At 35.0% G+C, this 277,060-nt stretch overlaps 36 protein-coding genes, 1 long non-coding RNA gene, 7 other non-coding genes and 1 pseudogene across 58 annotated transcripts; 20 read left to right on the forward strand and 25 right to left on the reverse strand.

Annotated features, from left to right (window-relative positions):
* The first annotated feature begins 985 nt into the window (after positions 1–985).
* Positions 986–3,097, forward strand: LOC149399367 (nicotinamidase 1-like). The gene is made up of 5 exons (XM_089612448.1): positions 986–1,237; positions 1,323–1,506; positions 2,197–2,330; positions 2,421–2,606; positions 2,799–3,097. Exons 1-5 carry the CDS (start codon positions 1,091–1,093, stop codon positions 2,886–2,888), a joined length of 741 nt encoding a protein of 246 aa, XP_089468574.1. The 5' UTR covers positions 986–1,090; the 3' UTR covers positions 2,889–3,097.
* Positions 3,098–4,571: 1,474 nt separating this feature from the next.
* LOC149399368 (protein NETWORKED 2D-like) lies at positions 4,572–8,397 on the reverse strand. Its single transcript, XM_089612265.1, has 2 exons — positions 7,849–8,397; positions 4,572–7,487 (listed from the first exon to the last, which is right to left on the reverse strand). The coding sequence occupies exons 1-2, from the start codon at positions 7,940–7,942 to the stop codon at positions 4,762–4,764; spliced, it is 2,820 nt and encodes a 939-aa protein (XP_089468391.1). The 5' UTR covers positions 7,943–8,397; the 3' UTR covers positions 4,572–4,761.
* A 902-nt stretch (positions 8,398–9,299) lies between these two features.
* Positions 9,300–11,580, reverse strand: LOC149399369 (uncharacterized). 4 transcript variants are annotated; one of them, XM_089613818.1, is made up of 3 exons: positions 11,386–11,580; positions 10,518–10,921; positions 9,300–9,690 (listed from the first exon to the last, which is right to left on the reverse strand). In XM_089613818.1, exons 2-3 carry the CDS (start codon positions 10,903–10,905, stop codon positions 9,629–9,631), a joined length of 450 nt encoding a protein of 149 aa, XP_089469944.1. In that variant the 5' UTR covers positions 10,906–10,921; positions 11,386–11,580; the 3' UTR covers positions 9,300–9,628. The 4 variants fall into 4 exon arrangements, with proteins under 4 accessions (XP_089469944.1, XP_089469946.1, XP_089469945.1 ...); XM_089613820.1 differs by having other exon boundaries at positions 9,300–9,728; XM_089613819.1 differs by lacking the exon at positions 11,386–11,580 and adding an exon at positions 11,099–11,353.
* A 3,705-nt stretch (positions 11,581–15,285) lies between these two features.
* On the reverse strand, positions 15,286–16,222 carry LOC149399370 (uncharacterized). Of its 2 annotated transcripts, none has more exons than XR_016296627.1 (4): positions 15,934–16,222; positions 15,790–15,846; positions 15,458–15,704; positions 15,286–15,306 (listed from the first exon to the last, which is right to left on the reverse strand). It is a non-coding gene; the product is annotated as an uncharacterized LOC149399370 (long non-coding RNA). The 2 variants fall into 2 exon arrangements; XR_016296628.1 differs by lacking the exon at positions 15,286–15,306 and adding an exon at positions 15,354–15,377.
* A 2,481-nt stretch (positions 16,223–18,703) lies between these two features.
* LOC149399371 (kinesin-like protein KIN-14B) lies at positions 18,704–28,734 on the reverse strand. The gene is made up of 23 exons (XM_089611444.1): positions 28,362–28,734; positions 27,655–27,778; positions 27,420–27,506; positions 26,942–27,112; positions 26,732–26,838; positions 26,388–26,519; positions 26,067–26,245; positions 25,596–25,757; positions 25,166–25,257; positions 24,854–25,005; positions 24,389–24,562; positions 24,137–24,283; positions 23,718–23,894; positions 23,529–23,600; positions 23,160–23,215; positions 22,852–23,062; positions 22,128–22,319; positions 21,825–22,016; positions 20,889–21,239; positions 20,674–20,772; positions 20,002–20,142; positions 19,764–19,922; positions 18,704–19,343 (listed from the first exon to the last, which is right to left on the reverse strand). Exons 1-23 carry the CDS (start codon positions 28,563–28,565, stop codon positions 18,888–18,890), a joined length of 3,837 nt encoding a protein of 1,278 aa, XP_089467570.1. The 5' UTR covers positions 28,566–28,734; the 3' UTR covers positions 18,704–18,887.
* A 6,015-nt stretch (positions 28,735–34,749) lies between these two features.
* On the forward strand, positions 34,750–39,611 carry LOC149399372 (MADS-box protein SVP-like). Its single transcript, XM_089611369.1, has 8 exons — positions 34,750–35,352; positions 37,791–37,869; positions 37,946–38,010; positions 38,122–38,221; positions 38,305–38,346; positions 38,520–38,561; positions 39,016–39,128; positions 39,245–39,611. Exons 1-8 carry the CDS (start codon positions 35,171–35,173, stop codon positions 39,261–39,263), a joined length of 642 nt encoding a protein of 213 aa, XP_089467495.1. The 5' UTR covers positions 34,750–35,170; the 3' UTR covers positions 39,264–39,611.
* A 9,990-nt stretch (positions 39,612–49,601) lies between these two features.
* LOC149399373 (guanosine nucleotide diphosphate dissociation inhibitor At5g09550-like) lies at positions 49,602–52,856 on the forward strand. Its single transcript, XM_089611983.1, has 13 exons — positions 49,602–49,688; positions 49,774–49,836; positions 50,194–50,277; positions 50,365–50,472; positions 50,560–50,732; positions 50,835–50,946; positions 51,065–51,145; positions 51,237–51,299; positions 51,401–51,502; positions 51,835–51,959; positions 52,069–52,279; positions 52,368–52,442; positions 52,579–52,856. Exons 1-13 carry the CDS (start codon positions 49,602–49,604, stop codon positions 52,639–52,641), a joined length of 1,347 nt encoding a protein of 448 aa, XP_089468109.1. The 3' UTR covers positions 52,642–52,856.
* A 1,546-nt stretch (positions 52,857–54,402) lies between these two features.
* On the reverse strand, positions 54,403–57,014 carry PAS2 (Protein-tyrosine phosphatase-like, PTPLA). The gene is made up of 9 exons (XM_089613805.1): positions 56,827–57,014; positions 56,611–56,722; positions 56,463–56,481; positions 56,205–56,293; positions 56,066–56,119; positions 55,312–55,382; positions 55,133–55,214; positions 54,751–54,847; positions 54,403–54,648 (listed from the first exon to the last, which is right to left on the reverse strand). Exons 1-9 carry the CDS (start codon positions 56,895–56,897, stop codon positions 54,578–54,580), a joined length of 666 nt encoding a protein of 221 aa, XP_089469931.1. The 5' UTR covers positions 56,898–57,014; the 3' UTR covers positions 54,403–54,577.
* A 7,583-nt stretch (positions 57,015–64,597) lies between these two features.
* On the forward strand, positions 64,598–69,413 carry LOC149399375 (O-fucosyltransferase family protein). Its single transcript, XM_089611565.1, has 10 exons — positions 64,598–64,903; positions 65,851–65,913; positions 66,007–66,088; positions 66,178–66,248; positions 66,344–66,432; positions 66,541–66,744; positions 67,198–67,474; positions 67,976–68,203; positions 68,582–68,779; positions 68,864–69,413. The coding sequence occupies exons 1-10, from the start codon at positions 64,811–64,813 to the stop codon at positions 69,080–69,082; spliced, it is 1,524 nt and encodes a 507-aa protein (XP_089467691.1). The 5' UTR covers positions 64,598–64,810; the 3' UTR covers positions 69,083–69,413.
* Positions 69,414–69,735: 322 nt separating this feature from the next.
* MSL2 (MSCS-like 2) lies at positions 69,736–75,580 on the reverse strand. Of its 2 annotated transcripts, none has more exons than XM_089611564.1 (14): positions 75,427–75,580; positions 74,832–75,011; positions 74,664–74,726; positions 74,416–74,579; positions 73,439–73,562; positions 73,238–73,335; positions 72,937–73,050; positions 72,786–72,846; positions 72,307–72,456; positions 72,095–72,205; positions 71,743–71,910; positions 71,528–71,641; positions 71,296–71,352; positions 69,736–70,602 (listed from the first exon to the last, which is right to left on the reverse strand). In XM_089611564.1, exons 2-14 carry the CDS (start codon positions 74,907–74,909, stop codon positions 69,937–69,939), a joined length of 1,968 nt encoding a protein of 655 aa, XP_089467690.1. In that variant the 5' UTR covers positions 74,910–75,011; positions 75,427–75,580; the 3' UTR covers positions 69,736–69,936. The 2 variants fall into 2 exon arrangements, with proteins under 2 accessions (XP_089467690.1, XP_089467689.1); XM_089611563.1 differs by having other exon boundaries at positions 73,238–73,338.
* A 1,474-nt stretch (positions 75,581–77,054) lies between these two features.
* LOC149399377 (uncharacterized) lies at positions 77,055–78,254 on the forward strand. Its single transcript, XM_089611566.1, has 4 exons — positions 77,055–77,225; positions 77,319–77,490; positions 77,778–77,894; positions 77,988–78,254. The coding sequence occupies exons 1-4, from the start codon at positions 77,113–77,115 to the stop codon at positions 78,090–78,092; spliced, it is 507 nt and encodes a 168-aa protein (XP_089467692.1). The 5' UTR covers positions 77,055–77,112; the 3' UTR covers positions 78,093–78,254.
* Positions 78,255–78,277: 23 nt separating this feature from the next.
* Positions 78,278–82,357, reverse strand: LOC149399378 (uncharacterized). Its single transcript, XM_089611562.1, has 2 exons — positions 82,207–82,357; positions 78,278–81,688 (listed from the first exon to the last, which is right to left on the reverse strand). Exon 2 carries the CDS (start codon positions 81,654–81,656, stop codon positions 78,510–78,512), a length of 3,147 nt encoding a protein of 1,048 aa, XP_089467688.1. The 5' UTR covers positions 81,657–81,688; positions 82,207–82,357; the 3' UTR covers positions 78,278–78,509.
* A 6,263-nt stretch (positions 82,358–88,620) lies between these two features.
* Positions 88,621–90,027, reverse strand: LOC149399379 (ribosomal protein S5 domain protein). 2 transcript variants are annotated; one of them, XM_089611866.1, is made up of 6 exons: positions 89,824–90,027; positions 89,694–89,735; positions 89,484–89,599; positions 89,137–89,242; positions 88,978–89,031; positions 88,621–88,860 (listed from the first exon to the last, which is right to left on the reverse strand). In XM_089611866.1, exons 1-6 carry the CDS (start codon positions 90,025–90,027, stop codon positions 88,708–88,710), a joined length of 675 nt encoding a protein of 224 aa, XP_089467992.1. In that variant the 3' UTR covers positions 88,621–88,707. The 2 variants fall into 2 exon arrangements, with proteins under 2 accessions (XP_089467992.1, XP_089467991.1); XM_089611865.1 differs by having other exon boundaries at positions 88,621–88,866.
* A 315-nt stretch (positions 90,028–90,342) lies between these two features.
* On the reverse strand, positions 90,343–95,383 carry UBP17 (ubiquitin-specific protease 17). The gene is made up of 13 exons (XM_089611864.1): positions 94,932–95,383; positions 94,086–94,201; positions 93,889–93,987; positions 93,306–93,757; positions 93,122–93,210; positions 92,768–92,853; positions 91,973–92,135; positions 91,780–91,894; positions 91,521–91,678; positions 91,353–91,437; positions 91,060–91,275; positions 90,908–90,969; positions 90,343–90,790 (listed from the first exon to the last, which is right to left on the reverse strand). The coding sequence occupies exons 1-13, from the start codon at positions 95,213–95,215 to the stop codon at positions 90,343–90,345; spliced, it is 2,373 nt and encodes a 790-aa protein (XP_089467990.1). The 5' UTR covers positions 95,216–95,383.
* A 1,376-nt stretch (positions 95,384–96,759) lies between these two features.
* TRNAS-GCU (transfer RNA serine (anticodon GCU)) lies at positions 96,760–96,841 on the forward strand. The gene has a single exon. It is a non-coding gene; the product is annotated as a tRNA-Ser (tRNA).
* A 284-nt stretch (positions 96,842–97,125) lies between these two features.
* Positions 97,126–104,077, reverse strand: LOC149399382 (uncharacterized). 2 transcript variants are annotated; one of them, XM_089612583.1, is made up of 22 exons: positions 103,909–104,077; positions 103,636–103,703; positions 102,964–103,532; positions 102,796–102,876; positions 102,537–102,674; positions 102,314–102,432; positions 101,922–102,236; positions 101,755–101,842; positions 101,572–101,677; positions 101,352–101,465; positions 100,937–101,100; positions 100,726–100,843; positions 100,074–100,298; positions 99,785–99,966; positions 99,469–99,636; positions 99,265–99,370; positions 99,043–99,192; positions 98,779–98,943; positions 98,483–98,686; positions 98,205–98,393; positions 98,059–98,130; positions 97,126–97,542 (listed from the first exon to the last, which is right to left on the reverse strand). In XM_089612583.1, the coding sequence occupies exons 2-22, from the start codon at positions 103,684–103,686 to the stop codon at positions 97,414–97,416; spliced, it is 3,453 nt and encodes a 1,150-aa protein (XP_089468709.1). In that variant the 5' UTR covers positions 103,687–103,703; positions 103,909–104,077; the 3' UTR covers positions 97,126–97,413. The 2 variants fall into 2 exon arrangements, with proteins under 2 accessions (XP_089468709.1, XP_089468710.1); XM_089612584.1 differs by lacking the exon at positions 103,909–104,077 and adding an exon at positions 103,800–103,866.
* A 4,568-nt stretch (positions 104,078–108,645) lies between these two features.
* Positions 108,646–112,058, reverse strand: LOC149399383 (uncharacterized). The gene is made up of 5 exons (XM_089611020.1): positions 111,882–112,058; positions 111,343–111,635; positions 109,188–109,292; positions 109,009–109,080; positions 108,646–108,911 (listed from the first exon to the last, which is right to left on the reverse strand). Exons 1-5 carry the CDS (start codon positions 112,048–112,050, stop codon positions 108,852–108,854), a joined length of 699 nt encoding a protein of 232 aa, XP_089467146.1. The 5' UTR covers positions 112,051–112,058; the 3' UTR covers positions 108,646–108,851.
* On the reverse strand, positions 109,464–109,544 carry LOC149399384 (small nucleolar RNA snoR128). Its single transcript, XR_016296840.1, has one exon. It is a non-coding gene; the product is annotated as a small nucleolar RNA snoR128 (small nucleolar RNA).
* LOC149399385 (small nucleolar RNA snoR128) lies at positions 109,675–109,755 on the reverse strand. Its single transcript, XR_016296839.1, has one exon. It is a non-coding gene; the product is annotated as a small nucleolar RNA snoR128 (small nucleolar RNA).
* On the reverse strand, positions 109,904–109,984 carry LOC149399386 (small nucleolar RNA snoR128). Its single transcript, XR_016296842.1, has one exon. It is a non-coding gene; the product is annotated as a small nucleolar RNA snoR128 (small nucleolar RNA).
* On the reverse strand, positions 110,146–110,226 carry LOC149399387 (small nucleolar RNA snoR128). The gene has a single exon (XR_016296838.1). It is a non-coding gene; the product is annotated as a small nucleolar RNA snoR128 (small nucleolar RNA).
* LOC149399388 (small nucleolar RNA snoR128) lies at positions 110,378–110,464 on the reverse strand. Its single transcript, XR_016296841.1, has one exon. It is a non-coding gene; the product is annotated as a small nucleolar RNA snoR128 (small nucleolar RNA).
* On the reverse strand, positions 110,624–110,710 carry LOC149399389 (small nucleolar RNA snoR128). The gene has a single exon (XR_016296844.1). It is a non-coding gene; the product is annotated as a small nucleolar RNA snoR128 (small nucleolar RNA).
* An 8,737-nt stretch (positions 112,059–120,795) lies between the features above and the next one.
* LOC149399390 (uncharacterized) lies at positions 120,796–123,000 on the forward strand. The gene is made up of 2 exons (XM_089611318.1): positions 120,796–120,960; positions 121,349–123,000. Exon 2 carries the CDS (start codon positions 121,433–121,435, stop codon positions 122,744–122,746), a length of 1,314 nt encoding a protein of 437 aa, XP_089467444.1. The 5' UTR covers positions 120,796–120,960; positions 121,349–121,432; the 3' UTR covers positions 122,747–123,000.
* Positions 123,001–123,209: 209 nt separating this feature from the next.
* On the forward strand, positions 123,210–127,330 carry LOC149399391 (histone H3.3-like; annotated as a pseudogene). The gene is made up of 3 exons (XR_016296437.1): positions 123,210–123,281; positions 126,715–126,881; positions 126,964–127,330. The product of XR_016296437.1 is annotated as a histone H3.3-like (transcript).
* Positions 127,331–129,948: 2,618 nt separating this feature from the next.
* On the forward strand, positions 129,949–132,564 carry GRF8 (general regulatory factor 8). 2 transcript variants are annotated; one of them, XM_089611320.1, is made up of 4 exons: positions 129,949–130,589; positions 130,679–130,801; positions 132,107–132,223; positions 132,309–132,564. In XM_089611320.1, the coding sequence occupies exons 1-4, from the start codon at positions 130,095–130,097 to the stop codon at positions 132,327–132,329; spliced, it is 756 nt and encodes a 251-aa protein (XP_089467446.1). In that variant the 5' UTR covers positions 129,949–130,094; the 3' UTR covers positions 132,330–132,564. The 2 variants fall into 2 exon arrangements, with proteins under 2 accessions (XP_089467446.1, XP_089467445.1); XM_089611319.1 differs by having other exon boundaries at positions 129,957–130,589; positions 132,315–132,564.
* Positions 132,565–141,414: 8,850 nt separating this feature from the next.
* LOC149399393 (cyclin-D4-2-like) lies at positions 141,415–143,860 on the forward strand. Its single transcript, XM_089613715.1, has 6 exons — positions 141,415–141,953; positions 142,117–142,203; positions 142,314–142,412; positions 142,513–142,720; positions 142,830–142,951; positions 143,285–143,860. The coding sequence occupies exons 1-6, from the start codon at positions 141,657–141,659 to the stop codon at positions 143,594–143,596; spliced, it is 1,125 nt and encodes a 374-aa protein (XP_089469841.1). The 5' UTR covers positions 141,415–141,656; the 3' UTR covers positions 143,597–143,860.
* Positions 143,861–147,200: 3,340 nt separating this feature from the next.
* PFK5 (phosphofructokinase 5) lies at positions 147,201–151,237 on the reverse strand. The gene is made up of 13 exons (XM_089612645.1): positions 150,767–151,237; positions 150,533–150,623; positions 150,348–150,421; positions 150,150–150,261; positions 149,670–149,765; positions 149,477–149,578; positions 149,300–149,374; positions 148,700–148,840; positions 148,477–148,593; positions 148,286–148,390; positions 148,054–148,134; positions 147,813–147,941; positions 147,201–147,706 (listed from the first exon to the last, which is right to left on the reverse strand). Exons 1-13 carry the CDS (start codon positions 151,054–151,056, stop codon positions 147,539–147,541), a joined length of 1,581 nt encoding a protein of 526 aa, XP_089468771.1. The 5' UTR covers positions 151,057–151,237; the 3' UTR covers positions 147,201–147,538.
* A 1,207-nt stretch (positions 151,238–152,444) lies between these two features.
* On the forward strand, positions 152,445–153,337 carry LOC149399395 (uncharacterized). The gene is made up of 3 exons (XM_089613269.1): positions 152,445–152,507; positions 152,650–152,693; positions 152,774–153,337. The coding sequence occupies exons 1-3, from the start codon at positions 152,468–152,470 to the stop codon at positions 153,161–153,163; spliced, it is 474 nt and encodes a 157-aa protein (XP_089469395.1). The 5' UTR covers positions 152,445–152,467; the 3' UTR covers positions 153,164–153,337.
* Positions 153,338–155,218: 1,881 nt separating this feature from the next.
* On the reverse strand, positions 155,219–155,920 carry LOC149399396 (LOB domain-containing protein 23-like). The gene is made up of 2 exons (XM_089613382.1): positions 155,765–155,920; positions 155,219–155,578 (listed from the first exon to the last, which is right to left on the reverse strand). Exons 1-2 carry the CDS (start codon positions 155,918–155,920, stop codon positions 155,219–155,221), a joined length of 516 nt encoding a protein of 171 aa, XP_089469508.1.
* Positions 155,921–162,653: 6,733 nt separating this feature from the next.
* LOC149399397 (zinc-finger homeodomain protein 2-like) lies at positions 162,654–164,285 on the reverse strand. The gene is made up of 2 exons (XM_089612296.1): positions 163,797–164,285; positions 162,654–163,709 (listed from the first exon to the last, which is right to left on the reverse strand). Exons 1-2 carry the CDS (start codon positions 164,106–164,108, stop codon positions 163,395–163,397), a joined length of 627 nt encoding a protein of 208 aa, XP_089468422.1. The 5' UTR covers positions 164,109–164,285; the 3' UTR covers positions 162,654–163,394.
* Positions 164,286–181,457: 17,172 nt separating this feature from the next.
* Positions 181,458–184,509, reverse strand: GEM (GRAM domain family protein). The gene is made up of 4 exons (XM_089613140.1): positions 184,073–184,509; positions 183,884–183,985; positions 182,855–183,126; positions 181,458–181,965 (listed from the first exon to the last, which is right to left on the reverse strand). Exons 1-4 carry the CDS (start codon positions 184,326–184,328, stop codon positions 181,777–181,779), a joined length of 819 nt encoding a protein of 272 aa, XP_089469266.1. The 5' UTR covers positions 184,329–184,509; the 3' UTR covers positions 181,458–181,776.
* A 1,062-nt stretch (positions 184,510–185,571) lies between these two features.
* LOC149399399 (bet1-like protein At1g29060) lies at positions 185,572–187,251 on the forward strand. The gene is made up of 4 exons (XM_089611189.1): positions 185,572–185,672; positions 185,782–185,905; positions 186,656–186,712; positions 186,784–187,251. The coding sequence occupies exons 1-4, from the start codon at positions 185,650–185,652 to the stop codon at positions 186,940–186,942; spliced, it is 363 nt and encodes a 120-aa protein (XP_089467315.1). The 5' UTR covers positions 185,572–185,649; the 3' UTR covers positions 186,943–187,251.
* A 5,055-nt stretch (positions 187,252–192,306) lies between these two features.
* On the forward strand, positions 192,307–193,121 carry LOC149399400 (uncharacterized). The gene has a single exon (XM_089613800.1). The coding sequence runs from the start codon at positions 192,436–192,438 to the stop codon at positions 192,904–192,906; it is 471 nt and encodes a 156-aa protein (XP_089469926.1). The 5' UTR covers positions 192,307–192,435; the 3' UTR covers positions 192,907–193,121.
* Positions 193,122–197,519: 4,398 nt separating this feature from the next.
* LOC149399401 (ENTH/ANTH/VHS superfamily protein) lies at positions 197,520–199,390 on the reverse strand. Its single transcript, XM_089612637.1, has 2 exons — positions 198,358–199,390; positions 197,520–198,011 (listed from the first exon to the last, which is right to left on the reverse strand). Exons 1-2 carry the CDS (start codon positions 199,324–199,326, stop codon positions 198,003–198,005), a joined length of 978 nt encoding a protein of 325 aa, XP_089468763.1. The 5' UTR covers positions 199,327–199,390; the 3' UTR covers positions 197,520–198,002.
* Positions 199,391–209,514: 10,124 nt separating this feature from the next.
* Positions 209,515–210,560, forward strand: LOC149399402 (protein MIZU-KUSSEI 1-like). Its single transcript, XM_089613163.1, has one exon. It carries the CDS (start codon positions 209,572–209,574, stop codon positions 210,337–210,339), a length of 768 nt encoding a protein of 255 aa, XP_089469289.1. The 5' UTR covers positions 209,515–209,571; the 3' UTR covers positions 210,340–210,560.
* A 3,236-nt stretch (positions 210,561–213,796) lies between these two features.
* Positions 213,797–218,126, forward strand: LOC149399403 (uncharacterized). The gene is made up of 8 exons (XM_089612316.1): positions 213,797–214,013; positions 214,097–214,213; positions 214,290–214,516; positions 214,621–214,832; positions 215,504–215,606; positions 215,698–216,068; positions 216,399–216,711; positions 216,795–218,126. The coding sequence occupies exons 1-8, from the start codon at positions 213,860–213,862 to the stop codon at positions 218,124–218,126; spliced, it is 2,829 nt and encodes a 942-aa protein (XP_089468442.1). The 5' UTR covers positions 213,797–213,859.
* Positions 217,788–222,162, reverse strand: LOC149399404 (putative glucan 1,3-beta-glucosidase A). 5 transcript variants are annotated; one of them, XM_089612321.1, is made up of 12 exons: positions 222,004–222,160; positions 221,788–221,887; positions 221,612–221,689; positions 221,386–221,501; positions 221,156–221,275; positions 220,587–220,769; positions 219,961–220,119; positions 219,705–219,874; positions 219,425–219,577; positions 218,953–219,305; positions 218,446–218,625; positions 217,788–218,364 (listed from the first exon to the last, which is right to left on the reverse strand). In XM_089612321.1, exons 3-12 carry the CDS (start codon positions 221,685–221,687, stop codon positions 218,285–218,287), a joined length of 1,590 nt encoding a protein of 529 aa, XP_089468447.1. In that variant the 5' UTR covers positions 221,688–221,689; positions 221,788–221,887; positions 222,004–222,160; the 3' UTR covers positions 217,788–218,284. The 5 variants fall into 5 exon arrangements, with proteins under 5 accessions (XP_089468447.1, XP_089468445.1, XP_089468446.1 ...); XM_089612319.1 differs by having other exon boundaries at positions 221,788–222,162; XM_089612320.1 differs by having other exon boundaries at positions 221,612–221,709; positions 221,788–222,162.
* A 4,269-nt stretch (positions 222,163–226,431) lies between these two features.
* On the forward strand, positions 226,432–228,716 carry LOC149399405 (transcription factor bHLH94-like). The gene is made up of 3 exons (XM_089611884.1): positions 226,432–226,837; positions 228,051–228,401; positions 228,518–228,716. The coding sequence occupies exons 1-3, from the start codon at positions 226,475–226,477 to the stop codon at positions 228,608–228,610; spliced, it is 807 nt and encodes a 268-aa protein (XP_089468010.1). The 5' UTR covers positions 226,432–226,474; the 3' UTR covers positions 228,611–228,716.
* A 1,391-nt stretch (positions 228,717–230,107) lies between these two features.
* On the forward strand, positions 230,108–236,474 carry CHR1 (chromatin remodeling 1). Its single transcript, XM_089611882.1, has 16 exons — positions 230,108–230,257; positions 230,600–230,670; positions 230,802–231,125; positions 231,225–231,311; positions 231,422–231,768; positions 231,850–232,039; positions 232,153–232,328; positions 232,473–232,542; positions 232,627–232,816; positions 232,908–233,012; positions 233,098–233,192; positions 233,283–233,402; positions 234,926–235,045; positions 235,125–235,223; positions 235,317–235,418; positions 235,779–236,474. The coding sequence occupies exons 2-16, from the start codon at positions 230,608–230,610 to the stop codon at positions 236,004–236,006; spliced, it is 2,316 nt and encodes a 771-aa protein (XP_089468008.1). The 5' UTR covers positions 230,108–230,257; positions 230,600–230,607; the 3' UTR covers positions 236,007–236,474.
* Positions 236,475–237,491: 1,017 nt separating this feature from the next.
* LOC149399407 (uncharacterized) lies at positions 237,492–238,641 on the reverse strand. The gene has a single exon (XM_089613894.1). It carries the CDS (start codon positions 238,552–238,554, stop codon positions 237,676–237,678), a length of 879 nt encoding a protein of 292 aa, XP_089470020.1. The 5' UTR covers positions 238,555–238,641; the 3' UTR covers positions 237,492–237,675.
* Positions 238,642–242,707: 4,066 nt separating this feature from the next.
* LOC149399408 (uncharacterized) lies at positions 242,708–244,586 on the forward strand. 2 transcript variants are annotated; one of them, XM_089613166.1, is made up of 6 exons: positions 242,708–243,029; positions 243,118–243,189; positions 243,326–243,408; positions 243,509–243,711; positions 244,210–244,302; positions 244,351–244,586. In XM_089613166.1, exons 1-6 carry the CDS (start codon positions 242,839–242,841, stop codon positions 244,408–244,410), a joined length of 702 nt encoding a protein of 233 aa, XP_089469292.1. In that variant the 5' UTR covers positions 242,708–242,838; the 3' UTR covers positions 244,411–244,586. The 2 variants fall into 2 exon arrangements, with proteins under 2 accessions (XP_089469292.1, XP_089469291.1); XM_089613165.1 differs by having other exon boundaries at positions 244,210–244,586.
* Positions 244,587–247,622: 3,036 nt separating this feature from the next.
* On the forward strand, positions 247,623–248,646 carry LOC149399409 (uncharacterized). Its single transcript, XM_089613386.1, has 2 exons — positions 247,623–247,956; positions 248,582–248,646. The coding sequence occupies exons 1-2, from the start codon at positions 247,623–247,625 to the stop codon at positions 248,644–248,646; spliced, it is 399 nt and encodes a 132-aa protein (XP_089469512.1).
* Positions 248,647–249,519: 873 nt separating this feature from the next.
* LOC149399410 (ATP-dependent RNA helicase DEAH11, chloroplastic-like) lies at positions 249,520–255,107 on the reverse strand. Its single transcript, XM_089611413.1, has 3 exons — positions 254,211–255,107; positions 251,008–254,134; positions 249,520–250,927 (listed from the first exon to the last, which is right to left on the reverse strand). The coding sequence occupies exons 1-3, from the start codon at positions 255,012–255,014 to the stop codon at positions 249,708–249,710; spliced, it is 5,151 nt and encodes a 1,716-aa protein (XP_089467539.1). The 5' UTR covers positions 255,015–255,107; the 3' UTR covers positions 249,520–249,707.
* Positions 255,108–261,849: 6,742 nt separating this feature from the next.
* Positions 261,850–263,616, forward strand: HB16 (homeobox protein 16). The gene is made up of 3 exons (XM_089612437.1): positions 261,850–262,435; positions 262,519–262,844; positions 262,937–263,616. Exons 1-3 carry the CDS (start codon positions 262,357–262,359, stop codon positions 263,318–263,320), a joined length of 789 nt encoding a protein of 262 aa, XP_089468563.1. The 5' UTR covers positions 261,850–262,356; the 3' UTR covers positions 263,321–263,616.
* Positions 263,617–277,060: the final 13,444 nt, after the last annotated feature.

Raw genomic sequence — 277,060 nt, forward strand, 5'->3', positions numbered from 1 at the left:
CTATTTCAATTAATTCGCCAAATGACTCATTATTAAAATAGTTAAATGCCTACACTCAATTAAAATTATTATTAATTACTCAAATACTAAAAATATAGTCTAAATCAAGCTAAAATTTCACGTAATATAATGTATGTATATTATTTTATTAAAATTATTTTTTTATTGTACTAAAATTTTTGGGCGCTCTAGCTTATTAGCATTTTTAAAACTTAGAATTGTGAAATAGCCAACGTTTTAGTAATATTTAGTAATTAGCTAATCTTTCATGCAATAAGACATAATTATCCTTATTTTTTCCTCTAATTATTTACCAAAAATAAATTAAATGAAAATAATATATTTATACCTAAATACTCTCTCTCTCTCTCTCTCTCTCTCTCTCTCTCTCTCTCTCTCTCTCTCTCTCTTTGTTACATTTTTAGTCATAACAGAGGTTAAAAAAAGCATCTCGCAGTTAATAGTCGGTAATAACTGTTAATAGGTTTTTACCAAAAACTTATTAACAGTTATTACTGACTATTAGTTAAAGCAGAAGCTTATTAACAGTTATTAACGATTATTAACTGCGGTTTTTATGTTTTTGACATTTGTTCATAACTAAAAAAAATGTGACGAGAGAGAGAGAGAGAGTGAACATGTAAAATAGAGAGAGAGATAGAGAGATAACTGAGATCCTAATAATTAGAGATTTTGAATAATAAATCAAATTCTATTAATTTCGAAAATAAATTATATTGACTAATTAATAAGGGTAAAAAATGGTATAAACAAGATGCCACATAAGAAAAATGGCTATAAATAAAAAAAAAATTGAAGCGTATGACATAATGAAATTCTTAAGTTTGAATTGGCTCAATCAGTTACAAAACGTAGGTCTAACTTTTAAGGAAGAAAGCAAAATCTCCTTTTATCATTTATTCAGAATTAGGTGGCGAGAAAACAATTTTGCAAAATTATAGGGGTCTTTTCTATTTTTGAGACGTAAAAAAGAATCCACAGAAGAAGAAAAAAAAACAGAACTAAAAAGCCGTCGAATCAAGTTTCCTTAAATCTTCTCCTTTCTCTTTCTCCACCAAAAAAAAAAGCCATGGTTTCGAAAACGATCGAATTGATCAGAGACGAGCTTCCAGTGAATGAAGAGCCTTTCACTCTCTCCGGCGACGATCTCAGCTCCACCGGCCTCGTCCTCGTCGACCTCGTCAATGGTTTCTGCACCGTCGGAGCCGGAAACTTGGTTCGGAGATCACTATTAGCTTATTTTCATTTTCATTATCTTTATTGTTTGGCTGATTAGGTCTGTCTCCGTGATTTTCGATTAGGCACCGAGAGAGTTCGACAAGCAGATATCGGAGATGGTTGAGGAATCCGTGAGACTTGCGAGAGAGTTCTGCGACAGAAAATGGCCGGTCTTTGCTTTAATGGATTCTCATGATCCTGATATCCCCGAGCATCCTTATCCTGTTCACTGTATTGCTGGTACTGATGAAGCTAACCTTGTTCCAGGTATATATTAACATATATTTCTATGTAAATATACATAATGTCTTGTCATTGAATTGAACCTAATGAGTAGTTTTTGTTTTGGCTGAACATGAAATGCTTTGGAAGTTCAGAGGTGTTGCTTTTTTTTTTGGGTAATTTAGCAAAATAGCCAACTTAAACGTTGAGAATTGCTAAATAGCCAAGGTTTGGTAAATAGTAGCTAAATAGCCATTTTTATATATTTACAAACGTAAATATCAAGTAAATAGCCACTGCCATATTAAGCCACGTCATCATATATGACTATTTACTTAATATTTACCAAACCTTGGCTATTTAGCAATATCAAAGGTTTAAGTTGGCTATTTTTCTAATTTTTTGTTTTTTTTTTTTGCAATTATTTTTTATATTACTAGAATGTGTTTATAGGTACTAAAGGGGTTATCAGCTTGTTAACTATGAATTTTTTGTATTAGGCTTATCAGAGCAAATTTCCTGTATTCTTTCTCTACTCTTGCTGGTTTCGATGATATTGAATTACGCGAATGAATTCATTTTTTTAAGGCGCGTTATGACTTGTGATTGTTCAAATGAGTTTGTTATATTAGGAACAAAAGAGATATTACTTGGGCATAATTTTGATTAGAATGGTGATTTTATTTTCAAAATACATTTTTTTTTTTTCTATTTACAAATGTGTTGTTCTTCTAGCCCTGCAGTGGCTACAAAATGAACCAAACGCTACGCTGCGATGCAAAGACTGCATCGACGGAGTTCTTGGGTCAATTGAGAAGGACGGCTCTAACGTGTTCATTGATTGGGTTAAGAATAACCAGATCAAATCGGTAAAAAGCCTAGAAATATTATTCCTTTTATCTGCTATTTGAAGATTGTGTTATTGTATTTATACTGGTCTTTTTGATGGATTTTTGAAGCTTGTTGTCGTTGGGATATGCACAGATATCTGTGTCCTTGATTTTGTGTCCTCCGTTTTATCCCTGAGGAATCGGCAGTTACTCGCTCCTCTCAAGGACGTGATTGTCTATTCCCGTGCCTGCGCTACTTACAGCGTCCCGTTGCACGTCGCCAGAGCCGCCAAAGATGTCATTTCTCATCCTCAGGTGATTCTCAAATCGATGTCGAGCTCTGAAAGAAAACACAACCATTTTTTATTGTTTTTTTACGTGACATGAGAACTGGCTTCCGGATAAATATACCTCGTCGAATGGTCTTCGTAGTCAAATGATACACTAAAAATTCAAGCATATTTCATTATTGTTACTTAGAAATGTACTGGCTGGTTTCCATGGTAGGATCTGATGCATCACATTGGACTTTACATGGCACAAGGAAGAGGAGCGAAGGTGGTTTCCGAAATCTCGTTCGATGAGAAACAAAAGTGAAGAACTAAAGTAGTGTATGGAATTCTTGTACTTTTTTTCTTGCTTTTTTTTTTTTTTTTGGTATCTGAACTCTGAACTAGAAAGCCTTTTAAAGTGGAATAAAGAGAAGATGCGGAGAGCTCAAAGCTGACATGTCGTTTGTTAAGTGCATTTCCTAGTGCTGAAGGCATGACACTCAAAAAGTCGTTTGACCTTTTATTTTACAAGACAACCAGGTGTATGATGATATATATAGGTTATTCTAATTATACTTGGGAGACTTTTTAGTGTTAGTTGTATATCTATTATATATATACATATAATAGAGAAAAATATAACATGAAAATATTTTTGTGTTATCGAGTGAATAGATCATACGTTTTTTGTGTTTTTTATTTTTATTTTTTAAGTTAAAGATATAGGTTCTCTCATAACTCATAAGGTGTTGTTGTCTAAAGTCTGAACTAGAATGTGGTGTAAATTTAAAAAACAACATACCCTTTGTTAAAAGAAAAATTAGTCGATCTAAGTCACATCAAACGTTGCAATTGTAATCTAGCCAACGTTTCGTTTAACTTTCGAATCTAGTCAAATTTGATGACGTGTCATATTTATGTAAGATGGTATTTACTATATTAGCATTGGTTTGATTTAAAAAATACTAGCCCATGTTTTGAAACTTGGTTTTGTAGCCGAATTTGTTATATTCGGTTTATATTCGAATTTTAAAAAAAATTCTATACTTGGCAAAGTTGGTTATTGAGCGTTTTTTTTCTTTAATGAACATTATAGCCGTGTAAGTAAATACAGTGTAAATGTTCGTAAATTTTTGTTAAACTCCGTTGCTTTGTTAATTTCTGTTAATTATGGTAAATTTACATATGTGCGAGCCGATTTCTTTCATTTCCTTTAATGCGCATTTAATACGGTATTTTTGTTTTCCAAATATATTTTCTAATTTTGAACGAGATTTTATCATAATTACGTGTATTCATTATCTTGTTTGACTTATTCAATCAAATAAATATTTCATTTCCCTTTTAATTATATCACCGAATCTCATATTATGAATTCAAAAAGCTGAAATTATAGCCGTGTAAGCAAATACAGTGTAAATGTTTGTAAATTTTTGTTAATCTCCGCTGATTTGTTAATTTCTGTTAATTATGGTAAATTTTTTGTGCATTTATTGCATTAAATTTTCTCTTTTAATTACATCACCGAATCTCCTATTAAATTAGCTAAATATCCAATTAAATTGCGAAAAAATCTGAAATTAATTGGCTGTATACAATTCAAACCGGTCAAACGTGGGCTAGTGTTTTGATCAAGTAAGTATAAGAAAAAGGGTAAATTAGGTATTTTATATCCGTAAATTTCAATAAATAGCTAGATTGCAAAATTTACCAAACGTTGGCTAGATTCCAAAAACCATGTTTCAAAATGGCTACGTTGCTAGTTTACCCATGTTAAAATTTAGATTTGAGGACAAAGATTCTCTCTTCTCCTTTTGCGGGATAAAGAAAAACATCAAGACATTGAAAATACCGATTTTCCTATTACAATACAATCGCGTGTATGATTTAAGTTTTATGCTTACCTGTTTTTTTTTTCTTTTCCATTTGACATGATATAAAAGACATAGAAGCCAGCAATTTATGAAGTTGCTTAGTGCACAAGAATATTTGTACGGAATTATCGCCAAGATTTCACTATGTAATTCAACTTCTTTATATTGAAATCTTAGAATGCTAAACTCTCAATTACATCAATAAACAAATAAATAGAAGCTTAGAAGTGTTCTTAAGTTTAATTAAACTTCATAAACCCAAAAAGGAAAAAGTATTTCAACAATAGTTACAAACTTTTTTAAAGTCTTCCACAAACAAGCAACTCAGAAAGGAGGTCCCGTTTTCAATCCATGGTGGTACTTCCTAATCATCGCCGGAGTAACACAAGCGAAGATAGAAGGTTTCTGTTTCTTGGACCTCACGCCAAATATAAACGACCTCAACGGGATTCTGGACCGACTCGAGGTGGGCCTCAGCTGCGGAGAAGCTGGAGAAGAATGGGTTGGGCCTCCTTCTTCCTCATTCGGCCCAACCTTCTTTTTACTGGCCGCCGAGGCACCGGAGAGCTCGAACTCGTCGTCGAGCCTCACCAGAGTCGCGTCAACGTCGATCTGCATCGCCGTGACGTGGTCGAGCCCCGCCTGAAGCTCGTCGGCGACTTTGTTGTTCTCTTGCTTCATGTTCAAAACCTCGCCTTGGAATTTCGCGGCTTGGTGGCTCGTGAATCCGAAGAAGCCGTCGTTGTCGTTCTCGGCGCTGGCTTTCAGCGCCACCGTGATCTCTTCCTGGATATCGCACAGCGACGAGAATCGGCATTGAAGCTCTTCCTTCAACGTCGCGCTGTTCTCGAGCCAGAGATTGAGCTCGGTTTGGATCTCCCTGAGGTGTTTGTACAATGGCCGAGCGTCGGATTTGAACGCGTTTCCTTTGCTGTTCTCGCCTAGGTCGTCGCGTTTCTCCTTGAGCCTCTGGATCTCCGATTTCAGGTCTTCTACTCCGGTGTCGAAGGTCTGGATCTGGTGGAAGGAAGTGCTGAATCGGAGCCAGAAGTCTAGGTTTTGCTCGAGAAGCTCGTCGATGTCCGCTCGGAATCTCTCCTCCGTCGCGGACATTGCCGGTTCCCGGAGGTTTTTTATGTCTACGTCACCGTCTTCTGCTTCTTCTCCTTCCTCTGGTTCTGTCAGAGCCGTTTGGAATCCGGCGAACGATCCGGCGTTGCTTTCGTTGGCGGTGAGGGAATCTTCGAGAACACCGAGTTTTAATTTCAGCGATCGGATTTCTTCATCTTTCTTCTCGTTCACGTTCTTCAGCTCTTTCAAAGCCATGGACGTCTCGAACACCCCGTCTCTGTTCTTCTTCTCCGCTTCGCCGAGCCGCTTCTTCACTTCCTTGTAGCTGCGGAGAGTCGACGTATACTCCGTCAATAGAGTCTTCTCTTTTCCGTCCATTCCGTCTTCGAACATCTTCTGCCAATCAGGTTCTTCTTCCGTCTCTCTCGTAGCCTTTTCTTTCGGCCCCGAATCAATCACCTCCAATTCCACTGCGTCTCTCATTGCCTCTTCTTTCCGCCCCGGATCGATCACGTCCAAATCGACGGCCTGATCGGCTTCGTCGAAATCCACAAAAGGATTCTTTGTCGTCGGAAAATCCACGAAAGGATTGGCAACGTCCTCTAGCTGAGGCTTGAATTCGAACGCGGCGATCGCTGTTTCCAACGGAGCCGGTGATGCGATCTCGACCTCGGTTTTGATCTTCTCCTCGTCGGACCTTACGCCGTGAAGCTTATCCGAGAGGTGACCTAGGTTACAATTGGCCTCAGTGAAATGCATCTGGAGATTGTCGTTCTGGTCCTTGAAGCTCTTGTCCAGAACCAGAATTCCGTCCATCTTCTCCTCCATTTCCCTGAGCTTATCGGTGAGCTCGTTCTTGCCGTCGATGAGCACCGCTTTGTCTCCCTCGAGGCTCCGTACCTGCGCCTGAAGCTCGTCCGTCTCGCTCTTCAGCCTCTCCACCAGAGCCGCCTGAGACGAAACCGCCGTCTCCAAGCTCATCACCTTGTTCACCAGCTCGTCGATCTTCTCCACCATCTGAGTCACAGTGAACGCCGATCCCGACCCCGATCTCGTCACAAACTGGTCCTTGATCTTCTCACACACAGACTCGACCTCCGACCGAATCCCCGGCGACGCTTCCTCTCCCGGCTTTTCGGCCCTGCTCTGTTCTCCGGATTCCGGTTTGCTCCGAAACTCGGTCTTCAGGCTCTCGAGCCGCTCTCGGACCTCCCTGATCCTCCGAGACTCGAGCATGGCTTCCTCGGTGGAGCTCTCTTGCTTGTGCTGGAGCTTCGCGAGCTTGTCCTGGCACGAACGGAGAGCCGCTTCGGCCATGAGGCTCCGAGCCTCGCCGTCGTCGATCAGAATCCCCTCGCCGAACTCGTCCTGGAGAATCGAAACCCGGTCCTGCTTCTCCTTGATCGAGTTCTCGATCTCCCAGTACTTGGCGACCCCGTTCTCGTACGAGCTCTTCACGAACTCCTTCTCGGTCTGCAGAGTCAGGATGTTCTTCTGGAGCCGGTCTATCTCCTCCATAGCCTCGGGTTTGCTCAGCCCGGATTTCACCGCGGCCTTTGTGCTCGCCGTTCGTTTCATCGTCTTTCTCCGTGCCAGGATTTTCCCGGGCATGGTCTCGATCCCCGGCGGCTTCAAATCCTTCATCGGACCCTTCGGAGCCGCCGGAACGTTCATCTTCGACGCTCCTGATTCCCCCGGGACATACTTCTTCTTATTCCTCTTCGAGGCGTCCTCTTCTTCCTCGTCCATGGCGAACTGGACTTGCTCGGGGAAGACAGAGGCGATCGTGTTGTTGGCGTTTTGGAGCTCCGTCGAGATTTTATCGTACCGCTCCGCAAGTGCGCGGTAAGCTCTGTAGGACTCTTCCACAAAGCTTATCAACTCTGGCCTCTTTTTGTAGTACATCTCGGCTCTCTTCGCAAACGAATCACCGTCTTCTTCGATGAGTTTGAGTGTGATCTGGACCTTTTCTTCCATATCTGCCAATAAATTAAATAAATCAATAAATTTTTACCTCAAAGGGTCAAACTCATCGACGATCTTGTTCGTGAAATTACAACCAAGAAATATGGAACTTTAGAACAGGGAAGGATGAAATTTAGAGATCCGTTGTTCAATGCAGAAAATAAATCATAACCCATTTATATTATTACATATTTGTATTACACGTAACAAATGTAAATCATGCACATGTACGTAAATACACACCAGAAAATTCTGGCTTTTTGTGGCTTCTGATAAAACGGAAAGCCCATCACAAACAACACCAACGGAACATGAAATCTTGCTACCAATTTATATATGTGTGTGTATACATATATATGGTATAAACGAATATACCTTGTAGGTTTTGCTCGAGCCATTTGGATTGCTTTGTCCTGATGTGACTAGCCCACCACCATGAATATGCATTGCTAGCTGCTCTCTGCAACATATTTTTTTTTTCTCTTCTTTTGCTTGAAAAATCTCTTTTCTTCTGCTTCCTCTTTTCTTTTCTTTTTTCGTTTTTTGCTACACAAAAATCATGGAAACAGCGAAAGTCCTATTTTTTTGCCTCCTTTGATCGCTTCGTGTTTATGTTGTAAGAGGAAAAGGCATTGGAACCATCTAAGATGAGTTGTGTTGAGATTATTTTGGTGAATTTAAGATAAGAATAAATAAAATCAATTTGTATGAATTTTTATTGACAAATAAAAGTAATTAGAGAAAGGAAGAAAGAACGTGCATAATGAAGGAATGTGTGACACCAACTTTTCTAATAATGAGATCATGGATGGGAGCAAAGTCCGCCTAAATTTTTTGTCAAAGGGTTCATAAAGCTAAAGGCTACATCAAAGTTTATTGGCCCGGCAAAAATAAATTTAAAAAAGATTTACTTACTTTATTTTTTCATGTAAAGCTGTCAAACTGGCCAATAAAAATCAACAAAGACGAGATATCTTCCACTTATCATTTTCCACGTGGATTTCAAGTTTTCTCTTTCTTTTAATCATTATTATAAATTTATAATTATGCTCTTTGTATTATGAATTTTAGTGCAAAATTTGTACAAGCAACGTGTTACCGACTTGTAAAGTATTTTGCTTTGCTTTATTTTCATAAGTTCTTTCTTCAGAAGTCAGAACAATGGAACAATTATGACAAGGTAGACAAACCGGAGAGGCACTTTAGTCAGAACTTCAATTATAAAACAATATAGCCATTTAAATTTGAAACTGCTAGATTTACAAAATAATTGTTTTCCCTAATATATCTAAGATTATTATATTGTCATTTTTTTTTTGTTGATCACTTGATAAAAATATTATTAAAACTTGAAATTTGAACAATTTCATAAATTCTACTAAATTTTCTATTTTATAAATCTATTGATTTTACATGACTAATTTTAACTTGAAGTCCTGAACACCCATATAAAAATGATTATAAATAGTAATTTACAGTGCGATGTAGAAAATTATAAATCATTGTCCATAATGTCGAGTGGTGCTTACTTAGAATAGAACCGATATAGGTCATATAGTTACAAAATAAACGTTGAGCACCAGAAATGTTGATCAAAAGGAAGATAGTATTTGGAAATGACTATAGTGAAATGTTAAATATCAGTATTCACATAGATTCCATCAGAGAGACGATGATGGAAAAACCACTCTCTTTTTCTTTTCTTGTTTCTTTTCGACCATACCACACAAACCAAGAAATACTATCGCATAGAAAACTGATTTCACAAACATGGTGGTTTTCAACCACATCAATTAAACATAAGAAATAGAATGCTTATCATGATATGCAATCAAGGATTAATATTAGCTTTAAATTAGCATAAGCATTAAGTTATTTATTTACAAATAAAGAATCCATCAAATTTGCACATCACATCTAAAGAGCATATCAATATCATCATAAAAATCAGCAAGGACCAAGTAAAGTCTTAAGACAATAGGAACCACCTCAGCTCAAGTAAGAAAACCAACTGAACTGAGAAAAATTCAAGTTCGATATCACATAACAATCAATCGTCTGTAGCGAATTGCTCTCGAAGAATCTTATTTATGATTGCACTACTGGGAAAGACAGAACACATGCCTTGGAAAGGTGTCTTTGCAAATCAAAGAGATCAGCTCTTTATAGGCCCCAGAGATCCCAAGGGAAGCACTCGTTCCATGTAGCTCTTGCCATCTGTGAGATCACGAAAAATCTCTTATTTCAATTTGAAGCTGAGAAAATTCGAAGAAAAAAAAAACAAGAAGAAAAAGAAGACAAAAGTGACCAAATAGAAATAAAAGGAAGCAGACTAATTTCCAAAAGGAGACACAACATTGACCGATGTATTAAGAACCTTTGATAATTCATACGATATGTTCGAGAGACTTGACTCTGCTAAAAGCAATTTCTTCCACTAATCTAGTTTAATTTTTCTGTTTCGCCCAATATAATGCTATCTATTTACTAACTGAAGCCTTACTAATCTTATCCTATAGTTACCCCTTAACGAACAACTAACTAGTAGAATTACCTCACCCATAGAGATAATCAGAAAGTCATCTATTGACCGATAGTCTTAGGATTAGACACCCTAATCCGACCAGTTAAACGATTGATAATATGAAGAACATGGTGAAAGGCTCAACGTATTTCGTTTACCAAAACAAGCGCATCAAATAGTAATCAAGAGAAAAAAAATCACATTTCTGTAAAAACCACAGTCACAGACAAGATTCCAAACTTAAACATGAGACTTCGGAGGAAAGCCAAATACCATGTAAAAAAACAAAACAAAACACAATCTAAAACAACGCATTAAAAAGAAAACTTGTCAGAAGTGTGGGCTTAACTTCTCTGTAAGTACGTATCAACATGTACGGGAGATAATGAGTCCGACTCTGATATCATGTCCAAATGCGAATTTAACTCTCTCACCAAAAAGCTAGTTCAAAAGTAGCAAATTATGAATGAGTACATTGCCTAAATACCCAACTAATATCTATCAAGAGAAATGTTCATACCAGAAGAGAATTCCGTTGGGAAATTTCCGGTGATGGCTCTGAAGACAGCGCTGGTGGATCCACCGGAGAGCTCCTTGGAGCCGGGGCTGTAGCACGGGACCAGAACCGCAAATCCACCGTCCGATTCCCCTCGGAACCCGGGCCCGTGAGGCTCAATCCACCCGATCGATATCTCGGAAGATTCCGAGTCGGAATCGGAGACCACCACGAATTCGAACTCCTTCTCTTCCCTGCTGCTCTTCAACCAATTGCCCATCTTCTTCTTCTTATTCTTCTTGTTGTGATCTCTCAGGCCATAACCAAGCTCCAAGGAAGGCTCTTTCTCTTTGCCTTTGCCTTTTCCCGGGGCCCACAAGCGCCACGAGAAGCGAGGGAACGAGACCGCCATGGAAGCCCGTCCTTGCCTGTTGACAATTTGTTAACAAACACTGAGTTGAGTACTCATACCAGATTTACAATATACTGCTGTTTAATTATTTTTAAATTTTTTCCCTTTTCTTTACTGTTTTCCCTAACGTAAACAAAAACAAAAATATAAGGAAAATTTAGATTGAAGGAGCCTGAGAAATAAAGAAACTAACTTTGTGATGAAAAAACTTTTATAGACAAAGTGTCTATAGCTTGTTTTTGGATACTTTTTTGTTCATTCATTCGGGTTCTTTAGTCTCTGACTACTCTCAAAAACCGACTTGTTTTAAGAAGTAAATAAATAAACGCTTATCCAAACCATCAAGCCAGTTCAAGAACCCCCCTATATAGAGAAGAAAAAAATAAAATCAAGCTTTAATCTTGGTCTCTCGTCATCATCGAATCAAAAGCAAACAATACGAAGAAATCTCTTCACGATGACTGCGAAATGAAGTATTACAGAGGAAAAAGACGGAAGAGGGTGTATCAAAAGCTATCGCCGGAGAAGGGATTTTCCAAGGAAATCATGGGACCCAAAACGGTTTGGAAACCCTAAATCAATCAATTCTCTTTCACGAACGCGCTTCTTCTTCTTCTTTCGACTTTCCTTGACTCTTTATTTGTCTATGCTATGTCAAAGAAAAAACGATGTTTTCAAATTTATACGATCGAGCTTGATCTTTAGCGAACGGTTCAGATTTATCAAACCTTTATGTCTTACTGTGAGCGTATAAGCACTCGATTTGTACCCTCCAAATTTTTTATTTTTCAGTTACTACCGTCCAAATTTGCTGACGTGGCCGCTTTCAATCCAATCATTGCGTGTGTCTGAAGTTCAACCTTATTGACACGTACGCTTTACTTTACGCGCACTCCACTTTTTTTAATTTGGTACGTGTCTGTTTAAAAAGGATAAATTACATAAATGCTCCCTGAACTTTTGACCATTTAACAACGTGGTCCCTACTTTTATTTTTCTTACAGCGTCGCCCTTGAACTTTGATAATCTTACAAACATAGTCATTCCGTCAAATTTTGGGAGTATATTCCGTCTATTTTAATTTGTGTAATAACTTGAATATTTAAAATTACCTATATATCCTTTATTTAATTATTTTATATTTAAAATTAATAAATTAAAATTAATAAATTTCATTTTTCATTTTGTTTGTTGTCTTTTTTTAATACTTTTTTTTATACATTTCCATTATACTTTTTTTTTCACGATAATAGAAAATTAATAATAAATAATAATTCATTTTTACAATTCATTTTTATTAAAAATTCAAATTTTACATAATTATTTTATTTTTATTTATTTTTTTATATAATAAATAATAATTTTTAATAATATTACATCATTATAAAATCAATATTTTTTGTTATTTTACAATTTTGTCCCTGTTTAAATAGTCACATGCCAATCACATGGGAAAAAATGGATGTATTGTTGAGAAAAATAGACGGAAAGACTAAGTTTGTAAGATTGTCAAAGTTCAAGGGCGACGCTGTAAGAAAAATAAAAGTAGGGACCACGTTGTTAAATGGTCAAAAGTTCAGGGGGCATTTATGTAATTTATCCTAAAAAAATAAAATAAAAATGGACCAAATGTATCCTCCAATTTTTAAGCGAACTTAAAAAAAAAAAAAAAAAAAAAAAAAAAAAAAAAAAAAAAAAAAAATTAAGTGGAACTACTAAATACTGTTTATACTTTTTTTTAGAACTGATTTATACTTTTTATTTTTTTGTTGAGAAAATACTGAGTATACTTTATATGTGCTGGAACACTATATTCCAATTTTTTATTTGTTTTTTTATAAATTAAAAAAAATTAGGAAACCCTCAATCTATTCTACTAATCACATAGCTGGGTTCACATAAGCCCAAACAAACCAGGCCTTTGTTTTTTAGCCCGCAGTCCAAAGAGAATAGAATAGGGGTCAACGCATTTCATAAGCCTTATTTTGTTCGAATAAGCCTTAACTAACGATCAAATAGATTATTTTCGTTCATTTGATATTCCGTTCTTGTTTTCGTAATACTTTTACGAGATTAATCATTGGATTGATTTAGGGTTTAGGATAGTGGAATCATGAAGAGTCTATAAGAGAAAGAGAGATACTCTTTTTTCTCTAGTATATTTGTGGTTAATGATGGATCGTGTTTGGCAGGTGCAAATGCGATGGATGATTTGATAATTTCTACTGTTGGTGGTACGTTTTTACAGCTCAATCTGAATGCTATACTTATATAAAGTCTCTGATTTTTTTTTTAATGTTTTCAAGAATTAACTGTACTACTCATTTTGTTCCTTCTATGTGTGTTTCGAATCTGAACGTGTTGCAATGCTTATGGAGTTATGCGAGAATGTTTTATAAGTCGTTCACAGATTTCTTGGATGAATTCTCTAACTGGTTTTCAAGGATTGAATGTTTGATTCCAGACATATTGATTTCAGATGTATTATGCTTATGTTTCAAATGTCTGTATTATCCGAGCGTAAGGGAACCATAAGAAAATTCAAAGAGAATATTTATTTTATTGAATCGTGATCTTGGTGAATTAAGAGAATATATACAAGACTCATAATTGTTTTCCTTCAAAAATTTCTTTGGGGATACCCTTTTTGTTTCAAAGTGATGACACAATATTTAATTTATTCTTTAACTTTAGTGATCATTGACATATAATATTGAGCAAAGCACATATTTATATGTGTATGTTATGTGTAGAATCACTATTAGCATGATTTTTAAATTTAAATTTGCGTGTATTGCAGCGCATAAGCAAATGTGGGTGAATATATACTTATTTGTATAATCATTTGATCTAATTATATACTTATTTTTGTTTACATGAAATAATTGAATAAAAAAAATAAAAAATAAACTTATTTGTTCTCTATTCTAAGAAGTATTTGTGTTTCAGAATTCAGAAAGGAAGTACCAAATCATAGGGACAATATACAATTGGCCTAAAACACAAGTATAAATAAGAATATAAAAAATTAAAAAATTAAAAAAGGGGCAAAAAAATATAAAGAATATTTTAAACCTGGGTGTTGCTCTCTCTCTCTCTCTCTCTCTCTCTCTCTCTCTCTCTCTCTCTCTCTCTCATGTTTATCTTGTCTAGCTGTGTATGTCTCATTAGTTATCTCCCAGTTGATAAATGGAGAATCCGTTATAAAAATTATATAGTTGATAATATATATATATATAATATATATATATATATATATATATATATATAATCAACACTTAGAGCATATTATTTTGTTCTGTCTCCCTTGTCCACAAGAAAGGCACAATGCAACTATTTGCTGCTTGAAGACTGGGTCTTACTGTTCCACGACCTTTCGGGAAGGTAAATAATGACTTCAGACGACTCAATTAATAGATATAAAAAATATTATTGACATTTTAATAAAAACTCGAACACGACCATGTAGAAAATATATTTAAAAATTACGATCATGATTCATAATCACTACTAGCCTGGCTTAGCTCACGATGTTAAGCAACAAACGAATTCAAATATTATTTCATCGAGTATAACTTGATTGATAAAATAAAAAACATTCACAAAATTATAAATTAAAATCGTTGTCCACGTTAAAAATATAAAATCCCGAAATCTGATTGTTCATAATTTTGGATGAAACCCAAAACAAGTAATCCAAATTGAATTCTTGACAAATACATAAAAAGAGAAAGGAAAGTATATAAACGGCACATATTGGATCGACGTACAGCTAATTTATGTAAAATTGGCCTAAAACGCAAGTATATAAATTAAATTATCAAACCCTAAAGTAAAGCAAGAGAGTCGCCGCGGAAAAGGGAAAAGAGAAAGTCGTTTTTTCGTGTTAAGGTCTTCGCTGCGACAAAGGATCTCTGGATTTGCTGGTACGTGTTCTTGCACTCGTCACCGTCGTCATCTATAAATGAATCGATCCGATTACTTTTGTTAATTAGATAGTCCATCATTGTTTACGTATATATATATATACATTTTACAAGAAACGATACTTTTACCAGGTTAATAAGGTTCTAGATATGAAGAGGCAAGCGGAACAGAGAAAGTTTTTTCAAAATATAGAGCGAAAACGACCCAAGCTGATTGATGCCAAGGGTTTCCACAATATACCTAAATGGTCCATAATACATGTCCTCGATATGAACGCCGCCCATTTGCTGCCACATCCTCATAGACATGTTCGACGCACGAGCGATGAACTGGCAGCTCCAATAAACTGAAGGAAAAGAAAGAAAGAAAAAACTCAAAAACAATTCGGTCAATTATGATACCATATAACGATACCGAGCTCTTTTTTTTTTTCTTTTCAAATACCATATAACGCCGCCGGGCCACTCCCGAAACCTACAAAAATCAATACAAATAAATGCAATGAATTAGAAGTTCCAGGTGTACCAGGTTCTTTGTCCAACTTCCTTCTCACATACCCACAAAAAAAAAATTATTCAAATACGGAGTATTTAAAAAAATTATTATTGGTTATGTCATTCCTCACCATAAAGAGAAGAGCAAACACGCTTCTCAGAAGCCAAAATTCTCCGGCCCACTCCCAAAATTCTTCGAGAGGTTGAGCAGAGCCGCGGCGGAGCTCTCCGTCGAGAGTCTCAGGAGCGGCGCCACCGCGCCGGACTCGATCAGACAGGCCCGGTTGAATCCGCTCGATCACCTGAGAGAAGTATAGTGAAGCTATGAAGACTGAGTAGAACTCCGGCGACGCACTCAAGTGGAATCCTCGTCACAATCTTAACAGCCAAAAACAAAGTTCAGCCGAGATTTGAGAAAAATAAAATAAAAATCGAAAAAAAAAATTGAAACCCATGAACCAACCCAAATCCGAGGATGAGCGAGGAAGTGGTGAAACTTGCGAGATTCAGACGCCACAATCTTGACATACAAAAATAAATTTCAGTCGATATAAGCAAAAAAAAACAAAATCAGAAAAATTAAGACCCAAATTCGAGGGAGACCAACCTGCAGAGCGTAGGTAGCGACGGAGGGATCGGCGACGGTCTTTGAAGGTAGGGATGCGACGGAGGGATCTGTCGGACCGTCCACGACTTCCTCACACTCCACGCCTACAACCACATCGTCCAACACCACCCCAACTCCTCCAAGCTCTGATCACTCTCTTCTCTTTCTACTTTAATACTTCATCCACTGCTTCTCTTGCTGCTTCATTTCATTTCCACAATAATAAGTTTCTCGTTTGTTTTTCTACAGTTTTGCTTATTCCTTATTCCTTGCATATCACACTCTATATATATATATATATATATATATATATATATATATATATATATATATATATTATTATCCCTAAGAGGAGTATCATTACCAAAACAGGAACTAAAGTAACAACGATCAACATGTAAAGAAACAACCTTAATACTGTGAATGACAAATAATTCTTGCAAAAAAAAATATATATATTTGATACTTTACAAAGACTAGTATCAAAGACGAAAATATTGAGTTAAACAAATTAGGATAGCAAAACAATATTTAATTCTTTTTTTATTATTAAGAATGAATACCAATACTCATTATGTTAACACGTACAAAACTATTTTCACTCTTTCTACATGAGGCATAGAATTCAGAATCGAGTTAAAGAGTGCAAGAATAAAAGCACACTCACAACATCGAAGTACCACTCTTGTTAACCGAAGGAGGGTAAGACAATCGCCGATGGCTTGAACACTTCACATATATGATTGTGGAGGGTATATATCACAATCAAGCTCAATCAATCATCAAAACTCAATCAATTCCAGAAATCATCCAAGAAATTCAAAAATCCCAAAACAAACTAAGAACCCTAATCTCGGATTCAAATTTGGGGGAAACAAATCCTCACCTTTATGGCTGTGAATCAACCCTCTGGTGCTCTCAGCCTCGTTTTCCGGCGTCTCCTCTCGGTCCGGCGTCCTAGGCGGCTCACGGCGTCCTCGTCTTCTCGGCTTAGACGCGCGCGCTCGAGATGGTTTCGGGTCTCGGTGGCTTGCTGTTGGTCTAGCTTCCTCCTCCTCCGTGAGCTCACCCCCGTCGCTCACTCCCTCGCTCTCTTCCTCTCTCTCCTTCTCTCGGCTCTCTCTCTCCTTCTCTCGGTCTCTCTCTTTCCCTTTCTCTCTTCTTTCTTTTCTTTATTTCTTTTCTTTTCGCAAGATTTAGAAGTGAAATTTTAGAAGTGAAATAAGAGAGGGAACAAAATCCCGCTAATTTTTTAGACGAAATGTTTTGGACTTTTGGGTGCGACTTTGTCGCACCCAAAGGTATAATGAACTTTTGGGTGCGACTTTTCGCACCCAAATGTAAAAAAAATTAGCGAAATTTTTTGGTTACTTCAGTGACTTTTTGGTGCGCAAAGTCGCACCCGAAAATAATTTTGGTGCGACTTTTAGGTGCGAAAAATCGCACCCAAAAGTTATCCGCACCGAAAAACTGTATTTGTAGTAGTGTTACATAAGGGTATTTTCAATATTTTTAACCGTTTATTTATGTAAATAACTAGATTACAAAATTTACCAAATATTGACTATATCATAAAAATCATATTTGAAATTGACTACGTTGCTAAATTATCCAAAAACATAACAGTTTTTTTTTTTTTTTCAGAACATGTACTTGGTAAATATATATATCACAAGAACATCGTTAACACCACCACGTGCAATTGCACCCCTCGTTATTCCTCAAAAAAAAAATATTCTCAGTAGTTTTCATAAAAATAAAAAATAAAAAAAATTATACATATATATATATAGATATATATTTAGCACAAGAAGATCATTATCAACACCACCACACAATGCAATGCCAAAATACGTGTATATTGCAATGTACAGAAGAATAATAGTTGGTTTTCAGATGAGAAATTTCATTTTCTGGGCTTAATAAACCATTAAATATCAAGATTAGACCCTAATGTTTAAAAATATCTAAATATGAACTTTTGACCCAAAATCGGACACAAATACCCTTGATTCAAAAAACCCATGTGTTTTCTCTCATTTTCAAATGATTTTCATCACAAATCTTTTTCATTTTCGAATTGGTTGCGCTAGGATTAGAATTTTCGGTGGTCGAGCTCACCGCTGAGCTCGTGGGGTTCGGGGCAACGGCCCGATTTTTTTTTTTTTTTTAGGAATTTGGGTATGTGTTCAGTTTCGATTTTGAGGGTTTCACCTTGAATTTCATCGTACAGCATCGTACGACATCGTACAGCATCGTACGATGTCGTACGATGAGATACGACATCGTACAGCATTGTATGTGTTCAGATTCGATTTTGAGGGTTTCACATTGAATCTCATCGTATCGCATCGTACAGCATCGTACGACATCGTACAGCATCGTACGACATCGTACATTATAATGTGTATGAATTTTATCGATTTTGAGGATTTCACATTGTATCTCATCGTACGATGTCGTACGATGCTGTACGATGTCGTACGATGAGATTCAATGTGAGATTCATTGTATCTCATCGTACGACATCGTACAGCATCGTACGACATCGTACAGCATCGTACGACCACCGAAAATTCTAATCCTAGCGACCAATTCGAAAATGAAAAAGATTTGTGATGAAAATCATTTGAAAATGAGAGAAAACACATGGGTTTTTTGAATCAAGGGTATTTGTGTCCGATTTTGAGCCAAAAGTCCATATTCATATATTTTTAAACATTAGGGTCTAATCTTGATATTTAATGGCTTATTAAGCCCAATTAATGAAATTTCTCTTTCAGATACACTACACAAATGGCATTGACACAACAAACACCACATACCATAAATTACAACACCAAATCGTTTTCCTCTTTTTTTTTTCTTTTTGGGAAGAACAAAAACCCAATGAAGAACCAAAAAAAACCAACTTGTCTGGACGATAACATCATATCATTCACAGCAAGTTTTTTTCAAGCTTTGGTGTCTTTGAGCACGCCAACTTTATCGAGTTCTCCGACCAGATCCCTCAGAGCCGGAACTTTCATGGCCAAAGTTCTGTAGAGCCTCGAGTATCGGGCGCGGGTCCCGTCCGCGGTCCTTGCCATGGCGAGCAAGCTCAGAGCTTCGGGGAGCTGAGAGAAGACCTGTTTGATCTCCTCCAAGCTCATGTTCTCCAGAACGGAGGGTTTCGGGACCGCTCTCACGATCTCGCCGCCTTTGGGCTCCTGGACCCGAGCGTCGGCTTTTATCACGAGCTCCGAGTTCGAGTTCGCTCCGCATTTTATGATGAACGGGCTCGTCGAGCCCGTGTTGAACTGTAGGACATTCCACTGGGCCACGCCCATCTCGGTGCCGGACCCTAAATCCATCGATGATCTTCGACTTCGTGGAGGTTCTAGGGCTGGGTCATCTTCTTCGGGAATCGACTGTGAATAACAAATGAGGGTGTGAATTAGTAATTCTGTTTGATACATCACATTGTTCTAACGAGTAGCTAGTTAGTAGTTGTATTAGTCCTTAATAGGATAGTATTATGAGAGGAAGGCATCAAAGAACTAGATCAGATTGTATTAGGAGAGCCGCAAGTCTCTCGAATCACCCGAGCTCCCGATACATCCAAATTCACAATCCTGATTACCAAACTCTATACATGTTCATGGGAGAATTGAATGGATTGATTAGTTCAGTTATTTTAGGAGTAGAGTAGTCTAGAGGGTGAGATAGGCCTAACTTTTAAATATAATTATCAATATACTATATCTATTCGTATCCTTTATTATATTGGGTCCTATCAGATTCATGCGCAAATATCTCAAGAAATATATATCCTTGTATATAAAACGTACTTGAATTATACGCTGAGCATCAGCGATATTCCTTTGAGCGCACGGATGATCGATGACAAGAAGGGATGGCATCCGCTCGGAGAGTTCTTCGAGAGCCTCGAGTATCGCCTTCTTCTTGCTTCTCCTCAATGTGCTCACGGCAGATTGTCGTAGAATATCCTGTTATAAAAAAAATCACTTTTAAACAGTGCAAGTCGGAACCAATTATATGATGCCAGAATAACGAAATATCAATAACCTTGACTTGCTTCAGAATGCCGTCTAACGATATAAGAGATGCTAATCTCGCATCTTCTTCCGCGGTTGAAGGATTCTGAATCGGCGCACCCCCGTCTTCTAATGTTAATAATGTCGCATCATTTCTCATTTGTTGCAAAATCTGATGGAAACAAAACATGTCATGAACAAGAAAATAGCGTCGGTACAGAAATGATTTCCCAGTGCAAAGTCTGAGATAAAAAATAAATAAATAAATAAATAATTCAAGGGGGCAAAAAAATCTACGGTCGTGACAAGCCATGTAGCTCAAAAGTATGAAAGACTCATAGCCATTGACGTCATCAAATGATTAATTTATATCGCCCAAATGCCAAAGGGTCATTGAATGCACGATTTTCTTACTTTAACAGACACTAATATTAATTCAAATAAAATAAAAAAAATTACAACTGATACCACTAAACAACACCACAGTCTAGAACTAGGCCAATCTCGAGTTTAGTTCCCAGGTTCCTCGTCTGACCCCACAACATTTGGGGTACTGGAACACACTAGCATTTGCTAGGTGGGAACCTAAGGACATCTTGGAGATTTCATCACACTTTTCGGGCAGCTCATGTGTTGCCACATCTCTCTCTTCTACAGTTCGTAATTAAACTCAGTTGTTCAATGAAAGAAGAAAACCCGGTACCTTTCTTCTTTTGTGATCAACAGATTCAAGGGCTGAACGCAGCTTAGCCACTTGCCCTCCATCGTCAGCCTCTTCTGTTGCCAATGTGCCAGCAATATCCTGGGAGTTCAAAGACAAAATTAATTTATAAACTTGTATGGATTAAAAGGAAGCAATTGCGACGACCTGATTCTGCCTATCGACTTCTCTTTTCTTTCTTTCCAGAATAGACATACCTTCAAGTGCTGTAGCTGAGAGCTAAAAACTCGTTTGGCATACTCGGATAGAAGTTGGCCTAAGGCATCTGTACTGGGAGGCATGGCAGCACCAAGTCCGGCCATCCAACCATCCATAATTGTGGTTGAAAGAAGCTCCAACTGACTGGTTGACCCGCCGGAAGCATCGTCTCCGGTGACAGAAAGAAAGTCGTAATTTTCCCCAAGCCATGTTCTAATTTGGCGCTGAAGCTCGCCTGCTGGAGTGTGAACAAAAAGGGCAGCAAGGGCTTTGTTTCCAATTGCATAATTTTTGGCTTCTTCGTGTATTTCTCTTAGCTTTCCTCCGGTCACTTGTTGCTTAGCAAAATCCTGTAAAGCCAAATATGCTTAATTTGATCCCTTTTTTATTTTTGGAAAGGGAAAACTGTTGAGGTTAATAGCAACAAATAAAAGTCAGGGCAAGAAAAAACTTGTAGAGTTAACAAATACATCCCCTGAGTTTATTTATTTGACAGAAATATATACCCTGAATTATTTTTCTTTAAAAATTTTCAACAATTAAATCATCTCATAAATTAAGTGGTGGATGTCAAATCCATTTTTTCACAAACATTGTAGTTTAGTTATGGGGCTTTTTATTTTTCTTTTTATGTGTCTTCCATGTTCAAAAATATGAAAAAAAATTGGTCCCATGGATATCTTTCAATCAGATGGATCAACTGATGGTTATTCTTTTAAATTTCAAAGAAAAACGAGAAACGGATTTTATCCGCATGTATTGGATACATATGTTATTTTCCTATAAAAGAGTTTGAATAGCAGTGAGTATAGGACTACGAAAACAATAAATAACATATTTTCTGTGCCCCCCCCCCCCCCCCCCCCCCCCCCACCCAAAAAAAAAAAGACACATATGTCGAAGCAAATAGCACGTTAGATATCAAGCAGCCAAACCTGGTCCAGTCCTCGAATTTTTGATACTACTGAGGAGAACTTCGACTTCCTTTCTGCTCTCAGGTTCACTTTGAAACCCTGAATCACCTCCTCCCCGTACTGAACAGCTGCTCTTCCTGGGCTATTACCACGGCTGGAATTACTACCACGTCCCGCATATGTCTTTTCCAGGAAACGATCAACGGGTGATACCTACAATATGAAGACAGCCCACCGAGTCAATAAAGAAGGTGAAACACTATCTTATCCTAACAAAAAAAGCAAGTACAGATACAAGGGATCATAACGATTCTCATTCTGTACCTTGATGGATTGCAGCTCTGGTGATCTGGCGAGTAGAGATCTAATATACAAAATTCTAACACGGGAGACAAGCATGGTATCCATAACCCTCTTTGGCTCCATTTTACGAATGAAAGAGAACACAGAATCTCTTATTTCAGCAAGTATTTCGTGCTCTCTAGAAGCTCCTGCCTTGATCACTGCAGCTAGAACCTGCAACAATTTGTTGGACGGTCAGAGTTTGCACTATTTGTGTGTGTGTGTGTGTGTGTGTGTGTGTGTGTGTGTGTGTGTGTGTGTGAAGTTAAGGTGACTAAGCATATACAGGCTTATCGCCCAAAAATTATGTCTTAAACTTCCAGTTTATACTCGGGACCATAAGCATATAGCAGATCATATACCACCCGGCAGAATGGAGGTATTGTTCTATTCTTGACATTGAGATGATTATGACCCAATAATGTCATTGACTATGTTTATATAAACATATTTATAGGTAAGCACAAGACCATATCTTGACAGTATTTCCTAGTGTGAGCCCGTCTGACAGATTCACGAAAATTGTTAACAATCCACCACATCAACAAATTTTTCCACATTTATAGAATCATAATAGATATGAAGAACGAAGTTCAAGATTACAGCTCTAATGTGGATGAATAACAATGACAACATCAATTAAACCATATTAAGTCAAGACAAGATAATATTTAAGAATGGTAATGATCAACGTTGATTAACGTACCAGCATCAACAACTTGTTTGCTCCATCTGATATAGCAGCGAGGCTATCATATTGTTCCGGATCGAATTCATTTAAGGCCGCAGTAAGGTATTCACCAGCTGGCGTAGTTTTCTTGTCAGGGTCGACTTTAATTAGAGCACCTGAAGCACCAGTTCTCTGTGTAGTCGATGGAGAAGTAGCACCATCCAATGAACGGCCATTAACATCGTTCCTGCTTAAAGCCAAGAGTGATGAAATTCAACGGTCAACTAAAGTATATAATCGAGAACGATTAACCCAACAATTTCTTTAATAACTAAAACTTATACCTACTAGGATCTCGAGGCTCCACATTTACTAGTTCTTTGGACAAGGGACTCGATTGCTGCACAAAAAGATAGGAAATCAGTATGTATCAACAGCAAAATACATACTGAGAGATCAATTCCTTAATTTAAAAGCTTACGAAAAATCAACATGAAGTGTTACAGGAAATATTCGTACGGATTATAATCATACTTTTAGTACCGAAAACCATTTACAAATCTTTCCTCTAAATTTGTGGTGGCACAATATTACTGATTTTCTAAGAGTTGCTAAGACATAAAAATAAATTACTCCTAACCTAGGTAACAAAAACTGAAGAATTAAATCAACTATGGATCATAATATATTGTTCGGTAAAGGAAAGTTACTACCTTTGGTGGTTCGACCATAGATGCTTTCTCTGTCAATCTATCAAACAATTTCTCATTTTCTTCATGCAATCTCTGTGGAAAAATCAACATACTAGTTAAATTATATTACCGACTAAATATTTCACAAGTCTAACATGTCAAGTACAACATACACAAACTATAAAATGAATAATAGGGTGAATACCAGACCTCAATTAGTGCATCACGTTTTTTGAGTTCCTCTTCCAACTTCTTAGACACCGCTGAAGAATCCATGCCGTCCCCAGTCTCCCTTGAAATTGATTGGACTTCACTCCCTGATTCTGATTTCACATCACTAGAGCTAAGAGCTTCAGACAGCGTGACGTCTAGCGTTTTAAGTTTTTCCTGCGCCATAATAGTTCATAAAAAATTAGTAAAATATAAAAAAATAATAAAAAAAACACACACATTTTAAGAGGGTAAAGCAGATATGATGGCAAAAAAGAACGTGAAAAATTTCATATGGGCAGTTACAGGAAAAGACCAATCACTTAGTAAGAGTATAATTGTAAAGAGTGCAAGTTAGAAACGCTGCAGCAACCATACCATAAAGATATATGAGGAAAAAATATAGACACTGCACCAACCTGCAAGGTCTGAATGGTTGAATCTTGTTGTTGTATTTGAATTTTCTGTTCCTGCTCCACCTTTAACAGTTGAGCAACTTGATTTCGGAGCTGAGCATTCTGTTCTTTTTCTATCTTATATTTGTCTGCAAGTACATTACTTTCTGACTGCATCATATAATAATGATCTTAGACTGGAATGCATAATTAAATAGGCAAATATAATATATATACATAGAAAATAATTCAAACCAAATCGTCAATTTTAGGAACCTTTAAATCTGACTGCAATGAATTTGAAACTTTCCATGCTTTCTGAACTTCATTATAAAGCAAGACACATTGATCATTGGCATCCTTGAGTTCACGTTTTAGACCCAGAACCTCCTGTTTCAAGTCTTGGATTTCTTTTTCCTTATCGTACAATTCCTTCCGTGCATCATTTGCCTGTGAAAAAATCCGTAAGCTGAATAAAAGCTGATCATTTCTGATTTATTTCATTTCAGTACATAAAGCCAATATTCATTACTTTCGAGTTTCGACTACAGTTTTGTTTATGATTCGAAGAGAAACAACAAATATAAAGTCAGCTCCAAGATTCAAATTTCAATGCACAACAGTTCTCTCTTTACCTTATCATTTCAATCAATTTTCTTCCTAATGACCCGCTACAATTGTACTAGCTACTCTCTCATGGTATCAGCTAAGAAAAAACTAAACAGAGAACATAAAACTTACAACGTCTCTCCACTTTTTTATAGTGTCGCGGTTTCCAAGGCTTAAAACGGCATTCCGAGCCCTTGAACCAAAATTGAGTGATGAAATGGTCTCCTTCAAGTTTGAAGCATTTGGGCAGACGTTAAGAATCATCAATGTTTTTGAAGTCCCGCCTGTAGAAGAAGAGAAGTAGAACGGCAATAACCTTAAAGATGGTTACCAGTTAACTCACCAGAAGAGTATTAAAATAAATGAAATACTCCATTGAGTTTCCAAAAGAATAAAAAAAAATCCTCTTAGTCGCAAAAACTCTTGATATTATAAGTGGAATACCTATCGAGTCAGCAAGAACTTTTGTTAGCACTGAATTTTCGTAAGGAACAACCTCCTTTTTTGATGTCAATGAAGCCAAAACATCTCCCAACCTAAATGAACAAAATTAAAATGGCAGATTCAGTCCAATATGACATGGGCACATTGCATTCACGTGAAATTCAATCGGTGATGCCGTTTTTTTTTTGCACATAAATCGTAAAATAATATATAAGTTTGATGATGATAGAATGAGAAGAAAAATAAAAACCTTCAGTGATAATCTCATAACCAAATTAGGAACTCAGTCTCAAAAATTTAATTATGCTCATTTTTTAAACTACTAAGTCAACATATATTACCGTTTGTTAGAAAGAGTTTAATACAGTTTGTAGTCATACATGTGTGTCTGCAAATGTTCTTAAAAAAAAATTATACATATAAAACGTACGCTGAAAGTGATTTCATGACATGAAGCAAGTCCGTCACTCGCTCGCCGGTTTCATCCTCTTCAATTGATCCTTCGCTTCCAGCTAAGTCAACAAGAGAAAGCTTGCTATGCGAGTTATCCCCGGTGATCAAATTGTTGTAATGTATGTGCACTGTGAGAATCCTGAAAACATTTTCACGATGATAAGTTTTCGATAAATCACTCTGCTTACATTAACTTGTAGATTATGTGGACAAAATACAGCCGAGTTCCATAAAGCTACCTTATTTATACATGGAGAGTAAGATGGAATAATCTATCACAAGTTCACTTGTAGATTCTTTTTCATTGTTTGCTTGTAGTAGTTTAATTTTCCATTCAAATCTATGTTTAACCTCGTACTAAACATACTTGCAAGCTCATTGCAATAAAATGAATACAAATCATAAATCATCTAAGATATTTGAAAGAACAGAAAACATATAACCATACAAATGGGAGACGTTGAACTTTGTTGCATTATTTTCCCGGCTCTGAAATGCAGCTTTTAGGACTCGAGAGAAGTCCATTGGATTATCAACATTTTCCTGCACAAGTTCTACATATGGTTCTGTTGATCCCAGTCGAACCTTTGATGAGGCATTCCCCAAGTCTGAGAGCAAATCCCTAGTCTATTAGAACATGAAAGTTATTACTTCATGTTTATGCTAAAATAATGTGCAAGCACTAGTAAAATTAAATGAAAATAGGAATTATGACATTTATATCTAGGATATAGGAAAAGAGGGTCAAAGAATGCGGTCAAATTTATACCTGTTCATTGTAGAGTTCAGCAGCACTAACAGAAAAGCTATATCTACATGTTGAAGTCAAATCAGAGTTGGCTAAATCGAATAACTCCTCGAAACACCGGGCATATAGTCCACGATCATGACTTGGTCCTTCCTGATAAAGCGCGATTACCAAATATTATAAGTGCACATGCATAGAAGACGGTAGATATGTTTCAAGCAAAACGAATACAAAAATAAAAAATAAAAAAACTCAACTTTTATTGACCTTTCCAGTATCTCACCGGGTTTACTAAACTTGATAAGATTGTTGTTGCTCAAAACAAGTAAAGTGAGTATGTGTCTATGAGAGGAAGAGGCACCAACCATAGTGTGTGTCTTTCCTGAATGGGTTTGTCCATACGCAAATATTGAAACATTATATCCATCCAAAGCCGACTGAACTAGCGGTTGAACATCAGTGAAAAGCTCAGCTGCGCAAGAAGATAAATATGTAAACATAGTTGTACAAGGCAAAGAATGAAATCAATACTCAATATAATTATTGATAACCCCATATACACATGTCCGGCTCACCTTGCCCAACATGAGGACCATATACTCTGTCAAATTCAAAATCTTTTTTTGGGTTTGCGATAGCATCGTCACCAGTTATAACACGTACAGTAAACTCATCAGGATACTCTACAATAGCGGGGCCTTCATCCTCAAATAACGGTCGTGTGCGACAAACTATCTTTACGTTCCCTGAAACAATAAGCTAGCTAAAATGAATATCAAAGTAGTTGCCTAGAGCCAACATGAAAGTGAATTTAAAATTTTACATATTTTAAATCGTAGTGAGAAGTGAGACATAATGGCGATGCCATTGAAGGTAGTTATGGAAATTTTTTAACATTTTACATTTTTCAAGCCTATTTGGCAGGTAAACAAAGAGTGCAATGACATCACACTAAGATTATATGTTTGTTTTCTACAATTGAGTTCTAGTGCTCGTGAGAATGCATCCAAAGACGAAACAAAATAAAAAAATGAAGCCCTAGAAGTTGTGTACCTTTTGTGGTCAACAAGTCATTGAACAACTTTCTCTTTTCATTGATCAGTGGAGTGATTCTAGCCTCAGTTTCGTGAGCAAATTGATCTGGAAAACGAAAAGAAGAAGAAAAAAAAAGTCACACATAGGGCATGAAGTGTTTCAGTAAAGAACTAACACGACCCTACATTTTTCCACAACATAAATAAGTGTTTACTAAAGATTATGCGACAAACTACGAAACTGAATCCCTCACCTAGTTTTCTGGATTTATCAGCAAGAACGCCAAGATAGCGTGTGACACGATCGAGTTTTGCATTGGAGTACTCCTGCAATTGACTTGCTTCTTGCCTTAATTCCAAGTAATCGTCTTTCGCAAGCTGCCCAACAATCATACAAAAACAGTTGTAAGAACGAATTGCAAAAGCAAGAAACCGCATCATCTTCTCCAATTATTTACTTCGTCACCAATTCCACTTATATCTGCAAACTCCCAATTATTACTTCACTTCGCTCACTTACCATTACCAAGTATCATAAAATGATGATACAGACCTCCAAGATATGTATCATGGTCTATGTTAAAAACTAGAGCAATTAAAGACCTGACTCTTAGTTTTATAAGCCTTAATAGAAGGTATAGGGATATCTAACAAACAATAACTCACGCTAATCATGAACAATCATAACCCACGACAATGTTCCTATTACATTTCGCAGATCGCACACCAAATCATCACTCTCAAGCTATTACTGGGAAATTTAAATTCCACATTTGGAATGTAGAACTTCAAATTCCTAACCAGTCGACCGACACATCACTGTTACATCCACAATCAAACCCCACTCAATCTCCGATCAGCTCAAACAATCCACATTTCAAACAAAATAAAAATAGCAAGCCAAACGAGCACCAAACTTTTTAATAAAATCACACAAGCTAAAGAACTCCAGCGACGTTACCTTAACCTTGTCCTTGAGCTTCTGGAGCTTGGAATCCATGACCTGCTTCGAAACTGAAGAAAATGGCGAAGTCGCGGCGGCGATGGAATACCGTCTGACCAACGGCGGAGCTTCAACATCCACCGACCCCGACGACGTAGACGACTTCCTCGGCGCGAATCCGGCGACCTCCCAGTTCCATCGGTTGGTCTTTTGTTCCGCCATTATCGACGAAACCCTAGCTTCGCTTCGCTTATCCCCAAATTCAAACTCTGTCTCTGGAGCGAGTCTCTTACAAGTGTTGGTCTGGTCTGGTCTGGTTTAGTCTGTCGGAGATGACTGGTTTGTGGTTATATTTACTTATTATTTATTATGTGAGAGAAAAAAAATAAACTGTTCAAAAAACGACGTCGTTTTAGGTCACAGAAGAATTCTGTGCTTACTATTGCTTCACGTTTCGCTCTCAAAGTCTCTCTACTCAAAGCTTCTTTATTTTTTTTATCAAAAAAAATAAAACTTCTTTATTCTTCCTCTACTCAAATCTTGAAAGGCTTTTATTCAAAAAGGATAAGGCATGGCACGTGATCCCTCACGTGGGGTGTTGATGACCTGGCATGGCCAATGATGATGCACTTGTGGCTTGTGCTATATAATACAAAAATGGTCATGAGAAGCTGGGCGGGTAATTCAATTTGAATATTGAATATCTTTTTTTTTATATGGTTACATTACTTTTGAATTTAGACAACTTTATTACTTTTATTGTTTTTTTGCATTAGTGTCGAAGAGGCTTGGTCATAGGGAATGATTGCATTTTAGTTTGTTGTTTTTGCTTCAATTTGAATCCAAATGACAAAATTATATCTTATTTGAATTTTGATTTTTTTTTTTCAAGAGAATGATTCGAAGTCCTTTTAAGGTGGAACCATGCGAAATCAAACACGAAATAAATCTTCCAAAGAAAATTACTCATCCAATCAAAAATTGTTGGATCCAATCCAAAGAAGCTTAATTAGTTAGATTTGTAATCATTTTTTTTCCATAAAGACTATTTCCTTTAGTCAACCAAGTCTAATTAGGTTGAAAAGTTTAAGCAAGTATATGTGTTGAGTAAAGCTATTCGGCACGATTAACGACTCAAAACGATCAACTCACGTGTTGACACGTGGCAACGAACTGCCACGTGTCAACACGTGAGTGGATCGTTTTGAGTCGTTAATCGTGCCAAAAATCAATTCTGATATGTGTTACATTGTGATTTTGTTACATGCGTTGACTTCTATTTGAATTATAGCAATACAATGTTATTTATACATATATCTAGATTAAGAGGTATTGGGTTCAAACAACCCCCTCATAATTTATTTTAAATCATGTAATGTTAACCAATACTATGTGTCCTTATACTACTAATATATTATGTAATCTCGGTCAATAGTGTTACTTCTAAAAAAAAAATTGTTATTATGTGCGTAGTGTCCACTACGCAAACCCGAACAAGAGAATGGTGTCATGTTTTTGTTTATTGAATAAGAATGGTGTCATGTTTTTTAGTATATTGAATAAGCGATTTATTTACATTGAAATATATTTTATATTTCCGTTAGAAAATATATTGAACTCAATTCATGTTAAATTTTCGAGATTCTCAAGCTATAAAACTCGGTTTGAATAATATGATTTTCATCTAATCGGAGAAACAAACGAGGCTTAATTTTTATTCTCACAAACTTGATTTTCGCAACATATGTACTTGAAGCAAAATAGTCAAAGTTACATTGTCAAATATTTGTTGACACCAAGATTAAAATAGGATTATTAGTGACTCAAATACCTAAACTTATATTTGATACATTAAATACCACTTTTTTTTTCGACGGCAAAAATACCTAACATTATATTTAGGATCATCGTTACTATCAATATGTTAAAACGACACGTGGCGAGTCGCTGGCAACTTTGAGGCTTTTTTTTCTAAAATAATTAATTTTTCCCACATGTTATTTCTCTCTTTGATTTCAACATTTGTGTATTGAAATTTGAAATTGTATTCTATCAGATTACTTAGTTTATGTTCATCAATGAAAAAAAAATACAAAAGTCAAGACACAGATTATCTTCTTTTTCCAAATATTTTATTTCTACATCTCTGTTACAAATAATAATCTGGTGAGACTTCTCATTTTCATCATCTTGTTATTTAAAAAATGAAATAGACAAGTTCGGCGAGTACAAACGAACGAAGCTCAAGATCTTAGGGTGGTCTCTTCGATCCACGGCGATCTCCTCGAGGCGGCGCTCTCTCATCTTGTGCGGCCATCCCGTCCCTCCGTCACAGGAGGGAGATTCACGGCTTCGTGATCAGAACCGGCCTCGGCTCAAACGCGTTCTCGCGAGCTCCCTCGTCGACATGTAAGGCTTCGTTTTGGAACTCCGACTTCGGTAGAAGAAGAGAAGGAGGAGGGTGTCATGAGGTTAATGAAGAAAGCATGTAGGAAAAAACTTGTCTTGCCACATGTTAATTTAACGGATAAAGAGTGACGGTCTAAAAATATAACTTTAGGTATTTTTTTTGCGCCTAAAAAAATGGTATTTAAGTATATCGAACTGAAAAGTTCGGGTATTTATGTGGGTAGTATAGCAAAATAGTCAATATGAAACTATTAAATTTGTTTTTAGCTTACGTTTCGCAACTTTTAGGGAAATTGCCAACATGTTTATGTGGCAATAATTAATGTCTGATTTGCCCTTATTTATTAACAAATTCGTCATTTTCTCTCTCTTATTTTTTCCTACATTTTTTTTACATAAAAACTTAAAAAAACCATATCTATCTCATATGAACTCGAAAATTGAGTGATTCCAAATCCTACGGATTCGTGACGCTGAAATCTTCAAAAATAGGTCCATTGTGTTTGATGAAAAATTATGTTTAATACCATAGATGTAGAAAAATCACGTTACTATCTTAAGTATGGAAAATAACTGAAATTTTTTGAAATTATCAAAAAACAGATGGAAACGTAAATATGATGCATTAAACATAATTTTTCATCAAACAATAATGGGTCTATTTTTGAAGATCTCGACGCCGCAAATTTGTAGGATCTGAAACACTTAATTTCGAGTTCGTATGAGAAAAATACGAATTTTTGAAGTTTCGATGTAAAAAAAATTATTTGGAAAAAATAGGAGAGAGAAAGTAACGAATTTGTTAATAAATAAGGGCAAATAAGACCTTAATTATTGCCACATAAGCCATTTAGCTATATCCCTAAAAACTGTCAAACGTAGGCTAGATCCAAAATCACATGTTTAAAATGGCATAATTAGTTACAAATCTCTATTTATGTCACCAATAACTCATTACAATATTTGACAATTATTATAAACAATTTATCATTTTCAAAAATATTAATCATAAGATTAATTTTATTTTGAAACATAAGTACTGCACGTTTTGTCTTTTTTTTAATCTTAAGCAAATTTATGTTACTTTGCAAATCATTAACTTTAAATCGGTTATTTAACCAAATCACTTTTATTTATATTCCATGAATACCTCTTTTATTTTTATTCTTAATTTTTTTTATTTAAATAAAACTGTAAACTACTATTAAAAAAATTAAATGAAGCTGTAAAAGATACGATTCAAAAAATGGGTGTAACAAAATTATAAACATCAGGATAAAACTATCAGTTATTTTCACAATGAAATGAGGCATGATAAGAATAAAAATGAACAACGAGGTAGTCTAAGCAAACGCTTTAAAATGTGGCGACTGGAGTGATTTCCACGCCAAATATAGTCCACTTTTTATAAGCCCACGAGTAACTCCTTTATTATCTTGAATGTATAAAACTAACAAATATTTGACATTTTGAATTGAAATTCATGATAAATAGATCATTTATCATCCACTTAAAAAAATACCATGGGAATTATAAGTGTATCACATAGACTCATTATTCCGCATCCTACATTCCTTATTTAACAAAAAAAAAAAAAAAGTATAATTATTTGGACCAAAATAGTGAAGATCAAATTAACCGATGAAGCTATAAGCTATATGGTCAATTCGTCACGGTAGTAAACAAACAAAAAATATAAAAGTACAATTGGACACTTTTCTCTCTATGTCCTTAAGGATGTTTTAGTCCAAAGGGTCACATTTTATAACTTTTTACCAATTTGACAATAAATATAGTTTCATGATTTTTAAGTCATGTTCTTCAAATGTCTATATATATTGTGGCTGTGTATATATTAAATACCAATGCCATTAATTTTTCAAATATGCTTGTGTCCAATATGCTCGAGTTTAAATAATTTTATTGCAATCTAAACTTAAATGTTATCGTAATCAAATATATATCATATGTGAATATATGAATGAAAAAAATATAATACATACTAATTGCAATGTTCGGGTATGTTCAAAACTAACCTTGAGTGTTAGCAAATAAATGGACAGCTGAAATTTTTTATAAAAAACTATATATAATTTTGCAATAACATAAAGAAAAATAAAAAATCTTCTATTTGAATATCAAAATCATTTAGAAGAGCATCTAGCTATCTACTCTTTTGTGATCAAAATTTGACATCCTATAAACCGACACTATATCCCATATATAAATTTCTCTGTGATAAATACAATAATCGTAATTTTTTTTTTTTAAATTCGCACTTGCTAAAAAAAAAATTACACTCCACTATTTATATTTTAATTTAATTTTTCAAATAGCGAAAGGCTCGCTTATTTTTATCCATTTGATGTACTAGTTTTGGATTAAGAAATTTGCACCAAAATCACTTCTTATGAACAAAATTGCATCTATGTCACCACAAAAAAACGTATTGCAAGTAAGTCATTCTTATTTATTATTAAACCAAAATACCATTAAATTAGAACCAGAGTTAAATATTTACAAAACAAAAGTATACTAGACGAAGAAAGTAGAACCACAGTTAAATATTTACAAAACAAAAGTAGACTAGAAGAAGAAAGTAGAACCACAATTAAATATTTACAAAACAAAAGTAGATTTGAAGAAGAAATCGATAATCTGAAGCGCCTCGACTCTGTTGGTCAACTTATCGGCACCGTTCTCCGCCGCGGCCGCCTTGAAAGATGCCGCCGCCTTGCCTCCTCGCTTCGCCGCCATGAAACACACACCAACTTCTTCAATATGTATTACTTGTTCGACGCGTATTACCTATTCGACGAAATGCCAAAGCCAAAAACACGACTTCAATTCATACCTCTTTGGAGACGATACAGAGTCTTCCGTCAGCCATTCCGTTTTCGACGAAGGTTTTCGTTGCGTAGAAATTTTATTTATTTGTTGATCATCTCATTGTCAAACCTTGAAAACTCATTCATTGATATTTTTTTGTCCCAAGCTTAGGGATTGTTTTCTAATGGAGTGTTGTTGTGTGAGGGTTCCGACGATCGGAAAGAAGAGAGATCGGTTCGAATACGCCGGCGATTTCCCGAACGGCTCAGCTCCGGTCGTTTTTAGCCCCCGTTCCGGCCACTAAATCCATCGTCCTCTCGTCGCCATCGCTTTTGCCCCCCTCCGACCTCGACCCCGCTGGAATCCCCGTCAAAAACTGCCTCTGCTGCCTCTGCTTCCCTGGCGCCGACTTCGACTCCTTTGTCCTCTTCTTCCCCGTCGGAACGAACTCCCACCACCTCGGCTTCCTCGCCATCCCCACCGCCGGGCAGCGTCCGATCCCTCGCCTGCTCCGGCGAGCACCACCACCGGATCCGGAGAATCTCCGCGATCCCGAACTCCGGCGAAGGTGGCGATGGTGAGTTCATCGGGTTCATCATGGTCGAAACCATGTACTCCGTGGACTGGTTCTCCATCGAGCCCAGTCTGAATCTTCGCCGGCGAAGACGAACACCGGGAGAGATCGGAGCACGGCGGCTTCGTGGCCGCGGGAAGGTTGGTTCTGTGATTCCGGCGAGAGCTCCCGCGAGGGTTACGGTGGCGGTGACTTTGTCGGAGCGGCGATCGGCGCGGTGGTCGGAGCTTGAGCTAGAGATTAGGGTTTGAGAGAGAATTTGATGAGAGATTAGTGTTTGGATTTGAATATAAATTCTTATTGGATACAAAATAGAAAAGTAATTAAGACATTGTATATGTGACAAATATGCAAAAAAAAAAATATGAATACAATTTAGACTCATCTGTGATACAAATGAAATAATGGTATGCTATTGTGATTTTAACAATAAATTCCACTTTTGGATTGGACCCTCTTTTTTTTTTTTTTTTTGCACGTACCAAGAGAGTCTCTTTTTCTCTTTCAGGGGTTGTCTTTATCAGAGCAATATTAATCCTCCACTCATAAATAACTTTCCTCATTTTCCCTTTATTTCCCTTTTTGATACACAATTTTCTCCATCATAATAGTCTTCTTGTCTTTCCCGTTTCTTCTTCTTCTTCTTCTTTTTTTGTGTATCAGATTTAGGGGTTTTCTTTTTCCTCATCTCATCTCACTCCTTAAACAACACGAGATTCTCTTGGTCCAAATTTGGCAAAATATTACCATTTCTCACACCAAAGTACCAAACTAGGCTCTCTCTCCTTATCTTTAAAACCTCTCACACACGCACTTTCTTCTCTCACTCTCACAAAAACCACACCCATTTTTAGCAACTTTTTAATACTCTGACCCCCTTTAATATTCTTCCCATCCCACTACTCCCCAATATATTATTGTTTATTCTTCTTCTTCTTCATATAATACATACACGCGGTACTTTGTTTGTCTGTTTGTTTGTTTCGATTTTTTGATAGATCTGAAAATAAGAAACATGGCTAGAGAGAAGATTCAGATAAAGAAGATCGACAACGCGACGGCGAGGCAAGTGACGTTCTCGAAGAGACGGAGAGGCTTATTCAAGAAAGCGGAGGAGCTTTCCGTGCTCTGCGACGCCGATGTCGGTCTCATCATCTTCTCCTCCACCGGAAAACTCTTCGAATACGCCAACACAAGGTCTCTCACTCTCTCTCTCTCTCTCCTCATATACGATATTCCATTCAATTTGAGCAATCTTCTGCAATCAACAATCTGCACGAACAAGAGAGATAGAGAAGGAGATTGTTAGGTTAAGACTTAAGAATTTGAGGTTATGAACATTCTAGATCTTGGGCGTGGACCGTGTGACTGATGATGATTATCTCTGAAATTGTGAATAGAGAGAAAAGCAGCTATTCCCCTAAAAAAAAAAAAATAAAGCAGCTATTTTAATTTTGAATATCTATTTTTGGGTTCAATTAGGAAATTATTGGACTTAAAATGGAAACAGTTTTTGTTTTCGCAATGTGAAATATTTATTGGGTATAAATGTGTACTTTTGTTTTGTCTTTTAGCTCTTAGACGCCTGTCCATCGCTCATTAATACATCAGTACATCACAAGCTTGTAGTAGTTTTATTTTTATGTATAATAGTTCTCGTACTAGCCTAATATAAAAGACACTATTTATGTTGTCAAGTAAGTGTTTCTTAATCACAGGAATATAATTATAAATGTTATTTAAACTAATATTTAAAGTGTCTTTAATAATTAAATTAATTTGTAAGCAAATTCTTCCATGCTAGTCAAAATAATCAAAATATTTTTTTTTATATATTTCTATATGCAATGCATTATAGCTACGTAATTGAAAGAACAAAATTAATTATAAATCTCATACACACGCATTTAGAAGAAACAAACAAAATTAGGGAAAAATTAGACAAATGCACAAAAAAAATTATTAAACACGTATCATTAGAATTAATTAATAATTAAATTACGGTTTCATTAAAAAATTTATTAGTAGTTTATAGTTCCAAACAATTATTTAAAATAAAAAAACAAATAAGATATTTATAAAATTTTATAAAAATAATGAGTTAATTATGAAATTAATATATATAAAAGTGATATTTATAGAATATTTTCAAAAAGGTGGGAGTGGCCTTAGCCCGTCCGCCCTTAATTATTATATTTTGGGGAATAAAGGGAAAGAATAATAATGCACTTACCAATATTCTCATATTATATATTTTTCACATGCTATAACCGTTTTTTTTATATATAATTATTTGTTACCATCTCATCCAGCTGATAAATATGGATCTCAATTAATTTAGGTTATTTAGCCCTGAATTTTTGGTAATCCCCTTCAAAAACGGATAATTTCGAGTATTTTAATTAAAAAATAATTAAAATAAAATAAGGACAATTAGATCAATAGTTTAGTAGTTCACTTTTTTTTAAATAGTCAAAATTTTATTTTATTAAGAAAATAGCTCAAAGATCGAAATAAATTGAATCAACTATTTTTTGTTAATTCAATTTGGACTATTTTCTTACTAAAATGAAATTTTGATTAAAATATAAAAAAAAAAAAATTAGGGTATTGATCCGTTATAACAAACACTCTTTTCATTTAACCGGTTTCCGGTAACCAAGTAGCTAAACTTCAATTATTTCAACCCTTATTTCAATGCTCTCCTTTACTTTTACCTATTGATTACTTTAGAAATTATATAAATTGTGTGGTCCAAGTTCCAACTCAAGGAAAGTTGCCCAAGCGCCCAAAGCGTTGAGAGAGAGAGAGATGTATGTATATATTATTATTGGCATTAGCATATCATGGTGTCGTTGTAACGCAGTACAAGTCTTATCACAAAATGAGAGGGAATCTAAAGACTTTTGTAACCAAATCTTGATAAATCTGATCTCTGAATATGAGATAGAAATGCGGTGTGAAAATGGCAAGGCTAGTATGTCATGACATGACGACATGACTCATGACGTGTAAAGAAGATATGCGTTCGTCTAGCTGGCTAGGGTTTTCAGACTTTAATAGAGGCCGCTTTAGGTCTCTGGTTCTAGAAAAAAATAAAACAAAAAAAAATAATAAAAATAATAATGCATTACATTTTCAAGAACCCTTGTTTAGGAGATAAATAAATAAATAAATCTAAAACGATGATTTACGAGAAACGCCATGTGAAGCGCATGTGAAAAAAAAGCTCTTAACATTCCGGGATTTGAGTTTTATTTTATTTCAACCCAAAATCAAGAACGAAATAGTAAACTTGCTGTACGTAATCATCTTTTGATTCGCCAGCGAAATGATTTGGTTCAATTAATTAGGGTTTTTTTGTTAAATCTGAAACATTGTTTTTAGTTTTTATTTTGTTTAAATAGTTATTTAGTATTCAGATTTTTTTTACTTGTAATGCTATTCAAGTTTGACCAACTGTTTTTTTAATCAATACATGATAAAAAAAAAGTTAGTCAAACTTAAATATGTAATAATATTTTGGAATGCTATTTTGTAATATCCATATCTCCTGTATCAACACATTTAGTTTTCGGATATCTATAATATATTGTGCTAATATGTATTGTTTTACTTATTTATTAAATTAAAAGCATGAAGGAAATACTAGAGAGGCATAACTTACACTCCAAGAACCTTGAGAAACTCGAACAACCATGTCTTAAGCTACAGGTAAACTAATTCATAAATTAAATTTTTACTCGGAAATATAATTTAATATTTTTAACTAATAATCTCATCTATGCAGTTAGTAGAGAACAGCAATCGCTCTAGGCTATGCAAGGAAATAGCTGACAAAAGTCACCAGCTTAGGTATTTTCATTGTAAAACGAGTTATATATGAATGTATGTTTTGTATATATTTTTTTTGACGGAGTATATACATATAATTATCAACTAATTATCGGCTAAAAAATTGAATAGGCAGATGAGAGGAGAAGAGCTTCAAGGGCTGAGCTTGGAGGAACTTCAAGGCTTAGAGAAATCTTTAGAAGCCGGACTTACCCGCGTCATGAATAGGAAGGTTAAGAATACAATTAATTAACAAATTTATTACATATAAAATAATTTATTCAAAGTTGTGATGATCAGCGTTATTGATTACAGGGCCAGAAGATCATGAAAGAAATTGACGAACTCCAGGAAAAGGTCAGACTCAGACTCAAACAATCTCACCTATTTTTCTATCTTAACATTCATGTAGATTTTGTTATTTAATATGATTTTAATATGATATATATATAAAAAAAAATTTAATATTATATATATATATATATATATATATATAATATTGGATTGATTAAGCGAAATGCTGTATGCAGGGAAGGCAATTGGTTGAAGAAAATGAACGACTTAAACAGCGAGTAAGTCTATATATAAGATAATATTCTGGTAAAATATATTCATATATTAATTCTTCCCATGGTTTTTATTGAAATGCATAGTTCATAAATCATACGTACCCTAAAGTTTAAAGTCGATCAACACTCCTCCTACCAGTTTTTAGTTTATCGTTTAACTATGTACGACTTAGTTAGTTGATATATATTTATTTTTTAACCGAACATTTTGTTACAATTTAAAACAAGTTTTTTTTTTTTTTGGTGAATTATCGATTAATAATAAGTCAACTAAAATGTCGACGAGACGTATGTATCTAACATTTAATAAATTACAGTGTCAGTTTTACAGTAAACAAAAAGTTAAGGGGAGAACTATATGGGATGGTCATTTACTCGAGTATGAATAAATGCTGTGTATTTATAATTAATTAGAAGATAATTAACAGTAGTGAATAATAATTATTAATTAATAAAGGTTTGCGGATCATCTGGAGGGGAAGTAAGAAGAAGCGAGCAGTCATCGGAGTCGGTGACAGACGGAGCTCCTCTAGACTGCGACACTAATTCCGACACCTCTCTCAAGTTGGGGTCAGATTTTTTAATATTTATTTATTACACCAATTCTATTTTTGTTGCTTACCGTACCATGATCAAGCCAAATCAACAAACAATTCAAAAAAAATTCTTTTCAATTATTATTGCAGGCTTGCATATGGCGGGTGATTGAGCGGTAATTTAACGGTGGTGACGAGTTTTAGAAAATGTGGTAGTACTCGTGTTGTGTTGTGCTGTGTTTCTTGTGTAGTAATGTTTGACAAACTTAATTTAATTAATCTGTATCCAACACATTTAGGATATATGAGTTTTGTTGATCAGCTCTACGTCGAGGCTGTTATATACACAAAGCCATCATCGACGGAACTTCAAAAATTATTGGAGTTTTGAGTTTTGGTTCTCATGTGAACCAAGTATCCCTTAAAATTAAGAAATGTGAAAAGTGTGAGCACAAAATTCAGTGCAACACGGTACATATAATTTGGATTAATATATCTTTCTTTTAACTTTGTTTTATTTTATTTATTTTATCTTTTTTAACCTTGATTTTTTTATTTTATTTTAGTTATTATTACCGGCGACATATTTATTTTTAAGTTAGTCCAATTTTGATCGTTCTTTACTTTAATGTTTGTTTTAATTATTGATTTTAAATAATTAAAAGATCTAAATAAACTATGTTTCTTTCAGTATTAAAGGAGAAAACCCTGTGTTTTAGTGAAATGTCGAGTTTAACCATCGGTTTTCAAAAATGTCGAGTTCATACCATCTGTTTAACTAAAATGACGAAATTATATCATCTGTTTAATTAAAATGACGAAATTATACACTGAAATGAATAACAGCGTCACAAATCTCCCTTTCATTGATATTAACTCTTATATAAGAAAAACCAAATCAAATCTAAATCAGTGCTCTAACTTCCAAATTCTCAATTTTGAAATAAAAATAGCCTTAAATTGAAATTAAATAATAAAACTCATACTTCCTAAGAAATGACTTCATTCCGTGTTCGAATTGTAACACTAAATCTTGTATTCTCTGTTCGAATATGCGATTTTGATGACTATCAACTATCGATGTTTACTCATTTGCCTCTTTCTGTGTTTTTTACGATTAAGAGACTGTTGTTTATTTTTTAGTTTTTAAATAAATTACATATATGGCGCGAATGAATAAAGATAATGAGTGTTTATATATAAATATTATAGTTAACGTCAATGAAAAGTCAATAAAAAGAATATTCATGACACTGTTGTCTATTTTAGGGTATAATTTCTTCATTTTAGTTAAACATATAGTATAATTTCGTCATTTTAGTTAAACAAATGGTATGAACTCGACATTTTTGAAAACAGAGGGTTAAACTCGACATTTCACTAAAACACAGGGTATAAATGTGTTATTTTCCCTTATTAAAGTTGTGTAATATCAATATGTGAGCTTCACCATTGGAGGAAGAATAGAGCATTAGTTATTTTGTCCTCTAATTTTTTTTTGTTTTGTTTTGTTTTAATAAAGAGATTATGCTTCAACTCAAATTGAAAAGAAATGTAATAATTAGAGTTAGAGATTTTACTTTAGCAACACTTTTATGAAAGTATAGTAAATATATTTTTTAGGTTCTGTAGGTACTAAAGTTCATTTAAATAAATATTCTTATGTTAAAAGAACTAAAATACTACAAAATCTGTGGTGGCTTGCTCAGAAAATGAGTATTAAACTCCAAAATGTCAAACAAAAATAATTAAAAAAAAAATAAAGCCCGAGGAGAAAGTGAGAAAAGGAGGAGTTGTCGCACGTGCAGAATATTATTTGTAGGTTATGTAGGTATTATCACTCATCTTATTCTTATATAACCTTCCATTCCCATTAATTTCGCACTAATTAATGTAGTCAACATTAATATATATGAGTTTTTTATAAATAAATAAATATAAGTTTAATATATATATAAGTTTTCTCCATATATATTCTTCTCTCTTCTAGAGATAGATAGAAATACAATACCTAAATCAAAACTCAAAAGCAATGGATGAACAATACAACGCCGTAGTACTCGGCACTAGCCTTAGAGTATCCCAATGGAGACACTAAATTTGGTGTAATTTTTACACTAAATATATTTTTTGCTCTAAGTATTACATTATATCTTACACTAAAAATAATATTATAATAATATGCTTTGTGATTAGGTTTGGTAGTGGACTATGAATCTACTATTAACTTAGGTGGTAAACAAACAAATCACAACACAAGTCTTTTGTGAATACCCCAAAAGAATAAGTTTACAAAAAATTGGCTACGTAAGCCACCTAAACTATAGGAATTGTAAATTAACCAACCTTTGTTAAATACTTTGTAAATAGCCAACTTGCATACGTGGCAGCCTATTAACTACCTTTTTTTACATGTTTGGCTGGATTAAATAAGTATTTTATTAATCTGTTAATAAGTTAACTTGGCTATTTATAAAAAATTAACGAAAGGTGGGCTATATCTCAATTCACTATAACCGTGTGGCTATATAACTTAATAACCCGTAAGTTTAAGATTTTTTCGAACTTTGGTCATACCTTGAAACGACGCAACATATCAAACTCATTATCGACATCGAAAGTAATTAGCAATGCGCCGCATACGGCAAAACGTCTCCTACTCTCCTCCTCTTCTCTGGTTCGATTCCCGCTAACAAGGTGAATGTTAGGCCGTCTTTTCCTTATGGTAAAAACGACGCCTCAATTGCAAAAACGACGTTACAATATAAAAGGACAATTTAGTCAAATGCTAAAAATACGCATGACTAAAACCAAGCGCCAAGCGCCAAGCGCAAGCGACAAGCGCCAAGCGCAAGCGCCAAGCGCCAAGCGCAAAGCACCAAGAGCAAGCGCCAAGCGCCAAGAGCAAGCGCCAAGCGCCAAGCGCCAAGCGACAAGCACCAAGCGCAAGCGACAAGCGCCAAGCGCAAGCGACAAGCACCAAGCGCCAAGCGACAAGCGCCAAGCGCAAGCGCCAAGCGCAAGCGCCAAGCGCAAGCGCCAAGCGCCAAGCGACAAGCGCCAAGCGACAATCGCCAAGCGACAAGCACCAAGCGCAAGCGACAAGCACCAAGCGCCAAGCGCCAAGCACCAAGAGCAAGCGCCAAGCGCCAAGAGCAAGTGCCAAGCGCCAAGAGCAAGCACCAAGCGCAAGCGACAAGCGCCAAGCGCAAGCGCCAAGCGCCAAGCGCCAAGCACCGTTTTTTTCCTATAAATAGTTCATTCATTCTCAACTCAAAACTCAATTCACTCTCAAGTCATTCTCTCGACTCTCAAGTCATTCTCTCGACTCAAAATATTCTCTCAACCCCAGAATTCTCTAAGCCAAATACTCTCCCAACTTCAAAATTATCCCGGATCATAAACAAAGACCGAGAGCCACCTCTCGACGGGAGAAAGAAAAACAAAAATCCAAGAATCCACTCACATAACAAACACACTCGCCCTGAACTACGTCATGACCTGATCCCGCAAAGCGGGTACGTAGGCAGCTCACGAAGAGCACGGTCACACCCCTCACACACCCCCCATTCACCCTACTCGTTCCTCAAAAAACACAAATCCTCTTGAGAGTCGAGGAAACGTGACCCTGACAACAAAATATCGAGACACGTCGCAAGCTCGCACCCCGACGCGTGTCCCGTAAATGTTATCCAAGAAATCGCATTAACATTTTGGCGCTAGAAGGAGGGGATCTCGAGAACAGCCACGAGCTCTCCACCGGCAAACTCACTTCCTCCACGAAAGACCACAAAACTCACGTACAACAAATGGCTAGCCACCTAGCTATCTTCGAGGGCGGCGCCCCTCCGGCGGGAAGCATCGCATTCAACACTCGGGCCCGAGCTCGCCAAGCCCAAGAGAACGACGCCCCCCGAGAGGAATCTCCCCCCGCACTCGTTCAAGGCGACCGAGACGCAAGAATGGAGCGAATCGAGACGAGTATCTTTCGTCTAGCCGGCGTTGTCGCGGGACTCGGAGGCTAAGACACCCTCATCAACGACGTCTTCGACGAGCGAGACATACCAGAGTATATCCCGTTGGGACCGGAATTGAAGACTCGGAGCAAATCCCCGACGACAACCCCGAAGGCGAAGCACCCGAACCCCTTCAAGGAGAAAGCGATGACGTCCCCGATCCGAGCATTCAGGACATCGGCCACAACCACCTCGAAGGAGCACGAGGAGTTCATGACCATCACCGACGCCGTCAGGCTAGCCGAGCGATGGTCGAGCCAAGGCCACGAAACCACCCGCCCGCCTCACAAAGCTCTCGCTCCTTCGTCGGGGCTAGGACGGATCGGTCACGTCCGTCCACCTTCGATTGCCGAGGCCACGAAGAGGACATGGCGGCTAGCGGCAATACTCGAAGGTTCGCGCCACTAAGACGCATCCATAACCCGAGACCCGGGACCCGCCGTGACCAAGACCAAAGGCAACAGCTAAACGCTCGATGAGAGATTCCACAGAATCCCCACCCCCCGGCGAACCCCCGAGCGGCAACGGGACCGATCCCGACCGATCCAACTCCACCACACATTGCGCCTCTCGACCAGGCGTCTAACGAGAGAAGACGCACGACAAGACTTGCCCTCACGAAAACCCACTCCCCCAAGACTTTCGCGCAGACTCTATTGCGTACACCAACGCGTCCTGGCGGTCGGCTTTCGCCCACCTCGTAGGCAGTGAAGAAGTGGCAGACGACGGCGACTTACACCAATTCGACTCGCCCCGCCGCGTCGACGTGCACATGCGAGAGGGCAGGGACGAAGACCGTAGGCACCGTCTAAACCGACAATGAGAGATAACACGACCCTAATCTCCCCGGAGAGGGGCGTAATCCACGAACTACGTGGGAACACCTCCCCTGAGAACCCGCTCCCCGTCAGACATGCCAACAAGCCAGAAAGTTGGGGACACAGGACGGGTGGTCGCAACGACCCCGACCCAAAGAGTAGAGCCCGGGATTAAGACAAGTCGGGCTCGCCCCTAAGGGGACCTCCCATCCTGGCGCCCAGAGCCGACCTCTAACCTCGTCAGCCTCGCAGGTCAAGGTCGACCTCCAGTCAGCCAGTCCGGCTCGACTCCCAGTCAGCCTCGACTTCCAGTCAGGCTCGACCTCCAGTCAGCCTAGCCTCGACTTTCAGTCAGCCTCGACTTCCAGTCAGGCTCGACCTCCAGTCAGCCTAGCCTCGACTTTCAGTCAGCCTCGACTTCCAGTCAGGCTCGACCTCCAGTCAGCCTCAACTTCCAGTCAGCCTCGACCTCCAGACAGGTTCGACCTCTAGTCAGCCAGTCAGGCTCGACTCCCAGTCAGCCTCGACTTCCAGTCAGGCTCGACCTCCAGTCAGCCTCGACTTCCAGTCAGGCTCGACCTTCAGTCAGCCTCGACCTCTAGTCAGCCAGTCAGGCTCGACTCCCAGTCAGCCTCGACTTACAGTCAGGCTCGACCTCCAGTCAACCTCGACTTCCAGTCAGCCTCGACTTCCAGTCAGGCTCGACCTTCAGTCAGCCTCGACCTCTAGTCAGCCAGTCAGGCTCGACTCCCAGTCAGCCTCGACTTCCAGTCAGGCTCGACCTCCAGTCAGCCTCGACTTCCAGTCAGCCTCGACTTCCAGTCAGGCTCGACCTTCAGTCAGCCTCGACCTCTAGTCAGCCAGTCAGGCTCGACTCCCAGTCAGCCTCGACTTCCAGTCAGCCTCGACTTCCAGTCAGCCTCGACTTCCAGTCAGCCTAGACTTCTAGTCAGGCTCGACCTCCAGTCAGCCAGTCCGACTCGACTCCCAGTCAGCCTCGACTTCCAGTCAGGCTCAACCTCCAATCAGCCTAGCCTCGATTTTCAGTCAGCCTCGACTTCCAGTCAGGCTCGACCTCCAGTCAGCCTCAACTTCCAGTCAGCCTCGACCTCCAGTCAGGTTCGACCTCCAGTCAGCCAGTCAGGCTCGACTCCCAGTCAGCCTCGACTTCCAGTCAGGCTCGACCTCCAGTCAGCCTCGACTTCCAGTCAGCCTCGACTTCCAGTCAGGCTCGACCTTCAGTCAGGCTCGACCTCTAGTCAGCCAGTCAGGCTCGACTCCCAGTCAGCCTCGACTTCCAGTCAGCCTCGACCTCCAGTCAGCCTCGACTTCCAGTCAGCCTCGACCTCCAGTCAGCCTCGACTTCCAGTCAGCCTCGACTTCCAGTCAGGCTCGACCTCCAGTCAGCCAGTCAGGCTCGACTCCCAGTCAGCCTCGACTTCCAGTCAGGCTCGACCTCCAGTCAGCCTCGACTTCCAGTCAGCCTCGACTTCCAGTCAGGCTCGACCTTCAGTCAGCCTCGACCTCTAGTCAGCCAGTCAGGCTCGACTCCCAGTCAGCCTCGACTTCCAGTCAGGCTCGACCTCCAGTCAGCCTCGACTTCCAGTCAGGCTCGACCTTCAGTCAGGCTCGACCTCTAGTCAGCCAGTCAGGCTCGACTCCAGTCAGCCAGTCAGGCTCGACTCCCAGTCAGCCTCGACTTCCAGTCAGGCTCGACTTCCAGTCAGGCTCGACTCCCAGTCAGCCTCGACTTCCAGTCAGCCTCGACTTCCAGTCAGCCTAGACTTCTAGTCAGGCTCGACCTTCAGTCAGGCTCGACCTCTAGTCAGCCAGTCAGGCTCGACTCCAGTCAGCCAGTCAGGCTCGACTCCCAGTCAGCCTCGACTTCCAGTCAGGCTCGACTTCCAGTCAGGCTCGACTCCCAGTCAGCCTCGACTTCCAGTCAGCCTCGACTTCCAGTCAGCCTAGACTTCTAGTCAGGCTCGACCTCCAGTCAGCCAGTCAGGCTCGACTCCCAGTCAGCCTCGACTTCCAGTCAGGCTCGACCTCCAGTCAGCCTCGACTTCCAGTCAGCCTCGACTTCCAGTCAGCCTCGACTTCCAGTCAGGCTCGACCTTCAGTCAGCCTCGACCTCTAGTCAGTCAGTCAGGCTCGACTCCCAGTCAGCCTCGACTTCCAGTCAGGCTCGACCTCCAGTCAGCCTCGACTTCCAGTCAGCCTCGACTTCCAGTCAGCCTAGACTTCTAGTCAGGCTCGACCTCCAGTCAGCCAGTCAGGCTCGACTTCCCGTCAGCCTCGACTCCCAGTCAGCCTCGACTTCCAGTCAGGCTCGACCTCCAGTCAGCCTCGACTTCCAGTCAGCCTCGACTTCCAGTCAGCCTCGACCTCCAGTCAGGCTCGACCTTCAGTCAGCCTCGACCTCCAGTCAGCCAGTCAGGCTCGACTCCCAGTCAGCCTCGACTTCCAGTCAGGCTCGACCTCCAGTCAGCCTCGACTTCCAGTCAGCATCGACCTCCAGTCAGGCTCGACCTTCAGTCAGCCTCGACCTCCAATCAACCTCGACCTCCAGTCAAGCTCGACCTTCAGTCAGCCTCGACCTCCAGCCAAGGTCGACCTCCAAGCCAGGCTCGACCTCCAGGCGAGCTCGACCCCCGCGGTTTAGGGTCGTTCGATCCCCGTGATCGAGTCGCTTAAGGCCTCCGTGGCTCCGAAAATCCCAACCCCCGTGGATTAGGGTCGCCTGATTCCCGGGATCAAGTCGCTAATAGCCCCTATGGCTCCGAAATCAACGACGGGCTCAAAGTTCAGACGACCACCCACCAAGGCCATTGCCAAAAAGACAAGGAAAAACTACATCCAGACAATTAAATTTCCCGCACGACAAGTCGCACACGAAACTGGGGGGTTAATGTTAGGCCGTCTTTTCCTTATGGTAAAAACGACGCCTCAATTGCAAAAACGACGTTACAATATAAAAGGACAATTTAGTCAAATGCTAAAAATACGCATGACTAAAACCAAGCGCCAAGCGCCAAGCGCAAGCGACAAGCGCCAAGCGCAAGCGCCAAGCGCCAAGCGCAAAGCACCAAGAGCAAGCGCCAAGCGCCAAGAGCAAGCGCCAAGCGCCAAGCGACAAGCACCAAGCGCAAGCGACAAGCGCCAAGCGCAAGCGACAAGCACCAAGCGCCAAGCGACAAGCGCCAAGCGCAAGCGCCAAGCGCAAGCGCCAAGCGCCAGCGCCAAGCGCCAAGCGACAAGCGCCAAGCGACAAGCGCCAAGCGACAAGCACCAAGCGCAAGCGACAAGCACCAAGCGCCAAGCGCCAAGCACCAAGAGCAAGCGCCAAGCGCCAAGAGCAAGCGCCAAGCGCCAAGAGCAAGCACCAAGCGCAAGCGACAAGCGCCAAGCGCAAGCGCCAAGCGCCAAGCGCCAAGCACCGTTTTTTTCCTATAAATAGTTCATTCATTCTCAACTCAAAACTCAATTCACTCTCAAGTCATTCTCTCGACTCTCAAGTCATTCTCTCGACTCAAAATATTCTCTCAACCCCAGAATTCTCTAAGCCAAATACTCTCCCAACTTCAAAATTATCCCGGATCATAAACAAAGACCGAGAGCCACCTCTCGACGGGAGAAAGAAAAACAAAAATCCAAGAATCCACTCACATAGCAAACACACTCGCCCTGAACTACGTCATGACCTGATCCCGCAAAGCGGGTACGTAGGCAGCTCACGAAGAGCACGGTCACACCCCCACACACCCCCCATTCACCCTACTCGTTCCTCAAAAAACACAAATCCTCTTGAGAGTCGAGGAAACGTGACCCTGACAACAAAATATCGAGACACGTCGCAAGCTCGCACCCCGACGCGTGTCCCGTAAATGTTATCCGAGAAATCGCATTAACAGTGAATAACTTTTTTTATAAGATAAAAGCGTGTCTCAAGGAAACCCACGATCGTAAATCCTTCTTTTTTTAGGTGCATCAGAATTTTGAACCAAGATAAACCTAATCCATTGCATCCAATTATCACATTTTCGTACTGGTCTATATCCGTGTCATACGTTATAATGAAATAGTGACTTCTTGGAAAATAAAAGAGTATAAAAATTATCTAGCTAATAAATGGTATCAGTTCAACTACAGAGTCCCCCACACAATGTCATTTCTAGGCAAATCCATGGTTACTTTATTTATTTAGTACATAAATTTTACCCTTAAACTTTACGATTATGACTTACGACGTAGAGTTATATACATTTGAAATTATTCACTTAAATTGTATCTTACCTTATTCCCTATTTTTTACGTTATTTTATTTTAATATTACTAATTTTATAATAATATTATTTAGTGCCATATTTATATTTTTATTACAACAGTTTTATCAACTTTTGTAATGTATATTTAAATCATTTAGTTTAAATCTATTAATTTATACTATTGATGTATATCAAATTAATCTAATGAATAAGGAAAAAATGAAAACTTTTTCGTTAAGAGAACTACAAGATTATATTATATAAAAACGAAGAGTGTAGAACTATATATATAGACTAATGCGACTATTTATGTCTACATTATAATCAACTATAATTATTGTTTAAAGTCATCTTCAACCCACCCTATAATAAAGTTGAATGTAAAATATAATTGGATTGTTGCGATGTCTTCTTCATGCCTTGCAGGTCTAAAAACTAGAATAGTAGGGAAAGAGCTATTAATAGGATGTTCAGTGAAACTCTAAATACAAAAATGCAGACACTGCACCTATTATTTAAATGTCACATAATACCCTCAACACCTAGTATTTACTTGAGTTTACAAATTATTTTGTATTCATAAGTAAATAAATAATATAATATGTTATAAAAGAAGTTAATTATTTATTGGCCAAAGCAACCCCAAGGAGTGTAATGGTAAGGGCAAGCTTTTGGACCATAATTCTCCCTCGACGCAACAATTGGTGTCAGTGGAGTAGTCTCAATTAGTGCTTCATAGATTGTTGCAATAATATGATTGTTTATGTAGGGCTTTGTGGATTTTAATCGAGTTAACTCGAAGACGGTTAAAAAAAAAATTATCTGTGTGCCAAAATAAATATGATATATAGGAAAAGTTGTTATATTGTTGAATTAATAGATGAATGAGGAACAAGGTTTTTGATGTTTTAAGTAGAGCTTTGGGCTTGAGATATGCCTAGTTTTTTTTTTTTTTTTTTTTTTTTTTTTTTTTTTTTTAATAAAGAGTATGCTTTAAATTAAAATGAAAAATTAATATAGTGAATATAATTTTCAAGTTATTTAGGTACTAAAGTTCATTAAAAATATATATTCTGTGGTGGCTTGCTCAGAAAATGAGTATAATAAGCGCCAAAATATCAAACAAAAAAAAAATAAAAAAACAAACAAATAAAGGTTTAAAGAGAGATTGAGAAATAGTGGATAGGAGGAGTTGTCGTACTTGCAGACACGTAACGGTCTTAACCGAAGCGCAAGGCACGCCAATAACAGATATAATCAGTCATCTTATATAACTTTCCCTTCGCACTAATTTCGCAGTAATCAATGTAATCAACACTAACATATATAAGGTCTCTCCATATATTCTTCTCTTTTCTCGAGATAGATAGAAAATAAGAAAATAGAACAGAAGAACCCAAATCAAAAGATGGATGAGCAATACGACGTCGTAGTACTCGGCACTGGCCTCAAGGAATGTATCCTCAGCGGCCTTCTCTCCGTCGACGGTCTCAAAGTGAATTTTCCATTCCATTTTTTTTATTCCAATAATAATTAATAATTAATCATTCTCTTAATCAATTGCACTTGTTAACTAATAGGTGCTTCATATGGATAGAAATGACTACTACGGAGGAGAATCCACTTCACTTAACCTCAATCAGGTATCTCTCTCTCCCTCTCTCTCTCTCTCTATATATATATACAAGTAGGCTCGTAGTTATAACGGTACCTTTGATTATCATAGTATCACAGCTAGAACTAGAATATAAATCATGCCGGTGTAGAATTAGTCTGTTAGTCTATTAAATCAATCCGTACTAGAACCGATATGTTCTTAGAAAGAATTATAATTATATGCTTAGCAAGAATCAAGAGTCTTTTATAAACAACGATGCTGATGAACAACATATAATATTATCTGTGCTCGGATATGACATATAATATATATATATATATATATATGTATGTATACAGTATATTATATACATAATTCACACACATACCGTTTTATATATCAGCTTTGGAAGAGATTTAGAGACGGTGAGAAGCCTCCGGAGACTTTAGGGTCAAGCAAAGACTACAACGTCGACATGATTCCGAAGGTACATCATCAATGAATAAAGGGAAACTTAGGTACAAATTAATTATAATTCTTTTTTTTTTATTTTAATTTATTGTATTGTAATTAGTTCATGATGGCCAACGGGGCTCTCATCCGCGTCCTGATTCACACTGACGTCACAAAGTATCTGAATTTCAAGGCAGTCGATGGTAGCTTCGTGTTCAACAAAGGGAAGGTCCGTGATCGATTTTTTGACATATCATTATTTTTAGTTTACAAATTTAACTCAATTTTTTTTTTCAACTTATAATTTATTTTTCAGATCCATAAAGTTCCGGCGAATGATGTGGAGGCGCTGAAGTCTCCTCTTATGGGTTTGTTTGAGAAGCGCCGTGCTCGCAAGTTCTTCATTTACGTGCAGGACTACGAAGAGAACGACCCAAAATCTCAAGAAGGCTTGGATCTCAATAAAGTCACCGCGCGACAACTTATTTCGTATTTCCCTTTCTTTTCTTGCTTTCTTTCTTTTTCATTATTACGAGTCCATGAAATGAGAGTAATAAATAATTGCTAATAAATATAATTATGAAATTATAGGAAATACGGACTAGACGACAACACTGTCGATTTCATAGGACACGCTCTGGCGCTCTACCGTGATGATGCCTACTTAGACGAGCCCGCTTTGGATTTTGTCAAGAGGGTTAAGGTAAAAATTTTCTTTCGTTTTTTTCTTTCCGTTATGTATATATTTATGTATTTTCCTTTATTTTTTAATTTTTCTTGTGTAACAAATTGCGCGCTTTATTTCGGTGGGAAAAAAACAGTTATATGCAGAGTCTTTAGCGCGATTTCAAGGAGGGTCACCTTATATCTATCCCCATTATGGGCTAGGAGAGCTTCCTCAGGCATGTCTTGTAATAAAAACTTTAAAAAGAAAAATTCATCTTTTTATATTTATGTTTTTTCATAAAGCTTTCTTGTTGAACAAGTTATCAGGGGTTTGCTCGGCTTAGTGCTGTCTACGGTGGCACTTACATGCTTAACAAGCCAGAATGCAAGGTTTCTTTTTCTTTTGTTTTTGTTTGTACCTTTAAAGAGAATCGCAAAATAAATCCCCTGATTCTGAACTTGAATTTTCGGGGTTGGATAAAAAAAATCAGGTAGAGTTTGATGAGAACGGAAAGGCGTTTGGAGTGACATCAGAAGGGGAAACCGCTCGTTGCAAAAAAGTCGTCTGTGATCCTTCCTATCTCCCCGAAAAGGTAACCAATAAAAGGACTCAATTCAAATTAGCTCCGAAAATCTTAGAAAAATCCCCGTTGATTTATAAGTTTTGTTGTAGAAGATCTCTGAAATTTCAGTAAAAAAATAAAATTCTTCCGAAAAATCTTGAAAACTATTGATTAAAAAAAACTCAATGATTCAGGTGAAATTTTCAAACTGGCTTTGTAGAAATTTTGTCCGCATTTCCATTCACCCCCGGAAATACCAAAAAATGGAACCATCAAATCTTGGTTCCGAAACACAAACTTTGACGTGCAAGCAATGTATCATTTACTTTAAAAATATAACTTTTTTTTGGTGTTTGAATTAGGTTAAGAAAATCGGAAAAGTTGCACGTGCGATATGTATAATGAGCCACCCGATCCCCAACACCCACGACTCTCACTCGGCTCAAGTCATCCTGCCTCAAAAGCAACTCGGTCGCAAATCAGATATGTTAGTGTCACTTTTTTTCTATTTCTTTCTGGCTTCTAAAAAATGCTCATATAGAATTTTCATGTCAAATTTCTAATGCCACTACAATATGTGAAATTTCTATCTTTAGGTACTTGTTTTGTTGTTCCTATTCTCACAACATTGCCCCGAAAGGGAAGCACATCGCGTTCGTGTTGACTGAGGCTGAGACCGATGACCCTCAGACCGAATTGAAGCCTGGGATCGATCTCCTCGGACCCGTCGATGAGATCTTCTTCGATACTTACGACAGATTCGAACCGACTAACCTCGACGATGATGACAATTGTTTCATATCCACTGTAATCAATAATTAATTAATAAGTTAACACACTAATTAAAACAGTATTAGGTTATACCTTTTATATTGTTTTTTTTTGTTGTTGGCAGAGTTATGATGGAACCACACACTTCGAGACCACAGTGAAGGATGTCATTGCCTTGTACAGCAAGATAACTGGGAAGGTAACTAATTGATGGGGGTTTTTTTTTTTTTTTTTTTTTTTTTTTCTTCTATTCTATCAAAGGATTATCATATAAATATTTCATGGTTTTATATCAATGAAATGTGGATTATTGAAAATTTTAATCGAAATTTCAGGATCTCGACTTGTCTGTGGATCTGAGCGCTGCAAGCGCGGCCGCTGCAGATTCTGAAGAATGAGATGTTTTGGCTTTAACAATGCTCAATTTTGAACCACCCCTTTTTTAGAAATATATATGAAGAATAAGATTCTTGAGTTTTGTGAGTACTTTTTTTCTTCTTCAATTTTTGGTTGATTTATTCATTTATGTGGTCCAGCCAAGTTAGTTTCTTTTACTAGTTCGTTGTTTTGATACCTTGGATATATTTGGCTACTTTAGGCCACAAGTGGTCATACAGATACTAGTGTTATAATCAAACTAATGATTCTGAGGTATCATTTGAGTTTTGCCAATATTACTCCTTGGTCAGAGTACTTGTCTTTTGCTCAAAAGATAACATTCAAATCAGTCGGTTTCTTTTGGATTTGGTCAAGTGAGATAGGCTTTGGCACTATTTGGAGGAGCATGGAAACTAAATGCAAGTAAAAAAAAAAAAAAAGACATTTGACTAGTGTTTAGATTCTTTTATACTTTTAGTTTTAGGTTAGAGTAACTGATGTCATCTATATGGTGTGGTGACTGGTGAGATATAAAAGCAATCAACTTCTTTGTTTGGTAATTCTTATAGTAAAATATTCGCCTAGTCCACCCTAGCAGTCAAGGGGACCAATTTGAAAAAAAAAATAAGAGGGGCAAATTTAGAAAAATCATATAATGTTGGACTGAAATTATAAAAATTGACAAAATTAAGGGTAAAAAATAAATTTGCAAAAGTTTAAGGGTATTTCATGTTGCTCCGCAATTGCTTACAATATACCACGAGTATTTCACTTCGATATTAGCCCCTAAGAATTTTATTTCCAAATTAGCCCCTTCAAACTAAATGCTTCTAGCTCTGTCCCTGATTCCCAAACACTATCCTAGGAAAACATCTGTAAAATGCTTAGCCTAGAAGCAGTGGTCAAGCGTCGACTTGTCCACTAAACTAGAGCTCATTTTATTTTCCGAATTTGACTGAATCAATAAACTAAAGCTGATTTCTAAAATCCGGCAAAGAAAACGAAATCTTCTCAGCATTATGAAAGTTACTCGATCTTCGGAGATACACGACCACCTTCATAAATCATAATCATTACCAATTAATGGCTCCTAATGTATAGTTAGGAAATAGGTTTTGCAAACTTAGGCTAAAGAGAACCAGCTATTGCCCTCAAATGCCTTGGCTGCTTTTCTCTCACTATTTTCTCCAGTATTTTCCTTAGCTTTTTGAGTGAGGTTTGTGTCCTAAATTAAGTAGGACATGTAAACAACTTTTTTTTTGCAGAATATTCGGTAGAGTCAAAAGCTATTGCCTATTCAATCTTTGTCACAAATGTTTGACAATGATCCAATAAACATGATCCTAGAGCTCAGCCTTTATTTTCTCATCAGCAGTGGACCACACTGTAAGAATTTAAAACAATCCCTAGATTATTTTTTCTTTTTTTCGTGCAACTCTTTCTTATTTCCATCTTTTAATAACTTCTTACTGGTTCATACAAAAGTTGAAAATCAAAAGGCGCTGAAAACAGAAAAAAACTTGATTTCAAAAGATGACCAGAAATATTCAGTTTTCGTTTGTGTATTGTATAATATGTATGGGCTTCATTAATGGCGAGGAGTCAGAATTTCAAAAATAGGTAGTTGAGAGACTTGAGACTCGAGAGTACTCTAATTCTAATATAAAAAAAAAAAAAAAAAAATTCATATGGTCAGACTGTAGCTCCACCATTTTGTGGTTGCTGCAACAAACATGTGCAATAAATTGCAAAGCTAAATCTGTAGTTTTCTTGGGTACGTATACCAAATAAATAACTAATTAGAAATTAAATGCTTGAGTTCCATTCCATCTTAGGGATAGTATGTTCTGGCCAACCACTGAGACAACAAACATTTATCACACCGAAAAAACAATAATTAAGAAAAAAGAAATAAATATAAATAAACACCTTAAATTTTGATGCGTTTTTATTAAATTATTCTCTCTTGGCCTTTGAGAGAGCCTTTTTTCTCTGCCCAAGCATATAACTGTACATGTGAGGACTGCCTGCAATAAATAGATACATGCATACCAAGGCAATTGAATCATAAAAATTAAGACAATTAAACATAACTAATTAGATAAAAGTTAGTTCAGTTTTATTGATACCTGGGACATAGAATCCCAAAACAAGAATCGCGGCATAGAAATAATCGAACGAGAAGTTCCATTTGTTGGGCATCCTCAAACAGTACATCTCCGATTTCTGCAACAAAAATAAGAGACATGAATTTGACAAGAACCTTTGATATTTTTTTTTTTTGTAAAACAAAAGGAATTACAAGATAGACAAGAATTCAAGAGCCCAGAACTCTCCTAAAAAAGCCTAAGCCTCCCTCCAATCTACTTTTTCACCCAAATGATTATCTCTAACTTCTATTTATAGTCTACCGTATACTTAATTACTCTAAAATCACCCCCTATCTTAACTATCAATTTATTAACAAAACGTAGTAAAAACCTTTTAATATAAAATTAACAAGTTCATTACTTTGATATAAGGGAGGGCGAGATAGATTAGGCCGACTTCGCTGGTGATGCCCGATGGATACAGCAACATAAACGTGCTATACCTGCAATTATTATCATAAACTTGTTCACGAAAAACAACCACTTCATTTCATCCAAAAACTTCAAGAGCCAAAATGCACGGATTATAAACTGTCAAACCTAAGCCACAACAGCCATGAAGGTGTGAACCCAAGTGCCTCTTTCACACCAAAGAACGAATATCGTATAATCTGCAAGTTGTTGCAACGATATGCGAAATATAAGTAACTAGATATAAATTTTTGCAACCATAAGTTTTTTAATATAAGAGAATAATAGGTAAATAAGGGGTTAGTTTAGCCTGTAAATAAGAGGGAATAGTAGAGAAGAGGAGCATGAAAATTGTATGAGAGATTAGTGGTAGAGATTCATCACTGCAGTTCCGTTCTTTTACATTCCGTTCATAAAAATATATTACTGCGAATCACTGACCTCCCTTGTCTATTCGGTGGTAACTTAAAAACTTGAAATAGTACAGCAAGTTTAATTCTAAATGTACCACAAAGTTGATAGCTGAATGCGAATCAAAATTTTACAAGTAAAATAATGCTTAAAGGTTGACATACTTCTTTTCTTTTTCTCAGTCAGCCAATAAAAAAAATATAGATCATTCTAAGAGCTTAGATGATTTAAAATGATCATCATAGATTGATTCATAGTCCTTGTTATGACCAACTAAACCCTAAAGAAAACTGTCTGAATTTGACTTAAAACAACATTTTCAGGCAATCACTTATAAACAACGAAGAGGATCGCATTCTGTCATAGAGTAACGCAATATATAAAGATCAATGATAAACACAGCTATTTGGATGTAGACTAAAATGGAATCGAAAGCGACACTGAGTGCACGTTGAGAAAAAAAAAAACTTGCCTCTGTAATGGACCAACTAATGACCAATGAGCTCACGAGCACATGATTCCGAATCTGCAAATGAATGAACGAATGAATCTCAAGCTTAGATCTTTTACATGGTACATAGAAAAAGATAAATAAAAATATGATTTCTAACCTCAGGAAAACTCCACAAGATTCCCCAAGTCACATACAATCTCGAACCGATCTGCGGAAGTGTTGCCGTGATCGGAGACCTCACAAGACCTTTTTTATCAATTGATCATTTTTATAAATATTATAACAAAGTTAAAATAAAGTGAATCGATAAAGTAGCAACAATAATCAATCACTCAACCAATATCACCGACCAAAAAAGAGAGGAAAAAAACAATGTAAAAGAAAAAAAAAAAAAAAGGGAATCAGCACAACTGACCCACAAGCCCGTGAAGAATCTGCAACAAACACAATGCAACAAAATCGAATCAAGACCGAACATTTCAATATCTACAAACAAGTATAACGAATCTAAGATTCGTTTGAAAGATCAAATCTCGATGAAACAGAGAGATTCCGTAACGAACCTCCAAAATGGCGGCGGATTGGGCGAGTTGCAGAGGTCGTTCGACGGCGTCGTATACGCGTTCGTGTCCGTGCTCTCTCAGCGTCTTCACGCTCAGATACAACACTTGTAACCTTCGATTTAACAAAAGAAAAAGAAAAATCGCCATTGACGAACACTGAAAATTCAAGGGTTTCGAAGGTATCAGAGAACATCACGAAGAGAGAGTTCGTCTTACCATCCCGCGAAGACGGTCCAGTTGTAGAGAGTGAGATACACTCGCCTGAGGAGCGACGATATACCCGCCATTGAGGAACCAGAGCAGATCAGAGCTTCTCTCCTTCGAAATCGAAATGGGAATTGGAATGAATGTGGTTGTGTTCTGTGTCGTGTGTTGTTAATTTGTTTAATGACAAGTTTTGGCAAAAATGAAATAAATATAAAAGACTTAGGTGAGAAGCTCAACTTCCACAACTACTATCCGTTTATTTCACTTATAGTGCTTGTACTTGTATTTAATTTTGTGTTTGTTTTTAAGTTTTTAGGTGTTGAAATTAATTCCTTCCCGGCCTACAAAAAAAAAAAAAAAAAAAAATTAATTCCTTCCCATTTTTTTTTTTGGGTGTATTTAAAATCCTCGTGCTGATTTTTTGTTAAATCCTTTAAAATACCAGGATGGGCACGAGTATATCATAGTCAATATTTAAATGCTAATGGTTTGTCGCGTATAGAAAATTTATAGGAAAATATCAACAATATCCATGTATTTAATCGAAATACAAATCAAAAATATCAGATTTCAAAAATAAAAACCTCTCCTTAAACAAAAATCTTTAAATTTTTATATAGAAATATTTTGATTTAATTTTTTATATATAAAAAATATAATAATAAAGAGTTATTTCATTAAAGACATTATGGGAAGTTTAATTTTTTTTTTTTTAAATAAACGAAAAAGGTGATATTTGAGATATTATATATTTTTAAGAGAGGTATGTGTCATTTATATTAAATTTAAGAGAGAAATATATGATATTTCTAAAATCTGAGGGATGAATCTCGAATTTCAATTAAACTCATGAGATAATGTTGATATTTTCTCAAAATTTATTGTATATCATATTAAAAATTATAGAGAATTAAAAAAACAGAGATAAATCAATTTTGCCAACGGAAATATTAGGGGCTAATGGAAATGCTATAAAATTATAACTTAATAATGGCAAAAGGATGTCAAAATATCGTCGAAAAATGACAATTCATTGAATCTTCAGCGAAAACGACAATGAAACAAACTTATCCACCTTTGTCTTCCGGTATTTACAAAATATTATTGATCGATGTACCTTGTTATGTTGATTGTTACCTTTCTAAAAAAAAATTATGATCATGCCAATGTTTTCAAAACTTATGTTACTTATATTGGAGAATTTGTCACGAGTGTAATTTACATACTAATAAAGTTTTGACTTGATTACGTTTAAGCTACAGCCTACAGTTACAAACTAGTGAATTGTGTTTCATCCATGACCCATATCTTAGGTTACATTACATTTACATACGTACTCCAACTTATCACTTGAGTTACAATAATATGTGCATGATCTTGCATTTCAGTTATAGATCACAATTAATTATAACAACGTAACTAGAGTAAACTAAGCATGATATATTTTATTTAAAGTAAGATTTATACATTAACATTCTGAATACATTTATATTTCTTTGAGTTTAGTAGTTTTGTAAATAGTAGTTGTTAGCAATATATTATAGTGATATTGACGTAAATAAAAGACAAATTGCATGCATGGAAAAGTACACGTAAAATAAATTATAAGAAACCCGGTTACACCTTTTGAACTAAGAACCGGAAAACAAAAAATAGATCGGAAAAGTCGAGGCCCGTTGGACAGTTTCCTTGAAGCTTTTTATCGCTCTCCCACAGGTGCTGGAATTCGTGAGCGAAAGCCTCCCAGGATACAACGACTTCAGAGGCAAGTTGAGCACCAACCACTTGACTCTCTCGGCGAACTAGAACCTGCGAGAAAACTATCACCAAGACAAAGAATATTTTCTGGGAACGAGAGAGAATCGGGAACAGTGGGGAATATATGGAATTTTCGAGTAGAGCTTAATGAGAGCTTAGGACCTCTTATATAGGCCAAGGCAAGCGAATTTGAACCAGCCAGAAAAACGCCCAACCTTAAAGGAGTTTAATGCTCCTAATGAGGCCATTAACGCACAGTTACAAGCCAACGTTAATCCTCCAACGTTCGCTCCTAATGAGGCCATTAACGCACGACGTTAATCCTCCAACAGCCTTCATGGCGCATTGATACACGGCTTCATGTTTAATTCCCAACCATAACGCGCATCATGAGGAATTAAATCATTAGGAAGTGAAATTTGTAGTAAAAAGAAAGCCCGAGACAATTCCCGAAACCCGAAACCCGAAACCGAGCCCGGCTCGGCGGCGGCGCGCGTGTGTGTGCGCGCGCGAGGGGTTAAGAGATAACCCACCCACACTCTCCTCTCTTGCACTTGCTTGAACACTAAAGAGAGAGGATAGTATATAAACAATACCACAACACACATCTCCAACCAATGTGGGACTCTTGGTTTCACTTCCACAACACAACAACAATTATGTTTCTTTAGCCTACTTTGAGCATCAATTTCTCATTCATCTTAGGTACGATTTTGGCAAACAAATATTCGATTTTATAGCCCTCGTTACGAGGAATCCGTATCACTTGGAATTATTCAATTCCGATGAGTGGAACCCACTCAACTTGTTGCCACAAATCAGTCATCCACATGATAATAAATAAAATTTATTAACCACATTCCAACAGTAGTTACTTATAATTGGCCATCAAACATTAAACATGTTTTTTATAAATTTTTTTGGGATATAAGTTCAATTCTCAATTTATGCTAAAGTTAATAATTACAGTTTTTACAAATTAAATAAATGTCTATCCTCCTTCATTTCTATTAAAAATGGACGACTCGTGATCTAAATTAATATTTTAATAAATTTGGTACCAATGTAAATATTTCGACGAAAGCGATTACTTTTAGTTTTACACCGTCGAAGATCTCCTGCCATACCTTAAAGAATATTGGTTGGTTTATTTATAAACAAAAATGTGGTTTGTGTCTTTCTTTGTTGGTTTATTCCTTTTAACAAAAGCTATGTGTAATTGTTTATGGACTTGACTCAGATCCTAGTTATTGCATGTGTTAAACAGGTTTCTTTTCCTAACCCTTTTTGTTGGTTGAAATGGAAACGGGTTGTTGGTTTATATGTTCGTGAAGTTCTTTTTTTTTTTTACCATTTTGGTTTGTTGAAATTGAATTGTTTATTTGCACATGTGCAACAATGATTAATATGTTTGTTTGCTACGAGGGATTCAACAGTTTATTGGCAAATAAATCGAGCTATTATTTGGAAATAAACATTATATATTAACATGTTAGTTATTAAGAATGTAAACTCTTCTATTCAAAAGGTCAGCGTGATTGAATTGTTTAAACTGTTTATTTAAAATTAAGTCATTTATATTGGGTTATATTTTATAAATTTTGTTATGGAATCATTTTCTTTATAGCGTGGACCTTGATCCGAAGAGAATCCAACACTCGGGCCTTCTAAAAGAAGTAATGTGTTTTTAATCTTAACAAGATACTACATTTGTGAACACAAATATTTTTACATATATATAAAAAAATTATAATGTTAAATTTTTCATGGGTTTTAATAAATTATTGACCCATAATTTTTTTTAGGAGATTTGTACTTACAAGATGACTTTTTGTTAAGGCGTGTCTTCGCTGTGGTTCACAATCTCATTCCAGCGCAATAATAGGCAAAGCTAAATTATAGCTCAAGTAATCCATTTCAAACCCAACATTTTTTTAATATCGACAAGTAAGCAAGGAAAAGGGAAAACATTGGTTGTCACTTTCCCCTCAAACTAGGGTAATTTTATTTTTATCACCTTTCCTATTAAATAATTCAAAATAGCCATTTCAAACTACTAGCTAAATCAATTTAGTCTCTTATTAAATTATCAACTAAAAACAATATCAATTTATAGGTTGTGGTTATATGGTATAGTCATGTTTATAATATTGTGATTTAAAAGTTTCATGATTCGTCGATTACAAATATTTAAATAATAAAACAAGTTTGCTTATCTAAACAATTTCCATATCAATTCTTTAAACAAAAGACCTCATATTTCCATATCATTTATTCAAACATTTTTTTTTCCATTTTCCATTGAAAAAATTAATATTACCTCCCCATAAAATCTGGAAATTTCATCTACCCCCAAAAATAGGCTGTCCATGCTCTCATATCGTTTATATCTCTTTTCGTATCTATTTCACTTGCAACAGCTCCATAATACTTCAAAATTCATGTTTTTTCGTGCTTTTGTATGATTTTCAGCTGAGTATTACATTTTTAAAAAAGACAGTGAATATTGTTGCATCGTATGTCGTATTTTCTCTTCATATTTCATTGTGTTTATGGAAGAAATTAAAAAGTTAATTCTCTATGTATTCATCCTTCTTGTCATAAAACATCGTCTTTTGATTTTTTTTTTTTTCCCCAGAAAACTGAAGGTCTTGATCATATATTGGATGTTTGTCAGTATTTTTAACCAAATACAATATGATAAGTAAATTCAATGTTTTCTTTCATAATAGTCCACACTCATGAGAAATCATATGCAAAAAGAAATATTTTTAATTTTTTTATTTATTATTATTTTTAAGTATTTAAAGTTTAAACTAAACTCCCATACTCTTCTAGTTTGAAAATAGATTTTAAATGTGATTATAAGATTATTGACATTAAAAAAGACAAAATGAGAGAGATGAATAAAACTTGGAGTACAAATGGAGGTAAGAGTGAGATGTTATATGTTATATTTTTTTAAAGTAATATGTTAGTTTAAGTTAATGGTGTTTTTGTCCAACCAAAATTAAATTTAGATATTGTAAAAATATAAGGTTTGTCTTTTGATTTTGATGTGTTACCAAGTCTACTTCATAACATTTCTCCAGAAAATGAGAAAATCATAAAAAGTCTCTCCATAAAATTTAGATGTATTATCTGTAAATAAAAACTACCTTTTAAAAAAATAAATGATGGTGTCAATCAAAGAAGTAGGTAAAAGTATATAATGCAACTATCTAATTATACGATTTAGTTATGGAGAACGTACTTTTATTATGCCCATTAGTTACTATTACTTTTATGAAAGGTTCAAAGTGTCACATGCTCTAGAAAGATCAGTGGTTCGATTTCAGAGACCAAAAAAAAAAAAAATCCCATTTCCTTTTAAAAGTTCATATTAGCCCCTATTGTTAATTTGATCGGCCGGTTAAATATTTAGTGCACCCTAATATATATCTTATGATAGATAAAAAAAAAAAAGAAAAAGAAAGAATTCCGTGACGCGAAGTACATGTTTAAACTTTAAAGTTTCTGATTCCAATTACAAATGAGAAGTATAATACACATGTCTATCCTTTACAAGATAATTTAAAAGATATCTTTGTCACGACTCACAATTTGGCAATATATTAATTAAATTAAACACACTTGGATATTAGCTCTATAAATTAGAGCAAACAAAACCAACTTAAATTAATTGTAATAAATATGGTGCTCTCTTAAATGTAAGTTATAGGTGATGCCCTAAATGGCATAGTTTGATACTCAACGTTCAATTCTCAAACCAAAAAGCAAATAACTTTGCCGTTTGTGCAATACAAGTAGATTCTTTTGATAATCATCCTTTCACTTTAATTAGTGAGATAATTAATCACGAATATGATCTTTTTGTCCGTCACCGTTGGAGGAAAAGTTTAATCCTTTCGTGTCTCGTTTTTTCCACGCTAACTTTATTAAATGACTAAAGATGAATTCTTTCTTTTCCTAAATATCAACAACGGCTTAAATTCTCTTAGCTAGTTTCCATTTTAAATGCATTATTGGCAAACTTCAGATCATGACCTAATTATATTCACTAGGCTACAAAAATTATACATCACATCATTGTGCACTTCACATAAAAATGTAATTATGGATGTGAGATATTCCTAGAACACATTACACCGACAAGGAAATGAAATATTGCTTGATTATACCAAACCCTAATTCCAACTATTTGATTCAATGAACAAAGAGAAAAACAATATATGTGGTCACAAACAAAACCCAAGCTGTACGTCTCTCTTGTGTACACTCATAATAATCTTAATTAATCACTAATTGTTCCCTTTATCACATGATTTAGGGGTAGTGGTACAATTAAATTCATAGTTTTATTTTGGAAGGGAATACAATAGAGAGAAATCTTAATGCATATATATCCAGCTCAGGAAAGTTGGACTGAATTTAAGTTCAACAGCAGACAAATAGTGGAGCCCTTTGATAATATCTAAAGTTCTCAACCACCAATCTTTGATCTCTCATTCTCAAAAGACTAAACTAAATCCCATGTATTTCGCAAATGTCAAACTACATAGAGATTTTTTTTTTGGGTGGGATCAGAAGATGTATCATAGTAGTACGGACGTAGTTATTATTAAGATTTTTGTCAGAAGTGAATACCATTTTATATGTAATAGTTTGATTTTATCTATGATTTCATATAAATATCAGTCAAATGTGTTTATTCTCTCCGTTTTCTCTAGTTTGTCACATGTACAAATTCAATATCTAATTTTAATAAAACTGAAGAAGTTAATTTTTTTTTAAAATAAAAAACTGTTCTCCTCTCCTCTCCTCTCCAAGGCTCAAATCAACAAGAAACAGAAAGATTTATGTCAAAATTGCATTTTTCCAAGAGACGAACTTACCCCTATGTAATTTTTCTGTCTCTCTATTTTTGTATTTTATTTTCATTAATTGTATTTTATTTTTGTCGGAAATCAGAACAAAACAGAACTAAAATTCGGTCATATCCTAGTTGAAAAAAGTATAGTAATTTTGTTCGGATATTGTTTACGTAACTAACTGGAACAGAGTGCGTTGTTTCGATTTGGCCGAAATTTTGATACAATTCGGAGTAGAACATTTAAGATCGTTTGGAACCAAAATATTTAGTTAGGCAGGAACTAAAATTGCCGAAATTCCTTTTGTCCAAATCTACCCTGTCCATCAAAAAATTATGAAAAACACAATTTTGATCCATAATTTCTGTTTTCTCTACGAATATATATATATTTTTTTTAAAAACCAATTTATAATCGTCTCCGACTAAAATTGCAATACACCATAAATAAAAAAGGAAAATACAATCCGGCCAAGAACTAAATAAAATATAAAAAGAAAAAAAAAGAAGAGAAATAGAGAAGAGAAGGTACTATAGTGTCGGTGTGTATCCGAATGGCAATAGTGGATCCAATAAAGCTTAAGGCAAGAGAGAACTCAACAACACACACCGATAGAAAATATATAAATATAATATAAAAAAAACCTCTCAACGGTCCAATCTCCCAAACCTATGCTATTCTTATCATTATCATCACGAGTGAAAAAGTTTTTCACAAACTCACTTGACTCTTGCGTTTGGTGTCGCTGTTGAGAGAGTTGAAGCGTGAGAGAGACACAACAAAACTCACAAAAGTACAAAATAAAAATAAAAACTAAAGGATAAATATTTATTTATTAAAAAAATAAAGAATAAATACACTGTTTTATTTATTTACTACATTACATTATATAAGATTTACAGCTTACAAGAGAGCACGAATCACGAGCTTATAAGATCTTTTAGAATTAATGTAAATCCTTTATTTTGATTAACATTATGTGTGTGTATTAGACTCTCCTGAAAAGGACACGATATTCCATAATAATAATAAGAAAGTAACCAGGTGTCAATTTCTTAGGCTTTGGCCTTTACTCTCTTTTTTTTTTTAATTTCTTTTATTTATTTTCTTTTGCTTCTCTTTCATTCATTCACCACTATTAATAATGGTTGTCTCTCTTCATTGCTAGCTGGTTTCTTTATTTCTTTCTTCCTTTCTTTCTTTCTTTCCCATTCTTTTTTCTGTCTTCTTTCTTCATTCTTTCCCATTCCATTTTTCGTCTTATTCTTTCCGGGTCTTCAAGATTTTGCTCTCTCTCCAAGCAAAACCAATTTCTCAGTTTGTTCGGATCTTTTGATTCTGAGCTGTGCTGAGCTGAGCGAAGCATGAGATTTCAGTATCAGAATCACCAGAAAGCTCTTCTTGGGCTTTTGGTGCTTCTGCTCTTCTCTTCGCTGAGTCGTGCTTCAACTTCCTCGGTATGTCTCTTTTTTTTGTGTGCAAATTTGAAGTGGTACTTTTGTTTATTCAATAGTTATGTGTTTCTTCTGAAGAATATTTAATAAGGAAGTGCGATTTCTGCGAATGTAAACTACAGTTGGTTTCATGTGATGAACTGAAAATAAAATCAATTCAGCTTCTTTATGTCCATTATGCCCGAAGTCTGTATTTAATTTATTACCTTTTTCCGAAACGGGTATTCGTATTTTTCTTTCTATATTTATTATCAGTCATGTAACTCCTATTTTTATATGGAATGGTTTTGGGGGTTTCAGTTTTTTGGTTCTGAAATGCGGTTTCTGGTTTTAGTTGTTTTGGATTTAGTTTAGGAATGTGAGATTTGGTTCTGATTGGACTGGTATTTGTCTCGATTAGGAATTAATCTAACTTTTTTTTATTCCTAATTAAAATACTAAAAACCATGCCGACAGTTTTTAAATGGTATTTTTTCAGTTCATTTAGGGATATCACAGTGTTGATATTCAAGAGGTCATGTAGAGATTGGCCTATTTTGAGGCTCGTTGATATATAGAATTGCTTATATATAATTGAGATAATTGGTCAGAAGAAGCTCTAGTTCACCATTAAACTAATAATAAATAATTATATTTCTTCAATGAGCAAAAGCTGTGAAGCTATTTACCTCTTAGGTTTAAGCTAGAGAGACCAAGACAATGAAATCTAACGATTATATTATTACGCGGAATAATAGCTAGAGGTTTCACGCCAAAGACGTGAAGAACTAAGTGATTGCTCGTCTTAAAATGACAAAAAAAAAAAAAAACTTGCGAGTTGGACTACAACGTTCCGAGCGTTATTCGATATTTTCTTGGTAGCTTCACAGACTTGAGTACCGTGTGATGATTTTGAATTTAATTCAGACTTGTGGAATTTAATATAATTTAATTAATGGATTTTTTTTCAGGATTCGAATATTGTGAAGCCGAGGCATTTGAGGCTATTGAAGAGCGCTTTGCAATCCGAAACTGTATGACTCTTTAGTCAAACCGGTGTCAAAGTTGTGAAGAAGACTTTTTATATTGACTAATTTGTTTCTTGTTATATTTTCGTGTCTTTGCAGTCAAAAGAACAGCAATTGGATCTGTGGACACCGTTGGACAATCAAGGATGGAAGCCGTGTGTTGAATCTCCGATCGGCACGAGTGAGTCGAGATTTATGCACCAAAATAAATAAATAAAAATATGAAATAAAGTGCAAGACTAATTGTGGTAAATTTACGTGATTTGGCAGCGTTACCGGAGAAGTCCACGGGATATATTCAGGTTTTTCTCGATGGAGGGTTGAACCAGCAGAGAATGGGGGTCGGTATTCCAGTATTTTCTTTTTTACTTACTTTCGTACTATCATATATCTCAAAACAGTAGTAAAATCATATCGTTTCGGTTTCTGTTATCAGATATGCGACGCGGTCGCCGTTGCCAAGATTCTAAATGCGACTCTGGTGATTCCGTATCTGGAAATGAATTCTGTATGGCGAGACTCGAGGTACGTATTCATTTTCTTATAATTTATTTATGTTCTTGATCAGGTTTCTAGTGTAAGCCGAATCATTAGTGTTTATTTATTTATTTATTTATTATTATTTGGGTACAGCTCATTCATGGACATATTCGACGTGGACCACTTTATGAATGTGTTGAAAGACGACATTTCGATAGTGAGAGAGCTTCCGGAGGACTATGCTTGGAGTACAAGGGAGTACTACGCGGCAGCGATACGGGCAACCAGAATCAAGGCCGCCCCGGTTCACGCCACGGCCAACTGGTACCACGAGAACGTCTTGCCCGTCTTAGAAAGGTCAGTACTTATTATATCCAAGGTTTAAAATTCCAGATGTGAATTTCGACATAAACTATGTGACACCCATTGAAAAAAAAAAAGTTACGGCATTTCCAAGAATTTTAGCAGGATTTCGGCGGAAATTCTGTCGTATACCGAATAGCTACCAGGTTTTCCGATTTCCAGCAGCGTTTCAGCGATTTTTGACGTCGAAATGAAGTTATCTACATTTGGTCACAAAAAAAAAAAAATCGTTCGATCTGAAAAGTTCGCTATTAAAACTTGAAGAAATTTTTTTTTACCGGAGTTTTGTTTACTGGTGGCATTTCAGAGATTTTTCCCGATTTTTAAAGCCTTTGGTTATACATACCCATAAATTGCGGTTCACCTTTTTGCTTCAAGCGAATGTTCTACTTTGAGGCTCATGTAGTCTTGTGTTTTTTTTTTTTTTTTTTTTTGGTGGGGGCTTAGTTACGGGATTGCGGCAATATCTCCGTTCTCGCACCGGTTGACTTTCGACAATTTGCCGATGGACATCCAGCGGCTGAGGTGCAAAGTGAACTTTCACGCTCTGGCGTTCGTTCCGCACGTTCGAGCTTTGGGAGACGCGATTGTGAGCCGTCTGAGATATCCTTCTTACGCGACGAGGAGCGATCTCAGCGCCTCTTACCCTCTTCAAGAGACCACCGATCCCGTCGACCGACGCCGCGCCGGCAAGTTCGTTGTTTTGCACTTGCGCTTCGATAAGGTATATCATCACATTTTTTTTTTAATTTCAGTTTCATTATAAAAAATGCATCAAAGTCGAATAATCTTACTTTGTATTATTTTGCTTGGAAAATTAGTTTATGGATCAAATTATAACCTGCGTAATAGTTCAAGGACTGTTTGTGCTAAAATATAAAAGTTAAACCTTTCTTTTTCATACTCTTAAAGGGTGTTTGGTAACTACTTGAAGAAGAAAGTGGGTTTTAATTGCCACCTACTAAAATAGCCTTAATTCACATCATTATATAGTAACTGTCATAAAACTGATTTTACCAAACACTACATTGTGCTTTCACTATCAGCAACTAATTAAAAATAATTGTTTACCCAATACAAACATGCTCTTGAATGCACCATTTTTTTTTTTAAAGCATAAAAAGATAATTGAAAACAATAAATGAGGTGTCATAATATAAGAATTCAATTGGATCCAAACCCATAATTTCCATGGTTGACTTTGACTTTTGTTGAATGGGCACAGGACATGGCGGCCCACTCGGCGTGCGACTTTGGGGGCGGAAAAGCAGAGAAGCTCGCTCTGGCAAAGTACCGACAAGCGATATGGCAAGGACGGGTTCTGAACTCGCAATTCACGGACGAGGAGCTGAGGAGCCAAGGCCGTTGCCCTCTCACACCCGAAGAGATCGCTCTCATCCTCGCTGCCCTCGGCTTTGATAACACAACCCGACTCTATCTCGCCTCTCACAAGGTCAATTTCGCCATTTCACAATCTCAACCAAAAAAAAAAATATTACTATTTTTTTCAAAACTCGGGTTTCGTTGTCTGATTTTCACGCCGCTAATCCAAACTATATAAATATTAAAAATATTGTCCAAAATAAGTTGAGAGTAATTATTATAGTAAAAAATTAAATTAACCTTAGCCAAATTTTAGTAATTCTTATGATGTTTATGCTTGCAATTGATAACTATATTAAATAAATTAAATTAACTAAAAATAAGCTATCACCTTAAAATCATTTAAAATAGTTGGACCAGAAATTTGAGGTTCAACTGGGCTATATGCCTAGTTTTTTTGTTTTTTATATACTGATTTATTTGAGGCTCGGTTTTGTTCTACTTGTAGGTATACGGAGGAGAAGCGCGGATTTCGACACTGCGAGAACTATTTCCGTTGATGGAGAACAAGAAGAGCCTGGCGTCGTCGGAGGAGCGTTCTCAGATAAAAGGAAAGGCTTCGCTATTGGCGGCGGTCGATTATTATGTCAGCATGCACAGCGATATCTTCATCTCCGCCTCTCCCGGGAACATGCACAACGCCATGGTCGGTCGCCTTTCTTGATTCCCAAGCAACAACGGCTATTCATTATTTGATTCTGATCTTTCCTTTTCTTTCTTCCCAACACAGGTGGGTCATCGGACGTTCAACAACCTGAAGACCATAAGGCCTAACATGGCTTTGATGGGTCAACTGTTCTTGAACAAAAGCATGGACTGGTCTGAGTTTCAACAGGCTGTGATTGAGGGTCACGAGAACAGACAAGGCCAGATCAGATTAAGGAAGCCTAAGCAGTCCATTTACACTTACCCTGCTCCTGATTGCATGTGTTTAGAAGAGGATGCTTGAATAAATATATTATTACATATGAGATTAAATTATTTTTCTTTGTTGGTTGGTACTGTCTGATAAATAAGGAACAAATACCATTCCCATTCCCATTCCTCTCTCTTATTCTTTTGTTAGAGCTGTTATAGACAGAGACAGATTGTTCTTCTAGAGATACGTATATGGTTTTTTTTTTTTTTTTGCTGTTATTATTACTAGGAAAAGCTCTGTTTGTTTTTATTTGTCATGTAATTGTTTGTTATACGTTACTTGAACAGGAAAGACTTGTGATGATCAATCATAATGTATAAGATAAAACACTGCACATTCACGGATGTGTTTTTGGTCCCTATTTTTCCCTTCTCGCTCTTCTTGTTTATGTTCCTTCGGGAAGATATTTTGTACTTTTATGTTATTTATTGTCGTTGCCATTCAGTGATGGACACGTATCGTTTTTGTGGTTGAAACTTGAAATCAATATCTCGCGAGGCTAATTTTGTCCGCACATACAAAGTATTCTATACACATTAATGAAATAGCTTCTACAGTAATATTCCCATTATTTCTATTTACTACTTTATTATTAGTACCTACCCACGCATGTTGATGATGACTCGATCTTAATATTTGTTTTAAATTTCTCTATGAATGTACGATCTTCCACATTGAATCAATTTTGACTGCAGCGTTTATTTTGTTGTATTTTTATAAGATCCTGTTCTTGTCTATTTCATCACAAAATGTTAGAAGAAAAAAAAAAACAAAAAATCCAACAACCCAGAAAAGGTAAATCTGGTCTGTGCTCGTATGTACGTATGTGTGTACGAAGAGTTAGCTTGGCGGCGCAAAATATTGCCTGAATAAACTCGGTCGAGTCAAGGATCAACGGACGTTGAACTCGAACCTGAACCAGAACTCGAACTCGGAGAGGACGGTATTTGAGAGTCTTTCTTGTCCTTATCGGCATTCGGAGCCGAAGATCCTTGCCCGTTAATCCGACCCGCCACCATTTCCGTTACGTCCCCGTGAGACAACGAGGGTGCCGCCACGTCATCGTCCTCGATCGGAAGCGTCCTCTTAGACCCTTCCAAGGCGACCCCGAGAACGATATTCTCTTCTATCACTGGCTTCGACACCGAAGGCATCGAATTGGTCGAGCCCTTGTTGTGGCTCTTGGGTTGCTTTCCGGTCGGAGTCTTCTGAGCCGGAGCGTTGGCGGTGGTTTCGGGCTCGGGATCGGCCGCGGCTTTCTCGGGTGTTTTGGGGCTCTCTTTGCTGTTGGTCCTTCCGTCTTTCTCTCTCTCTCCATTTGGGCGAGCGGTGTTGCGGTTCTTTGTCTTATCCTCGCCGTTGATCTTGTAAGCCGGCTCGATCAGCAACAATGGCCGATTTGCGACTCCGTTGTTGTTATAAACCGATTCGGCAAATGGGATGTTATCCAAGTCGGCGTCGCTGTATATTTTCTGAACGGTTCGGATTGGCGTGGCGAGTCTCGCCCGATGATGGCTTATGACTCTCAGAAGATCCAAAAGTATAGCTTCCTGCTCAAGTAATGCAATATGATATTTTAGTGTAAAATTATAACGATTAATATTGTTCTCCCTGGACCAACTTGAGCAGAATATTTCTCGAAGCTGTTAATTTTGTAGCATCGTAGTCTTTTTCTGAAACGTATTTTTATTTTATAAAATCTATAACACTTCACGCATATTTGCCAACTTAAATAACTTGCTAGTTCTGTTGGAAAAATTATGATATAAACATATAAACCCTGAATAAAAGTTAAACAAGTTTAGAATTGTTAGAGTAAGGTTGCATTTCTATGAATTTTTAAGAAATAATGAACAAGTTATTTAAGTTTGTATATATATATTTATATATTTTTTGAGGCAAATATATTTATATATGTTCAGACGTTAGAATTCGTTAAAAAGAGTTGAATATTTTTACCAAAAAGACTATAATAGTTTGATGACCATTTTGCTCATAAAATTAATAAAAGGACCAAAATGTCATAACTGTAATAGTTCAGGGGCTATTTGTTCTAAAGCAACAATACAATTCTTTATCTTTCATAATCTATAGCTGGCTCAGACTTATAGGTTCCCATCCAATGTCTATTTAAGACAATCTTTGCTTGATATATAAAAACTGTTCAGATTCAAGACCTATGAATCTATATCTATCAGCCACTTCAAAGTAAAGGAAGCGTTTTCGAAGCGAAAAGATCTTACCCTCACGCATAGATACTCTTCGAAATGTGAAGTCTTTACAAAGCAGGAGATTAGGATCTGCAACACATGATAAGTGCTACATATGAGTGTGTGTCTATTAAAAATCAGATTTTTTTTTTAATAAAACACAATTCATCAGCAAAAATAGTAATAATAATAATAATTAAAAAAAAAGGTTCTTTCAAAGTATGGAAGGAATTTGGTAATCAGTTGGCCAGAATCCGACACTCACCATAAGAGCCTGATTTTCCGGATTGATATTCTCGAGAAATACCCTTCTATGCAATCTTTGCTGCTCAACTTGAGGGTTCTTTGCCAAGACTTTACGCATATCAGCAACGATATGCTGAGAAATAGAACGACAATCACCACAAAGGCGTACTTTAGAGATTAATTTAAAAAAAGAACTGTAACAGCCGAAATGGAATATACTCGATCAAGCCTCACATTTATCTTGATGACGTCCAAGTGACTGATGGCAAGGTGTGTCTTGATACGCCAGTGAGTTTTTTGAGTGAGATTACGAACAACGTTCACTGTGAACTTGTGGTTCGGAATATGAACAGCTTCGCGATCTTCACCTCTTATGATCGTCGGTGACCACCATCCAACATGCTGTGACAGAATATGCAGAGATATATATATATATATATATATATGTATATGTATATATATATATGTATATGTATATATATATATATATGTATATGTATATATATTAAAATAAATAAATAAAGAAAAAAGAAAGCTAAATTGTAAAGTTGGAAACACGAGTTCAAAATCTTGAAGATGCACAAACCTCAACAGTTCCAGAAACTTCATAGCCCTCAATCTTTGTTTGAATCCATTCATTCACAACAAAAGGCCGAGTTGCGTGAATCATTGCGCTCGAAAGGAAATTCGTAAATATCTAATGGCAATGAGTGAGAAAAAGAATTACTGTATAAACGTGGGAATTATGAACCGGAAGAAAAAAAAGATGAAGAAAGAGCGGGGAGAGTTATGAAGCACCTCACGACCAGCTAGAGTCAATAAGACTGTGCCGAGACCACCCGCGGTAACCCACTTTTGGGTCGAGAAACCCAATAACTCCATGAATAGAGACAAAGCAGCGATCCAAACCGCAGAGTATATGGCTTTGCCTGCAAATTGAAACCCCATCTGCCATAAATGAAAGAGCTTGTAAGTCAAGCCTTGGTATGCAGATAAAAAGGGAAGAGATTTTTATAGTTAAATAGATAAAAAAAAAAAACGAAATTGATAATAAAAAAAATACTAATTACCCTTATGAATCTAACATAATCAAATGGCATTCAGAGCCATAAAAACTGATATCTTATGCAAGGATCAAGGAAACATGTAATTATTAAATGAGAATGGTGATAAAACATCAAGTTATGCCTCGGAGAAGGAACGATTCGCCTTATATATAATTTGATTTTTTGTAAATATCTGTATATATACATATATATTTTGGGTATCAAACATACATTTCTTGTGTCAGTGGGGTCATGGGTCTCCATGAAATACTTCTGTGTTTGTTGAATAACACTGCATAATCATGGCAACATTAGGTACTCAATAACACTGCCTAGAAATACGTAGCCTTGAAGCGGACTAAACAAAAACAGGGTTGGTTACCTTGATAGACAATAGGCAAAGGCCAGGACGGTCGATAATGACCTCACAAAAGTCAGAAGCCTCGTTTTAACAATGCGACTAGCTTCTGTGGGAAGGAAAACCGGATCCAATGTCCTGAAAAAAGAACGGTCCTTTTGATAAGCAATCCAAGGCTGTCAAATATACATCACGCCTTTTGTTTTATATCTTCCTTTAGTATTTTTCTGTATAGGCTAATCACTTATATTCTGTATTTGGATTATAAAGTATATATAAAAAAAAAATAAAAAAATAAAGAAGAGTTAAATGATTTTTTTGGTACCTGCAAATGAGCATAGCTCCAGTCCAGAGAAGCATAGGTTGAAGATATGAAGTCAAAATGTAATGTGTGTCACTCTTTTTCCAACTATTATCATTTTTCTGCTGCAATACAGACATGACAAATGGTCAATAAACACCTGAGCTATAATAACAATAAAAAAAGGAGACTTGATATATACATAAGAAGAGGCGAGACATATACATGAAGGATAACATTTCTGATAAGGCGAATAAGCGGCAAAAAACCCCAAGCAGCGAATACAGTGAAACCCGCCGCTACAGCCAACTTGGGCACAAGGGGATAACCTTGTAAGATATTAACGCACCTGTGATAAAGAAATTAATGTTACTTTCTTTATTCAACAATTGACTTTAGCAACTTTGGCATGGCTTAATATAAGAAAATTTATAACAAAATCGAAGATTAGCTCATCATTTTGAGTTAGAACTCAGAGTGTAAGGCTTAGTTTGGACCCGGGAAATGTAGGGGATAGTGAAAATATGAAGGAAAATTCTCGTGATTGGCCTAGTGCGCTGTAGTTTGTACTTTCCTTCTTCACAGTATAAGCTTTCTTTCTTTTTTAATTTATTTTTAGTTTCTTCTAAAAAAAAAATGAAGGAAAAGGAAACGATACAATAAGAAGGAAAACCAAAATTATATGTTGTGTTTGGAAGTCATGAAAAATAAGAGGAAAAGTGAGAAAATAGAGCGGTTGTAAGTTGTACATTGTCCCTCATATTTTTCCCCCCAATTTTCCTTTCCCTTCTACATTCCCTACATCCAAACAACACAAGAAAAATAGGAGGGATTCCATTTTCTTTTCCATCCTATTTTCCGGGTTCCAAATAGAGCCTAAGCCTACAGTTGAACATGGAACGAATAGGAGCTCACGAACACAGAGTTTGATCCTCAGCGTCACAAATTCCAAACAGACTAGCACACATTCACCCGGATAACATAAAATAATGCGAATGCGATCATCGGTCAAGAATTCCACTACCTACTGATCATCTAGTCTGGAGAAGCGTTACGTCACTACATGTGACTTGGGAGGTCAAAAGTAATAGTCACGAGTCAGTCCTTTATTCAAATTTTAGAAAGACTATGAACGAAAGTAAATAAGGTTGAAAGGTCTCGAAATGAAGTAAAAAAAAATCATCATGGATAAAGAAAATTACCTCTTCAACGCCCCGACAGTGGTCTTCAACACGGGCAGTTCCGATTGCGTGCCTGGAGTTAGAAATGAACGGCACTTAAAGGCATTGTGTCTGTGCGGTAAAGTATGTAATGGCCTGTGTACGATGCTCGGTACGCGCACATTCCAAGAATGTTGTCGCTGAAACTGAAGGGAATGAAAATAAATCACAATCAAATTCAGAGCAGGGAACGAGGATCGAAAAAACAGATAACGCTCCGAGAATCAAACCGAAACACGGGATAAAAGGGTCGCATCCAAAGCATCAAACTTGGATCTTCTTCCTATCCCACTCTGCGAAGAAACAAAGAAAGACAGAAACAATTGAATTACTGTGATGGGGAAAAACAAAAGAACAGAGGGCATTGAATAATTGAATATGGCGAATTATTTTTGTACCTTGAATGTTTTTGTGTATCCCTGGTTTTTGTGAAGTCCAAGTCCATGAGACAATTGCAATGAACCAGTAAGAACCATTACTGGATCGCAAATGACACACCCGAAATCACCACCACCAGCATAAGTTCCTTGATACCCCGCTCATACACCGAAGCTCTTCTAAAAATTCCCAATTCAAAACTAGTATCAACACAAAAATATTTAAGATTAGAAACTTCAAGGTTATACACACACACACACGCGCACACACATATTTGAACCTTGGTACGTAACATACCCAGAATTTGAAAAAGATATATCAAACTTGTTAGATTAAATATCAGTACAAGCTTGTATTCTCAACTGCCTTCAGTAACATCATCACCACAACAAGTACAAATAAAATTCTACTCGAAATTCTCCTTTTATATACGAAGTTCAAAGACAAATAACAATTGATGAAACGAATAAGTAAAAGAAGGAAACGCCTCATCTTTCGTATCCATAATAATTAACGCATTCTGAGACCTGCGAAAGACTATCACCGATCGATGTGCATAATAAAAAAAAAAAAAACTGTCGATTCCGAAATTAGAGATGGAAGAGTGCACAGTACCTTGTGCCCGTGAATTACGAGACGCAATCCCGATCTATACGAAGCTTCGATTATGGAATTACGAACACCGAAATACGCTTCTTCTTTTTTTCTTCTTTTCTTTTTGGTGAGATTAGGAATCAGAAGAAGAGAAAAAGATTTCATAATATATTATTCACTATTTCTAATGCGTGTGAACCACAGATTCGCGTTATACATTAATTGCCACGCGGCAGTTCGTCGTAAATCAATCATATCAATATGTCGTTTTCTACACTGTACTGATTTTATTGTTTTATTTTTTTAAAAAATAAAAAAAGCTCTACTAATTTAATTAAGTGAAAATGAAAATTATTCAGAATCTAAGTAAAAGAAATATAATTAGAAAAAATAATTTCATACTAAATTATTATTATTATTATAACGTTGATCTTACCATTGTTTTTGTGATTAGTTAAAAAAACCATCACATACCATTTTCACGCCTTTTTTTTTCCAACTCAAAATCTTAAACACGGCATAAATAGCATCGATCCGACTCGATATTTTTTCCAACCTCGATCGCGGTCTGGGCCCGAGTACAACTCAAGTTTTTTTTTTTTTTTTTTTTTTAATATGCCTGAGAAGAGTAAGAGTATGATCATACTTGAATTTAAATCGACCTAAGAAACCAAAACTAAAATCTTAACATGAATATTTTTTATAAAAAAAATTAAATTTCGATGTTAGCAATTAAATTTTAACTACCAAAATAATTTATTAATAATAAATTTTAATTTAAGTGTAGAAAATGTATTTTTATTTATAAAAAATAATTTTAATGTATGAGTATATGTTTAACTTTTACTTAGCGATAACATTCAAAGAAATTTTGGGATAATCCTAAGATACGATGATTTAAATGATTTTAAAGGTATTTGTCTCGAAAATATGAAAACTCATTATTTTATATTGTTTACACGTAACCAGTGACGGATCTAGAAAAACTTATTAGGGGGGGCAAATTTGAAAAAAAAATCAGTGGGGGGGCCAATTTGAAAAAAAAATCTCAAGTGTAGCTAATTTGTAAATTTTTAGGGCAATTTTTTAAAAAAATGGGCTAAAAATATATTAAAAAAAATGCTATGAAATGACTCTCATTTTAGTTGATCTAAAAAAAAATTAGCTGGTGTGATTTTTTTTTTTTTGAGAATTTTTTGCAATTAGTCAATTTTTAGTTTCGTTTAAGATTCTAATTAAAATTTTATTTTATAAAAAAAATAATCCATCAGGTCGAGGTAAATTAATTAATTGGTTAAATTAATTTAATTAATTTCAATTTTGTGGATTATTTTCCGAAATAATTAAATTAATTATTTAATTTACTTCAATCTGATTGATTATCTTTTTAATAAAACGAAATTTTGACTATTTTTTTTAAACAAAGATGAATTATTGGACGGTCTGGTTAACTTTTTTTTGTTTTTTTTTTTGTTTTTTCAAGTGAGAAATGCATTTTTGGTTGTTTTCGTATCAACGACATGTCGCGTCCTCTGTCGAAGAGCGTACTACAGCGCAGCAGCGAATACGAAGAAGACACATGGACTCAAGGTCAATCAACGAAACAGCTCCGTCGATTGGATACACGTGTACTGTATGAATGGCCATAGGACTCAAAACTCAAAAGTCGCTATCGATCAAATTGATTACAGAAATCGGGCAAAAACCATGGAAGACGAAGAGAAGACGAAGAACGAGTCTCTTGCCATAATCGGAGAGTTCAGCGATCTTCCACGCTTAGTCGTCGTCGATCTCGATTATACGCTCTGGCCATTTTATTGGTATATATATATATATATATATATATATATATATATATATATTCTGTATATAAATGTCTGAAATAAATTCTGAAAGTAATTGTTTCGTACCAGCGAGTTCGGAGAGGAGAACGACGAGCCACACTTATACAAGGAAGCTTTAGGGGTTCTGAGGGCATTTTCGGAAAAAGGAATCCACGTGGCGGTTGCTTCTAGAACTCCCAGCCCTGAAATCGCCACAGCTTTTCTCACCAAATTGGGTCTTCATTCTGTTTTTGTTGCCCAGGCAAGTCACGCCATTCTTTTATTTTTTTTTTCTTCTGCACAAATATTTATTACTCGTTAAAATTACTGAAAAAAAATTGTACCTTTTTATTCTAGGTTAAATTCAAAGATGTCATCTTGCTCAGTTTTGTCATATGAACAATAACCTCTTAAGGATCCACACGTGTATAGTTCATAAATTGAAAAGAAAATGAAATGTATAAGTACTTAGCATGGCTTATTGATTGTGCTCAGAAGCTATATGAGTTTGTTGAGTGATTTGGATTAAAATAGAGTAAATTGAAGCAGGAGATTTACCCAAGTTGGAGCCACAAAACTGAACATTTCCAGAGAATTCAGACGAAGACCAGGATACCTTTTAAGTCCATGCTTTTCTTCGATGACGAGAACAGGAACATTCAGGCGGTATGTCTTTTTTCTTTTCTTTTTTTTCTAGGCCTCTATATCCCGATTTTTTTTTTAATCGTTTTAGCCCTTGATTCCCGGTAAATTTTGTAGGTGTCGAAAATGGGCGTGACGAGCATTTTGGTCCGGAATGGTGTTAGCCTTGAAGCTTTGAGGCAAGGACTCACCGAGTTTGCTCGAAACTCCAATTCAACATAACAAACGTGGAAATCACTTGGAAGTGACATAAACGTCTGTAGAATTTGGACGCCATTGTGATTGTATTTTTCATCAATTTGTAAACATTTTTTTTTATTGGAGATATACAGTTCATTACTTGCAGCAAAAAATACAAAAATAATAATAATTAAAAATTCACTACTTCGTGCAAATGAAGAAGTAAAAATCAGTTGAGATAGAAATGAAAATGCTGCTACATCAGAGAGTCAAAGGGCTGGCTTACATAGGTTAAAATCCATGATGAGTCTCAGATATACAAGCTAAAGATGTGGGAAGGAAAAAAAATTAGGAAAAAATAGGAAAAAAAAAAAAAAAAAAAACCCATGCTTTGACATAAACTTACATGGCAAGTTAGAAATGATGACCTGAAATAGATACATTCTTCAATTACTTTCTTTACACCAAATGATTGATCTCTGTGAAGGGCAATCTCACATCCGAACTAGCTTCGAATTTCTTGGTCGTTGCAGGGCTGTTCGCATTCTCTTTCGTGTCGATGCTCGAGTCTTTTCGGGGGCAAGACAGTAATATGCTTTCCAACATGTCCGTCAGCTTTTGGTCTTCGCTCGAAATCTCGCCGATCCGATCATCCAATCCTCCGATGAGTCCCAACAAGTTTGTCTCGAATCGTCTCGTCTCCAACTCCTTCGATTCCTCGACTCTTCTCTCCTCTCCGATCTTTGCAACGATCTCTCTTCCCATCGACTCTTGCAAGAAGTTTGATATCTGCGACTCGAGAGACACGATCTCTTTCATGAGACCCGCGATTCTCCCATCTCTCTCCTTGATTGTGCGGACCAGGTTCTGCTTCTCGAGCTCGAGGGTTTCTTCAAAGACGACTTGAGCCAGAAGCGAAGCCTCTAACTCTCTCCGAATCCCGAGGCTTTCTTTGAGACCAGCCTCGAAACGCTCCGCAATCGACTTCCACATGTAGAGCTCAAACTCAACTTCATTCCCATGGAGGCTTGCTCTCTCGAGCTCGTTGAAGACCTTGAACAGTCTCTTTCTCGTCGCTCTTTCGATCTCCAGAATTTGCTCTCTCAAGAAAACCTCGCGGATCGACGATTCCATGAGCATTTCTTCGTACCTGTCAACATTGGTGCTCTCAATCTTGTTCCTTCTCTCCAGATCAGCTCTTTCGTTCGATATCTTCAACTGGGCGTCGGAGATTCCGTTCTGCAACACCAACAGCGTCATTGAAATCTCCTCAGTCTGTAACTTGAGCTGCAAGGCAACAGAACTGCAGTTTTCCAAGTCTGTTTTGAGCTCTTTTATCCTAGCATCTCTATCACTCGTCATCGTTCTCAGTCGATGAGTCCACTCTGTTTCCTTACTCTTGAGATTCTCCGAAAAGTCTTCTCGTACCCGTTCAATCTCCGACCCGAGCGCTTTTACCTCCGCGTCCCTGGTCTCAAGATCCATCACAAGCTTCTTCGTACTCGTGTTGAGATCTACGGTTTTTGTCTCTAGTCGGCAAGTCCACTCGACTTCTTTCGCCTTCAAATTCTTGATAAAATCAACTTGAACTTGTTCTAGTTCTACCCCGAGTGCCTTTATCTTCATTTCTTTGCCCTCCAATGCAGCCCTGTAGTCTTTATGTTGTCTCTCAAATTCCGATTTCAGTTCCTTTATTTCTTCTTCTTTCCTCTGGAGTTGAGAACTGTGATTCTCAAAATCCTTCGTAATTTCTTCTGCTCGGGACCTCCACTCAGCTTCTTTCGCCTTCAAATTCTCGGTAAAATCACCTTGAACTTGCTCCAATTCTACCCCGAGAGCTTTTATCTTCGCATCTTTGCCCTCCAATGCAGCCCTGTAGTCCTCATGTTGTTGCTCGAATTCCGATTTCAGTTCCTTTATTTCTTCCTCTTTCCTCTGGAGTTGAGAACTGTGATTCTCAAAATCCTTCATAATTTCTTCCGCTCGGGACCTCCACTCAGCTTCTTTCGCCTTCAGATTCTCGATAAAATCACCTCGAACTTGTTCCAATTCTACCCCGAGTGCTCTTATCTTCGCATCTTTGCCCTCCAAAGCAGCCCTGTAGCCTTCATGTTGTCGCTCAAATTCCGATTTCAGCTCCTTTATTTCTTCTTCTTTCCTCTGCAGTTGAGAACTGCGGTTCTCGAGATCGTTCGTAATTTTTTCCACCCGGGACTTCCACTCGGCTTCACGATCACGTACACGTTCCAACTCAATCCCGAGTTCTTTCACAGTCCCGTCTCTGCTCTCTAACAAGAGCCTGTAATTCTTCAGATCAGTCTCCACTTTCTCGAGCTGAGCGCTTCTTCTTTCGGCCTCTTTCCTCGCGAGATCTCCCGAATGTTCGAGTCGGGACTTCCATTCGGATTCTCGAGCCTCGAAATTCTCCAATGCCATCCTTAGTTCCTCGATCACCACGTCTCTACTCTCCAACTCCGCCTTGCACTTGTTCAGCTCAGCTCCGAGTCTTTCCATCCGAGATTTCCTCTCGGCCTCTTCTTTGGACCCGAGATTCTCCAAAGTCTCTCTCGTTTGCTTCAACTCCATTCTGAGCCCAGCTATCATTTCGTCTCTGCTATCCAGTTCGGAATTCAATTCGGCCTCTCTAGCCTTCAGAATCTGCTCCGAACATTTCAGCTTGCTTCGCAGCTTCGCCACGGAAGGCGAACCTGATGACGATGATGACTTTCGGACTATTTGACTCTCTTGAAACTCCTTCACCGAAACCCGAAGCTCCTCGTTCTCTTGCTCGATCTGCCTCTTCTGATATTCGGCCTCCTTGAGAGCCGCCTCGTTTCTCCCGAGCGAGTGCCTCAGCGAAGCAATCCGGTTCCGAAGATCCTCCGAGACTCCGATCTCCGAGTCCAATCTCGCTTGGAGCGAAGAGATCTCGCCGAGCAATGAGGACTTCTCCGAATCCCACTCTCTCTCGCTCGCCTTGAAATCTGCTTTCATCTTCCGGTGAGCCTCTTCGAGATGAGAGAATTGTTCTTTTTTCCATTTCAGCTGATCTTCGACCTTCCTCTTCTGCTCTTCGAGGCCGAGCACCGCGTCGTTTATCTCTCTAGCCTCCTTTGTTCCGTTCTCGCTCATCTTCTTCACCGCTCCCGAACATTTCTCTCTCAGAAAGGACAAAGACGCTTTTAGCCCTTCGATCTCCTCTTCTCGTTCGCGGATCTTCCGCTCTCGATCGAAGCTCCTTCGATCAGCCTCCTCTAATGCCAGAGTCAAAGCTTCGTTCTCCTCTTTCTGTTTCCTCAACTTCTCGTCGCTGCCGATCCTGAGCTTCTCGTTCGCGGCTCGAAGCTGCTTCGTGATCGACTCCTTTTCGTTCAGATTCTCTTGAAGTTCTCTGAATGTCTCTTTCAGCGTGGAGATTTCTTCTTCCTTTTCGGTCAGCTCACGAGTCTGCTTCTCGATCTTCAGGCTTGTCTCGCTGGCATTTCTGAGGTGTTCGTTTTGACGCTTCTTCAGATTTTCTGACAGCTCTGATTTCAGTTTCAGCTCATCCCTGAGCTTTCCGATCTCGGCTTTGGCCTCGTCAAGCTCTGCATAAACTCCTTCCATGTTGCTCTTTTTTCCTCTCTTAATCGCTGACACTTCAGACCAAATGAACATAGAACGAATAATCTTAGAGTCTTAGTAATAAATAAAATAAAAAAATTACTAATTCTCACACTCAAAAAAATTATAGAAATGAATATCTTCTCCTGAAGAAAAAAAAAAACTAATAGGTTTCTTTTTTTATATATATAAAAATAACTGCAAGAAATTTTCACTCGTTGTATTTTTATTTTATTCTTTATTTTTTTGCTAAGAAAATTAATTGGAAAGAGAACTAGAAACAAAGTACCTGAACTCGAATCGACATATTTTATATGATAAAAAAAAAAATCATCTTTGAGGCACGAAGCAAAAAATCAAGAAAAAGGAAAAAGAAAAGCACCAAAACAAACCGAGGAAAAGATATAATATATAAAAATGAAAAAAAGGAAATCGCTGAAACAAGAATACAATTAAAACCAGTATCGATAAATGAGAATACTACTTATACTAAAGATAAATGAACAAAATGAAAAATATACGTATTGTATGTCTGTGAACCGTGAAGGAGTACCTGGTTAATGAGAGCTTCGATCATAGGTTTACCATTAATGGAGGGACTTGAAATTAGCACTGAAATTGTGGTCTTGACTCTGAAGGAAGTTGATAGTGTTCGTTGAGAAATGTTCGTGTTTGTTACTTTTGAAAGAAAAAGTAGCCGTTTGAGTTTTTTTGAATGATTGACGGCGCGATCGTGTTCGTTATAAACATTGTCGAATGACTTTTAACGGAAACAGAAAAAGGTTTATTGGGTTGCGAAATTATGATGTTCCTCTTTAACGGAACATGTCCGAAACCGTTAGCCGTAGCAAGGTGACTGGGCTGAGGTTAGTTAGCCCAACTATTTCCTGTCTTTTGATATGGGCTATTTTTAAGCCCTCTTTAGAAAGAGGGAAAATTACAAACAATATCTTTAAGAGATTGTGGCTAAGTAACCTCTTCATGGTTACCATATCTTTTTTTGCTTTTTTTTTTTTTTTTTTTTTTTTTTCATTTTTTACGTTGCTAGATAAAAGACAAAGATTGTAATTGATCATTTTTTATTTGTTTATTTTCAACTTTTAAAACCATCAAAATAAGTCTTGCATAAGTACAACAAAAACAGAAAACCGAAAAGTTAAACAAAATATTTGTAAAAAAAATACTATGAACTATGAAGTAAGAATTTCAAAGAGCTCAGGTTCATGGTCGATATAGCGAGTCACTGGCTTCTTTCTAATGCGGTTTGTAAACCTCGACGAATTTGTCTAATTTCACGCGTATGTTATCGTTATGCCCGAAATGGGTCATAGGCATTCTTCAATTTCCAAACATTATCACATTCAGCCCCCACCAAGATAGCTACGTGTCCTTCAATTGTAAGACCTCTCTTTATTTGTTGTACGTTTCTTTTAGTCAAGTCTACAACACCTTATAGAAGACAATGTAGAAATTAAAATACCCAATTAAAATGTACATTAAAAAAACAGTGTACAAAATGTTGAACACAACTTTAAGTGTTTAGACACTCACACTACATGAGACTTTTTGTGGACACTCTTTAGGAGACTACTACACTTTTTTGAAATTTTTTGGATGCTAGACTTGGTGGGGGTAGAGGGGTATTTATAGTAGAGGCCAAACAATATAGATCACACATTTTTCATCTTCTAGAGACTTCCTAAAATATCTAGATATCTAAAACATTCTAGGACATTCTTTACATGTCTAGAGATTCTACACAATTTTAACACTTCTACACTTATTTAAGAAACTTCTAGATGATGGGCTTATTCTCCAAGTGAGCTTATTAGTCTTCTTGACAATTGGGCTTTTCACAATTGTTGGGCTTTAGAAATTCTATTAGGCTAGTGTTGATCCTTTTACACAAAGTAATAAAAAAATTACCTTATAGAAATCGTAAGAATCATAATTTGAGATATAATCAAAGGTCACCAAAGAGAGGGCCAAAGTTCTCCAATTGCTTTCTTATGGCGCTGTGATTAGTGGGACTTACAGTACCAAACCTCCGAAGTGGATATAATCGAAGCTGAAATACACACAGAGTAGAAATAAAAAAACATAAAAATAAATGCATTACTAATGTACACTGTTCATGGAATTATTTTGTATTGAATTCTAGCTAGCGAGGCTAATCGGGTTAAAAAGTTAGCATTAGGACAACAAGTTAACTATGACAAGTCGTCGATCTTCTTTAGCAAAAACACAAGCCAGGCGGATCGTGAGATGGTCGATCAAGTTCTAGCTACGCATGAATGAGCCAAAGAGGACAGTAAATATTTGGGACTCCCGAGTACAATGAGCCGTGATTCTTAGTTTCTTAAAGGAACGAGCTATGATAGTAGTCAGAATTAGGACAGGAAACTATTCTTTAAGGCTGGGAATGAGGTGTGATTAAGGTCTTACTATCGCAAGACTACTGAACATCTAATTAACAGGAAAAGGAAGAACCAACTTACATTTTTCTTGCCTTTAATGGGGAATCTTACTCTTTTAACACACATTAGCGGACAATGAAGTGACTCGTCAAGTCCATGCATACCCAAGACGACTTTGCCACCTTCATCTTTTGCGTCAAACCTAAAATAATGAAAGAATATTTCATAAAATACTTATATAAGTAAATAAAATAAATTCATATTGACAGTTACTTGTTTACGAGCTCTTCCCCGCAGAGTTCTACATCAATGTCATATTTTATGTACGCGATTGCGTTTGCAAAGTTACGAATGGTAACCATCCAATCATTTCTTTCTTGAATCTTCATATCAAAGTGTTCGACTTTGGCACTGCATAAATTAAGGATATTTAATGTTTAAACAAAGACTATATGTTCATATTATTAAAAAAATATTCACTAAACTATAATTTGCTCACATTCCATAAAGAAGCGGGAGATAGGGGGACCGTTCGACGTTAACCTTATATCGTTCTCGTGCTTCGGAAGATTTTTTTTTGCTTCCTCTTTCCAAGTACGACCCTATTATAGTTTCTGTTGACCAAGAAGCTCTCGTTAATGTCCATGTAAATCAAGGGAGAGTTCTCTGCCTTGATGATACACCGCTATGCATCAGTGAGAACAAATACTGCACAGCTTGAAAACCCGATTACCTATGCGGAATCAGCTTTCTCGTGTTCCCTCTTGAAATATGTACTTAGAATCAGTAAGAGTAGAAACCAAATAAATGGTAGAACATATGCGTAAGCTATGTGGTCAAGTATTTGTTTCCCCTACATGTTTTCCAAAACCAAGTAAAGTTTTTTAGTTGTATATTTCTTACCTCTTTCAAGCGCTTGGACCGATTTGCCAAAATGCCAACCTGTTTCACAACAGATTCCCAAAGATCTCCTGACTTGTGGTCCCTCAAGGCCAACAGCTTCTTGACCGCGTATTTGACAGCGCTGTGAGGCTTGCTCAGACTTGGGAATCCATTTAAAGACTCCACTAAAAGAGGCTGGTTCAGGACCAGGAATCCGAACTTAAGTGCTTTGTTTTCTTCAAGTAGTTCCACGGTCTTCTCGTCAGCCACAGAATCGTCATCGAAGGATAAATCTAACGAACTGCTGACTTCTTGGAAACCGTTTTTCAGAAATCCTAATATTTTCTTAACCTGTAAGTTCATTCAAAAGTCAAGTCCACGTGATCATCATTATTCGTACTCAGACTACCCTCGTATTGATTTTAATACAGAAAAATAAATAAAAAAGAAGTGTTTGCCTGATTTGGCTGCCGAAGTTGACAGCTATAAACTGATGAAACACTTAAGATACGCCATCCGGCATTTCCACGGGCCCAAGCTGTTCGGGCACAAATGGGTTGATCCCCAGAGAGTCCCATGAAGAATTCAAAATGGTGAGGGCTATAATTCTCGATTTCGACCAGAGCGGATATATCTGTGTCGGAAGACTGTGCCAACAAAATTTGATCGAGCTTAATGTCATTGTCTCTACAGTAGCCCAACAAATCAGACTCGTGAAACTCCACTTTGTCCTGCAATGTCTTTTGATCCTCGCTGTAGATGGGTTGACCATTTTTGTCAAGAGAATTTAAGTACATATTAATCCAAGAAGTCTTGACTGCTCTAGGAGTGTTATCAAGCCCATAAACCTACCAAGAAACTAATAAAACTTATATATTCATCAAAACGACAATTGCAAACAATTAAACAAAATTACGGAAACTCCACCTTGGAAGGCAACCATTTCTCAGCAAATGGCAATCGAAATCAACCCATTGCCGCAGCCAAGATCGGAAACGGTCATGTCCCTAAAAAATAGAATCAGGGTGTCGGTTTAAACCCTCGTAAAACGTATAGGACCAGTCTTTGGAGACATAAATACTCGGGATCGCCATTATCGTCGGCTTCTTACTTCCTTGATAACCTACAAAAAATCATACAAAAACAAGTAAGTCAAAACTAAGGTAAATTCAATCATTACTGGGGTAGATTTTTCACGTATCCATTTTCTTTGTCGTTAATTGAGCACGGTGCAAAACTAAGACTAAAGATCTTGCAAATCGCAGCACCTTGATCTTGAGTCTTTTTTTTCTTTTTTCAAATAAGTACACATATTTTCAAAATCCAAGAAAACAACACTAACATACGGTACTGTAATGTTACAAACAGTTCAAAGAAAAAGTACATTTTTTCGTGCGAGGAAAAAGAAAAACAGAACCTCTGTATTGATCGAGAACGATGTCCTCGATCCTGAAATGATAATCATCGTAGAATTTCTGCGAGGCTTCCTTCAAAGGAAAGCGTTTCAGAAATATCTCGGAGCAAGTGATCGGATCTTCGAGTCGCTCGAGGAGAGACCTCAAAGCGGCGTAGTAGGAAAATAGTCAACGTAAACATTTGACATTACTAAATAGCCAACGTTTCGTAAATCTTAGGTAAATAGCCACAAAGATGACGTGGTCCTATCAGAAAATTTTATGCTTTAGGTTTGTCCCTCCTTTTTATTTCCGAATTTTCATTTAAATTTTGACTATTAATTAGCAATTTTTTTTAAAATTTGAATTTTATATTCTCTCGTATATTTCCAAAAATATATAAAGCAATTATTTCCAAGAATTTAAATGCCGTTTTCGATGCCGTTTCAAGCCTCCTAATTTACGGAAAATCGACACGCCGACAGAAAATCGAACGGAAAAAATGTGGAAAATGGCAAATGAAATACCGTTTTCAAATGTTGTTTTCGATGAAAAACCGACGTGCCGATGGAAAACCGAACATAAATAATGTTACATAATATATTATGTATATATGTATGCTCATGAATGATGAAACATGAACGTTATGCTCATATTTTTCAATAAATTATAAACTCAAATACTTTTAAATATTATAATTTAATTAAAAAGTAATAGATTATTCTACATTTATCTTGTGAATTTAAGAATCTTAGAACTGATACTCTTAATATATTGCTACAGTTCAAAATAGGTGACTTATGGGAGCGTTTGGTTATCAACTCAAAAACTGTTTTTGAGTTTTCAAGAATTGAAAATAGGAAACAAAATTGGAAAATGTGTTTGTTAAGGTGTTTTCGGAAAAAAAAGTTTCAAAAAATTTTGAAGTTGTTTTGGAAAAAAGTAAAGAAAACTGAAAACAAATAAAATGTGTTTTTGAAATTTTTTTTCTTCTCTTCTCTTTTCATTCTTTCAAAAACAAAAATGAAAACTATACCAAACATTTTTTTTCAGTTTTTTCACTTTCTCAAAAACAAAAATGAAAACTGTACCAAACAGCTTTTTGAAAACAACTACAAAACAGTTTTTCAGTACAACTACAAAAATTAAAAAACAGAAAACAAAAAACAGTTTGAGTTAACTACCAAACACAACCTATAATTCTGGTGATTGCTATTTGTTGATTTACGGAATCCTGATTCTTAACTTTACAATTATTATTAAATTTTCAAAGAGAAAATGTCTTATCATATTGATTTATGTTGTCAGGGGAATTATTACTACTAGTGACTAGTGATATGTTGATTTATGCTGTGGACTTATTTTGGCCCACTGGTGTTAATATTCGGACCCAACAAAAAATCATAGTTTATAATATTTCAAATATTTTGGGCAAGTTTATTTAGGCCCAGTAAAGTTTAACATCTTCTTCTCCGGCCTGCAAAAAAAAAAAAAAAAAAAAAAAAAGCCGCAGACAGACAACGCAACTTCTTTTCCGACTTCTTATCCAGGCCAAAAGCCGCATTTTATTCATTTTAATTACCGAAAATTAGTGATCGTTTTCGGCTCGAATGGCATTTCATTTTGCAGAATATCGAACGACATAAGAAGGAAAAACGACTTCACTGACTTCGTCGGCCGTTTTTACGTCGGTACCGGTCACGCGGCGAATTTCTCCGACTTTCGGCGAAATTTAAAACCCTGATTATTTCTACATTATTTCGTGGATTCTTGATAGCATATCAATGCCCAAAATATACGCAATAGTTATTTTTATGATTTTGTGTTCTTTAAAATCGTAGTTCACATTTATACGTATTTACAGATATTTATAGAATATTTACAATTATTGACGCATATTAATAGATATTAACACATTTGTTCTTCGTTTTTATTTGAATATTTTTGTGAGATGTGTATTCTTGTAAAACTACGCTTGTAAATAAAATGCAGTTACTTAAAATTTACGAAACATTAGTAATGTCAAACGTTTAAGTGGATTATTTTTTCTAATTAATTGTGAATAAATTGACACACTAAAGATAACATAGTCTTCCTGCTTGTCGAGGGATTGTGATCCGACGTCAAAAGTTCCCCAATACTTGCTTTACATGATTTTTTTTTTTTTTTTTTTTTAAATATGCTTTACATGATTTAATAATCCACGCACTTTTTTTTCTTTTTTCTTTCAACTATATAAATTCAGAATTACTGTTATTATTTTGGAGGGGACTGTAAACTAAATATTGAGAATCCTTTAAATGAATTATGTATGTCACAATGAGCAGTCAGTCATACACTCATAGATAGACCCAGTTTCTCTCATTGCTTGTGGAAAACTAGTTCTCTGCTGCAGTTTGATCTGATGGCATCTTCCAGTTTCTCGACACAGTCGAAATCAGCCTTGAAAGTTACCATCACAGCGCCGTCTTTGCCCGTTTCATAATCTTGCTTGATTTCTTCTGCTTGATAATGCTGTAGCTGGCGATATAATGACCAAAGGGAAAGAAGAAGAAAATAAACACAATGAAACACTAGAACAAAGCGTGATGGCTCAACGAGAGAGAGAGTCTGAGATACGAAAAAGGTTACCTGATGATATAGAGCCCCCAAAAGCTCAAACGGAACTTCGACGCCCATTCGAACCTGCAAAATGAACAAACATATGAACCAGGGCTTGATCATCCTGAATCCTCTTCGTCTACGCTCAATAATGAATCCCAAATACCTTTGACTTCAAAAGATAAGTACCTTTGACTTCAAAACACAAGTTGGGGCGTCTCTCAAGCACTCTGCGGCCACTCCTCCGTAAGCCCTAACCAGCCCTCCGGTTCCCAATTTTATGCCTCCAAAATACCTTTTAAAAAAAAAAAGAAAAAAGAAAAGAGATCGAGTCAAATTTTTTAGTATTGAATTGATTAATGACTTCCTATTTTTCCATTACGCAACAATCTGCAGCAATATGTGTGTATGCGTGTGTTTTTGTAATCCACATCTGGTTCTACATGAATCCTAATCGAGAAGAGAATTTGCCATTTCCTCGTATCTAGGAAATAAAAAAAAGAATGGTGATTTAATATAGGGAAGAAAAAAAAAACCTGATGACGACGACCATAACTCTGTCGATTCCTGAAGAAGCAATGGCGGAGCGAATCGGCTTCCCGGCGGTCCCCGACGGTTCGCCGTCGTCGTTGGACCGAAACTGATCACCAATCTAAACCCACACCCACCAAAATCAGTCACAAACCCTCAAAACGATACTCTTTTACTTCACGATAATCCTGTACTCGAAACTAGAAGAACGCTACCTTGTAAGCCCAGCAATTGTGATTGGCTTTTGGCTCTCGGACCTGAAAAACCCACAAAAGAACCGACCTTGCTTAGCCAAATGATATATTATATATATACACATACGTACATATAGAGAGAGAGAGAGACCTGAGAGAGGAAAGAGAAAGCGGACTGTTCGTCGGAGATTGGAGAAGCAACGGCGATAAATTTGCTCTTCTTGATCTCCCTCTGGACACTCACGGTCTCCTTCAACGTCGTGGAAGCTCCAGAACCGGACATGGCTCTGAAACGACGGCGTCTGAACGCAACGGCCGAACGGAAATGGGAATGACAACAACAATGATAAAACATGGGTAAATTTTTCGACCATAAAACAACAACAAAGAAAGAAAAACTTCGTGTTTCTCTTTTGGTCAAGTCTCGTCATCGTTATTGCTTCAAATACGATGTCGTTTCATCTGGCTAGCGCGTATACGTAACTTACGCAACAATTACAGATTAATTTGTTATTTTTTACTTCTTCTTCTTCTTCTTCCTCCTCTTCATATAATATTACATTATACTATCATACATACATTATAAAACCTCAAAAAGGAAAGTCAAAGCTAGCTCTATCCTAGTCTTAACAAATTAGTGGTGTCGTCTGGGTCTCACAGCAATAAAACCTTATAAAATGGTTTGAGCTGATGATCTCCTGGACGACAATCCGGTCCTGAAATCAAACAGGTTTTCCCGAAAATCCGACTCGAAACCACTTGTAGATTTTCTACGGTGTCTACTACTAATCGTGGGCTTGTCTTCCTCGCGCTCCAAGTCAATCGGCGACAAGAGAGAGTTGGGACGGTCGCCGAATATGTAGTCGGAGAAGTCTTCGGTGCTGGTGCTCACGGTGCTCGAAGAACTCGCGTCCGACGAGCTGAAAATGGAAGAGCTCTCACTAAATGAGTCCGATCCTCGAGATCGGATTCTCCCCCATTCGTACAGGTCCACAGCTGGGACCGCGGGGGTGTCGTTTAGCTTCGACTTTGGTTTGCCAACGGCTTCTGAGCTCCTTTTCTTGAACTTCACACCGGACTGTGGTTCCATGATCATACTCGGTGGTCGCGGGCTTTGCCTGAATTTACAAAAAAACAGATAGATAACTTCATGTTGATTGTTGACAATAAACGCAGCGTTTAAAACTAGGAGGATATAATTACCCAAAGGAAATGACTGGTGTCTGTTTGTTTACCTTGCGTAAAGAAGCATATATGCACCTTCCGATAGAACCCGCTCTATTTTGACTGGTTGTACCTACAGAATCGGTTTAAGAAAAAAGAACAATTAGTTTGTTGGTTTCACCCAAACTGAAACATTCGTAAGAAGATTAAGTGTGAGACGAACCGAGGTGTCGTCGATCTTGAACCACTTTCCATGGATACTCTTCACGTAACACACATAATGACCCGAGAATGCAGCGTTCATGATGTCCAAGTGAACCACCACTGCGTAAAGACTGTACAAAGGTGGTCTCCCACTTGTTCTACTGCTCATATATGGGGCTATGTTGAGTACCTCCGGGAACCGAACCGACTTACTCAATTTCTCAAAGTTTCCAGACTGCAAAATACTTTGATGAATAACTTTGCATTTGAAAAAAAAAAATTGGACGAAGAACGTACGGTTGGGCTTTGTACCTTGAATCGTTTCAACACAATTGTGAGAATGTTCGGTGCCTCCAGCAAGGTCAGCTTCTTTCTGGCTCTCTCATAAGACTTGCATCTTTACAAAGAACAATAAACAGTAATAAAGTAGTGAGTAAACTGTTATTTGATCTGAAAGCCGAACAGCATATGAACCCCAACCTGATACAGTGATACTTGTTGTCTCGATCTAAAGTTTCAGTAGCTGTGAATTGGGTAAGAGCTTCTTCGAGACTACCGATTTCCCCATCGATTTCAACAGTAAGGTCCATCATCCGTTCAGGGTGCTCGGATTTTCCCAGGCATTTCATGCACTTAATCTGATCAATGAAATTATGGCATGAAACCCGTCAGTTAAAACAACCGAGTTAAAGAGGGTAAGAATGAAACTTCAACGAGGTTTGACAGAAATCGAACCAACCTTGGATAGAAGATGACCACCAAATGTCATTCCCGCGAGTGTTGATTCTTCTGCCAAAGTCCCCGAAGCACCGGCGTTTTTCAGGAAAACAGACTGCATTGTTTCCACGGCATACCTGCAATCTTAGTAGCTTATAGCTAAATACACATTTTACAAGATACAAAAACAATTGAAAGTGTGAATGATGGATCACCTTAAAAATTCATGGGCATCTTCTTCCTTGCCATGACCAAGATGACTTCCTATTTTATGTAGCTTGGATAGTATCCTAATCGGGGACACCGGAGACGTCCCTTCCCTTGCCGTGTGAATAAGATACTCAAATTCACAGACAAAACACCAGTCCTTATTTCGACCTGAACCAACCAACAAATGACAAATCCGGTAAGTTATTGAATTGCAAGTCATACCCCAATTGCAATCAACAATGTTTTGTCCAAGTAGCGTTCGGGTAAAAAATTCTTGGTTTGGCCATGACTCAGGAGAGCGGGTGGGATCCTGGAGATTTCAAACAACAGATATTTACGAAGCACATGGAGGTCTATTTACTCAGTGCATGAAGCTTTTTTAGTCTGGGTGAGCTAAAAGGTTCAAGACGGTTCTGTTGTGCATTTCTGGGAAGACATTTGGAGAGGGGATGAGTCATTAGGCAGAAGGTTTCTGGCTCGAGAAGTATTTCAGTGTATTGGACTTTGGACACGCATTTTCGACAAATCAACCTGACTCAAGACCTCCCTTTGCCACTGGATGAGACTTTTCCGGTTTATAAGCAGTTATGGTCTTAGCAAGTAGTAAAATAAATCATTTGTATTTTCGAGAGCTTTTCATTTAGAAGATTCAACTGATAGGATTAAGCATTGTATCCTGTGCCTCTCGGTGTCTTGTACCAATTCTAAAGACTTTTTGTTGTCTGATCTGATTCAAGATTAGACTAGCGCTCTATAGGTAGCAAACCAGAAATAAAGTGGAGCCATGGAAATAAACTTACAGGATTTAGAGTGGAGCTTTTGAAGAAAATATGAAGTCAACGGTCGAGTAAATGCCAAGCATTGGAGAACAGCATTAGCATAGCAGCTGCAAAAATTCAAAGCTTATTCTAAATTAGCAACGTGCTTGTGTTTAAGAAGTTCAACACAAGCACGTTGCTAATTCAAAGAGGTGTACAGAGGTGTTTTATGTACAGAGGTGTCATAAGTTAATATAATTCAAAGAGGCATACTCGAATAAATAAAAGGTGACTAATTTGTGGCAAGCCAATGACCTCTTTTTGTCGAGCACAGTTTAAAATTCGTTGAGCGAAATAATTTCCTGACGAGATTTGGTCCAAAGATAGAGAATTTACCTGTTTCCACAATTAGTGAGACCGAATGGGCCAAGGACCATCATATCATCAGTGTATAGGTTCACAAACAACTCGTACGGAAAGATGAGCTGGTTAAAAAAAAGAAAGAGAAAATTGTTGTCAACCTTGTAATCGACAGAGACTAGCAAACCAGAAACACCTATAATTCACAAGCACAAAGAACCTTCTGCTTTCCAGCAATCTCATTGTCAGTACTTGGCGTATCACATTTCGACAGCTTAGAAGCTCTAAATTGCTGTACAACTTTCCGCACAGAGGTTTTTAAACCATTGCGGCTAATTTCTGGCGATGCAAGGACACTGCTAGTTTTAGCTGGCAAACTATGAAAGTCATCGGCCTTTGCAGATTTAGAACCCGTAACTAGGTGCTCACCAATACTTGGAAGTCGATGATCATCAGAAGCAATTGCCCGTGAAGCATGGACTTCTTTACTTTTGAGTTCACGTGACCTATCTTCATCCTTATTTAAAGATGCTAACTTAGACTTGGCCATATCTTTAGATAACGTTTCTGCCGAAGGAGTTTCTTTAGACTTGGCAATCTTAGCTTTGTTCGATGGAAAACTAGACTTCACCTTCTCATCAACATGATTAGACTCCATCGTACTTGATATATCTACATGTTATCCACAGCCCATCAAATCCCTCAATTAAACATAGTATGAGATAGTGATTTTGTGACTTCCAATTTTTTCCCTTTTTTTTTTTTTATTATCATAGTAAAACCAAACAAATCATGATCAATACCTTCAGAAACAAGCGTTTCTGATCTGTCAAGAGTGTCTGAACCAAGAGTATCCTTAAACAAATTAGCATCCTCCAAATCAGCCTGTGTTTTCTCCTCATCTGGCAAAGAAATTGTTTCTCTACTAAGCATCGCAACCAATAATCATTTTCTTTTTCTTTTTATAAAACATGATTTGTGTTCTGTCTCAAGTTATTACCGTTTGATGAATCAAGTTCCCATTGTAAGTCACTTCTCTTGGCATACATCATTCTCATGTAATGGCATTCATCCTTGTGACCTTGCCTCCAATGAGCAATTTGACACTTCCCTGAACTGAAAAGAAGCATAGAAACAAGTTTTGAAATCGTGCTCAACAGGTAAGAAAAGAAAGCGTACAAGATCATACACATACGAAACTTCAAGTCTATCCAAGAGCCAATTTGGTTTTGCCTTAAGAAAACTCTACTAATAAGAAGCAGAAGTAAAAGTGGCCAGAACCAAAAAGAAGACAATGATCCCAATCTTCGGTCAGCTATTATACAATGGATTTCATATTACATCAACTTTTCACATATCAACATCGAAATATCACATTTTTCGTTCTTCCTTAAGCTCCCAGTCAATAAAAATAATGAAATGAGATATTCAATTTCTCATGAAAACTAGAAACTAATACCAAATTTATTCATTATTTGAAGAAATCCCTCATATTCACCGGCAAAAGTTTAATCTACAGCAGAAAATAGCATACTTTGGTTGTTATCAACATCAGAATATCTAACATTTTATACCAGAAAAAAAAAAAAAACTAAAAAAAAACCTGAATTTCAACATTTCGATTCCCCACACACTTACATTACCTTCCGAATCACAGCTCACTATTTTTTTTTCTAACAAATTCAAGCTAAACCAGCATTAACTTTGACAACATCAACAAAACCTAGCCTACAAAGATAAATTATCATCAAATAGCATAATCAGCAATTATGTCTACCAAAAAAAAAAAAAAACCACCATTGAAAAAAAAAAACTCTGACGGAATTCGACGAAGAAGAGCACGAACCAGTATCGGACGGACTTGCACTGAGAGCACCGCCTAGTGGTCGGACAGAAACACACAGCGCACTGAAGCAACGGCCTCTCCTCCTTCTTCACAAAATCGTAGGCCGAGCTCGCCTCGAGCTCGGCCATGGCGGTCTCTTCCGACGCCATGGAAAGAAGCCTAAGGACCTCCTCATTCGCCGCGGATTTCCTCCACCTCCGGCGAATCACGGCGGCGACGGTGAGGATTCCGATGCCGAGGAAGACGAGGCCGCGGAACCCTAGAAGTCTCAGGGCTTGTTGCATTCTGTTTCGGTACGGTTGCGCGTAGAGCTAGCGTTAAAGCGCGTCACATGGATTCGCCGGCGGAGGGGTAGGATTGGAATTTCAGGTGAGATATCGATGCGAAGAAGAATGAGATAGAGAGAGGAGAGATGTGTGTGGTGAGACTCTGGTGAGTGAGTCCAAAGTGTGTCGTTGACTGATTTGTAAAATTAAAAAAAAAAAAAAAACTGAAAACAACTTGTTTCTTTCTTTTTGTGTCCCTATCACTTGACTCCCTTGATTGCTACTATGGTTAAAAAATAATTACGTTGACATTTTTGGGTAAGAAACTATATAGTTGCCGTGAAATTAAATTCGCTAGGTAGATAGAAATAAAAGAAATGGAATTTGAAGCTATAATTTGTAACGGTTGTTGTAAAATTGCCTCTTGGGAAACACACCTGAAATGTTATATTGACCAAATGTTCATACATCAACGACAGTGAAGCTATCATGCAAATATAATTTAATGTCACCTAATCACAAAATAATAAATTATATTTTTGGTCCTACATATGTAGAACAATTCTATCACCAATAATTATCAAAGGCACTATTATTGTACTTGGTCTCACAGAAATGTTGGAATTATGCTTCCAAATTAATTAAGTAATGATGGACGACATTTGAACTTTTATTTATTTGTTCCTTCTTCTCTATCATTAAGTTCTTTCAAATTTTCACGATTATTATATTCAATAGACGAAGGAACTTTGCATTTACGTGTTTCCCATATATTTTATTGCATCATTAACACAAAACAGGTGAGCATTTTAATCTATTCTCAATTTTAATCAAACTTATTAAATAACTAAAACAAGGTCATAATATATAAAGTGTTAGGATTTATTAATTACAAAAGTAAATTTGTTATCGTTACTGCCACATAAAATAAATATGCATTTTTTTATTATACGATAAGAGAGAGTTTGTTTCATTTAATTGAATCAACAAACATATTAAATTTATAGCCTTATATAGTAATTAGTTAATATGTTTAATAATAACATGAAATATCTAAGTCTTAGTAGAACATTGAAATCAACCTGATGATTAATCTATGTCTAGATAGTTAACTCAAAAATAACGTATGCTATATGTGAGTACATATTTACTCAGTGGACTTTTTGTTTATACACGACATTAACATATTCCGAGCATATATATCATTTAAAGAATTGTTTTGACATACGTATCGAAGTCATTATAATAGTTATAATAGCGATGAATCTAAATCGTGAAGTGCTTTTAGATTTTGATGTTACATAACTCAAACTCGATTAATTCGCTCGTTGTTAAATGTATAAATACTTATATTTTAGAAGTTAGATCAGTGAAAAAAATAATTTATACATACATAATTCAGCTCTCTTAAAATATAATAAATATTCACGATTCTCGCACTTTTGTAGAAAACAAAGTTCATAATATAACAAACTAATCCCACATATAAATTAAAAAAAAATATCAATCTTAAGCAATAAATTATTTAAGTTATATTTAAATTAACTGAGGTCATCACACAAGTCGCTTTGGCCGAGTGGTTAAGGCGTGTGCCTGCTAAGTACATGGGGTTTCCCCGCGAGAGTTCGAATCTCTCAGGCGACGAAACTATTTTTATTTTTTTCTTCCCATATAAATGTTTGCATTTTGTTCTGTTATAGGAGAAAGTCTGTTACCATTTCTTTTTTCGATATGCGCTTACGGTTCACATGAGACTCGTTTGTTATTTTTATTTTTTATTTTTTTCTTCCCAATTATTAAAAGTGTGCATTTTGTTCTGTTATAGGAGAAAGTCAGTTACCATTTATTTTTTCCATATGTGCTAAGTACGGTTCACATGAGACTCGTTTGTTATTTTCTGTCCTTTGGTTAGGATTATGCTTCACTAAAAAAACCCTCATAATAACCCCCAAAAAATACCTTGGTATTACTTCATAGAATATTTCTAAATGTTTTGTATAACAATAAAGTACAAATTTGTAAGCTGAATTACTGAGGTGTATATACATACTTTGCTATATTTTCACCTTAATCCTCACATTAACTGGTGACAAAAATGAGCTCACAAAAACTTTACAGCAATACAAAAATGCAATGACAATGTGGACAAATTTTTTGGAAGTGTAATAAAGGGAACTATAGAGATTTGTAACTTAGGATCCAAGCAACCGAACTAACTAGTACGAAGCATCCTTGTAGAGCATAGTGTGAAGTTCTTTGATGGATCCCGGCGGCTCCAAGTCCTTCTCATGCAAAGAGTTCCCGCGGAGCTTGTGCATTTCCAACGCAAACATTTCGTCCAAAATCTGCAAATCCAAATATAGCTCGATTCTTCGTCAAAACGAGTATGACAAGTAGTTGAATTTGAAGACTCAAGTACAAAAATAAATAAATAATTATTTTTATTAGCTTGAATTTCATGGAGTCATCACCGCGAAAAAATAAAATAAAATGAAAAAAACTAATTTTTAGAATTGGCATCCACGCCCCCGTACTACTCAGGTGTAGACACTTTGGGCCCCTGTAATTCTTCTTCTTCAAAATTTCCTCCTTGGGCTTGTATTTTTTTCCAATCGGCATTTTTTAATGTATTTTTTTTAAACTAGTTTTAATCTACCTAGTCACATAAAGACGAGAGAAACTTCGAATAACATGGAGTAGAAAACTTGTATGAAATTGATAGAACAACAAATCTGGAGAGAAAATTTCAAAAAAAAAATAAATAAGAAAAAAGGCCAAAGTGTCACCTTTTGAATTGTATAGGGGTCATGATACGCAAATAGCCTTTTTTATATCTAAATACATAATCCGAGCGTACTTACAGATACTGCGAGTCGTAGCCCTTTATACCATGAGCTCTTTTCTTTCCCATCTTCCAATATATGCAATACATCCTGAATAAATAAATTAAGTTAACATGAGATATTGATTCCTAAAATAAAAACACTGTTGTTTCATTTGCACTAACCTGTCCCATTCTTTCCCACAACTCTCGACATATTTGTATGAAAACGGGAGTTTCCACAACAGTGTCGAGCTGTGTCATCGTCTTTGTCAATAGATCCTTCAAAGGATCCATTCTGCTCCGAAGACTCGCCTCGTCGTCCTTCGACTCTCTGATTATACTCTTCAGCTTTGTTATATTTTGAACCTTCGTCTGCATTGTTCCACCAAAATAAAAAAAAGTTAACATGGTCGTGATAGAATAGGTTTCTTCTCCAGCAAGTAATAGTTTGTTTCTTTTACGTTGTCTGCGAGTTTCTCGACGATGGCTTGCTTGTAACTTCTGAACTTGGCTCTCAGCATCACTTTCACGTCATTGAGATGTTCTCCAATGACCAGACCGTCCTCGTCTCCGACCCAAGACGAGCTCCATGATTTCAGCTGAGTCTCTATTTTCGGGCACAAAGCGTCCAACAATCTTCTCATCGAATTCAAAAGCACACCCAACTGATAACAAATTAAAAATTATAAAAAAAAAATCAGTACTTAAATAAGATTAAGCCATTGAAACTACTTAAGGGGATCTGAGTGAAATAAACCTCGTCCGGGACCGAATAGGTATTGTTGGCAGCTCCTTTGGATAGTCTCTGGACATATTTGTGGCCAAATATTTTGTTTGTCAAAGTATCTTTCAACGGCAACAAAACGTCGGCAAACTGCTTCTCCAAAGCGTCAACAATCGCTTTCTCAACATCTGCAATGGCCTTGTATATATATATAAAAAAGGGAAAAAAATTCAGGGTTCGAAAACTGTAGGAACGAGAAAGATAATGCAAACATGAAGAAGTAAAAAAGAAACTTACTTTCTCCAAAAGAGATATATATTCCGGCCAACGGCAAAGAATGACCCGATATTCGTTTATAGTCTCCACCAAACAATCAAACATCTCTTCGATGAAAGGACTCGTAGAAGCTTCTTGAGCTCCACCGCCAGACACAGTGCATGACTTCACCTGAATATTATGAGTTTATTATATTTTTCCTATTCAATTCAATTAAACAAAAAACAAAACAAAAAAACTGACCTTTTCTTGTTTGCAAAGATCAAGCAAAGCATGCCTCTTGTCTTGAATCCACCGGATTATGTGTGAGTTGAACAAACCCTTCGCGTCTACACCACCATTGACAGGGCTATAAAGAAGAAGAAAAAATTACAAAGATTTAAAGACCTCTCCGAAAAATAAATTATCAAAATCAGGAAAAAAATAAAGAAAAAAAAATCTATTTACTTGATGTTCCAATGGGAAAGGTCCCTCTGGAAATCCGACGCTGCAATGACCAGCTGTGAAACGGGACGAGATGGGCCCGCCGGAGGACATGCGATGAGAAACTCACGCAATCTACTGCTAAGCTCCGCGGTATAAAGCGATGAAGATATATTCGGAAGATCTATAAAACTGCACCCATAAATAAATCAATATATATATATATATATATATATATATATATATATATATATTTATATATATATATATAGGTAATGTCAGTTTTTGTCAACAATGATGAATATAATAATAAACAAATAGGTTCTGTGGATCTTCATACCTTGGAAGGACATTTTGATTGTGGATCTTGATGTCTGTGAAAACTTCATTTCTGATATTGAGGATCAGAGATTTCAATTTCTCATACGATGTCGGAAGATCGACAGACGGTCCCTCGTTTTTGGTTGACGCAAACTCTTCGGTTTCTGCCAAATGCCTCCTTAATCTCTTCTTCGTAGCCGTCTATTAAAATAAAGTGTTTTCCATACTAATTTAGGACCGGACAGAAAGAAAAAGGGCCTGACCCCCAAACAAAACAATAAAAAAAAAAAAATTGGGATCTTTTTAACCTGAAAATATCTACACAATTTCGATTGTGCTTCGGGAGTCAAAATATCGTGCAGAAGAGAGTATAGCTTCACCGCCGGTGCCAAAGCCGGAGCCACCAACCCACTGGCCGGCATAAATACTTCCAACATTCCCGACGGAGAAAATTCATCGAGGGACTTGTAGTTCTCAAACACTAAACCAAGTATTTCCTTAACTTGATCCTCCGTCTCGGCCAGGATTCGTTTCTGGTTTACATTGCATACATAAGCATCGAAATGAAAATAAAAATGAAGGAAAATCACAGTAATAATGTGAAGCAAGATAATTAATTCGAGTCACTTAAATGTGCCGTCTCACCACAGCATTCAATTTAAATGATATCTTTATGCCATTTTTGCAGCTATTAGTGGATTTTTTCTGCCATTTAAGCACAACGAGAGACCTGAGCTTCTAAAAATTGAATCCAATGTTTTATTTATAGAAAAAGTAACTAACTTCATCAAGAATGTCGAAGTTCCCTAGTATAGCCTTTTCCCACAAGATTACTACATTCCCATTTTTTTTTATTAGATAAAAGGGTTTAGCACCCGGAATTTATCATTTCTCAGAGACAGTAGTCACCGGTTCAAACCTTGGGAGCTGAGAAAAAAAAAGGGTCAAAAAAATCGATACCTCTTGATGACTCAAGGCGTTCCTATTTCCATTCATGAGCACATGTGACAACAAATCATAAACTAAGTTCAGGCAGTACTCCGTTGGCGTAGCCACATCCATCACATACGAAAGATATCTGCAAGTAAAAGTATATATATCAAAATTGTAAAAAAAAAAAAAAAAAAAAAAAGCTCTTTCAAGATGGTAAACAAAATAACAAACACTTTACCTTAATTTAGTGTAAGCATCGGAGACCCCATAATAGGATGCAAACTCAGTCACCAACCACCTCCACGGGCCTTTGAGCACCAAGTTTCTCTGACTAAAATTTTGCTCTTTAAACGCCACTTCTAAGAGAAAATCGTACGCCGTCGTTTCTGCAACAGACCCGCACTGCAAGTGGGAAAAACAGGCGATATTACACATTCAGACACAACATATTCAGAGACTCTGAGATGGAACCCCGTGATATTTAACATGATATCAGAGCGCACAAAATTCAAACTAGCACAGATCCAAAACTATGGTATTTGGCCCAAGACGAGCGAGCCAAAAGAGCCACCAACTTGAGAAGTATGTTCGGCAAAACTAAGGACCTGAAATGATTAATATTTTTTTTTACTTGGCGAACTAATAGTGATTACCTTTGGATGACTACTTTCACTTTGAGTGTTGGTGTAGTTTATGTGCAATTGCACTCTTCCCACAGTTTCATGCCCTGGATCACTGTAAATCGGCCACCATTTGAGCTTGTCATCCTATGATTTTCAAAAACCCATATCTTTTCAGGCTCTTCAAATGTGATAGTTTTATGAACTTTATAAACTATTATTAAAAGAATGAATCAAATTACAAAAATGGTACCGGGTTTTCAGCTATCGCAGCAACTTGAGCCAGTACACGACCGTAACTACTTCCCTTCGAATCTTGAACTTCGACGACCAAATAATCGCTGAGACCATCCGGGAAGCTGTATTTACACCCACGTAATGTAAGTAATAATAATAATGACCACTAAAAAAACAGATAATAATAACTTTAACATACAACACATGGTCTTCGCCGGAACCAGGTCGCATTCGAATCGTGTCCTCATCAGACGAGCTCTTCAACTTTAACAGGCAACTATATGTTTCTGTCGACCAGAAATCAAATTATAACTTTACGAAGAAAAAGAAAAACTGATTGTTGTGAAACTACGTCGAGTATTATACCTTGAACTGCTTGGTCATCCAAGGAAGAAGATTTGCATAATTTATCTGCTCCTTCTTTCAAAACCATAGAGACTTGCTTCAGGTACTCGGTGCTCGCTTGTAAATAAGCCGAGCTCCGACGAGATATCGAACTGTTTACGGGTACCTGAGGAGATACCCGAACCATTTGTACGGACTTGAAAGTGGAACACATCGTCGATTTGAATTTGAGATATCGTCTTTTCAAGGACTCGTTGTCGATCACCGGCAAATCTATCGATGATGATAGACCTAAGCACGAAGGTAGCGGCTCTGAGCCGATTTTAACTTTTCGAACTGTGAAATTGACAGAATAATGCTTTAGAACTGTTTTCACAAGTGGGTTTTTGAATAAAAAAATCAAACTTTTATACCTTGCACTTTTAGTTTGCCAAAAGTTTTCCGAGACTTTTGACCGGCCACTTGACTCACGAGCTCTGCCGATCGCTTTTCCATCAACTCTTCCTCTGATTGCAACAACACATGTCTTAATCTGCAATCTCAAGGGACCAAAAAAGAAACAATCAATTCAGCAAAACCAAATTAAATGGAAAAAAACAATAAAAGAACTATTCCAAGAATCTTCTAGCAACTCACCCGAATGTGTGTCGCAGCATAGCGCATTCATTCTCCAAAAATCCATGAACTTCGCTACAACCACGAAGAGCCCATTCGTGAAGGCAAAGGCGAACACAAGCATCATATGAAACCACGGCACAAAAAGTCCCTTGCTCGCTTAAATCCAATAAAACTAAAATAAATTACTCATCAACTACTTCCAACAAAAAGTTTTAATATATATATATATATAAAAAACATTAAAAAAACTAAAAATCGAAGTTGTAGTTTTATTTACCTAATCAACCGTGGTTGAAATCCAGGGAGACGAGCAGATAAAGAAGTGTCTGATCTGTCCACTTTCGAACCAACACCATTCCTACCAAAAAAAAAAATCCAAAAGTGTTAGTTTTTACAATTCGTGGCGAATTCAATCACAAAGCCAATATCAAACAAAGACGCAAACCTAACACTGGAAGACCTCTCTTCTGTTTTTCCTAAGCCACGTGTTACCGAAGGAACACCGGAATCTGCATTTCGATCCTCACCCGTGACACGACCTTCGGAACTTGAAATCCAGTCAAAGCTGGTTTGACTGATATTGGGGCCGCCAAACTTAGACAACGGAGGAGCGCTTGGCGTGCGCGTGTCATCGTAGTGAAAAACCTTATTTTTCCCAAACCCATTTTCCACAGCATCACTCTGACCAAGTCTAGAAGAGTCACCGTACGAAATCTCAGTGCTCGTGGCCGAATCGGACGACTCGTCTTCCTTTACACTACTCGCCTTCTTCGGCCTTGAAAGCACTGCACGTTCTTTCGGAGAGGAAATAACTACGAATCGCTTCACAATGGTCTCATCGTCCGAGCCCGAAGAAATGTCCATGTCTGAACTAGACCCACTTGGGTTTTGATCGATGGGTTTCTGTCTCGTTCCCAAAACTTGACTCAAGCCAGAGGAAGTAAAAAACCCATTTCCGTATTTGGCTTCTTTTTTACCCGAAGTTGGAACGTTTCCTTTCTTGGCAACTTTGCCCTTTAATCACGCATGTATATATTCACACACACATTTTTCATTAAGTCAGCGAACAAAGAAAGAAAGTAACAGAAATCAGTTCAAGAATCGAAATTTTACTTACCTTCTCAGACCATCTAAGTGCATTTGTTTCGTATCCTTTATTGAGCACCATGATTATTCGCTTTCAATCTATACAAGAATAAAATAAAATAAAATAAAAATCTCAGACAATGTATGAATGAAGAGAAACCCAGAAAATAAAAATCGAAACTTTGGATCAGAAACCAATGCAAATTGAGATTCTTGGAATCTAAAATCCGATAGCTAAACTTAAGACAGCGAATCGTGAAATATATTGTGATCGACAACGACGATGATAAAGTATTAAACTTACCAAAAGTACTGCAATTCCACAGATTTTTTTTTTTTTGGAAAATAATTATAATAGAAATGAAAGATTCGAAGAGATTAGAGGAAGACTATGACAGCTTTTTTCGCTTTTCTTCTCTATGAAGGCTTGACTTTCAAAAGTGTTTGTCGATGATTTTTTTGTTCTTTTTCGTTTCACTTTGGAAGTTGAAACTCTGAAATTCTGAAAGAAAAGAAATTGAAATGTTTTTGAGTTTTAGAATTATAATTAATTATTTTCATTACATGCTATGCGGACGTGGCAAGCGGGAAAACAGCTGTTAACGGTCAGATTCTGAATGGCGCGTCTTCACTGTTCACGCTCTTTGCAAATTTTTTTTTTCCTTTTCTTATCCTTTTAATTTATTATTTCAGTTGCTGTTTTGAGAAATATATTATGTGAAAATATATTTCAATCTTTTTTAGGAATATATTTTAATCTTCTTTTAGAAATGAATGTTAATCTTTTATTAGAGATATATTTTATGTGTAAATATATTGTCTTTTTGGGTGGAAAAGTTATTCTTTGGTCCACGTTATTGAAAATGTCGGTGAGAGTTTTAGTAATGCCTTTTTTTTTTGGATTTTTCACATTAAAATTGATAGATTTGTTCAGTCACACAACTAGGAGTGTGCTGTATCCACACTACCACACCACCTATCAATTCTTATAAATTTATGAGTTGCTAAAAAAAATAAGAACTCAACTTTCATATAAATCCCATGATTGATTAATGTTGGTAAAGTAAGAGAGTCTTTTACTAAAAATTGAAGATAGATATCAAGACATGATATGCTCTCTTTACTAAGGGTGCTAAAAAAAATAGCATATCTTTTTTAATTATTATAAATTAAGCATCTAATGATGTCATAACTCGAGCTTTACACACACGACCTTTTTCTTCTCTTTATAGTTGATTCATGTGAGATGCACTGCAGGCTCTATTGAAAAATAATAAGACGAATATATTTTTGTTACCTTTTTTTATCTAATATAATTTTTTGGAAGCTGCTTGACATGTATACAGTATACTTACATAGTTTTGCTTACGAAGGATATAATACTTGTTATATATATATATATATATATATATATATATATATATATATATATATATAGGGGCGGACCCACGTTGAAGGCCCAAGAGGCCTGCCCCCAAAAAAAAAAAAATCAGGCTAAAATTTTTTTTTTTTTTTTTTTCGGCCAAAATTCAGTTTTGGCCCCCCGCCCCCCCGCCTTCCGAGTCTGGATCCGCCACTATATATATATATATATATATATATAATGTAAAGATAGTGCATATAGCAACCTCAAAACGACATTATCTTGCCTGATAAAAGTAATAAAAAGGATCAAACCTTTAAATTCTTAAGATAGCAGACAAAGCACTTTCTCACAGCCAAAACAAAATGGCGTATTTTTTTATTTATTTAGTTATTATATTTATATGGATTTACTAAAGAAATAAAATAGGCAACCCATTTTGCCAATCGGTGTGCTAATTTATTCCTTCTTAAAAACTTACAATCTTCTGTAACATGTTCACAATAATCAAAGCTTTCTGGTATTAAAAAAAGGGCCGGCTAAAGAACTAGCCAAAATGACATCCCTACTTTAAAATTATAGCCAAACTATTAACAAATTTAGGAAAATAGCCAATTTATCATGACAACATTCCAATATTCCAATTATACCCTTAGGTCAATATTATTAACTATCATAGTAAATAATATTATCTCTAACAAAAAAATTAGTAAATCTAATTAACAATAACAAAAACTATATTAAATCTTATTTGTCGTAACAAGAATAATAGTAAATCTTATTTACCGTAACAAGAACAATAGTAAATATTATTTACCATAACAAAAAAACAATAAATTTTATTTACCGTAATAAGAACAACAGTAAATATTATTTACCGTAACAAGAACAAAAGTAAATTTTATTTACCGTAACATTTTGTAGTTAATCTAACAGGAAAAGTATCCGAGATGAGGACTTGGTTAATCTAAAAGTAAATACGATTTACTAATTATTTCCGTGAACAATCGAGGACTAACAATCCGACAGTAAATCATATTAACCATTGAGTAAATCATTCGTTTCTATGGTAAATATGACTAGTTAATCTAACAGTAAATACGATTTACTATATTTCCGTGAACAATCGAGGACTACAAATCCGACAGTAAATCATATTAACCATTGCGTAAATCATTCGTTTCTATGGTAAATATAACAGTAAATCCGATTTATTTAGACTCGGAGTTCAACAAGCTAGTCCTTTATAGTAGATACTTATTTCTGTTACTTAATATATTTTTTAATAGTGATAATACAAAATTTGCTGTAAAAAAAAAAAAAAAGAAAAAAAAAAAAGAAGATTTTTACTCAAGGTGGGGAAAAAGAGTTGAACGAATGAAACCAACCAACTCTTCAAGAAAGAGCTAAAACAAACACAGCGACAGAGATCGCAAGAAACCAAGCAAAAATAAAAACACCATCATAAGAAGAGTTTTAAACATCAACAACAACACCATTCATCTACAAATTCAAAACTCGAGAACTCCAAATCCCGAAATCAATCCAATCAACGCAATGCTTCAGTAGCAATTCCACTACCGAATAATCCCCATTCGAATGACAACGACACAATCATCATCAAAGCATTCAATGTCGTCAGTGAATCGAGCTTTCGAATCGTCGGTTCGGCGACGCGGAGAGATCTGAACGTGAAGACGCCGGCGCAACTTCGGCAGAGAGCGGCGGTTGGATTGGATGGATCACTGTTCACGGAAATTCTGAGATGTGCCACGTCGATCACGGCAGCGTTTCCGAGATCGGCCGTGCCAGCGGATCGGATCGATGAAGCTGTGCTCTGTTGCTGAGCAGTGTTCGTCGGAGCTGCGTTCTGTTCCTGGAGGTTTCGACGGCGGTCGGAGCGAGCGCCGTCAGAGCGACGAGGGAAACGGCGGCGGCTCTGGCGGCGGAGTGGCGGAGGAAGATGGACGCAGCGGACGAGGACAAAAGCTTGCGATGGGAGGAGAATCGCCATTGCAGCTCCAGCGATGGTGCGATCCGTGTCCGCCCGGAACGATGGAGAACGAAGACATCATTGCAGCTCCTGGAATGTGGCCGGAGGGTTCGAAGCTAGGGTTCAGATCTGGTTTCGTTGGATCTCGCTTTTTCATTTTGGTTTGGTCCTTGTTTCGTATCAGATAAAAGAAAGGGAAGGACATTTTCGGAATTCTAATCAATATTGGCTACTTCCCTAAATTAATTAATAGTTTGGTTATTATTTTAATGTTACTCTTATTAAAAGGCTAGATACTAACAAATCTCATAAAAAAAACAATAATATAAAGATTAAGCCAATAAGAAAAAAAAATCGGTTGATGATAATCAAAGTAACCGCATTGCTTTTTTCAATAATTAAAATACTTTAATAAAGTGTAATTTTAAGATATTTTAATTCTTCTTTTCTTTTATAGAGAAAACGGTTTGGTTAATGAAGTTGAAAATTCGGGTTGAAAAATCAACCAAAATAAATTTTAATCGGTTAAAAATAAATTACATCTACTTGTTTAAGCCTTGAAGCACCTTTACAGATAACTATGGTCTTTTCTAATAGAATTCAGGAAAGACAAAATAAATACGTAATTTTAAAGGTAGAAAAAAAAAGGGTGTGTGAACTGTTAACCTAGTACGTTTTAGTAGTATCATAAGCAATAAACATGCACATAACGCTCCAAAGTCTCTAAAGACTGAAAGAGACAACATAAGGAATATTGCTTTCATATATTTAATTGGTTTTGCTCACTGGCCAACCGTACACTTATTAACTTTCCATGTGCTTCAAGACTTTTAGTGAACTTCATTCTTTGGAGCTGACTGTGTGATATATCTATCCATACATATACATCACTACATGAGTTATGGAGGAATACTTTAAAAATATTTCATTTTATTTGTAAGTATATATAAATTTTTTAATATTTTATTAACTTTTTTTTTTTTAGTTTACACTTTTTCTTTCATTTTGTATTTTTCAGAAGAAAAAAAATAACTGCAAAATCATCTAAAAATAGTTATGAATATTTAAAAATTAATCACCATCTTCAAATGAAGTATTTAACTATATAGTATTTATTAGCTAATACTCCGAGTGGGTGTTCCAGTCTCTCTCAGGACCGACCCTATATCGAAGCCTTGAACAAGAATTAGAACGTCATGCCTGAAAAAAGTTAAACCAACTAAGCCTTAAAAATATTACAAGCATATTTCTTTTTCACAAAGGAATTTGAAAACTAGGCATGAATATAACTCTCTAAATTTGATGTCCAACCAGCCATGTGGTCGAGCCAGCTCTAGTTCTTTTTCGGTGCATGGTGTGGAACGGTAGTATAAAGATTTTCACTTGAGCAGCGCAGTGGTTGGAACAATGAAACGTGTGTTGCTGACGTTTTGTCGTTGTTAGCTTGTGTGCCATGAGTTTAGTAATATTTGGGTCAAATTCTCAGTTCTTAATATATATTTTTAGATTAGAGTCCAATATTTTGATGTGGGGAGAGACAAGTTAGAATTTTATGGTAACATTTTTGGCAAGGTGTTTTGAGAGAGAAAAAGCTGCCTTACGTATCGAAACTTTATTTGGTAATTTTAACGGTTAATCTGTAATAAAAAATAAAAAATTGAAGTGTTGATCTATAGAAATTTCAATTTTCATCTCTCAACAGGCAAATCTATATATTCTATAATCCTCTAACTTCGAAAGGGTATGTAAGAGAGCTCTCTCTCTCTCTCTCGTGTGTTATACAGAATGAACGAACAGAACTTCAGGGCCAAGAAACGAACGAAATAAGAAACTACATATCTGTGATATACATTGCGGAAACTTTACAATTTATCCCTAATGCTCGAGCCATTCATCCAATAATCTCTTCTTTAAGATCTTCGATTTTAGCAAATAACTCTTCCCTTTTACTCTGCACAACAACGGTCACACAATTAATCAAAATACATTCTCTTGAAGAAAAAAATATATCATTACTTGCTTGGTACAACACTCTGCAAGTTCTGTACCTTGAATATGAGATAGCGGTACGTGAACCAACACGTATAGCCGAGACCCACGAGCTCCATCAATTTTGGGAACTGTTTAAGCAAAGGTTTTAACACGGCGAATACAGTTATGAGGGGTTCAAAGTTCTAAAAGATTCAAGCAAAAGAAAGAAGTAATAAAGTAATTGTTGAAAACCCACCACGGGAATTGCATCGATTGCACCGACAACCGCTGATGATAGCCACAGGACAAACAAGGTCGAACCACCGTAGAGTGCGAGAGTGTATGGATCACTGGTATCAATCTACAAAACAGTCGAAATGCAAGCTCTGATAACAGTGAAATGATGCATAATTGATAGTCTGGTTCGAACTAGACCAAATATCTCGAAGGACATGGCAAAACAATAACAGCATACATTTACTATCTATAGCGCCTCTTATGTAACTTCTAGATATCGGTAATGAACTTTGTGTTGCTCAGCTAACCGCTCAGGATAATCTTTCATGAAGCGAATTGAGCTTTCGAAAACCTTATGTAGAGTTCATCATAGCAACTGGTTGGTCTAAGAAATAACACGTGAAATGAGAGTATCGATAACAGTGGAAAATTAAAACAAATCAATTATAAACACTCGTCTTTATGGGTTCTTATATTTTACTAGATATAGCTTAGAGTGCTTTGTGTTGCTCAGCTAACCGCTCAGGATAATCTTTCATGAAGCAAATTGAGCTTTCGAAAACCTTATGTAGAGTTCATCATAGCAACTGGTTGGTCTAAGAAATAATATGCAAACGAGCAAGAAGAATAAAATGTGAAATGAGTATAGATAACAGTGGAAAATTAGAACAAAAATACTTGTCAATATGAGCTTATATTTTACTAGATATAGGCTATAGCTTGAAGAGCTTTGTGTTGCTCAGCTAACCGCTCAGGATAATCTTTCATGAAGCAAATTGAGCTTTAGAAAACCTTATGTAGAGTTCATCATAGCAACTGGTTGGTCTAAGAAATAACACGCAAATGAGCAAGAAGAATAAAAAGTGAAATGAGAGTATAGATAACAGTGGAAAATTAAAACAAAAACAAATTATAAATACTTGTCTAAATGACCTTATATTTTACTATATATTGGCTATAGCTTAAAGTCCGTTGTGTTGCTCAGCTAACCGCTCAGGATAATCTTTCATTAAGCAAATTGAGCTTTCGAAAACCTTATGTAGAGTTCATCATTGCAACCGGTTGGTCTAAGAAATAACACATGAAGAGCTAGAATAAATAATATTAGGTGCGATGAGAGCATCCATAATAGTGGAAAGATTAAAACAATGTATGGATACTAATCTAAAGCAGCTCTATGTACTACTAGATATAGTCAAGAACTATGTGTTGCTCAGCTAACCGCTCAGGATAATCTTTCACCAAGCAAATATGAGAATGAGCTTTCGAAACCTTATATAGAGATCATCATAGCAACTGATTGGTTTTGAACTAATAACATGAAATCAGCAAGGGAGAAAAGAATAACAAGTGAAGAGTCATGAAATTACTGTAAAGATTTAAACAATGCATGAAATCTAATCTAAAGGGAATCTTTCCTACTTTTAGATAGTAGACATAGTCAATAAATATGTGTTGCTAAGTTAACCGCTCAGGATAAACTTTCATCAAGCAAATATGAAACAGAGCTTTCGAAACCTAATTAAGAGATCAGCATAGCAATCGTTCGGTGCAAACTAATGACATGCCATGAGCTTGAAAGAAAAAGAATAACAGATGAAATGAGGGTAAAAATAACATATGGATACACATCAATTAGTGCTCTCATCTACTACTAGATTTGGTCAAGAACTGCATGTTGCTTAGCAGCTCAGGATAACCTTTCATTAAGCAAATATGAAAATGAGCTTTCGAAACCTAATCTAGAGATCATCATAGAAACCTAAATTAGTTTTCGAAACCTAATTTAGAGATCATCATAGAAACCATTCCATGTAAGAAAACAACATACAATGAGAGTAAAAAAAAATACTTGCAATGTACAAACAAAACGGCCGAGATAAAATGGAACTACAATACAAAGCACCAATAAGTAAACAGGAAACAGAAAGATTATAATTGCTGCAGCTTATTCAATGAACGAAATATATCATGATCTCCATAGAAACAGTATATGAACATTTCAAATAGACTTGAAATCTCAAACTAGGAATCATGTGAAACATAGTTAATTCAGAGTGCCCATGGCTTTATCAGACACAACAAACTTGGACATAAAGTTCAAAGAAAATGTAAGTCAACAAACACAAATTTATTCTAAAAGCAAATAAGAAAGTGGATAAGTATTGTCTTACATTAAGCTTTTCCAAAAACTCAAATATCGGGGTTTGCTCTTCATCGGCTGTGAGTAGCGGATCTACTTTGACAGCTTCTTCAGGCTCTGATGTTTGCTCATACACAACCGCCGGGGACTCTTTCTCTCCCGCCGGCGATTCCTTCTCTACTTTAGGCGATTCAGTATCTACGGCCGGCGAGATATCTTCAAAAGTCGCCACGGAATCACGATCAACGCCACCATAACTTCCTCCGCTTGACGCACCATCAGACTCTGATGCTCTCGCGACGAAGCTTCGAGAGTTCAACGATCCTGAAAAATGAAATATTGAATGTTGAAAAATCAATTGCAGAACGATTGAAAGATAAACACCATTCCAAGTTCCAAACACAAAAAGAAAACTCAATCGGTTACACTCACACGTAGTATAATACATCCACATTGGAAACCATATGGAACATAATACTTATTGCTCGACTAATGACAATCAGACGCACTGTTTCTACACCTAGGGTTTCAAAAATAAATTCAGCTGAGTAATAGGGGAAAAAAACGTACGAGAGTGAACGGCGAGAGCAGAGTGAGAAGGTCGGCGAGCGAGAGAGAGAAAATAAGGCTTAGAAGAAGAGGAAGAGGTTTTAGGGTTAGGATTAGGATTAGGGTTAGGGAAGAGAAGCTTTTGAGAAGGACATGGCCTAGAAACGGCTTGGACAGTACAGAGCTCCATGTCTTGAGTGAGTGAGAGTATCTGTTAGAGAAAGTAGTAAAGATTTGATTATATATATAAATTGCAAAATAGAAAGAAAAAAAAGAAGGTGATAGGGTTTGTCTTAAAAATATCAAACTCTGGCCCAGTCCACTACTTCTCTTTCATTTTGGGCCTCTCTCTAATTCTCTGAGTGATCCTTTCTGTCGTTTATTTTTTTTGTTTTATATATTCTATTTTGGGGAGTGGACAAAATTATAGGTTGAAATTTCATTTTTTAGACCTCGTAGTTATGAAAATATCTCAATTCGACCTACTACTTTAAAAATATCCAAAATTATATTTTTGTACCAATTTCGGATGGAAATACCTTTGCAAGACCATATAACCCATTTTTACAAAAGTTCATTCACTACTTCTTTTCAAATCTCTCATTCTCTCTCATTTTTTCATAATTTCGAGTATCCAAAATGGGTATGTATGTTTATTCATTCATCTTTTTATAGCTTTAGTGATATAGTTTGTGTAGAATAAAAATAGTAGGTAGATTTAGGTGAAACTTTCCGGAATTTGACGTTATATCCGATGAAATTCGATAGTTTCGGATGAAATTCAAGTACAATTTCCGGAATTTGACATTATTTTCATAATTTTACAAAAGAGGTTGGAAACTGTCGGATTCGGTCGGAATGTCGAAGACCATTGGAATTGGTCGGACATCTCAAAGCCATCGGATTTTGTCATAATGGGTCGGATTTTGTCGGAATGGGTCGGATTTTTTTATGACTATCATCTGATTCCATCGATTTTAGGGTTCTTGAAAATTCTGGAATTTTTTTATGAATACCATCAGATTCGGTTGGATCCGGTTGGGCATCACCCGCATGGTGCCTTTCCGCCCTTGGGCCTCCTCCCAAGTCCTTCCGCCCAGGCCCAAAATCCTTCTGTCTTCCCGCCTGGAAGATATCTCCTTGCCCAGCCATCAATCTATCCGCCAAATAGTTTATTTTCCTTCTGCCTAAGACCAAATTTGCTCGCACAAGAGCATTTCCCACCTATTTGAGAGTCAATCTGGGCCCCACCAAAATACCACAAAACTCTCATCACCACTTCAAAACACTATAAATACACCATTTTCACTCCACTTTCTCTCAAAAAAAAGAAAAATTCATACCAAAATTCTCTCCCATTTCTCTCTCTATATTTTTCTCACAAACACATTAAGATCCGAAAAAAAATAGAAAATTATAACTCACACAATAAAAACACAAAATAGAGAAATAATTCACTTTCATTATCTCTAGATTGGAAGAGAAAATATTCACTCTCTCAAACATTTTCTCTCAAAAACCAATACTAACCGAGTTAAATTACATTTTTCTCTCTAAAAGTGTCTAAGAGCTTGAGAAATCAATTCTCATGTTCTTCACTTAGTAAGAGGAAAATCTCATCGACCCACTACACAATTCAAGAACCTATGAAGCTCTTGGACGCGTTGGATTTTTTCCTAACTTTCCTGGAGCCCTTTGGCATCTTGAAGAGTGATTTCTCCTCCCAAAACACGATTACACTTCTGAAGCTCTAGGATGCGTTGGGCCTTGTCCTAAACTTTTTTGAGCCCTTTGGAATATTGAATCGTGGTTTTGGGCCCATCCAATACTAGCATGTGACTATTCCAAGCATGTCACGTGTCGACAAATGTTAAATCCAAAAAAACGGTTTAACAATTATTGTGTATTGATGTTGCAGCTGCTACACTTCATAAGCTCATTTTTCGTTACCTGATTTAGCACGTGAATATATTGCTAATTATTTTTATACACTTAAAAAAACTATTTTTAAACACTTACCAAAAACTGTGCTTTAATAACCTACAGACGCTCTCTCTCTCCCGAATAGTTTTCTTCTGAAAACCCTAACTTTTCTCAGCCGCCGCCCCTCTGGATTTCGGACGCCGTCACTGTCACGGCTCCGGTCCGGGGGGGAGGGCGATTCCTCACGGGAGTTGGCGTTGCTTTCGTGTTCCTCCACCTCTGGTTTCTCAGCCCGCCGAGCTCACGCGCCTCCACCGCTCTAGATCCGCCGGTGAGTCCTCTCGGCACCTCGTTTCTCGACCTCGGCTCTCGCCCTGCAAGATCCTCTCCCTGGCCGACCCTGCCATCTCGTCGACGCTGCGCGGCGGCGGCTCCTGTTCTGCGACCGCTGTCTGCGTCTGGCTCACGGAAGCGGCGGCTCTTGGCGCCAGGCTGTCCCCACCGGCGTTGGTTCTCTCTCGGGTGGTCCTCGCCTTCGTGAGGAGCTTGGATTGCGTGTGGTAGCAGATCCGAGTTGGGTCTTTTGGTGGATGGCTTCCTCGGTTTAGGCGTTGGTTTTTTGTTATTTGCTTTTCCATTGTCTTGTTTTTCCTCTTGTTAGGAAGTTAAATTGGTACTGCTGTGTTATGTTTTGCTTTGGAGTCGGGGTAGCTGTATCTCCTTTTTCCGTAATGGATTTCCTGTTAGGTTTTGATCTATGCAGGTTGAAGAGCCATCTTGTTCGTGGCTATCGGACCGAGGTTGGTTGGATTTTTCTATCGCCAATCTTTGGGTTTTTGAACGAGCCTCTTGTGTGCTCTACTCGTGCTTGTAATCCTTCCTATTGTCGGAAGTTTGCACATAAGTGCTTTTACCGGAACTTAGTGTTAGATCCTCTTCGACTTAGGTCTTAGTGATCCATGAACTAAGGTGTCTTTATCCTGTATTTATGGGTTTTTTACCCAATTTTAATGGAAAATCCGTTCTATTCAAAAAAAAAAAAAAACACTTACCAAAAACTTGTGTGCTTAAAAGTAGTTCAATGTGTTCGACTGTCTGTATGACTTTTTTAGATTATGTTATGTTTAGTTTAGTTTAGTTCAATGCAATCAAGCAAGCAACTGATCCCGTGCATTTTTCCTTGTAATGAAACGTTTTATGATTTACCCCAAAATCATCGCAAAAGTAAAAACCGTACGTAAGATAAACAAAATTTTGAATAATTCCTAATTTTTTTCTTCTCCAAGTTCTAACTTCTGTTCTGAATTTTATTGTTATGCTTATATCTTTACTTCTGGAAGGTAATGATTTGTTTTGGATATTTGCAAAGACATCAAGAGCACAAGGACAACTACTTCAACATGGACAGGTTGGCCTCAGCTAGTAACACCTTTCGTAATTCGGCGGGATAACATAATTCTAGACCTTTTTCGCTTAATTTTTTCTCTCATGAAGTTCTCTTTGATCGGGGCACAGATTGTGGGGCTCGCCATCAACCGTGAGGGATATTTGTTTGTCACTATTCACTGTAGTGTTATTTATTCCATTTCAGGAAAAACAGCCGTCAAGTAAAAACCTGTAGTCTCATGTCGATCACAAAGCACCACGTTGTCTTGTAGTCTCATGTTTATTACGTTGTAGTAGTCTGACGTGTTGTGGTTAAGTAGCGTGTTCTGATTTATTTTGCTTTGATGATCAAGGTTAATGCGTTTCAAATTTACACTTGAAACTCATGAAATAATGCAATGTAATGTCACTAAACAGTCTAGATTAGCTGCTTATTATGAATTTCAGAACTTGTTATTTGGGATGAAGCTTTGATGCTAATCGCTTTTATATCGAAGTCGTTGATCAATTAATACAAGATTTGACTTCTTCTCCATTACCATTTGGTAGAAAGATTATTGTTTTGGTGGTGATTTTCAACAAGTTTGACAATTATCCCTCGCGGTAATCACTCTGATATTGTTAATGTATATCTTGAGAATTCTTATTTATGAAATTCCTTTGAAAATATAAGTGATCGAGAGTTTTCCGCTTTACTTGGAATCGGCTACGAAAACAAAAACAATGAAGATTCAGACACCACTTCAAGTGATACGCTTCTATCATTTACAGATGAGAATGGTTCGCTTTGTTTGCTTATTAATCAGGTCTATCTAAAAATTATTTGAAAGAAGAACTTAGAACTTAAATAAATACACTAATTAACAATTTTAATTAAACACGTGCGAAGCATGTGACACAAACTAGTATATATATATTGTATTATTTGAAGACACGTCAACAAATTGCATCATTTGTTGACACACACACACACACACACACACACACATATATATATATATATATATATATATATATATATATATATTTCAAAAAATCGTCAAACAAGGTAAAATTGTACACAATATATTTCCTCTCCTGGATTATGGGAACGACATGATGTCGAAATTGTAAAAAAAGTGGCACAATTAACAAATATTACATGATATATTAGCAGTGCAAAGCGCAAGTGATACTATCAGCCAATACTACATAATTTAGGATAAATCATAAGAGGTCATGCATTTTTGCAGCCCAAGTGGTTCGAACCCAGGACCTCTCTGTCGAGTCTCCTTGGATTGAGTATTTTTGCAAATAGAAGTCTCTTGAGAGTATGAAATAGTCTATGAATTATATAAAATAAATATCTAAGGTCGATTGAAGATTTCAGAATGGAATTGCAATTTTTTTAGATTAACTCGAACAAATTTTATTTCTCGATTTTTTTTTTTGGTGATTTCTTGAGTTAAATGAATTCTCTGAGCAGCGAGAATTGATTCCAAAATTCTTTAAATATGTTTTATTAACTCAAATCGGAAAAAATAACTTTCGATTTTATTTTATTACTTATTTTCATGTATTTAGGAAGGAAATATCAATTTTTGAAGAGAAATGACTATTTTGCAACAAATAGAAAGTTTTGTTGGGTAGAAACAGAGCACGAAATAAAGTGAGAGGAGTTAGTAATATTGGCTTGGTCTTATTCTCTCTCCGCCGCTTTTAACTTCACTTAACCGTGTGAAAGTCTGGGTCTTTGTGTTTTTTTACCTTAAAATAGATTTTTTTTTAATCACTAACTCTTTCTTAACAAAATTTAAGTGCATGACCTCATCTTTAAATGAAAGTTATAATATCACATAAATGCCCTTTTCTTTTGTAAGAAGTTAATAAAGCCTGATAAAAAAATGAAGAAAAAAAACGCAGTCCTATTTCCCAAGCTCCAACGTCGTCGTAGTCGTCGCCGTCAACTTCTTCAGCAACCTCCATCGTAATCGATTCCGACGACCTCCGCCGCCAACATCTCCGTTAAGAAATTTATGGTAATGTTAAAGATGCTTACGGATACCCGATGCTTACACTACAAAATATTTAAAATAGTAACATTACTCTCTAAATCCATAATCAATAATAAATTAGAAATTATGAAAATTTTCAAGTTTTCATGATTTTCGCGATTCCTAAGTTATGAACACGAACAATAGTCAACTGGTCCAACTGGATCGACTGGAGTTAGTTCAGTTAGGCCAGTTGTACCGGTCGGGCTAGTTGTACCGGTCTGTGAGGCCACTAACCCATAAAAAATTATCATTTTAAATTTTTTCAGTAACCAATAATTTTATCACAGTTTTTTGATAGGTGAATGTGTCAGTTATCTTATCATGACATGAATTAATTATTTTAGTATTTGAATTTATATTATGAATCTAATGTTATTTTTTTATATGATGCAATTCCTCTTTTATAACTTGTTCCATTTTTATAGGTACGATGGTTGATGTTGTTATTTATTTTTTTATACGACGGAGAGTGGAAAAAGAAAGATGAAGGCTCGTATGAATGGTTCTCAAAGAATGAGGATATTAAGAGCATATTACTAGACGATGAAAAGTGTGCGACAATTTCATATCTACTCGATAGGGTATCCGAAAGACTTTATATTAATAAAGAAGTTACGAACTTGAAATTGAGTTACAAGTGTCCAATGTCAGAAAAGATAGCACCTAAATTTATTATGGATGGCATTGATGTCAAATGTTATCTTGTTGATCGACGTGGCATGTCCCAATGCAAAATGATGCTGCATGTTGAGCTAATTACGAAAGACCAAGACAAAGGTTAGACAAAATAACATACTTATAAGTCGTGTATTCACTTTAAATACGATACTCACACTCATACCCATTCTCGTGAACTTGCAGGTTGCAATCAAAATGAAGATATAATTCGAGATGAACATTTTGATGTTGACATAGAGCCCTTGAGCCCTGACGGCGCTGCCTCTACACCAAGTTGTGTGCATGACCCTATTTCATCTCCGGATCAACAAGATGTGTTTCAAGCTGAGGATATTCTTCTTGATGAACACGAGGATAGTCGCGATGATCATTGTGAGACGTTAGAAATTGAAGAAAATTGTTCATCTTTTACCTTCGAAGATGGTATGGATATTTCGATGGGTCAAGAATTTGTGAGCAAAAATGAGGTAAAAAATTTGGTGCTCAATGCGTCGTTGAAAGCTTGTTTTGATTATCCCAATACACTTTCGCTCCGCCTTCTAGTATTGAAATCCATTGATCAACTATGGGATCAATTTCATCTTGAAATGGAGTGAATCCCTCCATGTATTCAGCCCGCTCCTCCTCTGACGTCAGGCTCAATAAACTCTTTATATCATGAAAATCAATTAATTCGTAAAAATCTATTTTTTTCAACAACAATCAAGTTATTCACTCAAACATTGAAGACTTAGAAAAACCTTTGATTCACCAAGTGCTTCAAAAATAGAAGATAGTTGAGGGGGCTGTTTCTTTTTAAATTTTGTTTCCCATCGACAGATTCTTGGCAAGTCATCACTCGCATCGATTCTACGATCGACAATGTGCGATAAAAACTTTGATATGCACTCAAACGGTAGCAACTGCACATAAATGTCAAGTACAATACAAAATATTAAACAATTGTTATATTTAACAATTAATTAATAGGGTTATTAAGTTATATAGCCACACGATTATACTGAATTGAGATATAGCCCACTTTTCGTTAATTTCTTGTAGATAGCCAAGTTAACTTATTAACGGATTAATAAAAGACTTATTTAATCCAGTCAAACATGTAAAAAAGGTAGTTAATAGGCTGCCACATATGCAAGTTGGCTATTTACAAAGTATTTACCAAAGTTGACTAATTTATAATTCCTATAGTTTAGGTGACTTACACAGCCAATTTTTTGTAATTAATATTTACCATCTAAACAAACAAAACTTACCATCAAAGGTAGAACAAACCCACAAAAACTCCATGTAGCACAATCTGTCCCTTTGTCATGAACAAGTGATGACCTATTCTCTATATCGGATTTTCTAATATTCGTCATGAGATAATCGAAAGAATTTCTTCCCCAAGGGAAGTTGCGGCACGCCTCCAAGTCATCAACGATTCTCAATTCCACATCTTCTACATGAGTGGTATTCTTATCTAGGTGAAGCAATACCGAGGACAAAAAAAATAACACCGCCATCTTCAATTTATTCGTTTTCATTTTTTCATTGAGAATAATGTTTTTTTACTTCTCTTTTGACTTCCTTGACAATCGATCTTCATTCGCAACAACCCGTCTTTGATATCCACCAAACCGACATTCTTCATACCTGGAAAGTAAAATTCTCTAAAGGCTCCGCTTCCAAAATCTTTCCAACCATCGGGATAATCTGAACATTTCAAGCCGGATATTAAAGCGTACTCCACCAAAGAGAATCGGATAGGTATGCCATTTACGACAAACCAACTTTCATGTTCTTTTTTTGTTTCCACCTCCCGACATAACATCATCCACATCGCCGCCAAATTGGTTTCCAAATGATCTGGGACATCGAACAAGTGGCCGAATTGAGAATCCTTAAACCATTGCAAACCTTCGGGATAGTCTTTCAACACTTCTGTTAGGAAATCCACAGTTTCGGCCAATCGACATTGTACTCCAATTTTACATTTGAAGTTTCTTCTATCGACATCCAATTTGAATATTGGACGAGCGGCATCCGGAACCTGTAATTTATATACTTTTATTTGAGTATTTATTCACATCATATCAAGCAAGGAAAAAGTATAAAAAAGTCGTACCTGCTTGACAATATTATGTAAATTTGGTGGCGTTGAACCTATTGTTTCCGAGTCATCTTCAAATTCTGGTATCGACATATTTTTTTTGTGATCTTCATTCAAATAGACGAAATTTCAATGCTTATGAGATTTAAATAAAGAGTTAGAGAAAAAAAAATGTAAAACTAGAGCGGCTTATGAGAGTTAGACGAAATTTCAATGCTTATGAGATTTTTTTTCAATTCAATTTCAACCACCAAAAAAGGTATAGGCTTTTTATTACCTGAGAAAACTCTGTAGACGATGAGGCTTCAATGAAATCCTATCCCAACTTTAATTATTAGAACAAAACCCATTTTATAAACTTACGTTTGTACTTGTTTCTTGAATTAGCCAATTGTCTGTTGAAATAGTCATTTATTATTTAGAAATACCACTCTCACAAACACTTCGGATTCGATTCAAAATTTTAGCTAAAGCAATTCGCTGGTAACCATCTAGAATTAATACCAAATTCAAGTTCGTAAAAGAGGCACAAAAGTATATACAGAGCCGTTGGTTTTGAATCCAATCCAAAAGTATATACTCACTTGGTGTTGTTGGTGTGTTTCCCTGCGGCCACCAGCCAGGGATGTGGTTTCAGATTTGGGGTGGTTTTGGGGCAGCCTGATGGGTTTGGTTCGTTCAAATAGCAGTCAAAGGATGGAATAAGAACATAATTTTAAGAGGGCCTTTTCGTAAATTCGAATAAATAAATAAGAAAAAAAATATATATATATAACGCAAACATAAACGAAAAGGTCATGAATCAAAAGCTAACCGGTTACCAGCTTAAAAAATCCGTGAAAGTCTTTCCTACGCTCGACATAAACGAAAAACAAGAGAAACGAAAAGGAAATTGCTCTGAGCGATTTTGAGCAAACAAAACCGAGAGAGAGAGAGAAGAGAGAGTCGGAAAAGGAGAGTGAGACGGCCGCAGATTGTGTGAGTGGTAGGTTTTTGTCGTCCCTTTCATCTTTTTCTCTTCATCGATTTCCCATAGCTCTGATGTTTGATTCCGAATTTCCGGTCTACCGTTAAAAAATACATATATTTGTTTTGGAAGGACGCGTATATATAATAAATTTTACATTGCTTCAGAGACCATACGCGTAGAGAAAGATAAAAATAACATTAATAGGAAAGAGCGCGATTATGCGTTGAATAATTAATTTGTACCAAAACTACTAACTTAATCCAGAATACTTTATCTAAGTTGTTGTTGTTTTGTTTTTTTTTTTTTTGCTTTTTTTTTTTTCTAAATTAATAAAACTGGGTTCATTAGTGTGACATGCCTCCTAATTAAGTATAGTAACACATTTAAAACTGGTCTTGTTGAGGTTCTGTGCGCCAATCCCGAGAAAGAGAAAGAGGACGAGAGCTTGGCCGGAGTTCGTCTATACCAAGAAAAGCGCACCTAAGAGATGGGTCGAGGTACGAAGTCGAGAAGGATGACTGAGAATGAAGAAGAAGAAGAAGAAGAAGAAGAAGAAGAAGGGGAATCATCATTGATATTGAAGATGATGCCGGAGAATATGATAAATGAAATACTACAGCGAGTCCCCGATTCAGAGACCGCGATCCGTAGCGGCTTGGTGTGCAAAGCATGGCGGTCGGTAGTAAGTTCGCCGGAGTATATCCGTGCTTTCATCCGCGAACGCTCTTCATCGCCGTCGTCGTACACAGTATTGATAGACTTTAAATTCATGGCCAGCAAGATTGTGCCAGATCTAGTGACGTACCGCTACTGCGACAAGGTCTTAACCGTGCAACAGGAATCATCAGAGGCTAATAATCCGGCGGACACGCTTCTCCAAGACATCATCCCGACTCTGCACATTGAGTCCACACGTCACGACTTGATGCTCATCGCCACCACCAGAGGCACAGAGCACTGCGTGTACCACCCAGCCACCCGCCACCGCCGCATCATCACCCCGCTTTCTCCCCTCCACGACTGGAGCGGCTTCCGCGCCCTCGCTGTCCGTCCCCATTCCAATCACGACTTTCGTATTCTCCACATTGTACGCCCCGATTCCACGGGGGAGTATAAATCGGTCATCTTCAGCAGCGAGACCGGAGAGTGGAGCGAGCCCGCTGCCGACACCCCCGCGCTCCCCTGGACATCCGATGTTGTTGCTGCCGCCGACGGTACTCTATTTTGGGTCGAAGATTTCCACCGCAGGATGGCGGTCCTGTTCGACCCCTTTGCCGGGTATTTCCGCCGCCTCGCACTTCCCGATGACTTGGTGACCCAGTCCGAATTTCACGAACTCGCCCCTCCCGGGGAGCTACCCGTGTACGGGTTCGACAAGTACAGGATGTGCGTGGGAGCGGTGCGGGGACGGGTTCGCATCTCTCAGCTGTTTCGGGTCCCCCAATCTAAGACCTTTAATCTCAGGGTGTGGGAATTGGAGGATGGCCGCGTTTGGCGCTTGGTGCACGAGGTTCGAGTGAGGCCCGGCGCGGACACCAAGTGGATGTACATGCTGGCATTGGACCCCGGTGACGGTGACGTCATCTTCTTGTGCCGCGACTCTGACGTGTATCGCTTCTGCGTCTCGAAACACGAGTACCGATGGGTTTTCAGGCTCTCCTGCCGAATGGTAGGCTTGAGTGATATTTCTGAAGATGTCCTGCCGAGATACGCACGTGTCTACATCATCACACCTCCTGTGTGGCCCGCAGCTCTCCCTCCAACCTTTGAATCCGCTGATGAGGACATTTACATCTTCTGATCATTTGCATTCTCCTTCGTTTCTATCTCCCTTAACTCTCCTTGCTTTTTGCTTAATTCATTCACTTTCATGTTTCGTTCTCAGACCTTTAAGTCCGGAAAAAAAGGTTACTTCTAATTCTGGTTAGTTCGTTCTTCCTCTTTGTTTTTCTTCATCGTGTAATTGGGACCTTTATTTTTTATTTTTATGCCGTCACACCTTCTATGAAGCCAGTGTTTCTACTAATGAATGTGCTCTGCTTAGCATGCTTATAATCAGAATATCGATATGTATTTTTCACGTATATATTGTTTTATGGAATGCATTGTGCTTATTTCACACTTGCATATATTTCAGGGACAAAGAAGCTCCTCACTCGACTGAAAACTGGTGGTTTCCAGTTTATGGTATGAAATATAAATGCTCTTTCAAGTCACTTTTCAAAATATGATATCGCTTACAAGCTTTCACTCATAGGTCTTTTATGGAATCACAACTGATGGATACAAATGCACAACTTTGGTATATCATATCAGAGAATATATCTCCAACTCAGGTATGAAACCCAAGAGAGACTATCATCCAGTGCTTATTCATTATATTGCTATCAACTCCGAGGAGAAAAGAGGAGGCAGTTATTATCGCATTTTAAAACTGAATTTTATGTTCTACTGAAGTTTGAACTATTCTGCTGTGAAAGTACCGATATGATCTTATAGCAACACAACACCTTTGGTATACTGTAAAACACCTTCCTCTGATAACACTTGGTGAACACGAGTCAGCACCCAATTTTGGACACACTTGACAAATTCTTTTACATAGTAGTTGAAGCCGCGGCATACTTTTTCATAAACCACAAATTTTCATAACCGAAGCAGTAAAAAGATTCAACTACTCAACCATGTAATCTTTTTGGCTGAGCCGTTTTATTAATAAAGGATGAGTTTCTTTTAAAAAAAAAAAAAACTACTCAACCATATTCCTCACAGACATTTACCCAATATTAAAAAAGCAATCCTCGAACTCTACCTCGAAAACACGACTAAAACGACGAGCTGATCAAATTCGATTTGTAAACAAAAGCAGAAAGAAAAAAAGAAAAAACTAATGGAATCCCGTCAACCATTCCAATACCTAGAAGTAAGAAATTAAACTTCATCCGAAAGACCCAAATGAGAACTCAGGTACTAACAACATAATCGAAAAAACTGAATTGAGATGAACATTGAACAACTAACCGAAATCCAGACAAAGGTGAAGAAGAAAACCGACCTTTGAATGAGGAATTATTGCTAGAGCCAGGGAAAGAGCGACAGATCGAATGAAGTTTGTCGTTGGGCAGGGATTTCGGAACAAATGCTATTGCTTTAATCAATGAAAGGTGGATAACATAAAATCCTGGGATTGAGGTCCGACTAGCCTTCTCGACTGAGATACGCAGAGTCACATTCGTAGTCATAGCCTGATCCGTGATGGCGGAGACATCCGATCTAGCCTTGGGCACAAATACCTTCGCTTTCTCTACTTAGAGAAGACAATAGATCGGAGATCGTTTATCGTTTATATAGCAAAAAAATAATATCAGTAAAAAATCCGTACCTCGATCAGTGCTCGCATTGGAGACACCCGATCCGGCATTGGGCAGAGTCACATTCGTAGTCGTACCTTGATCGGTGATCACAACATCCGATCTGATCTCTCTCTCTATATATATATAGAGATCAGTTGTCTATAAATTCTATGAAACAATTTGATATATTTCCGTACCACTACCGGGAACACTAAAATTCAAAGGTATGTCTTTTTCAAAATGGAAATTTGTTGAGTTGACAAAAAAAAAAATTAACGATCTTGTTAGTTATCAACTTATGAAGATAAGACTTTTTGTCACATTTTTAGACAAGTATATCTATATCCTTCCAAATTTAACATTTGAGAGATATATATTAACAATGTGCTCACCTTGTAAAAGTCGTTGGTATAAGGAATCAGAATGTCCAAAGGCGTCCAACAACAGATTGTTCGTTTATAGACAACTGATCTCTATATATATATATATATAGAGAGAGATCAGATCGGATGTTGCGATCACCGATCAAGGTATGACTACGAATGTGACTCTGCCCAATGTCGGATCGGGTGTCTCCAATGCGAGCACTGATCGAGGTACGAATTTTTTTACTGATATTACTTTCTTGCTATATAAACGATCTCCGATCTATTGTCTTCTCTATGTAGAGAAAGCAAAGGTATCTGTGCCCAAGGCTAGATCGGATGTCTCCGCCATCACAGATCAGGCTATGACTACGAATGTGACTCTGCGTATCTCAGTCGAGAAGGCTAGTCGGACCTCAATCCCAGGATTTTATGTTATCCACCTTCCATTGATGAAAGCAGTAGCATTTGTTCCGAAATACCTGCACAACGACAAACTCCGTTCGATCTGTCGCTCTTTCCCTGGGTCTAGCAATAATTCCTCATTCAAAGGTCGGTTTTCTTCTTCTCCTTTGCATGGATTTCGGTTAGCTGTTCAGTGTTTGTCTCAATTCAGTTTTTTTTATTATGTTGTTGGTACCTGAGTTTTCATTTGGGTCTTTCGGATGAAGTTTAATTTCTTACTTTTAGGTCTTGGAATGGTTGACGGGATTCCATTAGTTTTTTTTTTCTTTATGCTTTTGTTGTACTAATCGAATTTGATAAGCTCTTGCTGTTTTAGTCGTGTTTTCGAGGTAGAGTTCGAGGATTGCCTTTTTAATATTGGGTAACTGTCTGTGAGGAATATGGTTGAATATTCGGGATTCCATTAGTTTTTCATGTACATATCACTTTGTTGAATTGCTTGTTACATATGTTGTATACTTTGTTACTGTTACTTTTTTTTTCCATGAACATATCACTACCATGGTAAATTAGATGGTATATAAATGATATTACCCTAGGTTGATTCTAGGATCAGGTGAGATTCATTAAGGCTCATTGTCCCTAATATTTCCAAGACCGGAAAAGCACGTGGTCAAATCAGTTTGTAGTAGTTTTACTGTCTACAATTTATGTTTTAAATTTTGCAAACTGTAGATCTCCAATATTTGCTCACTGTAGATCTCCAAAATCACCGAGGAGGGTGTGACAATCTCACAGCCTTGCTCGTTAAAGACATTCTGGGGTTTCTGTGCCTTAAACTCAAGCACTCACGGTCACAGATTGTAGTAAAAATCCCACAAGTTGCTGCATAATTTATATTATTTCAACTCTTCTTGCACATCCATATTTAAAAAAAAAAAATCTAGTAATAAATTATTCAACTAGCTAGCTCTTTGGAGATGAGGTACGGAACACAAAGTTGTGAGGAATCCATTCGACGGTCTTTCCCGATTTTCCGGTAGTGTAAGAGTATCCTTTTACACTGTTCGTTTATTTTAACACATCTTTTGAGTTGCCCATTTGTTTTCAATCATGACATATCAACCAATATTCTAGACTAATTTAGCTCTGGCTCCAAATTACATACTAATAGTTAAAGGAAAGAAAGAGAACGAGACATTAAATTTTAACAATGTTCGAAAAAAATAGTGTTCTACGATTTGATTAGATAGAGTAGTTCCATTAACATATACCAATCTGATACTACACACAAGACACAAGTCTTCTAAATGTTTGCTTTTGTCTCTAGGTAGTTTCAAGTTCTTTTGCTCTATCACCACACTCTTTGCTCTCCTTCTTTTGCCTATATTAAAATCTTGGGCATTGAAACCGAAAGTCATAAAAAAAATTGATTATGATGCTTAAGGTGACGCCACTTGAAGTACCATCGCGATAATCAAAAGCTCATTACGGTTGTATCATAAGCTCACCTTCCAATAGAGTAACGAAACCAGAAAGTATCTTAAAGAAGTACTCGCTTCCAATATTTTTCTATTTATTAATTCGGGACGTTGGATTTTAAATCCAACGGCCCATATCGTATGTTTGTTTATTTCTGTTAACAGGCCGCTAGGAAGTCAGTTCCGACCACCGGAGGAGTGAGAAGCCTCACAGGTACAGACCGGGAACGGTGGCGCTGCGTGAAATCAGAAAGTACCAGAAGAGCACAGAGCTCCTCATCAGGAAATTGCCTTTTCAGAGACTCGTCAGAGAAATTGCCCAGAACTTCAAGGTTAGTTCAGTGAATTACTGTTCTATATCATCCTCCACAATCGATATCCTGATCTTGATCTGGTGTTTCTTCGTGTGTTTAGACGGACCGATTCCAGAGCCACGCGGTGTTGGCTCTTCAGGAAGCAGCGGAGGCGTATCTCGTAGGTTTGTTTGAGGACACCAATCTGTGTGCAATTCACGCTAAGCGCGTCACAATAATGCCAAATGATATTCAGCTCGCCACGAGGATCAGAGGCGAGCGTGCCTAGACACTGTGTTGGTCGTATTCAGTTTCTTTTTTAGTTTTTTTTTTTTTTTTTGTTATTTTCCGTATCTGTTTAATACTTTCAATGGTTTTTGTGTTCTGTGACATTACATGCACGGATGAATGAACGAAATGGATATGCGTTGCTGTATTTTGGTTCTGAATGGGTTCAGCACCGATGAAATCCATGAGCTTTGTTGATTTGTATACTGTCTAGTCTAAGCAAGATCAATAATCATCAGTTATCGAGTTTCTCACGAGTTTCCGTGAGGGTTGGTTGTGGAATTCAACCATTGCGAGGATGGAAAATCGTGGATTATTATTACCTTGACCATTAAAAATGAGACATTTGAATCCGTTAAATGATATTGGAGCTCAAATTTAATTTTTAGTCATTAATACCGAAGATTATGTACTTGGTTTCAATTTTTATTAGTCCATGCTTTTTATAGATATCATTCTCCTCAGCTAATTTCCTCACATCTCCATTTTTTGGTAAAATTTAATAGATCTTGCTCTTAGTAAGATAAATTAAAATATAAAAAATGTCGCGCTTTTTTTTTTTTTTTTTTTTTTTTTTCTTCTAAAACAAGAAGTAATTTTATTGCTTTTAAAAAAGATGAAGAAATTATAAGAATAGCATTTAAATCAATTTCATTATAAGAGTATCCTTTTACACTGTTCGTTTATTTTTAACACATCTTTTGAGTTGTCCATTTGTTTTCAATCATGAAATATCTACCAATATTCTAGACTAATTTTGCTCTGGCTCCAAATTACATACTAAGAGTTCAAGGAAAGTAAGAGAACGAGACATTAAATTTGAACAATGTTCGAACAAAATAGTGTTCTACGATTTGATTAGATAGAGTAGTTCCATTAACATATACCAATCTGATACTAAACACAAGTCTTCTGAATGCTTTCTTTTGTCTCTAGGTAGTTTCAAGTTCTTTTGCTCTATCACCACACTCTTTGCTCTCGTTCTTTTGCCTATATTAAAATCTTGGGCATTAAAACCGAAAGTCATAAAAAAATGGAAAAAGGGCATGAACTAGCCAATTCAAACTATGGCTTTTGCAAAATAGCCATAGTTTCATTAGGTTAGCCAAAATAGCCACCACTCTCTGCAGACTCTCGATCGCCTCGCCGCCGGTGATTCTATCGACCGGGAGGACCATCTCGACTTCCATGCGCAGCACCGCGGGGCCCGGCCGCGGGCGGTGGTCGGCCATGTGGCGGGCGGCGGCGACTATCTCGCCGGCGAGGGAGGGCAGGAGCTCCGGCGACGAACCTTTCCAGCGAGGAAGCCCGCCTCGTCGCCGTAGCGTGACGGAGAGTCACGAATCTCCGTCGATCTCCTCGCCTTCGCCGCCGTGACGGAGAGTCCGACGGGAGGTAAGATCTGTGCGATTGCAGTGACTGGAAGGAGGTCTGAGAAGAAGAAGATCGGAGAAGGTCGAGGATTAAATTTTAAGGCTGAATAAAATCTCTGGACTAAATTAATCATGCCTGGATTAAATTTAATCCCGATATCTTGTCTGGATTAAATTTAATCCTGTCTGGATTAATAATCGCAGCTTGGCTATTTTGCTTATACTTGATAAACTTTGGCTATTTTGCAAATCCTTAAGTTCTATTTGACCATTTAGCCGCTTGACCCTAAAAAAATTGATTATGATGCGTAAGGTTACGCCACTTGAAGTACAGTCGCGATAATCAAAAGCTCATTACGGCTGTATCATAAGCTCAACTTGCAATAGAGTAACGGAACCAGAAAGTATCTTATGGAAGTACTCACTTCCAATATTTTTCATATATTTAACAATTTTTATTTTTATTTATTAATTCAAGACGTTGGATTTTAAATCCAACGGCTACTGTGTTTTTTTTAACAATTTACCGTGAAAAACATTAGAGATTTTGTATTTTTTAATGTGGATTTTTACGTCGTTTTATATTCACTACTCGATAAAACGCAAAATGGATCGAAATTCCGAATTTCTTGTCTGGAAATCGAAAAATTCGTTTCCAATGGGATGTCCATGCAATTCTTACTAGAGTGTAATTCGATTAAAACAGACTGATTATTCGATCAAATTTAGAGAAGGGTGATAACTTTTAATAAGTATCAAATTTAGAGTGCATATAATATAATTTTTACATTGTTAAAATCATGCTTAAAATGAATGAATACAATTCTACGAGGAATATATGAAATCTTTTATCCTATGTAGTAATACAAAAATTGAAGACATTTACAATTTTCAGTTCTTAATGACCGAAATGTGTTTTGATACAAACAATATCAAAATTTCGACCAAACCGAAATTAAATATTACGCTCTTGTACTGTTTATATATTTAAAAAAAAATCTAAAATATGTTATAATATTCCGAAAAAAATTCGTGACAGTACCATAATGATAATACCATAATTATACATAGAAAACGAGGGGCGAAAAATAATTGAATTTGTTTTCTTCCTAATTAAAAAAAAATAGAAAGGAATGTCGTGTCATGTCTATCTCCCCGCCGACCAATTTGGCCGCCAGCTCAGCAACACGCCGTCGCAGGAATATAATAACAATCCTGAACACGCGCGTTGAATGGTCCATGCCCCACGCTCTCACCAAACAAATCAGCTAATCTGAACACGCGCCCACGCTCTCCCCAAACAAAGAGCTAATCTGATCACGCGCCCACACTCTCTCTATCAATCGCGTGTGTGCAGTTGTAAAAGAGATTCGAAAGCAGGGCCAACCAAGACTTTCATATCAGCTAATCTAATAGTCATAGTATTTTATAATATAACCCCCTCGAGAAAGACTAATTACGAATGATAACCCCACATTTCTTGCCCTTCTTTTTCCTCTTCTTCTCCGCTTTCACTCATCAAATCTCAAATCTCAAACCAAATCCCTAAATCTCTCTCTCTCGCTCTTCTCTCTCACTCTCTCACTCAACAATGGCGTCTTCAATTCCGGATAATCTGACCAGAGAGCAGTACGTGTACATGGCGAAGCTTGCCGAGCAAGCCGAGCGATACGAAGAGATGGTCAAATTCATGGAGAAGCTCGTGGCGTCGACGAAGACCTCGGAGCTCACTGTGGAGGAGCGAAACCTTCTCTCGGTGGCGTACAAGAACGTGATCGGATCTCTCCGAGCGGCGTGGAGAATCGTGTCGTCGATCGAGCAGAAAGAGGAGAGTCGCAAGAACGACGAACACGTCACGCTCGTGAAGGAGTACAGATCCAAGGTCGAGGCCGAGCTCTCCGATGTCTGCGCCGGGATTCTCGCCCTTCTCGATTCGCACCTCGTCCCATCGGCCACTGGAAGCGAGTCAAAGGTGTTCTATCTCAAGATGAAAGGCGATTATTTCCGATACCTCGCTGAGTTCAAGGTCGGCGACGAGAGAAAGTCTTCCGCAGAGGAAACCATGCTCGCCTACAAGTCTGCTCAGGTAAGCCGTCTGATATATGTTAATATACCTGTTCGTTGGATTTTGAATTTTTATTTAAATATATTTTTTTGTGTTTTGTTGTTGTGAAGGAAATTGCGGCTACTGATCTTGCTCCGACGCATCCCATAAGGCTGGGATTGGCTCTGAACTTCTCTGTGTTTTACTATGAGATTCTTAATTCATCGGAGAAAGCTTGTGAAATGGCGAAACAGGTAGATCTACTGTGCCTTATTTTAGTTATGGAATCGAGAAGAGAAACGTCTGTTTTCTGCTGAATAATATTTGCTGCTGATTGAGATTAAATATGTTTTCTTTCACTGGGTCATATGAGGAAAATTGTTTATATGGATTAAAGAGGTTAAGAATTGAGCTTTTTCGCCGTGTGCATAGATATATAGATCTCATTGTGTGGCTCTCAATACATTCTTGGTGGATGGTTCTATGAATCGAATTTATGTAGTTTTTGCATTTAGGTTAGTCTGCTGTGATATTTGTATCCTGAGTCTTAATAGTTCTATAGACCCGTTATCTCTTCAAATAAATTTTGAAAATTCAGTTAGATATGATTGGAAGTCGAGTTTTTTTCGTATAGATCTCAGATTATTTTGAGTAAAAAAGAACTACAAAAAAAAGTGTTAAAACGTAAAAGGTTGAATATTTTTGCCATCCTGAGAATTTGTGTGTTGCAGTTTGCAAGGCGCGCTGTTTGGTTTTGTATTTATGCTGAAAAGTTCGATCGATTCTTTTGAGATTTTATGAGTTTGGCTATTTTCGTTTTTGAATCTGTTCCCAAGACCATCTTAGTTTTTATTAAGGCAGAAAAATCTCATTGCGTTTTCTGTTTGAAAGAATGTTAAATCTATGTTTAGTGTTTGGAAAGCATATAAGACTCCATCCTGGTCGTTTTATGGAAAATTTTGTTTATCTAATTTGAACATTTTTTTTTTGTTGGGGGTGTGTGATAAGATCCTCAATTCCTCATAAGGTGAGGGAATAGGTCATTCATTCAGTCAGTCAACTCATTCAGTGATGTAAACACTCTCTGCTCTATTTCTTCTCTGTTATTTCTACTATAACTGCATGATCGACCCGGCTCTTCCCAGAGTGCTGATTTCCATTTTGCCGGGCAAATTGTGAAAAAGGTCTGATGGCTAGGGTTAACTGCATAGTTGCTAGGCATTTCAACTCCCAACTAATTTAGAAAAGCATTCTGTACAAAATAATATATGGGTTCCTTTCAATTATGCCATGAAATGAAAAACTTAGTCGTCACCTTATAAGTATGAAATAGATTTGGTACTTTGGATTTTAAACATTTTCCTTGTAGTTGATGTAATATACACCAGGTCCATGTGTAGAGTTATTGGAGTCACGAGATAACCTCAACCACAAACTTTTCTAGCTTTTATATTTTGACATGATTGTGATGTTACAGTAGATTACTGGAATTTAAACCTCTTGTTTTCATTGAGTGAACATTGGTAGTTAATGTTGTATTTGGGATTGTAATGCAAAAGGCTTTTGAGGATGCGATTGCTGAGCTGGACACGCTGGGAGAGGAGTCATACAAGGACAGCACTCTCATAATGCAACTCCTGAGGGACAACCTCACTCTCTGGACTTCCGATATGCAGGTCCGAATAGTGCTCGTATATTTATATGTAGACTTGGTGTCTGTAAATAAATGTATGCCACGTGTAATTGTGTTGGGTTTTGCAGGAGCAGATAGACGAGGCTTGAGGACCTTTTAAATCTCCTCGAGGGAGGTGGGCTTGAATGTCACAAAATTGTTACCATATCGCTAATTTACATTACTGCCCTTGTATGCATACCATGCCGAACTCTTGTTTAAGATCTCTCTCTCTCTCTCTCTCTCTCTCTCTCTCTCTCTCTCTCTCTCTCACACAAATCAAGTAATGTACTCCCAATCCCAAATGATGATATGATTTATAGTATTTGTTTTCGTTGCTCAAAATGATGCATCTAGAAGGTGGTTTCTTTAATTATCCTTAATACATATATGTGATGGTTTCTTTAACCGGACGATAACCACACGCCATTTCTTTTCTGGCTGAAACAGGACCAACCAAATTAACGGCTTCAGATGGACCAACCAAATGTACTCACTTTATTAACATTTTTTTGTTGTTGTATATGAAGGTGCTTTCTCTTGTATATTCTCCCATGAGGCGAAAGTATAATTATATTTAAAAAAATCACAATTCGAAAATATTTTGATAGGAAGTTAGGAACATATCAACACGTTACAATTTTTTTTTAATTTTTTTTTATCTAAGGTAAAAGTGATGTCGAGTCTTTTCTGAATTATCAAGATGACTGAATAATCAGACACTTGGTTCATGGGAGAATATGAGCTTCTGAAAAATTGTAACATTAGCCATTATCCGAACTCAGATGGCGAGGCCCTTAAGGAGGAGAGGCGAATGAACATTGTTGATTGCAGAGCCCATCGCCCCCACCACCGCGTGAGGTCCATGGGAGTAAGAACTTTTGAAAATTGTAACATTAGCCGAACTTTTGACATTTAAAAAATTTGTTGACAACGAGGTTAATAAATCTTCATATAATTTTTTAGAATCGTTTGAAGAGTTATTGACATTTATGTTAATAAAAAAGATAAAATATCAATAATTTCCAGATTTTTTAAACTAATATTTTTTTTAAAGATTTTTAAAATTAATTTTTATTTATTAAAGTTATACTTTAGATGACTATAACAAGTGACATGACTTCCAACGGCTGACATGGTCACCATCCATGCAGGATAGGAGTAGGACATTGAAATCCCAAATCATTTTCTCGCTTGGAAGTTGGAATTCTATTCAGTTCTAAAATCAAGAAGGAAAATGCCCAACCAATATTTGCCAACCTATTCAGTTCTACAATCATATAAATTTTTGTTTTTGACTCTCTAGAAGACAGATTACTGATGTTTTATATTACACAGAAGGAATTGTAAGAAAAGACAAAAAAAAAAAGAGAGAAATATTTGCTTCAAGGATATTAGGGTGGAAAATAATTTACTAATTTTTAGTGTAAGCGGTAAATGATACCTAGAAGAAAAATAATGGGTGTGAGATCTACCATCTTTTATTTATTTATTTTTCCTCGAAAATAAAATGAAAATTAGAAAGCCAAAGTTCTACATTTAGGTAAAATTATTATAAAACATTATCTAAATTAAAAAAAAAATATTAAATACTTAGGTAAAATGGTAGTTATCTTTAGAATAATTGGACAAAATAGTCAATATGCTCTACGTTTTAAGCAAAATAGTGGAAGTTTGACCATATAAATACTGAAATTGTAATTAAAATATTTACCATGTATATAAATTATAAACATGGATAAATATTTTATCTACCCGATATTGGCACCGGTATTATATAAATTTAGTAGTTTTTATTATTTTGATTATTTTGCAAATCGGATTCCATGAAAAAACCCTCGTCTTATATTTTTCGTCTATAATCTGGCATTTCTTTAATTCGAGATGTCTATATTTTTTCTTCGGTCGCTTATTTCATTAACTATTTAATGATGAGCCCTACTTCATTGTTCCATAACATAGTATTAGTATAGTTAATGCCGGTACTTGATCCTGCTCAAGAATGTGTATAGCAATGTATAGTTAACATGGATACGTTATTTTGCTCGTAGACGCTTCTTCAGCTCTCGCAAATATTATATGAGAGTCTTCGCAAATATTAGTTCGTCCGAGCATCAATCATTGTGTTAGTATTAATTGTTTCTCGAGAGCGTATTAGGACTTTTCGAATGAGTGGAGTATTCTACCATTTATTTTCGAATGACTATTTTGCTATAAGTGGCATATTTTTTATTTGTTTCTTCACTATCAAAGAGTATAAAGGAAAATCTATTTCTTTTTATGCTTACTAGGGCCGGACCAATGCAATGTATAAAGAAAGATCTTAGATCTGATCTAAATGAATGGTTACTATTTACCCCTTAGTTTGTGCATCAAAATTTTATTTGCATCCATTAAGTATCTTAGGACATATCTATTTTAATTAGAGAAGTATCTTAGAATCATGCATCCTAATAATATGTATCGGGGTTTTGCTTTTTTATTTAGCATGAAATTGTAACTATTCTCCATGTTTATCATATACTACTTAATTTGATTATTTTTATGTCATTTTTATTAATTAACTTTCAAATTCTGAAAAGTCTAGAATAATAAAACTACTTCTTTTGTTACACTAAAATTTATGAGAAAAATCAAAATATCTTTTATTTCTTAGTATATAAGAAGAGAGATACAGAGAAAGAGTTGGATTCAATATTACTAAATGCAAATATCAAATTAAAAATCAACTATTAATTTTGTATCAAATACGACATGTATGATATTTTTCCTTTGCATAAATAAGCTGTGAAAGTACCAAATCATTTTTGTTTTGGAAGTAAATCATAGTTCAAAAGTTTAATTTAGACATTACGTGTAGCACATTGTATCTAGATTTTAACGTAGTTTTCTTGGATACCACTCATAGAAGAAGAAAATAAACGACGATCAGATATTCAAAATTGGACCATATTAGCTGAAAGAAAGATCGAAAGAAAGAAAAAATGGCTCTGCGGACCATAATAACAAAGCAACTAACGATTGTAGCTTCTGTGATGGTCCAACTATTCAGTACTGTTCCAAACAATCATAATGCAGAATTTATCACCCTTTTCGTGCAATTGTTTTGAAATTAAATCTCAATCTTAAATTGTTGTCTTTTACCTTTACTCTTTAATACATACAAATGGTTATTATTGCCTACGTCACAAAACAGTCATAGTGTGTAAAAAGGTTGATCAAATTTTAGTGTAGTTCTTCATTTCAATAATCTATTTTGATACCCCCCCGAAAAAAAAAAAACAATGTTAACATTTCTTATGATCCCCGTGTGCCAGCGATAACTTCTGTAACACCTAACAAAATAAATTTCATGAAAAATAAAATCCTCTAATAACAACACTACGTTCCTCATTAACAAGTTTGTGGAAATAAATATGTGTGTGTAAAGTGGCATAATAATATATATAGGCGATTTAATTCTCTCTCATTGAGAAATTAAAAGATTGGCTGCTAAAGCTTTGAGTACATTAGCTGTAAAAAGACACGAGGTTGCTCACAGTTACTTCATCAATGAACGTATATAATATACCTCAGTTTATTTTCTTCTTCATATTAATGTTAATTTTGTGTATGCTAAATGAGGGAGGAAATACAAAGAAATGGATTAAATTAATATATGAGTAGTCACAAATGGGTGGGCAAAACCGGCAGACAATTGTTGATCCATATCCATCACAGAGACAAATTTAAAATATATATATATATATATATATATATATATATATTAATTAAATATGTATTTTACATTTTTTTTTCATCGAATAATATAGCCTAGTTTATTTATAAACCTTTTTTTGTGGTCTCTCTCGCACAGAAGCTATATTGTCTGTTTTTTTCCTGACTGCTTTTGATGCTTCGAGGCTCGGCATTTGATGAGTGAGAGAGGTAGAGAGAGAAAGAGAGAGCTCGGATCTCAAACACACCACAGAGAATTGAAGACCAATATATATGTATATATAAAATTAGAGTTTGGATTTGGACCACAGCCATGTAATGCCATGCCATGCCATGCCATGCAAGGTCAAGAGTGACTCAAGACCAAACCAAAGCACTATTTTAAGTTAATAAAAGAAAGAAAGAAAAAAATAAATTGTGGGTAGTAATATTATAAAGAGCTCTTACTTACATAACCCCAAAAGAAATAACAATTAATAAAAGTGGGCAAGATAAGGCTGCTAATAAAATTTATATCTCATGCACGTGACGTGGTTTGGGTCGTGTAATAAAGTGCGCGTTTTATATACAAGTTGGCGATGAGCTTTCTTTGGACGAATTTTTGGGAGCTATAAAGCCATTTATGCCCCAATAAAAAGAGGGTCCTGTGAAAAGGTTAAATATTGTGATATCCCGTAATGAAGTTTTCCTTCTTTTTAGTGTCATAGAGTGCGTATGGTTGGATATAGAGCATCTCTAGGACAATGAAAGAAAAAAAAAAGTTAGAAACTTGTATTGATAAAGCATAGAAGAAAAAGAAAGAAAGGAAAGAGCATATGTCTTTTGTGTATATGTCTATTTATTAATATGCTGATTCAGTATCCTAAGTGGGCGATGTGTTTTTTCTTCTTCGCAATTTGAGCAAATCCCTTTTCTCTTGACCATATCAAAATTCTCAACTTTTTTCATACCTTTGGTTATAGTCACTCTCTTGTATCATTTGTGTTTCATATGCAATTGCACAAGTGGTGATGTGTTTCTATATTCCTTGGGAATTAATGAGTGGCTTCATTGGAGATACAACTAAGTTCAACCTTTTTTTACAAGTAAAATTCTATTCATTAGACCTACTAAGTAGTAAAATATCACGAATTAACATAAAAAAAAGTATATTTTTATCATGTTTTTGAACAAAAATATTCCCTGAAACTTTTTTCTCCTTTCTATATCTCGACAATGTTAAATATATCATACTTACATTAATTTCTCCTGGTTCTCATCCTTCCACCTATTTATGATCTCTTATATAATTTTTGGTGATCTCTGACGCTCGGAATTAATTTTAAAAAATTTAATTTTTTTCAATACAACACTATCATTGAAAAAATATTTAAATTTCATAAAAAATAATCGTAAGTCATCGAAAGTCATAGGAATTAGTCAAAATTAAGGGTAATATTGACTCCTTTAGGCAACCACGACTATATAAGAAGTCGATATTGCCCTTAATTCAAATTAATTCCGATGAATTTTGAATATCGTATGAAGTCATCACAATTAATCATAATTAAGTGCAACAATGACTCTTTGAGTGGTCGATGTTGCCCAAAAGAGTCGTTGTTTCCCTTAATTCCAATTAATTTTGACGAGTCCGATGATTTCCAATCAATTCCGATGAAATTATATATTTTCTTCGATGATAGAACTAAAAATGAATCAAATAACTTTTTAAAATTATTTTCGCCTGTGTTCGTCGGAGATCGTCGAACATCATCTGAAATCATCAAAGATCATAGGATGAGTGGAAACCGAGAGCGTAAAAAGAGATAGAGAAGTGAGATAAGCTGTTAGGAGGGGTATTTTTCTATTAAAACATGACAAAAGTCTAGTTTTTTTATATGTTACATATAACAAATTCATTATATTTTGCTACTTAGTATGTCTAGAAAATTAAATTTATTTTCTACAGTATGAAAATAATGAATAAAAACTTGATTCTAACACAGAGAAAAATAAATGTAGCATTTTTTGTGAGTATAATTTTTGCACTATTTTCTTCATTTAAAATGCATTTATACTCGAAGGTATTTTGACACAAATAATACTACTAAACTCATGTAGTTTTATCAAAATCAACAAAAAATTAAAATTTGAGGATTCTATTACTAAAATGATCAGGAAAGATAACTATTTTCTTAAAAAAATATTTTTCGTGACATTTTTTACACCAATCTTTCCAATAGAAATATGTATGTAAACCGTGAGTAATTTGATCAACGACTTATGGAGTTTCAAAAGAATACATATGGTTAAGGTCTTCGAGTAATATTTTACTCTAATTTCATTTTAGAAACACACATATATATATATTATTGTTAAATATTATAGTTAATAACATACTAAAAATGTTAAGAATCTAACATGTGAGAGAAAATGAGAACTATCAAGGTTTATAAAGGTCATGAGTTAGTCATCTCATTGTCAATTGATTTTGAGATGTGAAACCCCATATGATATTTTCACATGGTATCAGAACTTACTATTCCAAAATGAGTAACCGGTTCAATCCTCGTCTTGAAGGGGGTTGTTAGGAATCCCATATGGAAAATAGAATGAGAACTAACAATGTTTTTAAAAGGATACGAGTTACTCTTCTCATTGTCAATTAGTTTTGAGATGAAACCCCATAATACTTTAAAAAAAAAAAACACTAATAACAACATATTTCAAGAAGGTGGAGCATCAATTCCTTTGAGTTTGTGATCAGTGAGTTTGTGAGCAACATTGTTTCCTTCTCTTTCACGAGAATAAGAGCAATGGAAATTATTAGTCAAATATATTTAACTTTAGCTCTAAATTTATTCACACATATATGAAGAAAATGAAAGTATTAAATGCATTTGAAAATAATCGAATGATCTCTACCAATAAACCGTTTTAAGAATCAAACCATAGAGTATTCATTGGTAACAAACCTTAATTAGTTAGAGTATTTTTTATTTTATTTTTTGAAAAAAAATTAGTTAGAGTAAATAGAAATGTATTTCTTTTCTTCTATAAGATGTCTATACAATTTCATGAAAATTAGTAGCTTCTTCAACATGCTTGCTTAAATCCGAATTGCGTAGCATATGCCATGTACTTATAAATCTCAAACAACGGTCGACTGAAACTACTACTTATAATAATCATGTTAATGCACATAGATTGCAACAACGGTCGATTTAAAATAACTAGTCTTTTTTATTTTTATTTTCTCCTAAAAAACATATCCTTATCTTGTATTTTTCATTTGGACACGTGACTTGGAAATTATAGTTCGAATCTGTTACATCGAAAATATTTCACCATTCATATCATATATTTATTTGCAAAACAATAAATAAGTACCAACCAGCGAAGTATCATGTATAAGGTATTTATTTTCATTATTTATGAGAACAACCAACTTAATTGAATTAAAAGGACATATATATCTAAAATTCAAAGGTACAACTCTGCAAATGTTAGTAAACGAAAAATAGTAGAAGAAGGAAGGGAATAGTTTGACCAAAATGGCCATCCTTTGGAGTAATAAATGTGTACACCAAATACAAACAATTGTGGGGAAAAAGAAAACTTTGGACCCTACTAAATCATGTATATATTAAGGCATACCCATTTATGATTTTTTAGTTTATTATGCAAATATCTTAAAGTCTCTTTACCAATTTTATTTAAAATCATTATTACATCATTGCCAATCATCGTACTCCAAAATTATACTAATTTCGAAACAATTAATATTAGCCTTCATAATCTTTTTTTTTCTTTATAGCATGGTTGGTTCATTATCTATATGAACATTTTGTTTGTCCTCTAAAATTTTTATCTACTTTATTAACCCCGGATTTCACGTGTCTAAAATTATAAGCAAGGAAACCAATCATAATGAATAAAAAATAATCATGATAAAACTACTAACACTAAATAAACAAAGGAAAGGTATATTACTTTTTTTTAATAGCAATCTTCACCGTCTCCAAAGCGTATGAACTCCGTAATAATGATGTCAAACTGAAAAAAATAAGCCAAGCATATATTTCCCCTTTATATCTTCGGTATCTTTTTGGTCCCAATGCGTCATTTATAAATAAGTATCGATCCTATTGAATTTTAATAATTGCTATTATTTTCCTAACATTTTTTCACCAAGGTTACAATAAGGTTGACCAATGAGGCACTTAGTTAATGTCTAGCTTTAATTTGATGGATTAGAAGTATAACTATACATAAATTATTTTTTCCTAGTACATCAATAATTTACTTTTGGATTAAGTGTACATATAAAAAAAATTCTATTCCCTTTAGGTCGTTGTCTGCGCCGGCGGCTTTGTTGAGAAAAATTATGAGGTTGAAGATTGGAAACGGCGACGAGATTCAGGCGAGTGGTGTGGAGCGGGCTTTGGATGAAGGACTTTCTTGATTGAGACTTGTTTTGACATATTCTTCCAATCTCGTCTGATATCATAGAAAGTCGAGAGCCTCAATGATGGGTTTGTGTCTTCGGGCGACTCTTTGGGATGTCAAAATTTAAAGAAAAATGTGATGGATAATCAAATTCTTTATGGTTTATGGAAGCAAAAAAAACTGAAGTAAACGAATGGAAAAAAATGAAAAGAAAGACACGTGTAGGCCAATATATACAAATCTAGTTGAATTTTTATTTTCATGTGAATTTTTAAGGAATATAGGATTACAATTTTAATTATACATTTTTCCACAGTTTAACATGTTTTCAATCCAAGCGGCGGAAGAAAAAATAGAAGAGATTATCATTTTTTTTCATCCTACTTTCGACCCCTGAGTGAATTTGGATTTCTTGTAGGTCAGCGACTTCAACTCGTTAAGGTCTCACTAGGCAGCTCCAGCGATGCGATGCATAGTATATGATTTGGATTCGTAACGGTCCTCTACCTGAAATTTTTCGACCGCTTCATAGCTTGTTCTTGGTGCAGGTTTGAGATCCTCTTTTGAGGTCTCCTTGTTTCAGTTAATTACTTTAACGTTCACTCATTAAATAGAAATTTTAGTCAACAAACTAATGCTATGTTTAACATTTGTGTTATTGGTATTCTACTATTAAAATTCAAAATGTTTGAACTCGATGAACGCTTTCATCGATAAATCTGATTTGTCTCGAGTTTTTAATGAGATTTTACAAGTGTGTGTATTATTGCAATTGTATATCCTTTGTTAAAAAAAATCATTTTACACGTGTAATGGTGTCATAATTCGCAAAATAATCAAAACAATATAAAGACAAATAATTAATCATATTTAATATTAATTAAATAGTTGTGAAAAAAAAATGTTATCGATAGGCCACGGGAAAAAAGTTTTCAGTATGAATTCGATTTTATTATGTTTAGCGTGTATAAAGTTTTTGGCTCTCTCTCTCGATCTCTCTCTTAATAACCTAAATACACACGTTCATTTCCCTACTTAATGCTTCTCTTTGTAGGGATTAAATAGTCTCTCTCTCTCTCTATAAAGCGCACTATATTTCTCTCTCTACTCTACGCCATCGCACACATTTATCACTTTCTGGGTTTTGTTGCCAAACGAAAATGGTCATCTTCACGGCCGAAACCCGATTCCTTAACTGATTTCTGATATACGCACTATAACAATCATACAACAAACAAAATAAATATATATATCAGACGAAAGATTTGAACTTTGATGAGATAACAAAACCAATGGACTACACTTTCGTCGACGACTGTGTTAACTCCAACATCGTCCTCCTCTGCGAAGAGGGCGATTTTCTCGGCGTCAACGACGACGAAGACGACGACGTTTCAAGGCAATCCGATCGGATTCCGAACTTTCCGCTCTCGTCTTCGTCTTCGTCGTCGCGTCAGAGCGAGGAGACTGTCCGTACGATGGTGGAGAGAGAGAGCGAGCTTTTGCCGAGAAGCGATTACCTCGACAGGCTTCGCTCTGGTCGCTTGGACTTGAGCGTCAGAAGAGAAGCTCTCGATTGGATTTCCAAGGTTTGACTTCGCTCTCTCTCTCTCTCTCTCTCTCTCAGATGCTTCACTAATCCATTCTTTGGTTCCTAAAATAATTCAAAGCTCTGGTTTTTTCTTTTCTGGATTTGATTATTTGACTCACTGACTGACTGACTGAAAAACACGATGGGATTGACTGACTCAGGCTCATTCACACTATAGTTTCGGACCAATGTGTATTTGTTTGGCAACAAACTACTTGGATCGATTCCTCGCAGTTTATGAATTGCCGGTATGTTCTTACTGATCTTATTATTATCATTCGTTTTGATGAGATTGAAAAACAAATGCCCTGTTTGTTTTTTGTTTTTTTTTTATTCACTTCCACTTTTGGTGTTATAGAGAGGCAGTGCTTGGAGTGTCCAATTGTTAGCCGTGGCTTGTCTCTCATTGGCTGCCAAAATGGATGAGACCAAAGTGCCTCTTTCTGTGGATTTACAGGTACACAAATCTGATTTCATTTACCGTTTAATTTTTTGGTTTTATAGTACATTGTTGAATTTGGATTCATAAATTATGTGGATTTGAATGATATGAATAGGTTGGGGATCCTAGGTTTGTGTTTGAAGCCAAGACAATTCAAAGAATGGAGCTTTTGGTGTTGACCACGTTGAATTGGAGGATGAGATCGTTCACGCCTTTCTCGTTCGTCGATCATTTCCTCCAAAAGATCATCGTTGACGATTCTCTTCTTCCTTCGATGTCTTCCATCTTCCGGTCGGCTCAGCTCATCTTGGGCACGATCCGAGGTAATGCTCTTTTTATTTTCTCATTCTTATCATGAATTCTCTTCTTTTCGGGTCAATAGATCAATGACCAAGTTTTTTTTTTTTTTGGTGATGTGAAATTGAAATGCAGGTATTGACTTCTTGGAATTCAGACCTTCAGAGATAGCTGCATCGGTGGCCATTTCTGTCGCGGTAGAGATCAAATCGGTGGACATCGACGCGGCTATCTCTTCTTTCATCCACGTACAAAAGGTATATAAATACACAAAGAAAAGTGCATAGACTTTATCGCAAATTAGCCAAGGTTCACATTCTATGCAGAAGAGTGTCTCGATTGCATACTAAACCTCGAATACGGTAAGCTTTATAGTACAAATTTGTCTAGTTTTCCAATGACTGCGAAACCTCCGGTATTTTTAAAAATGTTTAGAATTTCAAATGGCTAGATTGCTAGCGTGTCCAAAAGGAATGAAGTTTTAAGTCGATCATTGTTTTCCGAGTCCATTTTATATGTGAAAGAAAGATGAACTAGAAGAGTAAATACATTTCCATGTTTGATGTTTCATTTTTTTTTTCTAATTGCAGGAGAGAGTGTTGAAGTGTCTCGAGTTGATGAAAGACTTGTCGTTGATTGGTTGGTGTAGAACCGGTAGTGGAAGAAGCTTCTCGTGGTCGCTGCCACAAAGTCCGGTCGGTGTGTTGGAAGCTGCGATCTCGAGCTACAACAATAACATCATCATTGTCAACAATGTTGATAGTTCAAACTCTTCATCATCAAACACTTCTAATACTATTCCTACTCCTACAACTACAACTAGTACTATGTCTTCCATTGCTAGTGCTACAACTTCACACCCCAACAAGAAGAGGAAAACAGATGGGTTTTATCTCATCTAACGAGGGATATTTTTTTCTTCCCATTTTTAGTTTATTCATTCAAAAAGTCATATGAGATGTGAATTTTCGGCTACTTCACACCTTGGAAGAATCACACCACCTCTCAACCATATTTGGTTAAAGGAGATTTTTGGTGTGGTCTTCTTTATTTTTATTTTTATTTTGTGGAAGAATTTCCAATTATAGATATATCAAAGAGGCTAGAGAGAGGGATATTTTTTTTTCTTATTTATTGAAATTAAATCAAAAGGAAATAAAAGTGCGATGGGGAACTACATCATTAATTTACCTTTTATATTGTTTTAGTTACACTGCATTGATGGTGAATGATCTTATCAATACATGAATGTATAAGTTTATGGGAATTTTAATTGTTTTGATGTTTATCATTGTAGAAATTGGGTTCTAGTGTAATGATATGAAGAACTAGAATTTGTTCGATACCTCGCTATCATCCATGGATATCTCTACTTCGTGGAGAATTTCACAAGATAATCGATATCTCTACTCCAACAAAGACGTAATTTTATTTGTTAAAATAACAATTACGGCGAGTAGGGTCGAGAACAAGTTCTCTTTATGACAAAAATACTCTTGCGTGTTCGTTATCACAAGTAGTACCTACAAACAATGGACCAAACTCATGACGTTTACAATACTTGAATCCCTGATGCATATGATAAAATGATGATAAAAACGACCACTCTAAGATGAACATCTAATGAATACTGAGAATGAATCAAATCACATAGTTCAAAGTCTCAATATATATGACTTGCTTATGCGGAACAAAAGTAGGGAAGATTGAGAAAAATCATTCTCCCCGAAAGGTTACAAATGAGTAATGTTTTTTTTTATAGAACAAATGGATTCATTCTTATACAATAAGTCTCTAAAATTAATATATTAGAAGATATTTGTAAAAAGAAGGGCTTATATTGGTCTAGCTATTTTGAAATCTTATTTTAATAACCAATATTTTATAATTGTTAGAAAACAGAAAAAACTTTACTATAACATGCAAGCTCTAGATTAAAATTCAAATGACGTATTAACTATGTAATATCTCGAATGGCTTGAATCTGATGACATTACTTACATGTTGAAAGGGTGATGAATCAATCTAATATCATATCGAAAGTAATTAACCTCCGACTTATATTCATTTCTAACATCAAACAGAGTTTTTTTGTTTGTAAACATTTTTAAATTAGAATTTTATATTTATACTTTATAATTTACACCTACGATTCTTTAATGATAATTTTTGTTTTAAAATGAGTTATTGATATTTCAATATATTTAATTCGAGAATCGAAGTTAATACAAGTTAATTGAAAAAAAAGTTTATATTGATTTTTTAAAGTCATTCTATATTATTAAAAAAATAGTAAGAAAATTAAAAGCAAAAAAATGTTGTCACCCAACCCAACTTTAAGCAATTAATTAGCCTTTGAAATTGAAAATATCGGTTTGAGCACTCACCTCACCCAACTCAAATTCTAAGAATTGGAATTCGGGTGGGTGGAGATTCCGTTTATTATTAAATTGATGCAATTGGTGATGCAAAACAAATGCATAAAGACTAAGGTCAAAAATGTATGTGTATATATATATATATATATATATATATATATGAAAACCTTCTCAAACTCATCATAGGATTTTACTTGTCCTTTATTGTTTTTCATATTTAGAAAATTCCAATTTTAGTATCCTTCAGTGTAATTAAGATAGCACGTGGATAATTAAGGGGTAAATTGTTAAGTAGGCAAAGATTTATGAGATTTCTTAAAATAGTTTTTGGGATTGAGGAAAGGTCATAATGGGCCCCACGGGCCTAAAAAATAAGGCCCGCAATGATTTTGTTCCGGCACTTGGTTGCTACAATTACTACTATTTTGGAAATTTGGAACTATATAGTTCCGAGGTGGTAGTGAGTTACAAACTCTAGAAATCAACACCACTATTTTGCAAGGCCAGAGATTTTTTTTAATTCATTGCAACATAGGTCAAAAATATGTTTCTTGTTTTTTTTTTTTTTTTTTTTTTTTTTTTTTTTTTTTTTTTATAAATCAGAATTTACATTGATCTTCAAAAAACTCAAAAACAAGTTCTTAAATTAAGAAAAGTTCGTTTTGATTAAAAAAAGAAAAGAAAAAAAAAAGTTATAATAAACTCATTAATAGCATTACATTTTATGCTTTCTCGCCAAATCCTTGACCAAAATTCAGAATGCAAAATCAGTGCCATAAGAATATAATGAGAATCTTATTACAATTAAGTTGTACAATGAACCGAAAATACACAGCACTGGCAAAACATCATCAAAGTTGAAAAGAGTTTAAGTAGGTAAAATAATTGAGTGGTATACCACAGTTAAATGTTTTCTTAAAGACGAATCTATCCAATCAAATGATGTACCCTGTGCCTGTGGAAGGAAAAAATAAAGAAAGAAGTTACTGACTCATGTTGTGTAAGAAATATAATACTACCGTAACTCTTTAATTAGTTTTATATCATAGCATTATTGATTGCTGAGAATAAATAAGTTTATTTATTTCATTAATGTGTGTGTATATATGTGGAATCAGAACAATTAGTAGTGCAAGCGCACCAGGCAGAGAGAGACAAACCCAAATGGACCTGCAATCTTATTTTATTTTAACCTCAAAAAATCAATCCCCAAGTCACACACAGAAATCAGTATTGACCATGTCAGTTTGTTTGAACGGCATTAATTTTCTTCTGGTTGTTGTGGCATTATATATATATAATTTTTTTCACCACAATCAAAAGTTTCATACGGAAATTTGTGTGTCTTTCTCTTTGTATGTGCAATGTGTGTTGTTTAAATGGGACCCTATCTCTGAAAATGTTAACCTAACATGTTTGTTTTTGTTATTTTTTTTTTAAATAAATAATTTTGTGATTACTTGATATATATCAATATCAAATAATGGCAAAAATATTTAATGTATACAGTAATATATCACTTACAATGTCGATTTTTTGGCTCTCCATTATTAACAGAAGTGTTAATTTGGATGGAATGACACGTGCCAAAAAAAAAATATATATTTGTAATCTTTAAATACAATATTAAAAAAAACATATCTATTTCATATACACACTTATTTGATGAAGTTAGACATTAAGTTCAATTGGATCATAAATAATAATAAAAAAGTTAAATTGAATAATCCTTATGCTCTAATTTAAAACACTATATTATTTAAATACTGTGTAAATTTTTATATAAATCGGCTTGAAAAAAATATAAGTTTTAAATTAAAAAATAGATGTCAATTGGTGACATCATGTTGAAGATAAAGTTGTATTTGTACAAGTGACTTAGTAATATTTTTGGTCTAATTAAACTTTTGGTGAAAAATTGGAAAAAACTTATCAAGTTGTAGTTGAGGCAATTTTTCTATTATCAGCACAATCTATCGGTATTGATATTGTATGAAAGACGAGACAAATTACAATGTACTTGTATATCCGGGATTACAGCATTACTTGCAACGCAAGAAAGAAAGAGTTAACCCAAAGCAGAGTAGAAGCCAATATAATATGAAAGTGATTTGCTGTTACAAGTCTATTGGCTAAAACAGCGACCTTTATTCTTTTCCAAATCCACAAGCTACAAAGAAAGTATCATACAAATAAACTCATGAACCAAAGGACAACAACCTTGGGTGTTTTATTTCAGGTGTCAAATCTAAACAATCGGTAAAACACTGTTGCTCGTTGGAGCAGTAAATGCATATACATTTTGAAATATTAATGAAATATGCCTAAAAATTATTTCCTCTCAAGAATCTTGCCTTCTTATAAATTTAATTTTTGCTTTTTCCCTAAAAGAAAAAAAATGGTCCTGTGTTGGCCTATGGATAAATATCATCAAAGATGAATAATAATAACTAAAAACAACAATGGCTACTCAAAGTCAGGCTGGCCTGTGGAAGTCAAACAACGATGCCACATTCGACTGTTTCGGTCAACGAGCCTCGGGTAAGAAATTACTTCGGGGATCGGAAGGTACACATAGTGTGTATTGCATATTCCGACTGTGATGCCACTATACCCCGCAAAAGCTCCATGAACCTGAAGAAGAAAAAAAACACACCATCAAATTACATTTTGGTTTTCTTGTATTTTTTTTTTTTTGCTTTAATACAAAAACATAGAGAAGATAGATAGATAGACTTACGGCATTTTGGCCAAGAACGGTGCACAAAATCCCATCGGATGCATTTGCTCGGCAAGCGCGGATCATGTACGTTGGATCAATGTACTTCACATCCGCTGGTGCGCCGAGTTCCTTGAAGTACTTCTTTGTCTATTTGGGAGAAGAGAAACGATGCATTAATATATTTAAATAACTGCTGTAAAGGAAAATAATACATAAATTAAGTCACCAATGGTAAAAAAAAATTTAAAAAAGCACCAACCTCTTGCTGAAGATATACGCCAATATCTCCGAGAACTACGTTTCCAGATGCATCAGTTGCATTAGTTTTCTGAAGATAGTTCTGCATAGTGAAGAGAAATTAAGCTTTTATAAGCTCAAATAATAATAATGATAATAAATTCATAAATTTGGAATGACCAAGGTAAAACAAAAAATAAAAATAAAAATAAAAAATCTTTTGAAATGAAAAAAGAGTTTGGCTTGTGACAAACCTGTCCCGCTCCCTCTGCTACACAAAGCACCGCCGATCCCTTTGTCTCGAGGACGTATTTCAGATGCCGCAAAATCCCATGAGGACCATGTAAATTGAAAGGCACCTTAAAAATGTAATATTATTACAAAATTTCAGTGCAGGCCCTTCAAAAAACCAATCATCCGACAAAGGTGTGTGAGTAACAAGTACCTCTGGTATCAAGCATATATCGATTTGCCCGCTAGCTAGAGACGCGTGCATGGCTATGAACCCACTGCTACGACCCATCAGTTTTACGATTCCGACACCACGATAGGCACTATGTGCCTGATCAAAAATTGAGAAGGAATCAGGTAAAATCCAAATGCGGGCATAAAAATAATAATTATAATGATGATCCCAAAATAATGTACACGATGACAAAGAGGCGTACCTCGATATACGCTGAATTTATTGCCCGCTGCGCTTCTTCAACGGCGGTATCGAAACCAAAAGTCTTATCCATCAGCAAAATGTCATTGTCTATTGTCTTTGGGACTCCGACCACTGCCACCTTTAACCCTCTTCTACGACACTGAGAAGCAGAAGACAAACTTATTAGGATAATACGCCTCCAAGTAAAATAGCCCTATTTGTATTGATAGAATTTCTGAAACTCATTGATAAACTGGTACCGTATACACATAGAATCAAGTAATCGAGAAACCTGTAACTCTCCCAAATAGGATTTCTTCATTTTTCTCTGTTCTCTCATATCATTTTGTTACGATTCTAGTTGACTCTCATATTTCTAAGCATGGGATTGAGATGTGGGAGTCCAACATTACATATTTATATCTTAATACACCATAAGTCTAAGATATCATCAATCATTCTAAAACCGCTACTTAACTAATACTAAGAAAAGTCTCACCGAGACCTTTAGATCTTTTTATGTGGTAAAAAAATTCAATTTGAAACATGGACCAAGACGAAACTAAATCATGTGTCTCTCGAGAAACAGTTTGAATAAAAAGGATTTCCGGTTAACAACCTCTTCGTGTATCACATTAGCGCCGGCATGTGTTCCATTGCCACCCAACACAAAAAGCATGTTGATTCCTCTTTCCTGATATTAAATACGAAAGTACCTAATTGTTAGAAACTGTTTGGGAATTCAAAATCATTGACACATAATTAAAATAATAATAATACTAATGGCGAAACATACCTCCATACTGTCCACAATTTTGCTTGTATCAGGCCCTCCACGCGAAACTCCTAACAAACTTCCACCGGAAAGATGAATGTTTTGAACCACTTTCCTGGATAACTATTTACAAATTCAAAATCATCAATATATATTAAACAAAACCGTCTTAATATACTTGATACAGATTTTTACAACATTGATAGAAACTTACAGGCATTTCAGCCAAGCCTTCCTCAGAAAATCCTCGATAACCATATGGTATGCCCACTATCTTTTTCACACCATATATTTCAAGTGTGATAACAATCTGCAAAAATGAAACCATTGTTCAGTAAATCTTCGGCTCAAATACTTTTGCAGTAACAAAGAGTAATATTTTTTTCTTCCAAAACTATAAACCCACAGCCTTACGAGGCAAATCTTAACAATGGTTAAGATCAAAGCTTTATGCTTTCATTCATTTATTTTGATTATCATTACTCTTCAGTCACTGTTCCACTACTGTATCAACGTAACCAGTTCTGTAGAGCAATTTCAATCTACCGCGAGCTCATTCTGCGGGAACTTATTTTACATTTCCTAAACAAAATAAGTTCTTCAAAAATATCCAACACGGCAAAAAGAAAAAAAAAAGATAAAAATATATTTTTTTTTCCGACAACTAGCAAAGAGTTTTCGCGAGGTAACTCACGTGTCTGATGACATCATTGAGACCAGGGCATAGGCCTCCGCACGTTACAATCGCTGCTTTAACTTCTTCCGGTTTAAAGTATATTTTCTCACGAGGACCAGCACGGTGAACCCTGAAAATCAATGCCCGTACAAACTGTCAACGAGGTAAATTCAAAGTTCAATCCTTATAGGATATGAATCGAGAACAAACACAAACCATTGTTCCACCCAAGTGCAATCTGGATCAATACATTCAGCTCCGGCAGATGTAGGCGATGAATAGTGAATAGTCTGAATTCAATATATTCTCAGTCAAAACGAACATAAAACACACCATATATAATACAATCAATTATATATATATATATATATATATATATATATATATATATATAATTTGACCTTGAGAAGAACACGATCGTTAGTGTTTATGTATCCATGCCACTCTTCATCCGATGGATAGCCTCCCGCGAAATCTTCATTAACCGGAGTTCTGTAATGCAACAACAAAGCAGTTCAATCCATGAAGTTATTCACAGCAGAGTCCAAAAAAATATTGAGGATTGAAAATTACAAGGACTAAACTAAACTAAAGTGTTCGGAGATTGAGAAAAAAAAAGAGAAGAAGAGAGTGACCTCATTCTGAGACAGAAGGTGGAGGGAATGGACTCGGCGTCGGGGAAGACATCGGCCATGTGAGGAATGTCGAAGCGAGTCTCGAAGTCCTTCTGGAACTTGGACTTCCAGTCTGGATCGCTGAAATCGATCTCCGGAGACCTCTGCCGAATCTTCTTCTGCGCCGCCGAAGCCGAAGCCGACGGTCGGAGAGTCTTGATCGTCCTCCTCCTCGCCGCGGCGGCGCGTGGTTTCGACCGCGGGAATGAGATTACGGAAGAGGCGGCGATCGCGTGAGACAGAGCCGCCATTGAAACCGAGAGCTAGAAACGACGGAGATCACGATGACGAAGAAGATCGAAACGACAGCGACTATGATCGTATCGATTGACTCAACGGAGAGAGAGAAAGAAGAGAGCAGAAAATTGTTTTCTTTTTCTATAAATTTCGAGTAGTTCGAAGTTTCTCTGCTTTGTTGACTGCGATAGAGAGTTTCTGTTATGTTTCCGATTTTATAATAAATAAAACAAACATGAGAATCTCATAATAAAGTTATAAACGACTTGTATAAGTAGAACAATTCAGAATAGTCTGATTCCCCTTTTCTTTTCTTTAAAAAAAAAAGTCGAATTCCAAAAAAAAAAAAATTAATTGTTTGGGTTAATTTAGATTTGTTACCTTTTATTTGATAAATTACGAGGTTTTCGAATTTTGGCGAAATTAGATTCCATCATATACTTCCACATCTATTTCCTTTATATTCTCACAATGTTGATTAAAATTATTTAATAACTTCTCTCTCAAAATAATAATATACCTTTTAAAAATAAAAATTACCAAACAAAATTCTAAGGAATATTCTGTTCGACCAATGAAAAGTACAATTAAAAGGCATTGCAAAGTCAATAATGTACGAATTTAATTACTATCAATTACTATCAAAACTTTGCAGATTACTATCAATTACTATCAAAACTTTGCAGATTACTATCAATTACTATCAAAACTTTGCAGATTTATGTTTCCTCATAATAAACTTTCAATTACTATCAGTCCTTGGAAAAGGTTCGAGTTAAATCGGAAAAAAGAGATTAATACATGTGTGAGAGAGAGAGAGAGAGAGAGAGAGAGAGAGAGAGAGAGAGAGTTTGTTGGTTGAAGCTTTTACACCTCCAAGCAAGTACCAAGGAATTGTTTTAAAAATAAATAGACGAAAAAAATAAACGACAATATATTATAAAAACGACATCCAAAAATAAAATACGACAGAAGTAAGTAGAACGACATATAACGAAGTAAGTAGAAAACAAAAACACGTGATTGTGTGAGTGATAGAGAATAGAAGCCCAGCTACATTGATTATGCTTAAAGGTCAACCAAAAGCCTGCCACAATTTCCTTCCACCTAAAGTACCATATAATACACTTATCATATGCCCAAAAAAAAAACCCCACCTATTTTTTGTTCTACTTCTACGTAACCAAAGTAACTTAAAATTTCCTAGTTAGATATTTGTCCCCTAAATTCACATAATTTGGTGAAAATAACGTCTTTAACGGCCAATATGTGAGCATATACTCAAACTAAACTATTGTCTTATGTCTTCTAAATGGGCCCATTTACCTACAGGCCAAATCCCTTTAAATACCATTATTTGAAGACAAAAGTGAGATATGACCAAGAGAGATTCTTTAAAAAAAAAAAAAAAAAAACTGGCAAAGTATGGACCAGCAAGAAAAACACACCAAATCGGAGACACTTGGTTTACTATTTGACTTCGTTTTTGGCTTTTACTTGATATATATATATATATATATATATATATATATATATATATATATATATATATATATATATATATATTCCTCTTTAATAATGATTTCTGTGTTTTTCTGTGTGTTCAGGTATTCAAGGGCACAATAAGGATAGTGCATGGCGTGACTCAATGGTACGTGTTAAAAATCAACATTTCTTACATAAATTATGATTAATACGACAATTATATTTTGGTGTCGTTTTTTTGTACAGATGAAGAAGAAAGGGAAGGAATTAAATGAAAATGATGATGGCGAGTTGAAGATAAAGGAAGAGTTGGAGATGGATATAGAGAAAGACTTGGAAGAAGAGATTAAGGCGGGAATTTGCAATCTTGCCCTTCGGTTGCACCGCCTTTATCGCTACCGAAACGACAGGATTAAGAATAATAATAACAAATTATTACCATTAGTGTCTGAGGTCACCATAAGCATCAAAATGGAAGGAGAAACAAAGGTTGAGATCAAACACACAAACAAGAAAGAGAAAGACCAACACAAAACTCAGTTATATAGAAGCGAAAGCAAGACCAAGAAGGTCGATTGGCTTAACACTCTTCGTTCCGACTCCAACAAAACAATCCAACTTGGATGGAAGGTTTGATAATCAATAATAGTGTAATTCGTCCGTAAAATAATCATTATTATTCTTTAATTGTTCCATATATATATGCTAAGGCCATCGATCGATATCTCAAACAATATATAATATATTGTCCGTACATTATCTTGGACATATATATCTATATATATATATATATATATATATATATATATATATATATACATGTACGAAGGAGTCAGAAGGGGGTATAGTCCACCTCAATTTTTATTTATTTTTACACTTTTCGCCAATTTTTAATTTTTTTTTTTTTTTTTTTACATTTCTTTACCCTAAAAATTTCAAATCAGCTCCCCCTCGACATTTTTTTTTGTTATCAGCCTCCAACTTGAATTCCTGGCAATATTATATACACATAGATATTAGGATGAATGAAGTATGGTTTTTGGGTGTTAAGTGTGTAGATTGAATATATGTGATGAATTTTTTGGTTATATATACCATTAATTTCACGCAAAAAAAAAAAACATATTATACTCATATTTTAATAAATTAGAGTTTTTGTTTACAGCTAATAAGGGAGAGTTAGACCCTCTTTATTAAAATCTTAGTCGAACTATGTAATAATTTAAAAATAGTACCAGAGTTTAAATTTGTATAAAATATATTAAGTATGATCTCAAGCACTAAGTTTGTGTAGCAAGTAAAAAGTATAATCTCATGCATATTTTTTTTTTCCAAATGTTTAGCTCGTGAGGAATGAATGATTTCAAACGAAATGTATTAAAGAATCTACGTCCATTTTTTTTAGAATTGCAATTTTCCATTTAAATATGGGTAAAATACTCATTGATACAAGAGATTCACATCTTAGACATATCACAGACTTAAGTCGGAATAAATTTAACATTAGATACAGGTGTTCGCTCATCTTATACGTACTTCCGGTAAAATGGAAAAAAGAGCACATTAACATTCGAGCACTCACTTGACTCTTTAAAAAAAAAAAAAAAAAAAAAAAAAAAAAAAAAAAAAACCGGCCGAATCTATGTCCATTTAGAGGTGGTTATGTAATTTTTACTATGTGCGGGTATTTGAGAAGTATATGCTATATATAAAGGAGTATTTTTATTTCATTTGATTCCCTTGATATTCCGGACTACTGTAAAAATGACCTTACGTTTTTACTTAATAACTAATTGATTTACATTGGCTTTTGACTTATATATAGTTTCCTCTTATTGATCGGCACATATATAGAAACCGGTAATATTAATTTAAAAGAATAGAAAAACAAAATATGAAAATGTACACTAATTTTACAGGCATACATACACATAGCACTTGAGTATCTATTTTGATATGGCTCAATTATGATGGAAACTCGAATGCTAAAAGCTTGATTCTTTAACTCAATCTCTCTCTTTTTTTTTTGAGAGATTGAGTTATTTTGGTTTAAAGATCATTACTTTGTTGACAAAAAATAATACGGAGAGATCACTTACAACACTAATCTTAGTAAAAATATATTTTGCATAGTAAAAATTCTAATTACCCAATAATTTATTTAATTCTTTATATATTAATTTAAAAATAAAACACGCCACACTGGGGCGCCCCGGCCCATTATTACGAGTCTTGATGTGATAATCTGTAACATATTTATAGTTGCTTTAAGGATTTAGAAATGAATCCGGATCCTCTGTATTTTTTTTATGTCTCTTTTGATGTCCCTCCAATTAAAATAAGTTATGTCATCATTTTATTTATTTATTAGTTTATGTTTATTTAAAAATAATTTAGTTTATTTTGATTGGAGAGACACCAAATGAGACATAAAAAAAAAAGATCTTGATTCTTTAGAAATAGCTTCCATGCATATAAAATAAAATTTGGGAAGGCAAGAATGAAGTTACATTCCATCTGATAATAAATCAATCATACGTGGTAAATTTTATTAATTTATTTATGAAGGAAAAATTGATTTTGTATAGCAAAATGAAATAAAACATGACTTTAAAATAATCAAAAGAGTGTAAAGTAAGTGCCATATCCGGCATGAAATGATGATGAAATTATTCTAATTCTGGAAATTGATCATATATTCCAAGGAGCTTGAATTGAATTGTGAGAGTACTGATATTGCTCAATGTGGTTGCCACCAATTTGCTGTCCCTGCAAGACGAGGCGATTGAGATCGGATTGATCATTTGATTCGAGAGCTTGATGATCCGGAATAACATCATGATAACGGGGTTGATGATGGTCTTGATGAACAAGATTATTGTTCATGGCAATCTCAGCTCTTGTTTTGACCAATTGAGTCTCAGCAATTTTTATTTCTTGATGAAGTTGAGAAATAATCCCCACACAACCATAAACCGGGTCTTCTATTCTATGTTGTGCCTCGATATGCATTGACTCGACCGCCTCACCTCGGTGCTCCTCAGGCAAATCCTAAATTATTTTTTCATCAACAATCAAGGTAATTAAAAAGTGTATTTATACTAGATATCAAATGAGAAAAAAAATATAAGAAAGAAAAACAAATCTATACATTAGTTCTCCTTTCCATTAGCATGCACTTATTTGTACACCAAATGTGTGTATTTATTGATAGATCATAGATTAGGCATTATGTACCTGAAGGGTTTTGGCAACATTTTTAGCACCATATATTTTATGAACACATGCAAATCTTTGAGGATCATTTGAAGGAAAATATGGATAGAAAATACAATCTTGTGGGCATTTCCTTCGCAAATACTTGCAAGCTGCGCAACGACGTCTTGATGTCATATCTATAGAGACTATATATAATATTGAAGACAATAATATCTAATTACCTATATAATCGATGGGGCAATATATATTTTTTTCTCCTCTTGTTCTTGATGAAGAAATCTCAACAAGATTTTCTGTTTCCTTGTTAAAAAACTTGCTCCTATATATTCATGTTAGAATAACGGCTATATCTCTTTCAGAGATGGTTTATAAGTATATAAGGAAACTATATGTTATATTAGTACAAAAAGTCAAACTCTCAGACTCAAAATGGAACATTTTCAAATTTCCAAGAGAAATTTAATAACGCCCGTTGGACTGACTATTGGACTCTAAAAAATTGGACTATTTGTTCAATCTATTATTAGCCCAAACAACACATATATACACTGTGGGAAGAAGTAAATTTCAAATACCGGCTGGTTAAAAGAATTTGAATTTCGCTCAGAAGACTGGTTACGAGAATAGATAATGGGAAATTTCACAAATACCTCATTTGAAGATATTGATTGCCTAAAGACTTTGAAGTTTGAAGGGTTTCATAAATACCACGTACTCTTTATTTTCAAATGCTTTTTCCGATATTTTTTAAATGAAAACGTAAACAACTAATAACAAGCGAAATGAAACTATAAAAAGCATAAAAAAAAGGCTCTAATAAACCAGTAAACAACAAGAAGAAAACCTATAAAATTCGATATTTTTGTAAAAAAAACAAGATACTCTCATAATAAGAATGAGAAACGAGGTGTTGTTGGAAAATATTTTTAAAATAAGGCAGCTCGTGTAATTTTCACAATAAATAACTCGTCTTTCGGTCTTGTGGTTTTTCAATAATATTGGCCACATTTTTATTAGAGGTCAACGATTTGAGCTAATAGGTAAGAGAAAAAAGTTGAATTTTTTTTCCCCTCTAAATATATATTTGCTGATCTCCCTAGGGAAAAAAAATTAGGACGACACCATTGACATTACAACTATACGGTATATCTATACATACCTTTATTATTTATTTTTATTTTTTTTGTAATAAACTCATAGCTTTCCCATCACGTTTTGAAACAGTAGTAAGAGTACTCGAGTGGTACTTTAACTTAGCTATAGACATGTCCAAATGAAGTATATGTCTCATCTTTTTCAAATAATTTTTCCCTCTTCTCTTTTTTGGTCATTGTTTGGAATCGGGAAATGAATAATGTTCAAAGTCACCATGCGGTTGTGGTCCTGTGCCTCTCATACAAAAAGAAAAAAAAAAAAAAAAAAAAAGAGAGAAAGAAGCTAAGATTTATATACGAAGGACTCTATATATGTGTATATCAATGTTCGGAGATATATATGATTTTGTAGGGTCATTTCAAATAATAAGCTTCTTCTATATTGGTCAGTTTCTAAAACTTGGCGTGTGTGCATGCTGTTGAATTGTCCATGTCTTTGGACTCTCAATGTAAAAAAAAAAAGGAAATGAAAAATAAAACCCTCCTCAAACTCGCTTTCAGAACATTGTTCTCTACAAAAGTCTCACACTTGAGGGTCTTTTTGCTTTGGTAATAAAGATAATCGAATACTTATGAGGCCCCAATGCCATTTGGCTATTCTTTATGTTGTCACATTGTCTTTTTTTTTTCAATGTGAGTATTGTTTTTGACTCGTCTAGGGGTTATGTAATAAGTATGTATATCAATATATATATATATATATATATATATATATATATATATATATAATATATTACAGTGTGTGTGTGTGTGTGTATGAGCTTCCTTGGCAAAAAGCTATAGATTAGAATGACATATATGTCGCTTTTGCTCACAAGATTATAATTGAAAATACGCGCAAAAAGAATTCTAAAGCAAGCTTTATAAAATTCCTCCTATGATTTCTCAACATAAGTAAATACGGAAAAGATAAAGAAAAGTATGTGAAGCATGAGTTATTTGTACTACAAAGTGGATGAGATTACCTTTATTTTCGTCTGAAGAAACAAATTTATATATATAAGTTATTTGTACTACAAAGTGGATGAGATTACCTTTATTTTCGTCTGAAGAAACAAATTTATATAAGACAGAAAAAATAAATCGGGCGGCTAGATCATATGAAGTTTAAAGTGAAAATTATTTCTATTAGTGTAATTATTCTTAAACTATTTTTTATCAGTCAAAATATGTTAATTTTACGTGAAATTGCTGTCTTAAAATACTATGGACAAATTAGTATTCGTCTTCACATCAGTAGTATTTTATTTTATTTTTATATAAAAAGATTCATGAAGAATATACAACCACCTATTCATTACAAAGATGGACTTGATCTTAAGACATCGATAAATTCGGAGGAAAAATTTGTGAGGTTCAAAAATGTTCAGAATACCAAGCGAGAATGACCAATAATACACACAAAGTATCGAGTGCAACATTGACCCTTAGATAAAAATGTTTATATTTAATACCAGACCATGAACAAGGATTAAGAGACATTGAAAAAGGACTTCAAACATGCATAAAACTAGATGATCTATCAAGAGCTCAACGAAAAAAAACAAACAAACAAGAAATATAAAAAGAAAAAAAAACAACGTATAATAACCAAATGCAAAATTTTGAATTTAATTGAGAATCCGGTTTCGCGCAAAGAATGGAACGGTTAATGAATTGGATTGAAAACCTTGTGTGTTACTCCCATTTAATGACAAGCCAATAATATTAATCATGGTTGGGATTTATTTCTGCTTATCCGAACAGGAATCACCTTACCTAGCCTTTTCTTTTGGCTGAGGACTCATTCCAGTCTATATTGAGCTATATATAATCCTGGGTCTGTTAGTTTCCTCTATGTTTGTACAGACTGAGATACATGAGATATGAGAGTTTTCTATTATTCTTTTGGTTTGCTCGTGTTGTCGTGCCTAACCATTGCTTCGCTTTGCTTCTAAAGGAAAAACAAAAAAAACATGGTTAATTGGGTTGACGGTAACAAGTTGTAATGTGAATTTTCATTGATGATCTATTATGAAGTTTTATATTCTACTCTTAATTATGACTATAAATGTCATACGAAACATTTTTTTATGACATATTTGTCATTAAATGCACTTTTTCATGACATCCATTATATGGGTTAAAATAACTGATTTGATACATGACTAAACCCCCAACCATGATTAATAGTATTGGTGGCTATGGATAAAGATTAAAGACGAAGATATTTTCTTGACATTACACAATATCCCATAATTTATACAATGAACCTTTTTGTATCAAGGATAGTAACAAACAACGTCTTTTGAGTTTGTTGGTATATTTTATTTTTTCTATTTACATACTTAAGTTTATAATTTTGTATTTGTCAAATTGATAGGATTACATCATTAGAATATTTTTATTCATATCTTACTAGTAAACTACTCTACTCATCAACCTTTGGATAGCTATTTAAATCATTTTCCCCTTAAAATTCTGGTTTAGTCGAAATCTCTTATGCTTAAAAATATGAAAAATGATACAAGAGAATATCTTTGTATCATTTTAACAAACTCAAAATTTTACATATTTACCTTTGAAAAATACAATGATATGTTAGGATTATTTTTCATTATACATAATCAAAGGAATTCGTATCATTAATAAAATAAAAAATTTTACATTTTACTTTTGAAAAACACAATGATATGTTAGGATTTAATTCCTTAATAATCAAAGGAATTAATATGGTAATAATCCTTCATTGCATCGTTGTGATCCATATATATGATAATCGACCCGTTACTTATTGACCAAACCGCTCATACTGATGCCCAAAATCCATGAAAATTGCCTATAATTGCGGGATCATAATAATGCTAATTGATGGTTACGAGGATACAAACGATTTCTGGCCTCTGAGTTTACTCACACCATACAAAAAAAGACCATCTAAGAGTGAGAGCGACAAGTTAGAAGAATCACCAAATAACTCGTTGGATTCGGAGTTCAAAGTTTGTTGAAAAATACAAAGAGGGGTGACTTTAATCTTTTTGCTTATGCATTTATGGCTCATGTCGTTTATAACACTTCTAGGACGTGTACTGAGATCTTACATGATTAAATATGAATCTTAACGTAAGCTAAAATATATACTTTCTTTTTCTAATTATTCATGATACAATCTGCCCAATCTGTAGCCGAAAGCTCAGATTTCTCTAAGTGAAATATCTAAATCGTGAGATATACTCATGGCTTAATCAAAAGAGTGTGACATGCATGAAAAATATTTACTTATAGACAAAAGGAAACGAGGCTAAGGGTTTTTTTGTTTCCCTAAGGAAATATCTCATTAATTAACAGAACAGACCACAATTATCCAAAAGATCCTGAACAGACACATGTACCTCATTCAATAAAATTCTTGAGCTGAAATGAAAATGAGATGTAGAAGACAACCATATAAGAACAAAGGAGAAAATGGAATAATCGGCCGAATTTTGCTATAACTCGTCACGAACTCTCTTGGGTTGTCCCTTCAAAAGAGATCTTCTATCATTCTTCAAATTCTTCAAATGAGCAAGAAACACTGCCGATAATATGCATCAGCTCGAAATGAGTCTAAGGTTGATACAATGATTAAGGTTTACTCATGGATATATAATGATAATACATTTCCATCTCGTATATTCAATTCTAGTCATTATATGGTTAGCGTACGTATATTTTTAATATGCGTTGAAGGACCCACATGATTTTAATTTTTTATCTTTGATGATTGTAAATCTTAACGTGTGTGTACAAACTTATAAGAAGACGTACATTAGTCTTTCAAAGATAGAGTAAAACTTTAAAGCTACATAGTTTACATATGGACCACAAAAACCCTTTGTGTACTATATATTAATTGAGCATGCTTGGCTCTGTATCCCATTTTCGTTCCTTTCTCAACAGCCCTAAATTTCTGAGACTTCTTTCACTTGAGAGTTGAGACTATTTGAAATCATGAGACAAATATTCAATATTAATTGATTTTATTGATCTAAACAATAACGTGCGACTAGTAATTAATAGATTTGTGATAGTTTGATAGTGACTACACGATGACGAGAGGAACTCAAAAAACAAGATTATGAAAAATTACATAAACTATCAAAACAGACGTATTTATGAAGAATTTCTTAGCGATATGACGGAGTCGATCAAACTACAAGGTTATCATACGTTATCTTCTATCTACTATATACGTATCCTTTATAATAATACAAATAAGTAGACATGCCATTAATCCCCAAGGACTAAAATGTGCTACTAACTATACTATACTACTTCCATTCCATTTCCATCCATATAATATATATATATGTATATCTTGTTTCATCTGAAACTTTGACCAAAATTTCCTAAAACAGACCATCAAGTGTAGTACACAGCTTTTGACAATGCTCAAGTTTCCTCCAAAATCAGCAAAGCAGACTTATCTCTTTGATGATGAGCTTTGAAGCCATGATCCAGACTTATCTTATGTATACACATATCGACACGTCTCACCTAAACTAGGTCTATTATTTTTCCACGAGTGACTCGACATTTTTTGCTAATAGTGTGATATGTTTGGCGGGGTATTTTGTTTAAAACTGTCAAAATACATATACCCGTGAACCATATATTTATATTTTATATATATGCGGGTGTGTGTATGTATATATATATATGGTTAATATATATATATATATATATATATATATATATATATATATATATACACGTATAAATAGCAGTTATGCAGACAAAAGCTGTGTGTGTGCCTATATATTGGTTTATTTATTGCGAATTTATGTTGCTTCTCCTTGAGTGCCCACATGTTCCCTCCGAAGAAGTTTATTTCGAAAAAAAATAAAAAAATTCAAAAGACAAACAACAACAACAACAAAAAAGAACTAATATGATCTGCGACTTATGCTTTGGATCTATCGAAAGCCTTTTTCTCCAACATATGGTCCTGTAATAATTTATGTATATATATATACACATATATACTTGTTTATTTATATAGCCTCAGCATATGGATTTGATTTCTACTTGACAATATGATATTTATTTATAAATAAATGTATGTGTCCACTTTCCCAACCGAATATTAAAACTCCAAAAGATTGCTAAAGTAAACAAAACAAAATTTGCAATAATATTATATAAAAAACATGCAATATTCTCAAGAAACTATTTTTTCCTCTCTCTGTCTTTCCCTAGGTAACCACTATAGTTAATTCAATATTATCAAACGTCTATATGTGATGTTTTTTTTTTGCTGTTGCTACTATACAATATATTAATAAATATATATAATAAAATAATAAAAGGAAACTGAAATTGAAATATCATTGTCTGTACAGAAGACTGAAAAAGTAAATGCAAGGAATGCAATAAAAAAGAGGAAAGAACAGAGAAGAGAGGTCCCATGGTCAGCCTTTGCAGTTTCATTTTGATCATTTAAAGTTGGCCCTCTCCATTAATATGTACCTAGAGATAGCAATAATAATAATAATAATAATAATAATAATAGATAATTTTTAAAACAAAAAGTGAATATAGCTATGTAGAAGAAGAAGAACAAGGGGTAAAAGGGAAACATTCAAGAAAAGCCCAGCATTTATCAAACATATATATATATATATATATATATAATTAAATGAGCAAAAAGAGTGACATGTGTGTGTGTGTGTTCATTTAAACAGAAAGAAAAAGCTCAGAAGAAAAATTCATGAGCTCATTGAATGCCATTAATACAACACACACAAAACACAGAAACCAAACTCTCTCAGATGTTTTCCTTGGATAAAAATAAAACGAATAAGGTTCAGTTTAGGAGAAGTAAATGATCAGTGACACAGACACCCACGCATTCATATTCACACTATGCATATATACATTGCATTATGCTACTCGAACTATATATATATATATATATATACACCACTTTGTCACACGTTACCAACTTCTCAGATGACAAACAAACTAGTCATCAAATATAGCCACACATCTCACACATGTGTAGAGCACCTAAAGCTTGAAGATCAACAAGTATCAATTGCACAAGCATGTCCATGCAGCCAGCTAAAATGTCTCCAAGGTGACACATATATGTCTATATATTCACACACGTCTCCCATAATCATAACTAATATTATATTTCCAATAATAGAAGAAAAATGTCCAGTTCTAATTCAATACTCTACTCTCCCCCTTCCCTTAGCCATGAACCCCTTACAAAAAAGTAGTGAGAGAGAGCGAGAAAGAGAGAAGAAAAAAAAAAGAGACAACAATAATAATAACAAGGCAACAGAAAATTCAAAACCCTAACCCAAAAAAAAAAAAAAAAAAAAAAAAAACACCCCGATCAGCAGAACTAGCTATCTAGGGAAATACTAAGGTAATTATATATAAGGCGACGAACGATGGTGGTGGTTCTACTACTGATTAAGCGCAGGGTCAGTTGGTCTATAGATATATTCGATGACGATGATGGATTAGGGTTTCTTTCCGAGGGTGTGTTTGTTGTTGTGCATCCAAACCTTGAGGACGTGGCGTCGGACTCCGGTGTCGGAGCAAAACTCCTGAACGAGGCTCTCGTCCTGCTTCTGAATCCGCCACCCCAGCCTCTCCGCCAGATTCAGCATCCTCTCCTTCTGCTCCGCCGTGAACTTCGTCCGGAACCTCTTCCGGCTGCTGCTCGCCGGCCCCGCCTCCTCCTGCTCCGACGCCGACGCCAACGCCAGAGGCCGCACCTGCAAGTACCCCGCCGCCGTACGGTAGAACTGCTGCGGCGTCGCGTAGTGGACCACCTAAATTTATTTGAGTAATTGTAAAAAAGAAAAGAAGAAGTGATGATGAGCCCTAATAGCGGGTTTAGTGAGTGAGTGCGTGCGTGCCTGGCCGGAGTAGGGAGGGTGGTGGCGGAGGTCGAGTTCTCGGCGGTGGAAGTTGCGGTGGCACAAGCAGGCGGCGCATTTGAGGGCGTCGATTGAGCCGTCCGGGCCGGCGGGGAGAAACTCGCCGCAGCCGTCCACGGCGTGCCCGCCCAGCCCCACGGCGTGGTTCTTGAGGCACTCGCGGTATCTGGCGCCGGAGGACCTGGATTCCGGCAATGGAGGGGCTTTGTTCGCGGCGGCGGAGGCGGAGAGCGAGTCGTAGCTCCCCGCCATCTCCTCCATCTCCTCGTCTTCTTGCTCCTCGAAATCCATTCGGGAGTGTGACCTAATTCACTTCTTTTCTTTCCCAATTTAGTATTACTGATTCCGAGATCAGATCAGATATATGTATGTATGATGTGGTGGTGAAGTGGAACGAAAAAGAGAGCAATTTCTTTTGTCTGAAGAGAGAGAGAGAGGAGTGTGTTAAAGTAATAATCTCACATTCTCACTCTAATAAATATAATTAAGGATATGGGAGAGAGAGAGGTCTGTTGTGTTGTTGTATTTGGTTACCGGGTATACAGGTCAAACCGGTGAGTTTGGTTTCACCTGACTGTGACTGTCTGTCACCGCCTAACCGCGCGGTTAAAAAAAATATACTGCAACTTGCAAGTAATAGTAACGGGAATACTTGCTTACAGTAATACTTTTCATCACCACATTAGAATAATAGTTTATTATTAAATATGTGGAAGAGATAATAACTAAGAAGGAGATAAAAACACTGAGTTGTGTTGTGTTGCCTGGCTGAGTAATTTTTTTATAATCATTAAATCGCAGTTGTTTAAATTTTTATTTATTAATTATTAATGTTTTTTCGAAAGAGATAAATAAGTGCTCAAATTTTTATTTTTTGTCTTTATCTTGAACGTGCACAAAATTAGCGAACATCTATATACTATCAGCAAATATTTTACCTTTATTTTAATTGAAAATTTGTTCAATTAAAAATATACAAAAAAGAGAGAGATATAATTGTTGGATGGTTTATTATGGAATAACGTGTGTGGTGTGGGTATATTTGTATACGTCTAGATTATAAACTTTCACTTATATATAACAGATATTCCTTTTATAGTTTCAAATTCTTAATAATAAACCTAAATAAATAAATTAATAAAAACTAACTATTAATAGTATTAAGCGTGTCACTTGACACTCTCACGCGTCAAGTTGAGCCAGATTGCGTTTGCAAATTCAGCCGCGTAGATACTATGGTTGTAACGTCTTTCAAACCCATTTACGATGTGAGACGTATCTTTTAGTGTTATTTCGGTGAAGACACTTATCACTATTTTGGAAGTTAATTTTAACTGGTTAAATCGGTAAACCTAAAATTAACCATTTTTTGTTGATTCTTTTAGTCCGTTTATAACTAGCTTTCTATTAAACAAACATTAAAGGATTTTTTTTTACCCGTCATCGCATGTTTGTTGTTACAACGCATCGTTTGGATACTAATATTTTTTTGCTAAGATATACATAATTTCTACTAAAAAGGCATTATTCCTCTATAAAATGGAAAATGAACATTTCGATTCACAATTTTTCTACTTAAAAACAATGGTTGTGTTGTTTCTTTTTCAGGCTTTAGTCGGTGGTGAAATTCTTAATAAAGCTCAATTTGCAGTGTATTATGTTCATTGTTCAATCTCACAGTCATTATATTTTTCGAGATTATAAATAAAGTATATGAAAAACGACTATATATATATATATATATATATATATATATATATATATATATATATATATATATATTTCTAAAAAATTCAGCAGTAATCATAAAGTAGCTTGGCATATATGCAATTGAGATAATGTTTAGAGTTTTATGAGCATGCATGGTTTTAACCAGACACTTAATACACCCCTCCGCATTAAGGTGTCGCTAAGCAATCTTCCAACAAATTAGAGGTACATGTCCCAATGCTCTAATGCGATAGCGCTAAAATTGTCAGAAAAAATGAGAGGCAAATAATTGAGAATTATAATCCAATTTTATGGAATTTTAAATAATCACTCATTTCCAAAAAATTAGTACTGGCCGAACCTTTTTTTTAGCTTCTCGTTTGAAATTAAAAGTTCATTTGAAACGCAAAGCTAAAAACTATAAAAATATATTGGATATACTTTATGGACTTTTGGTCCATTTTCAGATAAAAACACTCCGCTATACAATTTTTACAAAAAAAAAAAAAAAAAAAAAATCACACTTCTTTTTCTTTCCAACTCTTTTTTTTTAACATTTTTGAAGATCTCCGGTGATTTTCGATAATTTTCAACAATATCCGATGATTTTTTATAAACACGCGCAAAACTAAATAAAAAAAATCATTTTTTTTTATCTACTTCTTACTATATCATTGGAAAAAAAAAAAAGATGAATTCCATTGTTAACCATCACAAATCGTCGCTATGAATCGCAAAACGTCGCTAATCCTCGCTAACTGTTGAAAAAAATGGAAAAGATCAACAGCGATTACAAAAAGAGTCGTTGTTGCTCTTTTCCAATTTTATAAAGAGTTGTTGCTCTTTTTTAGTTTTTTTTTTTTTTGTGTGTGATAGTTTGTGACAATTAGCGACGTTTTATGATGGACATATCGACGATTTGCGGTTAAAAATGAAATTTATCATTTTTTCAATGATATAGTCAAAAAAGAAAAAAAAAAATTTAAATAAATTTTGCACGTGTTCATAAAAAATCATCGGAGATCATTGAAAATCATTGGAAATCTCCAAAATTCTTAAAGAGTTTGAGAGATGGAGAAATGTGAAAATTAAGTAGAGTTGTAATTTTTTTTCTAAAAAAATGGGCTAATAGTTTAATTGGAGATGTTTTGAATATAAGCGGTCAAATGAAATTTCTCAAAGTGAAATTGCCTTGGTTGGGGTGGATGCACAGGTGGCGCGTGGCATACACGCGGGGGAGTTATGGTTGGGGCCGTATAGCAGAGGACACGGAATTACTTGGGAAATATTAAATGATGGATCCGCATTAATGGCTCTTCCACGTGCCATAACAAACCATATTTATTGTTCTTTTCATCTTATTCTCTCTCCTACGCACACAAGTACATAACTCTCCTTGCACATACTTCTTAAAATATTTAGTTATTAAAAAGGTTTGTTAATCTAGCGGTTCTAAAATTTAAAAAAAATTTAAAGAATTTATACTAAGAAACTAGTATAAGAGAGGTAGTTAAATCAGGAATTTATAACATAAAAAATGATAAATTCATAATAATAAAAATAAATTAAAACCAAAAAAATATTAATAAAATTTTAGAAAAATATTATAATTTATATACCCTTACGAAAAAAAAAGTATACAATATATCCTTTTGTAATAAATCAGCGTTTTAAGTTTTTTTTAAATATTCAAATGTTTATTTTTTTAAATAGTCTAAACGGTACACTTTTTAAAAAAAAAAGATATAGTTTGGATGACATCGCCTCTTTCATGAGGTCTTATAGATAATGAGTATAACACCAAAAATTACAAACATCGTACATCTCTTAAGAATGATTGCTCAAATTAAACAACAATACTTCGAAACTAGAATTAAATGAAAGCACATCACATGAGAACTTTTCGATGAACGAAAACATAGACCACACAAAAATTCGAATAACTCATTGGCTCTTTTAAAAAATCCTCAAAAAATTTACAAATGAACTAAAGTTCTTGAGGAGCACCAACTATGAATTATACGTCCGAGGGTTTACTCCATTAAAAGACCAACAAAAAAATCAAACTAAGGACCCGATGGTGACTAATACATCTTCAAAGTACAAATCACTATAATATAGTCGAGAAAACATACAAGATTAAATAAACTAAATTAAAATATAAGCTCGCTATCCAAGACCCTAAACATCAAGGTAAAAAACACAATTTCAATAAATAATTTTTTTTGACCTACTAACCCCTAAACCTAACATCCTCTCTAAGAAATCCACAATAAGAAGCACCACCAACACACAATCAGTGGTTGCGGTGGAACGGGCCATGGAGTCGGGGTAGGCGCGATGAAAGAACAATCGCAATGACTCTTTCGAGAGGTTCGAAGATGGAGGTGTCAAAGGTAAGATTGGATTTGAGGGAGAGAGTGACTACCCAAACACCACTCCAAGAGTTCGACTCGCATATATCGCCAAAAGAAATCCAGCGTCGGAGACGTAGAAACGACGAGAAACATATGATCAATCGTAGGATTAAAGATCAATCGCGAGATGAGAATGTAAAATTAAGCATGATGAGAGAGGTAGAATCCGGTGAGAGTGACATTAAGTGATCCAATAGTAGAGGTCTAGAGTGGTGTCTTACTCTCTAGAAAAAAGGCGGCGATTAAGAACCAAAGAAGCTTCAGTAAATATATATATATATATATATAGAGAGAGAGAGAGAGAGAGAGAGAGAGAGAGAGAGAGAGAGAGAGAGATAGATAGATAGATGAGGTTTTTTTAGTAGATAACTAACTAATAATTTTTGGGTGTGTAAGTTCAATTACCAGAAAAATAAATTTCCTTCATATTGTTAAGTTTAAATATTATATTTTTAAAAAAAAAATTGAAAACAAAAACAGAAACGTATAAAAAAAACTTGTTTCACTCATGAATTTGGAACTCTTATTGTATAAGCATACATACATATAAGTTATTATTGATTCATATGTAGAGAACCGAGTGAGTATATTTAAGGTATTGAAAGCGCGCGGGAAGTACGCCGGGAGTGTCGGAAGAGAAAGAACAGTTAACTACATATCAGCCAATGCAACACACATAGGGATGGCAATTCGACCCGTTACTCGCGTTCCGGCCCGTTACCCGATTTATTCGGGTCGGATAATACCCGTTCTTTTTGGGTAAACAGATAATACCCGTTACGGTTTTAACGGGTCCGGGTACGGGTAACGGAATAGTCATCCCGTACCCGGTTACCCGGGACCCGACCCGTTAATTTTTAAATATTTAAAAAGATAATAAATTTTTATATGTTGCAATGAAGATGACCAAATTTACAATGAAGATGATCAATTTGCAATGAAGATTTCTTTTGTATTTTTTATTTATTTATTTTGAATTTTAATGTTTTTTATATTGTAGTAACACTTTGATATTTTTCACCTAAATTTTATTATTTTTAAACTTTATATTGTTGATGAATTTTTATTTTATAAACGGGTAAGCTGGTCTACCCGACCCACTACCCTTCTTTTAAACCGGGTAAACGGATAACGGGTCTAATATTTTTAACCCGCTTACCCGGCGGGTATCCCCGTTACCCGGCCCGTCTCAAAATCCGGGTAAACGGGTCCGAGTAACGGGTAAAAAATTATAGCGGGTACGGGTAACGGAATAGGTGTACCCGGCTTTACCCGTACCCGTTGCCATCCCTGCATAGCGTGCCTCAATATATGATCCTTTTTTTTAGCCTATAGTAAGGTTTTTTTCATTATTGCTTAACTGTGTTTTTTTTTCTTTTCATATTTACAATTTTACACACCATAGTACACTCGCAAAGGTAACTGGAAAAATGTATTGTGTCTGTTTTATATAAAACAATGTCGGGAAAAAGTGCATGATTCCGACAGTAATATAATTGATTCATACAAGTTTTTTTGTCCTCAACAGATCATATAATGTATGAAGCGTAACTATATATGATCAGATCACTGAAAAGGGAAAAGAAAAAAAATCGAAACGAAAAAACAACTCATATGCTTATATATCTAACTTTATTTTATCTTGTTATTTATTTATTTGCTGTAGCGTGATCAATTTTCACGGTATTTAGATAAGAGATAAGAAAATAAATTCGTGACACAATAAAAATAATAATTATACTTTTTTTTTTTCCATCTTTGAAGGAAATAACCCTAACCATTTAAAAAACTCAACGAAGGGATCTACCGCAATAATAAAAACAAAAATAAAAAAAACATATTTTTTAATTTATTCAAGAGAAATTGCTTCAACTATCAGCATTTGATAAGTTTTTTTCAATTTCACACCAAAAGTTTAATTTAGCCAAAAATACTAGTACAAATACAATTTTACTCTCAACATGATGTCAACAATTGACATCTATTGTCGACATTTATGAGTTTTGGGTTATCTTTTTGTTGACATAGATGTCAACAATCGACATCTATTGTGTACATCTATGCCGACAATTGACATTAATCGTTGATGGTAAAATTGTATCTGTCAAGTGGCTTAGTAGTATTTTTGGTCAAATTAAGCTTTTGGTGAGAAATTGAATTTTTTTTTATCAAATGTTGATAGTCGAAACAATTTCTCTTTATTCAATGCTTCAACCAAAAATATTAAACAATTTAAATTTTTGTTTTTTTTTGTTTTTGTTAGTTCTATGTATTTTGATGATTTTCGATCGTCTTTAATGTCTTTTTTAAACGTAATATGAATGAAAAATGCATAAAACACAATCCACGAACACAACATTTACCATTAGAGAAACTGTTCGAAGTCACAATCTTGATAGTAACTGTTAACTATCCAAAAGATTGTTGATTTGATTAACCCACGAACTATGAAAACTCACCGCTGTGAAAGAGAAACTAAAATATGTAAGAACGAGACAACACAATCACCATTATGACAAAGGGAGTTTCAGACAAAATTCGCATTTAAAGCCTTAAAAGTCGCATCTGCTTCTTAAACATATGCGACTTTAATTAGACGCGACCTATCTAACAGAAAATAAACTCTGTACCTAAAACAAAATAGACACTATTTCTCGTTTCTGTTCAATCGCGTTTATTCCTCGTAATTGAGGACACATAAATAAACTTCCGCCAAATAGTCGGAGAAGATGATAACGAGACTTATCGGCTATGTATCTTCTATCGCCATTTTCCGGGTAATGATATAGACGGGACTAATCGTAATTGAATTATCACTCGCCAAATGGCGGGAGATGATACATACACGGGCTTAGAGAAGGCTAGGCTTGGTAGATAGGTGAATAAATACGTTCATATATCCATATATATATATACATGTTGTATTTGAATTCGGTAATCTCTTATTCCTTGCTCTTAATCACTTCGATTTTATCAATGGATTGATGATGGGAATTCTATCAAAATCTTGATTGTCGGAGGAACTCTCGCCGCGAATGAAATTTGTAAATAAGTTGTTGTGAATAAGTCTTATGTGTTTCACCACTTCTCGTGTCTAAATAGTTGTAACTTGTTGTGCATGTTGCATGTCATGTCTTAAGGTGGACATTGTAATACTGCACACATTACAAAGTTTCTCCTCTCATACAATCACTTATCTGTCTAGAGACAACTTGATTTAATGTCGACACCTTTTTAGTCGTCAAACATATTTTTTTTATCAATCGATCAACATTAACCTTTTTTTGCACCAACAAAACTGAAACAAATTCCAAACACAAAATGCATATGGAAGTAATAAGGCAAAAAAAAAAAAAAAAAAAAGAAGGAAGAAATAAAAATACCTCGGTTTTTTTTTTTTTTTTTTTTTAATGGAAATTTGTTTCCAATGCGTAGCAATTAGTGATGACTGATGAGTCAGAATTATAACGGCGTTCAAATTCATTTGGAGCATAATAGTACTTAGCTGGCACAGTGAGGTTTATGAAAATATCTAAAATAGAATGAGACTTACTTACGTTGTAATCAATAGTCCAGCTAATGAAGATGGTCAACAATCTAGTCTGCAATAAAATGAGCATATTAACTAGAAAATCCCTATGAAGATTGCGTAGTTATACATTCTAGCCATTACTATTTAAGATTTTATAAATAAGAAATCATGTTATGGGTTGTTTATTGTACCATGAATCTTTTTAAAGTGGTCGGTTTACTAAAAATATCAAAAGCGTGAGTACTTTAAAAAGCAATGAGCTGGATCAAACTTAAGCCAACATTATTATTACCGTTTAGAATTTAAAACATACTAACAATTATTGAATTAGTTCCTTTCTTATTTTATGGATATCCTACCGGGGTCCGGGAGTAGTTTTTGCCTAGCTATTAGTTTACTTTATAGAGGGCGAAGATAAAGTTTAGATACTAAAAGATAAAAATATCATATTTATTTATTTGAGTTTCAGCTACATAGTTTATATCTTTGATTTTTAATGTATTATTTAATCTTAATTTTTTTGTTGGCTTTTTTTTTTGTTAATGTGGTCCGCGCCACGAAAGTTTTTAATAAAACTCTCACTTGTAAAGAAGAAAAACCGTGATTGTCGACTTTTTTATTTTCTTTTGGTCGAAATCACTTAATATATTTACTAAATAAAATCAGTTAAAGATTATATATTAGTCGTTAAATTTTTAAGGGATAATTACGTAATAAATTAATAAACTCGAGTGGTATGTAAGAAATTATTGAAACTCAAAGTATAGATGCATCATTTGATTAAAATTTAGAGGATGAACATAAGATATTTTCAATCTAAATAAAATGTATAATTTATAATTAAGATTATCAATTTTTATAAATTTGATACTAATGCGAAGTTCTCAAGAAACAGTTTTATTAATTTTCAATTTTTTTTTAATTTTCTTTTATAAGAATTTTCAAGTGACTTGGACCAAGCACAAAAGTGACGAGTTCAAAATTAATGACCACTTTCTTTTTCTTTTTCTTTTTTAAAAGGAAAACTAATGAGCACTTGAATTGTTAAATAATTCACATTACGAGATTTGACTCAGTTTATTTATATCATGAATATCTGAGCTCAAAATTTAATAAATCTCAGTTACAGAACAGTTACGGTTACACTCACACGTTCATAAAATATAAAATAGAATAAAATAATTTAAAAAAAAAAACTAAAAATTCGAACTGCATCTAATTCTTCTTCTATACGACTATATAAATCAAATATATAATAAAAGAAATCTAATAGGTTACTGTAAGTTAAAGTAGCATAGCTAGGTAATATGCTTCTGGTACCTATAAATATAGGTTTCTGACTTTTGAGACAATACTGAACCACAATCTAATTTATTGTGACCAAGGAAATTTCAAAACATATAGACATTTAAAAGAGTTTTAGACTTTTAATCGTCACTTATGATTCTATAAGATCTAGATTTTTTTTTTCTTCCTATTTTACGTTTAAAATAAAAAAGGAGATAAAAAAAAGAAAAGGAAGGTACAAAAACAAATAGCTCAGTAAAAAAAACATCACCTGTGTGTGGGGAAAAAGAAATCCTGACGTTGACAGAGGCCCCTCTGGGCAATTCACCTCACTATATCCATTAAGAAAAAAATCAGGATTTTTTTCTTTTGTTTATTCAGAATTTAAAAATAACCATGAATTAATGTAAGAAGGTGAAGAAAAGAATTCATATGTTAAATAGAAGATAATTAACCCACTAAACATAAAACTCCCACCAATCGCCATATTTCATCGATTTTCAAGCTTCGTGCGAATAAGAGCACAAACTCAAAGCAATACAACAACAACAACAACAATAATAATATTATAATAATATCGGAGTGTCTGTAAGAGATAGTACATATACACACAGATAGTGATGCAAATGGCAAGTAGTCATATCCGTATCAGGACACAAAAAACCACGAAAAAGCAACAAAAAAACAAAATATTAATGGATCGATACTGTATTTGATTGAAGAAATAGCAGTCAGTAAATGCTAACATTAAATATGTAAGCTAGTTGAAAAATATAATAATAAAGATTTATTATCGTTGATTACATAAAGTATTTTTAAAATATTTAAATCAATAAATACGTACACTTTTGAGTGTTCTTTTGTTATTCATAAACATGATATGGAGTTTTCACTTTTGAGTTTAATTTGTAAACATATATATATATATATATATATATATATATATAATTATTTTAAAATGACTTATTATTGTATAAAATATATGTCGGTATACCTGTAGAAATTCGAGATATTACTAAATTTGCATTGCTAGAAATCTGTATCGATATTAAAATCATTATAACTTGCCAATCAATATATACTAGTAAAGTCAGAATTTCAGTATTGATAATATTGATATCGGTATACTAATTATCACTCTTGATAAGTCCATATTGGGTAGAACTATTTTATGGAATAAATTTGTGAGGATAGATTACTAGAATTTCTTTTGAATCCTTTCACTACCTAGTTACAGATTTTTTTCTTGATCTTTAAATTATTATGATCGTTTCTGGTCATAAGTGGCCCATCCGTCTATTTTTATGCATTCCGTTAAAATTTTGACCACGTGACTGGTGTTTAATTAGAGGGTCAAGTTCTAGTGTTCTATATGGGGAGTAAAATGAATAAAAAATAAAAAAAAATTGAAAGCAATAAAGTATATGAAATATACGAAATCATATTAGCATTTTATACTTTAATTAATTCTCTAAGTGCCGAAACTAAGAAATAAACATAAGAGGAAACAAAAATCATAACATAATTTGAAAATCCCCTCTCCCTTTGCCGCCATACCGGAGCTTCTGATTTGGATCCGAGCGTATAGATTAAAGGTTCGATTCGTCGATACAAATTTCTTTGTCTTAATTTAGGTTTAATTATGAGAAGAGTCGATTCTATTCATTAAAAGCCCTAAGCTAATAATACTTTGTGTGCTTCACATCCAGTGAGTGAAATCGGATTAACCCAATATATTTTCGTTCTCCTTCACCTGGAGGCAAGTCTTGAAAGACTACGGTGACGAGTGACTGCTAAGCCCTTGATTAATGTTCGTATAGTCTACCTTGAGCGTATTCGAAAGTAAAAAAAACAAGTAAGTAATTTGAGTTTGATTACTTATATATACACAAATGTTGCCTTATCAATCTATAGAAATTATTTCGTAAGCATCATTACTTTTGAAAATTTCCTAACGTGCGATCTAAATAAATGAAATCTAAGATTAGTATTCTCATATGTTTTTTCTCCTTTCTACACCATAAGCGATAATATTTTGACTAACAATTTATATTTGAGCTAGTTTTTATTCCGTGTATCATAATTTTTTAAGAGCTTGATAAAACATGCGTAATTGTTAGTTTCGGTATTCATTATTTTAATTTTGTATCTTAAAATTGTGTTCTTTTGACTTCAAAATTTAGTGCTCATTAAAAGAATATTTTTTCTACTCCACCCCCCAACAAAGCCCTTCTCTTATCTTCCTTTGTTTTCTTTCGTTTGTTATATCTATCTATTCGATATATTCATGTTCCTCTTTGCTTGTCTTTTATCACTTCACGACCCCAATCTTTCTATACGTACACATATATAGATGCATATATCATGTCATTCTTAGTCTTGGACTTTTCCTATTATATACAGCTCATGTAGGTCATAAATAGATGTCATTTATTTTAACAGTTAATAAGAAATCGTTTCTGTCTATATTTTTATTTATGATCTTTCCATTCAATGAATACTGTGTAATCATATTTTGCTAATAAATGAAAAATGGAAAATGAGAAATACCAGGTTTAGCAATTGAGTGATATGATCAGGATTCAGGACTATTTTGATGGGATAATAGATGACATGTGTGATTAAATAGTTTGATCTTTTATTTTATTATTATTATTATATATATATATATATATATATATATATATATACTCATAACAGTTTGAATTGTACAAATAAATGGCTACTTGAAAGAGAGAGAGAGAGAGAGAGAGAGAGAGAGAGAGAGAGATCTTTCTTTTTTTTGGTTTGTTGATAATTTATTAAGCATATACAGACATCTAATTAAATAATATATATAATATTGTGGCATCGTGCCAGGCCATATATGTCCTCTTTTTCTCGTATAATTTTTTTTGTCAAGATTTTTCACGTAAAACATGTGTTTATTTTTAGAGTTTCAATTTTTTTATAGGGTATTTTCATGATAAATTCCATGGAAAAATATAAGGATGAAAAGGTTGAAGGAACCTTCTATTTCTCCTTAAGGTTCAACAAAAGATACTAACAAAATCAATAGAGAAAATCAACAGCATAAATCAGTCAATAAGCGGAACATCAACATGCAACCTAAAATTCTTAATGACGTCAAACCATATGGTCAATAGATATTAAAAAAAGAAGGAATACAAGCAATACTATTAAAAAAAATAATTTAATTTTTTTATCAACAATTAGCAATAGTATGAACTCTGAAATGGAAAAGTGAAAAAACCTCCCAACTATATATTCAACTTAGCATCTAATGAAAATTTAGGAAACGAATCAATTTACCATATTTAGGCCGACATTATCAAAGCTTGTACATCTTTATATCTATATGGCCAAATAAATAAAAATTATTATTGAGTAGTTTTTCTCCTCTGTCTATTTATCTCACATTATATATATTCACTTGCGTACAATTGATGTAAAACCCTACCAAACCCATCCCTCAAAGCCTGCAAAGAATGTTAATAATGTTAGGAAATAATAATTCTAATAATGCATGAGTCATATTCATGTGACATATTTGGATCAGTCTGTCCCTCTGAAAGGCCTTTTCTTTAATCTCCGTCTTTGCTTTCTCCTACAAGTTATCATAGTCTTACTCTTACACTTGGTCTGTCTTATACACACCTTAAAAGACTTCAAATTCCTATTCCGAGTTCTATTAATATAATAATATCACATGTACATTATTTGAAGTTCTGAACCCTTAACTTTTACAGTTTTTAAGTTGTGTTATGATATATATATATATATATATATATATATATATATATATATATATATATATATATATATATATATTGTGATCTTTCTAACAAATTATTATGGCTGTGTTTTGGACTTGAATTTGTTTGCCCTAGAGAATAATCTTCACTCTGATCTTGTTAATAGCGCAACCACCATTGTTAAACATAAATTTTCCCTAGAGAAACACCTTCATCAATAACCTAACTTTTGACGTGTTATTCAAGTATACGAATTCGAGTATTTAAATAACATTTTTTTTAAGTAGGAATAGGATAATGTTCAATATACATATACTAACAAAATGACTCACTTTTTTTTTCCTACCTGCATGATAAATTCGATTATACCCTTAGTGACATAACCGAGAGAAAATACTGGCTCAAGAGATTGACGGGTAATTGAATTTTCCAAAATCAAAATTGGCAAAAAATCTCGTCCAAAGTTCTAGGTCCCCTAAAAATATTACACCGCGGAAACCACATGCTCTCCATTTTGATCTCATCGCCGCTCAACAACAAAAGACTCACCGGAAAAAGAAAACATCACAGAGAATGTAAAATTTACTAAAAAAAATAGTTTATTACGTACCCTCGCTAATAACTATTATAATTTAAACAACCGATTGTATAGAAATAAAATCGTTAAAATAACACACGTAAATAAAACTTAATATTGGCGTAGAGCTTTATCAACATTGTCAATAATTTTCAGAGAAAATAAAATTGATGCACACGAACAAACACACACTTGAAAATTGATCAAAATCTGAATCAAAATTTTACATTGTAAGAGAGATTCATGCAAAAAAAAAAAGTCATATTCATACGAATCAGTTGAATCATCTACAAAACAAAACGACATTGATCACAAAAATCTAAAAATAAAAGAAGAATGAAAAGTGAAAACGTAAAATTTAAGATTCCTTAAGAAAACTAAATATGTGGTAAGAATTTTAAAAACAAAATTACTCAAATTTAATACGGTTGAGATTGTGAAGGAAATGTATAATCAAAACTTAGAAACAAAGCTGGACTATTACGTACAACGATGACTTCATTCTAAGACATTTGGAATTTGGTATCTGAAAGTGAATTTTGCAATGGCATGTTACCAAGGACGAAGCTATTTATATGGGATTTAGTATAACTATTATATTACTTTCATTTTTTAAGATATACTTTTAGCTTTGTCTAAAGATGCTATGGTTTAGCATCCATGTCTTTATTTAGTTAGCAATTCCCTATTATATTTAGATATCTTCAATCATAGCTGTGTTTTAAATTTCATTTATATTTTAGATAAAATTAGACATCATCCAAATTTTATACATTGTTGTATTATTATTCAAGTTAATATTTGTAATTAAATAGTAAATAACTCTTATATTTTCTTTTAACGCACATATATCAGTGGCGGGGACGTTTTAACGAGGCCTTGTTTGACTTAAAAAAACCGGGTAATTGAGATGATGTCATGAAAAAATATTTTATGAGAAAGATAGATAACCCTCTTATTTACTTGCATACATTGATAAACATATATTTGATCAGCTTGAAAATGTGGTTACTAATACTACAATTTCAAAAACAAGAAAACCCGTCTATGCTAACTGTTGTACTATTTTTGTTCTTATTAAATCCTTTGAATCGTTATTTTTTTGGTATGAAATTAAAGTACTTTGTTTTTTCTTTCGAGTTATTCTTTTCTCCTAATAAAAATATATGACTTGGTCCTTCATGTTGCTAAAACGTACGTATTTGATATATGCTAGGAAGTCGACTTCGGGTAGTTTGGAGCTGGACAACTTAAATTTAAAATGATTATTTAGCATAATTTCTTAAATAGTGTAGCAACGCAAAAAAAAAAAAATGATGTATGTAACTATGTATGTAGAAGTACGTATATATATTACAGATGGACAGATATATAAATTATAATGCAAAAGTAAAAGTGTCTCTCCACTTCCCCCAATGACAATATTAATGACTTTGAGGGAGAAATAAGTGGAGAAAAATATACAAGTACAAAGCAATGTGATGCAATGCGTTGCATAGCTTCTATTAATAATACATAAACCTAAAAAGTGGTATATATATATAGTAGGAAACAGGAAAAAGATGAAGATTCTAATGGAATTAAATAGTCAAGTAATGATTAAGTCGTATTTAAAAGCAGAGATGGAAAAGAACTATAGATACTCGAGTATATGGAGCTTCTAGTGGCCAAGAATTAGAAAGTGAAATGTTAAAATAACATGAGAAGGGACCAAAATATGAGACATTGGAATTTCAAATAACTTATAGAAATATTTATATGTCATCTCATAAATATTTATATGATTGCCTACTAAAGAGGGCTCCCAAAAGGCCACCGACAATCCCCTTAGATTTTGGGAATATATTTAAAGTGAGAGGTGAAATGGTGAACTATTATTATTATTATTATTATTATTATTATCATCATCATAAGTATACACTTTGGACGTACGTGACGAGAAGAGAGTTGAAACATTCATGTGATAAAAGGGTAATGATTTAGTGGAACTGCCTAATTTTCTTGCTTTCTTATGAGGAAATCTAATGCACATTTGACTTTTGGGGCTTTATGACTATGCTGCTTCACTAAATTTGTTTGAGCTAATATTATGGACTATGGAAATCGTAATGAAGAAAATTGTTATAGATTAGGGTTCGAAAGAACTGAAAATCTCCTAACTACCACGTTGCACATTTATTTTTTTTTTATTTTTTTTTTGTGTTATGTTGAAGACAAAGCATGTAGACTTCAGGGGGTAAATTGTTGCAAAATTAGACTTGAAAAATGTTGGTTTTATTCAATAACAATAAGACTCTACCAGCTATTATAATTTAAAACTAAAGAGCCAGCCGTTGGGCTTTACTAATCACATAATAGTTATATCAGTTAAAATGTTGTTATAATCAAGAAATTTAGTTATGGTTAACCGTCAACCGATTTTCCGGTTGATGCTTTATGTGGTTTACCGGTTTTCTAACCATTAATTAAAATAACAAATGTTAATGTTCGAACATCATGAGTTACTAGGAAAATCATAGGGAACAAATTAAGCTAGAGATGGACGAGTGACTGTTTATTTTTTTTTTTGGCTTAGATCCTCAAAAACTAAAAGCAACATGCATTGCTTTAAAAATAGTTACTATTACTTTTAGGATTTAAATATAAAACTAGTGCGATCTTAAGGTACGACGATGTGTGTATGCGCGTGCAAATGAAATATGTGAATGTGGGTCATCCAATCCAAGCACGCTTTCTCTCTATTTGCCACAATATTAAGCTCGATAAGCATGCTTTGTTTTTGCACATAATGTTGAAGATTCCTTGATTTGGACATTACAGCTTAGCCTGATCTTAAGTGGAAACTTAGACATATAGCTCAATCATAAATGCCGAAAGAGAAAACACTAGATTACCCCACCAAGTAATTTATACTGTTCTATTTTTTACTTGTTTGATTGGTACAAACTCGATGTAATCTAATTTTATGTGAAGGACTTTTTCTAATTACATAGACTAAGCTACTTGAAACGTTGTTATTGCAATCTAACTAACGTTTTATTTAAGGTTCAAATGTAACCACAAATGATAACGTGACTTTATTAGTCATTTAACAAATTATTACATTAACTTTTATAAAATCGGCTAAACATAGGCGTGTAGCCAACGTTTTGATCGCGGCCAAATAATACAGCTTTAATACATGTTAATTTGATTTATTTCATAATATTTTTTTTTCCTTATTTTAGTCCAATTAGTTGCGATATCAAGTTTTTTCGAGTTAATTTTCGTTTATTCTACACGCGATATCAAACGTTAAAAGAGAAATTTTTGGTAACTGAGAAGAAAGAAAAAGTTGGGTAGTTTTTTTTTTTTTTTTTTTTTTGCACGGTTACCTTTTATATTTTTGCATGGTTACCTATTATATTTTTGTATTAATTTTAATAATGAATTACCTTTTAATCGCAACCAAATAATGCGACTTTAATAAACGTTAACTTGATCCCATTTATTCCATAATGTTTTCTTTCATTTTTTTGTAGTTCAATTAGTTGCGATATCAAGTTTTCTTGAGTTATTTATGTTTATTTTACACGCGATAAGTTTTGGCTGCTTGAAATATTGACTAGTAATTGGTTTTTATGATTTATGTTACATAAAGATATTTCCGATATTTTCTAACTTTTTATTTTTGTAAACGGCCAAATTACAAAATTTACAAAATGTTGGCTACATCATTAAAACCATGTTTGAAATTGGCTACATTGCTAGATTACCCTATTAATAAAGGTGGGAATTCAACTAACCATATTAAGATTAACTTCGGCTGAAATCTTTCGATTATTGGTTAACTATTTCTTTTTATACCCAGAATAACCTAATATTTGGTGTTAAAGCCATATGATTCTTATCTGTAAAATTTAGGGTCTATTAGGTATATTACCATATTTACAGTTTTACATTTCTATTTAGCCAACGTTTCATAAATCTTAGTTAAATAACCACTTCCACGTATTTACACGTGTAAATTGACGTAAATATCCCACCATTTTATTTCAATAAAATGGTAAGCTAGGAATGCCACGTCATCTTTATGACTATTTATCTAAGATTTACGAAACGTTGACTATATAAGAATTCCAAACGTTTTAATTGTCTAATTACTTAATATTTTTTTAAAAATCGAAACCCGTTAAAACCGTGGTTATATTATAATAAGAAAAAAAATAAAAATAGCTTCTCTAATAGGCAACTTTTAGCACATTATTTGCAACAAGTTGAATTGAAAACTTTTTTTTTTTTTGAAACATTAATTGGAAGTACCATTAGCTTATTATGATAATCTCTAGTCTACAAACAAGGTCGCACCAACAAGATTTCAAATTTGTGAGAATGTAGGCTATTTCTAGACTTTCATTTATCTAAAAATATAAAAATAAAAATCCAACACTAACACATGAAAAGAAATCCAATGCCCATTTCATGTTTTAGAGAGAGCTCCAGAAATCAAAATACAAAATACATGGACATCTGCATAACAATAACAAAAAACAAAAAAATTGAAACTACAATATCCCAACTGTTCTCCCAAAAATATATCACCCTTCTTGTAAACTATGAAATAACTTAAATAATTTATGAATATATGGAAGCTGTTATAGCTTTGCTGATCTCAAATAGAAGAGCAGGATACAATTTGCGATCAAGCAGATTGTAAAACCCGTGTTTCTAAAGCGTCTTGTAAGTTTTTGATGGCGCCTTCGTAGTTTAGGAAGCCCATGAACCAAAACTCATGGTTATCAACTGAAATAACCTGAACATATTTTTCAGAGGGGTTTGACCTGCTCGTCGATGGATTAACTGCTTTAAGCTGATGCAACGGGATCACCACCTATCCATGGTTCAATATATTGATTAATATAAAAACACGATAATGATACTACTACTCTCATGCTCAAGAGTTACAATTGGAAACTCGTGTCACTGGGATAATTTTCTTGTAAAGCTCCGAATTCCACAACACAGTGAGCTTTACAGAAAGATCATTGTCACGACAAGTTAACAACATTACTTAAGACTCTGATTAAAGTTAAACTACAGCTCAGGAAAAAAAAATACACTAATATGACTCACTAACTAAACCATACTTAACAGGAGAAAACCATAACTCTCTCTCTACTAATCCGATGTTGCAAAGCATAATAAAATTTTGACACACTATATAAGCAATTCATTCTTTCATGCTATTGTGCAGTTGCCTATCCTGCCTTACTTAAGTTGGTCAACAATTTTATTCGCATAACTTTTTCACACTTTGATAAAATGTAGTATGAAATCTTTTATTTTTATTTTTATATCCAGTTGTCCTGATTAAACCTGACTAAAATACACAAGATCCTGACATTATCGACCGGGAAACTATTCCAGTGGACCCAATTATTGAGCTCAGGGGGGATCGATTCAGGGACCGATAAGGTTGGTCCCAAGAATCGCCCTTATCACTAGACCAACCACTTGGGATTATATTAGAAACACAATAACACCCTATAAAAAAATAAATAAATAAATACTAACACTATCAGCCAGAGTTCTTCAGCCTAGTCAAAAGAAATACATATCTTAATAGCATATTTACCCAGGACACATTTCTTGAAAGGGAAGTGTAGTCTAAATCAAGCTAGAACGGTCTTTGTTTAAAATCTAAAATAGCCTGTTTATTTCAAAGCCCAAAGATTAAAAACACCCATTTTAAGTGATTTATCAATGGGAAGAGTGCGTACCTTGTAATAGCTCCACTCAGTTTGGTCGCCGGATTTGTACGAAAGTGGGTCATCACTACAGTAAGCAAGCTTTGCCGAAGAGACATACAAGATTCCCATAACGGGGCCCGCGGATGTGGAAAGGTAACAAGCGTACGAATTTTCAAGCTGCTCCTCAGGAACGGTCTCAAACGTCGTTCGGAATATCTTCTCGTAACCGCCTTCGGCCAATACCTTTGTTCCTTGAGCAATCCTTCCCATGGCCGCATTAGCAAAGCTTGGTCCTGTTTTCACTGTTTCAGGAAAAAAAAAAAAAAAAAAAAAAAAAAAAAAAAAAAAAAAAGGGTCCAAGATATAAGCCAAACACCCATTTGCAGCAAGATGGACGTAAAACACCATCCAATAGTAAAGCATCCTAACATTAAGCATTAGAGTTCCAATCTAAATGTTGGGGTATACTGATTCATAAATTAAACCGATCAGAACTTTTATACCGACCTAAAGACTCAAATGAGAATTGATGTTCTTCCGTACCCACACCTAGCTATCCTTAGTGTTTCTCAGGCGGGGCACCTCGGGACTAAACCCCAATTTTAATAAATATATATATTCTGGTGATATGATCTCTGACTTCCATGAACCACAGGCTAGAGGTAGAGGAGAAGAAAACCCCCCAGCACTGTAATAGTATCCACTTAAATCATTTTTCTTTTATTATTATAAAATAAAAAAAATGACTCCCTAGAACGAAATCGTACAAAGCTCTGTTTTCTAAAGATGAGTAAGTCTAAATCTGAGCAATTCTTGTCTAACGATAAATATTGAAATGGGTTCTGCAATGCACTAACGTTGCACCAAAACAAGTGATCAGCCTTAACTCTAAATCTCCTAGATTTGAAATTCAATTATCATTTCCAAACAGCAACAAAGTTAACAGCCTTTTCCATGTACTCGTTAAGGTTCTTAGGTTTCAATTTGACGGATGCAATTGAGTTTCTTTCTTTTTTCCTTTTTTTTTCACCCAAAAAAAGGGACAATTAATGAACTCACAATGTTGCCATGTGTTCCTAGCGAGTCCCTCGGCTTCCTTAGTCGCTTCTCCGACATTCTTCCCCCATTTTCCCAGCACGTTCCTCACAGACGACACCGTTTCTGATCACTCAAACCCAAATCCAAAATTCGTCACCGTTAGATTCCAAACCCAAAAGACAAAAAAAACAAATAAAATTCAAATCTAACCTTTAAAGTTGAACGAAGACGAGGTCGAACTGGGAGTGGATTTAACAACATAGGGATTCGAAGCGCTGTCTGCTGAGAAGGTCGATTCCGAGACCAATTCGGGACTCCAGCGAACCGATTTCTTCGATCCCGGAGGCGATCGCGTCGCCGATTCGGTCTCCGGTTCGGATCTCGGATCGCCATTCTGAACCTTGTCCGAGTCGTTCGAAGCCTGGATCGGGGTTTTCTCTGCGTCGGAGGGCTTGGGATCTTCCATGGTGGCGACGGCGCGTGATCGGCACGTTAGAGACTGCCTCTTTGGGTGTGTTAAAAGTTTGGAATGAAATTTGGGCTAATCGATGGGATTTACAGAAAAGGATGGAAGTGATTTGCCTTCTTTTGAGCGCGAAAGAGAATCCGAGCCAGGGCTAACTCGTCATTTCCGCATCGTTGCGTTCTCTTCTTATCCTTTACTTCTCTCCTTTTCAATTTTATCACCGAATTCTTAACGCGTTTATCAATGAAAACGACAGTGACTGAAAAGGTTTTTGTCGTGTTTTATATAAATGAAATGACATGTCGTTTATAGTAAATATATTCTTCCTATGTACACCTCCCAGCAAAAGTGCAAAACTATGTTTACCGTTTGGTGACATATAGCCCATATATTTTTTTTCAAATGACAAATATATGTTCTGTCATCAAGCAAAAAACGTAGTAGAAAAAACGGTCATCAAATTTCTTATATAATAATATTTTTTTAAATTTTTTTTTATTACATTTATCCTCTCTTAACCGGTTTTATGTTCATATTTAGGTTAGTCTTCCAACCAAGGGATTTGTATTGTCATCCGAAATTACAATCAAATGTTAAATCCTTGAGACCGTTGTATCAACAAATCCGTTTCAAATTTCAATCACTTCAAATAAATACGATTTAAAGTATAAATTGTATTAAAACGATTGAACCTGCCAGAGATTGTTATTATAATGAACACGTTGACAAAGATATTTAAATATTTCTTATTTCCATAATTTCATATTAAAAGACATGATCAAAGACAACATACAAATTTGTTACAGTAGGTTGCGTAATTTTGTAATAGTAATAATGTTATGGTCTGGTCTCCAAAATTGTTGTCTCTAAAGTAACTTAATGCAAAAGTGCTTCTTGTTTTTACTTTAAAAAAATCGACATGTTGTAATTGTGATTACGATTCACTTTTCAATTTTTTTTTTAAATAGCTTTCAATTTTATAAATTTATTATTTACTAAGTTTTTTTTTAATGTATCAATTATTTCACTTTGAGTTCTTTCATTGCCAAAAAAAAAAAAAGTGTTAATTTTTTAGTTTAGGTGTATTAGGCGATACATGATCATAAACGGCCATAAATAATACCCATCGGGTCTAAAGTATAATAATTTCTCGATTTGGGCTAAATTATAAGTTCAAAGAATTGTGTAGGTCAAATAAGATATTAATAAGAAATCTGGGGTAAAATAAAAAAAAAAAACTAAACCCATACATTAAGAGCACAAAAAGAAAACGTTTGGCGATATTAAGCGTTGTTGAATTCTCAGAGGACCTGAAGAAATCATGGCGAACCCTTACAGATCAAGGTACTCAAACCCATCCCTATCATCGTCGATATATATATATATATATATATATATATACGTATGTATGTATGTATCTGATTTTGTTTTTTTTTATTCCGATTTATGGCAGAGAAGGCCTGAGCGCGAGGCCGGTGAGTAGTCAGGATGAGATTCAGCTGAGGATCGATCCATTGCACTCTGAACTCGATGACCAAATCACTGGTCTTTATTCCCAAGTCAATCGCCTTAAAACCGTAAGCCCTAAATTTATCTCTTCTTCTATTCCTTTTGGAATTTGTATTGGGAAAAAACTCTTGCTTTTTGTCTTGAATTTGCCCAAATAAATTATTCGAGGGGGTAGGGATTTGGTCAAAATTGTTGACTTTTCACCTCTAATGAAAAAAACTAGCAGTTCAATCAGTGATAGGGGTTTAACTTGATTCTAGTATTGAATAAGTTTGCAATTTATTTGATGTTTATTTGGAGGGGTTTTGAGCCGTTTCTCGGCTCTACTTTATGTTTTTTATCTTTATAATACAAGTGATGATCTTTATTTTTTCAAGAGATTTCATGAACTCGATTCAGTGACACGTAAGTTAAGTTATGATCATCTTGTTTCCCGTGAAAAAGGATCAAAAGATCAGCAAAGTTGATATCTTTTTCCTCTATTTCGGGTAGATATATCTGACTCTAGAATTGAGAATGGAGTGGCGAAATTTGTACTTGTCGTCTAATTCCGAAGAATCAAAGGCTTAAAATAATGGGAGAGATTTTCTAAGTTATTAGGTGACAATGGGAGAGATTTTCTAGCATCTATTATCCTTTACAAACAGTTGGTGATACAGATTTGCCATTGAAATTATATCCGAATTTGTGAATGAACTTTGCAGACCAGATGAAACTAATCGAATTGGCCAACTAGAATCTTAGTTTTTATTCAGTCATGTTTTGGGTGATTGTGTCTTGTGATCTCTGATATTTTGGTACTAAATATACATATACAGGTCGCGCAAGAGATTGAAACGGAAACAAAAGTGCAGAATGAGCTCATAACAGATCTGGTAAGAAAGCACACATCATATTTTAATTAGATGAGAAATGGTTATATTTATTTATTTATTTTAAACAACAGCAAAACACGTTGAGTCAAGCCGGGGATAGGTTGAAAAACGGGATGAGAAGGTTGAGCCGAACGGTACAGCAGAGCTCGAACCACACTGTTCATGTCGTTGTTTTCGGGCTTCTCCTTTTCACATTTGTTTACTTCTTGGCCAAGCTCGGTAGAAAATGAGAGACTCTCGACTGTTGTTTAGGATCAGAGAGCGCACTTTGTGAGCCAATACTTGTGACTTTGACGAGCTTCATACTTTGTGAGTGTAGACATAATTAGGTAAATTATATCAGCGACATACAGACGGGTTGTTTACCAAATGAAATCACTACCACCATTGTTGGACATGCTATATATTTTAGTAATTTCTGGTCAAGGTTTCCAAATCAGTGTTGTCATGGAATCTAAAGAATATTAATCTGCATCCATTGTTGGTAGCTAAGCGAAAGTCTTATTATCTTTGAGTTGGGTGCAAGTTACCGTTTTATCCCTCGTGTGTATTTTATACTTCAACGCCTTTTAGTATTTATAAATAAAAAATTAAAAAGTGATTTATTTATTTGGGCTTCGTTTAACTTTCTTTACGGTTTCAAGTTTCAATAATTATTATTTTAAAAATGTCGCACTTTTAAAACACACCACTCGTTTTGGTACGATATGCAGTTCAATCGATGTTGAACTAAGGTCATGTACAATGATTATGACAAATTCAATAACTGTGATTCGCTACTCGGACTAGCTTTTTTTTTTTTTTTTTTTTTTTTTTACATTTGGTTGAAAGATAGACGTATTTATTACCCAAGTTGTTATCTTTGCAACAATGTTAGAGTTAATCTACGCTGTCATGTCTTCCAAAACCTGTCGAGTCATAAACAAAATTTATAGTATAAAAAATTGATAACTCTTCTGCAATTTGAAATGACATTATGGACAACAAGTTGTAATGTAGTGGTTCTCTTATCTCTGAGTTTAGTAACAAATAGTTGGTTGGAAATTATTTACATGGCTTTCAAAATAGCTTGACCAAGTTTGGCTTTCATTTAACACAGTCATGACTCATGACTAGTGATGAACACACTAATGATCGCTTTATATTTTTTAAAGGGTAGTGTAGCAAAATAGTCAAAATAAAACTATGAAATTTGTTTTTAACTTATGTTTCATAACTTTTAGTGAAATAGTCAATAGGTTTATTTGGCAATAATTAAGATATGATTTACCCTTATTTATTAACAAATTCGTCATTTTCTCTCTCCTACTTTTTTCCTACACTTTTTTTTTACATAAAAACTTAAAAAAACTATATCTATCTCATATGAACTCGAAATTGATTGATTTCAAATCCTATGTACTCGTGACGCCGAGATCTTCAAAAATAGATCCATTGTATTTGTTTAAAAATCATGTTTAATATCATAGATGTAGAAAAATCACGTTACTACCTTAAATATGGAAATAACTGAAATTTTTTGAAATTATCAAAAAAATAAATGGAAACATAAATATGATACATTAAACATAATTTTTGAAGATCTCGACGCCACGAATTTGTAGGATCTGAAATCATTCAATTTCGAGTTCGTATGAGAAATATACAAATTTTTTGAAGTTTTGATGCAAAAAAAATTATTTGAAAAAAAATAGGAAAGAGAAAGTGACGAATTTGTTAATAAATAAAGGCAAATTATACCTTAATTATTTCCACATAAGCCATTTGGCTATATCTCTAAAAATTGTCAAACATAGGCTAGATCCAAAATCACATGTTTAAAGTGGCCTAGTTAGTTATAAATCTCTTTTTTAAATAGTGAAAGATTTAAATTCTTAAAAAAAAAGTAAAATAGTAAACAATTGTTTTTCTTAAAATTGAGACTGTAAACAATAAAACAAAATATTAAATATAGCTTAATAAAACAGAAAATAAATTTAAAAATTAATCTTAAAAAATGATTAATTACTACTTGAAAAAAATTATTATCGGGACAAAAACTTTACACATTATTTTTGTGATTAGTTTCAAAACACACCAACACATACAATTTTCACTGTATTTTTCATTCAAGTTTTATATTTTTCCACTTAGTTTTTGACTTGGTCTGAAGAGTTGATCAATTAAGATATTTTACAATCCCTGCTTAGTTAGAGATGGACTTTCAAGTTTTTTTAATTCTCCTGGCAATTTTCAAACAAGGAGACCATGTCCTATTTCTCTTCTTATTTTGAAAGGATATAACAGCATGGCCAATCTCCTTGAGGTTGTGCGTCCAATATTTTTTCTCAATTTCATATTGTTATAAAATAGTCATTTTTAAGGCATGAATTCAGAAAACAAATTATATTTTCTATATTTTAACATATTGAATCAATAACTTAGACTGAGTATTTTTTTAATTAAAAAAATCGGCTGTAAATTTAAAGTCAAAGGTTGAATTGTGCTAGTCCTCTAAATCACCCACCAATCCTCACTCTCCATCACTAATTCGTAAATGTGTTCTATACTTCATCTTACTATATCTACCATCATATGCCGCCATTTGGCGAATAAAATAAAATATCTATTAACCATTTGGAAAATATATTTCATACCTATTAATTTAAGTCAAATATTTTTTTTTCTTTTACCCCGTAATTTTGAATATATTATATTCATGCCTTCGTTTAGATGTTATTAAATTATCCCTTAGTAAATATTTAATTGGTTTTTTATGTCGTAATTTATCAAAATGGGTATAATGACAGTAAATATTATCACAATCTTTTAATTTATATCTATTAATCGATATTTTTATTAATTGTTGCTTGTAAATTTATAACGATAAAAGTAGATATCATCATCGTAATTTAAAATATTCTTGATTGGTTTTGATGTATATTCTTATATGCCTTGTAGTATGATATTCTCTATTTTCACTATGCCAATTTTCATAAATTCAAAAGCAATAGATCATTTAAAATACTTAATCAGGATATTTTTAAGCACTAATATTGAGTAATTTAACAATGAAGAAATTGTATGAAATAGCAAAAAAATGCTACCCTCAATTAAAATTATAATTTGACTATTTAATTACTAAAAATATTCAACTCTTGTAACGGCTATATCTAAGAGAGAAAAAAAATCAGTTACCCTCGTATATGGAAACTTCTAATCAATTTTCTACAACTCTACAAAAATGATTTATTTGCGATTAATATTACTAAGAATCTCAACATTTATATTTTACAAAATTAAAAACTCACGGTAATCGAAAACTAGTTTTATATTGATACACAGAAATATTAACGTACACGCAAAAAATATATTGATTAAAAATTTTACTCTTATATTATTTGAGTATTTACAATCATTACGATCGCTGATCAAAACTACCTCCAAGAAGTTTCTCTCTCTACTTTTCGCAGGAATCATAACTTTCACGACTTTATCAATATTATTTTCCTAGGAAATTATCCAGTTTCTTTCTTGCACCCTTCTTAGTAAGCCATTTTAAATTCTATATTCGTTTACCAAATACCAATTTAAAAAAAATGAATTGGATTTAGAAATCGTCAAGAAGTTTGTCGTCATTAGCAACAGAAGGAGAAAAAAATATTAATTTTTTTTTACCGGAGCAAGAGAAGGAAAGATAAATATTTGTGAACGTCCTAGCATTGCCATAAACGTTCCTTTATCAAGTAATTAAATAATTACTATATTAATATTGGAGTTTCTACATCTAGGTTACCTAAAAGCCTTACCCTTTTTTTTTCTTTCTTCATCTTTGACTTTTCTTTTCTTTTATTATCTATTTCTTTTAATAAAAAAATAGTGTTAATATTATTGATGAGTTGGAAAGAATAAAATGTTAGTTTATTTATTTCATTAGAACTTGTTCATGTGCTGCGATAATTTCAACACGAAATGATATCATAATGCTAATTAATTAGGGTTGGAATGGTTTAAATTATATATAGAATTGATCATAGCCACTTTTCTGTGTTTACATATTAGTCCTATTAGTTTATGCAAATAAAATTGAATCTAAGAAGCCAAAAACTAATAACTGTTTGAGACTTAATTGATCCGAGACATTTACTTGAAGACGCGGGGTTTTATTTAATTAGAATTAGCCAAATGAAAAGAGAACAACGTGGTTTGAATTCTTCTTAAATCTATAACCAAGAGAGGAGAGATGAGATGAGAAGCAAAAGGAAAGAAGACAACAAGATAACGACTTTATTTCTCTGCTTTTTTGGAGAACATAATTCCATATTGCGGGCCAAATAGACAATTATTGTGTGAATATTATTATATTTGCACATTGCTCATGCACATGCAAACCACACCTTTTGTACAAATATTATATATATTACATTTTGTATTAACATGATCAATATCTATTGCCAGCTTATGACAGCTCCTATTTGTCAATCAAGTTATGCATATATTTTTTTGGTCAATTAATTAGTAAATATATAATTAAAACAACCAAGACATTCAGATAGATATTGACCTATATCTCTTTGGTTTACACACAAAAAACCATGCAACCCAATTACCATTCTGCCACGTGTCCACTAGGATTGGTGCAAAACGTTTGTCTTCAACCAAATTACTTGCTGAGTTACATGTCACAAGGCACTGAGAGAATAAATACAATGGAATAGGAATATATACGCACACATACATACATATATAGTTTTGCTGGCTCCATAATATTTTAATTATAATTAGTTGTGGTGAACATGTTAGTTGTTTCCCATTTGCAACGGTTGCATTATTGTAAGAACATTTGTTTTAATACAATTATATGAGTGTCATTTAAATTCAATATACCCAACACGTAATGATTGATCACCCAGCTAATTAGTCCAGAAATGCTTCGTTTAGAATACAATTCCTTTATATTGGTGTACATTTACCAGTTGTAAATAACATTTTTAGTTCCAAATTATTAGCACACCAATTAGAAAGTGCAATATGATGATCTGACAAGTTGTGATTAGTTGTCTATGGTGCCACGTGGCGGAAAGAGCTCAGGGAATTACGGTCAGATCGGTCGTACGCTAGATTTTTTTGTGTTTGGAGAATAAGAGATTCTTAATATTTAAAGAACGTAATGGCCGTTGATCTTTGGACTTTTGTAAAATGGTTGAAAAAAAGAGCTTAACGCATAGTGATTCATCTTATATAATAATTAATGTCATTTTGGTTTGACTTAAAAGCCCCCTATCTAAAAACGTGTCATGATCTCAGAGCATAGAATTGGTAAACCTTCCCGTATGTGATTCTTGAGACAAGCCTGACCGATTATTAACATCATTTCTTAGCACAAATATCATAATGGGTGAAAATGTCTGTTTGGTACATGAACCCAAAAAAAAAAAAAAAAAAAAACACAACACATTTATACGTGAATACAACTAAATATATATATATATATATATATATATATATATATACGTATATTAAATAACCAATAAATCAAGGAATCTTCATGTAGAATTAAACAATTTATTATTTAAATTACTTATCTCTCTTCCTCTTCTCTTCCTTTTCAAATTTATATATATAATAACACCTATCCCTTCACAAAATCCCTCACTCACAAACACAAGACACAAAAAACCCAAAACCCAAAAAAAAAAAAGGTGTTAGTGTTTGTTTAGTCACTTTGATATCATAATCTAAAAATGAAGATGATCATGTTTCAAGTGATGATGGTTTTGGGTCTTTTGGCCACGTCATGCATGGCTCAAGCCCCGACCTCTCCACCCACCGCCTCGCCGCCCACCACCACCGCATCTCCACCTACGGCGACTCCTCCGACCACCACCGCCACTCCCCCTCCGGCGACTCCTCCCACCACCACCGCCCCTCCTCCGGCTCCGGTTGCTTCTCCTCCGGCTCTCACCCCGACCCCGGTCGTTGTGCCAACTCCGGCGGCGACTCCCGGCGCCGCTCCCACCCCCGAAACCAACACGCCGACCCCGGCCGGCGAACCGACCTCCGACGCTCCGTCTGGTCCTTTGGGCCCCGGACCCTCCGCCGAGGTTCCGAACGGAGACTCTCCCAGCGGCAGCTTCGCCGCCGGGTGGACCAGCCGGGCCGTCATTGCCGGAACCGCCCTCGCCGGAACCTTCCTCGCTGTGGCTTTGGCTTAGAGGTTGTGATGAGTACGCGTGGCAGATTGTGATTCGTTGCCTCTCTCTCTCTTTCTCTAGAGAGAGGTTGCTTTAATAATTGGTTATCGTGTATTTATTTTTTTTAATTATATATTGTTATTATTATTTTCGGACATGAGATGATCTATATTATTATTTTCTTTTCTTTTTTAAAATTTATTTTTATTAATTATTGATGTTTCACATTTGAATAATTCGCCTTCTTCTTTTTCTTCGTTTGATTATTATTATTATTTTTTGTTTTTGTTTCTATAGAGTTGATTTTGTATATGTGTTTGTGGTGTCTGATGATTTGAGATGAGCGTGACTACGTACTATGATTCATTTATATGTTTCTGAATTTCATGTGGATTTTGAGTCTTCGTTGTAAATTTAATAATTAGTTGAATACTAATGAAAAGTTGTCATTATTTTTCTTATGAATCTTGGCTTTTTTCATATAACAATAACATGCACTCCGTTTAATTTTGGATTTACTGTTTCGATTTTACCCTAATTAAAAAATACGCGTGTCTGTGTCTTTGTGTTTCGTCATTCGCGGATGGAATTTTTTTTCACTAACAATCACGATGTTCTTAATAAAGTGTATTTGGTGTTACTCGTACGAAAGTCATGCATTGTTAATGAAGCTCGTTAGCTGGTGGCTTAACCAGTTTGCTAGAGTTGATTTTTTTTTTTTTTTTTTTTTGGTATTATATAACATAACAATTGACTATTAAAATTTTTATTGACTAATTCCATAGCAAGAGAAAATCAACATATAATGTAATGTCCTAATATTGATTAAAATAAATGAATGAATATTATAAAAAGGTTAAAACAGTTAATTTCGATTAAGTGGATAACAAAATCAATTACATTTGCTTTGATTGGATATTTTCAGTTGAAACGTCTTCCTTTTCTATCCTCTTACACAAATCTTTATACAATTTTTTGTGACCTCTTTAACTATTAGGTGTATATACTTAGGGAGAAGATACGTCAAATTATATATGATATGATGACTTTTTGGGGGGGCTAGTCTTTTTAGTTAGCTGTGTGATATAAAAAAAATACGGGAAAAGGAGATGTAAATAAACTCATTAGCCAATGTTTACATTGAAATCCAATTTTTCCTACAATGTAAGTAAACATATCAAATTCGAGTTATTTGTCAAAGTGGTGAAATCGATGGTTTATCTACTACTCATCAATCATCATATGTTCTTAATTGATTGAGTAAATATATAATTAAGCAAAAAATTGGACACGTGGTAACTCCAATATTTACCTTGTCCTAGGGTGTTTGTATTTGTCGCCAAATTCAATTATTATATATTTAGATTTCCATAGAATCCATACCACTTATATTATATTAAAGTCCATATTTTTCTATAATATAAGTATACTTCCCAAATGGAATTTTTTAGAGGGGCGAATTCGACAGACATTATTTAATCATTAAGCATAAATATTTATCATATATTCATAAACTGTGTTGACAATGCCCCCTTAAAAAAAAAAAAGTTGTTGAAAATGTCTACAATTTATAATAAAGTTAACCACGACTCTTTCTAACAAAAAAAGAAAAGTACATTATTTTTAAGTCCTCCATTAAAGGTCGCTTAAAGTTAACCTAGTTATCGATTTAAAAAGAGTAACTAAAAATTTGTTTGTATTTTAATTGTTTCTTCATTCCGTTATAAATTGCCATTTTATATAGGCACAATAAAATATTTTAGAGTAAACATCAACGAATAAAAAAATATAAAAGAGTTATTTTCAGCTTTTTTGCTATAGGAAATGTCGTAGCATTCCAGCCCATAACAACTCCTCTACCCTTCAAAATATTCATTGACCTCAAGATATTGAAAAGATCCATAAGCCCAGTCCAAACTTGAAAAAAGCCCATAACACGTTATAGATTCATGCACTTTCCCTTCCACATTGGATCGATGACGTACTCGTACTTCTTCACTTCACTAGCCTTGCACACTTCAATCCACGATCGTCGCCGAAGATTATCAATCACGAAAGAGAGTCTTCGCCGGAGTGCTATTTCCTTCGTCTCATTCTTCTTCTTCAGACCACTAAAATTCCAGACTCCATGGCAATACAGGCAAACACCGTGTCACTGTCTCCGCCGCTTGATCCTCGCGGATCTCAGCTTTGAGTCTGTCTTCTGATTGTCTCTCTTCGTCTCCGCCTTTTGTGTCGCTGATGCCATCGCAGTCCTCGGAAGAACTCGGCGTGACCAGGAATATTCTCGTCCTTCAACTTCTTGACAAAAATCGCCTCTGAAGTAGCTCGCCGTCGTCGCTCTGTTCCGTCGTCTCCGAAACCGATCAACCCTCGTCAATTCTCACGGTCTTTAACGAAGCTCCTCGTCGCTTGCGGCCTCGTTGTCTTCATCGCTGGCAGGGTCAGGTTGAACGATGAAAATACAAATATTTTAGTTTCTTGTAAAAGTCTGTAATAATTTATAAGGGAATTTTTAATCATGGTAGGTCGATAAATCTTGAACGACCCAAATGGAATAAGAAACCAAAAATGCAATCCGCCAAGATTTAATCCCTTTTTTTATTCATGAATTTTGTAGGACTTCTATAATTAAGATAAACCCTAGTCAACCGTTTCACTCTCTATACACCTAAAACAAATTTGCCAGCTATTATAAAATAGCGATTGGCGCTTGATAACTTAGCTTAAAAAGTTCCACTGCAACTTTACAAACATATTAAGCAATAATCAACCGTTTGAAACTCTTTTTTTTTTTTTTTTGGGAGATTAAATCATTCTGATTTATTATGGGGAATTCTGGAAGCACATAAATTATGATCCTCTTTTGTTTCACAAAATATTACAAAAGATGGTAAAAACAAAAAATTGCAGTCTTACAAAAATTTAACAGCGCGAGAACGTGAAATGAGCTTGAAGCGACTCCACCATATTATTACTCAATAGCGAGAGTCTCGTTTACAGATCCAAGCTACTCATCGTCTGCACCTGCGTTTTAAATAATAATAATAATAAAAAATAAAAATAAAAAGTTAAGAAACCAAATGGTCTTGAAATTTGCAAATCATAGACAAAATTACTTATAACTCAATTTTGTCAGCATAATTCAATAAATGACAACAATATTTACATGGCTTTGCCAATTCCCCTCATTGATGGCACAGGTTATCAAGAGTATACTGAGTACACTATCAATATTCTCTGAATTTTCATTTATAAGCATCAAGAGAAGGCATATAAAATTACTTTTGAAACATTCACTCTGAATGAAAACAAAAACCAACAAGAACACATAATAGATTGAAACTGATCCAAAACCAGCTTCAAGCTATTGTTTCATGTGCTCTCGTAGGCTTTTGTTTACATTTTTTTTATAACCATAAGTTCCCGGGTTGGAGCCCAATATAATCCATGAGGCCCTGGCATTATCGATCAGGAGGTTACGCCAATGGTCCCAAGTGTAAGGTCCCGAGGGAATCGATTGGGGACTATCAAAGTCGCAAGAATCTCCCTTACAACTCGACCAACACATTCGGTTTGGCTTTCGTTTTTATGTATAGTGAATATTTCAAAAAGAGTACTATACGATGCATGTAAGGTAGTTTACGAAGGTATTGGAGTACATCTGGGTGCCGAGTCCCATAAGAGCTCGTCGAACTTAGTGACATCTTTTTCTTTTTTCTTGCTTCACTCTCCTCAAATAACATCTAGAGTTTTTTTTTTTTTTTTTTTTTGGTGAAGTTTTTACAAATAACCCCTGAAAAATGAAATTTACAAGCAACGAAGGCACATCAAACTTATTATTTGCTAAATAGTCAATGTTATACTAATTATAATTAATCCGTCGTTGATTTTATTAATTATAATTAAATTGATAATTTTGTCCAATATTAATAAGCTGGAATTATTTGGACAAAGTTGTCAATTTAAATGTAATTAATCAAATCAGTAGCTAATTAATTATAATTAACAAAATGTTGACTATTATACAAACTTAAAATTTGTATATGGCCATAGAATCATAGAACCCTTGAAAAATTTACACTGTCACAGAATAAACCTTAAGCTTTAAAAAACTCTTATCAATTATGTTCCGTGAATTTGGATATGAACTTGAGATCAAATGAACTCCTATGATGTGTCACTTGAAGTTGTTCAGTCCTCCCTATTGCTTGGAGCACGGACGTGTACAAGAGACCACAACATAGGAATTTATGGAAGTCGCCGTTGCCTAATTGGACAACAAAACAAGGTAACAACATACGAAGAGATTCACGTTGGTCTTTACACAGAGAGATCGTGGATGATAATATGGGAAAAGGCTAATTAATGATAAAAAAACCACCATTGAGGTCAACACCGACAAGATCTAAAAAAGAAATTATTAGAGGCTTTAAACGACGAGCGGTTTGGTTGGCAGCGCGGTAGAAGATGAGCTGAAACGCTATATTAGCAACAAAGAAAATTGACATTGTTTGACGTTCTCACACTTGGCATTGCTTAATTATCAACTCTAAACGAGTTAGGCCATACGTGATTATCAGGTAGTGATGTCATTATTTTTTTTTTTTCATGTTTGCCCAGTTGATAAATTATAAAGGAAAGATTAATTGTTTCGTACTCTTGCATCCAATGCCTGCCTACCCGATCCTATTCCAGCTACTTTCTAGTTATTAGTCAATAATTGGCATCGTATTTAACTGAAATATCAATCAAGTGATTCAAGTCAAAAAAAAAAAAAAAAATACGTGTGTTTATTAATTAAAGGGGCTTTAAAGGTCTTGACCACTTCCTCATTCAAATGTCAAAAAGTTGAGCACTAAATCACAGTGGTTTTCACTCGCGGCTAACGCTCTGTATTTCTTTAGTTTTTGTTTGCTTTAGCTAAAATAATTAACCCACATAAATTTATACATACACATATATATTGTGCAATTTTTTTTCCTTCTAATATGGACAAATTGATTCTTACGTTTTTCAATGAATATTCTTGATTTGGGGAGTTGTGTTTTTCGATGACCCCTGATTCAATTCAAACTGTTCCTTCGATTTGCTGATTCGGAGATTGAGCTTTAGAATTATCCCACCTATAATAATCAAGTATATATGCGAAAATTATACATCCAAATCAAAATAAAAACATTTTGTTTCTGTTTTCACGTACTTTTTGTTTCGATTAATGATATTTGTAAATAAATAACCTGTAGTAAAATACTAATATCCATCGAGTGGCATCGACTAGTCATATCATATACTTGTTGTCTTCGTATTTATTTATCCCATCTAGGATTATTATTAACTGAATATCAAAATAGTAAATAAATAAATAAAAACCTATTCTATTTATTTGTACAAAATAATTACAAATGCGCAACAACTAATAATAATAATTAATGAAAAACAACGCTGATTAAAAATTTAAAAAGCACTAACCGACAACCGGCCCGACCCGAATTTGACCAAGTCAACGGGTCTGGGAACTCGGTCTGGGAAGCGAGCCGACTCAGTCCACAAATCGTTCTTCCTCAAGAGCTTATTCCCAAACGGGGAAGACGACGATCTGTCGCTGATGACGTGTCCGACGAGACTCCAAAACCCCAAATCCTCAAACCCTAACCCTAACCCTAAAGAATCTCTGCAACTCAGAAGCCTCTTCAACGCGCAGACCAACTCAACCGACTCGCCGAAGCTCAGGCAAGCAAGCCTCTCTCCAAACTCCACGACTCTGATCCGAATCTCTCCCATGGCTTCTCTCAAATCCCGCCCCACCATCGCCGTGACCTCCTCGACCACCTTTTCCCCGGGAATATTCTCCGGCCGCCTCGCGATCTGCTCCACCAGACGAACCAGCGATTCCGTCTCCCTAACCAGCTCGGCATTGCTCACCGCCGCGACGGAGATCTCCGATTCCGGCGACATCTCGCCGAGAAAGCGACCCAAAGCGCGAGAGAGAGACACGAGACACTCCAGATACTCGCCGTACCACCTGACCCAATCCGAGAGCCGCCACGTCACGTGAGACGCCACGTCACGGAACTTGGAGAGGTTCAGGTAGTTTCGTCCTCCGGCGGCGGGGACGACGGAGAGCTGATCGCGGAGGATGAAGCCTCCGGAGGACGCCACGTGGTGGGCGGCGATCAGGCACTTGAGTGCCACGTAGGCGTCGCGGGTCTTGGAGAGGCGGTCCATGAGGGCCTCCACGGCGGCGGAGGCGGAGGCGCGTGAGGATCGGCCGAGGGCTAGCACGGCCGCGATGTGCTTGGGTCGCGGCGGAGCGCGTGGGTCGTGCGTGGTGGCGCGTAGGAGAGTAAGAAGAAGAGACGATGACGTCACCGCCGCGCGTCCCTGAGAGGCTTTGTCTTTTATGGTCCCAACCAGCCCTCGAACGCTCAGCTTCACCATCTCTGGAAAATTCCAAAATTTTAATTTGTTTTTAGAGGTTTATATGTAACAAGTTTAGTCAACTTCATACATCGATTGTTGCTTTAAATAAACATAAAATAAAAACTATATTCTTTTGGTGTGTGTGTGCGTGTACTGTGCACAGATGTGGATGTGGCTATATTATATATATATATATCATATAATAATAGTATATAGAGTTATTAACATTGGAATCAAGAATTTTTTTAATTTTTGCTCATTTTCACATTGTAATGAAAACTTTTCATCCGTAATTTGCCAATAAGTCTTCTTAAGATATATTTGAATTCCTAATTAAGATCTTGTCATAGAAATCCGGGAGTCTCTGGCTAAACAATGATGTAATTACTCTCAAATTAATTTATTATTGTTCCGAATTTCAACCAGCAGTACCAATTGGTTAAGCTTCAATATAAGCAATCTATTACACAAGTCTGCCAGTGAAATTTAATATCAACAATTTAAATCAAAATTGCAATTAAATTGCCAACACTTAAAATTTAATATCGCAATTTAAAAATTGATATTTATTCATCATCGAACAAAAATAAACATTGTTCTCTTTTTGACTTCTATTCTTACTCAAAATTGGCATGCATGCGAGATCACCAACTTTGAATCGCCTGAGAAAGCCCTGGCATTAGTGATGTATTCATTCAAAGTATAGAGACCCTTTCCTTCACTCCATTAAACTGTCTGGTAAGAATGTTCGCAGAGACAGACATATTAGACTTAATGACGACATAGCTCATGCAAGGAAGGCCAATGAAGTATGACGAGCTCAAGATCACTGAAATTTTATGTACGCTTTAATGGCATGTTTATAATTCGTCTAAAGCGGAGTTTTTTCACGCTCATATTACATATAAATAGTGACCGTGGTCGTTCAATTTTATTTCTAGTAGGAAAAATTATGTCAAATTCGAGAGCAGGCGTTTAGAGAATATTGTATCTTACATGCAATCTCTAATCTTATGCGAAGGTAATAAAGGAATATTGCGTCGAGTACAATATAAGGGGCCGTTTGGTTTAGTTTTCTAAACTCGTTTTCTGTTTTTAAATTCTGTTTTCTGATTCTAATTTTTAAATTTAAAAAACAGATTTAGAATTACGTTTCAGAATATTTTAAATGTTGTTTGGTTATATTTGCATTCAATTGTATAGAGATAAAATAGAAAACAACTTTTCATTGTTTTCTGTTTTCTAAACAAATTTCAAAGAAAACAAAAACATGATTCTAAATCTGTTTTCTGAATTTATAACCAAACAGTTTTTCTAAAACTGTTTTCTAGAATTTAGAATCAGAAAACAGAAAACAGGAATAGAAAACATAACCAAACGGGGCCTAATATTATTTGGCTCGAGGGTCTTGCACAATTATACATATTTCACAATTAGCCAGTGTTCAAAACATGTATCTTTTCAACAATACATTAATGAAAAAAAAATTAGAGGGGATAAAAAAAGTCCAACAACAAAAAATCAAGGAATAACTAATCTAAAAAAATAAAAATGTAATTATCCAAAAATTTGGGAGGCTTATCTGAAGAAAAAAAAATTAGTATAATTAACTATAATCTATCCAACAATTCATGATCAACGGTAATAATACTAATAATTATAAGAGGAAGATAGTGGTTGATAGTTGAGATTGAGACAAGGTATAGACCAATGAATTTACTGCTCAATTTATGAGGTACATTCAATTGAGAAAGACAAAGGCCTATTTCGTGTGTCCCTTGAAGTAATTGACAAAGTTTGGATAAGTACAGATAGTTTTTGAGAGATGTGTTGTAGTTTGTTTGTTGTACTACTACTACTTGCTTGCAATGTCCATATACTCTTTAACTCTATATATAATTACAGACGACCAGTTACTATATTAAATCAGTTTGATAATAAATACATAAAGCCACAACTTGCAGGGGATGTACTTCCCTATCATTTATATCATTTTCTTTCTACAAACTTCTAGACAAGTGACATGGTCGGCAAGCGTCATGGCCAACTTAGCCCATGTATATATGTTTGTTGACTTTGTTCCATGACCATGTTGACAATTGAGTTTACTATATAATCTCACCAATATTTCTACATCATATTACGTTTTAATCTTCTTTCTTTTTCATTTTCTTTTTGGGAAAGTAAACCTCCCTTTGGTTAATAAACGTGTTTAATTTAAATACTTTAGGAAAATTCGCCTGATTGCTTGTAACTGAATTTAGAAAATACAGAGATGACCACGGATATTTTTTTTCCAATGTCATGATTTATATATATATACATTTGTATAGGCTTTATCACATGTGTCAGAATTGATTCTTCCGTTTATTTTTATTTTTTTAATATATAAGTTTGGTGTTTATATATATATATATATATATATATATATTTTAACATCGACAAATCCTTCTTAGAAAAATAACTTTAGTGTTTATATGTTTTTTATTTTAATAAATAGCAGAGAGAGTGTGGTTGGAAGTCCGGAGGATAAATTTGTCATTTTCGTAATATTCAAAGCAAAAAAATATAATCAAAAGATATATTTGACACATTAAAATAATTTTTAGGGGTTATTCAAATTACTAACAATAAATTGAGTGGACACGTGTGAAATTATTGAAAACATATAGTATAACTATAATACTCACGAAATTAGTTTGATATCTTATCTTAGAATATAAGAGATCTATTTTGAGGAAGAAGAATAAGGAAACAAGTTATGAGCAAAAAAAAAAAAAAAAAAAAAATAGCAAAAACGAGTACAGAAAATAGAAGAGGAAAAATAGAAGAAAAAAAAATGAGTTTACACAAGCTTTTTTCTTTTATCACTTTGTGACACGTGTAAGATTTACGGGGTGGGTGTTGACATGAAAAATCACCTCAAATTAGTATCGACTATTCATGATAAATGGGTCGATTTATAGGAATGGACTTCATAATTTCGTAACGAAATTAAATCCAATTCCGAAATAATAAATAAAAAGTCAATGAAGTAAACAAATGAAATCAAATGAGTGAAGGATGGCTCGGGCCCTTTTACTGAATTTAAATAACAATGAACAATTGAGTAACGACAAACAAAACGATGAATAACGAGCTCGAGAACGATGTGATCTTAAAAGGTTGACAACAGGTTGTAACGTCTCGTGTCGTAATAGGATCTCGCTGTTCACCTACGGGCCACGTTCTGTCTTTGATCCGGTCTTTAGAAGGCGGTTGAAAGATTGTGCTTTTGAACAATATGGGTTGTCCGGGTCTTCGAGGAAGCGGTTGAAGACTTCAATGAGCGAGCTGACCTTCGTCAATGTGAGCTCGCAGATGCGGGGTCTAACTGACCTTTTTCAAGACGAGCTCGGCCAATTGAATGCTCTGAGATAACGAGCTGATCATATGTGATGTCCAACTCGATTCAATTCGAGGGTTGACTTTTTGGGCTTGGGTCCAAATTAATTTTGATATAGGCTCAAGCAATTACGTATTAATAGAGGACGAAGTCCAACGTCGATAATAAAGTTATGCGACAAATACCAAATCAATAAATACACTACCAGTCAACCCCGTTTACGTCAGTCTTCACAAGTATACATTCGTAAGAAAGCTAGTTGAAGCAAAAAAGTAATAAGGAATTAAAAAATAAAATAGGAACTTCTTCCCCCTTGTTATAATGTTGAATTTATTTATCATCAAGTTGAATATTTTATTTTATTTTTCCTTGTAGTTTTATATTCGGTTCAAGAATAAAATATTGATCAAGTAGTTTTATTAGTTTAATCAACTTTTATTTTATTGATCAAGTAATCCCATAAATATGATTTGGATTAATAGGACAAAACCATTTTACACAGGCCCATTACGGCCCAACAGGCCGTATCTCATTCGTAGGTCCACTATCGGTTACCCAGCCCGGAAAATACCCAAGCACCAAGTAATACTCAGCCCATTCGTAGGTCCACTAGTGTTTTATTTTATTTTATCTTTTTATTTGCAAAGATCAAGTGTGTAAAAAGCTTATATTGCAAAAATATATTTTTTTTCTAAGTTGTAAACAATTATTTTTGTATGTTTACATATATTTTAAAAAAAAATTGTTTGTTCTCTTGATTTTATTTAATTTTTCTTGAATTTTATAAATAAATAAAAAAACTAAATGTTTACAGTTTGGAAAGTATGAAAAAAGATTTAGCTGAATTTAATACGTTATATACCGCATTCATTATTAACTGGACTTATAACACTATACTCGAAACACATGAAACTTGTAGTCAATATTTAATTGCCATCACCAACTTAAAAGCTTCTAGAATCACGAACAAATTTTCTTAGGTTGATTTTGATAAGAGCACTAGAGAAGCTCGTGGAATATATTTTTTAAACAGTTTATACATAGTCCAGACTCTCATTTTCACGGATTATTATCAAGATCAACCCCAAACTCGAGAAAATTGAAATCTATACCCCCAAACACGAGAAAATGAGGGTCTCGACTCTCGACTATGTATTCAACATACAGCTCGTAATTTGATAATAATCCGTAAATATCAAGATCAACCTTTATACGACACTACTAACTATCATTTTCTTCTAATAATTTTTGGATAGTTCGTTTTAAGAGTTTGCATGCAAAAATTGTTGAGAAATTTGAAACTCGTTGGCTACGAAAAAAATAATTTTGCCACATAAATTTTATTCTATTGTATTTTAGCCATTAGCCAATTAACGTAGGTAAAATAACATAAAATAAAATATTATTTGCGTAAAAGCCTAAGAAATTAATATTGCCACGTCAATATCGATGACTTTAATTTAAATGTTTATGAAACTTTGGCTAAATAGCAAGTGGCTTAATCCGTCTAATTTTTTTACTAAAAATAATTTATAAATGAAATTACATGAATTATTCTTCAACCGATATAAATTATTGTCAATTTCACAAATAATTAATCATCTTCTAAACAATCACAAATAAAAGTGTTGTTTTTGAAATTTGATTATTGACAATAATGATTATGATTATTAAACATTGGTAATTGCAATATGTGGCTATTTTTTGAGAAATATGACTGCTTATCAATGTAATGTTTCACTACTAGGAGTCATGTAAGACCAAGGTTTCAAATGCATGATTATTACCGTTTCGCACGATCTGGTTTACGAAAAAAAAAATCGACTGGCCGATGAAAAATCACACGAAAATAATGTTGCATAAAATATTAAAAATATATACATATAATACATACATACGTATATCTTTCAGTTTTTAAACTTGTAAAATATACTTATTTAAGGTATATATGATAAACTTAAAATTTGGGCCTTGCGGCAATAGAAAGGAAAATGACGATTTCGTAAAAACGACAAAAATATTGAAAAACGATAAGAATTAGCGTAAAACAACGAAACAAATGACATACCATCAGCGAAATTCAATGCCTAACTGGGCATTGGACTTCAATTTTGGGGCTTACGGCAGTGGAAGAAAAAAACGACGAGTTTCATTAAAGACGATAAAATGATTGAAAACGACAAAAACAACGACGAAATGAAAAGCATGTCTTAGTATTAAAATATATAAGAACCTAAATTAATAAAATATATTATCGTAAAAATAATTACATACATATATATATTATGTAAAAGAAAAGTCGAGAGAGAGTAAAAAGTAGTAACAAATGATTGCCATAGCGGATCAAGCGATTGGATGACGTTGATGGAACTTTGGATATTCATTGTTTTTGAAGCTTTGACTATTCATTCATATGCATAATAGTTTGTAAATATCAAGTTCGAAATTTAATTTAATTGATGCGGTTATATATCGTAATTGAGTGTAGCATTTTAATTTTGCATCAAACAAATATAGCAAAATATTGGTCGATAAGAACAAAGGGTTTAATCCAGCAAAAAAAAAAAAAAAAGGTTCAAAAATGGTATTTCCAAGTATCCATATAACACAAAATACCGTTCGTCGCTGAATATGCAACAGAGTATTGTGCTTACTTTAAAAATTGTGCTTAAGAAGCCACGAGCCACTGTACCACTACCACCAAGTGGTGAAACCTAAGATAATAATAATTAGGGTGTTGAATTCCATCTTAAAACCAATTGTTACAAAGTGGAGAGACTCAAATGATATATAAACATATGTTCATTCACACACACAACCAATGTTGTACTATCCCACTTCAATACTTCTCCTCACGCGTAGCGTGATCAGGCTGAGTAACAATCCTCAATCGAGCAAAATTCAATTTGTGTGAATGGACAAAACTCTGATATCATGTTAAATTTCATCTTAAAACCAATTGGTAGTAAGTGGACCTCGCTCAACTGATATATAAACATATGTGTATTCACACATATAACCAATGTGAGACAATCTCACTTCAATATAGGGAACTTGAAGCCAATGCACCACCGAGTAGTGAAAAACTTGGCCCCTGTTTGGTTTAGTTTTTCAATCTTGTTTTCTGTTTTCTAATTATAAATTTTAGAAAACACAACTAGAAAACATGTATGATTATTAATTTAGAAAACAGATTTGGAATTATGTTTTTTTTTTTGCTTTGAAATTTAGTTGGAAAACAGAAAAAAAAAATTGTTTTCTATTTCACTTCCCTTATATACTTATATTATAATTCTTAAATTTTAAATTAAAATCTAAAAACAATTAAATGGAAAACATAACCAAACAACATTTAAAATATTATGAAACGTAATTTTAAATTTGTTTTTTAAATTTAAAAATTAGAATCAGAAAACAAAATTTAAAAACAAAAAATGAGTTTAGAAAACTAAACCAAACGGCCCCTTGACTTAATTATAACTAATCAACTTGGAAAAAAAATGACAGCTAATATAAGCACACGTCAGATAATATATATTTATATTATCTAATGATTAGCAATTGGGCATGGTACTAGCGACTCCATTTTTCTCTTTTAAATTATTTACATATATATATATATATATATATATATATATATATATAAATATGTATGTATCTTTGAATTAATAAACACGACAAGAAGACCGTGGCAATTTTTGAGTCATAGGCCTTGCCACACAATGAGTTGTCACACCTAGTGACTGTGTGTTATTTTTAAATTTTTATTTTATAATAAAAAATATAACTTTGGCGATGATCTCAACCCATAAAAAATATCTGAAAAAATGTATAGTATTTATCTACGTGACAACGAGAAAGTGCCAACATTTGTCTAGAAAGGAATAGAAAGGGACTGATCAGAAACAAAAAATTACAAAAAACAAGAACAGTCCTTCTGTTTACAATTCGTCTCTCTTAACCCACTTCTTTCTTACAAGCTAATTATTTTGATGTTAGAAAACGTCTTTTTCTCCTCGCCGATATTACATTATAGAAAGCTAATTACATTATACGGATACATACATCTGACGTCGAAGAGTATTAAGTTTTTTTTCTTCATAAATTTGATCTTCTTATAGATCAAGAAACATATACATTTGGGAATAAAGCATTTCTCCATATATGTGTATACGTATAACAAAACCAATGAATAGCTGATCATCACGTAAAATTGGAAATGCATTACGTGGAAAGCAAAAAAAGCCAAAGGACATGAGTGGAGAAACCAGGCTAGAAAGCAAAAATTAACGAATCCCATTTTCTTTTTGCCTTTAATTTTTTTTTCGTTTGGCCTAAAAAAAATGTCCAGTCCCTTCCTTGCTCTTTGAAATAAGAATAATACAAGGAAAAAAAAAATCTAGTGCTGCTGGTTTTTGTCCTTTATTACAAGAACTTTTAGAAAGTAGATATTGGGCCACCATGATATCTTTTTTGAGTTTTTTTTTTAATTATGAAATTGATTGATGGAAGAGTATCTAAATTAGATTTTGGCCTCTCTAGTCTAGACTCTAGACTAGAATATATATATATATATATATATATATATATATTAAGAATAGACGAATAATTATTAGGCTGGAAATGTGGTTTTAATTAGAGACTAGTTACCCCATGGCCTAATTATTGAAAAATTTCATCATGTATATATATATATATATATTATATATATATATATATTATATATATTATATATATATATATATATATATATATATTAAGAATAGACGAATAATTATTAGGCTGGAAATGTGGTTTTAATTAGAGACTAGTTACCTCATGGCCTAATTATTGAAAAATTTCATCATGTAGACCTTAAAATTAAAAAAATATCAAGATTAGATCTCTTAATTAAAAAATATCTAAAATTTGACTTTTAATCCAAATTCGAGCAAAAATATTTTTTAGCCAAGTAAACCTTTATGATAATTACCGAAGAATTCCGATGAATTTCTGGAAATGTGATTTTACTTTATGTCCTATTTTTCATTATTGAATTAATGGAACCGTTAATTTTGTGGAACATTTCAGTAGGCCTGTGCACGGTCCGGTCCGGTCCAAAACCGGCCAAAAAACCGGACCGGACCGTTCAAAACGGTTCAAAAAAACCCAAACCGGACCGGACCAAAAATCTGTAAAAACCGGACCGGACCGGACCGTTTTAAATCATCTAAACCGGACCGGACCGTTTTGAACCGTTTAGACCGGACCGAACCGGACCGTTTTGGACCGTTGGACCGTTTTGAACCGTTTTACATAATTTTTTTAAAAAAAACCATTAATTTTCCACCAAAACACAAACATATAGTCATATATGGGAGTTAAATACATGCACAAATGCCTAATTTGGCTAGTTGGACATTAATTTATTTTTTTTTAAATAAACCGGTCCGGTTTAACGGTTTTTAAAAAAAAAAAAACCGGACCGGACCGTTTGCATTAAGTAAACCGGACCGGACCGGACCGGGGAAAAAAAAACCGTTTTAAACCGGACCGGCGGTTTAAAAATCACCGGTCCGATCCGATTTACGGTTTTTACGGTTTTTTTTGCGCCGCCCCACATTTCAGTGGTTTACTTGGCTATCTCTCTTTCTCTCTTGTCGTGGTCATTAATCGTCCAATCGGACATAAAGGTCAGTTTCTCCCAAAATAGTACTTTCTTGATTAAATCATTTCAGTGGACTCAATGCACGTGTCCGTTGGAAGTATATTTTTTATTTTTACTCAGACCGTTGGAAGTATTTGAATCTATTATTTTTCCTTCTATTTTGACTTTTAGTGCAAGGAACTCCTGAAACCAGAGATTTTGTTTTCGAAACTAATAAATTACGTGTAGAATGTCTGTCAGATTACAGAATCAAGTAATTTTAGTTATAAGTATTTCTTTTTTAATAAAATACAAATGTTTAACAGCTTAAATTTTACAAACACAACTAATCACTATAATAATTTTTAAAAGAAAGTGAAACACTGTTATCGTTAAATATTTTTATAATAACTTTTCACATAGGATTAGTTCAAGATAAAAAAAAAAACCAAAAGCGCCATAATACTTCTTTTTAAGAAACCGTCGTTAGAGACCATTTTATGATCTTCTCTTACTCGAGGTTTAACTTCCCAGAATTAATTTATGCTCGAATGTCTTTGTAGCTAGCTAATTATTACATCATGGATATTGATTAATAATTTTTAATAGTTTTAATTTAAAATAAGACTTCTTCTACAAAAAATAATTTGACGACTTACACATTTATATATATATATATATATATATATATATATATATATACATATAACTTATATCATGACCGATGCATCTTATTTTAAATTAAAATATTTTCTTAAAAATTAAATATTTAGAATTTTAACTTATATCTAAATAAGCTATATAACTAACTCTCATTTTTTTACCTATAAGCAAAATCAGCTACATATATACATAAATTTAAATTACATATATGTATGTATATATATATATTTGTACAAAAAAAAGGCCTCACTAAATACTTCTTATTAGGAAACATAAATGAAGTAAAATAATCAAGTTGTTATTAGCTACACTTTTATGGGTTTCTGTCGTGTCTCCTCAGAATAATAAAAGCATTTTCATGATCCAACCAACCAACTAACTATCACCAAAATCAAATTATATAATATTACGTAAGAAAAGAAAAATAAAACAACTCCAGAAAATGACACGTGTAATTAAAGCCAATATACATATCGACGACATCGTCCACTATATATATAAACCCTAGCTATCTAGAAACCCATCTCCAATATTGCCTTTAAAAACCTATACATACCCAATAACAAAAGTATATAAATACATATAAAAGATGGGTTATTATTACTCTCCGGTAATAACTCGAAGAAACACGGTGGATATATCTAGCGGCGTTACGGTGGTTGACTGCCAAAAACAAGTCCGTTCATGGCGTCTTCTTCGCTCTCTCATCCAATCCCTAATCCCATGCTGCGACCGAGCTAGCTTCATCGACGACGAACGCCACGTGGACCAATATCGCCATTTCCGATCCGTACCCAAACAGAAGCCCTACCTACTGTACCCGCAACCAAACACCTCCTCAACTGCCAGCTGTAATTGTAGCATCGTCACCGGAACAATCTTCGGGTCACGAAAGGGAAAAGTCAACCTCTGCTTCCAAACACAGCCCTCGAAGAGCAAGACTTCTGATTCTCTCCTTCTTCTCGAACTCGCCGTGTCGACTCAGACTCTGGCTCGCGACATGCGAGGAGGGTTTCTCCGCATCGCTCTCGAGGCCTATGATGATGGCGATTACGATGACGATGGTGATGAAATGGATCTTTTTTCGACGACGGTTTGGAAGATGTATTGCAACGGTCGAGCGGTGGGGTTCGCCGTGAAGCGCCGTCCCACGGAGGCTCACTCTCAGGCTCTGAAACTCATGGGCTCCGGCGCCGGAGTTGTGCCCGGAAAAGATCGCGGCGATGATGAGGTTATGTATCTGAGAGCCAAGTTTGAGAGGGTTTGTGGTGGGTCTGGAGATTCGGAGTCTTTTCATTTGATTGACCCGGACCGGTGTATCGGACAAGAGCTCAGCGTCTTCTTTTACCGGCGTTGATTTAACTCCACGTGATAATATTAATTCAATAATTGAATGATGATATTATTTTACTGTGGGAGATTTTTTTTGTTATTTTCCTTTAAACTCTTTTTATTGGCTATTACCCTACATGTTTTTTAGCCTTTTTTTAAGCATAATTATGTTAGGCTAATTTTCTGTATATCAGGCTTTTTTGTGTGGGGAAATTATCAATAAATAATTCACCTTTATTTTTAGATCGGACAATATTGCTATTGTACTTTTCTGTTCAACTGTTTAAAAATAAATAGTTTCTCCGATGGAATTTAGTCTTACTATATATATATATATATATATATATATATATATATATATATATTTTAAAACTACGAGATGACTGAATATTGAGTTGTAGTCGTAGAGCTTTCACTGGAAAAATTATAAAGATTTTACGAAGATTATGCCGCAGATCGATCTGCGCGTTTTTGTTGATGTGGAGGTTGGAAGGGGCAAAGGAAAAATTAATTATAAGAAAATTTAATCACAGGTATTTTAAGAATTTCACGATTGTATCCGTTAACCCAGATATTTCTCTTTATAATACAACTCTCGATTTCGGTTTATAATAAAATTTATAATGACAAAGTGCACATAATTCTCGCGTTGAGTTGAACCATTATAAATTTTATGTTAGTTTGTTCTTTACAATTCTAATTGCTTTATGATTAATGGTCGGATTTTAGGCCTAAATTCAAGACGTTAAGTTTTATAATTTTTATTAGATTAAAATGAAATTGAAAGAGAATAAAACTGAAAGAAACAAAAAAGTTTGGGTAAAATTAATTACTCGCTCGATTTTTTTTTTATTATCTTTTCTTTTCTTATCAAACCGAGTAGAAAATTACATCTTAATTTGGAATGAATAAAAAATAAACGCATTACCAATAAGTTATCTCTAAGATGATTATGAAGATATATATTGTACGTCCTTCAATTTTTTTTAAAGATATATATATATATATATATATATATATATATATATATTTTAAGCAAAAAAGGAATCGTAATGGCTATAAAAAGTTCAGTGGTGGGAGTGTTTAAAATGGGTACACATGAAGTTGCATGAGCTGTTTTTTTTATTTTTTTGTTGTCTTTGGTGTTGCGTTAAGAAATAGCGTTTGGACATGTGTCCTTTTCTCCAACTCTCGTTTCTTCAAAAGCTTATAACTACTTTTCATATAGTAATCATTTCTCAAAAAGATTTCATTTCATACCATACATGATACATATATATATATTATTATTATATATATATATATATATATATATATATATATATATGTTCATATGCAGGACTTTCAAACTATGACGCGCTTTGCTGTCATGTACTGAATATTATTTATCACATCACTATATACCCGCATTCAAACTTTTTCTTTTTCTTTTTCATAATCCATAATATTCCGTATATGGTTTAACTTTAGCGTTTATGCTTAGAAAGAAAAAGAACAATCCTTGTCTGACGGTTTATTTATTTAATTTTTTTATTTCGTAAGAAGGGAAATAAGTTGGTATTCCAACTTGATCGACACCTAGCTACATAGGAATTACAAATTACAATTGTTTGTCTTCGATTATGATAACTAATCGACATATGTTTAATATTCCTCCCAGGAAGGGAAATTGCCATTTTAAATTAGGCAATGGTAATGGTGGAATTTTGGACCCCGCTAATCATATAACTACACCCCGTTTAATCTTAAAAAGTAATGAACCTAAAGCCAACTTAATTATAGATGTAGCCGTACACTTAAAGATTACTATATATGGGCTTCAAAGAATAGGTTGGACAATTAATTCTCTCTTTCTCAATGGATAATAACCCCAATAATCAATTCATTCTATCATGGATTCCAGTACTTTGGTATAACGCCAATATACTTTCGGTAAATTTATGTACACAACTAAATGCCTCTAAAAATACTTATGTGGCACTTGTAAAAGTGTTGGCCGCTTCAAAAATATTTAGATGCACTCAAGGGACGAGTGCCTCTAAAAGTCCAACATTTAGAGGCGCTCCATATCAGCGACTCTAAATCGAAAAGTTTTAGAGGTACTATAATTTTGAATTTTTTTTTTCTCAAATATTCGTTGCGAAGCAATATTGGTATTGATATTTCATATTTGTCAAGAATATTTAACGATATATCTTTGTCGGTAAGTTGTATCTCTAGAAGTGTCCATATTTTGATCCATGCAAGCAGAAAACAAAGGAAAAATACAACAATTATTTGGGTTCAATTTTATACATTGAAAAGTGTACCCATTTAAATTTCTATGAAAATTAATGAGAATCCAAGCCATCTTTGTCTTCCTTCATTTTCTCTTGTAGTGTAGAGAGTTGACTTACGGCGATATCCTGCTCAATCCTTTGATTTTATTCTCATCAACGGGAACGGAAAAATTAAACTTAAAACTCCTATGCCAAAACATGACCTACTTAATGGTAGTAAAAAATTCTCATTAACGACGAACTTGGATCATTAAACCACATGCACTCAATTTTTTTTTTTTTTTTTTTATGTTACATATATATATTAGAATTTCCCATTTTGTGCACCAACGTCCGTCGTTTGATATATATTATTAAAATATATTTTACTTGTTTATTTTAAGTAAAATTGAAGAAATCATAAGTGATATGGCTAAAATACTCATTAAAAATTAGCTGTAAGCTTGAAACATAAAAGTTTTGCGTTGAAAATATGAACACAAATTGCTAGACGGACTAAAATGTTCAAAATCAAATGTTCAAATAATTGAATGCGCAATAGAGATTTAAAAAAAAATGAAGACTAGAATAACTAAATGACAAGTTCATGAAAAGCTTAACAGTCTTTATTTAACTAATTCTCATTTACAAAATAAAGTTTGTGGCAACTACAGAAATCATCAGACAAGACAAAAACAAGTCCACCGGGGAAACAACGAATGGTCGGAAAGTAAATTTAGAATATAATCTATGTTTGTTGTAATCCACTTCAAATAAAATACATCTTATATCTTATATACATGGAGTAATGGATTAATCTATGTTTGACAAAGTGGCCATATCTATGTTAACATCTCAAAAATAACCATGTTACTAAGTTTAGTATACACATTCTTAGAATATTTTAGATACATAAGATAGATTGTAAAAACAAAAACAAAAAAGACAATGTGGAATTTTTGTCTTAAACCCCATAACCAACCTAATTGTCATTCTGACAATCTGACCGTTAAGTGAGAGATCAAATTAGACTCGCCCTTTGACTAACTTAACTGGTAGTTGGAGAGTTAAAGAGAGAAAAAGAATTTCATTTCTGATTATAAAAAAATGGAAACTAAATCCACCTTCCAGTCTTTAGTCTTGATTATGTATTAGACCTTCTGTTCAAACAGAAAAAAAACAAAAAAAAACCCTTCAAAACAATAAAATGGTTGCGGTCTCAATAATCTCACTAGTTGCTCAAATAAAATGTTTCCAAGTTTTATTTAATATTATTGTTTTGGTGCAATGGGGAGACTCAAATTCCCAACCATTTCATTCAACAGAAGAAACCATGAGAACAACAATAATCACTATCCAAATCTCTTGAAGAAACCCGAAGCAACATCAACAACAAGAACAACGACGATCTTTCGCTTCTTACGCCGGCTCATATACAAAAGTAAACATTCATATACATACATATATATTACGATATTTTTTAAACCCATTTAAATACATACAACTAATGTGTAATTGTGGCAGACAAGATCGATGGGGGTTCAAGGAGTGAAGCTGAAGAGAAAGTCTACTCTTGGTTATATGCATTGGCTCAGTCGCACAGAGATATGGTTTTTGAGTATGTTGGATCCACTGAAAGAGGTAATTAATCAACTTAGCTACTTAGTGTTGTTTTTATTTTCTTTTTATGAGTATAATAATGAATTAGGTTGTATAGGATTAAGCTTCACTGAAGCTGATAAGAGATTGAAGGAGAGTGGACCAAATGTGCCTTTGGACTATTCATTCCCAAGCTGGTGGAATCTTCTATGGAGTGCTTTCTTTCACCCTTTCAACATCATTCTCATCGTCTTGTCAGCGATCTCGTATTTCACCAGCGATAGCCCTAACGGCTGTATAATGCTTGCTCTCGTCTTCATCAGCGTCTCCCTCAGATTCTACCAGGTTTTTTTTTTTCTAATTTTTATTTTGCTTATGTTGTGGTTCATTAGTTATGTGTGTATATATATAATAATAATAATTAATGTGTTATTTTCTGATCATCTCAGGAATTCAGCAGTTCGAAAGCAGCGATGAAACTGTCGGAGTTTCTTCGGTGTCCGGTGAAAGTGCAGAGATGCGCAGGCCGCGTTGTGCAGACCGAATTGGTGGTTCAGATCGATCAGAGAGACGTCGTTCCGGGGGATATTGTCCTCTTCGAGCCCGGAGACCTTTTCCCCGGAGACGTGAGATTGTTGTCCTCAAAACACCTTGTTGTAAGGTAATAATCAGCAATTATAATTGCCTTTTCAATCTTGGGTTCGATTTCACTCTGAACCTGGCAATATATCAATGATATATCGTCGATGTGGGAATTTCTCTTTTGCCTTCTTCCTTTCATTCCTAACTAACATTCGCTATGTTTGTTTGTTCCTAACATTCCTTACTAACGTACAGTGGCATATCAATATTTGAGTAAAATCCTCCTATGGTCCCATATATATATGGTAGCTATATAGGATATATTTTATACAGTTTATAAAATCCACTAGTAATAATCTATATATATATATATACACACACACACACACACATACGAATTATGATATGGATTATCACTTTTCTAACTGATTGGGGACACAACAATTGGAGACACTGAGGTAGTCGTATCGGAAACTCGGAACTTTGTGTTGGAAATTAGTAGTTAGTTAAATCTACTAGGTAGCGCATTTCTGGCTGAAAATTGGGATGTTTATCTCGGGAGAGAATAAGTATGAAACTATCTTTGTATTTTCCGAAATTGGTAGTATTGAACTACTTGGGTTTTTATCACGTTTCTCTTCCCTCCTCGCTTCTATAGGCTAAGTAGTTGATCTGACTAGGTATTATTTTCTTATCACAGTATTACCTTAGGTTCCTAACAATTTGATGGCGGTTTTCTTGCTCGAGCAGTCAGGCCTCGTTGACCGGAGAGTCTCTGACGACCGAGAAAACGGCCAACGTGACGGAGGATCGTCGCACCCCGTTGCTAGACTTGAAGAACATCTGCTTCATGGTAGGTCTCAAGATAGTCAAACTCATCGAGGCTTGTCTTCATCGACGACGATGTGATCTTTTTAAATAACTTTTTTCGTCCTTTCTGTCAGGGCACGAATGTGATATCGGGCAGCGGAACCGGGCTGGTGGTGTCGACCGGAGCCAAGACTTACATGAGCACGGTGTTCTCGACGATCGGAGAAAAGAAACCGCCAGACAACTTCGAGAGAGGAGTTCGGAGGATCTCTTTCGTCCTCATTGCGGTCATGCTCGTTGTAGTGACCGTCATAGTCGTGACTGCCTACACGTCCTCTCGCAGCCTCAGCGAAAGCGTTCTCTTCGGGATCTCGGTCGCGAGCGCTCTCACTCCTCAGATGCTTCCCTTGATTGTGAACTCGAGTCTCGCCAAAGGAGCGCTTTCTATGGCGAAAGACAGGTGTATAGTCAAGAGCGCAACCGCTATCAGAGACATGGGGTCTATGTAAGCGTTTTCGCTACATTTTTTGTAACAAAATTGAAATTATATTACTCTTATAAGTTATACTTACAAATTACATGGAAAAAAAAACTATAACTTATTTCAAACTCTCTAAATTTAAAATTTGAACTTTTACCGCAAATTAAATTATATTTGACTTTTGGCCCCGTTAAATTTTTGTTTCTTGCTCCGCCCATGTATGTAAACGTTTTTTTTTTTTTTGTCTTTCGGTATTTATGCGAAGGAATACTAAAAAAATAAATGTGAATCGTTTGATAACGTTACCAAACAAGGCCTAATAAATGTGTTTGTTTCGGTTTTTTCTTCTTGTAGGGACATCCTATGCATCGACAAGACCGGAACACTAACGATGAACCAAGCCATAATGGTGGACCATATCGACGGTTGGGGTTTGACGAAGGAAAAAGTGTTGCGCTTTGCGTTCCTCAACTCGTACTTCCAAACGGACCAGAAGTATCCGCTGGACGACGCGATTTCGGCGCACGTCTACACGAGCGGGTTCCGGTTTCAGCCCTCCAAGTGGACCAAGATCGACGAGATTCCTTTCGACTTCATACGAAGAAGAGTGTCGGTCGTCTTGGAAACGGATTCGGAAGCAGACGTGGATGTCCGAGACCGGTTCATGGTACGAAAGACTCATTCGACTATAAGTAATAGTAAATTTAAAATTACTATCGTTTATCAATGAATTTTAAAGGTTCTTATCAGATAACTAAAGGAGCGCTAGAGGAAATCATGAGGGTTTGCTCATTCATCGAGAACGTTGATGGGGGCGAGGCTACCGCAATCTCCACCGACGACTATCAGAGGATATTGACTGTGAGCGAGGAGATAAGCAACGAAGGGTTGAGAGTTATCGGAGTTGCCACAAAGAGACTTGATTCGGTACGAAAACAGCCAAATGAAGAGAGCTACGAGAAGTTAGAATCGGGGATGGTTTTCCTGGGGCTGATAACATTCTACGACCCACCGAAGGACTCGGCGAAGCAGGCTCTGTGGAGGCTGGCCGAGAAAGGAGTGAGAGCGAAGGTGCTCACGGGCGACACGCTATCGCTGGCGATCAAGGTCTGCAAGGAAGTCGGGATTAGGACAACCCACGCGGTGACCGGGCCCGAGCTCGAGCTCATCCTCGACCAGGACACGTTCCATGAGACGGTCCGGAGAGCGACGGTGCTGGCGCGGCTCACGCCGACCCAGAAGCTCCGAGTGGTCCGGTCCCTCCAGAAATCCGGCGGCCACGTCGTGGGGTTCCTCGGGGACGGAGTCAACGACGCTCTTGCCCTTGACGCGGCCGACGTCGGAATCTCCGTCGACTCGGGCGCGTCCGTGGCCAAAGACTTCTCCGACATAATCTTGCTCGAGAAGGACCTAAACGTCCTCGTGGCGGGCGTGGAGCACGGCCGGCTCACGTTCGGGAACACCATGAAGTACCTGAAGATGTCGGTGATCGCCAACCTCGGCAGCGTCGTGTCTCTCCTCATAGCCAGCCTCGTCCTCAGCAACGAGCCGTTGACCCCGAAGCAGCTTCTCACGCAGAATTTCCTGTACAGCGTGGGTCAGATCGCGATCCCGTGGGACACCATGGAAGAGGAGTCCATGAAGGTCCCGCAGAGGTGGTCCGAGAAAGGGCTTCCCATGTTCATCCTGTGGAACGGGCCGGTCTGCACGCTCTGTGACGTGGCGACCCTCGCTTTCTTGTGGCTCTACTACAAGGCTCGTGGGGCCGCGGAGGACATCGAGTTCTTCCGATCTGCTTGGTTCGTCGAGGGCCTTCTGATGCAGACCCTGATCATACACCTTATCAGAACGGAGAAGATTCCGTTCGTCCAAGAGTGCGCATCGTGGCCCGTCGTCTTTTCCACCGTGGCGATCTCCTCCGTCGGGATCGCGATTCCCTTCACGCCGATCGGCCGGGTTTTGGGGTTCGTGTCTCTGCCGTTATCGTACTTTGGGTTCCTAGTGGTGCTTCTCATGGGATACTTCTTTGTTGGCCAGCTGGTCAAAAGGGCTTACATTTTTGTTTACAATAGATGGCTTTAGCAAATACAAACAATTCTTTTTGTTTACCCTCTCCTCTATGTATATTCACAGCATTTGTAGAGATACTCCCCAATTTACAAACATTATTGGATTAGACCTTTCTAATTTACAAACAATAAGACTGTGATTGAAAAATGTTTTTTTTTTTTTTTTTTACATTATTGGATGTAAGACAAGGTACACGCTAGTCCTAATAACAATATCAAACTGTTAAAGTTCTGGTTTTTAGCCGAATTACCTGCATTGATATCATTCATATCACTGCATGTGGAGAGGCAAAAATCATAAGAGATAGAGAGACTTCAGGTCATTTACTTACCCAATTGAAGAAAATTGTTTCTGATGTTCCATTCGAAGTCCCAGTGTCTTCGGTCATTCTTAAGCGTCCAATAAGACCATCCAAACGAAGCCTTGTTGTAAACCTCCAACTGTGCTCTCCCAAAGGCTTGATATTCCGACTGAGAAGCGCTCGCCACGTTCCACTCATTGACCCACTCTCCTGAATCAACACCTTGTTAGGACTAGCTTGTGAAAAGAAAGGAAAAACAACAGCGAGGAGATTGGTATCTGATACCAATTGGCATATTTCTATTGATGGAAACATAAAGAAAGTACATTTGAAAGGCCAGTGCTCTCGCTAAGGAATCTCTTCCCTCTACTAATCTCTTGTGCACTAATCCATCTTATTATAGTATAGTGTAACTTGCTTCAAAGTATTTTTTTTACTCTCAAGTGATTTTTTATTCACCCCAACTTATCCACTCATTACCTAAAGTCCCAACACATCAACTCTTTCAAAAGCATCGTACTTTTTCAGTTATCATACCGATAAAAACAAGTGGGCCGTTGGCGGTGTTCAGGGCTTGCAACTGAGCTTCCCTGCTCTTGTATATGAATTCTATATTCTCCGCGGAACTCAAGTCAACAAAGAACGCTTCGAAGAGATTGTAATAGTGAAGATCGACCACTAAATTGTGCGACCCGATGTTCGCCTGATAAAGCTCCAACGGATCCGCGTTGCCGATTCTTTGGCATATTATTACGTAGGCCGACTCAGAGTGATTCCGAACAATTTGATATCCTTGCCTGTAATACGACACTAACATGTCGAATGGAACCGTGGCTGCGGACGGTTCGTTCAAGAGCTCGATTCCGAGCAAGGAAGGGTGTCTGGCGTACCTGGAACCGAAGGGTAATATTGCCATTAGAGTTTATTAGTAAGTCGAATCAACTAAACGTTAACGAGTCGAAAAAAAAAAGAGAGTATTTTTACATAGTAGAAACATTCGAAAACATACCTGGAGGCTAGAAAATCTATAACATGCAATGTTTGCGAGATATAATCCGGTGCGGGCCAGTTCGTTGAACCATCTCTGCTCGAACTGTGTTCATATCCGTTTTGAGAGCCGGGAGCGGCGTGGAGATCAATTATGCATCTTATGTTATGGAATCTAAATCATTTACGAAGAGGTCGAATTAGTACTTTCATTTATTTGATAAAAGAACTGTCCAGTAAACTAATACAAACGGATATATTAAGTTGCTTGGATTAGAATCGAAGGCAAAAGGAAGCCCTACTGTGCCCATGTGAATGCATTATCGAGAGCCTCCAAACTTCCGCCGATATATGGAGCCGGAGGATCGGGATCGTACGCGATCCACCACCCGACAGGAATCCTCACCGTGTTGATTCCGTACTTCGACAGATAGTTGAAATCGTCTGCCCCGATGAAACTGTTCCGATGTCTCTGTTGTTCATTGAAAAAAACATTCATGAAACAAATAGATGACGTGAGGTTTTTTTAAAAAAAAAATTAAAAAAACATGTAATCACCTTAAGAACTCGTTTGGCCTCTGTGGGTCCGTAACCGTTTGCAAGCTGATAATCTCCGTGCAAGTTATTCGAAACGACTATAATTTGAAACGTGGCCGCGTTATTATCCCATGGCGGCTGCCCCGGAAAGTCTGCCGTAAGCTCACCACCTATTGTGGCCTAATCGAACAAAGCACAAGCTATCATTGGCAAACTCCTTTTTATGAGTATATTTTGCAAGATGATATGGTCTGTTCGTAAATAAATATATTTAAAAAAAAAAATAGGCCACCGGAGAGATTAATTAGAACATTTGGAATCCATTGATGAGCGATAAGAAAGTACAAGATAATCGTGTATCGAGAGACCTGAAACTAATTCATTCCTCTCAAATCATTCTATCATATACCTTTATCGACTGATGCTTATACTATTTCTCACCCTAAACATCTAATTAATTATACTATTGCCGAGAATCTCATCAATTTGTCAAAAAACCGAATTCGTGAATAATCATATCCATTGTGTTGGGTCCTACTAGAATGCTCAAAATGTGTAGAGAAAGGCATCTTTGGTTTTATAAATTTTTAATCCTTTGGATCTACTTACAAAGGAAAAAAAATAGAGATTCATCAACCTCAACTCACTTGCAGATAGGCTCCAGCGCTTGTCTTCAAGTGAACTCTGTCATTATTCCTCTCAATTTGAAATGTCTCAGTCGTCGAAGGCGAGTTTGCGGTAGCGGAAACCAAGCAACCTAGACCGCCACATGTCAAAAATTGTCCTTGAGAAGTGCGCAGCTGAAACTGCGACTCGGAAATTCTCCATAACTACACAAAAAAGAAACATGTTATACAAAATTCTCGAAACTTTGCTTCTTCGATCCTTCGATAAAACTATCTATAACTAAAACTATAGCCGTAGTATTTCAGACTGGTTTATCACCGTAACTGCTTCACCCGCAGTGTTTATGGCAAATATTCAGAGCCAGTGTATAAGGACTCAAGTCTTGAGATGCATATTATTATACTGTACAACCAAAGCTTATAGTGGTTTCTCATTTAGAATGACACAAAAACTTAGCAGATCTCGTATTTCAGGCTAATTTGTGTACTACAAAAGTTGGTCAATTTTAGACAATTTCAGAATCATATTTGATAAAAATAGAAAGAAAATCGCAAGCAGCAAACAATTTGGTGAGATTTTTTTTTCGGACCCTGAAGGTCTCCCATGAAGAAGCAACGCCTCTGTCAACGGTAACATTCCAACCTCCTCCATTATCAGCTGACACGTATTTCTGAGACACCACAGACTTGAATTGGACTTCACTTCCGTCCTAAATTTTCGATTTTTCTCAACTGGGTCAGTGCAAAAAAGTCCCACATCTTAAAAAAATCAAAACTTTAAATGAATGAGCAAACAAAAGACAAGAAAGAAAGCATTTACAAGCATGTCTCCATTGGGAATTCCATCAAACAACGAAGGCTTAATCCAACCTTCAATGACAAGCCAACCTCCCAAATTCACTCCTCTTACTTTGGACCCGCCATGTAATCCCTCAACTGTTATTCAAAGCTCGAATTAAAAAAAACGCCTTTTTTCAACCTTTAAACAATTTATTTTTTTTCAGTTCAATTTCAACAACCAAAAAAAGGTATCGGCTTTTTATTACCTGAGAATGCTCTGTAGACGATGAGGCAATAAGAGATCGAAAATGAAAAAGCCCATTTGCTAAAACCAACTTCCATGACTGTAATAAATAATGCATCGCTGAAGCAAGACAAGATATAGGAAGAGGAATTCAAAACCGAAACGGGAAAATCTGAGTTGTGGTGATTCCTTCCTTACCACTAAATTAATTCCAAATTCAAGTTCGTAAAAGAGGCACAAAAGATCTTTTTTGGGGATTGCACTTTTGGGGTTTGATTATATATGCGCTTTTTGGAACCTTTGTCATCAACATAGTCACGACAAAACAAAATCCACTTAAATGAGTAACGGAGGAAGAAAAGAACAAAGCTTTAGTATGCACATGAATCATGAATGAATAAGTGTAAGTCTAACCAAAGAACTTCACTTCTACACATGTAAACGTGGGTTAAGACAATCGAAGTTCTCTACCCTTCTATAACTATTTGACATGTCATAAGCTATAAACCGGAATTCTGTTCCGATTGTAACCGGAACATAATTTTCTGGTGAATTGAATAGTTCGGTATACTACTCCGGTTTTTCTTTTTCTTTTAATATTTTTATCAAGTAAACAAAACTTAATTTGAACTTTTTTACGACAGCATCGGAATAGACTATTTTGTTCCGTTTACGACCGAAATTTCAATCCAAACTTCGATAAAAAAAAAAAAAAAAAAAATATATATATATATATATATATATATATATATATTAAAAAAAGAAAAGAAAAGAAAAAGAGAGAGAGAGAGATTTCAATCCAAACAGAGCAGATTTATTGTTCCGGCCAATTTGTTAACGTTTATAAGCGTGGATTGGGGTGGAGAGTTGAAAATTTAATTGAAGAGGACGTGTAAAAAATAAAAATTATCCGAACTATCTCGTTATAACAACTTTTCTAAAATGATCTCACTTAGTATTTTTATTTTGACAATATTTTATTTTTACATTGCTATGTTGTTATAGTCTTATTTGACTTTTTGACAAATTTATTTGAGTTTTTTTTTAGTCGTTTAATTTAAAATAACGACAAATTTATATAAAAATTTAAAATATCGAGTATCTATAAAATATTTGAAAATTTAAAATATTAAGTAAATTATCATCTTCAAGGTAAATCATTTATAATTTTTTCAAAAAGAACTAATCATTGTTCACTCTCCTGTGAATTCGGGTTCTCTATAGTTATATAGGATAATAATTAGTTAGTAATTTATAGATGACTAAATCAATCCCATCGTCCATGTAACTTAAATTTAAAGAGGCTGTTCAACATTTATGTAGTCAACTTTTCAACCGTTTTGTTTCCTTTACATTTTTTTAAACACGGACCTAGATCGAAGTGAATCTGACACTAAGTACTAATGATTGTTCAACATGTGCCAACTTCCAGTAAATGGAAGATAATATATCACATTACATAACGAGCACTTACAGAGTTCTTTCAATATCTATGGTTGATGGAGAGAACCAAACAACCGCGGTCCGATGATCATGAAAAAAATGATTTCTTTAGCTTGCATAGTTAAAAACCTAACAGGAAGTCCAAACATGGAAAATGGATAACGACTATTCCGTCTTCAAACAAAGATAGTATACCAATCCAAAAAAACAAAACAACGTACCATAAATAAAACTAAAAAAGACAATAATGAAATCAGAAAACGACCTAAGAAAGATAACATCGCGCAAAAAATGGTAGCACACAACGGCTTTGACCAGCACAGAGACGAAGATCCACAAGATCCAGAACCACTGCAGACAAGTGAGACTCCGAGTCCTGACGCAACGCCGTCTCCGACCTTATAGTTTCATCAAAATTGTCCTCGTTCCCCACGTTCCACAACTGCGTCTCGCTCTGCCACACCACCGTCGACACTGGACGTCGAACCAATTCCGTAGGCACAATGAGATCGAACACCAAACACGGCTGCCCTCGTTGAAGCACCTTTGCTCGTTGTAGTTTTCGGTTCAGAAAATCTCGGCCTCGATGAGTTCGCCTCTGCCTCCAGCACTGGCGGCGAAAAGGGCGGAGAACATCCCGATGAAATGACCGGAGGAAGGCAATCGGCGGTGTTAGAATCTTGGAGACTCCATTTGAGAAAGAGAGGTTATGGAGAGCGAGAGTCAAAGATTGAAGAAAATGATATTTTTGGAAAGTTTAATAGTATGAGCTAATTCCCTAAATAAATTAAGGGTCCATTAGGTATATATTCATATTTATAGTTTCATATTGCTATATAGCAAACGTTTCGTAAATTTTATCTAAATAGTCACGTCCATGTATTTACACGCGTAAATTGACGTAAATACCCCAAATTTTATTTCAATGAAAGGGCAAACCACGGCCACGTCATGTTTGTGACTATTTACTTAAGATTTATGAAACGTTTGCTATATAACAATTTTAAACGTTTTAATTGGCTAATTACCTAATTTTTTGATAAATTAATAATTTGGCTAACATTTTAATTTCCCATCTAAAAGAAGTTACGTACTAACAAATCTCTTTTTTTCCTAGGGTTTCTGCTGCCCATAATATATTTGACCATTATAAGAAATAAATGCACTACAAGAATAAAATACATTTCTATATTATATACAATTTATATGACTATTTTATTATTCCCCTCCTTATATGATCTTATTCGAATCAATTATCAAATGTTATAGTTGTATATTAAGAATTTATTTGATCCTATATCAAACAAATCTGAAGCCTGATATTATAATATCATAAAACTCTCAAATCTCAATACATATATAGCAAACAAATGTGAGCATCTCGATCAGTTGTAATTAATTAATTTTCCAAACAATCAACTATACATTCACGGACTGTGCCACTGTTTATAGGTTGTCATTTTTTAGAATTGCAAATCTTCTTAATTAATCGGATTACGTATTTTTTAAGGAATCTAATTAAGTTTTATTATATAATACATATATCCTATCGATAAAGTATCATTGACAAACATTTTCTCAATGACCTTGTGATCTATTTTAACATCATAAATAAATTATGATTCATAACATAGCAAGGTTGTGCATTATCATTGAGAAAGGCAAGATCTCCCAAGCCACATGTTCTCCCAAACCAAATGGGGAAATATTCATTAAAATCGTTACCTTTAACCCTTCTCACTTACTCTGATAAAGAATGTTGTACTATTCCAGGCAGTAACAAGCTACAAAAAATATAAATGATTTCTCTAATTCATGCTTATTTTATGATATCAATTCTCAGGTATTAATACTCTGTTTACAATAAAATAAACATGTAATAAAAGAGGCGATAGTTTATAATTTAGGCTTTTGACTAAGTCCATCTCTCCAACTGATTATTATTAAGCTCAAAATCACTCCCACGAATATCATTCTCCATGACCATATTTCAGCTTCTCCTTTTGCAAGGAAATATTCATGTTCTCCCAAATTAGCTGGGAAATATTCATCAAAGTCGTTACCTTAGCCCTTCTCACTTACTCTGATAAAGGAGGTTATGCTATTCGAGGGAGTACCAGCTTCAAGAAGAATAAACGATTTCTCTAATTCACTTTGTTTACAATAAAATAGACATGTATTCCTTAAAAAAAAAAAAATAGACATGTAATAAAAGAGGCGTTAGTGTGGAATTTGGGCTTTTGACTGAGCCTATCTCTCCAACTGATTATTGTTAAACTCAAGATACTCCCACGTATCACACTCGATGACCGTATTTCAGCTTCTCCCGTTGCAAGGAAATTAATGGCCATCATGGCAAGCTTTGGTGCAGGCCGATTCATTAATTAAGCTTCCTAACCAAAACTTTGTTCTTCAAAAGCCGACGACGAATTGGGTTTTCGCAACTTCGAAAGTGGTCGTTTGTGTTATATGAAAAAACATTGGTAATCTATTTGGTAGTCCCGGGGGTTCTTCAACAATCGAATCAGTATATTTGTGTTTAATTTTTGGTAAATCAGGTTTATGTGTGCTAATATCATTGTATATATATATGAAGTTGGTTATTTGTGTTTATTTCGGTTTATTCGTATTAACTTTGGTTTATTTGTGACAAAATTAGCGATTCTATGTTTCCGGTCGGAAAATTGGTGGCTCGAGACGGATCGACGGTAAAGATCGGCGAAGAATTGCGCAAGTTGATTCGGCGTTGAAGATCACCGGTGAAGATCTCGTAATATTTTTTGGATAACTTTTTAATCTATTAATGGAATAGTTATTTATGGTAATGTTTTTCATTTATTTTATTTTATTTTTGTTAATTAATTTATATTCGGTAACCCTTCATTTTAAATGGAGATTATTTTTGTTTGTTTAAGTGGGTTGATGTGGTTTAAAAAAATTGTTATATTTCCCCCTTGACTTTTCAGGCTTTGTATATTAATGCATTATTAGCAAAGAAAACAAAACACACGTAGAAGTAGAAGGGGAGTTATATATACATTAACATAGAGGCGAGGGGATTTATATACCTAAGAATAGTCAATACTTATTAAGTATATACATTATACATTTGTATATGTAATATATATTATATATATATATATATACTGTCTAGTACTTAACTTTGTAATTACAAAAATATAAGAACAAGATGCCGTATTTTTGATGCAATGTTAATTAATTAATATTAATTATTACTAGACAATAGTTCACGCGGCGTTCAGCCGAATAAACAGAACTGTACTATATAATAGGCAAGTTGAGACAAAACGACAAATATATATTTTCATCCGTACACCCACTTGCTTTTTCGGTCGCATTATATATATAGAGGCCACTGTAACCCTAGAAGAAGAAGATTAAGAAGAATAAGGCACCAGAGAGAAAGAGAGATTATTTCAATATGGACTTATCAAATCAACCGGTGATCTTTCAGCAAGACCAACTTAATGATCACATGAATTATCGTGTAGAAGATCAGTACAGCAACAACACGTTGAAGATGATCGCAAATGATCTCAACGTTGATCACTACGGTCATGAAGCAGTGGTATTCCGATTCGAAAACGACAAAGGCAATAGAGATTCCGATCGGACGACAACAATCAGGCCGCGGCGCAGAGGGAAGAGAAGGAAAGAGAAGAGCGAAGAGGAAGTCGAGAATCAGCGGAGGATTCACATCGAAGTCGAACGAAATCGGAGGAAGCAAATCAACCACTTTCTCTCACTCATCCGATCCATCATGCCCTCTTCTTATGTCCAACGAGTACTATGATATCTCATCTTTTATTATTATTTTTTAATAAATTGATTGTTAGTATTATATAATCTTTTTGTTCATTTCATGTTTAGAAAGAAAAAAACAAACTATACAAATAGTTATTTGAAAAAAAATAATAATTAGCAAAATAGTCAACATTAAGTTCTCCAAATATTTTTTGCACGGTCATTAAAATATTGACCGCAATATATAAGTAATTTGTCATTGTAAAAAAAATTTAAGATACAATTAAAAGAATTGACACCTATTAATTACACATGTTCTAAATATATGTTATTTTTTCTTGTTTTAGCCAAATCTATTTTGCAAATTCCTTGATTTTGGTTTTCCATTTAGTTTGAACTCCCTTTTTTTAAATGTCAAATATGTATATATATTGCTGTATGAACACAAGTAAGATTTGTATGGTTAGAATTCGACACATAAATCCGACCTAAAATCAGAAATAAATTCGCAAAGAACAAAATTAGCACATACAAATTTATAGTGGTTCACTTTCAATGTGAAAGTTACGTCCAATTTACCGCTGCAAATTGTCACTAGAAACTCAAATCGGGAGAAAATGTGTTTACAACTTTCTTGCGCTGATCTACAAGGAACATCGACGCATATGGTATCTATAGGAAATACATCAGGGATACAAATAGGCTTGAAATTCTCAAAATACCATAAACTAATAAACCTTGCAATATAATTTTCCCCGACCCTCGGGAAGGGGGTTTATCACCCCCTTTCTAAACCCCACGTCGACTTAAGCGCAGTTCAATCCGCGAAAAAATTATCATAAGATTTTCAGTCGTCAGCTCGTCACCTCAACGCCGATTAGGCTCCACACCTATAGTTGGGTCGAAGCATTATATTTTTATGATTTTATTATTGTTAGGATTTGGTGACCCAAATTTCCATTCAAATGGGAATTCATAACACAGTATAGGACTTACTCCGTAAAATCTGCGTGTGTTTATTTTTCGTACTTTATTTTATTTTTTCCGCTTATTTCATATAGTATATATAGTTTTCATTAGGGAGACCAAGCACAGCATCAATTGTTGGAGAAGCGATCTAATTACATGAATAAACTTTTTAACCTTTAAGTGGTCCTAAATTTTCACGACTGCATATCATGGCCATCTTGTGCCAACTTTAGATATATTTTTAGCCGTTTATTTCATAACTTATGTTAAATATTTTTTACAAGGGAGATCAGGCATCAATTGTTGGAGGAGCGATAAATTACGTGAAGGAACTAGAGCAACACGTCCACTCACTCGAGACCCAAAAACTAGGGGCGATAATCGACAATAACAACCAACAATCATCGACAAAAGTCTGCTCCGATTTCTTCGTACACCCTCAATACTCAACAAACACGGCTGACGTGGAAGTCACGATGGTCGAGAGCCACGCAAGCATAAAAGTGATGCTGAAAAGGCGCCAAAAACAGCTGATGAAGATCGTGACGGGGCTGCAATTTCTTGGCCTTGTCGTTCTTCACTTGAACCTCACAACTCTTCATCATCACATGGTTCTATACTCTTTTAGCGTCAAGGTAACTAAAATGACAATTTATGATAATACGAGTAAATGGTTGTTTTACGAAAATAACTCTTTGTCTGCATGAATAATTAATAAGTGGTTTGTGGTGTGGTTGTGTGATTTTTTTAGGTTGAAGATGATTTTCAACTGACTTCGGTGAATGAGATTGCAGCTTCTGTGTATGAAATGGTGGTTCGGATTCAAGAAGAAAGCATGATATAAATACATGTATTTATCACAAAACTTTGAAATAATAATACCATTTGCATGAATGTGATCTTGGAAAATCTTGAAAACTCTCATATTATTATTTTCTCGTGTATTTATCCAGCCGAATCCATATTATAGTTCTTAAAAGAGTTATTGGTGATAAAAATACTCATATTTTCGATTTGATGCAGTTTAATACTCATTCTTTAAAAGTTATGGGAAAAATACTTAATATTACAATATCGTTCATCCGTTAATACATATCCGTTAAAAATGAATGGAAAGATACATATGTAAACCATTTAAATGAGCAAAATAAAAAAAATAACTTTTTTTTTATGATGTTCAAAAACAACAAATTAAAATAATATATCTCTCTTTCCTCACTCTATATTACACACACACACGCATATATATATATATATATATATATATATATATATATATATTTATGATTTGGTATTTTTTTTTGGCAAACTTCATGTTGATAGCATTTTATTTATAATTAATTTTTACTGTTTTAATGCTTTATAAAATAAATAATTTAAATTTAAAAAGTAAATAAAGTGTTTTTAACTCTTTATTTATTGTCATTTTAATTTATTTGTAATATATTTAAAATAACGAGTATTAAAGCCTTCTTTTTGTGTAAAATAAATATTAAAATAAACGAAGATGCAATGGAGGGAAAGAGGTTTCAGGCCAAAGAGATAGAAAATGAGTAATTTTTTTAATTTTTATAAATTTCAACATTATATGTTTTTAAACATAAGATTAAATAAATATTTTTTTTATTGAGGTATGTTTTTAAACTTTAACTATATTTGATTTCTTCTTCGTTTTTTTATTTTTTGTGTTTTATAGTTAAAAAATTAACTTTTAAACATGTATTAAAGTGTGTAATTTTTTTATTATATATTAAAACATAGTATGTATTAAATGTATAGATATTATTATCTCTAACTAATATAGTATTATTATACTAGTTTAAAATTTTAAATAAATATAAGGGATATAATATATTCTATAACATTATTTTTGTTCGATTTTTCATCGACACGTCGATGTTTCATGAAAAACGGTATTTGAAAACGAAAAATGAATGATCTTTTTTCACATGTTTTCCTTTCGAATTTTCGTCGGTATATCGATTTTTTGTAAATTAAGACTTAAAACGTTATTGAAAAGGGTATTTGAAACTTTGGTTTGAACTTTGAAATGACTATTTCTTATCATTCAAAAACTTTTAAATGCGTTCTATACTTCTATTTATTTTTTCTTATTTTTCAATTAAATTAATAGAATGTATTTTAAAAAAACATTCACGGAAAAAGAGAATGCAAAAGAAATATATTTTTGAAAAAACATCCCTAATAATTCCCTACGGAGGGAATAGGGCGAGAGAGTAAATAATTAGGGATTGTAGGGGCAATTCCAAACATAGCTTTCCCGCTCAAAACCCTGCCGAGGAGCAGAAAGAAAAATAAATAAAAATAAAATAAAATAAAATAACAATTGAGCCACATTTAAAAGCACTGTCTGTCTCTCTGCTGCACTACCCCACTTTCTTCACCGTCGTTCCTACTTCTCCGCTCTCTTCGCCTCCGAAGAAATCCATTCTCTCCATCGTCCGATTGGGGAAATAGAAAACCCTAAATTGTATGTCTTTCTTTTAACCCTTATTTCTTTCCCAGACTTTTTCTCTTTTCCTCGGGAATGTTTGTGTATGTTTGTTGACTCGTTTCCGTTTCATGATTGTAAATGTAATCAGGTTTTGTTTTGTTTTGTTTTTTTTTTTTTTCTTTTCGTTTGACTCATTTCTGTTTTTTTGCTAACTAAAATGGAGTTTGATCAAGCATATGACTGTGGTTTCAAGTTTAGGGCTTTGTTTGGTACTTGGCTTTATTGTCTTGAATGTTCGTTTGCTTTCGTTTCGTTACGTTCTACAAACCGCGATTTTTTTTGTTTTTTTGTTTTGTTTCTCCTTTTAATCTCGTTTAGGGTTTGAGATGGACGGTGAGATGAAGAACGAAGTGCCTGCAGATTCTCCGACCTCGGTGCTCGAGGATGAGGTGTGTTGAGTGTACAAAAGAATAAAGTTTTCATTTTTAGAGTTGATTGAAATAAATAGTTTTGGACATCTCATTGTATCTCAATTGTTGTCGTTTTGTTGAAAATCACTATGCATTTCTTATTAATGAAGGATATATGCACTGAGGAGATTGAGGTGAAATCGAAGGGCAATGGGAAGATTGATAGTTTACCGGAGAGTAATGAAAATGTCGGGGTTAAGTTGAAGGAAGAGGTTGTTATGGAGGCAGTAAATGGAGATTCGTTGCTCATATCTAAAGCTATGCTAGAGGAAGAAGAGAAATTACTTGAAGCTCGGGCAAAAGAAGAAGTGAAGAATGTAACAGAGGAGGCTCCGAACTTGAATGACTCGCAATTCAACAAGCTGGATGAGCTTTTAACACAAACCCAGCTTTTTTCGGCGTTCTTGCTCGAGAAAATGGACGACATCACGCGTGTATTGTTTCATATGCCATTCCATGATCTTTTTTTTTTTTTGCTCTCTGCAATTTATTTTATGTAGCTTTGAAGGTTCTAACATCGACCTCACTTCTAGAATGGAGCGGACGAGGATACAGAAACCACCGAGAAAAAAAAGGGAACCGGGCGTGGAAGAAAAAGAAAAGCTGCAACATACAACAACGTAAGAAAGTTGACACTTTTCTTAAGTTTCATTTTTGCGGATAGTGTGATGTGTTTGAAGTTGATTTCATTCAGATTATTATATATTTAGCACTGTCTATATATTTTCAGAAAAAGGCAAAGAGGGCGGTTGAAGCTATGCTTACAAGGACTCAAGAGGATGAGAAACAAGACGATGAGAACCTCACTGAAGAAGAAAGAACTGAGAAAGAACAAAGGGAGCTTGTTCCTGCATTGACCGGTGGGAAATTGAAGTCTTACCAACTGAAAGGAATAAAATGGTTAATCTCTTTATGGCAAAATGGGCTCAATGGAATCCTTGCCGATCAAATGGGACTTGGGAAGACAATTCAAACAATTGGTTTCCTTGCCCATTTAAAAGGAAAGGGCTTGGATGGCCCCTATTTAGTCATGGCACCACTTTCTACTCTTTCGAATTGGATCAACGAGTTTTCAAGGTACGTTGCAATATCATTGTGTGGAGAGTCTGGCTAATATATTTTTTTTCTTTCTTTCTTAAAATGTACTTTTCGATGCAGGTTTACCCCTTCTTTGAAGGCTATTATCTACCATGGTGACAAGAGCCAAAGAGCTGAGATCCGAAGGAAGCACATGCCTAAAACAATCGGTCCTAACTTTCCCATAATTGTTACTTCTTATGAGATTGCATTATCTGATGCCAAAAAGTTTTTGGCGCATTATAAGTGGAAATATGTTGTGGTTGATGAGGTGAGTGGTCTGCAATTGCAGGAAAAGCAATATTTTTTCTTCCTTTTATGACATGGCTTGAGATCATATTTTCTACTATTCTAAGTTCTAACTAAATTTGTTGTGATTTGAAGGGGCATAGGCTGAAAAATTCAGAGTGCAAGTTATTCAAAACAATGAAATTAGTGCCAATGGAGAATAAGCTCCTGCTAACAGGGACGCCTCTGCAGAATAATTTGGCAGAGCTGTGGTCGCTATTGAATTTTATATTGCCGGATATCTTCTCATCCCATCAAGAGTTCGAGTCATGGTGAGGCATACCTGGAGCCATTAGATACTTATATTGGCTTCTAAGTTTGAGTAGATTTTATGGCCAAGTGAAATTTGAGGTCATCTTTGTTTAATGCTTTCTGTCATTATTCACATTGCTGCTTGATGGCATCCATATTTTCAGGTTTGACCTGTCTGGAAAATGTAGCAGCGAAGACATAAAAGAAGAATTGGAAGAGAAGAGAAGGGCTCATGTACGCAAATTTTGAAGACGGGGATTCTCTTTTTCCATTTATTTTATGTGTTTATGTAAAATTGTAAAGACTGATCAATTGCAGGTGGTAGCCAAACTTCATGCTATATTGCGACCATTTATTCTTCGAAGATTGAAATCGGACGTTGAGCTGTCACTACCAAGAAAGAAGGAAATCATACTCTACGCAACCATGACAGAGCATCAAAAGAATTTCCAGGAACATCTCGTCAATAAGACATTGGCCAAACATTTAATACAAAATGCAGGAGATGGTATTTTGTCTTTTTTTGTTCTTCATTGAGTTGATAATCTATGTTGATAAATTTAGGATAATCAAATTTTCTCCACTGCATTAAATTATAGGTTGGAGACCTCGCGGAGTTAAATCCAGTCTTAATAATTTGATGATCCAATTGCGAAAGAATTGCAACCATCCCGATCTATTGGAGTCCACTTTTAACAACTCATGTACTACTTTAAACTTCTACTTTGTGTATAGTTGAAAAGATGCGCTGCAATTCTACTTAATCGACTTTGTTCCTGCTCTGGACAGGGGTTTACCCGCCTGTTGATCAGGTAGTTGAACAATGTGGAAAATTTCGGCTATTGGAACGATTACTGACACGCCTACATTCTAAAAATCACAAGGTGATCGGCATCAGACTGTTGCTATAATTATATTGTTGACATCGATGTTTTTATGCGAAAGTCCTGATTTGTTTTTTATTTTCTACTCAGGTTTTGATATTCTCTCAGTGGACTAAGATTTTGGACATAATGGATTACTATTTCAGCGAAAAAGGTCTTAATGTCTGCAGAATTGATGGAAGCGTGAGACTTGAAGAACGGAGGAAACAGGTAATTAGCCCTATTCAATTAGGATTTATATTGTGATGAATCCATGATAGTAAAGAACAGTAATCGATAGTATTATTGATAAATCCGGTTTGCTATTCCGATTACATTACTCTACACTACTAAGGAATCTAAAGCGATAAGTGACAAGTCCCTTAACTACTCTAGTGACCCACCAAAGGACTTCTTCATACTAAAACATAATTTAATAAAGGGTGAAGCGGCTATATAGCCAAATAGAACTTAAGCTTTTGCAAAATAGCCATAGTTTGTCAACTATAAGCAAACTAGCCAACTTAATCTAGGTTGGATTAAATTTAATCTCAACGAACTATAAAGACAGAATGTAAGGTTTATGATGGCTGGATTAAAATTAATCGAGGCAGGATTAAATTTAATGACAATCTGGAAATCCAACGGATCTGAAGTAGACCCGAAACATCTCCTTCTTCGGCGACGCGATTCTTGCGTCCTCGACGCTCGCGATGTTCCCGATCGCTCCGACGGCGGCGGCGAAACCGGATCGCTGCGGGAGAAGACTCGACGGAGACGGCGTCACCGGAGGCGGCGATGACGGAGACGGCGAGGGCGGCGAGATCGCGGAGAGGAGTGCTGGTACAGCCTGGGCTTGACGGAGCGGAGGTAGTTCGCCTGGTTAGGGATTCCGAGCCCTCCGCCGTAGGCCTGGTGAGACTGGAACTCGGCGAGAGTCCGCTTTCCGATGAGAGTGGTGGCGTGGGGGCTCTGGCGAGCAACGCAACGTGGTCCAGAAAGATGGCTATTTGAGAGATGGCTATTTTACCAAACAAATGAAACTATGGCTATTTTGCAAAAGCAATAGTTTGAGATTGGCTAGTTCATACCATTTTTCCTTTAATAAATAAAAACGAAAATTAATAAATGTTATACTAATTTATCATCCTTCTCAAAAGAAATATTATACCCATAACCTCTTTGATGTCGGTAGATGTGCTTACCGTTGACCTTACATCTCTTGTCATATATCTTCTTACTTTATAAGAACAAGGATCTCCTAGTCAGTTTTCTTAAATAATATATTTTCATATTGATGTTACAGCCGAAGCTGCTGTTCAAACCATACATTTGCTTGGTATATTAGTTTGTAGGAAAAAGAATGCTAGAAAATTATTCAATGAATTCCCTTACTCCGAAGTGGAGTAAGTTGCAACAAGAAAGCTTTGGTTCTGGTGGCTAAGTTATTCCTTTGTATATGTTAAACATGTACACATAAACAAGTCAGTTTTATATTTCATGGTTACATATAGTTTTTTTTTTTTCCATTGATAGCTATTTCTGTTTATTTCCCTGTATACAAATAGTTAAATTGTTGGATTATCTAATTTAAACCTATTTGGGAATATTTTGAACACTGATCCTTCTCAAGCAGTTGGTATATTTGTTCTTCCCTGAGATATGCTTTTTTAGCAAATATCAGCAGGTGGACAAACTACTAGAGTTGGTTGTATTCTTTTTTTCACAATCCATTTTGTTGTCTATGCAAACAGATAGATGAGTTCAATGATGTGAATAGCGACCTCAGAATCTTCCTTCTGAGCACCAGGGCTGGTGGGTTGGGCATCAACCTCACCGCTGCCGATACTTGTATACTCTACGACAGTGATTGGGTATTTTTTATCTGGATATCATTCATTATTTCTGTGCGCTGGAAATATAATTAGAATTTAACAACAACATAAATCACAGAATCCGCAAATGGACTTGCAAGCAATGGACAGATGCCATAGAATTGGTCAAACCAAACCCGTCCATGTTTACAGGCTCGCCACTGCCCAATCAGTAGAGGTAGAATTGACTATCTGTAACCGTCTTTGTTTTTTTTTTTTTATTCGAACATTTTTTCTTAAGATTATTATTATATTTTTTGTGTGGTTGCAGGGCCGTATGTTGAAGAGAGCTTATAGTAAGTTGAGGCTCGAGCATGTGGTGATTGGAAAAGGGCATTTCAAACTCGAGAAGACTGGTGCAGATACTTTAGAGGTTTTTTTTTTTTTTTACCTTTGTCTGTTCGTTTTCATATTTGCATATACTACGCTACAAACAGTCCCTGGGCTACTATGAGAGTGGCATACTGGTAATTGAACTACTTTTTGGAGCAATATTGTCATCAACCTATTGATTTGGTACTATTTTAGTCCTTTTTATTAATTTTTTTTAAGGACTATAATATAATTTAAGTTCATTACCTTTTTATTAATGGCACGAAACGATAGTAATATGATTATTTTGCTCCAGCAAATAGGTTTGGGATCAAAATGCCACTTTCATAATGCTAGTGGACTATTTGCGGAAAAATCATGGAACTGTTGTCGAATTACACTTTCACACTTGACTTGTCAGGAAGAGGAACTGATTGCACTTCTACGCGACGAAGAAGACGGAGAGGACAAACTGTTTCAGACTGATATCAGCGACGAAGATCTGATCAGAGTCATGGATCGTTCAGACCTCATAACAACGAGTCCTCCTTCTGAAACCACCACCGATATGTATCCGCTGAAAGGGCCGGGTTGGGAGGTCATTGTTCCGAGCACAAGTGGAGGCATGCTCTCGTCTCTCACTAGCTAAGTCTTCGTTACATATTTCCGAGCCTTTAAAAAAAATGATTTAATTTAAGTATCTTCGGGAGGGGTATTTTTGGATGGATTTTTATTTTTGGCGGAGTTTTCTTTGAGTGCAATCCCGTTAATTTAAATCAGCGTTTTTGGAGCTAATGAAAGCTGATGAAGGTAAAATAGATGGGCTTTGCTTTTTGCATTTTTATGTGCTCAAAGGAACGAGATTGTATTAATGGCGCCATGATATAGTGCCGTTAATTTTTTGTTGGAACATAAAGTTTTGTTCCGTACTAAGCTAAATCCCCAATGATGTAAATCCCAAATGGAGCTGTTATTATATTTGACCAAAATAGGTGTTTTTTGCAACTTGGTGCTATTATATTTAGTAAATAATGCATTTTTTATTTTCTCATTTACAATTAATATTAATAGGTAAATGACTAGTATAGTCTGACTCTGGCATATTTATCATGAGTAGTTATTTGTTGCTGCACCTTTTTAAATTATTATATTAATTGAGTAGTCTAAATGAACATTTTTTTCTCTTTTTTTTTTTCTGGTATTTGAAGAGAATGTGTTTCTAGAATTTTTATTCCATACAAGAATTAAAAAATGACCACAGCTCAAAAAATAAATGAGTGTTTAGTGGGGTCTACAACGCTGGTTTGCCAAAAGCTGTAAAAAGCTTAAGAGCTAGTCATGGATCGCTGTTAGGGTGTTTGATAGCAGTTTTTTTTTCTTAGGCCAAGCTGTCTGCGTGTTCTTAAAGATAGCGAGTGATACACGTACCGTCGAGACATATTTGTTTGTGCTACGTAAATTTTGCTCCATAATTTTGTCTTTATTGTACTTGTGTGGCTTGAAATGCTGTTGGTTATCGGTGGTATTGTATCGCAGAATCAGGAGAAAAGGTTAAAGATACATATAAGAGGGGTCATAAGCGGAATTCTTTTATTATGAGAAAGGCAAAAAGATAAACGTTACAAAAAAAATGTTTTTTTAATACATAAAAAAACTCTGAAATTTATGTTGATTGCATCGAAATCGGTAATTTGAAAAGAAAAAAAATACCATCGATTGGTGTCCCTATAAAACAATGATATTGATTAAACCGTCATCTAACGATCGCATTGTTTTTCCCATTTTCAAAATTATATATTTAAACGTGCAAAAGATTCATTATGTGTAAATGTGGCTAAACAAGGAAAGAATAATTTGAGTGGGTCGTAACTCGAGTGCTTAAACAACACCATCCGTGATGTTTTTGTTTGATTTTATGTCATTTTTTTCTTCTTTCCTTTTTAGGCTCTGCTTACAAACGACTGACAACACATATGATAACTGATTATCTGGTAATGATTTACAATGTCAGTGTAACTGTGTAACCATCCCAGCATTTGGGAAGATATATAGCACCATTATGATTTGTGATGATTAATATATGTAATGTGTACACTACACACATGTATATTATATTCTATAATTTGACAGTTAGTTAATCCGCAGAGAGAAAATGGAATATATTCATATATTTTCATCTTATTACAAACTTCTTGATTCTCGGGGATAATCATTCTTAAACTAATCTTAGGCAATCCCAAAAAAAGAAAAAGAAATCACGCAGAGTCTGGACTTGTCATATATATATATAGAAAAAGTAACATAACCAATATTACATTTTAAGAAGGAATGATTGAGCTCTGAGTCCTTCTGTGTTTCGAAATTGACAAAGATGAAGACGAAGACGAAGACGAAGAAGAAGGCCTCTTCATCGAACTACTTCTCAAATTCATAACCTGCCTGTAAATGCTCAAACCACCACTCCCACCTCGCTTCGCCACCACGTTCAAACTCACCTCCGATCTCTTATCTCCGTCGCCGTCGTCTTCGTCGCCGATGGCCACATCCGATCTGGTTCGGCTGCTCTCTCCTTCCTCCGCCTCCAACGGCGGAGATTCCTCCGCCGCGGCTGAGGCCGTACTCTCGTCGGCATTTTCGCAAACAATTGGCGCGCGACACAGAGGACAGTTCTTGTGAGACGCGAGCCACGTGTCGATGCACGCCACGTGGAAAGCGTGGTCGCACTTCGGCAGAACCCTAACGCTCTCGTCCTCCTCGAACTCCGAGAGGCACACGGAGCAATCGACGAACCCGGCGTCCTTGCCGTACTTCACGACGGCGATGGAGTCGATGACGTGGCGAGGGAGACCTACGGTGTTGATGTACCAGATCGGATGGTCCACAGTCATCGGACCGCGATCCTCGTCGACGAACATCGCGGCGTCGTCCGATTCGCCGCGCGCCTCGAACGGGGCGATCGGACGGCGGAGGCGGTTGCGAATTCGGCGGCGGTGAGAGAGGTACCGCTTGGCGATCATGATGACGATGCAGAGGAAGAAGAAGGCGGTGATTATCGACGCCGCGATTAGGATGCTTCTTCTGATCATGTCGGCGCCGTGGAATTCGTCGATCTTTTCGATCTTGGATATCTTGGAATCGTCGTCCTTGTCTCGTCTGGTTATCGCCAGACTAAGGAGTTTTCTGTGATCAAACTCCATGGCTTCTTTCTCATCTGATAACTTCAGACCACGAGCTTTCGGATTTTGTCTTTGTTTCGCTTTTTGAAGCCTCCTTTTTTGACTTTTTGGGAGCGTTATTCGTTAACTATTTGGGGCTGTTTTACAATTTAAAAACATTTGAGGGGTTTCATTGAAAAAAGAGGAATTCTTGTGTCGCTTTCGTAAGAGACTTTACAGGCATTGCATTTACTCGGTTGTTTCGTTTTATTATTTGGTTCAGTGCAAGTCAAGGGTCTCTTTGATTACGATTCATTTGTTTGCGCGTCTTAATTTTATTTTCTTATTTTTCTTCGGATTTCTTTTATTATGATTATTTATTGTAGCTGATACAGGCCACTGACTGGTTAGGTTTTTAATGCACAATCCAGCTATTTGGCAAAATAGCAAACATTTTCAGAAACTAGTCATAACTCATAAGTAGCATTAACTTAATATATAATGTAGTTTGTGGGTATCTCTAGCTAACAAACATGTATAATTTATTATGCTAGCAATGGAAAAATCTCAAGAAAATATATAATCAGTGTAATATTGAACTGACAATAGCACTAATAACAGTATTTGTAATTACTATTCGTGCTTAATGTTTGATGATAGTTCTTTAGTGAAGTCATTTATCATTTTCTCCTATCTGTAATAGTGTAGGGCTTAAGCAAAATTAAAAAATCAAGTATAGTAAGCCTAAATACTAGTTAAAGCTAAAGATTGTAAATTTTGAGGCCTAAACGATGGTATAATTGTCTTATGATCCGACTGGCCCTGAGTACTTGACAAATCGATTTATTTATTTTTATAGCAAGGTGTTTTTCTAGGGAAAATTAAACGCTCATACAGTTTATCTTCTTGGATTTCGCCCCTGTAATCTCCTTTATTCATATTCGCAATTCTTCTATTTTTTTTGTTTGTTTGCTATTGACTTGATCAATATCAATTTTGTTTCTCGATGTAAGTTGTACTTCATATACCTGTGTACCCTATGTTAATGAGATCAAACCCTTGAGAAACGCAATCACAAAATTAAATAGATCAGAGTTATCTACAGTTTGACAATTGACTCTGAATTAATACATCAGAGACGACATAATATTTTTTTTCTTTTAAGTCACAAACTAAAGATTAGTTTATAAACATATTAAAACAAAATGTGCGCGCGTGTGAAATTATATATCAATTTGATGCAAAAAAAAAAAAAAAAAAATGGTAACGGTTTGGTAGCCGTTTTTTGTACTTTATCGCAATTATAACATATTTAAATTTTTTTACTATGAAAATAACATGTTTTATGTTGTAAACGGTTATTTTTTTCTTAATATTTATAGCTTTTTAAAAAAAAATTGATCACTGTTTTAGGCTCTATTTAATATTATCTACTATTTACAATTTAATTTATAAGAAAATTAATTACTTACCATTTAAAAAAAAACGCAAATTTTTTAAAAGGATCTGAAATAATCGCTAATTTAGAAAGGTTGCACCTTAGAACCGTTGTTCATGTAATTTTCCCATTTTTTTTTCTACGTCCATACGTGTAACTTGGGCTCAAAAAGTGAAATTTTGAAATCCATGTTCAAGGATAACCTAAACTACTTGATACCGATCAAGTCCGGTCCATGAATAATCAAGTTTGACGGGCTTCTATAAGATTATCATTATTGGGCTGATGAGTAGTCTTTGGACCTATATCCTACAACATCTATATTTGCTTAGTGAAAAGAGGACTTAGGACATGAAATAGTATAGAAGATTTTATTTATTTATTTAAAATTAATACAAAAGAGTAAAATTTAGAGAGGGTAGAATTTTTGTACAATTTACCTTTTCATTTATATTTTTTTTCTCATTTATTTCATTTTCCTCTTGTTTCTTTTATTTATTTCCCTCCCCCTCATATTCTCTCTTCTCTATTCTCTTACGGAAATTCCACAGACCGCCTTAACGGAGAGCCACGAAGCTCAGTAAGTATGTCTCTTCTCTCCCATGCCTCGCTCAAATCTCTCTCTCTCTCTCTCTCTCTCTCTCTCTCTATATATATATATATATATCTCTCTCTCTCTCTCTCTCTCTCTCTCACCAAGCTTGTTCTCACTCTCTCTTTCTCTAACAACTCTCGGTCTCGGTCTCTCTTTCTCACATCGCTCAAGTCCACTGTATCCATTCTGGCCAAATCTGCATCGTCTCCCGTCAACCCTCACTCTCTTCTCTCTTCTGTTGGTGCTAAGATTAGTGTTTTAAATCCCAAATTTGTGTTTTTAAAAACTTGAAAAAAAAAAAATTCTTTGATGGTACCTTTAGTTAGTTATAGGTAATTATTCATTTTAGGATTTCAAAATTTCATTAGTAATCTATTTGAAGTCTGTATGCTCAGGGGTTGTGAATATTTAATGGCACAATGTCCACAAATCATGTCATTTTTTTTACAAATATCACAGTAAATCCGAAATTGTTCGAAGATTTTATGACATATATATGTAACAACTATGAGTTTGTTTAAAGATTTAATGACATATATAAGATAAGCAAATGACATAATTTGCTAACATAATATGTCATGAAATCCAGGATATAATGATATGCATGTCATCAAATCCAAAATTTAAAGCATGTAATGAACAACTAGATTGAGTGACATATTTATCATCAAATTCATACCATTTTCGCATGTTTATTCTTTAAAAAAAAAAAAAAAAAAAATTCATTTTGATTTATTTATACAGTGAAATCGAAAATATTATTTTGAATGACAGATCAATGCTTTTCTACATCACACGTAAGCCATCGTTGCTTTCCATCACCTTCTTGATAAAATATCTGTACATGTTATTCTTGCAATTAGTTAAAAAAAACAATCATGGACTTTTTTCATTAACATTACTTATGCTAATTATTAAAAAAACCTTGTAGCTTACTTTAGGGTTTATTTGCACCTGGTGCGAAGCTTTTTGAGTTTAGGCACGACTAGTATAAACAAATATATGAGTCAAATCTCCCAAAGTTGGGAGATCAAAAGTGCAAGAAAACCTATTTAAAAAAAAAATCTGATTTTTTCATGTTATTTTTTTAAGTCAGATCAATTTCTTCAAATTTTCATACTTTTGTTTTTTCCTTTGTACTAATTATAACATAAACATAAAATCTCCAATCTGAATGTAATTCGAGTTGGTCAAAATAAGTCCTTGGTGGTATAGTCACAAATTTCAACGGCGGAGGGAAAGCATGTCATGGTAAAATAGGGAACATGAGTAACTACCTCTATATCATCATTGCATATAAATACGAGACTCGGATAGATATACAAATGAGAATAGTTTCCACGACGGTTTGATCGTAAATAAATGAGAATAGTTTTGTGTCAATCATTCGTCTTTATCCCTATTTTACGTATGCTATTCCTATCCTATGCCATATTAATTATAAGGCTTACGTATGTAAATAATTAAGGGTTTTATATTATATATTTTACTTATTTTTTTTTTTCTATTCCTGGCTCACCCCCCTTTGCTAGAAAATGTTTTATACTTTAATTTAATATAAAATTATAATATTCCTTCATACTCCCACAATTATGTTTGAATATTAAGGTGTATATTAGGAATAAATAAATAACCGGCGGCTCTTTTTTTTCTTTTTTCTTTTTTTCTACCACGTTTATTTTTCCCTTATTATAGGGAAAATTAATGTATGATTTAACGAGGGAAACAGCGATCGACGAGCAACTAGAGAATTAAATAAAAGATAAAAAAGAAGTAAGACAAAAACTTATTTCCAACACAACATGACATGGATGGACGTCCACATGGATTATTATTCCAAGGATAATAAGCCAACCCCGGTAATAATACACACACACACACACACACACACACATTTCCATTCTTAGAAATTTCTTGGAAAACCTTAATTAATAATATTCAATCAAACACGTTTTGTTGATTTATTACAACCTTAAGAAGTTGACCAAATGTATTAGCTAGGAAAAGGAAAGAGCACGAGTATTTCTTATTGTAATATAACTATAGCTTTCCTCGTCTCTCATTGGTCAGCTTTGACGTACCTAATCCAATAAAAAGACTTGGTCATTAAAATAATTGTTTTTTTTTCTACAATTCATCTGTTAATTATTGAATAGTATTAATTTACATCTAAAACTTCTTGTTATCACCCACCTTATATATATACATATTGATACAGTGTGGTTTTGTCCAAATACTATTTTAAACAATCAAAGTACAAAAAAGCCCTAGTTTTTGAAAGACGAATAACAATATGCTGAAAGTGACGTTGAGCGTCCCTTGCAGATGGAACGAGAGCCAAGTTCTTGAAAATCAGAAGAGAAGAAGAGTCTTATCATCTCATAATTATAATCCCATTTCAACGCCGTTAATGATATCGGATATGAGCTCGAACAAGCTCGGTCTGGCTTGGCTTTATTTCAACAGCACAACCAACACCAAGATGTACAATTTCAATGCTTTAATCTCAGTTTCCCCAGATAGTTATCTATTCTCTTACAAGCAAATTTTTTTTTTCTTTTTTTTTTTTCAGGATTGAGAATAGGAATATTGTATGCAAAAGTAGTGTTAATGGAGGAGGAGGAGGAGGATCTTTTAACTCCTGGTAATTACTTTTTATTACATGTATACATATATAGAATATTTTTTGCTAAGAATTACCTCTTTATGTATAAATATATGTGCATGTATATTCAAATATATATATATATATATATTTTTTTTTTTGACAAATATGACAGGCAAGGGTGGATTTTGGGGGTCGTTGTTACGCTGATTTTACCATTCTGGAGGAGCAAATGGGGTCCTTTTCTAGCTCTTAAAAGTGAGTAGCATATATATATATAGATATTCGTACCTATTTTTCTATAATATTGGTATATTGAGATGTTGTAATAATGTTGTTTAATAATGTGGTTTCGTAGATAAAGTTGGTACTTTTGCGGATACGGTTGAAGCGGTGGCTGAAGTGGTTGAAGACGTGGCGGAGACAGTTGAGAAAATCGCCGACGACATCGGAAACAATTTTCCCGACGGTGGAAAGCTAAGAAGCCTCTTCGATCTCGTCGAAAACGCTGCCAAAGAAACCGCTAAAGACGCTCACATCGTCGACCAATTCATCGAAAAGGTTTGTATTTTATTTTATTTTATTTTGTATTTGGGCTTATCACATATATCATTAACAGAATATTTTATTACATAACGTACTAAAATGACTAGCTGTACAATTATGGTCTCTATGTATTTGTTTTTTCATAGCTTACTTAGCTAGTTGTGTGTGCTTAAATGGGACGGTATTTGTGGATGAAGGAATTTTTTTTTTAATCCTTTCGTTCTTTGCGCGCAACTATATAAATAGGTTTTCAATCCCACTAGTTGTGGGCAACTTGCTTGAATTTTAAAATAATTTTAACGCGGTATGGTCACATAATGTCATCAAGACTAATTTGATTAGTCAAAATGTGTCATACTTGAATCTGAATTGTGATTTGCATATAAGCATGTGGCTCGAGGTTTCTGGTTTTTTGTGTCACGTGCTAGCCCTAACACCATCAATTAGATTCCCTAAATTAAAAATTCAAAATACATATAGTAAAGTAATTAGTGTTGATTTTAAATTATGCAGGCGGAGGAGATGGAGGACAAAGTGGAATCTGCATTAGGGACGCTCTTAACAAATCATCAAAACCAAAGCAAAGAGAGTTCAGAAGAAGTTGTTGATGAACCCAACGATTCTCAAGATATTGCTTCTCCGCCCACCAATTCAGAAGAAGTTGTTGATGAACCCAACGATTCTCAAGATATTTCTTCTCCGCCCACCAGTTGAAAAACACATCAACAATATGCTAGGAAGAATACCATTCATTGTTTTTATTAGTTTCTATTCATATTCATTATTCTTTATATTATGTACCCGCAATTATAATTTGTAGCGTGGGTTCAATTCATGTATCGTATATCAAAAGTGATGTTCATTAATATTTTCTTAAGTTTCGTCGGTTACTGTCCAAGTATTCGAAAATAGTCAAAAGACTTTCATTAGTTATAGAAAAGGGTGATTTAGATAAATAGCTAATTTAAAGGAATCAATATGTAAAATAGTAAAGGTTTAAGTGAAATTAGTGAAATATTTAAAATGGTAATAATCAGATTTCAAAAAAATAAAAATAAAAATAATTGACTGTAGGATTAATATTTTTTAAAGTGATACATTACTCATAATAATCGTCAAAAAATTTAATCTTGTTGTCAAAAAATTGTTGACAACGTAACTTTAGTAATTTTGATTATTTTGCTAATCAATTAATTTTAAATAATTATTTTGTATAATTTTTCTTAAAAAAATATGTCAGATATATATTGAAAGTTCAACCATACGTATTTCGTATACGTGATAGAAAGAGAAACCTAGTCTGCTACTCAGCTTTTTGGTGATGAGATCCAAAGACGGCACTAGATTGTAGAGGTCGTTATTAGGGAGGCGGCACGGCCGAATTGGGAGAGGAGACGTGGTATCAAACAATGACGATCACCACTCAAGACATTCTATCTTACTTTCCTAAAAACGGTTGTCAACTTATTTTACTTTAGTTTTGTCGAAATATATTAGACCTTAGAATTTTTTTTATTAAAAAAATGTAGAAAATAAGAAATTTATGAGTCTCGGGATATCATCTTAGAAGTTGCAAACCATTTAGCTCTCATAAATAAAACACATAAGTAGAATAATTCTCTCATTAATCTCTCTATTCATATCAAATATCTCTCTTAAACTCTACAAAAATAATTCTCTCACTCTCTCTTTTTCCTAGCCCTAACCCCGACAAATAGAGTGCGTTATCTCGAATCGAAGATGCAACAAGCACCCTTTATTGCATACACAAAATGAGATTTATACATGAGCAAACCTAATTATGATACACATTTTCTATAGTGCATACACCTTCAAAAAATTCATAATGGATTAACGTTTTCACTTTAATGATTATAAAATTCATATAACATTTTTTTGTCTTATTATATACCTGTTACAGCATAAACATATATAAAACACGAGTCGCAAGAAATAATTATATTCACAAATGGACTAAACTTTCATAGAATTGGATATTAGCTAGGTCGTGTCAGAACAATGCTTCCAAATGGGGATGAACGGTTGCGACCGGCTTAAGATGGGCAGACGATGAGTCAAGTAACTACATAACCCATTATGGGCATGCACGGTCCAATCCGATCTAAACCGGTCAAAAAATCAAACCGCACCGATCTAAACGGTACAAAAAAAATTAAACCGGACCGAGACGGATCAAATAAGAAAAAAACCGGATCAGACCAAACCTGTTAAAACAGTCTAGTCCGATTTAAACAGTGTCAAACTGTTTTGGACCGTTTGGATTGTTTTAAACCGAACCGTTTTAGTTTGATCAATTTTTATTTGTATTTTTCTAAAATAATAACCGGTCCGGTCCACTTTTGGACTGTTTTAGACCATTTTAGACATGTATTTTATTTTTTATTTTTTTAAATGCAAATTAGTCCGGTCCGGTCTAATAAACCGCGGTTTAAAAAATATAGACCGGACTGCTTAAAAGTACAAATCGTGGGAACCGAACCAGTGAAAATTTAAACCGTTTAAAATCGGATCATTGATCTAGTGCTCCGGTCCGGTTTACGGTTTCATTGATTTTTCTGCGTCCTATAACCAATATTAGAGACGATGTAATGAGCTCTAAATGAGTGACCAACTCAAGTAAGGGCAAATAAAAAAAATTAAATTGCATAATTTGAAGATTAATTTTTTTTTTCCTTTTCATTTTTGTACTGTATCAGTTATCTTCTATTCATGACAATTAACAATTACCATTAATAGTCGATAAAGTTTTGAATTTAAACAATTTAGTCATTAAATGCTAATATTTCTAAATTAATTGCTGAACTTTTTAATTTTATCAATTTCGTTCTTAATTTTTTTATTTTATAATTTCATCCTAGAATTTTGAATTTAAATTTATTTCATCCTTATATTTTTAAGTTGACTAATTCCATGCCTAGCTTGACCTAAATTGAACATAGTTTTAATCATTTCTAATATGATAAAAGTTCAGTGATCCGGTTTAAACTTTACACTTCGTATTGTTGTAGTTCAAAAAATAAATTTTGGAAGTGGAAGATAGACAAAATGAGAGATATGAAGGAGATTGCGAGTAAAAATATAATTGAGAGATTTAGAAATTATGAAATATTGATGGTTATAAATATGTTCATTCAAATACGGTAAGACGTGTATAGCATTGTAGTGTACATTTTTATCAACAGAAGGTTTAAATTATTATACTAATTTTCCGTCAGAAAACTCATATGTTACCAAAAAATTAATGAAGAAAATAATATATACTTTTGTTAGCTTTATTTATGAATTTCACTCAAGTTAATCTAAATTTTGATTAATAGACATAAATATAGTTTTAGATTAAGTTCAAACTAATAATATAACTGATGATATGATTGTGAAATTGTGATCAATGTTAAAACATAGAATATGAAAGCAAACATTTGAATAAAACATTAGGGATAGGCCTTGTTTTCATTATTATTAGCGTTGGATATCCCAATATTATCATTTAAACGACCGCTTCTTGTTAGATCTCTAGTAATGTATTGGTCCATGTATACTAATGAAATAGATTTAAATAAAATAAAAAATTAATTCCTAGTCTTTGTAAACCCACTTTAAATAAAACAAAAATCTATGTTTAGAGTCACCGTGACAAAAGTCGCTAAAATATGTTTGTTGGACACACGTAAGGAAGGAATATTAGCCATATTTAATTAAATTGAAAAGGTTAAACTAAAGAAATGTGTTTCCAATATTCAAGCCATTGACATATAATTTCTTATAAAAAAAAGAAATACCCATCTTTCTTGTCTAACACGTATCTTCTCAGTTACCCAACAACAATACAATTCTTCCACGCTACAAAACAAGCTCTATATTCTAATCTAATTCTCCATCATAATCCCTTTACATGTTTCGAGTCCATGGCTGTTACTATACAGAACTGCGATCTTCCTCCGCCTTCGAAGGTGTTCATCGGGTTGAATAATAAAACAGTGGTGTCGTCGATGATGGGTGTGAATTGGGAGAGAGAGTTATTATTTAACAACAATGATAATTATAATAATACTAATATTGGTGAGACGTTGGAGGTTTTGAAGGCGTTGAGGCTGTCTCAGACGAGGGCGAGAGAGGCGGAGAAAAGGGTCTGTGTTTTGGAGAAGGAAAGGGATCGTCTTTCCGAGGCTTTGCTCGACGAGGCCAAGATTTTGTTTGCTCATCGCCTTTGGTTCAAGTTGCTTGAGCTCCAAGTTTCAAGTTTGAAAGCCAAACGTGATGATGATGATGATGATGATGATGATGATGATGGGGCTTGTTCTGTGCCTTGGCTTCTTGCTTTGGCTTTCTCTTGTGCTGCTTTTGCTTTTGGTTGCAAATATTTCTTTTGATAAAAATTACTTCTTCTTGTAAACGTATAAACTAAAATGGTGTATATATTATGAGTTTTTTTTCTTTCTAATTATTTGGTTATTTTGTTTTTCAATGTTAAATAATTGAATAAATAGATATATCTCACAAGTCATATTATTTTTTAAACTTTTAGCATTATAAAAATCACGAGTAAACTATGACATTTCATTAAATCTCATCAAGCTAATAAGAACAACTAGACTGTTATTGTTTTTTATATAAAATTTATGCTTTGACCATGGCATTTATTTTTTTTTATTTTTTTATTTTAAACATGCATTAAAAGTGCACGAAAATATAGAAATATATCGAGTATTGGAAATTCGAATCACTTTAATAAACTGAACTATATATTTGGATGGTAATAGTGAAGAAAGACGAGGAGATCTGACCAGTTAAACGGATTGAAGGGCAAGCTCATTCGGTTACCGTTTTTCATGGGCAGCAATGAGAGTCACGACTCTTTGAGTAGCATGGGACACGTGGAACTACTACTGTGGTAGAATGAGCTCTGTTGAAGAGAGAAATACGGCGTGAAACCATGAAGTCGCAAAGAGTAAGAGGAGTCCGGGGCTGTGTTAGTTGAGCAAAACAAGGTCGAAAGAACGAGGTTAAGGCAAATAACATGACAGTTCTTCGAAAAGAAGTACTACTACTACCCAATCACGGCCCAAGCATAAGGGAGTTAAAACAATGGCTTTAGGTCCCACACTTTAAAAAGGCCCAATGTTTTTCAAAAACACATCTAATCGGTCATGCCATTAGTCCCACACTTTTGGAAAGCCCATTGTTTCCCAAATAAAAAGACATTTACAAGAATCAAAACGTCATTACCTTTCAGAATATTCAGAAGCCCAACAACTATAAATGTATATACAACGTAGGATTGAGACTTGTAATTATCAATGTGGGATTACGATAAAAAAAAAAGTGTGAGATTTTTTTTATTTTTTATTTTCATAAAAATGATCAGTCAATACAAATATGATTAAGATTAATAAAAACATAGAAAAATAGAAATAGAAACTCGTTTAAAAATATTGACATGGACTTCAAGCTTTAAAAACTTCAAAAACTCACCCTCTTGTGTTTATTTCTATATTTAAATTAGCTTTGAGTGCGTGTGAGTTTGTTTTATTATTATTATTATGTCAATAGCGTTTAATTCGGTAATATGAAATAGTTATTTAGTCCAATAAGTAATTATTGTTAATGTCATTCTCATTAAATTATAATTACTGATATTGATTTTTTTTTTTAAATAAAGGCCAACTATTCAAAGTTTCAGCTTTAGGCCTCAAAAATGCCTGCTACTGCCATAGTCACTGTTAGCTTAGTAGCCCTAAGAATAACTATACCATATGTAGACTAGTCATTTTTTTTTTTGTCTACAGAAGACTGGAAGGCAAATTTATCAAACCATATATGTACACAAGAAGCCATTATATCAGATTCAGCATAGATAGAAAGAGAGAAACACACTTCTTGTTACTTACACACAGAGGTGTGTATAACTATATTAATATATTTTACACGTATATAAATATATATATATAGCCGGTCATGTTATATATACAGTGTGGGTGAGTAGAGGAAAATCAAAACCCGAAATTGCCTTGATCGGCATGGGTGTCTCTGAGATGGGCATAGCAGTCCTCGCCGGAGTCGAAATCCGCGAGGCAGAGCCAGCAGAGGTGTCGGTTGCACCGACACTCCATGTGGTTGCAGCCGTCAATTTTCTCGATGGTCGAGCCACAGAGCGGGCAGTCCTTGACGTTCCCCTTCTCTCTCCTCCACTCCTTGAGAGACTGGTCGGGGTCGTCCTTCATTTCCCGGTACTTTTCGCACGAGCAGAACGGGTGGCTCTCCAGCTGGCACGCCGTGCAAGTCTCGGCCCAGCACGACCCGCACGAGAACGCCTCGGGCGGCCCGCCGCCCGCTGCCCGGTACACGCCCGGGCAGTCCGGGGATGGGCAGAACCTGAACGCCCCGCCCGAGGACGCCACGAACGACCCCATTGACGCCCTGAAGAGCTCCTCGAGCTTCTCCGGCGAGAGAAGCTGCCTGAGATCCACCACCTGGATGAGGGACCCGCAGTCCTTGTGGGAGCATCGGAGCGGGAAGCTGTCTTGGTGGTTCCTGATCGCCGAGTCGCAGTGCTCCAAAAGGCAGGGCCGGCACAGCCTGTGGAGACAGGCTTCGAGCTGGAAAGGGTCCTCGAGGTCGCAGAGGCATATAGGGCAAGCGGCTTCGTTGTCGTCTTCGAAGAGGGCTTCATTTCCGTTGAGCTCGTGGATCGCTTTCTCTACTTCCGGCTTGAGCGCCTTGTCTCCGTGCATGACCACGATGTGGCGGCGGGTGTTGAGGGTGAAATCGGCCCCGGGGAATTTTTCCCTGAGGCCGCGGAGGTCGGGGCCGAAGTGGGTCACGACTTGCTTCATCAGGTTCGGGGGGACGGATTTCCCGCGGAGTTGGATCTCGAGCTGCTTGCTCTCGTGATGGGACGAAAGGGCTTCGACCAGTCTCTGCTCGGCTTCGGCGATCCCGTTTGGAGGCCCGAAAATGCGTACGGTGAGGCTGTGGCGCTCAAAGAAGATGTGGGTCTTGGTCTCTCGTTGGAGACTTTGCATGAGATTGATTCCGTCTCTCGAGAAGAGATGTTGAAGAGCCGTCGGAGCGAGGCTCTCGTGGCCTATGGCCTTCCCTCTCGTGATCTCTTCCACGCTTCTTCTCAACTCCGCGATGGTTCTTGTCGCGTTGGCGGTGATCTTGACTCTGTAAGAGCCGTTGTAATTCTGGTCTATGTCGCATTCCACGCCTATGATTACGAGCAAGAGAAGAGAGGGTAAACGAAAACTGCCAATAAAGCCTTGTGTTAAATAAATAAAAAATGTATACCTCTCTTGTATGTGAAGCTTCTTATCAAGTCATCCAACTGCTTCCTGATCACGGAATAGACGTGCACAGAGCATGTTAGTGAGGAATGGAAAACCTGCTGACAGTTAATCTTTTGCCATGGCTGACAGCCCGGCAAGACTTTCCCGTTAATCTGCTCCAAAGCTTTCGCGGCCTCGAGATGTAATCTGCCATCGAAGCTGATCACTGCTCTCGTGAAATTTTCCCACGGCTCGGACGGGAAAACCTGGACTCGGCAACTACCTGTGTTGTGGGTCGACTTCGGCATAAAAGGAGCTATCTCTTTGAAAAGCGCTTCTTCACAAGCGGTGAAAGGAGGATTTTCCGGCGCGTTTCCTCTCACGATAAATGATTTGTGGATTCTCCGCTTTGTCGCCCCCCTTAATGCACTTGCTATTTCGGGATCGGATATTTCCCTGTCGAAACCCATAACCAAGACTGAGTCAGGACTCTTGTTGCCACGCTCACAGCGGACAACTCTGTCCCCGATTATCAAGTGAGAAAAATCGTCGAGCAAGAACCCAACATCCCTTTCATCACATATCGCAACTGCGATCCCCTTGCTTGCCCTCCTAGGCCATTGAACTCTTGCTCTGACGGTGGGGAAAGAGGACGCTTTCTGATCTCCTCCAGAAATTGGCTGCGAAGGAATCACCTTGAATTTCATCCCATTGTGCTCGCCCGGGTTCAGTTCAGCAGCTTTCTGAGCCGCATCGGGTGAAAGAAACGTTATCCTTCCCAGAATATCCATGCCCTCATCATCAGCTTCACGGACCAAGGATGTGAACTTGTGGAAGCCACATATGGTCCCGGAGGAAAAGTTCTCGATGAAGTTCAGAATCTCTCTCTCTTCCAACGGGTTCATTAAGCTTGCACTCGAACAGCGTACATCTACGGTCAAACACCGCTTCTGAAGCTCCAAATGCTTGATCTCGGCACCGGCTCCGAAAAGGGCAATGGGAGGTACGCCTGGCCCTTGATACAAACTCTTCTCCAAGCACTCGTTACTCATCAAACGCTGTTCACATTCCAATGCGCCCCTCACAAATTCCGTGATCTTTTCCATATCCTGTGACCTGGCAAACAATCTGATCTCGTTCTGCTCCACGTCGACTTTGATGCTGATGCGCTCGTCCACACACTGTTCACGGAGACGCGACACGGCGGCGAGGAGCTTAGTTCCGCTCTTCCCGCAGAATTTTTTGAGTGTAGTGGCGCCGAAACCAGTCAAGACGCTAACTTGCAACTTCCCACTCTCCATCTCCGACGGGTTGAATGGGGGCTGAGGGTAAAGAGTGGACAGTGATTCAAAATCAAAAGAAGTGACGCACACCAAATATTCACGAGCAACCGAGAGAATCTCGCTGAAAACAACCCAGCTCGGCTTTTGGTCGTACACAAGCAACGAGCACGATGGGTGAAGCTGAACATGTTGCCTATTCAAAGCCACTTCGTAGCCGAGCTGGTCGTTCCCGGAGTACATCGCCACGTTTTCAACCAGAGAAGAGAGTATAACTTTCTTCAGAGATATATCAAAGTTTGTTGATTCGTTGGGATTCCAGACCATGAAAGTTGGAACGATGGCATGAAGTTCTCGCTCGAGGCAGGTTTCCAGTTCCACAACTGTATCATGGCATCTGCGCATAGTCTTGGCGTTGATGCTATTCTCCAAACACCACTTGCTCTTTCCGTCTCTGGGCACGCTTTCCCACTCCTTGTAGACTGACAGAAGCGTGAAGAGATCTCCGTGATGATGGCAAAATTTCACCTTGAGACAGTCGGACTTTAGCTTCTCGTCGTCACTCCCGACCCTGAAGAATATGCTGCTAGAATTCGCCATAACTGCAGCGAGAACAATGCCTTCTCTTCCCAGTCGATGACTAATGCAGCCGAGAATCAGTTTGCCAAGCCTAGGCTCAATCCCCATTTTCACCATGAACCTACCTTCGTCGGTGAGTTCAAAAGCTCCATCTTTCTGCTGGACAGCTCGCAACTGAACAAGATTCCTCACAGCAATGTTGATCGCTTCTGGGCTCGGAGCATCAACGAAATTGAACTCCTCCACATTCTTGATGCCCAGAGCGAAGATTCTCAGAGCAGCGACACCAAGATGGACTCTCCGGATCTCGGGTTCTGGACTAGGAGGCATCGCCTTGAAATCAGACTCCGAGTATAATCTGTAACACTTCCCGGGCTCCGTTCTCCCGGCTCGCCCAGCTCTTTGATTAGCCGAGCTCTGGCTGATCCTACACACCTTAAGGACATTCATTCCGGTCTTTGGCTCGTATTTACTCTCTTTGACCATGCCTGAATCAATCACATATTTCACGCCCGGAATCGTCAGCGAAGTCTCGGCAAGATTTGTGGCGAATATGACTTTTCTCTTTCCAGAATACTTCTTGAAAACCTGAAACTGCTCGTCAAAAGAAAGTTTCCCATGTAGCGGTATCGCGACACACGCTGGAGCATCAAACCGCTCACACGCCCACTCTACTTCGTTCTGAGAAGTCAAGAATGCGAGAATCGCTCCATCTTTCTCTGTTCTGTGAATCTCGGCCGCGGTCCTCACCACATCAGACACATAATTCCCGTCTGCATAACTCGGGGCGTACCTGATATCGACCGGGAAGTTTCTCCCCGACACGTGAAAAACTCCGCACTCGAAAAAGTAATCCGAGAACTGCTTGGCGTCTATCGTCGCGGACATTATGACTAGCCTCAAATCGGATCTCTTGAGAAGCAGAGCTCTTACCAGCGCAAGAAGGAGATCGGTGTTCAAGCTTCGCTCGTGAGCCTCGTCCACTATAATGCACGATATCATCGACATGTCCGAGGAGGACATGTAGTGCTGCAACATGGAGTGATCGGAGGTGAAGATTACCTTGGAGTCGAGCTGCGACGAGAGAATCGGGCAATAAGCGATCGTCGTCGTGCAGTCGCCGTAGCAACCGACACACTCTTCCCTGACTCTGTTGGCGAGCGACGAAGCAGCAATCTTGCGCGGTTGAGTGCACACGATGGCCTGGTCGCCAGTGAATCTGGAATCGGCCAGAAACTGCACCAACTGCGTGCTTTTCCCCGAACCAGTTTCTCCGACCAAGACCGTTATCTGCGTAACATTTCAGTCAACGATTGATACTTAGCCACGCATATACAAGCTAGAAGGTGGTGTGAGGTGGAAATACCTGATTGGAATGAATCTGGTTGAGAATTTGCTGCCTATAAGCGTAGATTGGCAAGCCTTCTTTGAGCCTTCGACACTCTCGCAGAAGCAAGGAGTGAATCAGAGCCCAATCGAACTCGCCTTCGAGCTTTATGACCGGCAAGCCGTCTTTGCCAAACTCGCTCAAGCTCTTCCTTTCAAGGTATGCAAGAAAGCAACTCATCGCCGAACAAAACTCAACAATCCTCTTCACGACCAAGTCTCTCTCGAATTCCAACGCTTTTCTCCTATCGGTTAGCTCGGAAAACAAATTGAGAGTCATATTTTTCCGGAGCCGAACCGACAAGTCCTTCATGGTATCAGAAAGGCGGTCGCGCTTCTCGGTCCACGTGGCGACCTCGTTACCGTCGATCAAGGTCCTCACATGGTCGGCAAAGATCACCCGGAGGCGATCTTCGAGGTCGAGAAGCTCCGGCGGAGAAGCGGCAGCGGAATTGGGGACGGGAGAGGGAAAATGAAAGCCGGCTAGTCGCGAACGCCATAGGCAGAGGACGGAATCGCGCGCGTCGGACCAGCGGCTGAAGAAGAGGACTCCAGCTAGGGTTCCGGTACTGTACGACCTGAGCTTTTCCGGTCGCGGAGATTGGCATTGGACGAGGATGTCGTCGAGGTCGGGGGATACGGCCGCGGAGGAGTCTCGGAAGAGCTGGACGGAGTGGCGCAGCCGCGGCGAGGGAGAGGGAGCGGGGTGGCTCCGGCGAATCGGCGGCGGAGGGAATCGCCGGAATTGAGAATTTGGGGGTCTTCGACCGTCGGCTCTGTTCATGGCATCGGAGGCAATTGAGAAACCCTAGAAAGAGAGAGTGACAGTGAGAGACAAAAAAGTGAAGAAGAAGCAACAAAGGCGCGTAACTGATTCGACGAGTGAATATATACATGTGTATGTATACACGTATCTATCGTCCTCGAATATATATATATATATATATATGTATACATATATATATATATATGTATACATATATATATATATGTATATACGTATTAGGCTTTGGAAATCGCGAATGGTGGATGATGTGACGTGGAACGCAAGAAAGACTCGTTTTCCGAATCTTTTTTTTTTTTTTTTTCTATTGCCCTGCTTTTGAGTCGTGTGCGAAATACATATTATTTTATAATACATCAGAGGATTCTCTGAAGAATTCTCTTTGTAAACATATCTTAGCTTTCTCTCCACAGCTAATTTGTTATGGAAGATTTTCGAAGTCGCTTCTTTCTCGGCAACTCAAATTAATGGAGTCATTCTAAAGTAAAAATTATAACTTCGTCTTATGATATTTCATATTAGCTTCATATGATATTTTTTTTCTCACTTCAAATCAAAATCTATGAATAATTATTAGTGTTGAGATGGATGCTATATACACATATATATATACATCTATGTCGACAGAGTTGCATGGACTAACATGAATTAATCTTAAACTTATTAGAAAAAATATACTGAAAAATCGAAGTTTTATGCAAAAAAATTAAAATGTACGATTTATGTTTACTTTTTTTAAAATTTATTTGTTGTTTACAATTAAAATAGCCACTCACCCTTTGAAAAAAAATGCTATTTTTAATAATATTTGAAATAGTTCCTCAAAAAAAATATTGAAATAGTCGCTATTTTAGAACTATTGTACTGTAAAAACTTTATTTTCGTAATTTTCATTTCTTTCCAGGCGAAGCAAGCAATCTGGGGCTCTGGGCTTATAGCCCAAGAGTCCCAATCGTTTTATGATTTGATGGTTTAGCCCTTGCATTATGCAATTACACTCCATTGTAGGATCTGAATATAAATTATAAATTTTGGCCACTAATCTGTTCTGAGTGAAGCTTAATTTTTCAGTAGATATTGATAAAACTGAGACTAAGAAAATAGGTAATTATGAATCTAAAAATAAATCAACTATCTTGCATGAACGAGACAAAATTTAGAAAATATATAGTATATATTGCCTTGAATGTGTACATAGTATATTGGCCGTGACACTAGGTGATAAAATTATATTATGAGCAAAAAAAAAAAGATGATAAAATTATATTAATATAATTTATAGTAAATAATCGACCAAGAAATGAAATAGGAGCAGTCAAGAACTGATTTAAGACATGCACACACAATATTTGTTATTTTTCTTTAGAAATTTCATCACTTTCCGTTGCTCCTAATAACAGCCTTTAATTATCATTTTTCCAATGCAAAAAATTTCCATTTTTTTCTTCTTAACTTTTTTTATTATAAAACGTTTCTTCGACTAATACGCACTTAGCAGTAGTGAGTAAGATACACAGCACTCTCAGATCACAAAAAAACAATCGCCAAAAGAGAAGGCTTAAGGGGTCTACACTCACAAAAAGCACAACCCAACTAATCTTACTTTATTTTTTCTCTTTCTTTTCTTAATTTCCTTTTTCTGATTTGTCACTTTACCCAAGTTTTTCTTCCATCTTTTTCCTATGGTTGGCCTTTGTATTAGATTTCTATGCACACTGATGATTACAAAAAGAACTTTCTCTTTCTTCAAAACTATTGGAACTCGAACCAACTATCTCTCTGAACATTTTTTTGTAATTAAACGGAATTTCTTTAAAATTAAGGTAAATATAATATCTTAGAAGTAAACTCAATACTACATAAAAAAATTTCCTTCATTTGGGCATATTTCTAACAAAGAAAATAAAATAAATATATATAAATTAAGAAGACATATGTTATTTTAAATTATCCATAAGATGATTTTAAATCATGAATAAGATGATCTTCAATTGAATTTGTATGGACAAAATTCTAATAATAAGACAGCCAAAGTATGAACCTTCAACAAATACTAAAAATCAAAATGAAGCTTTAAGAAGAAAGAAAAAAAAAAAAAGCAAATAAAAACGTACGTTATCACCGTTATATCATCGTTGTTGAAGAATTGTGAGAGCCGGAAATCCGTCGACCACGACTCTCGATGCACTATTAATGTCTGTGACTGTGTTTGCATTGTTTCTCTCGCCGCCGAACAAAAATAATGTCAAGTGTCAAGAGACCAACACTTGATACTCCTTTTTTTTAGAGTCGAGGATTGTAATAGCTTTGGGGAAGAAAGAAGAGGATGGATTTCATTTTTCTCCTTAGCTTGTCTTATTAGAGAGAACAATGATTTTCTTTTTTGGTGGTTATCTATGAAATTAACATTTAACTGGACCATATATAGTATATACGTTGTTCATATACATATGCTGATTATATTGTATCATAGATTGTTATAGTTTGAGAAATATAAGATTTTTCTTTTTATTAAGGATCTTAGTTTTTTTAGAGTTTTGTTGTTGCCGGTAGGACATGCTTTTAGAACATGAATGTTTTTTAAAACGTATATATGTAAGGGAAAAACTTTAATGGACATCTATATATATTTGTTCGGTGGGTCCTGATAAATAGCTGGCTTCAGGAATATATCAAAAAGGTTGAAAAAATCACACATACAGTCATACTAGTGATGTAAATTAAGTCAAGTTAGGTAAAAAAAAAATAGAAGTTATTCAAGTTAGATTATATCTCTCTATGTAGAGGATTTTTTTTAGGGACTTTCTATATAAAAGTTAGTTACAACAATGTTAAAGCATGATAACGTGTATTAGCTTATGTATAAATACTAAATATCTCCTCCGAACTGCACAAGAGAAAATTTATAAATAAAATACCTAGATTCTTCCTCTATGTCTCTAAAACTAGGATAAAAGGCCAAGTTGTGAAGAGAGAGAAAAAAAAAAAGAGTTGTTTTTCCAAGTAAAGCATAAGTTTTGGTAATTAACCGTTTGTGTTTGTCCGGTTAATACTTTGTTTTCGCTAATGTTTTAGTAAAATAGAGTAAGTTAATCAGAATGTATGCATTCCACATGGAAACAATATCGAATTTAAGGTTGACCCTAGCTATGTAAGTCGATTTTGCTTCATAGGGGATAATATATAATCAGAGAAATTACATGTTCGTAAAAAAAAAAATTGTAGACCGTCTCAACATATGCCAAAATAAAAACAATCTATATTTAATGTCGATCATTGATAAAAAGTTTTAAGAAATTTTGTCCGATCGAGCAACAACCAATTGATAATGTCCCATTACTGTTGGAGGTCAAAGGAATGTCCACGTGGCCATTCCCATTTCTGGGCCTTTCCTACAAGTCTCACACGCGTTAAGGGTCGTAGAATGAAACGAATTTGCCGGGTCCCACCTTTTGTAAATTGCCAAAAAGAGTCTTAAGCTTTATAAGATTTTATATTTTAGCCCTTACATTATATATATATATATATATATATATATATATATATATATATATATATATATATCATCCCAGAGTGTAATTTCTTAATATATTAGATTTGGCGAGTACTCTGTGCTGAATGAAACTTAGATTTTATATATCTATCCTATTATTCGGTATATATAAGGCGCTTTTGCTAAACTTCCACTAGAAATTTATGAATATGTAAAATCATCAATATCTAAGCAGTTAACTATGAACTATCTTGCATGAAATATTATAAATTTAGAAAATCTAGTGTATATAATGCATGTGAGCATATTATACGGCACTAATAACCTGTAATATTTGAGGTGTGGTTTTATTTGGTTCTCGGAGTTTTTTTTTCGTTCATTGATCATATTTTATTTATATTTTGAGTCCTCCAAAATGGCGGGTTCGTCTAATAATAATTGTTAATAAATTTATGGGTTTCTGAGTAACAATTGATTTTCTGATTTTTTTTTTCCCTGAATTCTGTATATGTAATAACTGGAGGTGATCATTGTTAATATATTTTTGGATTTTGGGTTTCTACGGCAACAATTTAGTTTCTTATTTATTTTTTTATTTTTAGAATTGAATAATCGGTAATAATTATGAATAAATTTTTGGGTGATGCTTTTTTTTTATAAGACATAAAAATATGAATTTTGCAAAACCGAATTCATAAAAATATATATTTTATTTTTCAATATAGTAGGGAAGACATATGTAAAGGGTGTGGTGTGGGCTCACTTTATCAAACTGATATATATATAATGAATGATTATTTTATATATATAATGAATGAATAAAATAACTACAGCTCAAATCCAACTTGTGCCTGCCTTATCGCACAGAGATGAGATGAGAGTGCTTATATACTTGTATATATAAGGATACGTATAGTGATCAAATATTATTAACTCATCATTTTCCACCCCAAATTGACAACACAATCTTGTATTATGAGTGCCACATGATTTCAATACTATGGGTCCATAAAGTCTCTCGGTGTAATCTATTTTTTTCAAACTGTTGCTGCGTATAATAGAAGCAACTAGCACATATTAGGCATCCACTAATATACACGTCAATCTAATTTTCCGGTCATGGTTGGATTAATTGAATTAGATATATCATCATGTGGCTTTTATGCTGTCCAAGTGGTTGTACTACAAATATGTAGATATGTGTAGTATTTGGTATAGAAACACATCAACTTCATGCATAAACAAAAATGTGCATTTAATAATATTAATAACCCTCATACCTTAATGATTATCAACATGTGATATTCTTGCACTGATACTTTGAGGATTAAATGAAATTGTGATATTGGTTCTTTTTTACATGACGACCACATTTACTGGGAATATATATAGTACGTGTGTCGGCTCACTTGCATGCATGATCGTACCACGCACACACGCTAAAGAAAAGAAATTACAAGGCTATAATTACGTGGGTCAACTTCACAGCTTTTTGGCTTTCATGAACAATGAGCATATTGCCATTCCATCATTTGATTTCGACTGTGTGTTTGAGTTCCAACAAATGAATCTTCCCTCACTGGTTTGCCAGCAGAATCGAGACGAATTATTAGAGGACTCAACCAGAACCATTCGTGTGTTTTTGCAACTATTTCACCTAACACAACTTTACTAGCTAGAGAAAGCCAACATAAAACGACCATATATATATATATATATATATATATATATATATATATATATATATATATATATATATATACACACACATGTATAGTGATATATCTAGAAGGGAAAAAAAAACCTTTAAATGTGCTCTATATGTCCAAGAACATGGTCCAGGACGGGACGATTGAAGGTCGACCAGAGAGTCACGGTGGGGGACGGGTCGGCCATGACTGGCACACCTAGGTGAAGTCATTACTTTGGGCTTCAAAAATTTTAAAGGTCCGGATTTAAGAACTTTTCCTTTAGATTTGTGTTTTATTTATTTAGTTATTATTATTAATATGATTGGAGTTTTCCATAAACGGTATAATTTTTAATTTTTGTCTAAGGTCTCTATATATATACATTAAAAATAAAATATAACGAACTACACCACTTGATGCATTAACATTATACTATTTAGCCAACGCTTCAAATATGAATGTTGGACCGTATTGAAGTCGGTCGGGAGCGCCGACCCATGTGTGTCAATGTTGAATGCTGTTGGCCATGGGCTCATCAGATAATTCTCTAAATGCCTGAAGTTCGAAATCCTTCCTCGAATATCTTGTGAACTAAATATTTGGACAAAAATATTATTGAGAATACAATCCATACAACCCTGATTTGTGTTCGCAGATAGTCTATTTTCTTTATCATGCTGAAAATTAGATTGGGATAAGAGAATCATGTATTCTTGAAATAAGAATGAGGCGAAGTTGAAGACTTGAAAAAATTATACAAATGATGTCATTTGTTTTGTTAATTTAAATTTGTGTGGCCAACAGTATTAACAATCATAATAATAATAATAATAATAATAATAAAGGAAAGTTCATGATTCATGGAGATTTTTGATGTGCTCAAAGAAACAATCTGAGATCCATATTCTGAAAGTATATATGTGTGAACATAAACGCAAAATAATAATACTGAAATCCATTCCCCTCATCTTTTATTCCCCTATCCAATAAAACTTATAATATACTGAATATATAATAAGCGATGGAGTGCTCATTTGTCCATGTTAAATATTATATTTACGTAATACCAGTAGACCAAATCGCATAAAGAAATTCAGTGTCCTACTCCTAAATAATAATATTATACACAGAAATTTAACCCGGCTACACATGGAAGTAGGTTAATGAGGTTAATAACTTAATATACAAAATTACAAATCTGTAACAGCTTATAGCATGCACTGAAAAAGAGGCCTAAGAAACAAATTACAAAAAAAAAAAAAAAAAAAGTAAAAATCTGAGATTTGGCTAGTGGGAGTGCGTGAGGCCCTGATCCGCTGACGCTGCAAAAATCTTTTTGGTCAAGCCGAAGCTGAGCCGATCGAGCTTAAGCCAACCATATTTATTTAAATATTATTTTACTCGACGAAATATATTTAAAAAAAAAAATTTAAAAAAAAAACCATCCAACTCCAAAAAAGTCTACCAAATGAAAACGGTCGAAATGTAGAATTTCTTTCGCTCCTTCTTCTGCTTCTTATTCGCTTGCATTTGGTTGGAATTTGGGACTCATTTCATTTGAAAAATATATAAGACTAACCCGAGTTAGATTCTAACCCAACGCCTAACCCAACTTGGTTATATTTAAAGAGAGTAGAGAAAGAAAGTAATAGGATGTGAACTGCTTGGCTGCTTTCTTTCTTTCACTCTCATACACTGATCTCTTCTCTCTCTTCTGTCTTTCTTCGTCATCTTCTCGACTCGATCATCAATCTCTTTAATAGTTCACTGTATATATAAACATCACTCAGTCAGTCAGTATACATTAAACTTCAAGAATATATGTTTACGAGTAATTATGTAAATCCGTTCACTTACTATTATATATGCTAATCAACTCTCTTTACGTTCTGCTTGATTATTGTAATTGTTAATTTGCTTGACTGTGTTTTTGGGGGTTTTTGATGGGTATTGATCTTGGTGAGGGAGAAGAAAGGACACAGAGTTGTCCATTATTGGGGAGAGCGATGATGATGAGTTGTTTCGATTTTTCGTACGACGCGTTTACTAAGCTAGTCAAGTTTCAAACAATATTAAAGATCTAATCGATCTCTGAAACTAATCGAAGGAATTTATAAACAAAATCAATTGAGCGAAAAGCACAGAAGAAGAAAAAAAAATGAGACCGCCAGTGAGAATGAGCTCCGATCACGAGTCACTCGGAGCTCTAATGTCCGTCGTTTGCCCAATCACTTCAGGTCAGACCTCGATCGCAACGATCGGTCATAGTTTTATTTAATTTTATTTTTGGTCTTAATTTGATATATAATGTTGATCGCAGATCATGATGACGTGGAAGATTACGGCGCCGATACGCCGACGAGAGCGTTCTCTTCGGGGAATAAGCGGAGACTGAGCGTTGAGCAAGTGAAAGCGTTGGAGAAGAACTTCGAGGTTGAGAACAAGCTTGAGCCGGAGAGGAAGCTCAAGCTCGCGCACGATTTGGCTCTTCAGCCGAGGCAAGTCGCGGTTTGGTTTCAGAACCGCCGTGCTCGGTGGAAGACCAAGAATCTCGAGAGAGACTACGCGATTCTCAAAGCCTCTTTCGATTCTCTCCACCGTGATTTCGAGTCTCTCCGCCGTGAAAACCACTCTCTGCTCTCCCAAGTATGCTTGAACTTTTGAATCCTAAACATCAATCAGCTAATTGATTATTTTATTATTTTTATTTACTTGTATCTTATTTTTGGGGGATTTAGATTAAGGAGCTCAACTCGAAAGTCGAAAATGATGATGAGGAAGAGGAAAACGAGGACTCCGACGCGAATCCAGAGAATCCGATGGTTCCGACGGCCGTAGAATCTCTCGGTGCCGCCGTGAATACGCCGATGCCTATGATCGCCGGCGATTCGAGCGACGATTCGAGCGCGGTGTTGAACGACGATAGTAACGCGGCAGTTTTGGCGGCGAACGACATGTCATCGTCGGCGTCGACCGGCGGAGAGAGGCTGGTCAAGATAGAAGAGCATAATTTCTTGAGCGGAGATGAGACGTGCGACGACTTCTTCTCCGACGAACAACCGCCGAGTCTGCCGTGGTATTGCTCTGGTGCTGATGAACACCAGACATGGATGTTTTTGTAATATATTTGGTTTAGAAGGTTGAGTCAGCAAATATATCGCAAGTTCGTCGTCACGTGGTTGGATGGGAAATGGAATGAAAAGGACAACACGGGGGGTGAAATAATCAAGGGCTTTTTCATCTCCATGTTCATAAATCGACCCCGCGCGGGATATAATAATATTATTATTAGCTCGTAATTTAAATTTTTTTCCGTTAAAAGAAAAGAGAGGAAGAAATACTGATGACTCTGTAAGTGGAGAGTAAATAATCATCATTTGCCTTGCCTCTCGCGCACTAGTAAATTTGTTAATATTTATGATTAGTCCCAGGTTTGCGACTATTAATGAGTATTCCACAAACCTAGGATTTACTAATAATAGATAATTAGCAGAAAACATGCAACGAAACCGCTAATGGATTAAAACAAAAATCGTCACATTATTGTTGGAACTGGAAGTGCTGATAAATTAATTAATATAGGGTTTTAGTCATTATGTCAGGATTGTCAGAGGCTCTCAGACATGGAATCTAGCTTGTTTTCTCAGTTTATATTATTTTTAATTTTTTTTATCAGATATTTTAATTTATCTCCACTCTTATTATCATTACAATTTATTAATAGCATAGGAAATGAAATATGGTAAAAATGTGCGACTTTTATATGGTTATAAGTTCAACTTATAACTAACGACTTACATATGAGCCGAAGTATTTTACACGGAAAAGAACAAGTAAACGGTGTATTAGAATATTTGTTTTCTTTATTTATAATTTTACTTGAAAAAACGATTAATTTGAAGATAAGAAGATCATATATACCCGTAAATTCTTAAAATTCTAAAATCACCGGTTTTGATGTCTTCTCGACCTAAATATTTTTGACAACGTGACCGAAGTTTAAATAATTTTTCTGTCACTGGACTAGTCCTTAAAATATACTATAAATATCAAATTTTGAAATGAGATAAAATAAAATGTCAAATTCACAACAAAGATAAAATAGTAAATAATAATGTAAAAATGCACTCTTTAAAAAAATTTTCTTTCTAAAACGATATGCCAGAAATTAAAAAAAATTAAAAAAAAAATATTTTCTTCTATCATGTACGTATATTTATACGGGGCTCGGTTTTAGATCCCTACTATAAGATCCAAAGTTATAGTACTTCACTAGTATATATGGTATGTAAAATCAGAACCCTTGGATCATTATCTAATGGTTAAAATTTGATGAAGTATACATCAAATAAAGTGGGATCATTACTGAAGGAAGCTTTATAATTATAAAAATTAGTCGAACTAAGACACTTGAAACGTTGAAATTGTAATCTAACCAACGTTTCGTCCAAATTTTCACTCTAGTAAAAAATGATGACGTGTCTTAATTATGTAAGATGTTAATTACTAGAATATCCTCTACTAGAATTTGGCTTAAAAAACTTGTAGCCCACGTTGGATCATTCAAAATTTTCGAAGTTAATACACGTGTATATATTTTGAATGTTAAAAAAAATTATATATTTGGCAAAGTTGGTTATTGAGCGTTTATTTCTTTAATGAACATTATAGCCGTGTAAGCAAATATAGTGTAAATGTTTGTAATTTTTTGTTAATCTCCGCTGTTTTGTTAATTTCTGTTAATTATGGTAAATTTACATATGTGCAGGTAGAGCCGATTTCTTTCATTTCCTTTAATACGGTATTTTTGTTTTCCAAATTTCTAATTTTGAACAGGTCATGAGTAATTACGTCTATTCATTATCCTGTTTGACTTATTCAATCAATAAATATTTCTTTTCCCTTTTAATTACATCACCGAATCTCCTATTATGAATTCAAAAATCTGAAATTAAATTGCTGTATACAATATAAATACGTGAATATATTTCGAATTTAAAAAAAAAAATCTATATTTGGCAAAGTTGGTTATTGAGCGTTTATTTCTTTAATGAACATTATAGTCGTGTAAGCAAATACAGTGTAAATGTTTGTAAATTTTTGTTAATCTCCGCTGATTTGTTAATTTCTGTTAATTATGGTAAATTTTTTGTGCATTTATTGCATTATTAGATTCGGACGCATAATATCAAATAAACCAATTTCTTTTTTTTTCCAAATTTATTTTCAAATTTTGAACGGTTCATGACTAATCCCGTGTATTCATTGACGTGTTTGACTTTGACTTATTCAATAAATAAATATTAGTTTTCTCTTTTAATTACATCACCGAATCTCCTGTTACATTAGCTAAATATCCAATTAAATTGCGAAAAAATCTGAAATTAATTAGCTGTATACAATTCAAACCGGTCAAACGTGGGCTATTGATTTGATCAAGTAAGTATAAGAAAAATGGTAAATTAGGTATTTTATATCCGTAAATTTCAATAAATGGCTAAATTGCAAAATTTACCAAACGTTGACTAGATTCCAAAAACCATGTTTCAAAATGGTTACGTTGCTAGTTTACCCTTATAATTAAGACCATCTCTCTCGTGTGTCTTCAGTCATCTAATTGTACCGTAACAAATTAGACACTACTTAACTTTATATATAAAAAAAAAAAAAAAAAAAAAAAAAAAAAAAAAAGTATAGCAACCTAGTCATTTGCTATGCCAATTTTTTGGTTACATAATTTCAGGTGGCAATCTACGTAACCTTATAGAATAGAATGGTCAATTTATGTATTACATCAATATAATTAACAAATATGTTTTTAAAAAAAAATCTAACTGTGCAACTTAAGAATTTTGTTAGTAAAACATAAATATTGTCAATTGGGTGGACATTTTTTTCACCTAAAATGACCATTGGCGGAACCAACAATTAAAGTTAGGGGGTCAAATTTTTTTAAAAAAAATAATAATAAATAAATAAATAAAATAAAATCAGGGGGTCCATATCTAAAAAAATCATATAAAATTTGGGTAAAAAAAAGGGGGGGTCCATAACTATTTTGGCGCCAATCGAAGCATTGAAGCTTGCCTTGAATTTTTATTAACAAAGCATAGCGGGTAATGAATGTCTAGATTTAGATACCATTACTTGTACTAAGGTTTTAAATACTAAAGTAGTATTGGTGTTATACTAAGAAATTCAATATCTTGATCAATAAAATAAAAATCGAGCATACGCGTAATTATTTTTCATAAAACATTGACTATATACCGTTGTTCTACTAATTTTTGGGAAATCAGCGTTACACCGAAATATATCAATTTTAAGAAGACAAAAAAAAAAAAAACCAACTTTACGCAGCTAATAAACCAATTTTGAAGAATTGAGTATTTTCTTTTAAATTTTTAATGATTACTAGTTATTATATGCAATTTTCGTTTCAATTATTTTGTGTGAATTCCATCTCCAATATCCATCTTTTCAAGTAACGACGAGGACGGAGCTATATGAGGATCAGGATGAGCATTGCCCCCTTAACTTTGAAAATTGTACATATTACTATAGTTTTTTTTTAATATCTTTATCTCAAATTTATATGATTTTTTTTTAAAAACTGCCCCTTGAATTGTTTTTTCAAAGTTACCCTATTTTCAGGTTTGAGGTTACCTCCTCTATTTTCGGGTTTGAGGTGTTTTTTTTTTTTTTTTTTGCATGCATGCATGCATGTGTTTGTCGAATTTTATTGGATGCAAATTAATTCATGGTCTTTGTGTATATATATAGAATATATGTTGGTATCAATGTCTCAATAAATTATTATAATCAGTATATATCTATATCACCATTGAAATCATTATGAAAGACCACTCATTAGCCGATATCACAACAAAAATAAAAACTTGGGTATGGATAGTTTAAACCTTCATTTTACTTAAGTTAAACATGTAATTTTTACTCAGATAAAAATACAATATTTAAAACTAATCAAGTCACATCAAACTTATCAATTGTAATATTATATAACCAAAATTTAACTAAGAATTAAAAATTAGTAAATTTGAATACATGACAAGTGGTTATAGAAGTGAGCCAATTTCATGACGTTACAAATTAGTTGATAGTAAGAGTTGATGATGTACCCTAAAAATAAAAAAAGGATAAATATTAATGTAAAATAAACTCGAATGAAAACATTCCAATGTAGTGTAAACAATTTTGGATAAATAACATAAAAAAACGAAAAAGGAATAAAAAAAAATATAGTATTAGGATAATAAAATTAAAAATAACACAAAATAATTATGATTGTTCGGTTAAACAAAATGAGTGATAAAAATTAAAATGATGTTATGAGATCCGAAAAAAAAATAAAAATAAAAACGTGAAGAACCTAAAGTAAAAAAAAAAAATCTTGAAATAAATTATGAAAAGCAAAAGATCAAATCTCATACAATTTTAAAAATAAATTGTTTAAATAGAGCCAAAAATAAGACGAATGAGAAATATTAAAGCAAAATCAAGTAAAATAAATTTACTAAATTTAATTTTTCCTATCTATATAAATTTTCATCAATTTCATATTGCTTTAGCAAAATCATTTGTAAGATAGATTATTCAATATAGTGGCGGAAGCAACGGTACTATACCATTCTCGAGAGGGACCTCGATCTTACGAATTTAATACTATATAACATTTTGTTTACGCCAACTCGATATCGTGATTAAGACATGTCTCACAATATAATTAAGTTTTTATGCATTCATTAACACGGGTAATGCCAATATATGAAGACGAATATTCTATTTCTAATTGTCAAGATAAAAAGATGTGAACTTGTACTATGCAATAAAAATAAAATAATGAAGCATAAAGTATAAAGAAGAAAGAGTCGGAGGCGCATATAGAAAAGACACGTATATTTAGGGATCCCAATCATGTGGGCACTTCTTTTTTTAGGGGGCCCGCACTTTAATCATATTTTGTCTTTTTCTTTTTGGTGAACATTTCTATATTTTTTTTCCCAAAGCTAAGCTATTTATAAAATTGCTAATTTGTTCTTTTCCTTCCTCGGGATTTCAACTCACACGGTTTCTTTTTTCCCAAATGAGCTACTTATTACGGAAAATTACCGAATCTCGTTTATCTATATGCGTTTGTTATTGCCCCTTCTTATCTTACCAAATTCTATAGATTACCAAATTTCTTTGTTTTTACTCGAATTCTCCTTAATCAGTGTTTTTACTTATGGAATATCAAATTCGATTTTGTTTTGCTAATCCATGGGCTGCAAGGCTAGACTACCCTTCGTTTATTTGATAGGTTAGGGCTCTATTTAGAATTTGAAAAATGCAAGAAAAAATAAATATATCAAGAAAAATAAAAATAGAAGAGAAAACTAATATTTTATGTTGTGTTTAAACTTTAAAGTCATGATAAATGAGAAAAGAATTGAAACAAATAAAAATAAATAAATATAAACACGGACTATACATGTAAAATTTTGGATGTATTTTATCTTCACCCAATATTTTTTTTTATAAAAAATGAAATCCAATTATTAGCTATAAATTTTCTCTCATGTTTTCTCTCACATTTTCATCGATCTTCTATTTTACCTTCATCCAATTAACACAACGAAAATAAAAGTAGTTTTTTTTTTTCTTTTCTCTCGTATATTTTATGTTTCAAACACACCTTTGGAGACATGAAATAAAGAAAGATTGTTGCATGACTTTTTATGTAATCATCATAGTCCCAAAAGTTTTGGCCATACTATCTACACCACTTTCTATAAAGGTGTGTTCGAGCTTTGCCTCAATGACATCGCGTTCATCGTTCATGAACTGCGAGGTCAGGATGTGTTCAAGGGGAGGCCGAGAAAACAAACATGGAAACAACATGATTAAAACTTGCACTAGACATAAATCGTCCAACAAAGAGAAATAGATACAATTTAACAACATTTTGTCGAAACTCGGTCTATTATAGAGAGTTCGAGATGCCATTAGTCTTAACTATTTATCTTATGTTTTATTACCTAGTAGTATCACAATATGTGATTTTGTATGTTGTTATCCATGTACACAAATATAATATGATTTGGCTGGAATGCATATAAATTTTCAAATATTATTTCAATGTATCACAACTATATACATTTCAATTTTTCAAAGATGGAAAGAAAAATTATATGTATTTGTGAAAAAAAAATCATCCATTACTTTTTTTCAAAGTTAGAAAATAAGTTTTTAAAGATATCGATCTGTCATATCATAGTAGTGTACAACGTTATAAAAGATACACTAATTACCACTTGTCTTACGTTAAAATTATAGCTTAATTATTCAATTTTTTTTTAAAAAATAGTTTAAACTAAGACAAGTCGCATATGTGCCATGCTTTATGAGAAAAAAGCATGAATTGAGCTATATCGTGAATTTCTATCATTTTACTTGATGGTAACAATTTAATTAGTTTCTTCTTGATTTAAAATGATATTTTTATGGGTTTGAAAAAAAAATGGAATATGGAGTAACATTTCACGGTTAAGCAAATGAGGCAAAGTTCGTTTAATCTCTAAGTTACACATAGTTTTATACTTGGCTCGATTCGAATTGGGTTTTCCACAATTTTCTATTCAAATAATAGATGTTATATTCAAGTTATTCAGTAAATTTTTTAATGGTTCTTATGTATGGCGTGTGCCAATATATTGTGTACATTGCTAACATGACTTTGGTTTTTTGCAATTAGATCCCTCGCCTAAAAACTAACTTAAGAGGGTATGATTGCCAAAATTTACAATAGACACTTGACAAGCAGGCTGAATAGATCCTTAATCGACATGGACTCTATGATACACCCACTCATGCTCATGTGTGAACAACAAGAGCGTGAAATTTGTAGGAATTTAAATCTACGATTAATGGCTCAACATTGGAGCTGAGTCTCAGCATCGGAGCTGAGTATGGCTCTGATAGCATATTACAAACAAGTATCTTATTTATATTGCTAATTCATACTAACTCATGAAAAGCGTCGAGCCTTCGCAAGAATAACCGTGACATTTTGGATTTAACCATGACAAACGCCGCGGATAAACACAATAAATGTCTTAGTGTATTATCTTTATGACATTTTAGGGACTTTCGTGTCGGTGATTGAGCTGTAAGTGTATTATCTCGAGTATATCGCTAATTAATACACACAAACACGATAAGCTAAGAATAGAAAGCAAAAATAAAATAAAATAAAAAAACAAGTAATAAAATATGAATTTTTATTTTTAATCTTCATGTAAATTTCCAAGAGACCTCTTTAAAAAAAAAAAAATTCAAATATGATTTTTGCCTCTCAAGGTTTTGTGTTTTTTTATAGTGAAGTTTGTTTTAAAAAAAAAACCAAAAAAATAGAGGATCCTTATATTTATGTTTTTTATAGTGAAGTTCTGGGTTTTATTTTATTTTTTTTTAATAAAAAATCATTAATTAGAGTTTCAAATATTCGAACAGATCTAGATATGAAATGCATCTAAAAATGACAGCTAAAAAATCCCAAATTTAGTTTTGCCTTTCGGAATCTCATTTTGATCCAATTGCTAATATATATATATATATATATATATATATATATATATATATATATATATATATATATATATTATATAGATTGGTATATGATATTAAATAGACAATATGTATAGCAGAATAGGAGTAGTACAAAAATGCGGAGTAGGTGTGGTCCCTCTGCTTTATTATTGCGGGGCGTTAGCATTAGCAATGGCCATGTGATATGGGTCCCACTGTACATTAACGCTGTCTTTATCCTCTGCAGTCTCTATCGCATTTTCCTATATTATTTAACTCCTTAATAGTAAATGCATCACATAACATTAATTAAAAGACTATACAAAATAGCAAGCCATTATAGGAGTTACTAAAATATTATGCTTTCAGTTTGTAAGAGAAAAAAATCGTATACACCTTGAAAACTTTCAAATATTTTATTAAATCTAACTTTCAAATATTCATTTCAATTTTAGACATATTCATATTATTTTCATAAACTTTATAAATTTACCACACAAAAAAATCGTATAGCTTAAGCCATGAATATATTTAATGTTTTAGAAACAATAGTCTAGTCTAACCAAATTAATATATCTATATTGTGGTAGTTAAATCTACGGGTAATCTCATGAATACATCGGTTAATAGTTTACGAGTCCAAACCTCATGAGCTACAGTATATTTTTTTAGGATTTATCATAAATTATATAACGTCGTTTCTAAAAAAAATAAAAAATCTCAATATTTGAAACCGAAATGTATCATTTTAGATAGGATAAAAAACTGAACTGATCGAATGGGAAGAAACACTATTTGAGGTAGAAACCACAAATTATATTGCTCATTATGAATTGCATTGAAAATATTAAGCACGAATTATGATGAAGAACCTTTTAAACTTGAATATGAAAGTCTTTTAAGCTTGGTTCACTTTGATTCTTAGAGTTTTCTTTTTATTTTCAAATTCTTTTGACAGAAATATGCAACTATAAACTGAGACAATGAGTCATTAAGGTACAGCTCTCAAATACTAATAAATAAACAAACCAACTACATAACATAATAAAATAATTAAGGAACAGCTAGCTTTTGATCTTTTGAATACATTGCATGTTAACTGCGAGGTTTTTTTTTTCGAATGACGTTGTTGGAATTAGATCATAAAGAGGAAGATAGTGAATTAATTATGGGAATATTCGAAGAGCACAATGTATATCAAAATCAAATTGTTGCCTCTTTTTCCCACTTGATCAGGTGATTCACGGTGGATTATTTTACTTCTCTACACCCACTAATCGATTAAAATAAGCATACCTTAGTTGGAAAAGCTAACACTCGTAGTAATATTTAATTGGGTTCATCAAGTATATAATTATATTTATAGTTTCATATTGCTATATAATCAACGTTTCGTAAATTTTATGTAAATAATTACGCTAATGTATTTACACATCTAAATTGACGTGAATATCTCACCATTTTATTACAATGAAAAAGACAAATAAAAAATGTCACTCTACTTTTAGAGTTATTTATTAAAAATTTACCAAACGTTTACTATATAACAATTTCAAACATTTTAATTGGTTAGTTAATTTTAATTAATTATATGTTATGATCACTATATAACACTTTTGTTGAAATTTGTATATTAAATGTTACGAGGCAGTTACACATAGGGTGGCATGCTCCACTTTGTTATTGCAACAAAATACTATGATTCCAAGCAAAAAAAAAAAAAATCTATTTTTTCTTTTTATCTTTGCTTTCAAATTGCTAATACGAATACTGTGAAGAATATTTAGTTTTTGTTTAATTCGCTCTTCATATGATATCGTTTTATTAATAATATTTTATTGATCATTCTATATTTTGACTGGTCGATCCCCATCACGGTAACAATATCTAAAATTTTAAAAAAAAAAAAAAAAAAAAAAAAAAACTCCACTTCCAAATCTAACAAACAAAACCATATTGGTTCGATTTAGTAGTATCCATATTAATGTTTTAGATAATGTCCTGTATATGTTTTAATGCAAATATATAGCATCTAATTTTATCTTCAATATGGTCTGTACGGTAATATTACATATACGTATGTAATAATTTTGCGCTATGGATTATCTGCGGTGCAACGACTGCGATGCAAAAAAAAATTGTCACCTGTTGTCCATCCATTCTGAACTCTCGGAATGGGTAGACGGACCGCCGAAACCAGGCATGGCTCGGAGCTCAATCGGCGGCATTTCAAACACGTTCATTTGGCCAGGCGAACGAACAAGCAAGTCATGTCGGTCCGTCGGCCACTAGGCACTCGGTCTCCCGACTCTATAAATAGGGTGCTCGAACCAAAAATCAAGGTAACACATTTTTTAGTCTAGAAACACTGTTGACGCTTTGTGAAGGCTCGTTTCACTTGAACTTGCCATTAGTTTCGCTTTGCGAATTAAATTCTCTGTTTCTACTTCAATTCTCATAATATAATGTTGAGCGTCAAAGAGGTACACAGAGTCAATCCCTCTGTTTCTCTTTGATAGTTCACATTTCTTTTCTTTTTTTTAGGATACTTGTGGACAAGGCCGGCCCAAACTCACCGGGGGCTCTAGGCGATTCAATATTTTGGGGCCCTATAATACTAATAAAAATTTAAATTTTCAGGGTAAAAATGTAAATTTTTTAAAAAATGAGCCAAAAGTGTAAATTTTTAGGATAAAAATGTAAATTTTCTTAAAAATAGGCAAAAAATCTAAATTTTTTGGGGTCCATCCACATATGGGGCCCTAGGCCTGGGCCTAGCCCGTCTTAGCCCAGGGCCGGCACTGCTTGTAGAACATGGAAGACGACTTAAGGCTAGAGACAAACTCAAGATACTGAGTTCGAGATGCCCAAGCTTGAACGCGATCACTTAGTCTGGCCTTGGATCGAACTGCTCAAAGCTCTAAATCGTTGTTTAAAAATGAGCGATAACATCACCCAACATCAAAATCTTATAAAGTCGGGATTTAAACTCGGGGCAAAAAATATCAATAATAAAGTTAGAGGTGGATAACAATGAAAAAAAAGAGAGAGGCATAAAATGATCAATAATTTAGGAGTAGCCAATTTTTATTTTATTTTATCACATAAACAAATGCATAAAATTAAGATGATTCATTCTTAATTTTATTACTACTAAAAAAAGGTTAGATGAGGGGAAAAAAAAAGGTTCGGAGTAGACTGTCTATATATTATATACTATATAGTTATGAATATTGATAGCAAGGAGAGGAATTAATCTTGATTTTTGTTTACATTTTTATATTGGAAAAAGGAGAATTTAAAGAGAAATTTCATTAATTGGGCTTAATAAGCCATTAAATATCAAGATTAGACCCTAATGTTTAAAAATATCTGAATATGGACTTTTGGGCCAAAATCGGACAAAAACACTCATGATTCAAAAAACCCATATTTTTCTCTCATTTTCAAATGATTTTCATCACAATTCTTTTTCATCTTCGAATTGGTTGCGCTAGGATTAAAATTTTCGGTGATCGAGCTCACCGCTGAGCTCGTGGGGTTCGGGCTAACGCCCCGATTTTTTTTTTTAGGAATTTGGGTATGTGTTCAGTTTCGATTTTGAGGGTTTCACATTGAATTTCATCGTACGGCATCGTACGATGAGATACAATGTGAAACCCTCAAAATCGATAAAATTCATACACATTATAATGTACGATGCCGTACGATGAGAAACAATGTGAAACCCTCAAAATCGAAACTGAACACATACGATGCTGTACGATGTCGTACGATGCGATACGATGCCGTACGATGAGATTCAATGTGAAACCCTCAAAATCGAAACTGAATACATACGATGCTGTACGATGTCGTACGATGTCGTACGATGCCGTACGATGAGATTCAATGTGAAACCCTCAAAATCGAAACTGAACACATACCCAAAAGATTCTAATCCTAGCGCAACAAATTCGAAGACCAAAAGATTTGTGATGAAAATCATTTGAAAATGAGAGAAAAATATGAGTTTTTTGAATCAGGGGTGTTTTTGTCCGATTTTGGGTCAAAAGTCCATATTTAGATATTTTTAAACATTAGGGTCTAATCTTGATATTTAATGGCTTATTAAGCTCAATTAATGAAATTTCTCAATTTAAATATATTTGAGAGATTTAAAATTGGGCGTTATATATATGTAGGGGTAGGGGTCGCTGTGCATTTCTGTAAACATTGCTTCTTTAAAGGATATCGATTTTATTTAAGTAACTAAGTCGATATTCAACTTGCTGTAGGACACGTAGGGTCGTTAGTACAACTGACGATATATTCGTTCATGCACGTAACTTTTGAGTGCAATATACAATTCCACGAAATGCAAGAAAACAAAAGTGAGCATCTTCTTTTTGCATAATGAGAGTGACTGCTGTGTAAGTGTAACTGTAGTCACGTTCAAAATGACATATATCTAACATTGTGGATTGGTTCATATTTAGTGAAGATTTTTAACTTCTTCTGCGAATTTTGGAATAAACCCACGAATATAGCAGATTCTTGACTATAAATTTTTTCTTTTAATATCATAAAAAAAAAAAAATTTAACATTTAGGATTTTTGTGGGTCATTTTAAAAATATTTGTATTATAAAGGAAAAATATCACTAATCATGTGGTACACCGAACAACTAAATATATACCGAATACTCAATTTTATGCCGAACATATGTATACATAGTAACTTTGAATTAGAAACAAATATGATCATAAGTTGAAATCCGATAACCCCTGAACATAACCGAGAAGATTAAAGAAGTTAACGGTTACTTAAACACTAATCAAAATAGAATATTTATAACGGTCATGTAAATTTCAAATAACCGTCAATTGACCACACAAGCCAGACAGTTATTAAAATAATCGTCACAACGTCTAATCTCAACCCATAATTTATACAATCAAAACACTATATAAGGACATCAATAAAGTGGAAAGAGGGGATCTCATTTTCTGATAATCGCTATGTTTTTCACTTATCATCAGCACTCTCAATAATTATTTATTATTCTCCTTGTAACTAGATTCGTTTATTCAATATATAATTTGTTCGACATATATGAATTTTCGCTAAGAAAAATATTATATCTATTTTTTGACATCAACAATTTGTAAAATTTATTGTTTTAAAAAGCTGTAAGGTACCGAGTTTAAAAAGCTGTAAGATATGATTATATCCGAGAGTTTAAAATGTTACATTTCACAGCAGGAAAAGACGATATTAAGGGCTATATATTAACCATACAAAGCTTTCTTTAAAAAAAAACCTCTCTGCCCTCAAAGTCCATGGAAAGAAAAATAAAGAAAAGGAAGCCTTTGATATCATGAGATGCTTCCAAAATCGCCGATAGAGACCCTTGATCATGGGTGTTACATATAGTCTTCATAAACAATACTACAATTACATACACACTCATAAAATATTTAATATTGGAAGATATATACCCGCTACATATTTTTCCTATGCTATGACTATATAATATAACAATATAATATTCTATATTATATAACACTCAGAAGGACCCTACCACGTTATCATATCATCTATAAATGCATCTCTCTCATCTAGAATTCTAGATACATACATTGAGTTACGTATATATGTAAACTGGTATTATTTAATTGCTACATTAGATTAATTAAATTATGTTTGGTGCTCAAGCTGTTTAATTAATTTGATGACTATGGCTGTTTCTTGGGGAGGGTCTTCTTATATTTTATTAAACCCAATAGAATAAAATCAAAATAAGATCAAGAATTTGAAATGGAATATTGTGTTGTTCTGCATAAAAGATATAATGAGAATTATATAATTAATATGTTATATATGTCAGAGGAATTAAAGAAACAAAAAATTAATCAAATAAACCATCGAAAATTTAAGAATCGTTAGATAACCAATCTTTTGTATATTTTTCGTAAATAATCACTTCAACTTATTTACGACATTCGAAAAAACAAAAATCCCTAAAAATATTCTCATTTTTAGAGATTTTTGTCTTTTTGAGTGCCGTGAATAAGTTAAAGTGGCTATGTACAAAAAATTACAAAATATTGATTATTATACAAAATGTTACAAGTCAAATAACTATATAGCTAAAAAACTTTTAAAGAAAACCGTGTACAGTTTTTTATTTGAATTAAAAAAAAAAAGCTTTAATTAGAATGCTTTGTAGGTCATTTTCTATCCACGTATTAGCTTCTAGATGGCACAGAAGTGGTTTTAAATTTTTGAAGATG

The sequence above is a fragment of the Urtica dioica genome, chromosome 4, assembly GCF_054948205.1.
Source record: "Urtica dioica subsp. dioica isolate 48M chromosome 4, U.dioica_male_clone48M_v1_H2, whole genome shotgun sequence".
NCBI classification, from domain to species: Eukaryota; Viridiplantae; Streptophyta; class Magnoliopsida; order Rosales; family Urticaceae; genus Urtica; species Urtica dioica.

Coding starts and splice junctions, on each gene's coding strand:
- LOC149399401 (XM_089612637.1), bottom strand. CDS start 199,326: ATGGTGAAGCTGAGCGTTCGAGGGCTGGTTGGGACCATAAAAGACAAA.
- LOC149399396 (XM_089613382.1), bottom strand. CDS start 155,920: ATGACATCAAGACGTCGTTGCGCAGCTTGCAAGTATTTGCGAAGGAAA. Junction 155,579..155,764: donor ATGTTGCCAAAACCCTTCAG/GTACATAATGCC, acceptor AAAATAATTTAG/GATTTGCCTGAGGAGCACCG.
- PFK5 (XM_089612645.1), bottom strand. CDS start 151,056: ATGGCGGCTCTGTCTCACGCGATCGCCGCCTCTTCCGTAATCTCATTC. Junction 149,766..150,149: donor TCAATGATGTCATCAGACAC/GTGAGTTACCTC, acceptor TCATTTTTGCAG/ATTGTTATCACACTTGAAAT. Junction 149,579..149,669: donor AAGGCTTGGCTGAAATGCCT/GTAAGTTTCTAT, acceptor ATTTGTAAATAG/TTATCCAGGAAAGTGGTTCA.
- LOC149399407 (XM_089613894.1), bottom strand. CDS start 238,554: ATGGAGTTTGATCACAGAAAACTCCTTAGTCTGGCGATAACCAGACGA.
- LOC149399410 (XM_089611413.1), bottom strand. CDS start 255,014: ATGAACAGAGCCGACGGTCGAAGACCCCCAAATTCTCAATTCCGGCGA. Junction 254,135..254,210: donor ACCAGATTCATTCCAATCAG/GTATTTCCACCT, acceptor AATGTTACGCAG/ATAACGGTCTTGGTCGGAGA. Junction 250,928..251,007: donor AAGCTTCACATACAAGAGAG/GTATACATTTTT, acceptor TCGTAATCATAG/GCGTGGAATGCGACATAGAC.
- LOC149399393 (XM_089613715.1), top strand. CDS start 141,657: ATGGACTACACTTTCGTCGACGACTGTGTTAACTCCAACATCGTCCTC. Junction 142,204..142,313: donor TCGCAGTTTATGAATTGCCG/GTATGTTCTTAC, acceptor TTGGTGTTATAG/AGAGGCAGTGCTTGGAGTGT. Junction 142,952..143,284: donor CTTTCATCCACGTACAAAAG/GTATATAAATAC, acceptor TTCTAATTGCAG/GAGAGAGTGTTGAAGTGTCT.
- MSL2 (XM_089611563.1), bottom strand. CDS start 74,909: ATGGTTCTTACTGGTTCATTGCAATTGTCTCATGGACTTGGACTTCAC. Junction 74,727..74,831: donor GATACACAAAAACATTCAAG/GTACAAAAATAA, acceptor GTTTCTTCGCAG/AGTGGGATAGGAAGAAGATC. Junction 72,206..72,306: donor TGACTCTAGCTGGTCGTGAG/GTGCTTCATAAC, acceptor CATTGCCATTAG/ATATTTACGAATTTCCTTTC.
- UBP17 (XM_089611864.1), bottom strand. CDS start 95,215: ATGCAACAAGCCCTGAGACTTCTAGGGTTCCGCGGCCTCGTCTTCCTC. Junction 93,758..93,888: donor AGAAACGCTTGTTTCTGAAG/GTATTGATCATG, acceptor GATAACATGTAG/ATATATCAAGTACGATGGAG. Junction 91,895..91,972: donor GATGCCCATGAATTTTTAAG/GTGATCCATCAT, acceptor CTAAGATTGCAG/GTATGCCGTGGAAACAATGC.
- LOC149399379 (XM_089611865.1), bottom strand. CDS start 90,027: ATGTTTTATCATTGTTGTTGTCATTCCCATTTCCGTTCGGCCGTTGCG. Junction 89,736..89,823: donor CTTTCTCTTTCCTCTCTCAG/GTCTCTCTCTCT, acceptor TGGGTTTTTCAG/GTCCGAGAGCCAAAAGCCAA. Junction 89,243..89,483: donor GTTATGGTCGTCGTCATCAG/GTTTTTTTTTTC, acceptor TTTTTTTAAAAG/GTATTTTGGAGGCATAAAAT.
- LOC149399397 (XM_089612296.1), bottom strand. CDS start 164,108: ATGGATTTCGAGGAGCAAGAAGACGAGGAGATGGAGGAGATGGCGGGG. Junction 163,710..163,796: donor ACCCTCCCTACTCCGGCCAG/GCACGCACGCAC, acceptor AAATAAATTTAG/GTGGTCCACTACGCGACGCC.
- LOC149399382 (XM_089612583.1), bottom strand. CDS start 103,686: ATGGTGCTCAATAAAGGATACGAAACAAATGCACTTAGATGGTCTGAG. Junction 101,466..101,571: donor CTGCGATAGCTGAAAACCCG/GTACCATTTTTG, acceptor TGAAAATCATAG/GATGACAAGCTCAAATGGTG. Junction 100,844..100,936: donor GATGCTTACACTAAATTAAG/GTAAAGTGTTTG, acceptor TTTTACTTGCAG/ATATCTTTCGTATGTGATGG.
- GEM (XM_089613140.1), bottom strand. CDS start 184,328: ATGGAAGATCCCAAGCCCTCCGACGCAGAGAAAACCCCGATCCAGGCT. Junction 183,986..184,072: donor GTCTTCGTTCAACTTTAAAG/GTTAGATTTGAA, acceptor TTGAGTGATCAG/AAACGGTGTCGTCTGTGAGG. Junction 181,966..182,854: donor CTGAGTGGAGCTATTACAAG/GTACGCACTCTT, acceptor AACCATGGATAG/GTGGTGATCCCGTTGCATCA.
- LOC149399399 (XM_089611189.1), top strand. CDS start 185,650: ATGGCGAACCCTTACAGATCAAG. Junction 185,906..186,655: donor AAGTCAATCGCCTTAAAACC/GTAAGCCCTAAA, acceptor ATACATATACAG/GTCGCGCAAGAGATTGAAAC. Junction 186,713..186,783: donor ATGAGCTCATAACAGATCTG/GTAAGAAAGCAC, acceptor TTTAAACAACAG/CAAAACACGTTGAGTCAAGC.
- LOC149399404 (XM_089612319.1), bottom strand. CDS start 221,687: ATGGAAGTTGGTTTTAGCAAATGGGCTTTTTCATTTTCGATCTCTTAT. Junction 219,306..219,424: donor ATAGATTTTCTAGCCTCCAG/GTATGTTTTCGA, acceptor CTTCGGTTCCAG/GTACGCCAGACACCCTTCCT. Junction 218,626..218,952: donor CGGCCCACTTGTTTTTATCG/GTATGATAACTG, acceptor GTGTTGATTCAG/GAGAGTGGGTCAATGAGTGG.
- LOC149399408 (XM_089613165.1), top strand. CDS start 242,839: ATGCTGAAAGTGACGTTGAGCGTCCCTTGCAGATGGAACGAGAGCCAA. Junction 243,409..243,508: donor TCCTTTTCTAGCTCTTAAAA/GTGAGTAGCATA, acceptor GTGGTTTCGTAG/ATAAAGTTGGTACTTTTGCG. Junction 243,712..244,209: donor TCGACCAATTCATCGAAAAG/GTTTGTATTTTA, acceptor TAAATTATGCAG/GCGGAGGAGATGGAGGACAA.
- LOC149399409 (XM_089613386.1), top strand. CDS start 247,623: ATGGCTGTTACTATACAGAACTGCGATCTTCCTCCGCCTTCGAAGGTG. Junction 247,957..248,581: donor GCTTGAGCTCCAAGTTTCAA/GTTTGAAAGCCA, acceptor CTCTTTGAGTAG/CATGGGACACGTGGAACTAC.
- LOC149399378 (XM_089611562.1), bottom strand. CDS start 81,656: ATGGAAGGAGTTTATGCAGAGCTTGACGAGGCCAAAGCCGAGATCGGA.
- LOC149399390 (XM_089611318.1), top strand. CDS start 121,433: ATGGGTCGAGGTACGAAGTCGAGAAGGATGACTGAGAATGAAGAAGAA.
- LOC149399373 (XM_089611983.1), top strand. CDS start 49,602: ATGGATGAGCAATACGACGTCGTAGTACTCGGCACTGGCCTCAAGGAA. Junction 49,689..49,773: donor TCTCCGTCGACGGTCTCAAA/GTGAATTTTCCA, acceptor GTTAACTAATAG/GTGCTTCATATGGATAGAAA. Junction 51,300..51,400: donor TTAACAAGCCAGAATGCAAG/GTTTCTTTTTCT, acceptor AAAAAAAATCAG/GTAGAGTTTGATGAGAACGG.
- HB16 (XM_089612437.1), top strand. CDS start 262,357: ATGAGACCGCCAGTGAGAATGAGCTCCGATCACGAGTCACTCGGAGCT. Junction 262,436..262,518: donor CGTTTGCCCAATCACTTCAG/GTCAGACCTCGA, acceptor TGTTGATCGCAG/ATCATGATGACGTGGAAGAT. Junction 262,845..262,936: donor ACCACTCTCTGCTCTCCCAA/GTATGCTTGAAC, acceptor TGGGGGATTTAG/ATTAAGGAGCTCAACTCGAA.
- LOC149399405 (XM_089611884.1), top strand. CDS start 226,475: ATGGACTTATCAAATCAACCGGTGATCTTTCAGCAAGACCAACTTAAT. Junction 226,838..228,050: donor CCTCTTCTTATGTCCAACGA/GTACTATGATAT, acceptor ATTTTTTACAAG/GGAGATCAGGCATCAATTGT. Junction 228,402..228,517: donor TATACTCTTTTAGCGTCAAG/GTAACTAAAATG, acceptor TGATTTTTTTAG/GTTGAAGATGATTTTCAACT.
- LOC149399369 (XM_089613818.1), bottom strand. CDS start 10,905: ATGGCGGTCTCGTTCCCTCGCTTCTCGTGGCGCTTGTGGGCCCCGGGA. Junction 9,691..10,517: donor CCCAACGGAATTCTCTTCTG/GTATGAACATTT, acceptor GTGATCTCACAG/ATGGCAAGAGCTACATGGAA.
- LOC149399400 (XM_089613800.1), top strand. CDS start 192,436: ATGAAGATGATCATGTTTCAAGTGATGATGGTTTTGGGTCTTTTGGCC.
- LOC149399367 (XM_089612448.1), top strand. CDS start 1,091: ATGGTTTCGAAAACGATCGAATTGATCAGAGACGAGCTTCCAGTGAAT. Junction 1,507..2,196: donor TGAAGCTAACCTTGTTCCAG/GTATATATTAAC, acceptor TTGTTCTTCTAG/CCCTGCAGTGGCTACAAAAT. Junction 2,607..2,798: donor ATGTCATTTCTCATCCTCAG/GTGATTCTCAAA, acceptor TTTCCATGGTAG/GATCTGATGCATCACATTGG.
- LOC149399375 (XM_089611565.1), top strand. CDS start 64,811: ATGAGATTTCAGTATCAGAATCACCAGAAAGCTCTTCTTGGGCTTTTG. Junction 66,745..67,197: donor GTCTTGCCCGTCTTAGAAAG/GTCAGTACTTAT, acceptor GTGGGGGCTTAG/TTACGGGATTGCGGCAATAT. Junction 68,204..68,581: donor TCTATCTCGCCTCTCACAAG/GTCAATTTCGCC, acceptor TTCTACTTGTAG/GTATACGGAGGAGAAGCGCG.
- GRF8 (XM_089611320.1), top strand. CDS start 130,095: ATGGCGTCTTCAATTCCGGATAATCTGACCAGAGAGCAGTACGTGTAC. Junction 130,802..132,106: donor CTTGTGAAATGGCGAAACAG/GTAGATCTACTG, acceptor GTAATGCAAAAG/GCTTTTGAGGATGCGATTGC. Junction 132,224..132,308: donor TCTGGACTTCCGATATGCAG/GTCCGAATAGTG, acceptor TGGGTTTTGCAG/GAGCAGATAGACGAGGCTTG.
- CHR1 (XM_089611882.1), top strand. CDS start 230,608: ATGGACGGTGAGATGAAGAACGAAGTGCCTGCAGATTCTCCGACCTCG. Junction 230,671..230,801: donor CCTCGGTGCTCGAGGATGAG/GTGTGTTGAGTG, acceptor TTATTAATGAAG/GATATATGCACTGAGGAGAT. Junction 233,193..233,282: donor TACATTCTAAAAATCACAAG/GTGATCGGCATC, acceptor TTTTCTACTCAG/GTTTTGATATTCTCTCAGTG.
- PAS2 (XM_089613805.1), bottom strand. CDS start 56,897: ATGGCGGGTATATCGTCGCTCCTCAGGCGAGTGTATCTCACTCTCTAC. Junction 56,120..56,204: donor TCTTGTGGAGTTTTCCTGAG/GTTAGAAATCAT, acceptor ATTCATTTGCAG/ATTCGGAATCATGTGCTCGT. Junction 54,848..55,132: donor TCGCCCTCCCTTATATCAAA/GTAATGAACTTG, acceptor TTTTTGTTGCAG/AAATCGGAGATGTACTGTTT.
- LOC149399368 (XM_089612265.1), bottom strand. CDS start 7,942: ATGTTGCAGAGAGCAGCTAGCAATGCATATTCATGGTGGTGGGCTAGT. Junction 7,488..7,848: donor GCTCGAGCAAAACCTACAAG/GTATATTCGTTT, acceptor ATTTATTGGCAG/ATATGGAAGAAAAGGTCCAG.
- LOC149399395 (XM_089613269.1), top strand. CDS start 152,468: ATGGACCAGCAAGAAAAACACACCAAATCGGAGACACTTG. Junction 152,508..152,649: donor CACCAAATCGGAGACACTTG/GTTTACTATTTG, acceptor CTGTGTGTTCAG/GTATTCAAGGGCACAATAAG. Junction 152,694..152,773: donor GTGCATGGCGTGACTCAATG/GTACGTGTTAAA, acceptor TTTTTTGTACAG/ATGAAGAAGAAAGGGAAGGA.
- LOC149399402 (XM_089613163.1), top strand. CDS start 209,572: ATGGGTTATTATTACTCTCCGGTAATAACTCGAAGAAACACGGTGGAT.
- LOC149399377 (XM_089611566.1), top strand. CDS start 77,113: ATGGAAGACGAAGAGAAGACGAAGAACGAGTCTCTTGCCATAATCGGA. Junction 77,491..77,777: donor ATTCTGTTTTTGTTGCCCAG/GCAAGTCACGCC, acceptor AAATTGAAGCAG/GAGATTTACCCAAGTTGGAG. Junction 77,895..77,987: donor AGAACAGGAACATTCAGGCG/GTATGTCTTTTT, acceptor TAAATTTTGTAG/GTGTCGAAAATGGGCGTGAC.
- LOC149399371 (XM_089611444.1), bottom strand. CDS start 28,565: ATGGCGGAACAAAAGACCAACCGATGGAACTGGGAGGTCGCCGGATTC. Junction 27,779..28,361: donor AGCTCAAGGACAAGGTTAAG/GTAACGTCGCTG, acceptor ATTGTTGGGCAG/CTTGCGAAAGACGATTACTT. Junction 24,563..24,853: donor TAAAAAAGTGGAGAGACGTT/GTAAGTTTTATG, acceptor ATTTTTTCACAG/GCAAATGATGCACGGAAGGA.
- LOC149399403 (XM_089612316.1), top strand. CDS start 213,860: ATGGGGAGACTCAAATTCCCAACCATTTCATTCAACAGAAGAAACCAT. Junction 214,833..215,503: donor TCAAAACACCTTGTTGTAAG/GTAATAATCAGC, acceptor TTGCTCGAGCAG/TCAGGCCTCGTTGACCGGAG. Junction 215,607..215,697: donor TGAAGAACATCTGCTTCATG/GTAGGTCTCAAG, acceptor CCTTTCTGTCAG/GGCACGAATGTGATATCGGG.
- LOC149399383 (XM_089611020.1), bottom strand. CDS start 112,050: ATGGAGCTCTGTACTGTCCAAGCCGTTTCTAGGCCATGTCCTTCTCAA. Junction 109,293..111,342: donor AGTTTTTGGAAAAGCTTAAT/GTAAGACAATAC, acceptor ACTGTTTTGTAG/ATTGATACCAGTGATCCATA. Junction 109,081..109,187: donor CAATCGATGCAATTCCCGTG/GTGGGTTTTCAA, acceptor TTGCTTAAACAG/TTCCCAAAATTGATGGAGCT.
- LOC149399372 (XM_089611369.1), top strand. CDS start 35,171: ATGGCTAGAGAGAAGATTCAGATAAAGAAGATCGACAACGCGACGGCG. Junction 37,870..37,945: donor AACCATGTCTTAAGCTACAG/GTAAACTAATTC, acceptor TCATCTATGCAG/TTAGTAGAGAACAGCAATCG. Junction 38,222..38,304: donor CCCGCGTCATGAATAGGAAG/GTTAAGAATACA, acceptor TATTGATTACAG/GGCCAGAAGATCATGAAAGA.